General features: G+C 38.1%; 1 protein-coding gene and 3 long non-coding RNA genes across 8 annotated transcripts; 2 read left to right on the top strand and 2 right to left on the bottom strand.

Moving 5' to 3' along the window:
• Window positions 1-52753: 52753 nt before the first annotated feature.
• LOC103466646 (uncharacterized) lies at window positions 52754-58585 on the bottom strand. The gene is made up of 2 exons (XR_014087912.1): window positions 56510-58585; window positions 52754-54008 (listed from the first exon to the last, which is right to left on the bottom strand). It is a non-coding gene; the product is annotated as an uncharacterized LOC103466646 (long non-coding RNA).
• On the top strand, window positions 55694-65889 carry nr2f2 (nuclear receptor subfamily 2, group F, member 2). 3 transcript variants are annotated; one of them, XM_008412367.3, is made up of 3 exons: window positions 55694-56211; window positions 60786-61313; window positions 63132-65889. In XM_008412367.3, exons 1-3 carry the CDS (start codon window positions 56172-56174, stop codon window positions 63404-63406), a joined length of 843 nt encoding a protein of 280 aa, XP_008410589.1. In that variant the 5' UTR covers window positions 55694-56171; the 3' UTR covers window positions 63407-65889. The 3 variants fall into 3 exon arrangements, with proteins under 3 accessions (XP_008410589.1, XP_008410587.1, XP_008410588.1); XM_008412365.3 differs by lacking the exon at window positions 55694-56211 and adding an exon at window positions 58638-59871 and having other exon boundaries at window positions 60768-61313; XM_008412366.3 differs by lacking the exon at window positions 55694-56211 and adding an exon at window positions 58639-59871.
• Window positions 65890-66025: 136 nt separating this feature from the next.
• Window positions 66026-77258, top strand: LOC108166340 (uncharacterized). The gene is made up of 2 exons (XR_001776667.2): window positions 66026-75406; window positions 75504-77258. It is a non-coding gene; the product is annotated as an uncharacterized LOC108166340 (long non-coding RNA).
• Window positions 77259-87435: 10177 nt separating this feature from the next.
• LOC103466647 (uncharacterized) lies at window positions 87436-201897 on the bottom strand. 3 transcript variants are annotated; one of them, XR_533971.3, is made up of 5 exons: window positions 201681-201897; window positions 201311-201391; window positions 179915-179990; window positions 95092-95184; window positions 87436-94992 (listed from the first exon to the last, which is right to left on the bottom strand). It is a non-coding gene; the product is annotated as an uncharacterized LOC103466647 (long non-coding RNA). The 3 variants fall into 3 exon arrangements; XR_533968.2 differs by having other exon boundaries at window positions 87436-91291; XR_014087911.1 differs by having other exon boundaries at window positions 87436-95184.
• Window positions 201898-238591: the final 36694 nt, after the last annotated feature.

Below are 238591 nucleotides of genomic sequence, written 5' to 3'. Positions count from 1 at the left end.
AAACACACACCAGAAGTCTGTTTTTGTTTAATTCACTTTCAGCGATTCCATAAAATTATTAAATTCTGGTTCAGAACTGATGAAATTGATTACAGCTAAAAGAAACAAAGGTTAGAAAAGAAACTAATTCTTTTCTAACCTTTAAGGTTTTGTGGAAGCTTTATACAAGACTTTCCACTTAGATTTTTTTTTCACTAACAATAACACCATCAGGGTTGTTCTAATGACTGATGACGTGTGAACTTTCAGCCACCGTTTGGATTTTTTTTTCTTTTTTTTTTTTTTTAATCGAACATGGGTGGGCGCGCCACTGAAACTGTGATGAAGGAGAAATCCATGCACACTTGTGCAAGTGCAATTTATTTTAACTTTAAATACTTAAAATAGTGTTTTACCTGAAACTATGCTGTTTGTAAACACTGCAGAGGAAGGAGGCAGGCCATGTGCCACTGCTAATGATGTTGTCAAGAGGGGAGGGAAGACTACAGGAGGCCCCATGCTGCTGCTTAACTCTCTCTTAGCTGGCAGGTCATGTGTGATTAAGAGGTTTGTGTTACCTGCAGGCCTGCTGAGGAAGTTTTCCCTGGAGGAGAGTTTGTCCCTTCCACCTAATCTGAAGTGGCCCCGAATGGATGTAGCATCGCTTACCAGCAGTTTTATCATGTTTCTTTGCTCCTCCAGGGAACTCAATGAGGCGTCATATTCAATTTAGAAACCAGGCTGGTCATATCAATTAATGCTGGTTGTGTGTTTGAACTGACTGGATTTGTCTTTAACAATAATTATCTAAGCGATGAACATGTCAAATACTAAGTGTTCAAAGCAAAGCATAAATAAATTTGAATTATGTTACATGCAAAGTCTTCATTTATTCTAAGTATTAATTTAAAATACAAAGATTATTCATGTGATAACTGTCTCAGGACTATATCAACGTTATGTACCTGCCAATGGATTTCAAATGAACACCCGGAAAATGTCCACCCTGTATGTTTTCCCCATTGACCAAGGATAATAAATAGTTTTCAAATTGTCCCTGAAATTGTGTCCAATAGTGATTACAACTGGAATCATGCTGTGTTTGTGAGCAGTCGCGCGGGGTTGGCGATGTCAAAAGGAGGGACACAGATGAGGCAGAAGTCAGATACAAGCTGGTGTGTGGGACAAAGAAAAAGGGTCAATATGAGACATTTTTAACCATGAAAGGGTCATGTTTGAATGTTAATAAATGAGCTTTGGTGGGAGGATTACGGTGTTTAGATGTCGGTGGTAAGAAAACAGGCTTAGATCCGAATGCAGAGCAACAGCAGCGCCGGTTCTTAAATCTGACTCAGAACCAATACGAACGTATGTGTGACTGAATTTAAATTATTTTTATTTATTTTATTATTTTTTGTAAAGTGGATATTTGTTGTGAACTGGCACTATACAAATAAACTGAACTGAATTGAATTGAATTCTGGCTATCAGTTCAGTAAGTTCAGGTTCAGCCTCTGAGCCGTTCATGTAAATGCTTCCGTAAAATGATTCACTCAGTTCAAAATAAATGTCCTTCCATTTATGTAAAATACAGAATACATGTATAATAGTAAAAAAAATAATAAATCAGTGATTAATTCTTAAATCTTTATTACCATCAAAGATAAACACAAAACTAGAAGGAGAGGTAATAACACAAATTACCCAGAAAAATCTGTTAAAATAGTGCTTTGAAAAATCAGATATAGAATTTACTTGAAAATGCTAAGTACTACATTTTTGTTTCGTACTAAACATGATTAAAAATACACCAAATTACACACTTCTAAGAGTAAATATCCATAGATATCATCTGAAAAAATGTGTAGTGAAATTGTAGACCGGCTATTAGCAATAGCTCCCCATTTGTTTGTATCTTTTCTTCTTCAGAACTGAAGTTCCTGAGGGACTGGTATAAGCCAACTACTTTTTTAAAACTCTCTAAGTAACCACACTTCAAAAATTTCAAGCAATGAATTTTCTTTCAATATGCTTTCTCATGCGTGACGATTCCATATATTCTAAGATCATAATTGACTGGAGGAATTTAAATCCCTTTTTGTCAAGTTTAAACCCATCTAAAAAATTTCTACAGTTTCATGTTCAGCTATGAACTGCTTCAGTGAGAGAATTTCAGAAGGCATAAAACTCAGCAGCTACTTTCACCCTTCAGCTAAGCCTTCCATACAAACAGCAGAGTACTTGTTGTTCTTCAACTCAAGAGCACCAGGGAGACAGCTAATACTGTCAGCATGTTGAGCTGTTGTGGTGCTTTGAGTGGGAGAGGCAGAACCGGGGGAGCCCCAAACAGGACAGGACTGCAAGTTCCGCCAGCTGCACCCTGTCTTTGAGGAGGGGATGAAGAGCTGCTCATTGAGGTTGGCAAACGCCGCCTCGTAAACTTTCCCCTGTCTCTCCCTTTGATTTTCCTTGGACATCTGCCTGGCCCTCCCATCAGGAATGTGCAGCAGCTGTTTGGTGCAAGTGTCTTCGCCGTGTGAACCCGGGCCTGTGCACGGGTCTTGGCTTAATGAATTGAGCCAATTCAAACTGAGTCGCCTGGGACACCGGGCTCTGGTGCATAACTCTGCTCCCAGGATGACAAGCAAGCTCAGTGAAGGAGGCTGGGAAATGTATATTATGGAGGTTAACCATTTGCCCTCGTACTGTAATTGGCTTAGATTGTCTAGCGACTGGATTTGCAGGGGGCAGAACCTGCACCATGCTGTAGTGCAAAAGTTCATCTGAAACCGACACGATAGTGTGGTCCTGTGTGTGTGCGGGTGCGGGTGTGTGTGTGTGTGTGTGTGTGTGTGTGTGTGGGTGCGGGTGTGTGTGTGTGTGTGTGTGTGTGTGTGTGTTGGCCTGACAGAGAGAGAATGTGTAAACAAAGTGAAGCATGTGGACACACAGCAGATACACAGTAAAAACACAGGAAAGTGCATGAGGCTAATTTATCTTGTTTAAAAGTGTCTGTTAAACTGCAGCGTCTTGTCACTGTGGGTATACAGGTTGTACAACACTGCCAGTAAGAGTTGTGAAAGTCTCAAACGCTATATAATGTGTTTACTATAAATGAAACTAAAAATCAATGTTTAATCAATTGAAGCACCATAAGTGGTTTTGTTATGAGACAGTTATTCTTAATGGACTTTATTAGAAAATTTCTCAGGCCATAATTGAGTCAGTTGCACACATCTTTTTGCTCTAAGCCAATAAACCCTTTTACAGTCATGTGACGACGAATGCACCACAATGCTATGAAAAAAAAAAAACAAATGAATAAACTCACCCTTACAGAAAAGTATAAGAAATTCACATTTTTGATTACAGCAAAAAGCACAAGTACAACTTATTATAGCAAAATGTGTGACATGTGAATAAAATGTATTAAAGTGAGTGGAGAAATTCCATGTGAAACACATGTAGATAAACATTTCCAGTATGAATTTTTTTCAAGTGTTTAAACAGTGTTACCCATAGAATATTCACATGTGGAACATGTGCTTAGATGTTACTACACATGGAAAACACATTAGCAAAAACATTTCTACGGTAAAAACTAACATTGACATTTTTTATCTGTTCTTTGTTGTAAAATCCCATAAATGTAGACAAAGTAATAGTTTTTAGTAATGTCCAAATCAAATTATTTTATTAATTTAGAAAGTACACCTATATCAGTTCTTCCATTACTGTTTTGTGCATTCTGCTCTGTCTTCTCAAACTCCCAGTCTGTTCTATTCACTCTGAGCAAGGTTGTGCTGGAGGTTTCTTCTTGCTAACAGGAAGTTTTTTTCTCCCCACTGTCGCTTCTTGCATGCTTCCATTGTGTATTCTGAAGTCTTCATGCCTAATCCAGCCATGTGTATTATTTAGGACTACATAATAAATATGACCGGGGGCTCATAAAAAAAGTTCTTATCAGACTGTCATAAAGGAATTTTATTTAGGTCACATATTTGGAAAAATGTCATATTTGGTCATTTTTGTCTTCAGTGCATTGATAGTCACAGAGAGGACTGTCCTCATAATCCCAGTGGTTTTATGAGTAATGTCGGTGGCTTAGCAGAGGAGTAGTTATCTAATAAACTTCAGGTTGTAAGATTCATTCTTGATCAGTAGATAAATGTGTGAGCATGTGTGAATGCCACAGCATGAAGTAGATTTGTTTATCTAAAGTGCTTTGAGTGGCTTCATTAGAAATTCACGACATGAGTAATTTCTTTTGCATTTAATTGTATTGGTTTCACTTGTGCGTCATGTGCAATTTTGGGTTTTTCCATGCAATCCCAGTGGTATTAATTAGAATTTCTCAACATCTACCAAAATGACATTTCCCATTTGAAAAAAAAAAAAAAAAAAACACGTATGTTTTATAAAGTCTGAAACATAATTTAAACATGGGAAATTCTACATGTGCTTCCTCACATGTTATGACATGGTATCACATGTTATGACATTTCATTTTGCATGGGAAATTCATGTGCTTTGCTTTTCTAAGTGTATGTCAAAATAGAGGTTCAGACGCAAGTAATGCTCACCCAGACTTCACTCCAGATAATGTGTCTGTGGGGGTGCTCGTGTGTTCGAAGTATGAGATTAGGAAGATTCATTGAGATAAACAGCGCTAAGAAATCGCCATGATTTTAGGAATTTTCCTCCTGCTTTTCTGAAACTGAAAAGCTTCTCTTCCTGACAACTTTTAAAAGATTCATTTAATTGCCTAGTTTAAAGTGTTTTTTTGTTTTTTTTTTTCTCGAGGAAATGTGTCTAAATACTGTTGAGTCGTCTGTGTTCATTTGTTTTTACTGTTTTTTTCCCCTTCCTGTGTATTCCTGTGTGACCGTCCACGCATCGCAGTGAGGGGAACTCCATGAGCCATGATGAGTTGTTTAAAGTCTAATCAAAAACTAACAAGTCCCTGGTTATTTGTTTCTGCCTCAATACTTGAGAGTTCCCAGATGTTGTTGAAGGCAGGGAGTAGATTGTTTATACAGCGGTGAATCTCTTCCAAACACACACATTTTATCAGCCTTCGTGGCTATCTATCAAGGGAGGCACAAGTTACAGTTTTTCTGCAGCCAGGCAAGCACAAAAGCCCTTCAGCAGCAAATTACAACTCCCACCCCACCTGCTGAAGCCAGCGTGCTGGCGGCGCAATGTTCAGACGGTAACCTGCCTCCGATCGATCGGTTGTTGTTGCAGCTGTGCTCTGGTTGATGGTTTATTTAAGCAGCTCCACATGCTTGTTGAGGGGAAGGCAGCTGAATACATAAAACAGCTCTCAGAACCACTTTGTGGTCCGGCTAAGAGTAAATGGAATAATAAAAACCAAATGGTTTCATTCCATGTTGTGGGATCATAAATCCAGGAAGTTGCTTTTACCTTTATGATCCAAAGTGTGCAACATTTTAAGTTTTGTGGGATGGGGATTAATGGTATCCAGGTAGAGCTAGATAATTGTCATAGTTTCATCTGTTTTAACATCAGTAGTTATATTGAAAGGAATTCCTCGAAACAAATGATGTGAATCAATTTAGGTACCCTAATAACAGTTAATTAGGGACAAGTATTTCAAGAGTTTTTCCAAAGAAAATGAAATAGAACTAAGGGAGAACTTTAGCAGAATCCACGTTGAACTCTAATGTGATTTCAGTCCTCTGTTTAGTCAGCTAGACTTCAAGGTCAAGCCTTGACTCTCTTCAGAGAGGTCAGTGACATCCCATGTCCATTCACACTGTTTCCTTCCCTGCAGCCAGAGGGGAGGATGTATCCCTAACTTCCTGCTGCCATACACACAGACAGGAAATTAGTAATTTGCTGTGCTGCCCCTGACATTTTAACTGTTCAAAGCTATATTCTAAAGGACTGTAATTCTTCAGCTTGTTGATAATCTATGTGTAAAATGTTGGGTGTTTTTTGTGGTATGAATCATTAGCTTAAATAGCATCATTATTGTTGTTGTAATTATTTTTTTTATTTTAGTTGACAAGAGTTGACAAGAGTATATATAAAAAAAAAAAAAATTCCCTTCTCACCCTCCGCGGGTGGTCTGTTTCATCCTCTGAGCTCGGGTCCTCTACCAGAGGCCTGGGAGCTTGAGGGTTCTGCGCAGTATCTTGGCTGTGCCTAGAACTGCACATTTCTGGACTGAGATGTCTGATGTTGTTCCTGGGATCTGTTTGAGCCACTGCTCCAGTTTGGGGGTGACTGCCCCGAGGGCCCCGATGACCACAGGCACCACTGTGGTCTTCACCTTCCAGGTCTTTTCCAGTTCCTCCCTGAGGCCCTGGTATTTCTCCAATTTCTCATGCTCCTTTTTCCTGATGTTGTAATCACTTGGTATTGCTACATCCACCACAACGGCTTTCCTCTGTTCTTTATCCACCACCACAATGTCCGGTTGGTTCGCCATTACCATCTTGTCTGTCTGGATCTGGAAGTCCCACAGGATCTTAGCTCGGTCATTCTCCACCACTTTTGGGGGTGTTCCCCACTTTGATCTCGGGGCTTCCAGTCCATATTCTGCACAGATGTTCCTGTACACTATGCCCGCCACTTGGTTATGTCGTTCCATGTACGCTTTCCCTGCCAGCATCTTGCACCCTGCTATTATGTGCTGGACTGTCTCAGGGGCCTCCTTGCACAACCTACACCTTGGGTCTTGTCTGGTGTGGTAGATCTGAGCCTCTATTGCTCTGGTGTTTAGGGCCTGTTCCTGGGCGGCCAGGATGAGAGCCTCTGTGCTGTCCTTGAGTCCAGCTTTCTCCAGCCATTGGTAGGTTTTCCTGACATCAGCCACTTCAGTTATTTGTCGGTGGTACATCCCATGTAGGGGCTTGTCCTCCCATGATGGTACTTCCAGCACCTTGTCTTCTGTTCCCCATTGCCTGAGACATTCGCTGAGCACATCATCTGTTGAGGCTTTGTCCTTGATGTATTTATGGATCTTGGATGTTTCATCCTGGACAGTGGCTCTCACACTCACTAGTCCTCTGCCTCCTTCCTTACGGCTCGTGTACAGTCTCAGGGTGCTGGATTTGGGGTGGAACCCTCCATGCATGGTTAGTAGCTTCCTAGTCTTAACATCTGTGGCCTTCATCTCTTCTATTGGCCAGCTAATTATTCCGGCAGGGTATCTGATTACTGGTAAGGCATAGCTGTTTATTTCACGGATCTTGTTCTTGCCATTGAGCTGGCTTCTCAGGACTTGCCTTATTTGTTGGAGGTATTTGGCTGTGGCTCCTTTCCTTGTGACCTCATCGAGGTTGCCATTTGCTTGTGGTATTCCCAGGTACTTGTAGCTGTGCTCTATGTCTGCTATTGTTCCTACTGGGAGTGAGACCCCTTCTGTGTGGGCGACCTTCCCTCTCTTTGTAACCATCCGACCACACTTCTCTATATATATATATATATATATATATATATATATATATATATATATATATATATATATATATATATATATATATATATCCTTGTCTAATATCATCTGCATGTGTCTAGATTAACCGTGCAATAAATACAGATGCTCTGTGAAAGCCTCGGAGGTTCCCACGCAGCTCAGGAAACAAATAACCATGGATGAACTGCAGACATCCACAGCTCAGGTGGAAGAATCTACAGAATCAACATGAAAACTATTAGTTAAGCATCCCACAAATCTGGCCTGTATGGAATAGCGGCCATTGTTAAAAGAATGTAAATTTGCTGTCTGGTGAAGGTATGATGAGTGAAACAATGACTGATGGAATGAGACTAAAACTCAACCTTTTGTCTTACATGTGAATGCTTTGTGCGGCAGACTACTGACACTACACGGCACCCTCCACCCACTATTGCCATGATGAAACAGGATGATGGTGGCATCCTTTTGTGGGGAAGATAGCCTTTGGATGGTGCTACATACAGAGAAATGCTGGTAGAAAGTCTGTTAGAGATTGCAAAAGACTTGAGAAAGATAATAGTTTATCTTCTGACAGGACAACGAGTAGAGCTAGAACTAGACGGTAGTATTTTATTCATTTAATTTTTTAGACAGAAATTAATAAAAGAAATCATCAGGCCTGGCTCAGTATTATTGCTGTTTTCCAGAAAGTTTTTGTTCTGCAGGACATAAAAAACACACAGATGTCCAACATCACATCACATTAATAGACACACAAACAAGCCAAGTTACAAAATAGAGGAATTAGCTGCATTTTTACACAGCTGACACCTAATGATGATTGCAAAAAAAGGTGTCCAACAAATGACAATCACAAGTCTTCTTTAAAAGTGCCAATGTTAAGATTGTAGAATGTCATTCCATGCTTTAGTTTTTACATAGAAAAATAATCTCTGGCCAGAACAGTTTTTATAGGCTAGAAGTGGCAAGTGTCCACTAATAACACACCTGGTTGAGCGACACTGTGTCTATTCCTTACCACTTCACAACGATGAACTAAATTTGTGGTTGTGTCTTGACAAAATATGAAAAGATTTGCAGGGTGTCAATATTTTTGATGGACATTGTAGGGATGAAGACAGTAAACACAGGAAGCTCTTCAAAAATTCAGCAGATGCTGATATCACAAATTAGTCCATAACTGAAAACTTGTTTTTCACTGAACGAAGAGCAAAGAACAACATTAGTGGCTTGTCCTGGCTGAGAAAATGTATTTTCTCCAATATCAAATTGCTTTGGTAACAGTTTGTTTTTATCAGTTGGCTAGACTCAGAGTGCCTTAATTTCCTAAGAGTTCATCTAATCAAGTGTTCAAATTTGGGCCAAGTGTTTTTGGCAAGTTCTTTTCTAAACACACTTGCTAGCAGAATTGCATTTTTTTTAACACTTTGGCATTTGGTCAGGATGATTACTGTTTGTTTATTTTTTACAACCTTAAATCACATTAATTAAACATGGCCTCCTCTTCCATATTAATAGAAAATTGATCTAAATAATCTACTAGATTTGCATTATCCCATGGCCCATTAGGACAACCAATGATTTGCCAGGGATGGAAAATGATTGGTCCCAGCCCAACAGAATTGTAACACAAATCACAGATCTATTTTTTTTTCCTTTTAAAGGAGATAAATTAAAATAATTTAAATTGCTTAGCATTTAAATGTAAGATTTATTTCCCAAGTTTCATTGGTAAAGTGCAAAGATTACTTACAATAGTTTGACTGCTGTGTCATCAGCAATTATCTGATGCTATGTGTGTGAGTTTAGTTTTTCATAAATACATCTCAGCAAATGATAGCCAATGATCAAAGAGCTCAACCAACTAAACTTGTTTCCTTAAAATCCTGCACAGAAACTAGTGGTGATGTTTTTAACAGAAAAAGGGGCCCCTATACACCATATTCTGCATAAGGCCTCAAACCACTTTGGGCCAGCCCTGCATGATGCACTGTGCATATCTCTGCTGGATGCCAGAGTCAAACGGGGAGATTTAATTTGTCGTACTATCCCAGCACCACATAAATGATACCCTCATAGTCCAGGCTTCACGGGACAATTTGTTTTATCTCCACTTTTCATCATCAGCTGGCTGGCCCTGCAGGACCTGTTCATGTGTTTACAGGTCTATGTCGCAGCTCATAGAGCAGATCTGCCTGACTTGAGTAGAGAAGAGTTGGAGAAGGCATTTTAGATGGCGTAGCTTAAGGCATCTTGGTGGCACAAAATAATTAGTGTTCTGAATGACTATGAGGCGAGCGCGACAGCTTCTAAACAACGGACCCACTAACCCATCGGCCGACTGGGGATATCCCCGGTAGTCCTCTATGCCAGTCTGCCTCTGTTTGTAACTAGTTTGTTTTAACAAGCTAATTAAGAAAGGGATGTCCTGATCTGTGGTATATTGTCCTAGATATCACTCCAACTAATTTGAGAAAAGGCATTTGTTGTTAACAACTTACGGCTCTACTTCAGTAAAATTGTTGTCATTTGTATGTCGAAAGCTAATATATAAACCCTACATTTTATCAACATTACATGGTCTACATTGCTATTGTGATTGTTTCCCTTGACGGTGACAAATATTTTGTGTGACACATTTTTAAATTTCAGAAAAAATTTGACATGTTCAACTACAGTTTTCAATAATTTTCAATTACATTTTTTTATTTCAATTTTCCATGTCTTTATTTGAAGCAGTTTGTTGAAGCGCTAAAAGAAATGAGAAAAAAAATAGAAATACCCAAAGTGGTGAAATTCCAGTAGCACAGCAAGAAAGTGACAGACAGTCAAAGCATGCAGATTCCCAATGCTGGGCTAAAATCCTTTAACAACTGTATGTTTAAAATGCTGCTCCTCACATAAAATCACACAGCATAAAAAGGACATTTCTGGTGTTGAGATCACTAAGGAACTCAGAAAGCAATCATTTAAAAAACTCTGCTATAAATTAGTTAGTAAGCAAATAAAATCAGAGTAAAAATTTGAAAAACAATTAATTACATGGCTGTTCTTTTCTCTAAATGACAGAATTATGGATTTTAATCCAAAAATTGGATGCATGTCCTTCTTTTTTTGTGAGGAACAAAATGTGACTGAAATGCTAATTGAGGCTGAATGCAATCTATCAATTTTATGGATTTTAGTACTTTATGGTCAAGATTACTTACTCTATTCATCATAACTGTTACTTTTTTTTATAATCCAAAGAAATTATTTTAATTGTTGAAACCAAAGAGCTTCAAATGAGTAAAATGTGTACAATAGTTATTTCTACATATGTAGTTTTGGAACAATTTGTACTAAATCCTAATTATATTACCATGTTTCTTTTATTAAAACATTGTTTTTAGATTTCTTCCTTTATCTCAGTTTATCAACTCTCTTTTAGAATCGTCAGAAAACAATGTGATATTTTTTTCTACATTATAAATTCATGCACATTTGCTCATTGTGGTTTATTTAACTCAACTATTTTTTTCTTAAGTTGCATCTTCTTGGTTTTGTCATATAAAAATTCCTACTAGTTATTTATAAAATACTAGTTGCGGCTTGTCCTAGTTTTTACAGTGTATTGCACTGTTGTTAATCCTGCACCCCTATGCATCTCAACAATTTAAACTCTTATGATTACAGTAGCTGCATCGTGTCAATACATTTTATTTTGAGTTGGTTTCAGTTTTTCAGGCATGTCAGATATGGAGGTTAAATGCAGTTTAAAATGTTTATTATTTTTCTTACAGACAATATGAAGTTTATTTTCTCCCTGAAGTGGTCTTGAGAAGAACAATTAAGTCTTTTGTAAAATCCAGGAAATATATAAAATTTTGTTGGCTGTAATATAGTTCCTGTTGACAACTGAGGCCATTGGAAGAAGCAAATCTGACAATAAGTAAAAAGCAGCCACTCTGATATGGAGGGTATTTCTGTAAACTCCCAGGGGTTCAAGACTGGCCTAGAAATAGCTGAAGGCTGAAAAGTGTTGCTGGAGAGTTGGTTTTATATGCAAAAACAAGCTCATTGTAAGGAAATGGGAAATGTTCACAAGAACAGCTGTAATCAAAGATATTTTGCCTCATATTATCCTGAAATTGGAATGAAATCAGTAACCTCCATTCTAATATCCAATTAAAGCAGAATAATAATAGCTACCGTTATTTTTAGATGATGAATCAAACAGCATTGCGACACATAGTCAGCATTGAAAAACTCATTGAGGTGAATGGAATACTTACTGTAACTACTTTTGAGCTTTTTCATATTTTTCCAACTACAATTTTAGTTATATTTCTGAGAAACCAACACAAGAAGCACCTAATTCCTAAGTGGAAGGAGAATGCACATAGCTCCACAGCAGCATCAGAGTCAGCGATTTAAAAAAACGTAACAATCTGAACAAGATGTCTGGTTCTGTACTGTGGAGTGCACCGAAACGTCTGGAGATGTCTGTTCAAACAATTCTTCATAAAATGAAATGAAAAACATCATGCATGGTAGTGACTCCATTATAATGTAGAATTTCTCATTGCAAGAGACAATGAAGCTGATCAGAGCTGACAGAAAGATGGATGAAGTTAAACTATGAATACTTGGGCAAAGGCTTGCCTTTGAGCAGGACATCAACCCTAAGTTAAAGCAAAACCAATAGTAGGATGGGGAAGATTAAATCCATAACAGAATATTCTAGTCAAGTCCAGACCTGAATAAACTTTAAAGCCTTTGGCAAGACTTGACAATTAATGCACACAAGCACTCTCTATCCAATTTGACTGAGCTTGATCAACTTTGAAAAGAATAATGGGTCAAACTGTCAGTGTATAGAAATGCAAAACTTGTGAAGAAATACATAAGAAAAAAAAATGGAGGATGTGATTGCAGCAAAAGATATTAATTTAGTATAAATGAATACAAATGGACTTTATATATATTATATATATATATATATATATATATATATATATATATATATATATATATATATATATATATATATATATATATATATATATATATATAAAGTATGTAATATTGTTGCCCAATTCACAGTAGGCAGTAGGACACTGCTCACATGGTGATGTATGTGGTTGCAATATAACTCAGTTGAAAGAAAATTAAATAAGGGTGTGAATGCATCTTATATTGCATATCAGAGCAATCCAGCTAAAGAATGCCAAGTTGATAATTAATGATAAGTACCAATTACTGTATTAATGTTATTCAGTTTAGTTTTTTTGGCAGCTGTACATTTTTATCAAAGACAAAGTAGAAAAAGAAACTTGACAGAAAGTTTTGATGTGAAAAATATTCTCAGTATTAGTCGTATCAAATCTTAACTCTCAGTTTTATATAAGAAAGGCAACAATACAACTGCTGTTCCATTTTGCCTGCTAATATGTCCTTGCGTGTCTAGAAGTTGCCTGACCTTTCGCTTGCATCTTGTACAGTTGGCACATGTAGCCTGCCCTACCAGTGATTCATTTTCATGCCATGCTTGGAGACAGATATCCCAGGCATCTGACCGGATCCAAATATGATCCGCTCAATTATCTTGACATGTTTAGCACCATATATAAACAGGCCACAAATATCAGAAGAGGTCACACTGACAGCACTGTAAGTATACATTTACTCAAATGGAAATTCACAAGGATTCTCAGGAAGTCGGTGGAAGGCATGACTGCCTCTCAGACACTAATATTAACATCCCTGCCAGCTCTCTTTAATCTTTTAGCATTAACTGCTCTTAAAAAAAATTCTCTCGGCATTTTAAAATTATTTCACAACAACAATGGCAACAGTCTTCCTATGGAAAAACTCGAGAAAATCACATTTGGTCTTTTCCCTTCTCCCAGAGTGGCTATTAGCCATAATTTCACTGTCCTCTCTGGGTGTTGTTGTCAGTATTCTTACTTGATTAAATCCCTGTGGCATAAGTGACCAGCATCATTGATTTGCTATCCACATTGCTGCATTGACTTGCCAGGCCACTAGAGGCTTTTTGAAGGCTGCTGATCCTCAATATATATTTGTAACACATTTGTTTTAATTAAGTGTTCACACAGCATGGAAATTGGATACTTGACTAAATGACTGGAACCAATAGTAATGGGACTAATTGCGGTTAGTGTTGCACCCTTTGTGCCCCGCAGATCAATATTTAGAGTAGCTGGGTATTGAGTTCTGAAAAGTAGAAGTAACGAGGTAATTTTAAAGCAGTGTTTTCACAAATGGTCAGTGGGAACTTTTAATCATGATTTCTTTTTTCCCTTTAACAATTGTAAGCTATGAAAATGCTGTCAGAACAAAACAAATCTCTTTTTATGTAACTATTATAATAAAACTGCATTTTTAGATGTTTTGTAGTCCAACAAAAGCTTGCGAACAGTTCAAAGCAGCAGTTTTTCAAACTACAAAACTAAATGAAATAAAACACTCTAAGGATTAGAACAATTTAGAAAGCAGACCCCCTTCTCTTCCATTGTGCCTCCACCATGCTGGGGCTATTTCTCTATGCCCAGCATGGGCTCCACTTTGTGGCTTTTAATAACCTACCCCTTCAAGCTTCCACCCCCTGAGACGCATTTTTTTTTTCCCCCTTGCTTTATTTGTGCCGCTCTGTTTCTACCTACAAGCAGCTGCAACCAGGAGCAAGCAGTGCAGGCAGGAGCGGCAGCAGCAAATTTCTTCCAGTTGCTCAACACGCTAATACTCCCCTTTTCTTTGCAGCTCAAGCATTATATTGCAGTTTCATTGACTGGGAGGTGTTGTGTTGCAGTGGAATCAATAGCTGAGGGGATCCCAGCCCAACGATTAGCTTGTCAGTCAGGCCTCTGCGGTTGAAAGGAGGCGAGGCGGCGTAAATCCCAGAATACCAGGGGCCACCAGCATGGAAAAGCTGGAATGCTGGGAGCCGCCGATCGTGCTGCACCACCTGTTGTAGGAGGCAACATGTGCTGAGTGTATTAACCTTTCTGCTACTGTGGTTTAACCGCTTTCCGCCGTCACTTGTCCTTCTGTACAGTGCTGAGGACATTCACCACACCAGTAAGATTCTAACTAATTAAATTAGCAGTTCGTAGTTATTGGTTTTTTTGTTTTGTTTTGTTTTTTTATCACAAACCTTTGTTTTTATTCAAAGAAACAGGTTTTTACCTAATCACTAGCCCACAGTCAGCTGTAGAAGCATCTGGAAACAAGTCGGTAGGTTAATTTTTATGGAAAGAGAATAAGCATTCTATTGTGAGTTAAGCAAGTGAGAATTTTTTAAATTCTTCAGGACACTTAAATTCAGAAGTGAAAAGTATCTCCTGAAGAAAAAATACAAACTAACATCCCAGACATGTTAGGGGACTTTTCATCGCACTCCTTATAATTTCATCCCTCAAAATGTCGTAAATCTGAAAATGACTGACTCGTACAAAAAATATATATCCACTAGCAATCATTTAAGTTTTTTTTTAATATTCCGTCTTTTAAAGTAAAGATTCAGTCTGTCTTTTTCATATAGTTTTACACTCTGTCATACCTTTGTTGCTTTATTCCCACAACTGTCACTCACTTTAAGAGAAAAAGGCAAATTTACAAATCATAACTCTTTGACTTTGTTTTGAATCTTGCCTCTCTTAACATAGGGTTAGAAGCAAGACAGAACTATACAACTTTTGTCAGATGTCGAACAATGGGGGGAATCCAAAAATGAATCTTACTGACGCCTGCTTATTCGATCATAAGCACGTGGAAAGAGTATGTCACAAGTGTAAACCTAAGATCCATGGTACCATAGATGTAGCTCCTGGAATCCATTTAATGTAACAGTAACTTTGTGCCAAATATTAAATTATCTTGTAAATGCTGTCTGACAAGATTACTAAGTAGGCAATCACAATCTACAGCTTCAAATACACTGTTTACTCTTAACTCGTGAAGTAAAGTCTAGTGTATTACATGCATTATCCTATTTATCTGACACAGAGTGCACAAGGACGATTCATCCTGTAAGCTGCAGAGGAGAACTAATGAGCCTCCCGCTGGAGGGCGTGCTCTGGTATCAAGGCTGGTGATCAGTTGATCGTCTTCCTTCAGATCAGGGTTTGCAAAAGGCAGCTTAAGTTTTCAGCTTGGACAGAAACTGTCAACCAAGGGTCACTCCGTGAGAAAGCTGGGGCATCAGGCTACAGCACCAGAGGAGGAGTCAAGGGCAGTTGTGGACAGTTTGTTTTGAAAGAGGATGGAAAAGGGTAGGGGTCACTGGAAAAGGATTGAGACCCCATTAGCAGTGTTACACTTACTTCCACTAGCTTAGCCTCTGGCTTAAAGAGCAATTTTGTGGTTGAAAATCACTCTGACCTTAGCCTTCTGAGTTGCAGCAAATTAAAATTATTGATTTGTTGGAGAAATATTGTTTATTTATTTCTTGTTCTGTTATATGTAAAGAGTGAGAAGAAGAAGTTCACGCTGTAATCTATAAATAACTTAATTTCTTTTAAAGGTAGCTGAGTGTGGAGGAGGAATTATTCTTTCCCCAAACTCTCTGGCAGTTTCACTGCCCGGCATCTCAGTGGTGAGCCGTTCTTCTTGCACATTGTCTGTGGGATCTTAAACAGACGCATCAGAAAGTAATGAGCACCACTGTTTGTGCCATTGTAGTTACCCCATGTATATGGAAACATAAGCAACAACAGGCTAAAGTGTTTAAATAAAAAATAAAAAAAACCTTTGGTTTTATTTAGAAATATAATCAAAGTTGTGAGTCTGTCACACCTACCAGGTAAGCATATTTAAGCAAAACAGTATTTTTAATCTCTTATTGTAATTAAATTGAAGGTCAGATTTCAGGATGTGGACCCTCAAACTAAAACATGTTTTGGTTCTCTACTTGTACACGTTTCTTATATTTAAATTACAGTGGACTAGAGAGACATTTATCATTTTCATGTTTTTTTTTTTTGTCCTTGTCTGCTTAAAAACACGTTTTTCAGAAACACATTGAAAGAAATGTTTTCACCCCTACAATAAATATCAGTCGTAGACAGAGGCTTAGATCATGCTATTGTTAGATCGGAGAGGCATGGAATAAAGTGCCCTGATTTGACCTCTCAACAGTAGACGTCTACTGTTTTTTTGTTTTTGTTTTTTTTTTTAATCAATGGGCTGATAATACCAAAAAATATGTTGTAAAACTGACTTAGTTTAGGTCCTTACCAAACATATTCTAAATGGAGACATTAAAAGTCAGGCCTGATTGGTCCATCTGAATAACACTATTCTCTTTTCAACCACATCAAGACATTAGTAGATGTTATTATGTTGACAGGTTTCATTTTTCAAACATTGTTTAGACAGAAGCCAACCATGTCTCCCATGTGTTTCCAACAAATCTAAATGAAACCTAGTATATACATTCCTGCCAACATTTGCCTTGATTTCTGACTTCTTATTGGATTTGGTATACATTTCAGCACAGCACATTACCCTGACACACTCAGTTGTGTTAACTGGTAAATGATACGGTTGTTACTTGGATGATTATGTAACAACAAAAAGTTATTGCTGTGACCAAACAGTTTCCTTCTGTAACTATTTTGTCACAAAAAATGCTACCAGTATTTGCAGCGTTTTAGTACAGCAGGATCTTGTTTCCTGCAGATATGCTGAGTTCAAACTGAAAAACGTGTAATCACTGCTACTGCCAAACCACTATAAAGAGAAGTTTGGTTTTATTCAGCCAAAACATTTTTTTTTTCCAGACATTATAAGCATTACAGTTAGCGTTAAGACAGTAACCACTAGCTAGCACACTGCAATATGACATTATGATTATTCATAATTGTGTGTGGCACACATGGACAGTGTTAATGTATGTTTGTGATAGAGCGAGAGACAGAAGCCAATAAAGAGAGGGAAATCCTTTGTAAAGAATTTGGCAAGTCCCTCAAGGGCCCTCACCAAAGGATCTGGGAAAATGTTCTGGGTTCCAAGGAGAAAGACCTCTCAAGAGTGAAAACACACTAGTGCTAAGTTATTAGCTCCACTTTGAGCTGTGTATGTGAAACAAGCTCTCACAAGAGCTGGTGAGAATCCCTTTACTCACATTACTCCTCCCCTTGGCTTTGTCTCTTTTTCAGATTCAGACTGGGAGGGTTATTCTCTCCATGTGGATAGGTCCTCGGACCCAATTATCTGGCTACAATGCTCAATTAGCCGTAATCCCTCTTTTGAGGTGATAATAGGGGGGTTTGAGTTTTTAACTTCTGGAAAAAGATGAACCTTTTGGTGAGATTGATGCAAAATGTGTTTCTGCTCATCTTCAAAAACTCAGCAAATCTTGTTAAAATTCAAAATGCTAAAAGGCGTAAGAGCAACTAAGTCAATTAAACTAGATGTGCCTTATTCAGTAGATGAAACAGAAACTTCTACTTTATTTAATTTATATCTTTCGCTGACCTGCATTTAGGTAGAATTGTTCAGGTAATTGTCTCAAGGCAGGTCATATTCTGTCACTAGGTGCTAGTTTAAAAAGAGCATTAACCTTGTTTACATAATACAAGAGCAATACGGATTGGTGTAGTAAATTTATTGTAATTAAACAGTAGGAGGCCACTTTCTCTTGGCTGCTTGCCTGTGAGCCATATCAACTGGGCTAGTTAACACACAAACACGCATGCACACACACACATACCCATTTATGCCAGCACTAGCACTAGCGCTACATCTGGGGCACCCCTCTTCTTCAGCCAACTAATGACAAATGGTTCTGCTTTACTTTGGCTTAGTTCTTGACTAACGAGTTCAAGTATTTGTGAAAAGTAGACTTTAGGAGCTTGAGGTGCCAAAAGCCTAGGAAAATGTCTGCCTCAGTTTTATGATGTGGTAACTAAAAGGCATTAAATGAAGGTGACTGCAAAATAAGCTCAGACATAAAAGAATGAAAGTTTGGTTCTGTGTGTGTCGTTGCACAGCTACTTAAAGCGAGACTAATGCTACTCTGTTTATTTGCATGCCAGAAAATACATGTGAAAAAAGTCATTTTCAGGCTTTAATTTTTACAAGTTGCTTTACAAGATATTTAGCAGGAGAAATTACCCTGCACTAGGCTTTCATTTTCCAAAACCTAGAATACGAATTGCACATGTATGCAAAAAAAAAATAGTCCATAACAATCCCCCCTCTGGCCAGAAAAGGTAGATTAAGATTTCCAAACAGTAATTCTCTGACTTTTTTGGTAAAGCCCACAAGATAGTGACGGAATGAGTGCTTCTGATCCCTACCCCTGTCTTTCCGTAACAATGCCTGATCTCATGACAAATTTGATACCAAGTGTTACTCCTCTAAGCTTTGTCACAGGTTCCTCGCGATATAGGTATTACAACTGTCTTTGTTATTCTTGGAGGAGTGGTTCTCAGTTAACCTCAAATCAAGAGCTGTAATTTGTGGTTGATGGTGCACTTTGAGATCTGTCTGATCTCTGTGCCTCGGGCTTCGAGGCACGGGGCTTGATTAGAGACAGCTACATGTGGGAACCGCAGTGCTAACCGCAGCTTTGAGCAAATGTCAGCCACATTCATGTCACACGTCTCTTTGCAGAGATATATGGCTACGTGAGAGCCACAGTGGAAGCGTCTGATGATGTCTTCTTCTGGCTTTCTCTTTGAGAGCTTTCGGAAAACAGCACCGTTACTGTTTTTGACTGATGGGACGTTAAAAATAGACTTTAGCGTCTGTTCATGTCAACATTTATTTACTTAGTTAAAGATTGATATTGCACAAAGCAGTCATTTTTATTTAATTAAAAACCTAAAAAGTGATGCGTGTATTTGTATTTACCCTCTCGCTCTGATACTGCAAAAGAAAACTCAGTAAAAGCAACTGCGTTCAGAAGTCCCCTAATTTCTAAAAAACATCCCACCTAACAGTCATCTATTTTACTCATTAGAAAAATGGCTCTAACTGAAACCAAAGTAGAAGTTTATAGCCTCCATGCAAAACTTTGTGTGTGTAGGAAATCTAACAATGCAAATTAGTCTACACACACCACTCTGACAGTGAAAAAAGGTTGCGGAAGCATCATACTTTGTAAATATTTTTGTTCAGCAGGAACAGTGAAGCTTATCAAAGTTGTAAAAGACTTCAGGCTGTGGCAGAGTTTCACATTCCAGAAGGACAACAACCCTTAAAAGAAAGTCAGAGCTGCAACAAAATGATCTAGGAATATTTTCACATGTTACAATCTTACAAACTTGTGTTTTAGAACAACACAAATCTGGCTAAGCTTTAATCAAAAAGTAAAGGTTAAAGGATAAACACCTCCAGAAGTGCAAAGCTGACAAAAAAGTACCCCTAAAAATTTGAAGCTGTAATTGAAGGAAATGGGGACAATCTAAAAAATCTGATGATTGTTAAAAAAAAGTCATCTCTCATTTTGATTTTACTTGAAAATTATGGACTTATTTGTGTTTGACGATCAAACTGAATCCGAAAATAACATAACGTTCAAGATTGTGGCTGTAGCAGAACAAAAGGAAACAAGGTCAAGTGATGGATACTTTTGTATGTCTCTGTCATGAGCTAAGTTCTTAGATCATCATTTCTTGAATAAAAAATGCCATCCAAAACAGATATTTCTCATCATGTACAGATATACAGACATCTGCAAGGCTTTTATTTTGGGGTCATGGCTACTCAAGCTCGCCCCTCACCAACTCTCAGTCCACACTCCACACTACACAGGAGGAGCCGCTGAGGGGGTGAAAAGAAATACAAGCACAATGGGAATAAAACACGGCCACACCTTTCAGCGCCTGTGCTCTTGAGGAATTTGATGAGCGACATTAGCGGTGAACAACTATTTACGCTGCTGCACAGCCATGCCGTTGCCTATGGATTCATTAGCCTCTTTGTCCCCCCCTCCCTCCCCTCGCCTTCTCTCTCTCTTTCTGTGTCTCTCATTCTTTCTTCCTCTCTAACACCCTCAAACGCCTCACTCTTTGCCTTTCTTTCTTTCTTTGCTGCCTATAAGAGGTTTTTAAGCCTAGCCAGTGTTTGTAATTAGCTCCCAATGCTGGAATGGAACATGTTGAGGTGGGTGTTAATGGGCTGGCCAGGCCCTTAGTCGCACAGCAGGCTAAGAGCAGAAACAGAAACCAGTCTTTGTTCCTTGGATAGGGAGAAGACAAAACGTGGGCATTAAAGTGTTGAGAAAGGGCCTCTGGAAAATATTAAGCGTCATTCATATTTTAAAAGAACACTTGGACTAAAGCACATGGCCTTATAATGACTGCCACCTCTCTATATGAGCTCACCTGGAAACTCTCTGGTGACTTGGTGTGAATAACTTCAGTTTACAGAGTTTAAAGAGCATTTTCTTTCTTTATATCTATAAAAAATATAGACAAAAGGGGAAAAAATGAATTCAAAGGCGTCATTTAAGTGACCAAGCATTTTGGGGACAACAGCCCAGTTTTGTACAGTCACTTCCAAAGCAGAGGAAGTAAAAATTGTAGCTTTTTGTGTTTGGCGTTTCAGGTCAGAGTTCAAACGGACTGGGAAAGTAGTGGGCGTAATTCTGAAACCTTTCAAGATCTTCCCTCTCTCCTTTTTTTTTTTTTCTGGCACATTCACATTAGGCCATGCGGCTGCAGGAGCAATCCATTACTGTGTCAAAGTTCTTGTTCTGCTTTGGTCTGGAAACATAGTGAAACAGCTTGTTTTCATTGCAGTAGGGGAAAGGCAGGGACTGTGTTTCAAGTCCCACTAACCCTCCAGATGTGCCTTGATCAAGGGAAGTTGACTATGTGCTTTGTGTTCTTTAGGACACTAATGTGATTATGTCACATATTTTCAGCTGATTCCCAGTGCTATTAGTCTTGGTGTGGGGTCTGTATTTCAATGGACTCTATCAGGATGGGAGTAGGAGGGATTTTTCTTTCAGCAGTGTCTGACTCCCAGCCAACCGGAGAACACTGAGGATTGTGTGAATAAATCTCTCTGTCTGTGCAGTAAAGTATAACATTTAAGCTTCTCAAATACTGTCTAAATATTTCACGAGGGCTTTCACGTCTCATATTTTCCTTTTTTTTAATAAAAAAAAGAATAAATATCAATGTCAGTCCCTCTTTCTCTGTAAGAATGCAAATGTTTGTTTATTTGTTTGTGATTCACATCTATCCAGAACATAGTGTTTCCATATGTTAAGTTGTCTTCATCCTACACAAAAGCTCCCACATCTTTAACTCTTTGTCACATTAAGTTGATTTAGGACAAATGTAAATATCGGATCTCTCGTCACTTTTCTGATAGAAACAAGCAGAACAAATCAACCATCTGATTTCTACCACACACAACATTTTGGTATAATTCCGAGAGAAGATTTTTCTTTTATACTCTAAAAAGAAAGATTTGTGTGCGAAAGCCAACTAAATCACTAAGTTTTATATTTGTAACTTCTTAAAACAAAGAAGTTTACTAGCTACCTGCTAGCTGGTCACTCAGTTAGCTAAATAGTATGTTTGTAAACCCTAATTTGAAAAAAAAATTGCACGAGCTAGAAAGCAAAATGTAACTTTTGTACACTTTTATTAGACGTAGAGTGTTTGCTAGATAATTAGCTGGATAGATATTTATCTGGCTATCTATTTATTTTTGATAGATTTATTTTGCATTTGCAAACGTTGATTTGAAACAAAATAATAATAATAATAATAATTAGCTAGCTAACTACTTAACTTCCATAAACTTTTGTCAGACAAATCAAATGCGCTTTATAAATAGCGAAGTAGATACATGACTAGATATCTAAATTTTATTTTTGTAAATATTTAATGTAAAAAAGTAACTCCTGTGCAAACAAAAGTTTGTGAAAATTTGAAAATTTATAGAATTTGATAAAAAAAAGAAAAGGTTTGTAGAAAGCTGTGCATCTACTTAGATATATTTGTTTAGCTTTTATTGTGGGAAAATGTGATTACTTATCTGTGATGGACTGTTAACATGTAACCATCCTGTTGCCAACTGATCGCTCAAGATATAACCAACAGCCCATCTGCTAGCCTGACAAAAAAATAAGCCAACATAGTAGATGGAAGGATGGATGGATAACTGAGTGAAGAACTAACCAGCTCATTGAATTTTACTTTTGTTAGGAAAAAAGTGTTTACCACCTGCATAGCTAAATTGACTTTTGCAGACTTTTAGTTTTAAATAAGGCACCAGATAGATAGAAGGACGGACCGGCAGTCAGACAGGCAGATGGATGAGCTATGTTGGTAGTTTGCGACATGTACAGATATTATCAAGTTGGGCTTTGGTCAGAGGCCATATGTGTCTCCCTACCGTAGCTCAGGAGTCCATTAGAGAGCCAACAAGACCAAGAAACCAAACGACAAGCGGCAAGTTCATGCATTTCGTAGGTCTGGTTTCTGTGACTCTGTGGTAGCAAACATTTACCCCAACATTACATATATTAGCCTGTCCACTCACTAAAAATCAGCATGAGAGCGTTTTATGGAGAGTGACAGCATTACTACACAGTGCATCCTCACCCACTCCTAGATTAGAGGCCAGCTGGGAAGACAGCTCCATCATCTGTGAATCCAAATGGTGTACCCCACTTTCCTTTAAGCTGCCAGCCTGGGTAAAAACAGGATTAGGCCTCCTGCTCACAGAATGGGCCTAGATTTGGCCCATGATAAATGCCAATTTTTAAATTATTTATTTTTAAGCAGGCCGCTGTCAGCTGTAACTCCAAAACTTATTGTGTAAATACAATCTTTAATTGTAAATTTTTCATTGACTTGTAATGATTACAATAGATGGCAAGAGCTGGCCTGCCTATTCACTAAACACATTCTGTTTTTTTCAGAGCCACAGACAGGAAAACCAATCAGCTTATTTATGAAGCAAAATCACCAGAAAGGCAGTTTCAGATCTACTGGTAGAGTCTCACAAGAAAGTGTGTGGTTTGGGACAGTTACAGATAATCTTGGCCATTGTTTTATCACAGTAAAGCTCCATGGACGGGATCTTGTTCAAAACTGTGGCAGGGAGAATCAGCTGTCCCAACAAAGTCAGAGCAGGAATTGAACATTCTTGAGCAATTTGCTGATTGAGCCAGCATTTACTGCAGTCTTAATAGCCATTTGTGATATTGTGAGAGTTTGTTCAGTTGCTCTTTCCAGATAATTAACTCTCTTCATCTTGGACCTTTTGGAAATAGTGTTTAATAAGTTTTCAGTGGTTTTTCTCCAAGTACATAGTTACAGGACTGAAGTTATGTTTTGTTTCACATTTCTCAGAAATGGTTGTTTGATTATGTTTAAAAAACTTTTTTTTTTTTAGGTTCAGGCAAAATAATAATAATTATAATAAAAAACCTTTCAGACTTTGGATCTTGAACATGTTTTACAAGAGAGTGATTAAGCATTTTTCTCAATCTTAGTTTTTATATATTGGCAAAAAATATGGCTATTCCCAGTAACACTAAGTATTTTATTGTGCTGATTCATAGAAACAAATTGTGTAAAGCTAAGGTCTAACATAAAAACCTGATCATTAACTGACTAAGTGAGAGGATGAGTGGAAGAGGAGGGCTGACTGTGGTCAGAAAGGAAGAAGCACTGTCGTTAACTTATAAACTTTGTCACTATATTTAGTCACTTTCAAAATATCTCTAGCAACTTTTGGTAAAAAAAAAAAAACAGTTACATAATATCTCCTTTTAATTATTTTCCTTTTTTTTCTATAGTAGACATTTATTTGTGGCCACATCTGGTTTAGAACTGCTACATTTCTAGTATCAAAATTGGATGAGAAAAAGCAGTGGACATAAAATTTTAAGAAATAATTAAATGCCAACATTATTGCAACTGCAAACCACACATTCTTTTTATTATTATTTTTCTTATCAAAGGACAAGATAATTTGCAAAGAAACAGGATACATTGTTCTCTATGCTAGGCAGAAATTCCAGAACCAATTTAATGAAAATAGTCACATTTGAATGACATCTAACCTAGAAAGCAGTTGCCTTGTAATTCTGTAAATACACATAATCCCACATCTGTCATTATCTCACTGAAATGATTGTAGATTGTTCCGTCCAAAGACATCTGTACTTTTATCTGAACCATTTGTGTTCTCCAGTGTCTGTTTTATCAACCAAAACCATTCAAGTTCCCACCATGAAACATGTACAAACTGTGCCCTGTATGACATTTGCATTGCCACAAACTGGATAATCCTGCTGTCAACAGTTTGTTAAATGCAAGGGCCACTTTCTGGTTTCATCACAGTTTGGGGCAGATTAGTAGAGGGTAGTGGATCTCATATGGCCTGGTCAGAGGTCATCATTGAAGGGCTTAAGGGATTAATGTTTTCTTGTGCTTTCACTCTGTCTCTCCAATATTCAGTATAACTACGCTGTGAGAACTCCATAAAGCACAGTTTGTACAAACATGTCTTATCATAGTAGTTTAACAATACCCATCTATTTGCTGAACTCTGTTCAGCACATACTACATATTTCCTCCAGATGGTTTGCTTAAGGATTTTCCTGACTTCTGCTGAGCGCTCAGATACTGCAGCATTGCAACATCGAGCGTCGCAGTGCAGCGTGGAGCTATCTATTGCAACCGGACCGTGATGTAGTGTCCACGGGTTTGAGAAAACGGGTCAAAGGCTAAATCCCTGCTTAAAGACGCCATAGTGAGCCTTTTCTATCAACAGACAGGCCATTTCAGAACGTGTTGGATAAGATGTAATTTCCCATCTGCTTTATGGCTATTTCTGATCCCTGGGCTCTTGTCAGCAAACTCCTCAGGACAGATATCATCAGTAATATAAGGAGGACTCCAGCGATACTTAGGGCCTTAAAAGGCCCTTCACTTCCCTCCATCATGTGGATGGCTTAAGGGGTTTGAGAGCGTAGGTCACAAGTAAACGTTTCACAAACACTATCAAATAGCTCAGATTTAAGTGGCTTAGGACAGCTTCTTCACAGAATGCTGTGGTGTGTGTGAGTAGTTGGCTGGGGATGGCATGTGGCATTTTGAATCAAAGTCTGCAAGCCACACTGAGTTCTTACAATTTGTTTTTCTAATGGATATGTGCATATATACACTCCAATCACTTATCATAGGATTGTCTTTATTTTGACAACAGAAAAATAGGTTTTTAGTTGCCACTCTAATCCCAGAAACAAAGTGTGTGTTCTTTGCTGGTGTTATTGCATATCTATTACTGTATTCTCACAAAGTCTTATGGGAGTGAGCATTGTAGGCCTAACCATTTTTAGTTCCAAATTAGTACCAAATTACTAACTTTCTTAAGATGCTCGCCATGTTCAGCTGAATGAGCAGGGAATTTTGTTTGTTAAACCATAAACGTATATTATTTATGTTGATGGAAACACAATAATTGTAATATTTAAAGGTTGAGGCACGACCATTGTTGATATTTGAAGGTCCCATTTTTCTACATTTTTCAGAGCATGCACACACATATTCTCCTAACAAATACTATGCTGTTGAGACTGTCTGCTCCTTTTGGGACTCAAAGCCTGGACCCCATAAGAATAGCTGTTTTTGGGTTAGGAGTTAGGTTTAAGACTAAGGTATGACTTGAATGATTATATGCTAATGATATAATAATGATAGAATTCAGCCCCAAGAAGTAGCAGAACTGATTCCCTCTGTGATTAACATGTCATTGAATTTGTTACAAATTCACCTACCTTTTAACTGAAAGCATATAAAACAATTGCTCCAGGCAACAGTTAGTTGTGCACACTGCCATTCAGCTGATTTGGTGCATAGAGCATGAAGGAGATAATCATGTAAAGTTTAGACCAGGAGTAGAGACACTTTTCAAACTGCACAGTTAAAGGCAACTAAAGCCGTGTCATAAAGGATCAGGAGCAAAATGCTCATTAGAACGAAAATGTAAGAAAAGCACTCGTTCAAGTAAAGCAGCGCTGTAAAATGGAATCTCTCTCCTTTTTTCCTCCCTCATTACAGGCAAACAGAATGTTGGCATTGGAAATGAGTTATGCACACACTCTTGAGAGGAATACAAAACAGCATGAGCTTTAGTCTGGCCAGGAGTGCTGTAGTTATAATGTAAAACATCAACTTGGCTCCACCACATCATCCCAACACATGTTAGTGTGGCTGCCAAGTGCCAAATTTGAGTTGAGATAATTGTGAAACAAGTTGATAACATATGCTAAAGTCCTGCGTAAATTTGAGGTATATTCTGAGGAGCCGAGAGGGATTTCATTTTCCCCAGACAAATTTATGCTTTTCAAATTACTCCCTCCTAATTTGTCTGGACTTTCAGTGACACTTGTATCAAACAAGAGATCTTACCTCTTAATCACTTGCTGTTGATTGTTACTCAACTCAATGAATCAAATAAGTTATAAAGAACAGCATATATTTTCTTAGCTGTTTAGCAACAATTTCCATTAGATGAGTTGCATTCCTGTTCTATCCTTCAAACATGTCTTAAACTACTGTTTTATCCTCTACTCCCACTGCAGAACTAGAGAGACGCTCCACTTTGACCCCAACGCCAACCTCAATGCGTTCAAATCCAGCTGTTTCCCTTCACCGCTTTAGCTCTATCTTTTTCCTTCATTCACTAGAGTGTATTCTTTTCACTTTAAAAAACCAGTTTGTGGGTGGACGGTATTGGAAACAATGGATTGTTTTCCTTGAGTCACTCAATGCACAGGGCCCATATCCAGCTGTGTTTCCTCAAGCATGATACACTTCACTTGTTAAACACAGTCATTAGTTAGTCAACACTTCTCGGCTGCCTGGCAAGGAATTAGTGATGACAGTCTCTCCTTCATGCTCCCTCCCACACACCCAGAGCCTCCCACCATGAGTGCTCACAGTTCTCGACCTGCTTAGTTTCATGGGAAAGTCCCAGTGCTGCTTAAAGTTATGACCAGAGTGAATGTGTAGGAAGGGCATTATCGTTTTTCACTGTTTTAGATTTGCATAACCCAAAATGTAGGATGAAAACTATCCTAAATAAGATCATAAAGATTGTTCCTATGCCTCAAAGGTTATATATTACTGCTAATGCATTTTAATGGGGCAGTATTATGCATTTTCAAGTCGCATGCTGCCATTTTATACCACAGTCAAGTGGCTATATTACCTTTAGTTGTTATACAATGCTGTATATATCAAACATGACAAGGAATTTTACTTTGCAATTTCACACCTTGAAATCGGGCTTCTGTCTCTTTAAGAAGCACCTGCTCTTTCCAACACTCCATCTTCAGCAACTCATCACTACATTTCTTCATCAAGCTTTTAACAATGTTCTTAGAAATGTGGCACTGAGAAGTAGCTTTTATGATGAGCTCAACAGATGTGCAGTTCCATCAGGTGTTTGCTAATTGCTGCTGCCACTAGTCTGAAGGAGCTGAGTGGCAGAATTGTGGGGGAAGGGTGCTTTGTGAGGCGGAGGCTTGACTGGAGACTGCAGCACCGAGGAGGAGCTTTGTGGAAACGGGTGGCTCTTTGTGAGACTTTTAGGTTATTCGTTTTTTAAAGGTTTTGTTGGCTCTAGTGGCCTTTGTTTGAAAGTAGTCTGACAGGAAAGAGGGTAATGAGAGACGGGGAAGACATGCGGCAAATGTCGCTAGACCGGAAATCGAACCTCCGACTACTGCCATGAGGACTAAGGCTTCCATTCGTGGGTCGTGCTTTGCCGCCGCGCCACTACAGCACCCCATGTTGTTGTTTTTGTTTAGTTTTTTTTTAAATAGATAAGCATACAAACCCTCAGTCATTATCTCTAAGGGTTGTCTGACTAAATGTTACTCTGAGGATTTACTAACTTTTTTCTGCAAGCTTGCTGTAATATGACATATGTTTATCGCAAGTAAGCAAACTATCAATGACAATTACTTTACACAACCTGATTGAAATATTAACCGGTTTAAATTTGTCTTTGTGGGGAAGTGGGGAGCTCTGTGATCCTGAAATGGGAGTGATCTTTGTTGTGGCATTGAGACATTCCAGGACTCCACAGATGAAACATGGCCTGTCTAAATTAAGCCATGTGTAGGTGACTGCCCCCACCTTCTACTCTAACAATCCAAAGCTGAGAAATGACTGGAACTGCTGTTATATCTGGTTTACTCAAGTTCAAATTTTTATTTGGATTAAGACTCATCATCTTTTTGTCACAGTCGGCGGGCTTCAAGCACGTGTGATAGAGACTTTTTTGAATGTTTGATTGAGGAATGTGATACAATCCACTTAAAAAGAAAAAAACACTTTTCTGTCTCCTTCTCACACACATGAACACATGACACATCCAGACACACTGTATGCTTTTTTTTTAAGTCACTGAAGCTCAATACGCTGCTGTGTTTCTCCTTGGAGTTTCATTTCAGGAATGCAAATGCCTTGGGCCCAGACACTCTGTGATTTATCTCCTCATTTATCTTTCCACACATCTGCCTGTGCCCTTGTGTCTGCCTGTTGCTCATTCCTCCTCTCTTTCAGTCTGTGTGTCTCCCGTGGGACCTAGGACTCCCCCATTTGCCCCGCTCTGCCTTGTCACATAGGTGCTCATGCGCACACATACACACAAGAGCATACACTTGCATACAGAAGATGAGAACCTTCACTTGCAGTCATTGTTGCAGCTCCTTGATGCTACCATCACTGTCCTACTGTCTGCTTTGCTTGGGGACCAAGTAATCCAATCTGTTCATGACCAAGAGCAGGGGCTGTGCACCCAGAGCATCAGCAATCTGTACGCTGTCGCTGCTGGATGGAGAAGTCTGTGGCGGTGCACTACTGGAAGCCATGGAAAGTGACCTGATAGCTGCACTTGCTTTCTGTCAACAAAGATTACGCTCAGACGAGAGCACGACGGGAGTCCCGGGAAGACCAACCTGCAGCTTAATGTCTCGCGCAGCCAAAAGATAGGATGTGCAAGACAGAATGGAGCTTTGTTTTTCTTGTCAGAAACAGGTATGAATAACAGCAGGGCCTGCCACAACACCCCCCCCAAGTGAAGCTTCATATCTTCACAGCATTGCCATGAAGTAAACACAAGTACAGCAACAGCACTGCGTTCCTCGTCGAGTCTCGATGCTCACTCAGACATCCCCTGTCCTCTTGTGCAGTGCCCTCCACCCTTCTCCTTCTCCTGAAGTGCCCCACATTCTGCCGTGATTTTCACATTTTCTTGCGCAGGTCTGTCTCGGGCCCTGCAGAGAAACCACCGCCTGGTGTGAGGTCAGGTGTTATTTATCACAGCCGTCTGTGCGGGGAGTTGACATTCGCACAGGCATTCTGCTCTGCCATCGTAATTGACTCTCCTTGTCTTTCCGAGGACACCAACAGATATAACTATGTCAGGACACATCCTAGCTATATATTATCCATCTCGCTGAGGAGGACAACTGGTGAGTTATCATTCTGCATCAGCTAAACACATGACAAGCAACGTGGCTGGTCACTGGGAAGGGGCAGGGTTTCTCAAAACCAATATTTTCCTCAGCCAAATTCCCTTCCTTTTTCTTCCTTTCTTTCTTCCTTTCCTTCTTTCTCTCTCTTTCTTTCTGCTTTGTTTGTATGTGGGTTGATGACAACAGAAGTACAAAAATTGAGCTCATCACAGGCATCAGTGAACGTTATTGCAGATAAGCAACTTTTGATTGACAGATTACAACGTAGATTGTAAAGCATTCCAGCTACATCACAGTTCATTGGGATTACCTGGCATGTTGCACAACATAAAATCATCATAGGTCACAAGATTATGTTGTCAGTGAGCTCCAACAGGGGAACAATATGTTTAAAAAAATTGAATTATCTGCTTTGATTCTCAACTCCTACATCAATGGCTTCAAAGCGATTTGAAAAACCACATTCTTATTCAGAGCTCATGTTGACGTTTGAGACAATAAGTTTGGACAGTAACATGAAATATTTCTTGCATGTTTTGAACTTTTTTGGTGCATTTTTAAAAATATAACTTCCTTCGCAGTGAAATCTTATCTGCACAGACATGTCTGTGGATAAATTCTTGCTCGTAGCTTATTTTGTTATATGTTCCTTCAAAGTGGACCAGCTCTACACCCTCCCATGCACCCAGGAGGGTGCATGGGAGTTCGCCCAACCAGTCTACATGTGTTTTGTGGACTTGGAGAAGGCGTTCAACCGTGTCCCCAGGGGGACCATGTGGGGGGTTCTCCGGGAGTATGGGGTACCGGGCCCTTTGATACGGGCTGTCAGGTCCCTGTATGACCAGTGTCAGAGTCTGGTCTGCATTGCCGGCAGTAAGTCGGGCTCGTTTCCGGTGAGAGTTGGACTCCGCCAAGGCTGCCCTTTGTCACCGATTCTGTTCATTACTTTCATGGACAGAATTTCTAGGCACAGCCGAGGTGTTGTGGGGATCCATTTTGGTGGCCTTAGGATTGCATCTCTGCTTTTTGCGGATGATGTGGTCCTGTTTGCTTCATCGGAACGTGATCTGCAGCTCTCACTGAAGCGGTTCGCAGCCGAGTGTGAAGCGGCCGGGATGAGGCTCAGTGCCTCCAAATCCGAGGCCATGGTCTTGAGCCGGAAAAGGGTAGAGTGCCTTCACCAGGTCAGGGGGGTCGTCCTGCCTCAAGTGGAGGAGTTTAAGTATCTGGGGATCTTGTTCATGAATGAGGGAAGAAGGGAGCGGGAGATCGACAGGCGGATTGGGGCAGCGTCTGCCGTGAAGCGGGCGCTGTACCGGTCCGTCGTGGTGAAGAGAGAGCTGAGTCAAAAAGCGAAGCTCTCAATTTACCGGTCAATCTATGTTCCCACCCTCATCTATGGTCATGAGCTTTGGGTCATGACCGAAAGAACAAGATCACGGATACAAGTGGCCGAAATGGGTTTCCTTCACAGGGTGGCTGGGCTCTCCCTTAGAGATAGGGTGAGAAGCTCGGTCATCTGGGAGGGACTCAGAGTAGAGCCGGTGCTCCTCCACGTCGAGAGGAGCCAGTTGAGGTGGCTCGGGCATCTGGTCAGGATGCCTCCTGGACGCCTCCCTGGTGAGGTGTTCTGGGCACGTCTCACCGGGAGGAGGCCTCGGGGAAGACCCAGGACACGCTGGAGGGACTATGTCTCTCGGCTGGCCTGGGAACGCCTTGGGGTTCCTCCGGAGGAGCTGGAAGAAGTGGCTGGGGAGAGGGAAGTCTGGGCCTTCCATCTGAAGCTGCTGCCCCTGCGACCCGACCCCGGATAAGCGGAAGAAAATGGATGGATGGATGGACGGATGGATGGATGGATGGATGGATGGATGGATGGATGGATGGATGGATGGATGGATGGATGGATGGATGGATGGATGGATGGATGGATGGATGGATGGATGGATGGATGGATGGATGGATGGATGGATTCCTTCGAAGTAGTCAGAGCATTTTTTCCTCTTTCATTTTAACCTGTAAAAAGTCTCAAGAAATAAGCACTTACTGAATTTATCCACTTTTTTTTATCACATACCAAGTTCATTAACTTTTTATTTTGCTGTCAATGGTCAGCAGCCTGGAAATTCTGTCAATCTTTGTTCTTTGATAGCAGTTCTTCCTTTGGCTGTATATTGGAAGGGGGCTCTATTATTGAACAATGTTTTTTTTATTATTATTTTTCTGTAAGAATGTTTTTTACTACAATGTTAGCAGTCTTTATATCCAGGAATTATGTCACAAACAGGTTTTAAACTCAAAAAGATAAAACATGTTGGAATCCTTTCCGTCCATATAAAAGCCTGTCTGTGACCTTCCAATCGTTTGGTTTTTAGAGGCAGCGATGCAGAGTTTTCTTTCTCCATGCAGAGTTTTTTTTCCGGTATTGTATTATTTACTTCTGGCTTTTCTGTCTCTACAGCCTCACTGGCTGGCTTCTATGCAGAGCATAGGTCCTGAATCACTCGGGTTAATGGTTCGAATCTTTGTACTGAATCAAGAATCTGAAGTTCAAGGTCTTCATTAACCCAGATCATGAGACCTCATGCTGGCTACTGCTAAGTACACAAGACGGATTAGCAGACTCGTGGAAATACAGCAGAGGCACAGGGAATACAGCGACGATTTGGTTCACCTACTTCACTCACAGTGACTGTGGATGCCAACAGCGAGAACATGACTGCCAATTACAGGGTGCCGCCATATACACAACATATAAAGAAAAGCACAACTCAGGACTATAAGAGGATGTAATGACAGTTCTAGAAAAGTTGTACATAGTAAATTGTATTACTATTACTGAGGTAAAAGATGCATGATTAAATTATTTTGGATCACAATTAATTTGTACTAAGCCTTTTTTTTTTTTTGTCCAGAGCATGGAAGCCATTTGAGGACTTGTGGCTTATGTGTTGAAGCATCCATGTTTAAACCAGAGTTTAAATCTGCACAATTCGTCACTCCTTAAAAGAGTAGAAGTCACATTCTGGTTGAAGCCAGCTTTACACCTTGTCACCAGAGGCATGTGCATTTAGAAACTTGTTTATGAGAGAATTAATTTTATTTTAGGTTAAATAAATTTTACAACAAAAAAGTAAATAAATCAAAAATCTACTGTGACATGCTAATATAAAGGTTAGCCAACTAAAGCAAATTTGATTGACCTTACAGAAAAGTGTGGCTCTTTGCTTTAAATCTACAAATATAAAAGTCTTGAAACCACACAAAAACAACACAGTTCAACTTCTATGATAGACCTGACATTTGTAGGGCAAAGGCGGCAGGCACATTACAGAGGTCATCAGGAAGTAAACACGTATTAATGGTTACCTGCTTGACAATCAGATAAACAGGTCATGGTAATGATTAAACCAAGGTTGGCCAGGTTAGAGGCCATGTGTGCACAAAAGCAGGTTTGATGAAAGCAGGTTCAGGCTGGTGCTAAAGTAGTGAATGTAATTGTTCGAGGACAGCGATCTTTGACCCAAGATGTGTGAATGCAGGGGAATGAAACAGCAGCAGCTTGCGGACACTTGATGGCAGCTACAGTACACCCCCTCACACCCCAACAAAATCAAACACGCACCATCTCATGCACACACACGCAAACACACACGCACCACTCCAGTGAGATCTGAATAGTTGAAAACGATCCAAATTGCAATGCAGGTTTTGCTGAGAGATTTAGCTGCTGACTGAGTGAAATAAAAGAGAAAAGTGGAGGCAGAGAAAAGAAAAAAAACACTCAACCCAGCTTAAGTTCACAAGGTCATTTCCAGCTCAAGGATTAAGTAAACTAAACAAAACTACACAAGCTGCAACTTATCAGACTTGCTTGCATGCCAGGACTTTTTTTTATCTCTCCTTTGTGTTTGTGAATGTGACACAGAGAGCTCCCAGTCCTTCAAATCACCGAATATCAGAATGACCTTCAAAAAGTTAAGAATTCATATTATTTTTATTTTAAAAAAATGCATTTTTACCTATTTTAAAACAGTTGTTCTTTGCAGCTTTCGGAAAAACAGTACTGAAGTGAATGTGTGATATGTCAGGTGAGAAGCAAAGAACTGTTTTACCTTAATCAGTGATTGATTAGCCAGCTGATTTATCATCTTTAACTGAAAGAGATTGTGCTGAACTCCAGCTAGCTGGTTATTCAGTGTCAGAATGAGTAACAGCAAACACGGTCCTTAATCGCAGTTTTGGTCACGCAGGAAATGGCACTTTAATTCTTTGTCTCAACAAAACGTCAGTGCAGCTTTTATTAGGATCATTTTGTTTATTTAGATGAAATAGAACTATTTACTCCGCTTCCCCGTTTTCCTCTGACAGCCAAGCTGAGCAGAATTGGACAAGCTTGTTTTCTGTAAATGACTTCAACATGTGATCACTCAAACCACCGGGCTGCCTCAGACATAAATTCTCAATATTTTGATGCATATTAAAATAGAGAAAGTCAGTGAATCTTTGACCTTTGAATTTTTTTTTTGACATGTTTATTTATGAAATCCTGTTTTGCTGTCTCTAAATAAGAAATGTTTAAAGATGGGTTTAAAACTTGATCCTTCTGAAACTACTCTGAAAAGTGATTAAAAAAATATGGTGAATACATAAATGGCATATATTTTGTGGCTGAATGGTAGAAACCTTTTTGGAGGTCCGAATAAGTGATGCTTTATCGATTTGGTGGAAAATCTAAGAAAAAGATGGATACCTGGTGAGATGTTTGAAAACATTGCTTTTAACTATTTTTTAAATTTGATTCCTGATCTACTTTGTTCAATATGGAATGATAGCTTTCTTTACACAATGTTTTTGTATTTAATTATGGAAACAAACAATTTTCATTAAAAGTTGTCTTATTGACATCAAAATCCTAAATCCAAGACATGCATTCATATTTACCAGATTTACTTGTGTATGCTAAATAAATCTTAGTGCCTCCATCTGCTCTTAGAACTAATTTAAATAGACCTAGTCATGTTTTAAAAGTAGCCCAAGCAGTGGACATCTCATTGAGTACTGTTCAATTCATCATCTAAAAATTGAAAGAGTATGGATACATCTGCAAATATGGCTGCCCACCCAAATTGAATTGGAAATGATCCATGATAACTCTGGAGGAGCTGCAGAGATTCACAACAAAGTGGTAGAATTTGTTGACCCAATGGCTATCAGCCATGCAGAACACCAACCTGATGGAATAGTATTAAGAAGAAAGTAGAAAGACATAATGATTTCAGATAGAAGTCACTTCCAACCCTGCAGCTCATTTAGAAAACATTGGGATGAAGATGAAAGTTCTGGTCAAATGAGACAGAAATGTAACTTGTTTTGCTTACATACAAAACACTGTGTGTCAGAAGTCTAGCAATGGTTGTCATGGTGTGAGGATGTTGTGATGACATTTTTCTCAATAGGGACATTGACACAATAGGAGAGAAGAGGTGAACATGGACGGAGCAAAATAAAGGACAATGCTGCATAAAATTCCATTAGGACAAACAATTGAGACAAAAGCAGAGGCTACCTTTCCAGCAAGACAATAATGTAAAACATAGAGCTACACTGAAATGGCTAAAAACTGCTTTGCATGGGTTGCGTTTTAAAATCTTCATTTTGACCACATAATCTGCATGAAGATACAAGTGGTCGTATATGTTGAAAAGCTGCCTTTGGTTTCACGCAGCCTGGAAGTTGCTGGCTGCGAGGGTTGGGTGGCTCAGTTGGTAGAGCAGGCGTACCAGGTGCAAAGGCTACAGTCCTCATCGAGGTTGTCCTGGGTTTGATTCCCAGTCTCGAGCCATTTGCTGCATGTCTTCCCCTTCTCTCTCCACCCTCTTTCCTGTCAATTTACTGTTCATTAAATGCCACAAGGGCCAAAAACAATCTCTTTTTTTTTTCTTTAAGTTGTTGGTTGCGGCAAAAGGTGAATGAAACTGCCCGAAACACTGGCTTGAATTACAAATGGAGTGAGAGAACACTTAAAGTGTGTATAACATCAGGAGAAACTTCACCATTCAAAAGGAACAAGAGGGGGGGAAAAAGAGAAGAAAGGTCATCTGGTTTCCATTAGGAAGATAAAATGGTTCATTCTGAGCATTTTACTGGCTGCTTTGTAACTAGGAGGCATCCAGGCCGCTCTCTCCATCATCATCCAGTTGACACAACATTAAAGGCTTCAAACAGCCGTACAGGCTTCCTTAATCAAAAACTAATTGTAATAGATATGGAGGAGTGCTAACACTCTAACTGCTCAGCTGGTATCAGTGGTCCAAGGCTGGAGATTCCATTAAACAAAACAAAGGCATTATGGCTTAGGCAGGCCAATGCAAGAGTGAAATACAACATGTGGCAGAAGAAGCACGGATGCACTGATACTGTAAAGCGTTTGTTCTGTGGCGAGCCTGTCAAACCTAGAGGATCCCAAACAATGGATAAGGAAAACTCCTGAAAGTGGATTCAAAGAGATTTAAAATCACTAAAGAACAGAGAACTAACACCGTGGTTCAGCGCCACAAAAATGAACATGTAGATAAGGGCAGTCAACTGCACTACACATACTTCATGCAATAAATGAATTTTTGTTTAATTAAATTAGTTATCATTAAACATAACTCATGTCAGGTTAAAGGCTTCCCCCCCCTTATATATTAACCTTTCAGACACACTCCCACTTAGCATATTAGAACCAGACTTCAAATTCACAAATGAGGTGAGTGGAGCTTCTTTCTCAGAATGATGCATTGTGTAATTCTCATCCTCGCTGGGTGACTAAGTAAAGGAATTAAAGCTACACCAGACTTGTCTCCGTCACCGTATCCCTCCTTTTCAGGAACGGTCATTCTTTTCCTGCTGGAGAATAAAACTGTACGATGAAGCCGTCCTCGAAATAATCTTAACAGACCTGTGGAGGTCAGCCCCGTTAACAGTGGGCAGGCTTTCAGGAGAACAGACTTTTTATAGGCATCTAATCTGCCATTTGAGTTTGGAAAGTGGTAATGATTCAGCTCAGTATCCCCGGGAATTACATTTACACTGGATGATTTCACACTTAATGATTTACGTTCAGCGCCAATGTTCACGGCCAACACATGAAGTAGTGCTCTTTTTTTTTTTCTTCTTCTTCTTTGCAGAGAGGTGGAAAGTGCAGGGTTGGTGCTCAGAATGGTGCCTGTGCACTAATAAAATTGATATCAAGAAAAAATTGCAGGTGCCAGAAAACTAAGAAAAACAAAAACCAATGTATTCTGAAGTTATACCTAAAAATGAAACGTGAAAACTAAAATACAGTTGATACTTTTAGACCTATATTTATTTTTTATCATGTACTGGCACCACTGTAAAAAAGTGGGATAGAAGGTAAAATATGAGAAATCTGACAGACACATTTTACAGGTTACATTAACCCAAACCATTTGTTATAGAAAGACAAGATCTTAAAGAGCAAGAGGGAACAATCCTTCTAAGAAACGATGAGGAATTAAACTATGGTCACTTTGGAAAGCCAGTCCAGTACACATAGCTTATTATAATATCTATACAATATGTTCTAAATGTGAAACTAAAGGGATCTAAATGCGCTGATGCTTTTTCTGAGCCCAAACGTATTTAGTATGACAAGGGGGCAAAGTGGAAGGGTCATAAAATTATAGTTTATTTGTTTTTTTGTTGTTGTTTTTTTAGTTTCTGTAGTAGCATTTTTCTAAAAATATCAACCATCAATAAAAATATTTTTACATTTGTTCTAACAGAAATTAAGAGTTTTCCAAACCTGCAGTTGCAGCATATTTTTTTTCTGCACTCCAACCAAGTAGTTTGTGTATATAAACCTAACGAGCACATTTAGAACTTTTTCACATGGTTTTTACAGATTTCAAAATACTTTTTTATTGGATTTTCACTGACAGACCAAAACAACATGGTGTGAGGAAAATGATACAAGGTTACCAAAAGTTTATAAAAAGTATTGTTTTTCTTTTTTTTTTTGCTAAGAAGGAAAAAATAAGAAATATCAAGCTCAGCTTGATAGAGAGCATCCATGGACATCAATTAGCTTTTTGTCTGAACGTTTCCAACAAATAAATGTTTTTGTATCTCTGGCTGTAAATTCAGAAGCAGAAGTTACATTCATTGTTTTTAAACATTATGTACTTCCAGAAGTAGTTTTACTGCACCATATACTTTGACTTTTCTAGTATTATTATGATGTAATGCTACTGTTAGTTCATTAAAATGTTTGGATTCTCTACTCTGCTAAATCAGTGAATAACAGACCTTTTAACTAAAAATGCTCCAGACAGAAACACAGGCAGTCTAGGTCTGATGAGACCTCTGAGACGGGTTTTATTATTCTAATGTTATTTTCTGAGCTCAGCCTGTCTTGTCATATATTGGTCAGGGCAGGGGTACAAACAGTGAACAGTACATATTGTCGCTGGATATACTTTGCTCTGTTATAACAAATACATTATTTACCCTGAGTATTTGTTTTTAAGGTTTTATGTTGTAGAAAGCTGAGATTTGGAAATAAATCTTCCTTGTTCCTGAATGTATTCTTTTGCAATAATGAGATTTATTTTGACTCATTTTTAGTTTATTATTTCAAATTCCAGAACTTGCACATAACTGCTTCTCTGTATGGTGACTCAGTTTTCACAAAGTAATAAAAAATAAATAGCTTTACTCGATTCAGTTCTTAAGTAGCTTTTTGAATGAACACTTTTATTTTTACTTGAGTAACTTTTTTGAATCACTGCTTTTTACTTAAACTTAGGAAAAAATATGTTGATGAGGTGATACTGAAACTATTAGCTATTCTACCCACCTCCGTTGAGTTGTCATGGTCCTGTTGAAAGCAACATCTGTGCCACAGTCTCCAGTTCTGTGTAGCTTTTGAAGCAGGTTGTTTTCCAGAATTGCTCTGCCTGCTGCACCAACCATCTTTCCATCAACTGAACAGCTTCCTTGCTGTGCACTACTTTCTGAAGATCTAAAATTGTTTTGTCTTTAATGTAAGAGGAAATCGGAAAAAAGTTAATGAGGTATGAAAACTTTTGTATTGCACTGTATACGTTTGAGATGGTATGGTGGTGATTTCATATATATATATATATATATAATATATATATATATATATTCCAGCTGGGACTTTCATTGTGGACCATACAGCAAAGCTTGCATGTGTTGGTCCAATCATTTTATCCCCTTTATATTGCAGGCTGTGATATTCTGAGTCTATATTGTGCATTACTTTGGCTTAGCACAGTCAGTTTTCTCTGACTATAAATGTATGCCTTTGCACAGTAATTGTGTGGAAAATGCATGCAGTCTCCACCTAGCTTAACCACCCCTGCTGCACTCCCCCGTGGATAACAAATGGGCCTTTTCCCTGGGAATTGAGGCTAAACGATGGCTTCACTTAGGGAGCAAAGTGACTGTCCATCTTCATAACAGTGCTCTCCATCAAAGAGCAATGAATCCCATCCCTTCCCACTGGCTCTGATTAAACACTGGCAATAGATATCCCTTTTATGAAGGCCCGTGTAGCTGGACCTCGTGTTAGCCTTGCACCTGCAACTATCAGCTTCTCCTTTAATAAGAAAAGAAGTCCACACATCTGGTCAGGGGCTGGGCATGCTGTTCTGGCAGGCCTTTTCAGCCAAATCTGTTTGGATGAGCCACGCCTCCTCTTGATTCAAATTATCCAAGGCATTTCTTTAGTGGTCGGGGTCACAGGTCACGAAGTTCGTTGGCCAGGGGTCTTTTTCTCTTGCTTTCACTTTGAACTTAACTCTAAAAAGTGTATTTGGGCTGCAGTTCATCTTATGGACTTACTTACATTAATTTCACTTAATTATTTTGCTTTTGCTATGACTTAACACTTAACACCAAGTTGCTTATCGGTCTGCGCATTAAATAAATGTGTGAATGTGACTCTAGTGTAAAGCGCTTTCAGTGGTCAAAATGACTGGAAAAATGCTATTTAAGTTTATTTACCATTTTTGAAGTAAACTAAATGATTTGAGTAAGACTGACTTAAATCTGTTATTTAAACATACTTAATAAATTTGTTAAAAATAAATTAACAAATTGAGTTGGATGATTATTATATATTGAATTGGTTAAACTTAATGAATTAAGTTGGATAATAATAAATCCAGTTGGATAAACGTGGTTGAATTGCTTGTTACCTACAGAAGCAATTCAATTAAGTTGGTTCAACTATTTTCTTTTTAGAGTGTTGCCTCCTTTTTTTCCCCTCATAATTTACAAATGTTTACATCTTATTAAAACATCACCTCTATTCAGTCACATGAATACTGTTGTATTCTCATGTAGTACATAGCTGAAAGTATGTTGAATGTGATGAATATTTTTTTCCTTTCAAATTGTCAAAATTCCCTTTTGAACAATAAGCAGTTGGAATATTACTGCTAAACAGACATTGTTTCTGAAACTTTGTAGGTTTCTGAAACTTTCAGTGCAAGCAGGTGCCTTCTTAAGTCACCTAATTGGTCAATAGGTCACCTGTATGCAGTTTAATTTCAGCGTAAATCCAGTTGTTCGAAGAAGACTGTAGAGGTTCATGAAAATCGAGGAAGAAAGCAGACAAGTCAGAGATGAAACTGTGGAGAAGTTTAAAGAAGTTGGGTTATAAGATAATATCCAAAGCTTTGAACAATCCATCCATCCATCCATCAGTCTCTCTGTCCATCTGTTGTCTATACCAGCTTATCCATAAATCGAATCTGGGGCAAGAAAATTGACAAAAAGGAAAAACTTCAAAAACCAATTTTTTTTTTCTCACACTTCACAATATGTGACTTTGAGTTGTTATAAAACAAAGTAAAAGTTCTGTTTGGCAAAATTGTAAAACGTTTCAGAGGTTTTAATAATTTTGCAAGGAATTATAGCCTGTGTATAATTTATTTATGGTATTTGTCATTTGTTTTGATGTGAGCCTATTGTAAAGCTATCACTATAAACACCAGTAGACCACTAACTACACATACAAATTTTTGTTGTCTGGTTAAAAGCAGATCAAATGTTAAATGGTAAGACTGTGGTGACCTGCACCTGAAGCTAGAATCACAAAATTCAAAGCAAATGGTTAACTTGAGAACAAAGTGCTAGAGTTTCTCTTTCAGTCTGATGTCAGAATGCACACAGTGGTATTCTGTTGTTCATACATTAGCTAATGCTATTATCTTGTCTCTGAAGGCAAAAGGACTAATCTCATGTCATAGGATTTGCAGCTGCCTGGTCTGATCTCATTGGACGAATGTTTGGCAGTCTGACAAAAGAAAAGGGTGAACATCCAACTTCGGCAAATGGTATCAATAGATCAACAGAAACTTGACCATGTGGCTGATGGGAGTAGCACAGAAGCAGATGTGGCCATTTTAAAATTTCACTCTGAAATATGAGCTTTTTTGTTGTGTTCTTTTTTCAGGAGTCCACAGGTTTGTTAACACAGTTGCGTTTGAGGGATTTGATCAATTCTGTATGTTAAAAAGCAACTGAACACTTTTTATACGTCTAGCTTTGTAATTTGTAACTCAGATGGTCAATCATACGTTTTTACTTCTCACTAAAACCAAACTGAATGTCTTTGAATCATTCTCACTGTTGTTGATTATTTTTGCTTCTTTAGTGACAGACTGTTGCATCTGCAGTGAACAAAGGAGTGTTACTGTAGATCCTTCCTCCCAGCAACTGTCAGGCTCTATAAACATCAATGCTTCCAACACCAGTAAGTGTTTACATCCCTTGTTTAAATAACACATGTTTTTTCTGTACTACATCATCCTGTCTTTTTGATGTTCAATACACATGCAAATTACGTACATTATTTACTTACAATTCATCAATGTGGTAAAGGGACAGTTTACTACCATTTGACATCTTCACAAACTTAGAAAAGATCTATTTCATAATCTATCATATATTGACATATTAAATTTGTACTATTAGTGTTACTACAATCATTTCTTACTTTATTGTAAAGTTTGTCTTTGTAAAGTCGTAATAAAAAAAGATCACATCTTTTGATCTGTTGACAGATGTTAGTTGATATATTTAGTTCATACATTTAGTTATGAAAATTCCAAAAAGTTGGGATATCAGTGCTTTGTTGGGCAAGTCAGACCAAGCTTACAAAAAACAGACTCCAAGAGACCAAAGAAGGGAAATGATGGCACTTTCATTAGCACATAATGTACTTTTCCTGCATTTAAGAATGAATTGAACAAAAAGTTAAAACTGCAGAAAATAAAGAAAAAGACATCAACAACACAATTTAATTTCATTCTTCTCTGGACTTTTCAGTACTGCATAGGTGTTCTGATATTCCCGACAATACTGTTGAGGCATCAATTAAAGCTGGCAAGGTCTCTAGAATGGGCTTTGTGTGAATAAAAAATAGGATACGAAACGGGCGAAATGACCTGAAACCTCATGTTCAAAGTGGGTACACCAAAATATGTTGGCAACCAAACAATGTCTTTATCAGCCAAGATTTTGTCTTTATTAATAGCAACAAAATGCTAAAAGTAAGTATGCTGAACATGCCTTTCTACCACAAGGGTCCATTCTCTATAGTGATGAGAATTATTACAAGGTGTTCAACAAAGGAGACCCTTAACTGAAGAGTAGCTCAAATCCTTTATCACAGAATATAAAAGCTAGATTAGAAATCCTTTTGCTTTTCAAGACTAATTTTTTTGTTGTTAAAAGAAGAGCTGTTCATGTTTGTTTGTGCTATTATTAGATCTACAATGGCTTAATAATGAGAATCTGAATAATACCAGCCACAATGATAACACCCTCAGTCAGCAGCACAATTGCAAAGTATGTGCAACTTTCTTTGTAACATTTTTTTTCTCTCTCTCTTCATCTTTTCAGGATCTGGGAAAGTGAGGTCACAGGAGGTGAGAAAACTTCCTTAAAACAGACTTAAGCTGTGTATTTCTCCCGGGAATTCTTAGAAGGGCTCTGCTTTTATGTTGTTCTTTCCCCTAGAGCGTCTTCTGAATTCATTAGTCTCATAATGCCCATTTGCCACATTTGTTAACATGTTGGGTCACCTGTCTCACAGCTGTACGTGCTGACTAGACCTACCTATTCATCGTTGAGAGCTACCTGCCATAATGACCCCGTAATAAAGTGTCATTATCTATCCATCCAGTCTAGTGTAGCATGCACAAAGCCACTGGAAGAATTCAGTCCCTGTCTAATTCATTTCTGCTGGGTATAAATGTCAGCGTCCTTTTGTAAGGATTACAGACATTCCCACATTAGGGCTGGACTGATTGTTCTATATGGAACGCTGGGAGTTGAATAGAGCATTTGATTTCAGATAATGTAGTATGAGACAAATGTCACAGGACTGAAAGTTTTTTTTTTCACCGTTTTTGTCTAATCTTGGCTTCAGACTTAAATCTGATACTAAGACTGTGTCAGGGAGAGCTTAAAGTCCTGAGAATGACAGTGGTGTGGATTACACAGACCGTTATAACAATTTGTCAGGTTTTACGATGTTGGCGGTGTCTGGAATTTATTCCTGGAATCCTTTATGCTCCACCGCATTGTGGCTTACAAAGCCAACTAAGATCTTAATTTGTTCCTCCATGCATTGTTCAACAAAAGTTATTTTAAAAAAACGGATGCATTAAATCAATATATTATAAACACTACTCTTTAATGACTAATATTATTTAAGTTAAGGTTCACTGTTAACTGACTTCTTTTTCAGCTGGTTGTTTTGAAGCACACATAGCTTATATTTTACAGATATACAAATATTTAAAACATGAAACATATAATGTATTCTTTTTTATGTATCTATACTTATTTTGTCTCGTTTTTGTTATGTCATTACGGTGATTTATATTCGCTACGTGGAAAGGGAAGAAAAAAAATCGGAGAAGTCATGTAAGTTTTGCAAAATGTATGTAATATCAATGAATGTATGAACTCCTGATAAACAAATAAAAGAAAAACGTGAAACATCATCAAATCTCAAAACAATTTTACAAAATAGTGAAACACATTTTTCTGCCTTAAAAAGGAAATTCCAAGTCATGCACCTCAAAACAGAAACACACTTTTATATAAGGTTGCACTGTGTTGAGTGGCACAGTCTTTTATAATTTGTTTTTCCATGAAAATAGAGAAAAAATGTTTTTTTGACTTGACAAAAAGAAACAAAAATGTTTGGTTTAATATTTCTTTATGCTTTTATCTTTTCTCTGATAGTCTATCTGTTGGTAACCACATTTTCCCCAGGATTATGAGCAACTGGGGGGAATCTGGGGCTTATATATGGCAACCAGACGCAACACCACTCATGCTTTGGCTACAGCAGATCACTCAAGGCGGGAGTCAACAGCCAGATCATCAAGTTGATCACAGATGTTTTTTTATGAGCACAAAGTTTCTCAGAAAGGAAAACTTGTTTTGCTGTAATTTGCTTTTTCAGTGTCCTCTGTCAGAACGAAGAACCTGTAATTACTCTCTCCAAACAATCCTTTCAGAAGGTGGTGTTTTGTTGAATCTCTTAGCTTCTATACTAGGACAATATTTCTCCTGACTTCTTCTGTCTGACTGGGTAGATTACACTGTGAATCTTAAATTTGTTAATTCACATACAAGCTGGAAGCTTTCTTCTCACTAATATTATCTTGGGTGCATATCATGTTATGCTTTGATGCCCTAGTTGTTCTGGACATCATCACTCTTTGGTGACTTTTAGCTGCATTCTTGTCTGCCATTTGCTCCCTTACGTAAATGCTCTTTATAAACATATTTTTGCGATTTCAGCCATGGAAATAAATGTCACCATTATGAGCACAACTCAAGAAAAACTTGTAAAAAATCTTGAAATGCGACCTCAAATCACAAGTCCCAGGATTCTTTTCATTTTATATGTATGTTTATCTCATTTTAGTTTGAGGTGTGCTAAAATAAAAATCAGCATTGTGCCAGCCATGTCACAACTTTGTAAATTTGAGAATTGTAGATTATTTACTGTACTGTTGCATAGATCACTGCTTTGCACAACATGCTTAATATCTTGTTCGGTAATTGGTGTATTGATTGCTAACGTCAGTGTGATTTAGTAGAGAAGCAGTCATGTGACAGCTTCAACAATTCAAGGCCCCCTTTGTCCATTCATCAGCACCCCTGATTGGACCCATGTCATGGTTAGCTGCAGGCCCATCAGATAAAGATCAGTGGATGATTGGGCACACACATTCTTAACATGGCTGACCCGTGACATCTCTGGGACATGCAGGGAGCCCGTTATTATGTGCACAATGCGGCGCTTTCTTCCCTCTTATCTTTGCTGATGACATTGAGAGTTTTTGCATTAACTCATTAATGAAAAGTCTCATCATTAAAGGCATCACCGGGCGGGGTGCGGCGGCTGTGACATGGCTCCGCCACCGCGGGCAGGAATGTGTCCGAACGTCGGCGGGCTTCTGTGTGCTTTGTTGAAGACATGAAGCTGTCGCATCAGCAAGTTCCCTTCTCGCATCTTGTGCTTTGTGTTGTATTCATATGTGACATAATGCCGTTTCCAGTGTATTATGAGGAATTGCAACTGAACATTTTATTGGGGTTAATTAATAAACCATAGATTATTTTTTGTAGGATATGGTAATTTGATTATTGTTTGGATTCCTGACACTCAGGTTATAAGAGCATCTCAGAGAACCCTGTAATTGTGCTCTATGTTATGAAAAGCCTATCAGGACATCATATTTATCTTGTTTTCCATCCGTCCGTTCGTCCGTCCAAATAACCAACCAACCATTATCTTCCATTTGTCCCAGGTTGCTGAGGCTGCAGCCCAAGCAGAGAGGCCTGGACTTCCCTCTCCACAGCCACATGGGGCAAATCCTCTGTGGAGGTTCCTTGGTGTTTCCCTCCAGGGTCTTCCTCTGAGTCTCCTGTGAGTGGGACATGCCTGGAACAGCTCACCACTGAGGCATCCTAACCAGATGCCCGAGCCACGTCAACTCGCTCCTCTCGATGTGGAGAAGCAGCAGCTCTCATTTTCCCCCCATGTTTTTCTTTATCAATATGATTTTGATATTTTCATTTTTTAACTAAGAATTTTAAGTAAATTAAGGTTTCTGTTTCATTTTGAAATTCCTTACATCACTGTGAAGGGGAAGACAACATAGCTTTTATAGATTCTTTTTATACAATTCTTTTCAGACTAACAATCTTACTCAGATTTCAGATGGAAGTTATCAATTTCTTGCCACAGAAAGAAATTGATCACTTCAATGTATCAATTGAAGTTGTCAATTGACTGGACCATTCAAATTCATGCTGAAATGATTCTATTTTAACTTTGGCAATGTTGCATATTTAGGACATTCATCAATACCCTGCAACAACTTGAACCATCACTGACGTCTCAGGTCTTTTGCTACAGATTTTCTTCCAGAGTTGCTTTGTATTTATCTCCATCAATCTTCCAATCAACTCTGACCCGCTGAAGAAAAGCACCCACACAGCATGATGCCGCCACCACCATATTTCCTGTGGGAATGAGGTATTACGCATGACGTAAGAATTGTTGGTTTCCAGCCACTCATTGTAGCGTTGTCAAACTCTGTCCATTTTCAAATGATGGATTATAAGGTTCTCTGTGAAATGTTTAAAGCTCGGGATATTGTTTTCTCTTTAAAATTCTCCATGGGTTTCCCTGCCATGTCTATTGTGTTTTTCTTTTGTTTTTCTTTTTTTTTTTTACCTGATGTTGTTCCCTAGCAAATCTCTATGGATTAGCTATATGTATTCATAGCTTAAATTACACACAGGTAAATTCTTGGTAGTGGATTTATTTAAGTAGCATGAGAGTAAATGGTTCACAGCAAATGTACATCAAATCATTTAGAATCACAAAAGTTTCATCTTTTCTAAAATCCAAATAAAATGCATCGGTGCTTGGGACTGTATTGTGATTAAAAATGTAACAAAATGAAAGATCTATGAAAACCTTAGCAAGACACTATCTAAAAACACTTTTCTTATCTTTGATAATTTGCCATTTCTTACATTAGGCTAATTCAAATCATTGAAGTGTATTAAATCATGCTGTGATTATGTAGTGTTCAGAGATATTGATAAGGTTGTAGGTTGTAGATGTGTGTGTTAGTGTGTGTGCGTGCGGGTGTGTGTGTGTGTGTGTGTGTGTGTGTGTGTGTGTGTGTGTGTGTGTGTGTGTGTGTGTGCGTGTGTGTGTGTGTGTGTGTGTGTGTGTGTGTGTGTGCGGGTGTGTGTGTGTGTGTGTGTGTGTGTGCTCGCCTCGTGTGAAGTGGACCGGAGCACTTTTGTGCAGCTCATGTAGTAATGCTGTCATTTCCACAGATCAGTCACAAGCAGCCTTTTCTGTGTTGTTTATGGTTATGTCACCACAATTACAAGTAAGAAGGGGGGCAGATATAAAATGTCTGTGAAAGATTGATAGCTTTGGTCTTTAGTTCAATTGTAAATTAGAACTGCAACTCCCTCTGGGACACAAGGGCCCTATTTATGATTAAGAAAGAGCCTCTGTAATAGAGTGGCGGCAGAAAAGTTTGCTCTCTCTCACAAACAGGCAATTAGCTTGATGAAACGGGTCTTAGTTGTTTTGTTTTTTTTCTTTCTAACTGCTGCCGGTTATTGCAAAGCCATATTATTATGGGTATCCTCATAGTTTATGGTATTATTTTCACCTTGAGCTGCAAACAATATGGTGTTTAAATAAACTGTGACATTTCTCTGGAATGGCACCATTTTATCACTACTGAATTTAGGGTAGAAGTAAAGAGAGGCGTTTATTTCCCAAGGTGGCAAATATCACACCATAGTTTTTAGATTGCCGAGACTCTGTAATGAGAGTGTAAGTTATGCTGGTGGATACGCAAGAATTTTTACTAGTGATTAGTGATTATTTCATTCCATATTTGAGCTTCATTAGCACCTTCTGTTATGACTAACTTACTTGTACACTAAATGTGCTAATTTTTTCACAAATGGTCTTTTTGAACAAATGTACACAATGTTTCCACTTTCCCTCCACGTTTGCCTTTACAATCATCCAATCTCTGCATTGTGGACTTTCTGTTGTGTCCGTTATTCAACTTGACTGAACAGATTTTTTCCACCACTGAATGTTTCTTGGAACAGATCAATCACACCCTGTTTTTTTGGGGGGGGGGGGTTTGGTTTGTTTTAGCAAGCTGAGCTCCAGTATTGTCTCGCCATTCCTACAGTAAAATTTGGATTAAAAATGTTGCAAGGACTCAGTTAACAATCTGAAACAAGTGATGCATGAAGATATATTTGTACATTGTATGCAATTGTATGCAGGGGTGAAAGTAGTTTTAAATTCTTGGGGGTACTATGACAAAAAAAAAAATATATATATATATATATATATATATATATATATATATATATATATATATATATATATATATATATATATATACTGCTCAAAAAAATAAAGGGAACACTTTAACATTTAAGTGAACACTGAAGTGTTCCCTTTATTTTTTTTGAGCATATATATATCTTTTAGGGGTACATAGTACCCCTTACTTTCACCCCTGATTGTATGTAACACTGTATATAATTTTGATATTGATCAACTTGCAAAATAGTGACCAATGTACTGTAAAGAAACACAGCTTTCTAATAACATAGTGGAACAAAAATATAATTATCTAGCATAAATTACCTTCTGTACAGTTTTAGACTCTATTCTGTACAGGGACATCTCACTAAATTCGAATATAATCAAATCATTAAACCTAAAAATTGCCAATGCACACAAGGCAAAATATTTTAATGGTTTATTGTTGTATGTTTTGATTTTCATAGCTTTCTTCCAGTAAAAACTAAAAATAAAGGTTATGAAAAAGTCTATAATACATCTGATCAATATTGAAAGAATATATATACGTGAAAAGATCAAGGCTTTCACAGTCAGAGAAGACTGATCGCTTTACAGTTGTCCAGCAGTCATCACTCACCATGATGAGGGTAAACCACATAAGAGCATTGCTAAACAAACCGACAGTTATTTAGGGTCTTATCTAAGAATATTAACAGAAAGTTCAGTGGAAGGAAAATGTGATTTAAAAAAAAAAAAAGGTACACAAACAAGACTACCACAGTCTTGAGAAGATGTGAAGCAAACTCCATTCAGCGTAGACTTCAGTTCAGTGTCGGATTCCTCGTGTTCAGCCCCTTCTGAATGAGAAACAATGTAACAAGTCTCTGACCTAGGCTACGGCTAAGGAGAGTGGCCCAAACGTCTCTTTTCAGTTAAAAGTACATTTAATATTTGATATGAAAATCAATGTCCAAGCGGATGGAGGAAGAGAGGAGAAGCAAAGAATCCAAATCCCCTCAGGTTTAATGTGACATTACCCCAGTCAGTGATGACTTAGGGGCCCATATGAGTTGTTTCAGTTGGTTGACAGTGTGTTACTGAGTTCAGGGTCAGGACATGGAGCACGTCATGCTTTTCTCAGCAGAAGGGGTTTCTGGAGATGCTCATTTCAGTTTCCGTCACAACTTGGTTTCTGCCCACACTGCTGAAAGTAACAATACATGCTCTTGTGACCATGGCATCGCAGTGCTACACTGGCCAGCTGACGGGTCACTATTAAAGCTATCTGGGTTTCTTTTATACCTCAGTAGAGCCTTGGACTGATTGCCTCCATGCCATGCTACATAGATGTAATACTGTAATCTGTGCAAAAAGAGTATCATCCAAGTACTGTCTACAGTACAGATACTTATTCCTTAGTATACTGAGACTTCTGTAGTGCAATTTTAAAAATGCATGTCTAGGGCTTAACATGTATGCTAGTTAATGAAAACATGCAGTTCTGATAAAAATACCCACTGCATGTTTAAGGTTTTTTTGTTGTGTGTGGCAGTTATCCATGAAGCAAAGTTGATATCTTACAGCTTTTAAGGGCAAACACACATTTCTAACACGCTGTGTGTTGAAGTGTGAAACAACATGACTTGTGTTTCCTGGATGGAGACTGGTGAAATATGGCAGAATGAGGCAAAGCTCACCAAGCATGAACAATGAAAGAAATAAAGACACCAGGTGTTGTTAAGGAAAACAAAAGTTATACGCTGCCATTTACTGAGACAAATCATGCTAATTGTGATATTTACAAAATTAATTAGCATAATTTCATTAGCTTGCATGTTCATCCTGTAAATTTTTTACTCCAGCTTCCTCTCAGAATCCAAACCATGTCATGTTATTTACTGACTCGAACCTGACTTTGTGTGTGACTGTGGCTATAGTTGTATAATAAAATGCACCACATCTCTTCCAGCTGTTCAGCATCAGCCAATTAGTTTACCAGCAGTATAACTCTCCCAAAGCTGGTCTTCATGAAATGCGTGTAAAAATCTGAAGCCTTTTTATTTTAATCGGTAACTCTCTCCTTCTGTTTAGGTTAGTTATTGTGAACAGCATTTTGCATGTTCAAAACGTGCAGTCTTCTTCAAAAATGATTTCTTTTTGCCATGTCTTGGTAACTCATTTATCCCATACTGTATTTTCAGATGATGGGCTGAACCTGAACCTAACCACACTTTAATCTTCTCCACAAGTATTCTTCTGTTTTCCGTAGTTCATTCCTTGATCTTCATGATGCCATTTGTTCACTACTTCACTTTAACTATGCTACAAGTTCTTTTTTTCATATTTTCTCTTACTTTTAATCAACTTTGTAACTAGTTCTGGTAAATGTACTTATTTTTTTATGTACCGCAATGAAAACACGGCAGCATCATTGTGATCCTACCTATTCGTTTGGCTTGTAAAAGGATAATATGGACAAAGTGTAGCGCTCATTTCATGCCATCCAACTGAAAATCATATTAGAGAACATTAGATTATTTTATCCTAAAGGCCATGAAATAAGCAATTTGAAGTGTGGCAGTTACAGCTTGTTTGAACAGGCAGTTTGTGTTTATGTTCTAGTTGGACAAATGTACATACCTCAGAATTTGAGAGGAAAAAAATAAGCAATAAAGAAACCACCTCAACCCGGGTGATGCTTGCAAAATCTTACTTTGAATTCTTAGAAAACCTTTTTTCAATAACCAAATTAGCTTAAGTAACACCCATCATCGGATTTGACTGAAGAAGCTATCGAGTGTCAGCATCAGGTGTTTTATTTGCCGGTAAGCACTGATAGTTACACCACCTCCTCATGTTCGTAAGGTTTTACATACACCTGCCCAGGTCCCCCGCTGATGCTGGAAACTGAATGCCTTGACTCTAATCTGTGATGCAATCAGGCTTTTAAATGTATTACTGCCGCAGATATTGACGTAACAGTTAGTTCCCTATCAGTGTTGCATCATGTTTTAGAACTTTACATTGTTGAAATTGGAAAAAAAAAATCTTCTTGTTTTCTTTTATTAAAGGGACATGTTATAGTGTATACTTTTAAAATCAATATGGAAGAATTTTGCAGTTATCTTTCAAAATATATTTATGTTGTCTTGATATTAAAGTCTATTAACCCAACAAATCCCAAACCCTAAACATATCTTTGCCATGAAGATTGAGCATATCATAATAATTGAATTCTGTCCATGAACTGGAACACACAAATGCCTGTGCCCAGACACAAGCTGCTATTTTTGAGTAAAAATATCATAGTTTAATCATACCACAGCATTTATATAAAACTATAGTTTGAATAGTTTCTTAGTAGGTGGGACTTTTTAGGTGCAATATATCTAAACAGTCTGATTTGTCATATTTGTGAGCAAGAGAAAAGTGTAGTTGCCTTCTTTTAGCCAGCTGATGCATTGTGGATGGCAACAGGTAGGGGAGGGGGAGCAGTACTACGATGAGCTCCTTACAGAAAGAGAAAACTCCAGTGTTTTCTTTAACATCTGAAAGATAGAACTTTAGTCTGTAGGAACCTGTTTTTTCTTTATTTGTTCAATTGAAATATCTGTTTCATTCATTTTGTTTTAAAGATCTGTAAGTTAAATAAATCAATTTAGTATCAACAGAGCAACTTCAATATTTGTTCTTGAAAGTGAAAGTAAAAGAAACATGTTTATTTCTTCATAAAGATCATGTATATGAATTCCGTTTTTTCTTGAGTCAGCTTCACATAAAAACACAACTTTTCTTCCTTCTTACCTTGCCACTGTTCTTGTTGAGGTCTTGGTAAATTCCCTTCTTGTTTCGTTGTGGTTATATTCCCGCCATCAATCAACAATGATCATCAGTCAAATGAAATTAAATCCTAATATTAATAAGAAAACTTGTGCTCTGAGATTTAAAAGTTGATTCCCGTGGAAGTGAAGAATTCCAGAGAAAATATTAAAGGGTAGCTGCCTTTGCTTCCAGCTGTCAGATTTGTTCAGAGCCATCGGCATGGAGTCCAGTTGCCAAAAGACACATCCCGTTTCTTGAAGGACTTTTTTGTACCTTTGCTCAATTCTTTGTATGATTTTAGAATTTTTTTTTTCTTTTCCGATTGTTTCTTCACTTGTTCGTGCTAATGTTAGTTCAGCTGGGAGATAAATTTTGAATATAAAACAGTTTTACTTCATCCACATCGTTCATCTTTACTTTTACCAAAACATTGTCTCTGAGACATTCAGAGGAAAAGAAATATAATCTGTTAAGTCAATTTAGAGGCAGTCAAAACTTAGAAAATCCCCCCTGACCTCCAAAAAGCAGTTTTTAATTTATTTGACCAGTGACAAAATAACATGACATGTGACAAAAAACTCAGAAACATCAGTGACTAAACAGAGATCATTTATTTGAACTGCATATTGTTATTGCCAGATATAACAATACAAGCCACAACGAGTCCTTTTTATATGGCTGCCTTGATTTTATTTCAAGACCTACTAAAGTGGTGATTTTATTAGAAGATATTGGTATCATGGTGTGAATATTGTTCAAAAGGAACATTACTTTGATGTCCTTGATGGCTCTTAATATGTGTTTTCTATCACTGTATCATCACCTCTTTTGATTATACCTGAAAATAAGTGATATAAAAAAAAACATAAAAACTCAAGCTCTGAGGGTAAGCTGAAACTGAAATGCGCCTCTCCATACGTGTGTGTACTTTTTACATACTCACCCTTACAACCACAACACACCTTGAGTTACAGTAACCCAAAACCCCGTCTGTAGCCTGGGGGGGGGGCACATGTGAGCCACGTCTGGCTCTGCGCAGAGTGCTGTCGCGACTTTCTCTCCTCTCAAACTTTTTTTTCACTCCTAGCAAATGAAAAAGAAAAGGAGTGTGAGGTGAGAGGGTGAGAGGACAGCCCACCCTTCCCACCCATTTAACAGAAGAAAAAAAAAAACAGAAAGAGAAGAGAGGGCTCAAAGAGGCACACAACACAAGAGCCTGGTCCAGCTTCAAAAGTTGCACTGATGGTCACTATGCTGCTCCTCTGGGACAGATGGGATTTAAGCTGCTTTTGCCAAAGGGTACTTCAGCAGTAGTTTCTGTGAGGTTAGAGTGCACTCATCACACAATTCCCTCTATCCAGACTTTCCCAGCAAGTCCTTCGAGTTAAATCATTGACCCCCTGGCCATTGTTGCTACAATGCTGCTGCCTGAAGTAATCGTCGTGTACGCTCCATCCATCCAGTCTTTAGCTGCCAAAACATCACATCATTTACTCCACTCATCTTTCCCTCTGCAGTTTGGATCACTTCAGACCCAGCAGCAATAATTCAAACAATAGGTATTTGCAAATACATTAAGAGCATGCTGGCAGTCAGCCCGAGTAGTGATCATTGAGATAAATTGATCCCTATCTGTTTAAATTGCCACTGTAATCGCTCGTTGGTGAATTGAACACAGATATACTGTGTTTGGGATCTGCTGGCCGTTTAGACGGCAGCCGTCAGAGGAAAACAGACACGGTGACTGAAAGTGATCTATGTTGGTGACTACATTTAGTGAAACATCTAAATGTCCGTACTCACCCCCACCCCCCCACCCCCCTCCAAACACTATGCTTCTTTGTAGTCTGCAAGAATAAAGCAGAAAAACACAATTTTCACAATAAAAGCAAATGTCTAGTGATGTGTGCTCAAGATTTTCTCAAGTTTACATGAGATATGATTAATTAACAATAGAGGTGCACAATGTGAGAAACTGAGCATCTTAGAAGAAAAGTCAAACTATTTTAAATCTGCATGCAAAAAATCAATGTTAATCAAAATTGATTATTATCATAATTTGAATTATTATATTGATTTGTAGTTTATTTTATTCAGACACAACCAACAGCTTTCAAATAACTGGTCAGTGCTCAGCATCTATCACCATCAGATATTACTGTAAAGAGACAGGCGATGAAAGCTCTGCAGCAGACTGATGTCACGAAACACTACAGATACATTTGATAAGAAACAACCAATCGTGATGCTTTTTTGAAAGACGTGTGTTACATATTTTGGGGGAAATATCGTTGAGAAACTTATTAGGTTTTTTCCCACATTTAAGTTTAGCTGAAATGTTTTCTTTCTTCTAAATGTTCTGAAGCGGAACAGACGAGTTTCTGTCCCGATTCCGCGGGCATCTAATTCAATAAGACTCTTGAAGTTGATTAGCCTGGTTAACCTTTGAACCAACGCGGCTGTGGAAGGGTTAATCGGGCCGGGATCTTGGAGACCTGCGGGTCAGAATCCATCTATCTGCATGAAAGAGGACTTGGTGAAGCCACGAATAAGTCAGACGCATTTTTTTTTTATTATTGAAATTTTAACTTTCACCATAAATAACAGACCTTGAACCGTCGCTAAATATTTTTTTTCTCACTTTTACTATTGTTGTTTTCCTTTTTATTTTTATTCTGAACATATCTATTTGAATAAAACTGCCTTTCCAGTTAAACGGTATGAATTCCACCAGCTATGTCCACCTCACGCAGCGCGTGGAGCTTTTTCTCTTTGCAAGATCGTAAATCTCAACTATTATCCGTCGCTCTATCGATTAATTTAACTGCAATCATCCCAATCAGCACATCTCCTCTGCTGTCTTCCACATTAAGGACCCGCCGTTTGTTCCACCAACAATAATAAAGTGATTTAGTCCTGTTTTTTTTTTTTTCTTCTTCTTCTTCTCTCCCCTCCCTCAACCCCAGCCTGAGCATGAGAAATCGTTAAAGACCCAGCTATTTGTGTGTGATCAGTAAATATTTAGTGCGGGCGACATCCTCTGTCTCAACTTAATCGATACTGATCCCGTTGGGCAGCGCTATTGTTGTGCGCATGGTGGCTTGCTGAGCATTTAATACTTTTATCCTCTGCTTGAAGGCGACACGCAGAGGAAACCTATGAAGCCGGGGAATAGAAAAAAGAAAAGAGAAAGGGGGGGAAAAAAAGAGTATTTGGGAAATGTTTCTGCATCCCACACATTCCATAAAATAATTGTTGCAATACTTATATTAATAATAATAATCCAGATTTCAATATGTATGGCATATATTGTCGTATTTGAATTAAAAAATATATATATTCAATTTATATTAGTTGCATTTAAATTTTAGTCCAAAATTGCATGGTGGCTTATTTTCAAATTGCAATTGCAATTTTCATTTAATTTGCAAAAATGCACAATTCCGCGTTACTAACTCGCCCCACTTAAAGACAGGTGTCTATTCTGGCTGCACCCCCCCCCCCAACCCCCTCCTCCTTCTCTTCCCTCCTTCTCTCCCTCTCTTCCTCTCCTCTCCCCTCAGCATTGCCCACACAAAGCAGCGGCGATCGAGCGCGCTTCGGCCACATTACTGTAGGAGAGAAAAAGGCGCACAGGATCTTTGCCGCTCGCTGCTGACCTTCCCCGGCTTGCTTGTCGTTTCCAGAAGGCATCACACATGCTGTTCTGCTCGGACGACACTTCAACCTATTAGGCTGCATTTCCTCTTAATTCTTCACGCAGCAGCAGCAGCAGCACATGACGTGAATCAGTTGCTTGTTTCGGCTCCCCGAAAAGTTTTCGCACGCTCATCCTCAGCAGCAACAGCAGACAATTGCACATCGTTTCCAATAAACAGCGAGCCTTTCTTTTTGGTGCATGCAAACTCCCCGACTGGGTTGGAGAGGAATCAGTCTGAGCACTGTGTCGAAAAGGGGAAGACTAAATTTAATCTGAATAAGAGAGAGAGAGAGAGAGGGGAGAGAGGAAGATGCATCCCGCTACGGACGAATCAGCAGCATTTGCATTTGGTAGGTTTGCTATGAGAATACAGCCTCCTGACTCGCTATTAATGTTGAATAAAAAATAAATTATGAATGGCTGTTTGCAAACTTTGCAAGACTTATCGCGGTTATCTTAGAAATTAATGAATGAGGGGGTGGAAAAAGTCCGTGTTCGCTGCACAGGCGCTGGAATACGATTCGCGTATAGATTCCTGATGCAGCTCTTGCAGCTTATTTTAAAGGGAAACGTTTTGAATTGAAGCTGATAAATAAAGCAACGGTGCTTAAAAAAAATGCATCATAATTAAGAATTATAAACACTCACCTTTTTCTATGTGAAACTGGATCCTCGCAGCGTCTTCTGGGATCGTTTCCACTTTCGCTGGATCTGTAAACGAAAAAATAATAATGCAAGCAAAAAAAAATATATATATATATATATTCGGCTAATTTCTCTCAATATTTGATGTAATTCGGTTTGAAACAACCACTGGGATTAGTAAAGGTAGCGGGGAGGGGGAAAAAAATGTGCAAAAGTAAATCCAACTCCTGCAGCTATCAGAGCTTTTTCCCTCCCATCCACGGTTGTGTTGAGCGAAATTAAAACAGTCATCAGTTTAAACTGCAGCTCGTTAGTTTGGTTGGTCGATGCGAGAGACGAGACTGAAGCTGTTTCCGTCTCGGATGGCTCCTCTAAATTGAATCTTATTTGAAGAGAGAGAAAAAAATCATACGCTAGGGGGCACCCATATACTGTAATACATCCTGAGACAATGCTGGTGGATAGGGCTGCTCTCTCTGTCGCCCAACACACTGACCTGGCTGGAAGTTCATCTCCACGGCTGTGAAGTTTCACCTGCAGTTCAAAGCTACACTCAAAGTGAAACAGTTTTGCTGCTTCTTGCTTTTTTTGTTGTTGTTGTTTTTTTTTTTAAGACTGGAAATGCTCATTTATCCCTACAATCACTAACACTTTTGGACATGCAAACCGTCCGCATCAATGAGTTGAATTTTTAAATGGACATTTACTCCTGCAGAATGTCTTTAGTCAGGAAGTATCTCCACAAATGACACCTCGCTTTATTTCCCAGGATGTCGTCTCGCCGCCTGTCCTGCATGGTGGTGGCTTCTGACATGTAGTGATAAATTTATAGTTTTGGATGCAATCTCTGTGCTTTTTTCTTTTTTTTCTTTTTTTTTTTTTGACCACATGTAGACAAAGATTTGACTTTTGGAGGACCAGATTTTGGCCCCTTGTGACCCAGTTGAATTAGAGGGGGAAAGATCTTTGTTGCCTCTGGGATGTGCAGACAGAGGATTTCAGTGCACTGCCATAACATCTTTACGACTGTGATAAACAGCGCCTGGTTAGGAGCACTTACAACCTTTTAAACCTGCATAGAACCACTGCAACTTCAGTGAGCGAGGATAACGGAATTTGATGCGTGTTTTGTGCAAAAAAGTGTGCAGAATTATTTTCAAAAATAGCAACAACCTTACTTGGTAAGAGAGACTTATTGGCTCATAATATGAGCCATCTCTGCGTCTTGTAACATGATAATACACACTGCATACTGTTTTTGTTGCTGTTTTCACAAAAAGTTTTACTTTGAAAGCAATTCAAAGTACGTCACTGTAAAGTTGTCGTGGTAAAACAGATGCATTCTTAACGGTTCTGCACGTTGTAATGTTTACCTTATCTCACATTTAGATTTCCAGTGCAACATCTAAGCTGCTGTATTTTAGAATACTGCATATAACCTAAACTAAACCATCTGCTCATGACTAAACTGAGCATTTTTGGTTAAGCTACAGAAAACAAATTCTGTATTGCACGCCCTGGGTTGTAAAATCGAATTGGAGCACGAATTATAGCAAACATTTACAGCAAAAACAATTGATGTTGAATTCTGCAGGAACTTAAAGCCTTTCCACTGTCGTAAATGGCACAGCAGCATTATTTTTAACATTAAACGGACAGCAAAACGGTGATACTTCAACAACAAACATTTTAGAGTGTAATCCATGTTCAGGAACTGGAACATCCTTGGATTTTCCAGCATGTTTAATATACTGCAACCGGATACAAGAGGAGGAAATTATTATTTTTTTCCTTCACGTAATTCCTAAAGCTTTGTGGACCTATATGTGTGCAGGCTTATATCTCATATAGTCTGGGGGATTTTGGTGGCTCTTTCTTTCGGAAAACGTCTCCTTTTAGGACCAAGCGGCCCTCCTCTCGACCTCCATGCTGGCTCTGGCAAGGTACCAAGTAGCACAAGTGCCGACTAGCCAATAGGGTTCAGGGGGAGGTCCCTGAGCTCTGACCAGTCAAACACACTCTCCTTCCTTATATGGCAGCCGATCTCCATGGTAACGTGTGCTAAGTTGCAGCAGTCGTGTCAAAGTTCACTATATAGAGAGCTCAGTGAGCTGATCAGAGAGAAAGCATTCTGCCAGCCCGGCTCCTACCAATCGCAAATCACTTCCTAACCTCCGCCTTTTTAACATATTTGATCACTTTGATTCTCCGCTGCTTTTTCCTATTATTTTTCAACGCACGGAGGAGGTTTTGTAGGTTGTGATCTTTGTTTTTTTTTTTTTTTTTTTTTTTTTAGGTTTCTTGTTTTTACTGCTTTTGGTTTTTGGAGGGGGAAGAGAGTTGTCTTCATATTCCAAGCTCTCAAAACACAGAGCTTCAGCTGCGCGCTTGCTTGGCGCAACCTCACGAGGAGGAACGGGAAGAAGACGCTGCTTATTCTGATTTTTTCTTTTTCTTTTTTCTTTTTTTGGTCATCATTTGGCTGGTTTTCCTTCAAGACTTGTGCTGGAACTTGACAGTAGAGCTGCTACAGCGTGTGTGTTTTTGTGCGTGCTGCTGTTGGGAGCCTGCTCCATCATACCCAGAACAGTCCCATGCTACCTCGGTTGGTTCTTTTTGACATATTCAGCCTACCTTTCCTCCCATTGATGGGTGTGCTGGATGGCTGACTGTAAGCGCCCCTGGACTTGGCCTTTAAGCGCAAGGCAGCCGCTCAGCTCGCCGTCGCATCAGTTTTGAAAGCGTGCCTCCCCGGGCGTCTCCAACAGCAATAAAGCCGACAGTTTTCGGGAGATCCGGAGTGGATCCAAACGCCAGGCTGTTACAGTCCCCCGAGTTTTTCCTTGAGACATTCTCCACCGCGGGCAGCAAACACGGCAGACAAAAAGTTTCTCTCCGTTGACTGATAGATATGGCAATGGTAGCGTGGAGAGGCTCCCAGGACGATGTGGCTGACACCCAAGGCGCCCTTTCCTCGCAGACCCAAGGAGGACTATCCCTTCCCACCCCTCAGCCGGGCCAGCTGAACCTGACAGCCTCCCAGATCGCCCCACCGACCCCTCAGACTCCGGTGCAGGGACCCCCGAACAACGCGCAATCCACGCCGACGAACCAGACGTCGCAGCAGCAGTCGGAGAAGCAGCCGCAGCACATCGAGTGCGTGGTGTGCGGGGACAAATCTAGCGGCAAGCACTACGGCCAGTTCACCTGCGAGGGCTGTAAGAGCTTCTTCAAGCGGAGCGTACGGCGGAACCTCACTTACACATGCCGCGCCAACAGGAATTGTCCGATCGACCAGCACCACCGCAATCAGTGTCAGTACTGCCGCCTCAAAAAATGCCTTAAAGTCGGCATGAGACGGGAAGGTATTGGGATTTTTTGGTTTTCCTAATCCGTGTGTGTGCTTGTGCGTTTGCAGACCACCCGACACGAACGCTTAGGCTATTATGTCGTCCTCCATAGTCCCATTCTCCTATTCTTCCAACCCCCCCACCACCACCCCCACCCCCCGACTGCTCCATGCAAGGGTGTGCGGCAGGAGCAGGCAATGGAGCCGCTCTCTGTGTTGTGCTGGAGACCAGGCTTTCTTTCTCCGCTTCACGTCCAGCTCCACGCAGAGCTGCGTTTAAAACAATGTAAAAATGGCCGTGGTCTTGTTTTTATTATTATTACTATCATTATTATTAATATTATTGTAATTCAATTCGCGTGCAGACAGCCCCACGAATAGATGTTACACTACATAGCCTCCTGCGCTGATATGGCGAATTATGGGATAGCGTGCTCTGGCTACATCTCTGTCGCTTTATTTTATTTCTCTCTGTGTCTAAAGCTGGACATTACCGTAAAACGTGCAACGCCAAACAAATGTGAGAAAAGCCCTGGGAAATATGTACATATAAGAAATAGCGAAAGTATAGGCCTGCGTGTGTGTGTGTAAAATGGAGATGGATTGCTAAGTAGGTTAAGGGTTAAACATGCAAGGTCTGTCTTTGTGTTTCCTTCACAGCCAGCTAATGCTGCTGTAGCTGATAGAAAAATGTGTGCGAAATGGCACATTTTTATTATTCAGAGCGTAATGTGTTTTATTACAACCTTATGGTTGTGTGCGTTAAACCCAGCGAGTGTATGTCTGTGTGTGTTGATGAACTGTAAACGTGCTGTTTTTAAACATGTATTTTCTCTGCACTTTTAGTCTACATTTCTGTATTTCTAAACGGAAATCTCTGATTTAGTAGAATTCAGGCTTCAATATCTGTAGTTTCTCTTTTTACTGCAGCCGTGCAAAGGGGACGGGTGCCACCCACACAGCCACACCACGGTCAGTTCGCCTTGACAAATGGAGACCCACTCCACTGCCATTCCTACTTATCCGGATATATCTCTCTTCTGCTGAGAGCGGAGCCCTACCCGACGTCCCGCTACGGCAGCCAGTGCATGCAGCCCAATAACATCATGGGCATCGAGAACATTTGCGAGCTGGCGGCCAGGATGCTCTTCAGCGCCGTGGAGTGGGCCAGGAATATTCCCTTCTTCCCGGACCTGCAGATCACAGACCAGGTGGCTCTGCTGAGGTTGACGTGGAGTGAGTTATTCGTACTCAACGCCGCGCAGTGCTCCATGCCCCTGCATGTGGCTCCTCTCCTGGCGGCGGCTGGCCTCCACGCCTCCCCAATGTCGGCGGACAGAGTGGTGGCCTTTATGGACCACATTAGGATCTTCCAGGAGCAAGTGGAGAAGCTCAAAGCTTTGCACGTTGACTCTGCCGAATATAGCTGCTTAAAGGCAATTGTGCTCTTCACCACAGGTAAGAACAATAGACAAGCGCAGTCAAAGTTCACAGAGTGCGTTAATGTCACTAACCTGCACACACTGACGCCAGCCAAAGCAACGCTGACCCAAATATGTATCTGCAACTGGTTTAAGGCTGTTGCACGTGTGACATCAGCTTAAAGCTCCAGTGTTGGACTCACTCAGCTGCTTTTTGGACGTGCTCACCTACTGAAATAAATACACAATTAGAGAACTGATTTATAAGACACACTGGGGTGCGGTGACAAGGAAACAGTCTGCCTTAAACACAACCCTTTAACAGTTGCCATAAGCATCATAAAAATCTATAATACAATATCAAATAACCTGCAGATTTTTTTTTGTTCTCCAGCCATTTATCAATGTGTTTATACCCCACGTCTTGTTTGTAGGAAATGACAGATATAAATGATGTCAGGCTCCAAAAGGAGAAGGGGGAGGGAGCTGGCTAGGAAAGACGAGCCTTAACGTCCCATTTGCACAACGTATATAAGAGCAAAGCGAAGGTTTTCAGCGCTCTCATGTCATCCAGGGACATATGAGACAGAAACGCGCAGGACTCTTAAGTAAACTAATGCAAAAAAAATAAAAATTCCATGCATCTTTCATGCAGCAGAGTGTGATATTGAGTAGTGATTGCTTTCTAATTATTATTATTATTATTATTATTATTATTATTATTATTATTATTATTATTATTATTAAATATTTATTAGTATGCGGTTGTGCGCCTTTTTTTAACGGGGTTTTCTAGGCCCTTCTGGAGTCGCTCCAGGAGCGGGGTCATGACCCAAACTTCCTCCAGCTATTTTCTTACATTAGCCGCAGCTACAGACGAGACAATGCAAGAAAAGCAGCAAACTAGACTCTAAACGAGACCTTGCACTCCACCAGCCTCCGTGTTCCGCGGTTTGCTATTGTCTTGGCATTTAAAAGAAATATCACATTTTCAGCTCGTTGAACTTTAGTATTAGGCTTTTATAGAGCTATCAAGCCACAATTTGTCTTCTCCGCATACCTGAGTCCCAACATGAGCTGTAAGCTTGAGTGACACGCCTTTTTGCTTCCTCGGTGGTTTGCCTGTTGTCATGCATAAACTTTACAAACTTAACCAATGCGCGTACAAGTGTTTTTTTGGCACATTATCAGCTGCCGCCCACATGCAACAGCAGCGCAGATCCACATTATGAGTCTCTGACGGTACAGTATGACGGCTATTCCGTAGGCTATGAGCTCCCTCTCTTTTTTTTTTCCTGCTTTTGCTTAAATCTCAGCTCACTAAAGGTCAGTAGGTCTCCGTGTCTTTCCCTACTCCAGCCCCCCCTCCCTCCCGCCCCACTTCTCTCTTTGCTCCGAGAAAGATGGGGCCATCAGAAAAAGAAAACCAAAAAAAAAAAACAAAAAAAAAAAACACTGCGTTCAGCGATGAATATGCTTAATTATTTAGTTCGCCTTTTAAATGGCTGCAGTCAGAGAAACAGAAAGCGACGAAAGAAGGAGGCAGAGATGGCTTTTTAATCATCTGCCTTTACGATGATGACGTGTTTTGTGTTACTTTATTTTTTGCATTTTCTTTAATAGTATAATATATAGTCAGGCGGAGTTACTTTGTAAAAAAAAAAAATTTTTTTTAAAGATTTGTGTTGTGGATATGTTAAATACATATTTTGCATTTTAAAAATATTTATTTTAAAGCTATTTATTATATCACCTCAGTGGTGACCAAGCTCCTGGTGAGAGGAACACTTTATTAATGATTATTTGCTTTCCACCCCCCCCCCCCCCCCCCACTCCCCGCCTCCCTCCCTCTCAGATGCTTGTGGCCTCTCAGATGTGGCCCATGTGGAAAGTTTGCAGGAGAAGTCCCAGTGCGCCCTGGAGGAATATGTTCGGAGCCAGTATCCCAACCAGCCAACACGGTTTGGGAAGTTGTTACTCCGCTTGCCTTCCCTCCGCACAGTCTCTTCCTCGGTCATAGAACAGTTATTTTTCGTCCGATTGGTAGGTAAAACCCCCATTGAAACTCTCATCAGGGATATGTTGCTGTCGGGGAGCAGTTTTAACTGGCCTTACATGTCAATTCAGTAAAAACCAGGAAAGAGACGAACTTGAACGGGGGGGTGCGGGGGGTTGGGGGGGGACGTAGGGGGGCTCTGAAGGTGTGTGTGTGCGCGGGGGAGAGGGGGGGGGATTCATTGATTATAGCTGCTTTTGTGGAAGGATTTAAAAACGGCTGTTACACGGGGCTGGCTTTCATGAAGAAAGACATAAATGACTGTGAATTCAACCCCCACCCCTCTACTCTGAGAGAAAAAAGAAAAATTAAGACATCCAACTGAACTTTCAAAATACAAGCTCCCACAGTGTTCAGCAAGAACAACATGCTCCTATTCATTTTTTTTAATGAAAGAAGAAAATGAGGAAAAAAAAGAAGGGATTTTTTTTTTTTTTTGTTGATCCTTATGAAAAAAATTTTAAGTATTAAGTGCATTTAAAATGGAAAAAAAAATTGGGTATAAAAAAAAAAAGAAAAAAGTTAAGAAAGGGGAAAAAAATTCATTTTCTGAAATGACTTGTCCTGTGTCCATGTATAGCTGTGTTTTTGTACTTTCTTTGTTCCTCCTTTCTGGTTACAAACCGGCCTATGTGATTTCTGTAGTTCAGGTGATGTTATTTTTTAAGACAATGATTTATTTTAAAAATGGTGAAATAATGTAAAGAAATAAATAAAAAAAAACAAACAAACAAAAGGTTCTAAAGAGAATTAAAACCACAGCAATAGGAGAATAGGCTTAATGCTGCAAGCGCACTTATACACTTAGGAAGACCAATACCATGTGGGGCAAAACTAGGGAGGTGTTGAACTTTATGACCCATATTTTCATTATTTTGTGCTATTATGAAGTTACGGGAGCTGATTTTTTTTATTTTTTATTATCATTTCTTTTCTTACTAAAAAAAATATTGAATCTGCTTGCATGATTCAATCAACCCCCAACCCGCCCCAACTGCCCATCTCATCCAGCTGCAAATATCAGGCATTACTTCTTCAAATTGGACACACCTAAAAGGAAACTTTTAACATTTATTAAATTTGTTATATTTACAAGTCTCCACGGCCTGCTGCTATAGAGGCAAACCAAGAGCAGTGGAGAGCAACAGAAAGCATAACCCCAGCTTGTTGTTGAAAAAGAAGTTGGAGAGGTCAAGGGGTCATAAAAGTTTTGAAGCGGGGCCAGAGCAGCGTTTAATAGCAGTATTATTAAAGCCTCCCTGAAATGTCACCCTTTATTCACTTCAAGCATTAAGTGCCTGACAAGAGCATGATGTGATTTCTTATCAAAACCTTGTTAAAAGTAGGCCTACAGAATAATTTTGTTTTGTTTTTTTATTTTTTATTTAGCTTTTCTTGTTCAGAGGGTGGGAAGGGGGGACGGAAGAAAATTAGATTTCAGTCTAATTTCAGTCGAGTTTCACTTGCAAAACACTGATTTAGAGGCAGTATTCTTGTAAATATAGGTCAGTTCATTTCGACAAGTTTGTTCCTTTATACAAAGTATATGTGATTAAGAAAAAAAATCTGTGGTTGCCATTTTTTTTCTTTCTCGGTAATACAAACGTCTTCAGAATTGAGTGGCAGGTTTTAGCTGGTAGCACTGAAAGTTCTGTTTTTAATGTATATACATATTACTGCGAAAATGTTTTCTTTTTCATGTATATTTAGACTGTGAATGCATGGCCACAGGTCGCTAACCTATTTTACCTTTGATATATAAATGTAAATGTTTTCTCTATCTCTCTCTCTCTTATTCTCTCTTTCTTTTTTGACTGTATAGATATAATCTGTGCATTCAGTACACACTAGCCCTTGTATTTAAAGAGACAGAAAAGAGGGGAGAAAAAAAAAAGGAAAAGGACGTTCATTATTAGGCTACAGACGCAAAACAGGGTGAGCAGATTTGTTTTGTTTTGTTTTACTTTTATTTCTTTTCTTTTTTTTTTCCTTTTGAAAAAAGAAAAAAGGAGCAAATATTTTAACTTTACTGTCATTGCTCCTTTGCTCTTTGACAGGTGCCGTGGTGTGCGTGTGTGCGAGAATGTGTGTGCGTAGCTGTGTGTGCGTGTCTGGAAGCTGCGTTTTGTCCTTGTTTTGAAGCTTTTCTTTAACACACACACACACACATACACACACACAGGAAGAAAAAGGAAAAAAAAAACACCATGTTGTGGTTGAACTGAAAGGGATTGAACACTGATGTTTGGCTGTTCATGGCCACATATGGACCAGAGAATGATACATGATTGTAATTATGAACAGTTTAAACTGACCCACGTTTTTATATAAATATATAAAAATATATGACTGCAGGGTATTGATAACGTATAGATACTTTTTTTATGATTATCATTATTATTATTATTATTATTATTAATTGCAAGTGATATATGTGAGTGTGCGTGAAAGTTTATAGTTGAACACAATTCTTGTTTGTTTGTGTTAGCTTATTGTAAACAAGCATTCTGCTGTAAATTTGTTCTTGGTATTAAATTATAATTTATGAATTTGAAAACAGCGTTTTTCATGTTTTTTTTTCTTTATATATATATATATATATATATATATATATATATATATATGCCTGCGCATGAGTGCGTGCGTGATGCGTGTGTGGTCGCCGACGGGAAGGTGGGGTGGGGGGTGGGGGCGCTGGGGAGGGGGGGGGTGTACTGGAGTCAATTTGCTCTAGCAGGATGTTGCCCTTTTGCCCTGCGAAAGTGATTAATGAATTACAAAATAATTAATCAATCAGGCAAACGGCGGCCAGCTCGGCGCATCCACTTCTTTCCTTCAAGGCGATACAAAAAAATTGTGATCATTGCTTGTGTTTTTGTTGGAATAAGACAAGCATGCTTTGTTTGTGTTAAACTTTGGAAAAGACAACATACCGTAGTAGCACGAGGGACCGCTCAAATACAGAAAATATACCAACTCAGCTTCCCCCCAAACGTTGTGCTTTATTTTATCCACTCGCACCTCTCCGTGTGCAAGTATAAATATTAACAGACTGAATTATACTGCAGCCAAGCGTCAAAATAAGGGAAGTCATATGAAAGAGGAAAAAAAAAAATACGAAAGGATATGAATTCCTATACTGAGCTTACTGCGTGTTGCTGCGTTATTGTGGTTTTATTCGCGTCAATCGGAGCTTCTGGTCCGTTCAGACGCCCTCATTTTCATTTATCTGTGGAATGTTGTGGTGTTCAGTTGCGGTTGCGCTCTAGGCACTCGTGTAACAGTGATGCTCTAACCCTTTGGCCTATCTGTAATTATCAGTGATATTGGCTGAGTTTGGGGAGTTAGGCCTGAAGTTGAATTAAAGAGGTTTAATCAGGATTGGTATTGAAACCAAGCTTCTGCTGCTGGTGGTGTGTACAGGGTGAGTCCACGCGTGCGGGTTTGTTGGTGCTGATAATGAAGAAAATGATAATCACGATGCGCTGCTGATGGGCTCATTTTTGTTTATTTTTGCTGAGAGCGCTCTTCATCCACACCCGCTGTTTTCTCTTTCCATTTCAGCCCAAATGTCGCTGGACAGGGGCGTTGCTAGACGCACAGTCGGACTGGGGCACAAGACCCCTTTACAAGTCCAGACTCACGTATATATCATATATCTTAGCACGTTTTTTTCCACCTGATTCAAATAATCTGGCTTTATTGAAGCAAAAAATAGACCTCACATAAAAATACAAGGCAGCAAAACATTTTTCTTTTCTTTTTTTTTAAATATATGCTTTTATACTGAATTTCTATTCTAGTTCAAGTTCTTCTTCATCTTTTCCCTCGAACTACGCTCTGACATAGGGCAGAAACTTAACGGGTTTGCAAGATTTTTTTTAGGAAAAACTATCTTATTAAACTGTCAGTTTCCTCAAAAACATTATCTATCACAAATGTACTGCGGTAGGTGATGCTCAAGTAAAACACAAAGAATATCTTTTTGATATGTTTAAATTTGCTTCCATCCAATAAAAACGTCAAATTTTATAAAATTGAATTCTCTGATAGTAGTTTTTTTTTTTCTACTTAGCACATACCCCAAGAAAAATATTATTTGGCATCGCCAACGAGCTAATAGGGCAGAACTCATGCAAAGGTGGGCATCACACAGCAACCAGACTCTTAATTGGGGAAAATTGAATTTTCTGATTATTGTTTCTTCAACTTAACTTTGATGGGTTGAACATAACTGGCTTATCTGCACAGAGAGTACAATGGGCAGTTTTTGTTTTCCCATAACGCATTTCTAACTTTTTTTTTCTTCAAATAAAAAAAAGAAAATCCAACAAATTAATAAAGTGCAGATTTTGGCATTTTCATATTTGCTGGTTGCTAATTACTATGTTATTTTTATTCATATTTTTTTTTTCGGGGAGGATTTCTTTTTTTTTATTGCACGTACCCCAAGGAAAAAAAATGATTTGGCAACGCCTCCGAGCTAATAGGGCAGAACTCATGCAAAGGTGGGCATCACACATCAACCAGACCCGTAATTGGGGGCTACAGCAGAAGAGAAAAAGGAAAGAAGCGTCCTGAGGAGATCCGGATTCACTCTCAGATCAGACCAACAACTAAAAAAAAAAAAAGGCTGCATAGTGCGTTTTGCTCTGTCTTGACTGATTTCGGCTGACAGACGCTGATTTTATTATACGGGACTCCATCATTTGTTCTTCTGCTCACTTATTAGCGCAGAACCAAAAAACTAACGAGGTGTTACTCGCTGCAACGTCACTTTTATTTACATTCCCGGCTGACGTGAGAACTTGTGACACGCGAGCTGGTACAACCTAAAAGAGAGGGAAGGAAAAGCTGCTGCTTCTGCGGGCTGCAAGTGGGGATGCTGCAGGGGTTTACACACCCAGGCTCAGAACTTATTTAGAGCTCACGGGCTATTAGCGGGGATATTTGTTTAATAAGATAAGGATATGGTTTGCAAGTCTCTCTCTCCCTCTCTTTCTCTCTTTCTCTCTCTCTCTCTCTCTCTCTCTTTCTGCCTCTCTCTTTCTCTCTTTCTCTCTCTCTCTCTCTCTGCCTCTCTCTTTCTCTCTTTCTCTCTGCTCACGCAGACACCCGAACAGTTAAGCGAGAAAACACACACGCATTATTCTCACCTTGGCACCATCACTATGACAAATTAGCCCATGCAACAAACGCTTTATTGCATATATAGTGTATTGTTTGAGGCAATAAATCCCGTAAGTCAAACGCTTTGCAAGTTGGGACACCTGCTCCTTCTGTTAATGTGCAGAATTTTAAATAATTAGTATTATTAGTATTATTTGCAGTACTACTTGCCGTAGTAATAATATCACTACACCGCAAGTTTGCTCAAAGGGATAATAAATCATTGATTCTCCTTCCCCTTTCTTCATTCTAAGCTTTCCTTTCCGATCCGTCCCCTACCATTAAAATAAAACACCCTTCACTTCAGCTTTGCTCGCAACGCTTCAGAAATGTAAGAAAATTGTGCCATCTACCCGCTGCCCATGGAACTGTAGCTTACATCCCAAGACCTCGGAGACCTCAGCTCACTTCTAACGCAGATGGATGAAAAAAAAAAAAAAAAAAAAGGATGGTAGCGCCTCCTTGCACGCACGTCCACGAAAGCAGCTGCCGGCTGCTATTAGGCTGTAACTTTACAAGTAATGTGTGTTTTAAGCACCTGTCATCCACTCTACATCCCACTGCGTCTGTCTGTGTCTCTCTGTGTGTGGATATGAATGGAGGAGGGAGCAGGAAACAGGCTGCAGAGGGGAACCGGTGTGTGTTCACATGGTCAGAAGGAGCAGGGCTTTAGGAAAATTCGAATACTCTGTTTGGATGAATTTGTAATAAAATAAAATAATTGTAGCCAGGAATAAACCTGCATTGTCGCATATTTAACTTAACCCAATGTTATAATTTCGCTCCCCCCAGCCCCCCTACCCCCCCTTCACAAACAAAAAAATAATAAAATAAAATCGGTAGCATTATGTGATTTTCTTCTATGTCCCTAAGCTGGTTTGGAAGTTGTATATAATTTATTTTTTAAATACGCACACTAACAGTCTTTTTTGTTTGTTTGTTTTTCCAATATTTCCGGATAAATGGTGATGGACGAACTTATCTGTTCAGCTGCTGTGGAATAGCGTCATTTTGTTAAGTTTTTTATGTGAGGTTAAAGAATAAACAGGAAACGACATGACCAAGTTGATTTGAAAATTAAAAGTTTTTTTTTTTTTTTTTGAAAAGTCGCGTTTTAAGATTTATATGATACGATAAATAGAGATTAAATTGACGTAGGGCAGAATCAGGAACTCTTGTGCAGTATTCAAGCCAAACAAACTCACATGACGCAGGGGCGCAACCAAAAAGCTTTACTAGGGGGCGACAAGATGTGGGGGCCACCAGTAGCAAAAAAAACGATTGTAACAGAGTTTTAGATGTTTTATTATGAATTTTACTGTTACAGAAGTTCAACATGTGGGATTTTTTCCCCCCCCATAGCTACCATATTACCAAAAACCGTCTGATTTGACACCTTAACCCACACATAAATTAAGGTAAATGATTTTAAAATACAATTTCTTTCGTAATTAGTACATGTACTGTATATAATTGTTGTTGTCTTGAAAATTAAAGGCTGCATTTACAATGGCTTGACTGTCAAAGCAACATACTGTCACTCTAAAGTTTAAGGTTTTCACAGTGAAACTGCCCTCTTATCAGCAATTCTGCACTGCATAATCTGTTCATATCTTTTTACTGTAGATTTATTGTGTATTTTAAATTCTGAGAAAGTAATTTAAATCACAATATTAATAATTAACAGGTAAAAATATGTTGCCAGTACCTAGTATTTGAAGATGTGGGTTGATGTTCTTAAATATATATTCAATGAAATGCTTTTTACTGCAGCCATTTGTAATATTTTTACATTTCCAAAGCAATTTTTGGTATAAAAGCATCAGACTGTACAGCAGAGCCTACAGTAATCATTTAATGCAGTAAACAGTCAAGTTTTTATTTTATTTTGACAGCAGGTCTGTAAAATGTTTTATTATTGCTTCATACTGTAATACTAATAAGACAGGAGCTAAAGGATAATTGCTGACATTGTGTTACTTTTTCTTGATCACTTAACTGTTTATAATTTTCTTATATAACAACAAAAAAAAATCGTACTTCTTTGGATCTACACAAAACTTAGTGTCCATAGTTCAAACACACGTTTTCAACCCAAGTCTCTCATCATTTAAAAGTGTAGTGCTGGTTGAGGTCGCGACAGAGTTGAAATTGAACACCAGGTATGAATAAATACAAGGATAAATTGGCAAATAAATAAATGTAACCCATCAAAGTTTACATTTTCAAAGTAGATATTCATTAAAAGAAATATACAAAATTGTCTGAACGGGTTGCGGGTGAATGTCCAGGGTGATCACTGCGCCCTCTGCTTTTGGATTTGCATGTCTAAACGCTTGGCTTTCTAAGGACGTTTGTTTGGAGGTTTAAGCTTTTTTTATTTTTTTATTTTTTTTATTTTAGCTTAGAAAAAAAGTTAATAAAATAAATGTATACATGCTAAATGTCCCGTGCACATTTACTCAAAACAAAGACGTCAAGCTTGTTAGGACATTTGATCAACTTCAACCAGCTTTATGCCACATCTAAGCATAAAACGATGTCGCTACTTAGATGTTCTTTCTGCGTCCCCCTTTCAACCACCTCTCCTCGCTGTTTAGGCATTAAAATCATCGTGCATTCCCAGTGATTGTTGCTCAACGTGTGACTGTTATAATCTGGGATAATAATAAAAATATATTTTTAACTGAAAGGCTAAACTTTGAGAGAGAAGCAGACAGAGTGGGTGGGAATCAAACTGCTCTATTTTAAAACAGACACGAGGGCAATTTTTCTTTTCTTTAATCGCTCCATGTGATTTGTCTTAATATCTACGATCACACACGGAGGGGGAGATGGAGATGAGTGGTTGGAGAGACCGCAGACACTGTCCTGGATATTAGACCCCCCCATCCGCCTCCCCTCCTCCTCCTCAAGGCTCCCAAAACCCTGGCGCATTACTTCATGTGTATTTATTTTGTATCGATTCTAATACACTTTATTAAGATGAACCACACAGGCGTATTTAACCACACGACTATTTAAAGGTGCGCCGCTTGAAAGCCGTTTGGCGCAGGGGGGGAGGCTCACCTGTCTGCTTTTAGGGCTCCCTCCGGGTGTGAACGTTAAGCTGAAGTGGCTGCATGTTCATGTAAAATATCTCTCTTCTTTTTAATGCCTCCCATAAATGATGATTATGGATGGAGATGGTTGGTGATGATGTATCATGACGTGGGGAAACGATGGACATCAGCAAGGTCTGAGTTAAAATAACACATAAGGAAATATCTGCTTAATCAATTCTGCATTAATTAGATGGGCAGGCAGGGCAAATCTCCCCCTATGCGTCTTTGTGGTGATGAGGGAAGATGCCCGGTTTCCTCCCTTAAAACGCAGCACAGCGCGCGCGTTTGTGTGTGTGTGTGTGTGTGTTTGTGTGTGTGTGTGTGTGTGTGTGTGTGTGCGTGTGTGTGTGTGTGTGTGTGTGTGTGTGTGTGTGTGTGTGTGTGTGTGTGTGTGTGTGTGTGTGTGTGTGTGTGTGTGTGCGAGCGCGTGCGTGTGTCTGTGTGGGTGCGTTTGCCTCATTTTTGCCGAAAGTTCCAAAAGGCTCACTTGGCAGCGCTCTCTCAAACTGTGAAATTAATTTGGCAAAAATGCTGGTCGATGCTGCTGGTGATGGTGGTAGACTGAAGGTGCGTTAACAATAAAACTCACACCCTGCGCGTTATTTCTCCTCCATTCTTTATCATCTTCCTCATCTTCGTCGCCATTGTCGCTGCCATTATCTTCCTCATCATCATTTCCACCACACAATGATCCGCAGCCTACATATGCTCCCAAGTTTCCACAGGTAAAAAAAAAACAAAACAACAACAACAACAACAACAAACTTGACAAATCATGTTAATTGTGTGTCAGTACATTTTCACTAAGTTTTTGTTTCGGGCATTTTGTAAACACTTTATAATGTGAAAACACCTTCTGCTACAGATGAACACAACTAAGGCCTGCATTTTGTTAAACATCAGTCCTCATTTAACTGGCCTTTTAATCTTCAATATACGGCCCAGTCAGTGGCTCATTTCTTTCCCCTAACAAATGTACAATGACCATCAAAACACAGCTAAGTAATAAATATGGATTCCCACTACGGGACTTCAAGATTGAAAGTTTTTTCAAGCCACATTAAAGAAACGAAAACAGCTTTTGATTTTTGTGCATTTCGGATCAATGCCATTAGAAGAAGCGCAAATGTTTGACAGATCACATGTTTTAAGGGGGAATTTGATTAAAAACGTACTTGCAAAATAAAGTAAAAACCAGCAGCTTACTTAAAATAATGTCAATTATTACTTGGTACTTCTTGTGACGTCACCAGACGCATGTCAACCTGGCTGATGTGTTTTGCGGGACATGAAAGTTTAATTTTGATTAAATAAGGACTTTCAAAGACTAAATAAATAAATTGCTTAACAAATCAACCGTGTTGCAGCAACTGTATGTAAAGTGAGTTTGGTTGGTTTAAAAAGTCCATCGTGTAGCTTTAATGCTGACGTTTTGTAGAGTTTTGTTCAATGTATTTTTAACAGAGGATTGATTTGCCTATATTTCCTGTCATGTTCGGGTCACTTAAACCAGACACCATAAAGACAATGAGTGTTTGAACAACTCCTCTCCTGCCGCATACAGACTGGAGTCTTTCACCTCCAATTCGCAGCTCTCTCAGACCTTTCTCATGTGAAGAACACGCCGAACAGATATGCTTTGCAGAACCCCCGCATCCCCGCTTGAGATTGCCACAGATACCCCACATCTGACATTTTCGGGTGTTTGATGAGTTTTGCCTTCATGCAACAGTGTCTATGTCCAGGAGATGAGCGGAGATCAGTGGGGAGCTTGAAATCCACCCGGGAGCACGCATCTACAAATGCATACATGCTGTAAATGTGCAACTAGAACCCCGAACGCGACCTTCAAGAGAAATTAATTTTTATTTCACCCCCTCCTCAGTGACCCCGCAGCGTCCCGGGACCTCACTTTGGGAACCGGTGAAGCCTATATGTCGGACTGTGATCATGGGGTTGAATTAGATTACAGGGAAATTACCCTCCTCCCTCCCACCCCCACCCCCACAGCCCCACTCCGCTCCCCGTCCTCCCCATCCTCTTCGACTGACCCCTGCAGGTCCCGGGACCCGCGGCTCCGGGGACTCAAGCCAGCCCCCCACACCCCGAACTAATGAACAGCCATAACACGTAAGAACTGGTGGCCGCCAAAAGACAGCGGCGTGCGGGCTGCTGTCAGAGCTGGCTGTGCGCACAGAAATCGCTCAACCCTGTGAGAGGACAAATCTTCACGGAGGGTCTCCGCGAAGAGAGAGAAAGAGAGACAGAGATAGGATGGGTGGGGGCGGGGGGGGAGGTATAGAGATGTGGGGAGCGAAAAGGAAATCGATGTGGGGGAGCTACCGCCTGTTGCAGCGAGATGGCGCTGTTCTGCATGTTTCACCGGAGCGGTGCTTTCACCGTTTCTTCCTTTTCAGTCGTCCCCATCTGGATTTCCGCTGCTTCTTCTCTTTTTTTTTTCTTTTTCAAAGAAAATATTTTCAATTGGAGTTTTTTTTTTTTTTTTAATTAATACATTACCGGGAGATAGTTTGATTTTGGAATGCCAGACACTTTAATATGTTTTTAAAGAAAACAAGACAAAAATAAAATAAAATCAATGACTGGAATTTAAACATCGACCATGAAGTGAAAGGTGCAAATATTTGTTTGGCTCTAAAAGATAAAAGAAGCGCAATTATCTTCAAATATTTGGTTTTGTTTCGTTTTTTTCTTCCTTTCTTTCTTTCCTTTTTTTCTTTCTTTCTTCTTTTCTTTCCTTTTTTCTTTCATCTTCTTTCTTCTCTCTTTCTTTTTATTTCCTTCTTTCTTTCTTTTTTACATTCCTTATCTTTCTTTTTGTCTTTCTTTCAAAATAGTTATTTATCGAGCTTTATTGCGACTTTAGATTAAAAAAAAAATCTTTTTTTCTTCTAATTTATCTTTTGAATTTTGATAATGAAATCCTAAATGATCATTACTGTAGCAAGTCTCCTGCAGAACTTCCGCACTGTACGGGCAAGCATTTAAAGAAACCAACCGAATTGAATATGATCCAATAAGTAGACTTTACCTCTAAATGTGACATTAATTTTCTTGTTAATATGTAAATGTTCTTTTCATCCCTCTATCTTATATTTTTCTTTTATTTTTGTTAAAATTGTTCCTACGCTGGATCTTTTAAAACTCTTTCTGTACTTAACATAAAATAAGCATATTTGGTCTAACAATAAGCTAAAAATAAAAATGACCAATTGCAAGATTAAAACTCCTATCATAAAAATAAACGACAAAGAGGGTAAATTTGATTCAATTCGAAATCAACTCAAATTTGAGATACGTATTGAAAAATGTGCTTCAGTGCCAAAATTGCACATATTTTAAACTAAAAGGCGCAGTAAAATCAAATTACTTCCAAATGACTTCAGTTTTGTTCGTCACGTATGTTTCTTATGGGAGATTTGAAAGAAGAAGCAGTTGAATGGAGACAGTTTATGACGCACAATGTTGTGGATTCAGCGATCAAACTCCCTGCAGCCTTGGTCAGTCCTCTGAACTTTACCACTATGTGTAAACAAGTTGTCAGAAAATAATCTTCTCTTTCGCCCCCCTTTTTTTCCCCTCTTTTTTTTTTTATTGGAATGAAAATTCAATCTTCCAAGATCAGATTAGAGTATACTTTTTGGTTTTTTTTTTTCTACTTCTTCTTCTCCTCTCTCCCGGTTCCTTGTCATCGCTGGGGCTGGACTTTGGTGGACAATAATGCGGCAATTGTCGATGCTTTGTGACCCATAAAATTTGAGGGTGGCTATTCTGGCTTTGGTATGTAATTATGCAAAACACTTTGCATAAAGACTTGCCATCCGATCTAATGATAGAGTCTGCGGTCTCATTTTTTTTTTTTTTTTTTTTTTTGCAGCGAGGGGAGGCACCGTGCAAGCAAAAGCCCCTGCAACTCTGAGCAGATCGGCGGAAAAAAGCAGCTACAATCAAAAAGAAACGTGCCTGTAAGAACAGGTGCCATTACGCAGGTAATTTTGTTATGATGTATGATGGAGTGTATTTAAATCTACCCGCTGTTTGCCCAGATCATGCATTGAGACATATTTGCAGAATAATTTTAGATGTTGTCCCTTCAATAAACAATATTTTGTGTAAGGCTTCAGAGTTTGTTTGTTTTTTTTAATGTAAGAAGAATTTTGATTTGCCAAATTTATTTATTTATGTATTTTTTAAGGTAAAAGAGGCTGTTTCAGCAAATTCGAAAGAAAATAAATGAATTGACCTCTTTCGGATTTTCGTGTAATCAGACAATTTGTAAAAGTATGAACACGTATTTCACTAAAACGTTGTTTTATTTCGTAAACATGCAAAAAAAATTAAATAAATAAATAATGAATAAATCTGCATATGTGTCCTATTTGCTGTTGTTTTTCGTGATGATTAATAAAATGCAATACATGTCTTGCTTTTGAGGTGTACAATACATTGGATTTTTATTTTTCTTTACCTTTCTGTGTGCGCGCGCGCGCGTGTGTGTGTGTGTGTGTGTGTGTGTGTGTGTGTGTGTGTGTATGTGTATGCGTGTATGCACATAATAAACACTTGTGCTGCCTGACAGAGGTGCGAATCTGAGAGCTTTTCCACCAAATGAAGTGCCAGCAGAAAGAGAAATAAAGAGATCTGCAGCTGTCAGGGGTCAGGCAGGGAGAGATTGCTTCTAGAGATCTTTTGAAAAAAATCACACGTTTGAAGGCTTAGAGCTTTGCTGTCTCCGCATTTCAAGCTCAGATCAGTGGAATCAGGGGAGAGAGAGAAAAAAAAAAAGGAAGAACATGGGTTGGAGAATTCTGATGCTGGGATGGACACGGGAAGAGTCTGTTTGGAGGTCTGTTTTATGTACCTGATCCTTTAGTGAGGGGAAGAAAGACAAGCCGAGTATTTTGTTCTCCGTGTTGGAACAACCGTGTCTCTAATGTCCGGGTGTGTAAAAAAGAATAGTGTGTGCAGAAATCTGCTTTGCTGCCGCCTCAAATTTGAAGCGAGTCTCGACAGAAGATCGAAGAGGAGCAACTTTGGACCCTTAAGTGTTTCGCAATTTCTATTTTTGCGTTATGGAATAACAATTAAAGAAACGATAGTTTTTGTTCTTTTGCCATTCTGAATTTTATCTCTGTTAAGTAATGGAAATGCAAATAAATAACTTCAGAATTAGTTTAAATGGGGAACTCTGAATCCAACTTTATTTTGTTGAGATGAGGAGCGACTTCTGTTCCTTTTGTGGTTCATGATCGAAACAGAACCGCAGTTTGGTCGATAATATAGAGGGGACACACTTGGTGACGTTTTGACAAATCGATCGAACATTTAATTATGTATTTCAACATTCAAGACAATTTAATTAGCCGGTATGATCATAAATCTTAAGGAAATATTGGTAAGTATCGGGAGTCATTAAAAACATGTGTTGTTGATATTTCCTGCTTTGAAGAAACTTCATGAAAGGTATGCATGGTTGTAGGTATAGGTTTTAAACGGAAGACTGTCTCGATGTAAAGTCTGAAAATGACGATGTTTGGGAGTTTCATTAGAAACGAGAAAGAAATAAAATCTTAAATGTATAAAATGTATTTTTCATTCTGCTGGCGTGCAAAATAAAACTTCATCTTAGACAGTTGGTGTCTTGTCTTACTTTTTTAAAAATGCAGTCATATATATATATATATATATATATATATATATATATATATATATATATATATATATATATATATATATATACTCGTCAAAAAAATAAAGGGAACACTTCAGTGTTCACTTAAATGCTAAAGTGTTCCCTTTATTTTTTTGAGCAGTATATATATATATATATATATATATATATATATATATATATATAATATGAATTATGACAAATATTGTCATCTGATTTTTTCAACCTCTGTATCCCTTTTTAAGAATGAACATCAGCTTGATTAACTTAACATTTTGATTCTCTCTTCTTAACTTTCTGCCAAGTTTTTATGATGTTCAGCTTGCATGGTAAATATATTACATGTGTTAATTTTTACTTAAATGACAACTTTGAATGCATAACGTTACACCTTCATGACAAGAAATACATTACTACTCTTTAGTTGGGAGCTAACTTTGTAAGACAGTTCTTTTTTTTTACTCAGCTTTACTTTTAACATATTTTTAATTGTAAAAGGTGTTTAAAAAAGACAAATTAGAAAGATAAACTGGAAAAAAGTAAGAGACGGGAGGACTGTAGTTCACATATGCACTTTATGTTTGACTATTTGATTAATAATCTTCTTGAGATTAAGAACAGAGAAAAGGAAAAGCTTTTACTTTGAAAGTCCACAAATCTTTCATCACAAGTGACTTGTGGAGAAACATGCCTATCTTAATTTGAAGCCTAACTTCTTACTGTGTGTCTTCTTCATATGCTATGTGATTTTTTATATATTTTTTTTGCTCCTTGTGGAGAAAGGAAAATATGCAAATCCCATCAGATTTATAACACTCAGCTCCTTTGAGCTGTTCATGTGCTTTTGCTGTGGTGTATTATTATTTTCAAGGGTTCTCAGCAGGACATAAAGAGATCCTAAGTTATTCTTGCACCTGACAAAAAATATATAAATATATTTTCTTTTTTCAGGAAAAGTGATAATGACATGATTTGCTATCACCAAAATGGATGGTGGTGAATCTTATTTCTTCACATATGGAATTTAATATAAATTGACAGGCAATGAAGTAAATAGTCTTTTATGTGACAGCATTATGGGCTCATTAAATCCTCCGCAGAACAGGTGATACAAACATTTCCATTCAAATGCTCACAAAGAGGAACCGGTAGACTTTATTCAGCCGAGGATGGAAATCAGAAACGCGTCTTCTGTGAACTCTGAAGTTTGTTGTTTTTGGAGCTAAATAAAAGTTTGTCTCATTGCTTAATTTCTCATTTGGCTCATTCCAAACTCTACCAATGGTTTCACCGTCTCCTCTCAAAAAACTGTTTAGTTTATCTATTCGTGTGTATGTGTTTGTGTGTGTTTGTCTTATTTTCTTGAATTTTGCCCTGCATTTTGGATCCAGTGGTTTCACCGGAGAAGGAGAGAGGGAACGACACAGAGAGGGAGAGAGAGAAAGAGAGAGAGAGAGAGACCCCTGATTGGCCTGGTGTTAAAGAGCTCTGATCTAGGCCATGACAGCTTAGTCCAATCAGCCTGCTCAACATGCTGGTTTGACTGTCACTTTCAATTTTCACATGACCCCGTGCTCCTAGAATGGGGGAGAAGTGGCAGAAAGTAGGACTGAAGGCTCATATTATCGGCCTGACAGCTTCACTCATCTGAAAGTAATGCAAAACGCAGTTCATATTTATTCTCTGACCTTATGTCCGAACAGGGAATCTACTGTAGCTACATTGTTAGGTTGCACAGACAGAAAAAAGGCCAACTGGGTGGAATCCTTCTGCATAATTTGAGAAAAAAAAAAAAAAAGAAGAAATAAAATAAATGTACGGAAGTGGAATAACATGAGTTCTACAAGAAGAAAAGTTTCAGGAAGACAAAAAAAACAATGAAGCAAAATTATGTTTTAATGTCATTTCACCTAAATAAGCATTTGTCTTTAGAAGGGATGATCATATTCTCTTCTACTGAGCTCCAGTTCTGCTCATGTAGGTCATAAAAGAAGAAGAGTGCTATCAGTGCTGGTAGATGTGGTCATTATCAGACATGGTGCTAGACAGGAGGGAGGGGTTCATTGTTCGCTGTGTGCCGGTTGCCCACTGACTGAATAAGGTGTGTTCATTGTTCCTTCTCCGTGTGTTATAGCCACAGGCTCCAGCGTTGTTACGCCGCTTCGCTGCAAATAGTCTGCTGGCTAGAAATGCAGCGTGATTTATTTAAACGGAAGCAAATGAGAGAAGCTGGAAATCACCCCCTACCATGCGCAACATTCATAATATTGTGTCACTTACCAAAGGGCTGTGGTGGTGTTTTGCTCTCTCATCAAACTGAAGCCACCAAACATCTGCAACATCTCCTGTGAAAGTGCACACGTTGGCTTATTTCAGCATTTTGCATGTCGTCGTCGTCCGGTTTGCTCCGCGGGAAACACACGAGAGTCGAGTAGTGGAGCCATAAAGGTTGTTGTAGTTTCTGTATAATCCTCACTTCTTGTCCCCTGCCTGCCCTCCTAATCCCTTGGCATGTGTTGGTGACATCACATGGCTACTGGCTCCAAATTCCCCCTGCAACTGTCATTAACTCTGTGAACAAATGAATAATGACTGGGAGACTCGCTGGCTCCCACCACTGACCTTGGGTATTATTAGTGTGACCTCTCTTTGGCTTGACCAAAAAACCTTTTTGATATCATTGCTGGAAGTACACTAGGAATGATGGCCTGTCTGCCTGCAAGAGGGGCGGGGTGGGGGAGGGGGGGTTGGTGCAGTCAGCATCCACCACTGTCATGTAAACCTACACTTTCCACCCACTGCTGTTTCATGAATACTTAATTAGAGAACACAGCCTGAAATACCTGCCTTGCAAGTCGGCTGACCTCTCTTTTACCAACAATGCACAATATTTGGGTTTAGCCGGGTGACATGGTCAGATGACATGTTTCTTTGCGCTGCAAAGGGAGGGCCTTTTGGGAGTCCTGCGGCAGTTAGCTGTGTGATATCATCTGTGCAGACAGAGGAGTCAGTCAGGTGTGGCTGTGGGAGGAAGCATCTCCATATGTCAAAGAGCTGCTTCTCACAGGAACAGGCTGGAAATCACACGCTGATAGTGAGCACAACCTGCACAAAGATCAGTGAGATTTATTATCAGATGCAAACTAACTCAGTGAACTTCATATATATATATATATATATATATATATATATATATATATATATATATATATATATATATATATTACAATGACATAATTATTCAATTACATATTTAACGCCATTTCAGTTTAGACCTATACAATTGTCTTAGCATTTCTGTTTTCAGAAACAATATGATTTAAGGAATTTGTAAATTCCATGTACAAGGGATCATATTTTGTGTAGTGTTAATTTCTCAACAAAATATTTATATCATGAAATATGCTTACGTTTTGTTAACTATTATTATTATTATTATTATTATTATTATTATTTTTTTTTTTTTTTTTTTTTTTTTTTTTTTTTAGTATTCAAAATGTTCTGTACATTTGTTTTTGGTGGAGAACAATAACACTGCTTTGAGTTAAACACACTCCACATGTCATTGTTCAGGACCAAACACTCCTGAATTTAGGGAACAAAAGCAAACGTGTGATAAAATGTGGTGCGTTTTAACGCCAAACCCGCCTGAGATCAGACACTGAATGAATGAATAACTAGTTGAAATGAAACTGTCAGATTACTAATCTCAGCGCCAGTAATGGAGAGCCTGCTCCCATATGGACAGTGACAAATACGCAGAGAGGCCGCAGCTATTTAAGGCTCGCCCAGAACGAATAAATACCTGATATGAAAGGTAGACACAGAGACTGGGCTGATGTAATCAGCGCTGCCACGTCGAGGGCTCTCCATCATTGCAATCTGCAGATTGCAATAAAAGTTCCCAGAATTGCTCTGAGGAACTCAATCTGAACCAATAGACAATCACAGCCTCTGATCTCGCTCCCAATTGAGACACATCCCAGCTGAATGTTCCAGAAATTAGACCTACTTTGGTGTGCTCATGATCTTGAGATGGGCAGATAGAGCAGGTGTTATCCTTCTGTGTCACACACATGCGTCGCGCGCGCGCAAGCGGCTGGCAGTGGCTATGTGCTGCAGCAAATGGACAGTCCATACATGGAACATTTTACGTAAAGCAGCGCGTAACCCAGAAGTGACAAAGTGGGAAGGGGCTGAAGGGCGGCAGTAAACCGCTCGCTGATGTGTGGATTACACTCGAACCGTTCGACACAGCTGCACGACCTCTGTCAGCAGAGAGCAGCAAAGTGGGACACGAAGAGGAGCGGGAGTCCACCTCCTTTACTACGGCAGGGCGGCTCGTGTCGGGAAGCCGAGCGGCCAAGCGAGAGCAGGAGGTCGGCCTCCGGCTGCCTGGTGTGACGGAGAGAGAACAATGCTCCAGAAAGTTCTTAAGTTATTAAAAGTGAGGAACAAAAATGCGCCACGCGGTGTTGAAATATTCTAATTTATTTTAGGACCATGAAAATATAAAGAGTTTTAGCGGTACATTAAATACGCGGAAACTTTTGTCGGTTCTTGATAATCTGGTGTAACGGTTTCAAGCAAAAACAGTGTCATAAATAAAAAAAATATTAATTTTATTATTATTTTTAATAATGCTACTAATAATACATTATTTCAGTAACTAAATTAATGTGTTTATATTAAAATATATGCATAAATGTATTAAATTCTTTCACACATAAATACAGTTTTTAAGCAGAAGCATAATCTTCAAAATATTTTATTAAATAAAACCTTTAACCAAAAACATCGCAAAAATATTTTTTCTTAAAGTAATAATAATAATAATATTAATAATAATAATGATTTGCTGTATGAAGGATTTTTTTGTTGTTGTTAAATTTCGCTGTGGCAGCATATTACAGCCTGAAGATTCGATAGCGTTGGGAGCCGAAATGGTTCCCAGCGCAGAGACGCTTCCTTAGGCGAACATCCATCCTCGATGCGCCAGAATCCGCCTGGAAATGAGTCGTGAAGCGCCGCCCGCTTGGAAGCAGAGAAAAGCAGGTTTAATGTCCTTCCAGCACCTGCCACGATTTGGATGTTGTTGACGAGCAAGAGGGGAAGATAGAGAGAGAGAGAAAAAAGAAATACTACGTTATGGAGAAAAAAAAAAAAAGAAAAAAGAATGGACCATAGATGAGTATGAATTTGACCTGTCATGGAAAGTTAAATGGGGCTGGGCAAAGAGCGCATATGACCAAGGTGGCCGGGATGATAGAAATCATCATCAGAGGGGTAATTACAGTATAGTTTATGGCTGGCTGCCTTTGGCAAAAACTGTAATTTGGAGCACATCTCTTCTTTTAACCAGGGGGAAGGCGTTCAGCTTAAAGGATGGAGGGGAGTGAAAGTAATGATGGATACTTTTGTTCCAAATGTGACCCTCTATTAACATCTCCTGGCAGCATCTAGATCCCGTCACCATGGAAGAGGACAAAAGTCATTTTCTCAGCGCACAAAATCCCCTCTTTTTAAATGCCATCCTCACCAATAAATGGGTGGAGGCCTCGCTTTATCACTCTCCACCCTTACCACCTCTCCATCCTCCCTTTTGTTTCGCAGGTGTCTCCAATTACCTGCTCATTTGCCTTTAATCTTGGCTCTGTTCTTCAGAAACATGTTGATGCTGCCTCCCAACACTAAAGTTTTCTGAGAATCAGTGCAAACACAAAGCGATGAGATCCCTTTTGACTGACGGCTTTATGAATTTAAGGGCCAAAAAAAAAAAAAAAGAAACAGAAGAGGGGAGTGAGAGGTGTCAGTATTTGATACAAGTTGTTGCATGACATTATATTATGATTCTTTGCTGGTGAAAGATGAGTGCCAAGCAGCAGTCAGGAAAGAGTGTTGCTAAGAGACAGGGATGCTGCACAACTTGCATCAGGAGCTTGACTTCGACCTCACATGCAAATGAGCTTGTGCCAAATCTTTTGTGTGAACGAAACCACAGCACCGCTAATACCTGCCCTGAAAGGCTTTAATATCAAGACTCATCTGTGCCTTGGGAAGTGACGAACGGGTCATACTCGTTGGGGTTCTAAAGGAAGCATTCAAAGTAGGGTTGGACGAGATATGAAAAACATGCATTTATTAAACCAATCCTAAGTTTTGTGGTGACATTACTGATTGTAACTAACCCACATTTATTTATTTTCTCGAGCGTCAGTGGATGTTCAGATCTTGAATTGAGGGCATTCAGGGAAGTGAGACTCCATCCACTTGGTCCAGGCACATTGTGGCGTGTGGATGAACTTGAAAAATTAAAAGCAAAAAAAAAAACCTCCTAAATGTGGCCTTTAGGCAGCAATTGTTATAGCAATATTCAAATGTAATCATTTTAGTTAATCAATTGATTTCTGATATGGTGACTGCTTAGGACGGCATTCTGCTTAAGGGCAGCTGAGCACTTAACAAGTTATACAAGAGTGTAAGACAGATTGCATAAAGCAATGCAGAAATGTGAGGAAAATAAACAATTCACAAATTAAAGATTTAAAAACGTACTCAACAAAGGAGCAAATAAATAAATCCAAACCGTGAGGGTGAAAGGCCAGCAGGAGAATTTGGTAAGGAGAAAACAAAAGTTGAATAATGAATAATGAACATGTGTCTATTAAATAAATGAGATGCTGCAGTGGGGAAGCATTGATTGAGGCATTTAGGGCAACAGAGATTCTTCAAAGTACAAATATTTATAAAACTTTCTTTTTTTTTAAAGTAGCATTTTAAATGTCTTTTGGTTTTATGATAAACTCAGACTGAGAGAAAAAGAAAGCAAAAATAAATAAGCAAGACATTACACTGTGCAGATCTGGAATGATTAGCTTCTTAACGCTTTCAGAGAAGACAAAAAAAAAATCTTCACTTTTTCAATAATAATGTTGGTGTTGCAATAAAATGGAGGTGCTGAAAGAGGGCCTTGCCTTAGGTACCTTTCATGCAAAACGTATCAATTTCGTATTGATGACTTTAAACTCCAAATACTGTGCAGATCTTACAAAAGGGTAAACTCGGGACTTTTTAAAAAACATCTCCAAAATTTGCTTTTTTCATTTAACAATCTGAGATATTATTTTCCCAAATTCTCCTGCGCGCGCTACATTCGCCTGGAGCGCCTTCATCACATTAGAGTTCATGCATTTTTTAAGGAAAGCCTCAGGTGGCGTCTCTCACAGAAGCATATTGTATTCACATGTGACACGCTCATCTTCACTGACCTGCTTGTCATTTAAGACAAGAATGATAATGATGTCTCTCTGAAGGGGAGGGGTGCTTTAAATGGCCGGAGAGGGCAGATGGGGTTGTGACCTGTACCAGGTTATCTGAAGTGGACACTGATAATGGCCTTTTAGTCATGCCAGGTTTGATCCTTCACCACTAAGGAGCAATAGTTAATCAATAGTCCGAACAGAGCAGTAATATGAGGTTACTGTATGAGCAACTGGTAAGTAGACAGAAAAAAAACAAAAAAAACCAGCATCTGCACATCAGTTAATTGGCTGGACATTTGACAGGGTCAGCATGAGGAAGAAGTAAAGAGCTACATATCAATAGGATCACATGGTGAAAAACCAAATCAATTGTGCTGAATTGATTGAACATTAGTTTTTTTTTTTTGTTTTGCTACTTATATGAAAAACACATGAAAATGCACGTTATGATCAGAACAAGCCAAGGACAGATTAACTCATGGAACCAGCAAACACAACTTTGAGGCGGAGACATAAAACAGGCATTTTAATCAAAGCTAAGTGAAATATAGATCCCTCTCCTCTCGGGGTTCTTCACATTATGCAGGGAGGAAAAGGGGAAAAAAAAAAAAAAGCGAGGAAACGGGAGAGCGGCAAGAGTGAGCAATACACTACAGTGTTCAAAGCCAACCTTGTCAATAGTACTCACAGTGGGCTAGGGGAGTGTAATAGCACTTCCCTGATTCTACATTGATATCATATAATCCAGTGTGCCCCGTTTCAGTATCATATTTATCTAACCTGCTGGGGGACAGGCTAAGGGGGACGGTGTCCCTGCTGCTAGGAGCAGACACATTACACACCACCTCGTGTATTCTTATTGATTACTCCCACCCCACTGCCCAGGGACCATAATTTAACTCAGCAGGCACTACAGTTAATACTGGAATTCAAACATTCCATCTACACTTCAAGAGCCAAAAACAATTGACACTTTAAAAATGTGCAGGGCCCTTTCTAAATGGGATCTGAAGGGAATGGATCTCTATTTTCTTCTGTGTGCTTTCTCTTTTTTTTTCCTTCTTTTTTTTATCCCCTGCCGCTTCTTTCTTCCTCTCTGAGCTGATGCTCAGACAAACTGTGGAGATTTTAAAGAGTAACAATTTCTCAAGTCATGTTTTAATTAGGAAACTGAGCATTCAGCTTTTGGAGCTTATTTTCTTTTAACTCTAATATCTTGATGCAATAGAAAAAAATCTGACAACACTTTATGGTGAAATGTGAATCTGTATTTAAGCTTTACTTATGCAACAAAGTGGACTGCAAATCAATGAACATAAGACAGGATGACTGAAGGTGTGTGGGGTAACCTGCTTCCTCTCACCTCTCAAGCAAATCTCACATGAGATTAATTCTGCAAAATGTTGAAACTGTTCAGGGAAATCATAAAAGTACATGCCACGGAAGAGGCTGAAGATCAACATTTTCTGTCAGAAAATGGTTGATTTGCAAAATCTGGCAAGTGTAAAGCCATATTTAAAAAGTGGACTCTATCGAGCCTTGTATAAAAAAAGGCCAGGTACAGCATACACAGTAAATTGTTTTTAATTGAAAAAAAAAATAGCAATCACATTTTACACCATAACAGCATTGAAACATGAGGGAGACACATCTGTTATTATTCTGTAGGTTGTTGTCATACATCAAAACAAACTAATGTGAGAGAAACCGTTAGTAATCCTTATTTATTATTATTTCACCCAGTTCAATATATTGTAACTTAATTAATACATCTGCAAATGATTAAGGAACAATAATAATAAAAACAAATTAAGGTCTTATTCTTAAGGAAGCAATCAAACCTTTCTTTTAAAGACCGGACGGACGCACCGCCACACTTTCCTCAAAGCTAAAAAAAAAACCAGTATCAGTGGAGCTTAATATGCATTAATTAAACTGACTCTGTTTCCTTTAATGAGAGCTGGAGGATTTGATGTCAATGCAGTTGAATTCACAAAGGGTTCAAATGCGCTTAATTAAGCAGCATATCTGCAATAAACTGAAATAATCAATACAGGAAAAAAAAAAATCTAGATATATTTCAGCTTTGTTACGGATCCTAAGACGCCGACTCACCTTAGAAATAGGTAAAATTACCTTTATTAGGTTTTAGTTGGAGACCCTTTCCTTTCTGGTGCAACAATTAAAACGCCTGTTTTATCGAGGCTTTTAGTCATATGTGGCAGCGCTCGCTGTTGCATCTGTGTGCTGCGCAGAGATAGAGAGTCTGTGGAGGGCCAGGGAAGCAGACTCCAGAGATCCATCCATCTCAATCTGAGGCTACAGCTGACACCTTACAAAGAGGTACAATTAATAAGGGCATTATCCAGCAGCAGGCAACAATGGAGTTCTAAAGCAGAGACACCAACCTCAGGAGGCCCGGGGAGCAGAGAAAAGGGAGCGTGTCTGTTTATGGGTGGGGGGAAGTGCGAGCCAAAGTGCTTCAAAATGGAATGCATTACAACCAGTGTCTTCAGGATATAAATTACAATCTATTACATCTGACGATTATGATAGATGGTGAGCGCTGGGTGGTACACAAAATAGGTCAAAATAATTTTTTAATAATTTCTACCTTTGACTCGTATGATATTTTTGACTGGATAAAAGTAAAAGGGAAAAAAAAAAAAAGTAGAAGAGACTCTTTACTGCCTGTCTGATGATGATGATAGCTCTTCAGGTTATAGAAACATCATTAGGAGGAAACCTGAGTTATCAAACCTGGTCTAACTGATAATGGAGCCCTCGTGAAATTGTCCTGTTAGTGCAGGTTGAGTGCAGCTCTGTGGTTCACAGGGGATAGGGCGGGGACACCGCTGCACTGACATTTACAGCAATCCAGGAGTTGTTTGTGGTCACTGGACTGGAGACAAACGTTGAACCCAAAAGGTCAGAGGGATTGTGGCTAAATTTCATCCACAGTGGAGGTCCCTCTGTTGGAAAAGACAAACAGAAAGCAGCTGAGGTGTGTTGGGGGCCAGTCCTGTTTTCCCTCGAAATCAATCTGTCATCATGTAAACACAGGGCCAGCCCAAAAGGAGGACGGAGCTGAATGAATGTTACCTAAAAAAAAAAAAAAAAAAAAAGTCGAAAGGATATCAAACAAAAATACAATCAATACGACCTGAAGAGAGGAGTGAAACAATGCTCTGGGAATAAAGTCTTAAGTAATAAAGTCAAAATCACATCTAGTTTTTAAAACAGTCAAGAGTCATCCCCCACCCCCCTCATAGTGATGGTTTTATATATTTTACGGCTCATTCCACGAGGAGAGGATGAGCTTGCTTATGGATTAAGGCTTTGATCAATAACAAGATAGGAGGCCGGCTCTCTAAGCTCAAGAAAATTAATTCGAAATGCAGTCAAACTCTTATCGACCCGCAGCCAGGGCTGCTTTCATTACAGGTTGTTGATAATCCACCAATATTGTGATGAGCAGCTAATCTCTTACTTTAAATATGACTTCCACTGCAAATAATAAAAGTAAAGACTGGCCAGTCATTTGTTATCTAAACAGAATGCGGGGTCATGAGATGTGTTTGGATGAACAGTTCATCTTTACAACTTTTCAGCCATAAAAAAAGTTTTGTTTATAGTAGCTAGGTGGAGAACTTTAGACATAACTGTCCAGTTGAAGAAAAATAAATATTGATTTGTTCATTTTTTATTACTTGACGAGGAACAGCAAACATTAACTGTTAAAATGGAGACAGGCCTGACAGGCTCTGACCAATTTGAAGATGCAATCCCTGGCAGAGCTTTTATTTTGAAAAGAACAACACGGATACACTTTTAGGGTAAAAAGTGCAATACATCAACACATTTTTTTTTGTTACAAATTGACTTCCCACATTTTGCAACAAAAACGATCAAATGCAGAAAACCTATCACTTGCAAAAAGTGCTGCAGCTAGATGTAGGGCATCATTAAAAAAAGACAGGCAGAAGAAGATAGAAGAGAACATAGAATTAGACACGAGTCAACATTTGTTTCCAAACCAATCCAGTCTTAGCAGACCTGTTCTGAAGTTTTGTTTCTGTAGAAACAACGTTTAATCCTCGATTATAAACATACTCCACATTTCTGCTCATTCATCAGTTGGTTTGAGACCAGACTGGAAACCAATAAGACCAATGTGAAATTTTCTCAAAATGTTTAAACATCATCATACATTTACATCTAAGACAGTTTATCATCTAAAATGTTTAAGATAAATTTTTGATATTCAAAAAAATCATTTTAACAAAGTTCTTCAAATTTGTTCCAAATCTCATGCCCAGGTATTCATCCTCTTATTATGAAAATTAGTCCTCATGTGGATTGAGTTCTGTTTTCACAGATTTTTTAACAAAAACCTCAAGTTTCTAATTTTTGCATTACCCTTGCAGATTGACATGTTTGTCATCAGTATCAGGATGCAAATCTGAAAGATTAATAATATAAAGAACAGAGAACCTAATATAGTTCCCTGACAAACTTCCGCTCCAGTTTTTATTGAAAAGAAAGCAATCTACTGTTGTTTTACAAATCACTCACAACGGGATAATGATTTCAGACGTAGTGCATTTTCACAATTTTGACATTAAGGCTAATCAACGTTGGCTTATATCTTCTTCAGGTCTAAAGACGTGGCTCAAATTACAGTATCATTATAAAGTGATTGTTCAATATAAGGTAGACAGCAGATTCTGACAAGTAGTCATTCCTAAATCGTAAAGGATTTAAATAACCTAAAAGTTCCCTTTTTTTTATGTCTGAACTGACCTGTTTGATTGACAACTTATCAAAATGAGCAAGAAGGTGGACTTATATTTTTCTATGAAAATGGTACACATAACTCCTCTAGAAGCTGTCCTAAATTTTTAGAGACTGCTGATTAATCATCTATTGTGATCTTAAATGAATAAATGCCATCTGTATCATGAATTTCAGCAGTTCTGTTCAACACATCAGGAAGCAATTTATAGTTATATATACGTATATATACGTATGTAAACCAATTTTTGATCGTAAAATCCAAATTAAATGTTGCTCAACAAAAACGAAACTTTCCACCAAAATACAGATTTCTTAGCGTCAATGTAAAGATTAAAGCAGATTTTATGACAGTAATAAAATTCACAACACATTGTTTTACAAAATGAATTTTCTTGCTGTAGCCAAAACAAACAAAAATATTTAAAGATTTTTCTTTTTTCTGTTCCTATTTTCACTTGCCACACCAAAAGAAAAAAAAAAAAGAAGATAACTGCAGATATCAGTTATTATGATACAAGATTCTTCTGAGAGTTTAGAATTTCCTTGGACTAAAGAGATGTATTGGTCAAGCTTCCCTTTCCAGTCAACCAATCAAAAGTTGTCCCTCTAAGCCACAGAGGCAGCACTTGTGATGAGCCTCATTCACCCTCTGGCACAAACTTTTAACACCGGGGAACGGTTGTTGTGCAAGTTACAAATCAGAAGCAAAAACAAAGCAGGTTAATTGATGATCAGCACGATTGGGTTTTAATGAGGCCACGATGCCCACGGCCAGGCCCGGATCAGGATACGCAGGACGTTCTCCTCAGTGCTCCGTCTTCTTTGATCTTGTTTGGTTCCTCGACTGCGGCGACAGCCATTGTTGGCTTTAATTACTTCACGAACCAAATGGTACGGATGAAAGATAGGTTTCTGTAATTAATAAAATTTCCATAAATTTGAATCACTAACCAGTCTCATTAGCTGGCGCCTTTTGTCTTGACTGAAGTTCCCATGTCATCCTTTTCCAACTTTAACTATACAGAAAAGATATTTCTCGAGGGCAGGGATTCACTTGATATGCACCATATTTCCCGATAATCAAATTCACTGTAGGTAATTAAATGCAGCACACACTGTAGTCCTGCTCCAGTGATTGAGGTCAACCTGAGGAAAACGGCAATTGCTGCATTAAACCATGCAAACGTTCAAAAAAAAAAAAAAAAAAAAAAGTATTTTCAATTAGGTATTTCAGAGGAACGCTGCAGCTGCGGGCATGTTGATCTTATTCAAGCTTAAAAACATAATCAAATTGTTGAAGAATTTGTCTTTGATCATGTGTAATCAGGTTCAGGGCTGCTTGCTGCATGGCTGAGTTGCAGGGTTGCTTGTTGGCACTTGGTGTTTTGGATGGAAGTCAGCTTGGCAGTGACCGAGCTGCAGGGTATTCACGGGACAATAAAAAGGACAGTTACTCAGAGGGAGAAAACACCTGTTGTTTTGGAGATTTCAAATATGTTTGGATTGGAAAGCATTTGCTGAAATTTAAAGAAAAGCAGTGCCGTGTGAAGCTAAAAACACAACTTGAACTTCTTCACATTTTGTTGTACGAATTTCATTGTATTTAATTGGTTTTGACCAATATGAAGCACATGTACAGAGGACGGAAAATACTTTATTTTTTTTATTTTAATACCCTTGTATTGCATTACAACCACTATCATCAATACACTTGATCCTGATTTCAGGATTAACACAAGTAGTGTAAAATTGACAAGTGGAAGAAAAACGGTTCATGGTTTCATCAAAAGAAAAGCCTCAAAAAGTGTCATGCATTCATATTCAGCCCATTTTACCCTGATACACCTAAATAAAACCCACTGTGGCAGTGAACTGGTGATGTGTCCAGGGTGTACCCTGCCTCACGCTCAACGCCTCATCAGCGAATCAGTGAACCTGTAATGATAAGCAGATTTAGTCAGGGACAAAGATGTTGGGAAGTTTAAAGCAGAATTACGCTATAAAGTAGAATCCAAGCTTTGAATTGAAGGGCAGGTGGTTGTACTTGGTTTTATTTTGGAGGATCAGAGTACAGGGGAGTGGATGTGATTGCACATCACACCGTTCAGTTTTATTTTTGATGCACTTCTCTTTTTTTACAATATAACATAAAAAATAAAAAAAATATTTTCTGGACTTTTATTCAGATGCGTAAATCATAAAAACAATTTACTGCATCATCAGTGTTTGTAATAAAAAAACACCCCCTCCATCAATGCAATTTTTTTTCTCCTTTGGTGTAAAAATGAAGCTTTTTCCAATTATCACAGACCAGGTCAGACAAAAGGGAAGCAAGTCTTTGTTGCTTTGTGAAAATGCTCTATAATCTTGCGGAGAACAGCCTGTCATTACCCGGCTGTGGTGTAATAGACTGACATGGATGCTATGGGGAGCAATTGATTCCAGCACATCAATCAGTAGGGGAAGCACACCTTTAATGATTGCAGAGAAGTGGCTTGTTTGTCCTCAACATCACGATAAACGCTAACACGGAAGTGGTGCACAATGCCAGTGTGGCCGACTCAAGAGGCAGTTGCTCATAATGGGGAATTCTACAGTCCTCTCCCTGGTCTTATTTCTAAGAGTTTGCTTGATATTCCTGCAGCTCTGGTCTTGAAAACATCGTCAAAATACTGAATTTTTCATCTTGGATATTACATGATTCGAGCATCTCATCAAGGATGAAATTAAAGAGAAAATTCGTACCTTTGTTTGTTTCGATTAAAAACTCTCTGTGCCTTTGTCTATAGGTATGTGTGCCAGTTAGAACAAAAGATGCAGGGAATATACAATCTTCTTCTCTAAAAGGGAAGGTCCCACCTGATTAAAAAGGGCAGGGGAAAGACTTTGGCGGGCCAACGGGAGAGGTCAAGGATACACAGAGCAGCTCCACTCACCCCGCCTCCTCTCGCATCATTTTTTTATATGACAGCAGCACCCGGAGGTTGAAGTTCGGCGAGACTCTCCATGAACAGAGCGCTTAGCGTCAAACACAAGATTAAAGCAGGGGTGTCGCATCTTGGCAGGACCAAATGAAAATATCAACTGCTAAGCTCACCCCCACCACCACCACCCTTCTGAAAAAGCCAAGGGACAGGTATCTAATATTAGAGAGTAAAGCCTAGTTAGCAAAGGCAGCCGGCTGCTTTCCACATTCTCAGCGCTGGTCAAAAGGCCAGACTGGCTTTGGAATTGCTTTATTGGGGAAATATATTACAGTAGAGGCCTGCAGAACAGCCTTATTAAGGAGGCAGAGAAGAGATGCCCTTGTGACACGTAGTAGGAACTGGGGACATTTCCATATTACTGAATGAGATGCAATTTTAGATTTTTTTTTTCTGTATTTTTTATTTTTTGCAAAGCACCATAATCAAGGGAGCTGAAATCTTTAAAGCTTAATCCTGCGGTTCAAAACATAAGATAGCAGTCTAAAACCCTGCAGTGTCTCTAAACACGTTGAGCTTGTCAAACTATATGGAAAGTTAATTTAATTTTAAACAGGAAATAAAGTTAAACAGACAAACTATCAAAGTGGTTCAGCCATGTGTTTGGGATTTCACAAGCACATTTTAGAGAGAAGAAATTTTGTTGTACACAAATGACTTGTTTTCTTCCCTCGTTGCAGCGCGGCGACAGAAGCTGGTGCTTCAGCTCTTGAGTGGCTTGGAGGAATAAAAGAGGCTTATCTGGCCCCTCTCATTTCTTCGGCCACATAATCAGATGACCTGAGGAGAGCTTAAAGAAACAAAGCCAGTCCAACACTCCCTACTCTATCTATCTATCTATCTATCTATCTATCTATCTATCTATCTATCTATCTATCTATCTATCTATCTATCTATCTATCTATCTAACAATCCATCCATCAATCTATCACAATGTATTTTACTCACATTTTGTCAATAAATCCAACCAGAGGCAATGTAACAAAGTTAAAGGCAAACTTTATGACCCCAGCTCACCCACAAAACTCTCAAAAAACCTAATTTGCAATAATTTATTTGACACAACATTTCTAATTAATTATTTTCGTGAAAACGTGAACTTTTTAGCGTGACGTTTAATAGTCTAAACACAATTCATGAAGAAATCAATATTTACACGCACAAAAAACACTTGAAAAGTTGACTAAACAAAGCAGCAAGACATCCAAACAAACTCCTTCCACTCTATTTCGTTTGACATTGTAGGTAAATAAATGGCTTAAAGATTTTTTGCCACATGATCCCTGCCAACGCCTATTTTCTTCCCCTGTCATACAGCACTATTAATAATCATAAACTCCAGCAAGACATGAAGCTGATCTCGAAGGCTTTTCTATAATCCCTCCCCTGGAAGTGGTCTTTACTGGAAGGCTAGTTTTGTGATGGGCTCACCCAGTCGCACAATGTTGCACTGGGATACAGCATTCAGCTTAAGCCAACTTATCTACTGCATTCAAAGCACATCCATTGAGCTATGTGGGGGAGACTTTTTGCAGATCTATTAAAAAAAATGCTCTTATCTGTATTTAGCATATGCTGTGTATGTCAGCGCTGGCAGCTTTAGACGGATTTACACAGAAAAGGAAGGGGAAAAAAAAAAAAAAACACCTCAAGGTATTCTTGAGCTGAAACTACTGATAACATTTGGAAACTTCTGCAGACAAGCAGGTTTTACAAAAAGACACATTTATTTGTTACTTTGTGTTACTTTTTGGTGCAAAGTGAATGTTTTTGAATTAAATTAGCCTTTTAAAAAAAAAATAAATAAATAAATGATGCCGTTTTCTGCCTGAATGCACAGAAACACTGTTGCCACTCAACAACAGGAATCAAGAAATACCAACAGCTTTTCCTTCAGTAAACATTTAAAACGTAAAATAACACAATTTATACAACCTCCATTTTTGCACTCTTAATACAGAAGGGAATTGAAAATTAAAAACATTTTTGAGTGTGTTTGATGGAGTGAGAAACAGTTTGTCGAGAAGAAAAAAAGATCTGCTTTTGCTAGCCGATGGGTACTTTTTGGATTCCAGCAGCAAATTATGTGGAAATAATCCACAGTGTGTTTTAGTGGGAAATCCTTCAGAGGAAATGCTGCTGCTGCAGAAAAAAAGGGCTCCCAGCCCCTTTCTTTCACATTGCTTTCATTACAACACACAAGCCTTATTTGCACTGAGACGTAATCACTCTTAGACAGAGGGGGGAAAACTCAACATTTGCTCAACAAAAACTGAAACTAATTTTGCACAAAAATAAAAAATATATATATAAAAAAAATACACAACTGGATTTCCTCCTTGAGCTGTGAGAGAGGAAGAAAAATATTTGGCTTTCAATGGGGCGCGAGGAGAATTTTTATGCAAACCTAACTTTGTTAGTTGGTTGTTTTTCTTACACTGTCAATCTGAACCAAATGTAAAAATATTTATTAGTTGTTTTTCTATTTCTTCTTCCTTTTTCTTTCATTCTGTTGCAAGAAAACCTTTATTTAACTCTGCTCTCTGGGCTGTGGAGCTTTGGCCTTTGAAGCGATTGAGAAAGAGCTCCGTCATTCATGCTGCATTCAGTGCTGAGAACTGAGCCTCCAAAAACAGCAGTATCCTCTCATACCTGTTGAGAACACTTTCATCCTTAATGGGCTCATTAGCCACATTGTTAATTGAGTGCCATTCAGGCCAACATCAAAGCTAATAATAATTGTTTACTTACTTTAGTTGCTTCACCAAAATAGACCCAACCGAGGTGGAAGGTTGCTTAGTTAGAAAGTGTGCGTTCAGACAGGGATGTCCTCTCCAAAATCGACTGAAAGGAAGAAAAAAAATGGATCATTAAAAATGCTGTTTTTAGTTCAGATGTGTCTGAATTTTAATTAACCAATTAAGGAAGGATGGAAGTGAGTAAGTAAATGTTTTAAAAAGTGTCTTAATGTCAAAAATTGTGTTTTATTTGTGTATTTTTTATCTTTATTTATTCTACATTTATTTTGTTATAAAATAAATGTAGAATAAAGAATAAACAAAATACTTATAATAATACTAAAATAAAAATACAATAATAATAATAATAATAATAATAATAATAATAATAATAATAATAATAATAATAATAATAATTTCTGAGTTCTTCTCCTGCAAGTTTTCTCTCTGCCATCCTGCTGCCACATTAGTGGATAATGGGATGGCAAAATGGAGGCTAACTCATTGGAATTAAATTTATCAGCATGTGCTCAGAGGTAATAAGCTGTCAGTTATAAAATGAAGATTTGTATTTAGATATATGATAGGAAGAAGAAATGAATAGGCAAAATAAATGAAGCTGCTTTACAACTAAATTACTTATTTGGAGCCAATAGACCACGGAGGGATCGCGTTGATGACAGTGATTATTGCAGATAATATTTTCTCCCCTGTGGAGGTGAAATAGCAAATATGAAAAAGGTGCACAAAGAGTTAACAGAAGGCTCGCACAAATGTTTTGTTGGACGGTACCATTATCAAACATTAGAATGTAGGAAATCTAATTAGCACTGAGGTGCTGAATGACAGACGCGTTAGAAGTGACAATTATCAGCAACATTTTAAACATTTCGAGACGTATATGCGTGCAGCTTTGTTTGTAATCATGTAGCTGAACTGCTTTCACATTAAATGCTGTCACTTTAAATTCAGCTCCAGCCCGGTGGGGAAGCTGAGTATCCATTTCAAACTAAAATTTTCATGAAAGCATGGATTTCTATTTTTTTTTTTTTCATAAAAAAAAACGAGAGAGAGAAGAGGGCTGAGCTGATGAAAAGCTGGTCAAAGTTACACCTGAGCTCCAGGCTAAGGCAGATCCATTTCAATTGATTAGGTACCTGAGCGTGATGAAAGTTTTTCAAAAAGTGACACCACAGTCAAAACATTTCAAAGACAACAATTCCCGCTGCATGCCAGGATGCAAAAAACATGCCAGAACCCACGTGAGACAAACAGATGAAAACATTTAAAAGCATTGCATTTAAAATTATGTGACAGGAGCTGTCCTTCTGATTCCCTGGCAACTAATTTGTCGTCTGTGTAAGATGTCATTTTAGTCATCTAAATTATTTGATAGCAGCAATCTATTATTATTTACTCAATTTGTGCATTGCGGAAAGACTTTTCTAGCATAAAAAAAAAAAAATTCTAAATGTTAACGCTTTCAATTCCAAACAGGAAATTATTTAAAAAGAAATATTTGGAAATAAAAAACAAACAATTTATCGGGAGCTTTCAACAAAATGGACTGTTTTCAAGGTTTTGTTACTAACACATATGCATTTGTGATAATATATTTTAAAAACACAGCATTTTTATTGAGAATGTGTAAAAAAATATATTTAAAAATTGAATTGAAATTGAATCTGATAAAAAAAATTAATAAAAAATAAAATAAAATCTGTGGTAGGAGACAATGATTAGGGTCATTGTAAGGAGGTCTTCCAAAGATTTAGAGCTAATCCCAAAAACAAAAGATAAATTATAAAACATTATCAGTGAATACACAGAAAAAGTTAATCAGCAATTACAATAAGAGTTGGATTTTTTAAATCCAAATTTAGATTATTGCATTGATTATTGACAAGGTAAATAGTACTGTTAATAAAAAAAGAGAAAGAAATATAGATTTTTTTGAAAAGAATAATAGTCATTTTACATTGTTTTATTTAAAAAAATATATGTTTATCATTTCCATTTCAAAAAAAAGTTTATGCTTGAATGAAAATCTTAACTTGCTCAGAGTATAAATACATACGAGTTTAAATATTTTCGGAGCAGCATTATTAAACACGGAATGTCTCAAGAATATTTGTTTCAAACAAGATATTTTTTAGTTTTACAGAGCTAATTTTCTTTACTTGCAAAAATAAAGCAAAATCTATTTGCGACAAAGTCACATGACTGATTATTATCTTAAAGCTGCAGTACCATTTAATATATATATATCACCTATTGTGAGAAAGATTTGGTAGATATGTTCTTTTCATCTGAGCAGCCTGGTGTAAACAAGCAAAGAAAAGTGTATTAAAAATGCTGTGTCTATAGGGCTCATGTCTGATGTCTGTCAAATCATTAAAAAAAAAAAAGGAGAGACTCTCTTATCAAATGCCTGGGATCAGCAATAGTGGTGGCACATCACTGAGATGAGGTATGCCTTCCATGGGGGCAACTCGAGGGGGCCTTTTGTGAATTTATAGAGTGCGATAAAATCAGCTTCATATTTCTCTGCGAAATCGGCTGATGAAAGGAGCCTGCAAGAGAATTACACGACGGAGAGTTTTGTCGCCAGACCCGTAGGCTTTAGAGGCTGGGAATTGAAAAGATAATGAGAAAAGCTATGCTGCAAGGTTGGCTGTGTTTAATAAGTCATCATGCCTCCTATCTATTGTTAGGAGCCCACCAAAGATTGTGTTTCCGCCATTGCTTAATACTCTGCAGCAAGCAGGCGTTTCAATGGCTATATTATAACCAGCACGGCGTCGAAGGGGGCTGGAAGCTTATAGCAGAGACACCATTAGAGTCGTGTGATAGCAGTGAACAAAGAACTGAAAAAAAAAATGAGTCTGTTCTCTGGTTTTCTTTTCCTCTTAAAGAAAATGTGACTGCAGCTAAGATTTTTCAGCTCCCAACTTATGTATTTTTCTGCAAATTATTTGTCAGTGAAAACAAAAGGAAACAATAAAAACAAATAAGGCTGCAAATGACAGCAATATAAAGAGCAACATAACAGAATGATAGAAGTGATACTAAAAAAAATGTTAATCTCATAACTCATCAAACAAATTTCCCCCCACTCCAGTGCTCTCTTTCTTCTACTTGCAGAGTGTATGAAGGAAAACGAATGTAAATGTGAGCTGATGATGAATGGCTAAACTGAATTTCTGAAAAGATTTAAAGCTTTGTAGTGACACTTGACACATATTGGATGAAGGAAAAAATGAGAAAAAATAGAATAAATAAGGGCGTACTTTTTTTTTTTTTTTTTTTTTACAGCTTGTGTAATTACTGTATGACACATGTAATGGCCCATTTTTTGCATTTTGACGGCACGCTTCAGAGCCATCTTTTGTCTTCATGTCACCGCCTCAGGGCATGCATGAAAACAACACCATTACTACACTCAGAACTAGACTGTTTGTTGTACATTTGTTCGCTTACATCTGCCTCTGCTAGCTTTAAAAAGACAGCCTTGTCGCACACTCTGATCAACAAGAGTCAGTCAGGAAGGATTTTTGAAGCGTGCAGAGTTTTTAACATGGAAATTGGCTTTGAACCCCATCTGCACAGGTCGGCACATCTCTGGGCAAAGCTCCGCTGCTGCTGCTGACGGAGAAAATGAACAATCGGTTCCTCATAATGTGGCCTGATTATTATCCTACTTACCCCCCACAAATTTAAACTCAGAGCAAATTTCTGTACCCTGTGAAATCTGTAAACTTGGAAGTAGGGAGAGGTATTAATGTCTGTTTTCAGAAAAAAAAAAATGAAGCTCTATCTACATTGATGTTCGAAAACAAACAAACAAACAAAAAAATCTCAGCTCAACAAAGCACTTCCTGAGTCCAACACAGGAAAACAACACCATATGGAGACTACATGGAGAAAAACAGAATATTCAAAATTGGTTGGTTTTAACATTGCCATCAACTTTGGCCATCAGGAAATAACTTTTAAAAATCCTACCTGGGTAGAAATGTTGTTTTCAGACTCCAAAATTACAACAAACAAACAACAAAAAAAAAAAACTCTAAGATTTATATGTCAGGCTCAAATGAGGTGCGACTCAGACTGTGCAACATGATACAAACCCGAGCAAAGTTTGAGCTGAGTGAGTTCAGCGACTTTGGGAAGGGATCTGTCAGCGTCCAATCTGAGATGTCTTTATTTGACGTGATTGTGTGTTTTTTTTTTGTTTTTTTTTTTGTTCGTGGCCAGTCCAGCCCGCCAGTGTCCCTGTCACCCCTAAAAGCAGCTGGGTCCCTGACCTCTACAGCAGCGGCCCTCAAAGCCTGGCTCTTTTCAGGCTCGGGAGCACAGGGGGAACCTCCCCGTTCCCTCCCACCGGCAACATCCCTTTCAGCTGCAGAGATAACTTTATTCATCTTGTGCATCATTGTATCCAGTTGAATGCGAAGAACTATGCAGACACTTGAGTGAATTGAGCTAGCGTGCGTGCATGTGTTAAGGACAGGAAAGAAGGGGAGGTGTTATGTCTCAATTTCAGCAGATTGACAGAAAAAAGAATATATATGCATGCGAGAACTTCGAAAAACCTACTTCCAGCATTTTTCATTTCACCAGGAGAGATGGAGTTGATCAAATTTGGGGAAGATAGAGTCATGATTTCATATTAGCTCTTAAAATTTGCAATCACTGAAAAACAAATATTTTGAGAATTACACTAGGGCCTGCAGATGCTTTCTCTCAGTTTCTGGAGCTAATTTGCATAAAAAGTGCTAAATAGCTGTTTTTCTCTCCCTCTCGCTCTCTTTTCTACAGCGGTAACCTCTGCTGATTCGGCGATGGACAGCTGCCAGAGACAGTTAAGCTTATGTTCACCTGCCTAACACCAAAACAGCACGAGGACCACCCTGCTCTTCTCTCATCATTCATATTCAAGCCAGGGCCTCTTGACAAGTCTGCTGATCTCACTCAATGTTTTGTGATTTGGACAATACGTTTTCAGTGTGTGGGCAAAAAAATGCTGAGGCCATCTCCCTTCTACGGGCCGGTCTTGTGAGACACAACTAAGGCAGAAGCTCTCAAACTTTCCCTCCTCTGTGAGAGTTCAGCCTGTCAGTGAATCCGTCTCATTGCCAACGAGTCAGACGAGAGTTTGATTCTTTAAATAAGGCTTGAAAGAAAAAACAATGCAAAAGACTACCAATCGTCTTAAAAGTTTTAAAAAATATATCAAATGTTTTATTCTAAAAGAAGAATCTGTACACCAAACATTTCTGCTACATCACTTTGAAGCCGTTCCTTTTATATGAAGTCACGTGACACTTTTTGACACAATATTTTTTGGAAAGTTTAAAAATAAAATATTTACTTGATCCTTCTCAAGTATATGTCTTATTCAGGGGCGGCCCAATGGATTACTGGGCTAAGCAACTGTTGGGGACCCAGACTAGCCTGGGGGTCCAACAAGAGTTTAACTTACCCAGTTAAAGTTGACTAATACAATTATGCACATACAGGTGCATTTAGAAAAATTCTAATATCTCAATAATTAAATTAAATTCAAAATCCATACTATGACTCAATACACACATCTTGTGATTATTTATGTTAATTGTAATGATTATGACTTACAGCTAATGAACATCCATGTTTCAATTTCAAGGAAAATTAGAAGAAATGTGTTTTTTGTTGGCAAGCTGGCAGTTGTTCACTGCCAGCCATTAAAGTTCATTGCTAAAGAAGCCAGCTCACCACAGAGTGCTGTATCCAATCATAATAATGTAAAGTTGAGTGGAAGAAAGAAATGAGTAACTTAAACTACAGTAGAAGGGCAGCAATTCATGAAAGAAGAGCCACAAACAAGTTCTGAGTGCATATCCTCATGGACATGCTTTTTCAGTAGCATGACATTATTAGGAAGACAGTATTAAAAAAAGGTTTTATGTATTCAATCCTTCTGGTGAATTTGGAACTTCATAAGCAGCAGGTCATACTCATCAATGTTAACAGAAATAAAAACTTAAAATATCACTCTGCAAGAAAATAATCTGTACTATAGACACCTGTACTTCTTGAGTTAGATGTCTGAACCAAATTAACTTTCATCGTTTGAAGATAAAAAAAAAACGTAGCTAATTTTATAATTTCTCTGCTAGTTGTGTCTGAGCACATTACAGATGCAAATAGCTAAGCAGAAATAGAGCTAAAAGACAACTTATCTTCAGACTGAAAATAATCAAAGCAAATGTTATCAAATTTTACCTCTCTGCACCTTTCTCTGATTAAATCATAGAAGTTGAGAAAAACTTTGTAAAACTGACAACTGCCGAGAAAAAAGACAAATCTCATCAAGCCATAAAGTTTCTTAATTTCAAAGTTTACATACAGAAGAAATAGGAAATTCTTACAAAAATTCATACTAAAACAACAGTGGTTTAGCATTTAGCACTATACAGCACATCCACCTAATGTGCTGCATAGTTAGAAAATAAAGTAAGAGGACAGATTGGTCAACTGCAAAACAAGTTATTCAATGGTTATTCAATTAATTTCAATTAAGTTTGAAAATAATTTATTAATCCTAAAGGGAATTAATAAATATAGAAATTATCAAGCACGGACAATATAAAAGGGAGTGGCACAGTGGCGGCTTTTGGGCCTCATAAATTCTTGTTCCGGCACTGTTAAAACTATTTTGAAAAGTTTATTTGGCATTGGAAAATAATTAAAATTACAGCATTAAATCCTTTTTACAAATGTTAAGATATTTTAGCACATCAAGTAGACAAATTAAAAAAAAATAGATAAATGTATGAAAACTTTGGCATATTATTTTAAAAATATTTCTGCAATAATAATGCACAAAATTTTCTAAATAAGAGCATCCCATATTTGTGATGTAGCCATGAACTAAAAACTTCTTTTGGGGATTTTGATATCCTAAAGAGAGAGGTTTATACATTAACGCTGTAGTTGCAAAACACTGTTGATATTCAAATGATTATTGTGCAAAAGCTGGGATAAGCTTCAGTGTGAGAGCTCTTCTAAGTGCCTACAACTATTGCTAATTCCCCTCACCATTGTGGGCTGAACAAAGGCCTTAATCCCATTTCACTTTTGCGGGAGGCTGGGGCTATTTTCCCCTCTCATAAACCAACAACACTCCCCCCTAAGCCAGAGCTGAGAGGTTCTGAGAAAGGGGCCAGTGTGTGTATACTTCAAGGCTCCTTTTTTGTCCAACTTGGCCGGTACTCTGCATAAACTTTTAAGTGGTCCCAGTAGGCCACGAACACCTTTTTTGGCAGAAAAATAAGCTACCAAAAACTGCAAAAAAAAAAAAAAAAAAAAAGGAAACCAAACACTCTCTTAACGTGAACAATACAAAAGAAAATATATGAACTCTTTTATACCTCAAGTCTGGGCTGCAAAGACTTAACACATTTTTTTCCTTTTTTTGCCACATACTAGTAAAAGAACGTTCACTCCTGTGAAAGCAGCTCTCTTTCTCTGCTTTGCAAATCCTTTAATACATTATTTATAACATGGTGGTCCACTATCAAAGCGAGTTGAGTAGGACAGGATTCAGTTCTGCTTCTTTGTAGTATTACGCTTTAGCTTGCAGTGGAAAATAAAACCACTTCTTTGACTTTGACATAATATTTTCTCTTTGTCATAAAACCCACTTCGGCACTAGCTTTCACATTAATGCTTTAATTAAAAGAAGTGACGGTTTTGGGGCTTCAATTCATTCAATTATAAGTTCTCACTGCAAATGTAAACTTCTTTAGACTTGTATATAATCCTGTCATTCGGTGTTACATCAAACAACATTTCATGTCTGATTAATGCTGATTTTTTACTTTTAAATGCAAAAAAAAAAAAGTCTTTGAAACCTCCACTTAATCTATTTTTTAATAACAATAGGCCCACAAAATGTGCAGTAGGAGTTCCTGAGTGGATAGAAGGCTTGGCAGAGCTCCCTTGGAACAGACAGCAAAGCCACTGGTTATTTAGTGAGCAAGTGATGGCTTTATTCAGCTGCTGTGTCATGCAGTGCATGTGAACCAGCATGCAGGCCAGCATGTGGCCCGTGTTGGCTCATGTTAGGTGTGTAGTCCCACTTTAAAAAAAAGGAGGGGCACATAAAAACACAAAAGTGGCAGGAGTTTCCTTCGACAGCCCCACAAACCATCCCCTCCTTTAATCTTAATCAATTAGACGCCCGTGAAGTGCAAACAAATCACAAACCTGTCAGCGTACACAATACAGTGTAAAGAATCTGCAAATTACATGCAGTGTAGACAAGCCGCATCCCTCTTCTACAAAGCTCCATTGAAAGCTTCACATAAACCGGATCATATTTGTGCCCACTGACTTGCAGCATAATAAAGGATATCTGCCTGCTGAGGTGCCCACCGGAGTCCTCAGCTGTTAGGTTAATATCCACTGGGATCCACTAAGGTGAGTGTAGCCTTTCACATGCAATACTCAGCTCTGCAAAGTGATACCTCTCTGATGATGTGAATGGTTTATAACATCCCCTGATAGAAACGTTTATCCATGGAAAACTTGGCCTAATGATATTTCCCTTTCTCAAGTTGACAGAGAGAAAACCCTGAGTTAAAGTATTATTGAATTCATACACCTGCAGACATGGAGTCATGTATCAAATCTAACCGACTCTTATCGGCACAGGATGCAACTTGAGGGTCTTTCTGGGATGTGGGTGTGGGGTGTTTAGGCTTCAGGCAAAGATCTCATCTGTTGTGGTTGGAAGGCAACAATGACATTAAAAAAAAACAAAAAAACTTTCTTCTCGTACTTTTGATTATACAAGTGAAGAAGTTCGTTTTCATTACTTTCCAACTAAAACTGTGCATCACATCTATTGTAGCTGTTCTAGTTTATAATGTAATTGAGAAAGGCAACAATTATAATTAAGCGAAAAAGGACATTATTTTAACAGAGAAAATGCTAAATATATATATTTTTTCAGTTCCATTTCAAAAGGTTCTGAAATGTGTAAAACACAAGAAAGCAATAATTATCAATCTCAGTCTATCCACCTCTTCCTCCATCCGACAATCACTTGTGAGCAAAACACCCGAATACTTAAACTCTGCTTAAGGGAGAGATTGACCCCCAACCCAGATGCACCAGTCCGTCTTTTCTCCATATAAAACCACAGTCCTAACCTTAGAGGATCTGACTCTCACGCTGTTCATTTAACACTCAGGTGTAAACTGCTCCAGTACACACCAAAGCCTCTTTCCTGAAGACACTGACAAAACTACATAATCTGTAAAAGTACAGATGAGTCGCAGACGTTCTAAAACCAGACACTCACCTCTCTACATCGACATCTAGCAATCCTGTCCATGAAAACCATAAACAAGACCTATTGTGCAGGTATGTCAGACCAGGTATCCAGAAATACTGTTGTAACACACACACGCACACACCCACAAAATACTTCATGGGACACTGCTGTAAATCTTCTCTAAATGACCGTGACCCCCACATAAACTCTGGAAGGATGAAATATCTTATGAAAGCATTTTGTTATCCTTGGCTGGACTTTAATGTGATGGTATAACTTAAAAAAAATACAATGGTTGTTGCTGAAGAACATCTTTTCACCTTTTTGGGTGAATATCTTAACCTGCACACTGAAGCTATGTAATCATGGAAAAACATTCAGCTTCTTAAATTACTTTAGAAATTCAAAAGTACAGTTACAACGTTTCATTCAAGTTAGCAAGTTTTTTTTTTTTTTTTAAATTATAATCCATTAAGCGTGCCCTGCAGATATTTTTAACTTCAATTACAACTAAAACAAAATGTGGGGAAAATGTCTGTTTGGAATCTGGGGCGGTAGCTGTTCGCTAACAGTATTTAAAACGCATTGTAAAAAAAGGAGGAGAAATGTGTGGTTGTTTAACTTCGCAAAGACTGTAATCTTGAGTTTAATCATGAACCCCACGTGGAGATTTGGAGAGGCACTGATTTACTTACATTGCTGTTATTTACTCACAGAAATGCATGGAAAGGTGTGAGAAAATAACTACAATTTAGACTGACTAAATCACCAGCTTGTCTATGATGTTTTTCTCAATCAAGTAATGTCATGGCCTCCCATGGCTCCAGTTACTGAAAGCTTCAGAAGACATAGTTTAGATTATGCTTGATATTTTCATTATTCTTACATGTGTTCTTGCCATCATCATGGAAATATTTATATTTTCTGGAGTCCCTGTTGTTTACAGACAAAAGCAATAAGCTTTTTAGCGTCAAATTGGTGCATTACATCCATAAAGGGCAAACATTAGCAATTGGGTAAAATCTAAAACCTCAACACGGTCCACACCTCCAGGAAGCAATCATTTCTCAACAGCTGAAAGCCCAGACCGTCTGTACGAAGCAAAGTCCAGTACAAGGTTTTCACCAGGCAAGATTCAATCAAGATCTGGTTTAACTTGCTCATTGATCTGGATTAAGAACTAATCTATAAAGACAATAAGAAGGTAGATGGTTAATGATCCTCCTCTTTGAATGATGCAATATTTGAAAAGAACGTAGGGAAGGAGGCGAGAAAGTGCCATCCCACTTGAAAAAAGGGCTTTGCGGAAAATAGTTTGATGTCATGTTTGTCTCTGTATAGCTCTGTGATAACCTGCCAACGTGTGAAGAGTGTACCTCCCCTCATGCTCAATGACCGTTGGAGATGGCACCAGTTCCCCCAAAACTCTGTAAGTATAGCAAATAGATGGAGGTGTGCAAGGAACACTTCTTGCTACACATCAACCCTGAGGATATCCGTTAGCATCAGATTTTATGCTGTAGTTTTGTAATAACTTAATAGGACAAGAAATGTATATTTTCCACACCTTTGTCTAGAAGCTACAATGTGTAAACTACACTAAAATAATGCAGTGCTTAAAACTCACAAAGTGAGGAAGCTCAGACTAGAACAAAATTTGAAAGCAAATAAGTGGCTTGACTAGTCTTAAACTCAGGTCACATGATTCACAGTCTAATGTAGAAACTGCAGTTACTGAGAGATTCTCGAGCTAATATTGAGAAAACAGACTGTGGCAGACACTGTAAATTTGTCAAAGAACTTCATTCCAAAGTCAATAAGTCATCTAAGCACCAAAACCTCTTTAAAAAAACCAGAAATCTTTTTCAGATGCTCTGTAGAAAAATGTGTCAATGTCAAATTATTTCAGGCTGTAGAGTTAGACTAGTTTATTGTAAGGATTTGGTGTATATTTTTAAACCACACTGTGGTCTGTTGAGGTTCTTCAAAATGTTCATTAAAAATGAATGTGATTTAAATGGTATCCAGATGCCACCAAGTACACCAACAGCTGGCAGAATACTTTAAAGATTAAAGGTACAGACAGATCACACTGAAGAAAACCGTTCTGTTTAATACATTTATCAAACAGAACGTTTTAATAATAGGTGTAAACTGCTAAAGTACACAATAAAACCTCTTTCTTGAAGACACTGACAAAAATACATAATCTGTAAAAGTACAGATTAGTCACAGAGGTTCTAAAATCAGATACCCACCTCTCTACATCTGCATCTAGCAATCCTGTCCATAAAAACCACAAACAAGACATAATGTCTTCTGTTTTATTAAACATTATTTTATTCTGTTTTATAGTTAGAGATATACCTAACAGGCTTTCCTGGTTGTCACCAATTTGTGTTCTTTTTCGACCTACCAATTCTGCTACAACATTTATGGCAGGTTCTTTGAAAGAGGTAGTAATTTTGATACTAACGGACCTTTAAGCCCAGTGGGCTCAGCCCTTCCTAAAGAGGGGCTGGATTTTCTTCTACTCTGAAGTCGCCTAGAGAGAGCAGTGTTTGGCGGGTGAAGGGATATTTACTTCAAACTGCCAAATACCCCTCCCTTGGTGAGCAACGGGGTTGCCTTTCAGGTGTTATAGCTTACATGAGGAAAGGCTTTCAATTTCACAAAAAATTAACATCAAATTTAAAATAAAAGCATTTTGAGAAAAGTAGAGGTATTCATCTTTTATGCATTTTACTTAAGACTCAAGAGAAACTACTTCATAGATTTACAATATAAAGTTTTCTTTATCTTTTCATGTGACTTCTTAGGACTAAACTTGATAGCTCCAAATAGACACAAACGGTAAGCAAAAGTCGTCAATAAGAGAATTTAAAGTGCAATATTTGTGAAGGTTTATAGTTATTGGTCTAAATTTTAGCAACAAACTATCTGATATCTGTAAATATACCTCTATATAACCATTTAAAATATAAGTTAAATAAAATGTAAAATTAAATATTTGAGCTCAGATAAACCTACTCTGCTGATCGACATAAACTGACTGGTTGATGTCATGCTTGACTGATAATTCAAGCACGACATTTGTCTTACATAAAAATGTGATTATATTTTTAGTTGAGAGAAACATTAGAAATCCAATATCATAAGAACTTGTCTTTCCAGTGGTCATCGGGCATGCCCTGGTTGGTCACTGGTTCAACTATGCATGCACACTCAATTAGAGAGATCACTAAACAGTCATGGTTTTGGAAAGTGAGAGGATGTGAGAAAACCGAGAAGGAACCAAAACATGCATCAGGAGAACATGCAAACTCCATGCAGAATGACTCACTCAGCTCATCAGGATTTGAACCCAGAAACTTCTTGCGTCAAGACAACACTGCTATCAAGAGTGCTACCATGCAGCCCCAATAGACATCAATATTACTATTTTTAGCAGCAAAATAGTCATCTATTTGAGTGCATGTTTAGGGATTAAAAAATTGGCAAAAGTGGACCCTCCCAACGCCTTAAAAAAGGTCTTATTTAGTTAACATTATGCAAAAATTAATTTATTTTAAAAATTTCACAACACAAAAGAACCACTTAGCCCTAGCTGCCTATTAGATTTATCAAGGCCCTAACCTGTGTGATAAGTTGTAACATCCAGATGATCATTAAATAAAGTTCCTTATCAGGTGTTCACTTGTGCAAGAATTAAGCAGTACTTTGGTTCGGAACATTTTAACCCCAGAGTTTAATTAATATTAAAGAAGCGGCAAAACAATAGCCCCACTGCATTTGAAATCTTAACCTCATGTGCCCTCATTTGGAGTACCTTGCATATCTCCATGCAGCACCGGTCTAATCTATGGCATGTCGACGTGACCAGGTGAAAAGTGCAGTTAATTCTATATTGGAGCAGGCCATGTGTTGAGAGCAGCAGAGACAGGTAGAGCATGCCATGGGAGTCAGCAGGTGACCTGAGAGGGATTGCCAGGCAGGGTGTTAATTGGATAGGTGCGCCAGCCCATTTGTGCTGGCTGTCCCATCGCACAAGATATGGTACCTATTTTTTGACTCCCAAGACAAGCTGCTAGTCTACTCTCATACGTGCTCTAAATATAGCTTGTGAAATAATTTGTTTCTTACCATGACATGACTTTTCCCAAGTCAAAAACTCAGGGGGTGGGGAGAATTGGAAAGACAAGATGCAAGTACATCCTGAGGCTGAGACTCTCTCTCAGATAACAGTTTATGAAAACCTGTAAACTTATTAAAGAACACTGTTTAAAAAGATAAGTTTGGCAGCTGACAACAACTTGAGTTTGTCGTTAGTAAATGCAGTAATTGACGTTTGTGAGGAGATAATCTAAAAGGAGTTTGTTAATAAATGTACAGTAATTGCTGTGTCTGTAATAAGAAAATGTTAGTTGTGAAGTTAATCAACTATAGGCTAATAAAAACATATTTTGTCATGTTGTCATGTCTTTTACTTGTCTCACAAGCCTGTTTACACTTGGCGACTGCAATTAGTTCGCAAGCTGTTGGTTTCTGACATCAGAGGAAATTACAAAATAGTTATTTAAAATGAGTATGTTAAAATAAACTTATACAGTTAGCACATTTCAAAAACTGGATGCTAACTCTGTATTTATTTATATGTTAAATATCAAAATAGGTCTGATTTTAGAAAAACATTGACACAATCAAAACTTCATAGTTTGTATGATATTTGGATTTTCAGTTTTACTGTTTTTTTTTTACAACAAAAATGCAGTAAAAACAAAACCATAAATAAGTAATAGGCAAAAACATTAGAGCAACTTGTCAGTTAAAACATTTCTGGGATAGTATCTAATTCTCATGGTTATTTGGTCTTTGTGCTGCGCTGCAGTGGACTGGTGGAAACCTGTGCTGCCCTGCAGTGGACTGGTGGAAACCTGTTCATAGTATATCCCACTTCTTGCCCAATAAATGATGGAGATAGGAACCAACTCTCCAGCAACCATGTAAGAATCAAGCAGGTATAAAAGATGGACGAATGGCATCCGATTCATTTAAAGTAGCGTTTTGACTTTTTAATATATATATATATATACATATTTATATATATTTAATGCATCTTGGTAACGCTTACTTTGGCTAAAAGTTCTTGACTTTCTGCTTTATATATATATATATATATATATATATATTATATATATACACATAATTTTTCTGTCTACATGTCTTCATTTCCTGCTTGTGAAGTTGAACCACATAGCTTGTTAAATGTTGCAGAAATCATTCTTTTTTATAGAACTACCAACCTGCATCTGTAGAACATAACTACGCAGGACTGATTTCTAAATTGTAAGTTTGTCTAATGTTGTCACTAACAATACCATATGATGTAGGGGTGGTTGATATGACATCAGACCGAAACGTCAAACTCGGCTCTCATTGATGTAGTCGAAGGATTGAAAATTGCCTCATCTTTGTCGAAGGGAGGCGTCCTCCTCCGCTTCTCAACGCCAGACACCTTCTCAACTATTTGGCTGTGTTGTGATTGAGCAGAAGTTTTAATCTGTCATTTCTTACCCATGTATTCCCCTTCCTACTTGTGTGTTATGTCTGCTAAAAAACTGTTGCTCCACTAGAGTTTTTTATTTAATGTCATAAATTATAAATCATTCTTTGCAGTCTCAGATACAATTTTTCTTACAATTTTGAAAATTAAGGTAACGAAAGCATAACAAAGCCATCTTGTTTAAAGCAATGCAACATTTGAAAACTCAATTACTGAAAAAGATTTTTACCATCCACTGTCCGGTCTAAACATTCTCTACAGCTGCTAGTGCTTTTATGATTTGAGTTAAATGTTTAGAAAACATGGAGAAAATGAAACAAAAGAATATCTTAGGAAACATGGGTAAAAAACATATCAGACACCAACTCCGGTTTTGCTTTGTGTGTGAAAATTAACTACTTTTCACTGCCATGCAGCATGAACCAGCCCTGCCTGCTTTTATTTGAATGTGAATGCTTCTAATACAGCAAAGGGGTATACATAACCTTTAATTTAACCTTAACCATTGTGCTCAGTGCAGACTAGCCCTTCCATTGTTAAAGATGTGGCATCTTATTTTTTAATAAGCAAAGGGGATTAAATTAAATCTCATCCAATCCAAATGAAATGAGGATTTTTGGATGCATTCATACAAAATGTGTCTGGAAAAGATAATTCCTCTTAATGGAAGGAATTTAAAGAAGTTGGCTCATGCTTTTGCACTTGGATTACAATGTGCTTTTTCTCTAGTATAGTATAATTTTAAAATGGGAAGAAATTCAGCAAAAAAAAAAAAAAAAAAAAACTGACAGAAAAAATGTGACACAGGAAAACGTCAAATTAGGTACATTCTAATATCAACCTGGCAAAAAAATAAAATAAAATAAAAAAATACACTTATTCTTCCTCACTATAGTCAGCAAAAAACATTGTTTTGTGTTATCTTAGTGACTTTTACATCCACTTATTTCCTTTACCTCCTTTCCCTTGCCATTTGTGCTCCTCCAAGGTAGGGGCTTATGTGAGCTGTCAAATTTGTGGGCGATATCTCAATTAAGCCAAAGGGGGAGAAAAAAAAAGGAAAATCTATTGTTTATGGGGGTGTGCGAGGGTATTTTCAAGCTGCAGTCTTTAAAATGGAAACAAGAATGTGTTCGGTCAGCTTGAACAGCGCAGAAGGATTTTGGGGAGGACTCGTCCTTTGTGACACATGCAGCATAGACATAATGAATTATATTATAATTACAAAGCGCAGTCTGTAGAAGTGGACAATATAGATATTTGGCCAGGAGGGGGTTGGAGTGTGCTGCTCCATAGAGACTCAGCCACTCCAGACAGCATTTGCTATTCAGATCAGTTTAACTTAGACAAATCTCAATATAGATGAATGGGGCCTTTGTTTGGAAAGTAAAAACATTTGAACAAGAAATTCTCATCTTCTCAAATGCAGTAGTTTCAAAACACCAAGACTTTCTGATTCAAAGTCAAAAAGTCAAAACAAGATGTTTATTCGTAAACCATCAAAAATGGCAGGAGTAAAAAAAAACAACAAGTAAAACTCTTTCAGTAAACAAATGTAGGTGGGAGCATTTTTTTTTTAAACCAGAAAACACAGGTTTGGCAGGTGGAGCGTGAGGCGTGCTGGAGGAGAGATGCTGGAGGAATTGTATTTTGTGGGCAAAGCAGAAGCGAGCAGAGCAGCAGAGGGGAGGGAAGCTGGCAGTGACTGAGAAGATGAGGATTTGACGGCAAGGTGACAAAGAGTTCAAACAAAATGAGGCTTGTAGATTAGCAGCACTCCCCTCAGTGACAGGTGTCATCTCTTGGGGCAGTCTGTCATTCTGCCTGCTGCCACTCTTTATATAATACAAGAAGTGAAGGAAGGAGGAAGAACGAGGAGAGGCAGCAGCACTTGCTCCTCACGGCTCGGTCCACACACTGCTGTACCTGTCTAAAACCTAAATTAAAGCCTGAGCGGCAAGATGGGAACATAGTGAAACAAAACTGACGCAAGTGTTGATTTACATTGAGAGGTAATGTGCTTTAATAGGTCAAGACAGGTTGCAGGTGGAACATTTCATGGATTTTTAGGCTATGCACTTTAGATAAAAAATTATTGCTAATTTTAGAAGCTATGATTACGTTAAAACCTGAAGGATATATTAGATTTGATGAAATTGACTTACACGTCAGAGACAGAGGATAAAACAAATAAAATTGTTTTCCCTTTTAAAAAAAAAAGTTGGATATTTGAAAATTTTGCAATGATAATGTACAAAAATATTCTTATTTTCCAGGGAATTATTAACCATTATTCATTTAGTGTTGTCAGAAGTATAATATTTTGAGGAACATCAATGTCTTTTAGATTATGGTTTACAAGCTAAATCTATATTGTTCTTTAAATAATCCTTTAAATATTGTATAGAATCCCTCTAATTTTGCATGTCTAAAAATTGTAGATTGAATGTATTCATTTGAAAATCCAAATTTGTTCAACTGATTTATTTACAAAAAATAATTGTGAATTAATTTCTGAGAAACAAGACTTAAACAAAATCTAAATATTTTACTAATGCATAAAACCACCAAAAGCGTATGTTTATCTACTCAGCAGAAAAAAAAAATCAAAATACATAACAAATTAGTAACAGTTTTTCATTACTAGTTAGAATGAATCAAAAACAGGCATTTAGGACGAAACTAAACAGACATTGTATTTTTCCCCAGTCAGTTTAGTTTTGGCCAAATCTTTAACAAGTCTGCAATAGAGGAAGGTATTAACTAAAGCTCGGAGGGAGCAGCCAGCTCCCGTCATCCTGGTGACACGCAGACTGAGACCTGCTGCTCTCTGCCCAGGACTCCAGCCATCTGCTCTACAGATTGCACTCAAACACACACACACACACACACAGCGAGTGCTGCTGCCTCCCCTCTGGGTGAGAGAGTCACCAGAGGGTCAGCCACTTTTCCAGGACTTTCTCCCTTATATTTTTTGACTGCTTTCACTTGCATATGTTGATTATGGTTGCCAAGCAACTCAACCCCCCCCCAGCAAAAAAAAAAAAAAAAAAGAAAGAAAGAAAAAAGTCTGCACAGATTGACAAAATGCAAAATCTGCAGTGAGTCTTAACAGTAAGAGGGAATGGGTAGAGGGAAAAAAAAAAACAGGAGACATATTCTGATGTTTGTTTTTGACAGATGAGGGATGCCCCCTATTGACTTTGTCAGGGAAGATAGAAATGGGGGTAGAGAGTGTAAAACCAGGGAGCAGTACAGACTACAGGATAAGAAGAGAAGTAAACCGAGTGTCAGTGTTCTCACTGAGGGAAAGAGAGGTCCTTCAGAATATATGGACAAAAGAAAGACGCGCACGACTAATATACATTGGGGTTTTAAATATTCATTGCATAGGTTGGAAGGGAACAAGGGTTATAAGAGTATTTGGCCGGTTCCCAAATGGAGAATTCTCTTAGAATAGCAAGCAGGTTGCATAAAATCAGACATCTAATGAAAACCAAGATGAGTTATAGGTGGTTATACCGTGGCAGGGTAATTATCTGCAACCTTGTTGGAAATCAATTACTAATTTATTATACAAATATTTCTAACTTACAATAAAATGTTTACAATTATGCTTTGAAACTCCTTGTTTTCAGTTTTTTTTTCTCTCAAGTCTAGCTTTAATGAATTTCCGGATAAGAACAGGATTTCACACACTTGCAGCATGACGGCATCTGTGGCCCCACGCATTAAAAAAGCAAAAAAAAAAAAAAAAAACAAGTCGGATGCCTTGCAGTGCCTCTCTGGTCTGTGAACCGGCATCCGTCGGGAAAATCAACCACCCTGGGCACAGTTGTGTTGGAGTGAGTAATGAGCCGGGCTTTCCATGATGGCTGATAGAGGCTCCCATTAACAGCCAAGCTTCAGGGTATTCTCCGTCTCTGTGTTGTGGAATGGAAATGAGATCTGATAGAACCATGTATAATTTGTTGTCACATCAAAGTGACACTTATTAGCTTTATTTCTTTATCAATGCTACATCTACAGTACCTCTGGGTAAATATATTTCAGAAGTGCAATCTGCAGCTGGAGTGCTTTTGTTACGAGCTTCTAAACAGAAGTGAAAACTTTCAAGGATTGTGTTGTTGCCTGAAATAGTTTTAATATGCATTTAATACATGTTCCAATTGCTTTAAATAAGATTTTTCAACTGACATTTAAAGAAAGGTCTGGCTTTTCAGAAGGAGAGGAAACATGATAATCCCAACAACTAATAATAATATGAAAATGTTTTGGTTTCTGCACAAGTTCTGTACATTAATTTTTCTTTACTCTTACTCCAATACGGACATAAACACATATTTTCCATTAATCTCGTATCCTGAGGTGGATTATTGTGAATTTTGTCCCACACCCCTCTTCATCTCTTTGTGACTTTGAATTGGGATATTGCTGGATATCAGACTATCAGAGCTAAATAATTTCCACAAGTCCAGCAGAGTGCTGAGAATTGAAGAGTTATATTTTTTACCATTGCATCTACGGTTGTGCAGCATTATAGTTTGTGAGTGGCACCTCATTTCACACAGCCTAATGGCTTGACACTGAGATCACACTGGGGATCCAAGCAAGGAAGCTTCCCTCGTTTTTATATTTTGCTCCAGGTTTCCAAAGACATGTGGCTTAAGGTTGACTACAATATTATTATATACCAAATTGTCTCTTCAGATGATGCAATTCTTTTAATGCTATGCAGTACGTAGAATTTTATTGTGTTGTAGCAAACCTAGCAAGGCTAAATTTACAAAGATTAATACTGGTTGCTTATATCATAAAAGGCTCCTGCAGGTCCGTGATATTTAACAGATCAGGATAGAAAATGACACAGTAAACTACTCAGCTGAACTTATCTCACGCGCATGGATGTGACAGACAGTGTAGCCCCTCCAGCTCAGTTGTCATACACCGGCGACCAGTCAGAGCTCGTCAGGTTGCACGATTGTATAATTGTGTTGTGACACCTTGAACCCGCCAGTGGTGCATAACCACGTTAATTTTCTGATAGCAAGGCATGTGCCGCGAGAATCAGAGTTATGATGGGTGTAATTTGTTCCTCCGATGGCAGACTGAAAGGAAGGGGGTCATCGTCAGGATAAATACAAATTAAAATTGATGCAGGTCTCGTTTCTGCTTGACCAGCTTGTTCCAGAGAGCTGGGGATGGGGCACTTGCCGTTTATGTCGTTTGGTCTTCCATCTCAGTTCAGGGCCTGAAGGTAAAAACTCTGTATGAAATACACAGGTCCAAAGGCAGTGCAGCCTGGTTGATGAAATAAAAAAAGAAAAAAAAAACTTTTAAGGCTGCAAATATGGCAAATGATGATGTTCACTAAAGATACGTGAAAAGCTTAAAATTAGGAATTCCATTCAAAAGCTGTGCAATAGCAGAATTCCTTTACGTTTCAGTGACTTATACTTTTGTTAAGACCATTGTGATTTAAATTTAAGGTATCTAAATGAAATTAGATGATATTTATAAAAACAGCACTATAAATATGATGTGGTTCATTTTAGACTTTGGCATGAGGTCCATTCTTATGCTAAAGTTACTTAGCTTAAATAACTCTGAGAATATGAATGAAGAATATCTCAAGTTGTCATCAAAAATATTAGTGTATACAATAGTGCAATTTCAAATGACACAATAGAGCCAATGTTTGGGAGTACATCTTATTTCAAATGGGCATCACTGAAGCTCTGGCTGTCGGTAATATAACTGGCCAGTCAGATTGACTCTAACTGAACTTAATTCCCAAATTAAGAAAAAAGTTTAACCTGAACTTATTGTTTTTATTAAAAAAATAAAAGCCCAGTTTTGCTTACTGCTATATATATATAAAATATTGATTATTATCCACCTTTTTCTTGGTGAGGCTGCAGGAGGATGGATTATGTTTATTTCCTCTACGACAGTGGAAGCTGCAATAAAGTTGTTTTTTGTTTGTTTTTTTTCTAGGATGTTTATGCTGGATTTCTTAAGTGACTGGTTTGCAGTCCAGTTATTTTATTTTTTTTAATCACACACCCACAGACATGTGAAGATGAAGTTTGGGCATGTCCAAACGCGCCTACCTCTTGTTGTGTACACCTTTAATCAGATGAAAATTGACTTGTGGCTTTGGTAGATTAGTGTAAAATGCAATCAAAGTGAAACAGAATTATTTTTGCGATTATTGAAATAAGTTTTATCAGCTACCAATGGATAAGAAATCAAGATGAATATAACTGAAGGACATAACCAGATAAGAAGTGTTGACTTCTGCAAAACTGACATTTCTGCATGTCATTAAAAGGGATTTAAACCACTGAAATTTTCTCAAGTTTTTAAAACTTTAAAACTATGCCTTGATACGGCATAGCCTGAGCTTTGATTTGAACAACTATTTGTTGCTGTTTCAGAGTGTGAACATGTGTGTAAAAAGGTGTGTGTGTGTGGTATGTCCAGCAGAGGAAAAGAGGCCTCCTCCTGAACCCCTGTCACAGCTTCTTTGACAGTGAGTTCAAGAGCTCTTCATTACAGCCTCTGCGCATCTGAGGGAAAGCAGAAACAATGCTTAGAGCCGGCTCCACATAACCTTTCGATTCAATCAACAGTTCAAACTGTCTCCCGCTACTGCAAATCATTCTGTTTCGAGCCAGTCAAGTGCACCACTGAGTCAAAAAGCCTCCCATCAAAAATGGATAAAAATACCTTTCCTCAAGCTGACCAGCAGGCAGAAACCTACATCACAATTACCAGGATATAACCTCCTGCTGTAGGTTTGTCACAAAGACGAGCAGAATCCAGATTACAAAACAATAATCACAGTGTTTTAACAGATACCTATACATTACCTGGAACTGTGTGAAATATGTACGTCAGTGAGAATATGTCGCAACAGCCTGACATCAAACAAAAACTGACAACGCAATATCGACATCAAACAAAGGCTCGTCAGTAATGTTTCACACAAATCCACTGATATAATAATTATACTATCCCCCGTCCTTAGTGGAGGTTGATTGTTCTTGCTGTGAGCTAACACACTTAATTGTAGTATGCAAATGAGAGCAATTACAAAGCTTTTAGGTGAAGAGATGACAGCTGAGGTTGGTTTTTATTGGGGCGAGAAAGAAGGGGGGGTGCTACCTCGCCCCAAACAGTCGTCATAGAAACCACATACAATAACGCAACTGTCAAACAGATATAATCTCATGATATGTTGAGAAAGGGCCTCCTCTGTACCTCGTGTTTATAGAGCAGCCGCACGTGAAAAAAAAAAAGAAAAAGAGAGATTCTTTGATTGCTGAACAAACAGTCAATTTGTTGTTGCAGCGGAAAAGAGGGCTCATTTTAGGGAAAGAGAAATGTTGGAACAGATTCAATTTCCAAACCAACACTTCATAAAAATGTAAAACACGCTTAAACAGTGCAGAATGATTTTTGTAGTGGCTGTAATTAGTCACATCTATCAAAACGGAGTTTCTGACAATTATCTTTATAGCAGTCATTAAGCGCACCGTGGAGTCTGTGGCTTCGGGAAACAGGCCTTCACTTAACATCTGCTCAGAGCATGCAATAATCTGTACACTGTGATTTATTTTAAATCAAACTGACTTTTTTTTACTGGTTATGCCTAATAAAAACCGATTGTATTATCACCTAATAATAGGATTGATGAGGTATCGCTTTCATAAATTTTTTTATATTGTCCGTTTTTAAAACAAACATAATAGGATTTGGGTAAAGTTGCCCAAATTGTGGAATATGTCATATTTTGGAAATGATTTTTTTCCTGCACTGAGAATTTGCTCTTCTTTTTCATCAGAAAGGACACCATCAATGCCATTATCATGCAAAGTAGAAAGTTGTGCTCAAAAATGTACTCAATTCTTTTTTTTTTTTTCAAAAACAAACTGTATAACAATTACTCATGCGGAGGCCTTCATGAATTAAATATGAGTTGTGTTTCCAAATGAGATGTTATGGAGGTAAATGACAAGAGGCAGCCTGTAATTGAGGCGGTGGCAACACGGGCCTCCTGAACTAATCCCCGACTCGGCCACGTGACCGGTGGTCCTCCAATGGCGGAGGGGTCCTTTTCGCCACAAAGCCGAGGCAGCTGGGAAAATTGATTTCTCATCTGAGCTGTATTTGATAGCTTTGGAAATCAGAAATTGAAATTAACTAACCTGCGCCCTGTCATTACAAAAGAGCAAATTAAAGTGCACCATCGCGGCTCTGCCGAGGACGGGGAAAACAAACTCAGGCTCGTCTCGGCCCTTGACTTTGTCGTCTGCCTTCTGCCAAACAAAGCCTCGACAAAGATGAAACAAAAACAGGAAAAAAAAACGTCTTTTTTTTTTTTACTTTGGTTGGTAATTCAACATCATAGAAGAAATTATAATTTTGCACAAAAAATGTCACAATGTATATGTGTGTGTGTGTGTGCTTAAATTTATTATGTATTCTATTTATTTATCAATAGTTGTACCCAACATTATTTGTACCTCTGGTAAAATGTGATAACATCTATGTGAAGTTAAACTTGATTGACTAAAACTGTTTTCATTCAACCAGAAACTATATTTCAGATAGGTTATGAAACAGAAATCCCTAAAAAGATAATAAAACAAAACAATTATTGTTTGTTTAATTTATATGTCATTAGAAATAGCATGTTGAAATTATTTATAACCTACACATTAATTAGCTCTATCCACAGATTCTGAGTCACATTCAAGTGGGAATTTTGACTGAGCTACTCCTAAGTGTAAAATATTGTTTCCACTCAGAAGAACCATGTTTGTAAAATTAAAATAATAACTTTGAACCAAATCTGCCAGAGGCATGAACAATTTATAGCTGTATAGATTAATACAACACAATATAAAATTAATGTAAATCAAAAATAAATTATATGTCATGCAGTTATTTTCTTTTTATTCATATCTATATTCCTGTCTATGTTGTAGTAAAAGGAATTGTACAATTTATAGTCTCAGTAGAGCTAACACATTTTCCAAATATACTAAGTCTTGGTTAATTGCAAACTAATTTAGAATTAAATATAGACACTGATTATTTGCCAAGACATAATGAGCGACTAATTTGCTGTTCATTATTAGAGGAATGTAAACAGCTACTTAACAAGCATTTAGGAGTAAAAACTGTTTTACGCCAACGAGTGAGTGAAAGTGGACAGGATGTGAAGCAGAAAAACAAAGTAGCTGGCCGTGTTCGCAGACAACACGCTGAAACAGATGTTCCCGCAGGTGGACGTGCAGATCAATAGGCGGCGGAGAGCAGCGAGAGACAGTTACCTGAGCTGCAGAAACTAGCAGCAGATGTTAAACAGACTGATGCCCTGGAAGGCTGATCAATGGACAGGAGGCAGATGGAGTAGAACACGGAGAAGTGGTGGGGAGGTGGTTTGTGGAGACAAACACAAACAATAATAGGAGACGCATTTGATATGCAGATGGGCGCCTGTCCAAGACATTAACCTAGCAATACACAAAAATAAAATAATAATAATAAGCAACTTGCAGGAAACTCCAAGCTACGCTCCCCTCCAGTGACATCTGTGTCATGCTAATTACGAGTGAATTTAACTGCTCTGTTGTTCTTCCAAACTCATAATTCTAACCAGGTAACTTAGGTTCAGGAAAATGACCGGATATCAGGAGAGAGAAATGAGATTCAGCAGTTTCACAGGGCAAAAAACTTGCCTAATTAGGAGTGGTAAGAGGTAATGTCAAACTGCAATCCAAAAGACTATCACCTTTACCTCCTATTAGTGAAAGAAATGCACAGTGAAAATCCTACTGCATCAGATCTTGTCTTCAGTCAGATTTCTTTTATAATAATGCTTATTTAGAACATTTAGGTATTTTCTAATCCAATAAACAATGAATTAAATTAAAATATTTCCTACTCAAAAAAAAGTTAATTCAGCAGGCTTGCATTTTTCCTACCAATCTTTCCACACATGCTACACACCTTTTACTAAACTGCTCTCACAGTTCACACACACACGCGCACACACACACGCACACACACACACACACACACACACACACACACACACACACACACACACACACACACACACACACACACACACACACACACACACACACACACACACACACACAAGAGATCTCTTGACATCCAGCGTCCCAATGGCCCCTGCTGTCCGAGAAGCAACTTGAACTAGGCGATAACCTGATAGACTTTATCTTGTCTTTGCTGGCTCTCAGTGAAGTCTGAAGAAGACACTTCAACTGCACAGCATCCCCCCAGAGTCCTAACCTTCCCCTCCATCTCTCCTCGCCACCATCGGTGCCTGAGAGCTGTCAGCGGCCTGTTGCTTATTGATGTTTCTGCATGTTTTATGTCTTTCTAGAGATATGACGGCCCTGACACAGTGCTGATTTCAATCAGCCCACCGCATACCACAGAGACTGACAGCTGGGGGAAAAGCAAGAGGGACAAAAAAGGGATAAAAAAAAAAAAAAAGAATTGGTGGGGATGTCATTGGCTCAGATCAGCTTCGGCCTTGTCTCTGTCTGAGGATTCTCCTCCCTTCTAATGAAAATGTTTCATTCACATCTCACATCTCTTGCCTCCCTTGCTGATGAATTCAACAGAAGAAGGAGAAACGAATAGCGGGGAAAGAAATTCAGCTTTTGTCAGATTGGGGAGGCAAGAAGAGAGGGTGACCCCTGAGCCAAAGGTTCTGACACTGCATCAATCCCTTTAGGGGTGAGGCCTGCTGGACTAGCTTTGGCTGAAGATTACTTCAGCACATCTGAGGGATGACTGCTCTATCTATTTCACACATTCTATGCAGAGGAGAGTCTTGTATGCTTTGGATCCTGAGCTGCCCAGTAAATTAGGTCTGAGATCATTCCATGGAATGAGGGGAGCTATCCAAGCCAATTCAACTCCAAACCATTGACAGAGAGCTTACCGAATCCCTGGAAGAAGAAAAAAAGGGGGACACACACATCTACTCCTTTTTTTCTTTATGATACCAAACAGAATGTACCATGGATAATCCTAATAAGGCTCTTTACTTGCAAATTTAAGTGTATGCACACATGTACCGATAAGACGCTCCCACACGGCTTTCTCACATACATGGTTTTGAGAAACACGTCACCTCTGTTGAACTTTCCGGAGCCTTTGTGCCAAAAGTGAAGTCATATGTTTGACTCTATTGGTGTTGTGATGGTAAAAGATGATGTCTTGTGGGTTTTAATTAGGACTGCTGACTAAGAGGGCAGACATATTTGGAATAAGTCTTTTAACTATTCTTCTGTAATATATTTTGAAAGAAACTTTTAACACTCACTTCTTATTTAAAATGTTATCAATCCTCAGGGGGGAAATTTGCTGCATCACAGCAGTGCAAACACAAGAAGCTATATTACAGATGACATCATTAAAAAAGTAGAGTATAAGTAAGACTGGAAGTAGCTCTATAAATAACTTTAAATAGATAAATTCAAAATTTTGTGCAGGCCTATGAGAGTGAAAGCAGTCAACAAGTATCCTCAGCTCTCTGTATATACAAAGTACTTCAATTGTGAACTAGTATGTAACTTCTGTTTTCCATCATGAAATGTGAGCTCTGCCTTTATTTCAATAAATACAAAGAAAGAAACTTTGGAAATCACAGTCTTTTCTAGACATGGCCCAGTTATGGGAGCAAGATGGAAGTTGTTTAGTGAGAAAAAATGTGTTTAGATGCCAGGCTAACATTAACAAAGCTCTGCCCCACTTGTTACTGGGCACAGCGGTTTAGCTTGCATACTGTTCTCTCGCTTAGACATAAATATCCCCAAAAGACAATAAACAAGACTGAAAACTACTCCTGCTTTCGCTTTATGCCAACAGACAAAACATATGAACAATAACCAGAGTTAAGCTCTTCACTTATAAATTTCAATGTGTGCTCAAATGTGCAGATCAGACCCAGCATCACTTCTAGGATCCTGGTGCTTCTGTGCCAAAAGTGAAGTCATACAACTAATCTGTTGAGTTATGTAGTGCTACAAGTAGACAAGCTAAACATTCTCATTTTGACTAGGGTTGAAAAATATTTGCTGCCAGACTTGTTTACACGGTGCATGAAAACAGTACAATTGTATTATGGCATTTTAAATCATCATGGATCCTTTAGGTTCACATTCATTGAATTGTCCTTACTTATTTTAAGTATTATTTTTGACATTTAACAATAATGAAAAAGACAAACTCCAAAGAGTTCATTGTCCCTTTCAGGCATTGCACTCTGGGTAAAATATTTTAACCGTTTTTAGCCGGCTAACACGCAGCAATTGGTTGGGAGGGCAATGCAGTATTACTTACAGTTGCATAAGGCCACCGAAAACTGTATTTAATTGAGTAATTTCTTTCATATTCCCTTGAAGAGACTTTAAACTATCAGAAAGTTGTGACATATAATTTTTGTGGTTTTAAAACCTTAAGTTTACAAGACCTTAGCATCCTTGGAACACCTAGGCCTCAGCCATTTACCGGTAAGAAGGCATATCAATGCAATGTCAGTATGTAATTAAAATAATATAAAAATAATAATACAAAAAAATGCATCAACAATTTTTAGGCTTCTTTAATAAGACGCCAGAGAAAATTCTGGAGTGAATTTTCAATGACTGCATGGAGCATAGAATAATGAAACACTGACTCCTGAACACTAATGGCTAGAAGGCTGAAAGAAGACTACTAAAGTGTTTTTTCTTGCCTACCAAAAGTCTCATTATGTAATTCCATAATTTAAAATGTTTTCAACCATGAAAAACATGAATCCTTGTGATATGGACAATAAAGAGGTACCGCTGTTAAATATAATTAAGGTAACCCTGTTTAAAAATTGAAGTCTGCAAGTCTGCAGTCTAAATGAGGCTATTTAAGCAGATTACTTCACCAACTAATAGTAGCTTTTAGTGTTACCCTAAAAAACATAATAGAAAAAGCACATACTATTCTGAGCAACTTGGCTGAATCTGATGAATAAAAATGTTCTACTTGTTTTTATTTAAAGATGTTAAATTACTAGCTATAATCTGTGTACTTTTCTTTTGAGTGTGTTTTAATATTCCTCTATCAGTTTTTTTAGAACACAATTACTGCGGCCATAATGAGATTCAAAACAAAGCCTAAATTAGCTGTCATTAAATTATTTCAATTTCCTTAGCCTAATAGAAGATTGTGACAGGTGTCATAGTTGCCATTATGTCTGGCATCGCAACATGTTATAATGGATAATTGATCCATCAAAAAACATCAAGCCGAGGCAATAACTAGCTTGGGACTGGCATACTGAACATGCAGAAAATCGAATTTAACCCCACGCTGGCTGAAACACTCCCTTGCTCTGTCGATCAAGCATGTCTCCCTGACAGCTCTGTTCGCATGTTGTTAAATAATCTAAAGGGAGAAAAGAAACATGAAAGAAAAAAGCAAGTCTCAGAGGAGCTGTCACGGAGAAAGGCAAAATGCCACGGGGGGGTGAGAAATGCCTTCGGTCGCGGCAGCTTTTCACATTTTAATTTCGGTCTGCAGGACTGACTTATGGTAGCGCCTGAGTGAGCGGGTCCTGGGAGTCAGGGCTTGCACTGACCCCTGAGCATAGACCATCCCAGAGAGATGTCAGCCGAGAGCTCCTGAGGGTTCAGCAGGCTGCCAGGCACTTTGAAAGCTGCTGCCAATTCAGCCTAAGTTTCAGCTGAATGGTCGCTTACAGAGAAGGGGAGCGACAGCAATCAAAACAGGTTGCAAAAGGAAGAGAATTTGCTTTCAAAATGTATTTGGCCTCTGACCTTGCATCCAACCCCGTAGCCCACGCCTTTGAAGCCAAGCATATTTTTTTGAGAGATGCTGAAAGAGGGGAGGGTTTTAGAGGTTACTTGGAGCCTGTCAGTATAAATATATTAATAATCTGACAGCTTCATCTGCTTTTGAGGGCCAGCCTTGACAGCTCCACAATAGGCCGCGCTGTAGTCCTCCTCGTACATGTCTAGCTTCCCCTGTCTGAACAACACAGAGAGTTTATTAAGACATCACACTCCTGTGAAGTATTGATTTTACACCAGTCTCTGTCACTTACAGTATTAGCCCAAGCAGGAGCTCTGAAATAAACTATGACAGCTGCATGTAACCTGCTGCATACGTGAGCAGGAACGGTTCAGTTCACGTGAATTTGCTTTTGCTTTTGTCGTATGCCTTTAATCTGGCATCACCTGGATAAGTTCAGTGATCAAACACAAAACATGCAACAAAAAAAAAATTATGTAATATGAATTGATTTCTTTACTATTGTAAATAAAGGAGAAATTAAGTAGAGAAAGGACTGCATCGATTAAGTTATCAGAGTAAAAGGAGTAAATGGTATCTTGAACAAAAGAGGGGGATGTGCATCTGCCTGTGGAAACATGCCCCGCCTCTCAGACAGTGGTGGAGAGACAGAGAGGGAGAGTGGGGGTCAGGGGGAGCACAGGTAATTGAGGTGTCCCCTCCCCTCTTTTTTTTTCCAGGGTTTCTCACCCCACCCTTTCACCCTGCCGCACCCCTTCTCCTCGCCTTCACCCTATCCGCACAGCGGGCACAATTATGCTCCCCATCACCCTACCAGCTGGCCCCGTGATCCCGCACTTCTTACTAAATGCGACTCCATCAGCCCTTTCCATCTTAACCTCTCAGCACCCGCTCTGGGGGAATGGTAACTGGGGGGAAACCTACACACTTCTACTTCTTTTAATGCATTTTAAACTGGAAAAAAAACCCAGTAAATGCAAGTTGTGCATTAGAATCTGTACTAAATCTTTTACGCTGTTAAGAACAGCAAAATCCAACTTTTGTTTGAGGATATTTATTCAGTGTGGGGGAAAATTTTGTGTTAAGAAATAATTGTTTTGAACAAAAACACAGATTGCAGAATTACTGATCATTTGATTACTGGCCTAATTTTACTAATATATGATAGCACCTAATTTTTAGTGCTATAACATTTCACAAGACTGAAGCACACAGATAAATGTCTGTGACGGTTTTATAATCTCTAGACAATCCATTATCCTGCATTCTAGTTATGCATTCTTAGATTTAGGTCTTGGTACTGTGATGGTCATGGCAGAAACTGTCTGTTGAACCATTCCAGTTTCAGACATGTCTTTGATACAAAGTTTTAAAATGTTTTGTAAGTACCACCACAGCAAATGTCCAGTTTTCAACCATTTGGACAGTGGGGAAACAAGGCTTGCTCTTTTTAATTTGTGATGCAATGTCACAAAAACAAGACTCCACTGGTCACATTTTAACTCAGAAGTTGAAAGTTCATTGTTACCTATTTAGACTTGCATTCCAAGTACTTAAAATTTTCTCCACTCCACTCTTCTGATTTAGCAAGTATCACCGTACTTTCCAACTGATCTCTTCTGTTGGTGCTGCACATCATATAACTTGTGTTCTTATTTACCCTGACCATAACATGAAAAAGTATACACGTACCACCAAAGGTAGTATAACTACCATCAGTGATAGCATCATTTGAAAACCTGAACTTTAGATTAGTACCCCACTAAAGTTCCAATAACACATTTTCAGTATGTATATATATATATATATATATAATCCACTGGATTTTTAATTTTTGCCCTGGTATTTAAAATGTTTTGTGATGGTATGCAGTCTTACATAGTTTTCAAGGTGTTTGGCACAGCAAAAAGCCCATAGCTTTACAGATCCTCTACCATACTTGATGGTAGACATGAAAAGGGTACCCACATACTTATCCTTTTTCACACCAAACTAACCTAGAGTTTTTGTTGTTAAAAAGCTCAATCTTGGGTCAAAAACCTTGACTGGCCAACAAAAACTATAAGTCCCAGTAGAGTTTAGCAAATGCCACATATTTATGATCATGATTAAGACCGAAAAAGGTCCAAGAAAGCATATGTAGACTTGTCATTTTTTTCCCCAGAGAAACAAGAAGACCTGAACTACTAATCAGATGTTCCTACAGACTGATCAACCTATAAAAAATATTTTTTAGAAATGCTTCAATTTTTTTAAAGAGATAGTTGGGGGTATTCTTATGTAAACTGGAGATTTTTTGAAAATAATTACTACTTAACATCACCACTCAATACTTGCATTCAAGTAGAGTTAAAATGTTTCTACATTTTTCAGTGTGCAACTATACAGGTATGCTACGTCTTTTCATATTTTTTGCAGAACAAGTTGAAATTATTTTAATGCTTCTTACCTTTACCAAAAACCTATGGTTTTAAACTTGCAAATTTGTCAAATCTTTCTTTTTTTTTTTAGCCAAGCTCTCCATTAAAACTAACTGCAATAAGCAATATCCTATCCAACACGTGGCAATACTATTTAAATTAAATTGTAATAGATAGCAACATGTATGTTAATTGAATGGCTTGAAATAGATTTCCACACCCCAGAGTAGCCCTGATCAAATTTCTCCAACACGTTCCGAGTGTCTCTTGACAGACAGCGTTTTCACTCCATCCCTTCGCATTAATGAGTGGGAAGGCTCTCCTGCGCGTTATTACCTGAAATAATACCATATGGTAAAATGTAAACAACATCTGCATATTCATGTCATAACTTCATCTGTTTAATTAGTTCCAGCAAAGCAGTTTACCCTCTGAGGCCCTCGCTGTCAGAGCAGTGATGGTAGAGCCGTGCCCCGCTGTCGCTCCTGACAGTCCTCCATTGTTTAGTTGACGCTCCTGCCCTGTCTGTTTAATGCCAGGTGCATCTTTACAGGCAGCAGGATCAGGTAAGTCAAATCAGTTTTTTTTTTTTTTTACTCAGATGCAAAACCTGACATTTCCTACTCTTAGGAAAGATGTTTACTATTTAATATGAGGATATCAATTTTTAAATAAAAACTGTTTGGTTAAAATTCTGATTTGGCTTTATATCGTTGCCCACTGTGAACATTTTGTTCCATATACTAATAAAAAAAACAACAACAAAAAAACATGGGACATTCAGTCAAATAAGGCATAATACTGTACATGCAATGTTTTTCTATTTACACTCAGCAAAGGCTAGAGCAATACGCATATGTATGTTTGTAAAAAAACAGTTTTCCTTTTTTTATTTTACAGAAAATGTTAAATATTCAACACAGGTGCACTAAAACAAAACCCACTTAAAGGGAAATGTTATATTTTTCATTTGTACATAGTGCAACTTTGTACCCCAATCAAAAAACTGTGTTACCTTCAGTTGTTTGTATTAAGATTGACTTAAAAAGAAATTTGAATTTGCAATTTGACCCCAATTTGGGCTCTGTCTCTTTAAAAAGATACTACTCTATGCCACACTCCACTTTCATCACGTCATTACAACACTGTTGGCAACGTTGTTTATTACCGCTCTTAGGAGCGTTGGATTGAGAAGTGGGTCCTATGATAAGCTCTGCAAACTCATAGTTCCACCAGATGTTTGGTTATTGAGGTTGCCGCTAGTCTGGTGGAGTTGAGTGGGGAAGGTAGGGAGGGTCGTTCTGTGGGACAGTAGCTTGGCTCGGCACTGGAGCTCCAAGTTCTCCAAGTATGGGTAAATAGGTGGCTCTGAGTAAGTGGTTAGGCACCTTGAATGGCTGCCATGGGAGAACCAAAAATATTTCAAATATGCATGAAAGAATCAAAGCAAGTATGTTTTTGATGAAGGAATAACATTATGACATGATTTAAAGCTAAAAAAAAGTTGATTGGGCTACTAATCAAACCCCTGGTGGAACTGCACGTCTGCTGAGCTCATCAAGGAACTACTAAGAAAGGTTGAAAATGGCATCATCTGCTGAAAAGGGAGTGTTGGGAAGAGCAGGAACTTCTTAAAGAGACAAAGGCCACTTTAAAGGTATCAAACTGTTAAGTTAAATTTCTTCCAAGTTATATTTTATACAGTATTTTTTATAACTAAAGGTAACATAGAGTCTTGATTGTGATATAAAATGGCAGCATAAACCTGGAAAATACACAATAACCCCTCTTTATGACAAAAACTGTTCTATTACTGCTAAAGCATAATAAATTGACTACTATTGACTATTAACACATAGCAATATTATCCATTATATTTACCGACTGTTTTTTACAACCACAAATATTTTTGTACAACAAAATTTGTCATTGACGTAAGCGAGGGGAAAGTGGAGAACCTTCTTTGTGCCACCTGACAGTGTGCAACAACAGGTAGAAAGTGCACCGAGTCATTCTATACTCCACAAAGCCTAAGGAAACTCACACTGCAGTATATTTTCAGGTGCAATTAAGTAAGACCGGTAGTATAATGGATTTGGGAGGTATTTACTCTACTCTTAGTTGCACACTTTGTATTTGTGAAAAAATTAGTCACTTTCTGGATCTCAAATACCAGCATGATTGGACATATTACACCGGTGGTGTCCTATCATTAAATTGCCTCATTAAATGGCACTTGCCTAACTGAATTTTGATATGTCTCAGATTCATACAGATTGATTAGTGTGTATGTTTTCTATTATGTACACACTAGATTTATTATGTTTTCATTTTTCCAGATTTACATTTCTACATCGATTCTGTATTTTTAAGTTCTGTTTTTTAATTCCTGACAACTGAATACAAAGTATTACAATGAACTTGGTGAGTTCGTAGTAATACTATGAACTCCAGGTTCCACAAATAATGATGAAAAACTGTGGAAGAAGGGACTCTGCTTTTCTGTTGTGTAAAAAAAAAGCAGCTCAATTTACAGATCTGAAACTCTCAGATGTGTAAACTAAATATGTGTGATGTGTGTACTAAATATATATTCTTTACAGCACAGTTTTATTTCTAAAGGTTCCAGGAAATGGCATTGTTTGTACAGCAGTTGGCATTTTGGGTGAAGTTTAAGGAGAACAGATCAAGCTCAACAAAAATCCATCTGTTTGTAGGTCAAATGGATTAGTGTGCAGTCAGTCAGAAACTAAAATCAAAAATACTGCTGAGAGAAATTTTAAAATTGTGATGTGGCAAATCAGACAAATCATATCAATTTAAAAACCCTGCATTTTTATGTAATATTAGAGGTTCATTGAGCAAATCTTTCTATTCCACATTCTCGTTTTTTAATTACTTTTCTAGATGTGAAAAATGTTAAAAGCACATTCAATACTCTTAAAGATAATTCAAACTATGAAAAATACCTTTTAGCACCTCCACATACCAAGACATTTTGGGAAATTTCATGCTCCCAACTTTATGGGAAGAGTTTGGTGATGGCCTTTCATATCCCAACATAACTGCACACCAGTGCACCAAACAACTTACATAAAGATATGATGACTAAATTTAGTGTGGTAGTATTTGACTGGCCTCGAGCCAATGGACTATATTTGGGCTGAATTAGAATTGACCCCGTGAGGCAGACCTTCCCATCCAACATCAGTGTCTGACCTCATAAATGTGTTATGGAAACACTGTCAAAAACCTCTATAAATACACTCCTAAACTAAGTGGAAAGTCATTCAAGAAGAAAAGTTTAAGGTATTTTAGTTGCTATACGTAGGTGTTCATTTTATCATGTTGAAAACTATAAGGTAAAGGCAAGTGACCAAATATTTTTGGTCATGTAATATATACAAAGCTAGGTGTACTTTCACATTTAAGGTTTACACATTTATTCCAGCTTATGCAAGTCAGTGCTTAGCTGGATATGTCTCCATGATCCTATGTTGAATAATCAAACCCATATAAAAGGGATCCATTTATAATAAAGCCGTTCTACAAATAAAAATAATAAAAGCCTACTGAGCAAAGAGGTACGGAAAGCTTGAGTGAGTTTTCTCTAATTAAATTCTCCTTCATCAGGCACTCGTTGGTGCACAAGCATTAATACTTTTGACCTCGTGCAGTTAGAACACTAACATGCCTCAGGATGGAAAAAAAGAAAAGGGAAATGCGAGAGAAAAACATGAGGGAATATCTTATTAGGGAAGTCAGGCATGTTTTGCCCCTCGTTTCTTGATGGCTGCTCTTGGTGTCGCGACCTGCTGGCGTCTAGCTAATACGACAGTGTACGCCATGCCATTGTTCTCAATCAATAACTAATTATCAAAGAACTGGCTCTGACTGGTATTGTCCCCATTGCTCGGAGCCCCCTTATTGTGGGCTGAAAGACAGAAAGGGGGGAAATAAAGGGGAAAGGAGGGTGGCTTTTGGCTGCACAGTAATGCTGCCGCCACAACATCCTTGCAAGCCTTTCAAGATATGCTGTGCCGTCAGCTTGAATTACCATTACCTACTAATTGATATGAATTAAAACAGAAGAATTATTGTCGCTGCTGAATGTCATAACGATATCCTCAAAGTAATCATGGGGTACAAAAAGAGAACGGCGCACAAACAGACCAAATAAGAAAAGACAAATTAAGCAGACTCCTGCTAGGAACTTTTGAAACGAGGCTTTTGACAAAAGAGGAGCAAAATAAGACTGCAACCAATCTGTATCTTTCATTATTTCAATCTTGTCTGCAAGTATGAACCGCAATTTTAACCAAACCGGACTAATTTATCTCATTTAAAAAAAAAAAAAGAAAGAAAAACATTTTAAAGCTGTATTCTAGCAACCATCATGTTCAAAAGGAGCGCTCTCATCACTAACACAATGTCGCTTTATCACCTTCCCATTGTTAGATGTTTTTTATAAATGAGCTGACAGAAATAGAGGAACCCAGCAATTCATGGTTGGCAGCACAGGCTGGATTGTGTGCTGGTGCCTGTCTGTCTCTGGGTTTCCCAGCAGAGTGGCAAGTCCTGTCATCCCACGTGGCGGCACAGTTCACTACTCCCGCAATCCCATTCGTGCGACCGGCACCAGGACTGGGGGGTTGGAGCCCCGAGGAACCCGTAGGGGTGGCTGGTGCCTCAGTGGCAGGCAGGGGTCAGGCTGGTAAAAAAGTGCTGCCCTCAGGACAGCGAGTCTAATCCCACAGCAAGAGTGAGGCAGCTGGAGCAGCCCATCCGCTCAGGCTGGGTAATGATATCACTTGCAGTGGATCTGATGTCTGACCTCATTATGGAGTTTAATTGTGTCGCTTGCAGAGTTTCTGTTCTTCAGTTCTACAGCCTGTTTTCTTAGAATGACTATGCAAAAGAATTTTTGGCCTGCCATCAAAATGAATTTATGTTCATATTTTTTTCTGTAATCTATATGCAAACAGGTTTTTTATTTTTATTTTTGGTAAGTTCAAATGTTAATTTAATGAGGGTCATACAAGATTTTGTGATCTTATTGATATGCACAAAAAAATCCACTAAAATTAAACTTTTTAATATTATTGAATTATTAGTTGCAGCACAACTGTTTAAGACCTTACCAAAGCAGGCATCTTTTGGGACGACAGGTGGTTGTTGATTGAAGAGAAAACATTAATGCAGAAGTTCATTAACACCTTTTAAATATTCCTGGTCCTAATCACATTGTTGTTTGTCAAAGACAACTCACAAATGATAAAACTGTCGTTCACACTCTTAATTAGACTTGGACTTGACTTAAAAAGTTTACGTTATTCAGTCATACATTAAAATAAAAATACTAGGAATGTACTACAAACATATTTCTTAGATTATATTATTGATGGGATGTTTTTTGAGTAAAAGTAACATTTTTATTTTATTGTATAAAGTACTGACAACATGCCATCCAAACATTAATAAAAATAGTAATTTTTAACATTTAGTGTCAGAAAAGGACAACTGGTTAAAAAATTGCAGGGTTTTAAGACCGAAAATAAAGCAAAGAAGAAAAAAAACCTTTAATTCTTTTACTTTTCCTATTATAAAGTTCTATGTTGAAATTGAGTTTTGTTTCAGGTAAATTATTACTTTTATAGGATTTCTGCCACTAGAATAATTTAGACAAGATTGATAACATTTAGACTTGTTAAATCAAGAAATAATTATTCACCCTTACACCCAGTGTCTTTAAGCACAGTATACGAAGCTTATCATCATCTTTGTTATTTAAAATAAAATAAAATAAAATAAAGTACTTTCTATGCTATATTTGGCATTATTACCAGTCCGAGGTTAACAGATTAACAGTTTAATACCCCAATAATACCCAATTATGTTGAGGCCAAAAGATTTGAAATATCCTTTTTAAAATTTTTGACTTTGTATACTTTCTTCTAATTACTATAAGTTGAATTACTATAAGTTAATTCAAAAATAAAAACACAGATGGGTGAAATATTTAACTCTGTACAAATCAAATATCAAGCATTATTTAAATATGAGTTTTAAAAGAACTCAACCTTTTTTGAACTTCAGAATGGTATCTTCTCTGTACTGACAGTTAAGCCCATATTGTTCATACCCATGGCAGATATAGATTTAAAATTCTTTCTATTCAACTAATAAGTTAGTTCCTAATAGCAAAAAGATTGCCTTTAAAATATTTATACTACAAAAAAAAAAAAAGAACTGCATGCCAAAAAACATCTATTCTGCTTACACTACAATGTAAAAATCATGAGCATTGTAGCAGTCAAACCTTTCTGATAATGGTGGCTAGTTTTTTGCTTTTGTTATGACTGGCAATTTGATTTTATATGTCTGGTGGTGAGTCTATGAGTTTGTCAGCATAATCTTACTTTCACAAAAGAGAAGACATTAAAGCAGAAGTTCATTAACACCTTTCATGGATTCATGGAGGGAGTATGCCTGAGTCACTCCAGGATAGAAATTTGACTTCCAGTTGCAAAGAAACATATTAGTAAATATGTAGCTGACACAAGCATGAACATTTTTGGGCTCATCTCTATCCAGACATGTAATATGATAAAAAGAAACTCCAGACTTGTAAAGACCGCACAGAAGCCCTGTCTTAGAAACAGTTAAAAAATTAAAATGTGGCACAAAGACCATAATTTTCAGTTACAACTTTTATGCTTCTTTGGCAATATCTAATCAATATCTCACACGGTGGAGTGATTCACGGTTGTGGTGGAATTCTGATTTGAGAAATATGCTGCTCTATTCTGACTGATTTTTCTGAAGTGATATGTAAATCTACATGCTCTAGAAAACGTTAAGCACCAAAACATTAGGTCTCCCATGAATATATTTCATCTTTGTTAGCACAAGCTGTTTTGATGCATGCATCAAGAAAGGCTGCCCTTGCCCCGACTTGTTATGAGCGGTGCAGCCTCGAAGCCAGCAGCAACCTGCCCTCCACCGTGAAGGAAGCAAGCCTCTTTCTTTGCCTCGATAACACATGAAAACATGAATAATGAAAACAGACAGAGATGTGGTGTAAATAGGAAACTGCAGATAGCTGCCTCGCTATCGCCAACCTTCTCCCTCCCACACAGCTCAAGAGGTAGTGTCACCTTAGCTTCCTTCTCTGTGGCTAAGCTATAGGAAGAGAGAAGGTACCGCTGGATTCGTGGGTAACGGGCCACCACTGTTAATGGGGTTGCTCTTTGAAAACATCACTACACAAGTAAACAGAGCACTCCGCTGTGAATTAAGTGCAGCGAAAGTTTGAGTAGAAGTAACACGGTGGGTAAAGGTTACAGGCAGAAGGTCTTTTTTGTGTAAACAGCAGCCGGTGCACAGGTTCACTGAAAAAGATGCTGTGTTGTATTGAAAACGCCTCATTACTCCCCTTCACATTCTCTTTGCCTTATATAGTGTAGCTATGCGCCCTTGAAAAAGAGACGCCAATTAATTCTTTGCGTTGCGCGTGCAAATAGATTTTTCAATATTCTCATCATAAAAGAGCAATTATAAATCCATGATTCATATGCACAGTCTATTTGAAACAGCTAGCTGTGTCCATTGTCAGTCGTCTGCAAAGAGGATAAACCATGAAAAGGCCTAATCCTGCTACGAGCAGCAGGCTTTAATGAGCAGCCTGTCTCTCGTAGACCCATGCGATACCCTGGCTGGGGCCAGACCCATGCAACGTAGAGGTCAGTTCCTAATGGAGGGCTCTGTGGCTTCCCCTCTGGAGAAGAGTGGAACCCACTTGCGCTGACCTGTTAAGTCAAGTTGCTCTCCTCTGACCCTCCAAAAAGATGCCTAGATGTGGGAGACTGTCAGGGGAAAAAAAAAAAAAAAAAACTACGGCACAAACGGCCATGCCGCCTGCAGGCAATGAGGCTCACAAGAAAATGAAAGGAGGTAAAAGAAAATGCCAGCTCAGAACAGGAGACTGGAGCCTGTGAAAGATGTAAATTCAAAGCAAAAGGAGCAGAACTTTAACCTATTGGCTATTATGCACCAAGTGAAACAGAGCTGCCGCTTGGAATTAAGGGACAATGTGGAGTTCAGGCTAGGGGCATTTAACCAATGGACATGTAGTGTATCAGATCCCAATCTTAATGACATCAGTGACCGAAGCTTTGCAGAAACTCTGATCTCTGCTGGCATAAAGAAAGGGTCACGGCCAGAGGGGATTAGTGATATATATGGAATAAGTGGAAAAAAAGAAAAACATAGAAAAGAAAGCATAATGAAAAGTGGTTATGAGAAACCAGGGGGAATATTATTGCTGGACTACCGCAAGATGCAGAAGGGGAGGAAAGAGCCGTGCAAATAGTCATGGGATTGCAAAGTCAATAATACGTGCAATCTTCACAGACAGAAAGCTATAATCAACAAGAATCTATATTGAGGGTGAATGCCAGAGTTTTTCAAAATGTCACCAGAGTGTGTTTGCAGAAGGGCAGAAATGACATATGAAAAGCAGGAAGGTGAGACGCAGGGACAGAAGGAGCGAGAGACAGACGGCAGGACACAGAAACCAACGCAAAATGTGTCACTGCTCTGAGATCACGCCCTGCCTAGGCCTCTCCCTCTTGATGAACCGAAAAGGGTCTGCATTTCTACCACTAAAAATTCATCTGTTAACAAGACAGCAGCTACCCTGAACGTCGGAACTGAAGAAAAAAAAAAAAGAATTGTGAAGATACTTTCAACTGGCTGTTTCAGCAATGATAAAATTGCAATATTCTTGGTGCAGTGCTACAAAGTACAATACCAGGGAGAAAGCAGCATCTGAAAACTGGGTGATTGGAGAGGAAGTGAGGTTGTTGTGAATATAAGCACTTAAGGTTGAGTCATTTGAGGGATATAGATATTTTCCATTTTCAACTCTGACAAAAATGCAATGAAATAGGGGGGCTATTTTCCCCTTTCGATTTCAGTCTCATAAATCCTTTTCAAGCGCAATTCCCATTCTTCTTTTGAGGTCTTTTAAGTCATTATAAATGTTTTCTCTTTCCCTCTCTTTTCTGTCTGTCGCTCTCCTTCCCTGTCCCCAGCTTTAGTCTTTCTTGAATAAAATAAGTGGAGATTTGCTGGAAATCAGCGGCTTTTGTGTGTGGCTGCAGGAGCATGGTGAAATGTTTGGACACTAATACCCATTCATTTCGGTAGTGCCATAAATAAAAGCTGCCAGCTATGCGGCTACCGTGAAGTGGTATTCTTTGGTGCCCAGCGGGATGTCCTGTTCACATTAGCACAGCAGGGAAAACTGGCCGGAACAGCCAGACAACTAAATCAAGACATTGTCAACTTCTGACAAAATTGCTAAGGGGGAAAGCTGGTTTTAAGAGTGGTTGTGCATGAATGCTTGTATGCATGTTGGAGTGTGTGTGTGTGTGTGTGTGTGTGTGTGTGTAGGTGTGTGTGTGTATTTATGTAACACACAAACATAGATGACTGGTAGCGCAAAAGAATGATAAAAACAGAAGGCGCAAGAGGGGGTACGGATAGATTTTTTCCAAACTTTTGGAATATTATGCCACATAATTTCTACCCAAGTAACATCACAGGGCAGATATAAATGAGGAAGTGTTGGTGGACTGAAGACAAGATAATTTAGCTTAAGAAATTAAGTCAAAACAACCACAAAGACTCATCTCCTGGTGTGATTTTCTCCCTTGAATCCATTTGAGAGTGCTTATCAAAATCAATTTTCCAATATGTGCCTTGCAGAGGAATTCAAACTTGTTTCTGCGTACATCAAATTATAACAACAAACTTTATGTATTTTTTTGGTATTTATGTGGCTGATCAACACAATGTAGTGCAGATTAGTGAAATGCAAGGCAAATTCCACACAGTTTTAAAATCTTTTGCAAATAAAAAGTGTGCCCTGCATTTATAATAAGACCCCTTTACTATGAGGCTCCTAAGTAAAGTCCAATGCCACCAGCGGCTTTCAGAAGTTACTTAATTTGTCAATATATTGTACCTGTGTTTAAGTCATTCTCAATATTAATACATCTCTTCTGTGAATGCTTCAAAGGTTTGTTAGAAACCATTAGTGAATAAGCATGAAGACCAAGGGACGGAGCAAGCATGTCAGGGATGACACTGTGAGAGGAGTTCAAAACAGTTTTAGGTTATAAAACAATGTTCTAACATTTAAATATCCCTAAGACCATGGTTCGATCCATCATCTGTAAACAAACATAGAAGACAGGCTATGCTTTGGGCCTACATACAAACCACTGTGTCACAGAAAATCTAGAGGTGGAAGCATTATGATGGGGGAATGCTTTCTTTACTTGAAGGGCGACCTTAAAGCAGGATAACAATCCCAAACAATCCTAAAATAATCAGGTTTAGATCAAACATATTTGTGCATTGGAAAAAACAAAAAACAAGTCCAAATACAAGTCAAGTCATACTGTGTAGCAAGTCTTTAAAATTGATGTTCAGTAAGGTTCCCCATATGTTTAAGCTGAACCTGTGCCAGTTTGGAAAAAAGAGAGGGCAAAAATCAATCATATAATATTCCAATAAAATACATTGAAGTATGCATATTTTTGTGAAGCACTGCATATAGAGATATTGTACAAGTTCTTAAAGTGAAATTATGGCAAAAAAAAGTCCAGAGGCTAAAGTATACTTTAAATATTAAATTTCTGTCTTAATACGCTTGAAATCATTAACCTTTATAAAATCAGGATACTGACTTTCTGATGAAGGCGGTTGCTTGTTAATACCACCAATAAAACACATTGCAAGACTAATCTATTTACAAATAATTGCTATTCCTAAAAACAAAGAAAAAGAAAGCATTCATGTGGTAGAAAAAGTCATAATGTGTGCTCAGTTAAACCCACTCCCTGCCTAGAGTTACATTTGCAGGTGGTCAATTTCAATTGCCTAGTCTCCACAGAGGTTAACTCTTGGTGAGTGCTAAAAGCTGAAGGTTTGAAATGGAGTCCTATTATCAGTCGAGGCCTTAATGCCAACAAGGCTCAGACAATGACAACCTTGACCTCAGCTAAGTACACAGCACAGCAAGAACTCTCGGATATGCTGCCCAGAACAATGTAAGGGGAGAGGAGTAGTGCTGAGCCAGGGCCACAGCTGGGCCATGCCATGCCTGTGGGCCTGCCATTTTGATTAGGGGTAAGTACGCCTTTTATCATAGTTAGACTGAAAAGGAGGGGAACACAGAAAGGGTGGAGTTTCTATTCATATCTCTGTTCTTAATAAACCCTGCTTGACAACAAAGTGGTTCAGCACCTCCCTGCAATTGGGAAATGAACCGTTACAGTGCATGTCAGGGGTCTGACATCCACTCCAGACTCTATATGAAGTTTGGCAATGCCACCCTGAGGTTGCAGAACACTACCCCTTCTTCTGGTGTTCTGTGGATTGAAGATGAGAACAGTGCTGCTGCTGCAGCCTCTAAGTTAGAGCCTTTGCTGTAGGGTTCAGTGGACCATGCGAAAACACCAGTGAATCTGTCGCCATCGTCATCTCCTGGGAAAAAGCTGGCCGGCCACTTCTGAAGCTCCAGTGACTCGGGGCTTGAACCCTGCTGCTCTCCATTCCCTACCCTACGCTGCCACTGGGAATCCGTGACCTCAGGTTCATCAGGAATCACACAGTTTCCAAAAGCAAAAGCTGGCTCTCTCATGTTTTTAAGCTGTGCTGTGCTCTCCACTGGCTCTGTGCAAACTACTCTTTCGTTATCTATTGTTGAAGACGCAGGCATTTTATATGGAATTATTTTTAAAAAACCATTTATATCACTTTTAAACACATCTATGCAACCCTGTCAAAAATGTAGTAAATTTTTTAAAAAGATTTGATGATATTGTAATAGCTTTCTTACTGCAACCAAGCCCAGATGGCTCTTAATTGGTTGGCAAAGGAAGCAAAAGGTCTTTTTTTTTTAAGGCATGAGTGAGTGTGTGATTGTTGCTGCAGATCTGCTGCTGTGAAAGGCTGACTGCATGTTATGGAGATGGAACAGTGAGAGCACAGGTTACCACCAGCCCCGCACGCAGGGAAACGTCGGGGGTGTGCAATATATGTTTGTTGGGAGGATGTGCTAAATGAAAGACCATTTCAAATGGGGTAAAGAGGATACAGTGAGTCAGTTAACTGTAAATGAATAAAACATAATAATGGCCACCTGCTTTGCTAAATAAGTGCCATGGCATACTAATGTAATTGATTTCTCTAGACATGAGGTTTTGGAAAGAAAAAAAAAACTTTTACAAAGGAATGTGGTTAAACTGAAAATTATGTATGTACATTGAATAAATGTTTATTGGTAATTTTCTATCATCGTGTGAAGCTTTACATAACATCTGATGTTTTCAAATTTTGCTATATGACATATGAAATGTATTTATTGAGTTTTCTAATATACACAAATTTATATGTAATTGTGATGGTAGGGCAAAATTTAGCCAGAAACAAAAATCAAAAAAGTTTAAATATGCATTTAAAAATTCAGTCTAACCAATTGCCTTCTAAAGTTGACTAACTTGTAAATTAATTCCACATGTGTATCTCAGTTTAGGTAGAACTGTTCTATGAAATCCTTGGATGCTTGTTTAGCACAATAAAAAAGGGGGAAAAGATCAGACAGTTCAGGGTTAATGTTGAACAGGAGTTTAAAGCATATAATACAACAATGTTCCAAGCACTTAGCATCCCACAGATGACTGTTCCAATTCATCATTTGAAAATAGGAAGAGCATGAGCCAACTACAAAACCTAGCGAGACATGGGAGCCCACCTAAACTAGGTCTAGCAAGGAAAGGTTTTAGAAGCAATAAAAAACCTATTTTAAATCTGGAAAAGCTCAAGAAATCAACATCTCGGGTGAGAAAATATTTTGACATGATACATTAAACACTGAAATTGTAAACTGGCATAATATTAAAACCATCAAGTATAATAGCATATTTTATTATCATGAGCTATATGGAAAACATGCAACAATACTGGTGGATGTGTTGTTCACCAGTACCAGTCCTGTCATCATCCTGCGATGACAGGACTTGCATATTGCGTACAGCGTTAGTATTACAACTATAAATGTGCAATATATTGTGCAGTCTTTGGGTACCATAGCAAAATTCCTAAACAGTACAGCAAGTTAAATATTTTACCCTTCCTAAAAACATAGCATGCTTTAACTCAACAATACTTATTTTGATAATAATGATACAGCATAAGTCTGTTTGCTAAAAGAAAAAAAAAAACACATATATTTAGATTGCAATCTATACATAGGGGGTAGGAACCACTGCAAAGATGAAGACCTAACACTTGTGCAACACCTTCTGACTAGATGTCTTTATGAGCAGGAGACAAAATTAAGTTGTGTCAAAATGTCAGGCCAAGGGAGAGGTTGAGGTAGACATCAAATCAACAGCAGTCCGATACAGGATCCCATTATCAGTGACACTACACGGGTGCCCCCAGCCAAAAGTCCCCTGCACCCGAGAAGTTAAGGTGTTGCTTGATTCATTAGTGCCTGTGTCTGAGCCGAGGTGACGGCTCCCTCATCGTCCAAAGAGGGGTGAGAACTGGAATGTCTTTTCTTTCTGTCAACACTGTGTCACTTTAATTTCTTTCTCTGACGCCCGGCCCTGACACATGGAAAGGTTTGACCGAGCACCATAGCAAAGGATCATAGGAGAGTCCTATTTAAAGGGAGTGGTTGACACTGTTGACATTTCATTCTTGCTCTACCTTCTAGCATCACCTTTTCTTGTAAAAAGAACAACATTGCATTAAAGGAAACATTTGTTCTTTGAAATATCTGATAATGGCAATAATTATTATTTTAGAAAAAACTGACTAGATAGTACCTTGTGATTTTCTGAATGCGATCACAGATGGCTGGGGGAGATATTCTAAAATATTTGCAATAATTCAAATTAAAGATGTAATCTCAGGGATAAAAGAAAAAGATTTATCCAGGAAATATATACACATATATATATATCAAACTTGCAACTGAATACAATTGTACAAAAGAGCATATTGTAATACCTGTTATTGTCTAGCATTTGTGTTGAAGTATTTACAGTATGAAATCACCCATAACACATAATAGCTGTCAATGGATGCACAGTGCTAATAATGTAATGTGCCCCTCCCTAAGGGAGCTGATCTCCTCCTCTGGGTCACAGTGAGTATTAAAAGGGTTAAGGGTGCACAGTAAATTTATTGTGGGTCTTCCAGCACCAATGTGCTGGAGCACTAATGGATGACCTTGGGGTTTGGCTGTTCCAGACTTGAGGAGATCATGTCTCACCACCTCCCTACCAATAGGATGACCCTGGCTCCTCTCTGCCCCCAGCCTCAACCTTTAACTCGATGATCTTTGACCAAATTATTAAGCAGACACCTGCTTTCCGGTCTATGCTGAGTGAGAGGAGAAGTCGCTCTAAGTTACTCTAATTTAATGTAGACGTGCAAATCAACAGTATAAATTTTACCCCGTAAGCCAGACTTTCAATGGTGTAAACTAAAGAGGATATTGTTGAAACTTTGCTTTTGTAATCTATTTAGAATCTATTTTGAATACAACATTCCCATTTGTTGTCATAAAATACTGTTGATTTATTACAACATTAGGACTGCACAAAGCTGCATATAATTTATATGGACAGGTCCCCAAATGAGGGGACAAGTATTTGCAGAAGATAAAGTCGAGCCCTGTGGCTAATGACTTCAGTTAAATTGCTTCCTGTTACTGAAATGCATGTACCTTTCGGGTAAAGTTCCACAAAGCAAACATATATACAGAGATGTGACCTACTGTTCATTTCTTTTTATAACAAATGAACTCAATTCAGCAGCCTTTGAGGTTAGTCTATAATATCAATGTAAGGGTTCCATAACACTGCCCAAATTCTATATTTTGTTAGGTTAAAATTTCCAGGGTTCTCCATCATCTATTGTCTCATTTTGCTAAGATAATTCAGAATGCCTAAATTTAATGTGCATTATCCAAAAACTACAAACTGTAAAAAATGACAGAGAGAGGAAGAAATAAAAGACATGTAAAAGTAAGAACAGAAGAAACTAAAAAAGAAGAAATAGATAGACAGATGGGTGAAAGGGTGGGTAATGACAATTATGGATGGATGTGTCTGTGTGCGCACGCGTGGAGGTGCGCGTGTGTGTGTGCGTGCGTGTGTGTGTGGATGGATGGATACAAGTTTTAAGGAATGAGTAAAAAAGTATGGAAACAAACAATTTTTTCTGTTCTCTATTTTTTAACATAATTATTCCAAAATAAATCCACATGGATTCCCAGATAGTTTGATCCCTGTTAATGATTAGCACAAAATAAAAGAGTATTGTTGTTTTGTTTTGTTCTTCTCTTTTGCCTCCTTGGATGGAAAATGAAACAAATGACCTATCCATTCTATGCACATATTAACCCCTCAAAAATAATAAGAAGACCATTTTACTATTGTACCAAGTCTAACTAATGGACTTCATCTTGTCAAGGGCACTGAGGCACGGAGAGCTGCCCCAAAGACTTCTTTGGACCTCAGGGATTAGTATGTGTCAAATTTGAGGAGGAAAATGGGAAAGAGAGGAAAAAAAAATGCTGCCATTAAGGTATAGCTTGGAAATGACTCTGACCCAGTGCTGCCATCTTGCATTGTCACACCATCTGCACAAATGTGAACTTTGCCTTTAAATCCTGGCTTCTCAATTAACATGTCCAGCTGGGTGGAGAATTCCGTCAGCTCCCTAATATCATTACTGCCACGGCAGACTGTGATATAAATATTAAAAAAGTGCCCAGAGCTCTTTCCTTGCCATAGGACAGCTTCAGATTCTTAAGTTAGAATAAAGTCGAGCCACACAGCAGGGCTTATTAGGGCTCCTGTGGACTGTAGGACAGAAAAGATAATGTTTTCCATGCCATCTTCCTTTGTTTTTGTTGTTTTTACTGATGGGAGCATCTTAGATACCTATATGGTAAAACAACACATCCTGCAAAGCTCAACAATGGCAAAGGCTCAAGCTTCTTTGAGATATTCTTGTGGTCACAGACAAAGAGCGTTTACAAAGCATCAGGTTTTCTTCCAAAACGCAAGCTGTGTGGTCTTTGTGATAGCCCCATTACAGCTTGAAGGACTCTTACTTTAGGCTGTATGTCTGCATGTCTCTCTGTGTGTTTGCTTGTATGGATAACTGTACTCTCCAGAAAGGGAGATCTTAAGAGGAAGTCTTTGAATGTAGGACATTGGCGCAGTAGTGGTTAATCTTCCCCCACGGCTTTACAGACGGCTGTGGATTTAGGAAGCTGGCATCATAACTGACCGGTGCTGTTTGATTAGATAACAGAGGATCTACTGCAGGCATCAGTGGTCCGCCGTGCTGAAATGAAACCGTGTGCTCTCTGCCGGCTCTGCTTAGAACACGATGGGGGTAATTCTTTGACAGTCAGAAGGCACGAGCTGCCAAGCAACATCCACCACAGATATGCTACAATCTCTGCAATGCTACGGACAGCACCAGCTTGCACCAGATGTTGAGAATTGGCTGTCACTTTGGCCGTCACAGCTTGAGTCCTGCAGATCTACTTGAGACATGCATGCAGGATAGTAACTGGACAAAAAAGAAAGGGGAATTATAGTAAATACTGCATTATAACAAATAATTTTGCCAATATGAGATTCTAGAGGTATAATAGCCTAGAGCAAAAATACTGTCATTATTCAGTATCACCGCAGCAATGCCAAAATTGAAAAAAAAAAATCTAACAGAGAAAAGCAAAAACTGCTTAAGTGATTTAACATATTTATTATTACTAAAGGTGTTGCTATAAATCAAACTCATTAGATAAGATGAGAAATTTTAGCAATAAAATAGCAAAAACTAAATATTGCCAATATCTCGAAGGGGTACTGCTGTGTTACTTGATACTGCATATATCCAAAAGTCTGTGATATCTCAGTAAAGAAGATGCATAGTGAAATGATTTTGCAATTTTGAAACAGGATTTTTAAAAGTTTATGATACGATGATAATAACATCCCAAAACTTAATACTGAATACCTAAAAGACCAAATAAATAACATTATGTGACAGAAATTTGTAACGTCTGCAGACCCAAATATAACATCATCATGCAAAGGAATCACTGGTGTTCCATTTTCATTTTTTATCACATACAAATCCAGAAGATAAAAAAGATCGAAAAAATTATATGTTTGCCAACCTTCCCTGTAAACCATTGCCAAGGGTGGAAGATGGATTTGATTTAAGGGATTAACAGATGGTTCTGAAAAGGTTTTTCTGTGGTCCTCTCCACTTTGAGTGGATTTATTGTTAAAGTTTATAAAAAAGTGAATTACCTCAGTCATTTTATTACTGATCAAATCCACTCATCCTTTAACTATCTCTACTTGTCCTTGTAGGGATCTGGTATCTGTCTCCAGCAGTCACTGGGCGAGCGGTGGGGTACAGCACTCTGTGCCGTTAGTCGTGATTTCAATTCAACTACCTTCTTGTTGTAGAGCCCCTTTAATCAGGAGTTATGATTGCTATTGGAGGAATGTTAAAACTTCTCTCCATGAATCGCACGACAGCCCTCAAAATCAACCATACATATTGCCATCATGTCTTTTTCATGTTGCAATTTTTCTGCGTCATGCCCTACACTTTTCTGTCATCACATCTTCGCCTTCGTAGCACATCAATAATTTTTGGTAGAGAAGTTGATGCTGCTCCGCAATGCAGCACGGCTCAATGGACGCTGAAACTTAAGAAGCTTGTCAAGTGTTTATATTTCGAAACAAGACTGCAAAAGTGAATTTTGCATCTAACGTTAAACTCCTTTTTGACTGTTTCTCTTTCCTATTTTGGGATACTTCTGTCATCTTTATTTCTGTGTCTGGCTCCAAAGGCTGAAATATGACCAACAGTGCCCTCTTCTGGATGGCAGCCACACTACAACAGCAAAAGGAAGTCTTAGCATGGGTCTCAAACTCGTTTTCATTTTGCACTATATAAAGCTCACGAATGTCCTCAAAGGGTCAGTTGTTTCAGAATGTATTGATAAAATCCATTAACAAACATATGAATAAATAGCTGTCTCTGCATTTGCTGAATACTTAAAAAATTAAACAATATTGAACATCTTTTCACATTCACAAATGTGAGTGACCAGATGGATGAGCTTGCAAGTGGATCAGTAACGGCACAGAACTCCACTTCAAGTCAGACGCCATCTAGGTACTGGTATGGGCTGGTATTTTGAAAGATGAGCTGGATGGAACTTTTCAGGTTGAATATGGGCTCAAAATGAACTCCCAAACCTACTGCTAGTTTTTAGAAGATATTTTCTTCAAGCAATGGTACAGGAAGAAGTCTGAATGTTCAAAAATACAATACATTTTATGCAAATTAATGCTCGGCTACGCAGAAGAATACTTGAATGTATGCAACATTCAAGTATTCTTCTGCGTAGCCAGTAAAGGTGTTAAAAATAAAAACTTATGACATGGCCCCCTTCCTCACCTGATCTGAACCCAATAGAGAACTTGCAGACAGTTCTTAAATGCGAGATTTACAGAGAAGGGAAACCGTTCACCTATCTGAAGTGTATCTTAGAAGCTATGGTTGGTCCTGTCAACAGAACAAGAAACTGACAGACTCAATAAGTAGAAGGCTTATCACTGTTATTGAAAAGAAGGGTGGCTGCATTGGTCACAGATGTTTTTGCGGTTGTTGGAATGTCCGAAAGTTTTGAGTTGCTTCTTATTCTCACTCTTTGAAGTTTATTAACATTTTGGTTTAACCAAGAGCATTGTAGTTGGTGATTAATGAAACCATTCCTTAAAAATAAGAATTGCCTAATAATTTTGTGCACAGTATATTGCCAGTGTAGCCATGGACTCAAGTCTGTTAATGACACTTAATTGTTTGATTGAATGACCTGAATACAGGCAGTCAATTCCTGGCCTGTTTCTTAAATGCAGATCAAATAACACAATGTCTTGAGGAATTAGTATGTATTATGGAGATTTGTTAGCCTCAAAAATATTTTTTTACTTAATAGCTCAAACAATATTTAGCTCTAGTTCTTTAAAGGCTTGGAAGGCCCACAGAAAAACTGAGTGATAAAGCTCAACCCTTGGCTGTACTGTGGTGGAGGGCCTTTGTCCCCTTGAACAAAATACACTCTGAGTACATGTGGGTGGATGTCACTTCAGATACAGATGCATTTGGGGTCTGCATGGGGGGATAATGTGCAACAATGATATCTTTGATCATTGTTAGAACTCCCCAACACAGGAACTGTGTCGAGTATGGTTATCATCAACCCATTTCTATTCCCCAAGCACAAATCATTTCATGGCTCCTTCATCCCATGTGCCAGAACTGGGTTTCAAAAGCAATTTCAGCTGAAAAATAAGGTGCTTTTCTTCAATTTTAAAGCCATTTGTATCAGGGTTGGTGTTGTTTACCTTGCTAGTACATTGGTATTTACATACCTCTTTAAAGGAAAAAAATGGCTTTGTATGATTTATGGACTGCGGCAAGAGCACAATTTTCTGTGTCGTACACCTAATCTGAGAGGGTGTGAGGAAAGGTCACATTGGCCGTACAAATACTAAGGCCCTTCCATAGAGAGGGGGTGGATATTTATTTTCTTTAAAAAAAAAAAAAAAAGTCAGTTAGGTCTGATTTATGATATGCAGAGCAGACCAGTCTCAACTGAAGCTTTAGTTTCAACCTTATATCTGGACAGGTGAAACAGACAAATTAATAATAATAATAATAATAATAATAATGCTCAAACTACTGTCTTCGATAACACAATAAACTAAGGTCAGAATGATGCATGCTGTGAGTTTGTATTTTTATATAACTTTCTGCAGACAATAATTACAGACAATAAGAACAAACAAGAAACACTGTGATATGCTGTCAGGTGTTAGGATCAATGCCATGTTTTAGAGTAGTAACCTTTAGCCTCCCCCTTGACTCCTGTGCGATATGATACCATAGGACTGACAAAGCTGGAAAATACATTTTCATGTACTTAGAGAACATGACACCAGTATGAAGACTTCTTTTTTTCCACGTCATAATTTTTCACAGATATATTTCCTCTAAAGCATCTGGCATGAATTTGATCTGCACAACAAAGAAGAACAAGCCTTGTTGTATCAGTGTTTAGAAGTAATTCCCTACAAAGATAAAGACCTGCCTTAGGTGGTGTTTACAGCCTATCCAGTCAATTATCAGGGTGCGGTAGTGTCCATTAAAAACGGACACTGTCAGGTGGATCTTTATTAATATTTATATGAGCTTCACATGCCATAGTGTAGCTGTGAGGCAAGGACGGTTGTTTTGTCTGCAGAGAACAAAAGGAAGGCTCCCAAAAAGGTCAGCCAATTTACTGAACTGCTAAAATGCAAGCCACAATAACAAGGAGCATTCCAATCAAGATATTGCTCAAATGACATCACTGAAAATAACACTGCAGTTTGATTTATCGTTTATTTATGTCACTCGAACCTGGGTTTAACTGCTGTGTTTTAAAAAGGTTAGAAAAGATCACCCACCATTGTCTTAAAGAGAACATTGGTGCTCAACACGTCTTTGGCTCTGCAGATTTACACTGCCACAATTAAAAAACATTCTGTCGTGGATGAATCGATCTATGATATACAGACAGGAAAAGTATCGGTTTTGCAGATTCCGTTTCATGTTAGCAATATACGTCCATTATTTACAGTGTGCTCATTCCTTGCATGGATGGACCAATTTATGAGGAAGCGGAGGATCAAGTTCAGTCCTAATGACAACCCTCTACTGACCTCTCCTGAGAAAACAAATGGAGCCCCAAGGTGATGTTTCAATATCACTAACTACTTGGGTGTCCCAGGGAAGGGAACAGATGTAGGCCCGAGGATGAAGAAGGGGTGAGGTGCGGGTCAAGGTCACCATACGCCAAGGTTAGGGTCAGATAAGCACTGCTGGCTTGGGGCCTTCACATGCCCACAGGCCATATAAAGGAGGCGTTGTCAGAGCCTCAAGAGCTACAGATCGGGTGTTATTCCACTGAGGGCCAGAGGGGTTCTTGATGGCAGGGGCACTGAGGTTCAGAGCCATCATATGCCCAAGTCCTTAGTTACTCCCGATCCTATTGCCAGCTTTGGGCTGTTACTGTAGAAAATTACAAATGTGTAATGGACTTTTGGCTAAAAAATTGTGCTCAAGTAATAAAACAACATGTTCTTGTATCATAGATTTCAAAGTCCTACTTTTATAAATATTTCTGTAATTTTTGGTAGCATTTTCTTTTTTTTAAATAAACTGCAAAAACTTTCACAACTTCAAGTGTTTAGATAAAACTGTCATCACAAGATTTTTATGTGAAAGCTTGACTCATAATTAAGCCAATGCTAGGACTATAGGAGTATTTCTGTATTTCATACAATACAAACTCTTGTGTATTTCAGTTACAGGCACCAAGGAAGCATCTCTAATTGGAAAAAAAAAAAAATCTAAACGAATTACTTCAGGTTATTTGTTAAGAATATAAAATGTCAGACTCTGCCATTAGTTGCTGTGGGAGATCCCCTGGTATTTGGAAGGAATAAATTAGCTCCAGCACATTTATTTTTGACTTAATTAATAAGATAACCTAAGTGATTTATTTGATTCCCCAGACTGTATGGCACAATAATAACCTACAGTGCGAGGTAAATTCGCTAAATGTGTTCAGCCAGAGAAGGACAACAGAAACAGAGTGAGACTGCAATTACTGTCATATTCATGGGGAGGAGTTCCTAATAGGGAGATTTTCTGCTCCATATCAGATCAAATGAAACTGTATCCTGGTGGGTTGTTGATTCTCTAATTAGAAGGTGCAAGTAGTTTGATAAAACTCTTAAAGACTGTGGTTCCTCCGGTTGTCAGCTAATTGTGTGTCTGTTCATTCTGCTGTGGCATCAAATGTTTTTATAATAGAAGACTGTAAATTAAGCTGGACTGGATAAAGTACACTGCAGTGACCACAATCTAACTATAAAATCATTCAGCTCAAAAATAACTCCAATAAGTATTCTGGGATAATGAAGAGGACAATCCTTATTCCATTTATTATTAATTTTTCAGGTGAAAAACAAGAACTGACCTTTCATATAATGAGGAGATTAAACAGTCTACAAAACAGGAGGAAAATAAATATAATTGCATTCTTCAAATGCTTTTAGAAATGATGTAAGCTGCTTTAGATGTACCTAGGTGATATTTTCTTTATTTTTTTTCTCTGTGAATGAAAAACAGTATGCTTAAGAGCAACTAAATGTCTTGCTATTTACTAATATTTGTAATTTAAATGTACATAATAAAATGTAGAGAGGTTAATATGCTATGCTGCAAAATAGATACAAGAAGAAAGTTTGTTTTGTTTTTTTTAAAGAAACTTACAAACTGCATAAAGGAATTTAATTAGAAGATTTTAAGATCGGAAGTGGCACACTGAGATTGCAGCAACATTTTTGAGTGTTTGCAGTCTGAATGGTCATGCGTATGTCAATGGACATGATGAGACGCTTAATAATTATGCACCAGGAGAAAATACTCCACAAATGGCCACTGCTATTAGTTGCGTTTTCTATTTTATTTATTTACTTCATCTTGTTATGATCTTGTGACAGTACTGTCAGCTTAATAAATTTTACAAAAAAAATCGGTGGCATCCATTGTTACTCTAATAAACTGTGCGCTACTGCATTACTACATTCTTTGTAATGCAGAATGTGCCACTTTGGGTTCGTAAACTATTGACAGAGAAGTTTGATTGCAGTCCCATTTACTTAGTAGTAATATATTTAATTGTATCTTAGCAAAAAATCTGAACTGAGCATTAAAATCTGCTGTGGTCTTAGTTGACAGTGGGCTCACAATGCTGCTAAAAAACCCTGAGAAGGGTGTTAAGCAATCAAAACAGCACATTTTGATCCAGGGAGAATATAGTTCTGATCACAGGCAATTCCATCAATTTGTAGGCCCATAAACTCATCATGGTGAGTGGTAAAATGCACTTCATCCATCCATATGTAATTTCTCAACAGAAAATTGTGCCTCTTCTCTGTGTTAAATGAAAATATTTTTCACTTGGGGCCCGATACTCTTCTGACTGATATGACTGGTCAGATTTTCAGCTCAAATCCAGTGAATCCAGGCACCATTGGACTTAACCAACTAGGAGAAAGGGGGAGGCAACGGAGGACAATGAAGTATAAGAAGGGAAGGAAAAGCAAAGCAAAATCAAATCAAATCAATCAAAGCTATGCGCTCACATAGTTAAAAAACACGGCTGCGATCAAAGCCATATGCCCCTATTTATACATGGGCTATTGTGATTGCTTATTACGCTCCTCTGTGTTTTAGGAAGGAATGTGATACCATAGTCAACTTTCTAAAGTAATTTGAACCAAAGTAGCAGTTGGGCAGAATGATGGAAAAATTTTATTGGTTTTAAAACCACAACAACCTTTAAAACCTTTGTATATCATGGAACCAGTAACCGGTTCACATCATTAATACAGAATGACACAGACGCACACTCACAAACATACACACACACACACGCACGCGCTCCCCCCCCCACACACACACACACAACAAAAAACAAAACACAAATTAGAACAAACATTCCAGGGCTTTTCTTTTGAGGAGATTCAGGTGAGATGCTGAGGAAGCCAACTTTAAATTTACTTCTCATTCCTTGAAAGGTTGCGCTTTTCAACATTTCAACATTTCAACATTTGCCACTAATGAGATGTCTTTGTTGAGGATCTTTATTATGAGTTTTATTTAGAGATGGGATTTTTTTTAAAGAGCCTGATTTACATCACTCATGTCAACTCTTGTCATAAAGAGTGATAAGCAAAGGATGGCTGTGCTAGTCAACATACTGCACTGGCGGAATAACAGTCAAAGGAGACAAGAAGCAGATAAGGCCACAAGCAGAGAGGCAGAAAGAGAAGAGATGAAGACCAAGCAGGGGATGGAGGAGAGAAATAGAGAGCGCAATGACTCCACAAAGGTCACTCCTTTTTTGTAGTCAACAATTGACATTTAAACACACGTCTCAAACGTCACTGATAAAATTACGCGAGATAATGGAGAGCGAGCCGCTTACACAGGCATGCAATTATAAACCGTAATGAGATGCAAAAATGCTAATGTCTTTGTGCACGCTCCAGCCTCCTTTTGTGGGGTGCCGCCTGTGGCGGATGATAGATGCCACGCTGGTGGTGGCAGACAGAATGGTGACAAGTGGGAGTGGGAGCAAGTGGAGAACAGAAGTGGAGCAAATATGCCACACACCCTCACAAGAGTAAATCCCATCACTGCCCTTGCTAATGCTACCCTGAATGTTCTCCAAATCTATACAGTTAATTAATTGTAGCAGACAATTTCCCGTCAATGGGGGAAGTTGGTTGTTTATGGATGTTTGAAGAATGAAATAGCTCACTGATTGTAGTGAATCCGTGAGAAAAGATTATCCAAACATACAATTCAGAAAGACACACATAATGCTAATTTTTTTCAGCTAAGTTCTGATCCAGTAATTGAAATGGAAAAGGAATAATTTTATTGTGCGGTATGGAGCCATTTGTTACTTAAAATTATTAATATTAAATTAGCTTGTACTTAGCATTGTAATTTTTTTTACATTTATGCAGCACCTAAAGCGAATGAAAAGTAAGCAACTGGTGAATGAATACTCCTGTGGGCTGCTTCCCTCATTTGCAGGTTGGACCTTTGCAGACCTGTCACCCACCCCTGTACCTCTGGTGGCTAATAAGAAAGGAACACAAGACATGCTAGCAGTCATGCTGTTTGTTAGAAGCAATTAATTTCTCCAAGGCCTTCATTCCATTCAGGGTAAGCTTTTGTGCTCTAAATCCCACTATTCTGTGCTCCTCTTTTGCCATGTAGGAGGGTATGAGAGAGTGGAGGATCGGAAAAGAGAGGGAGACCCCAGGACAGAAGCTTTGGATGACAGATTATCTTGGTCCAGTTAAGCATGTAATTGCTCAAATGAGTTAAAATCTCCTTCAAATATCTGTCTCTGCACCTCATCACACCCAATTCATACACTCAAATATTTGAGTATTCACAAAGATGAAGCTTAAAGGTGTCTCCAATAAAAAACAGCCAAGACTGGTCTTTCATTTTAATTCTAAGCCAAAGAAATAAGTTGAGAAACCAAAGAATCCGTTGCCAGTGTGAATTTCTCTTTGACAATGTTCTTAAATGTTCTGCCCCTGAAGACTATTATGGACTCTCAAATATCTTGCATTGATGGCATGATCAACACATGTTCATTCATTTATTTTTTTTTATCTGATCAACATTCATTAAACAGAATCTAAGATGAATTGTGGTTTTTAAAGTTAATTATTTTAAAGTAGAAAAGAAATATATTTTACTAAAGATAACCTATAACAAATTTTCTTTTCTTTAACACTTCCTTGACAGTGCAAGGTGTCATCAAATAGTAAGTTATTTTTATATATATTTTAATTGCAACTTCTACCATAGATTCAAGTTTATACAATAGCAATTTTCATGCAGCTACCTACTTAAAGCGAGAGTATTATATATTTTACAAAGTCCCATTTTATAGTACAATCAAGTTACTATGTTATCTTCAGTTGCTGTACATATCAAACGTGACTAAAAAGAAATTTGACTTTGAAACACATTACCTTGAAATTGGGTCTCTGTCTCTTTAAGAAGCACCTGCTCTTTCTGACATTCCACGTCAAGCATGTAATCACAACAGAATTATGAAGACATGAATTGGGCCTCCAGATCGAGTCAGACATAGACCAATCATTCATGGATTACAAATTAAAAGTTTAAAGACACTTTAGTCAACTTAAAAAGTGAAATAGAAATGCTTTGGTTTGGTTTATTTCAAAGTAAATTTTAGGTAGGTTACAAAATTAACTTCTGAAGTGTATTTTTATTTTATAAACATATACAGGCTAAAGTGTGGCGTTGTGTAAGATTATGCTATTAAAATAAAAAAATAATAATTTATAAGACTTTAGACACATCTATACCAGAAGTGCTAGTAAATGTGGAGGGATATGTAAGAGTCAGAAACACAGAAAACAAAGTTTTTTTTGTGTTGGAACACCAGATGATGGACTGGGGAATGAAGGGTGCTTTTTTGCCAGGTGTATTAGGCCCTTGCCAAATGCCACCCTCAGAGCGAAGAGAGTGTCCTGCATTGCTTCCCTGAATGAATGCTAATGAGGGCGTGTGTCCATGTCTGAATGTTATTCACACCACATCAAACTGGGCCTGCAAAGAGGTGCAAAACTGGGGCTGGCAGCCTCCCAAACCAAAACAACCTGGAAGAATGTCAGACGATGCATGTTCCTGTGACAGAGTACATGCATGGATTACTGTAGAGAAGGAAACTGTTAGGACAATGTTAACAGTGGTCCAGCTGCCAACTGGAAAAACTTCGCTCAATAATGCAAAGATAATTTCTACCTCTTTAGGCAAGATTCTGTCTTATTCAAAAACTACCTGTATCGTGGAAATATGCTGCTATATATAATTTTCTTGTACTAAAAAAAAATTAGATCCATCCAAAGCAAAACATCTAATATTTATTCTTTAAATCTAATTTCAAAAAATAATTGTGAGAAAAAAAGTCTTTATTTTTAAAGATTAAACTGCTTATTTGATGGTTTTCACTAAATTGACTAAAAAACATTGGCTGTTTTTTTTTTCTGATTTGGTATTATAGTACATACATAAGCATTAATGTATTAATAAGTAAAGATACATTTTGCATGCATTACAAAAATACAGTTTTTAAAGAGGTAAAGCTCAAATGCTTGTATCAAAATATGTGTGGCATTTAGGGGTAAGCTTCAATTGTGGATGTGCTTTTCTGTATTTCACAGAAAAAAATAGCAAAAATGTCAATAGAAACATGGTTAAATCACATAACTAATAAGAAATATGGGTATTTTATAGATTTTGTAAAACTTTTCTTCCTTTAAAACTTTACAAAAAGCTAAACTAAAATTGTAAAATTACAGGAACGTTCAATAAGCATCTAATACAAAGAGTTTACTCAAAACTTGCACTTCCATTTACCATGCAAAGCTTAGTACCACGCAAGATAGAATCAAGATAAAAACCAATTACAGCCATTTAGGATGGTCTCGTTGGCTAAGGTGAGACACTCTCTGGATTGGCTTCACATTTGCTGAGAGCTGATGGGCAGACAAGGTCAGTGAATGTACAAGCTCTCATTTAAAATATAGACATGAGAGCAGAACTGGGGTTAGCTGGGTCTATCAGAGCTGTCAATCAATTAATGACAATTATTGAGCAAGGACGCCCGTGGGAGGCGAGAGAGGGAATGAGATTGACCATGGGGGAGAGACACTGAGATCGGGACGAATTATGGAGATTGGAAAATAATGACCAAAACTGAATGATATTACCAGCCCACACAAGCAGATCGCTTACTTCCCAACATGTAAAAAGTGAGTCAATTTGATCACCATGACAGGGTATTGGACCTTGCCTCACTAATCACACTACTAAAGAGGAAAATATTAGATAACTCATTAGAATTTGTATGAAATTGGCAATGAATTTTTAGATCGTAACTACATTATGTGATCTTTTAAATGAGCCTACTTCCTCATCGCATATAGAAAGTCAGCAAAAATCTCGCTGTCCCATCTTCTGATTGTGCTGCTGCTATGTTTGTACAAATGAGTACAGGACAGGGTCTCTCCAAACAAGGAGGGAGAGGAATGAGGAAGGGAAAGTGTTTTGAGTTTCTCCAGCTGGCAGGCTTTAATTTTCCACCATTCTAATTAAAATGCAAATTAAATTTATAATTAGCAACCACAGTATCCGAGAAACCACCTTGTGCGCAGCCCAAACATATGGGGTAACCAGCGGTGGGTAGCACAGTCTCTAGGAGACAGCAGAGGTGGGTGGCAGGACTGGGGAGTGTTTGTTGAAGATGAAGCCACTGATCATTGGCCCCGGCTGGTGACACAGGAGCAGCGCTGTGCTCCTGCTCCTCTGAGTTGGGAGCCCCCATGCTCCCAAGCGCAGTGAGGCTTGGGAGCATGGCCCAGTTTACTCTACTGTCACTGCCCATGTCACAGGTCACTGCGTGCCTCACCTTACCCACGCACGAGTGCAGCGACAAGCACTGCTGGGGTCAGCTCCTCCAGATCAAAAGGTTTCTGACCAAAATTAACCTTTGCTGACACTCAGATAATTAATTTTTCATTGATGGCTGTTCTATGTAAACATTTCTTAACCCAGCGCCGAAGGCATACTAACCTTATGATACCGCTGTTATTTCAGGTTTTCACTTTGGGGGAATTTTTGACTCAATTTAATAAAACGGTGTAAAGAAAAAACGTGAGCAGATATCCACAAATCAACATTTTGTGAAGCTTTTACCTGCTAAAGGTAATTTTAATAAATTATTTTTTTTCTTTCAGAACTATACTTTGAGAATAAATACTAAAGCCCTGAAAATGTTTTCATAGCATTCTTGCTATTAATGTCCAATAATCAATTATAGTAGAAGCAGCGGAACTGTTAAAATGTGTGAGAGAGAGAGCAGTCACTGTGATGTAGATTTACTCATATTTTTAAAAACAAAATGATCACATATTTTACATTTTAATTTGTCTGTAGCATCTAATATCATGAGTTAGTATTGTTTGTGCAGCTAACATAACAAATAGAACCCTTTTTAAATGTATATTTACAAAATATAGATATTTGCTTTAACTGTAAGATCTTCCAAAGCGTTGCATGCTTCAAGAAATAGATCAGAACATAAAACAGCTCAGTTACAGCTTCCAGTTATCTACTTAAAGTAGGGCTCTCTCACAACTGTGTAGATCGTAGACATGTCTCACCATGTCATGGAAAGCACAAGTTAAAACTTTCTTAAATGTCTTTGCTTCCTCTCACTTTGGTTTTAAACAAGGCTTAAAGCAAAGGTGAGTACAAGGTGAGTAAATAGTGTACTGTCAATACACTGACAGTGAAAATTTTCACTGACAGTGAAAATAATGTGCATGTAATATTCTTGTGTTGTTTTCAGTGTAACAAAGTAGTGCTTAGTATGGCTCAATCACACCAGTGTTACTGATCCACTTGATGAAAATCAATTTGAATATTTTGTATTTCTCGTCATCAGTCAATTTCTCAATGCCTCTCTGATAATGCAGCTTTTCAATGTCTAAACAGTTTGGTTTGATAATGCTGATTGAACAAAAATACTTGCTCAAAACTCAACTACAACAAAGATAATCGCTTAGATAAACTCTGAACGAGCACCTTTCCCACCCTAAGATTGATCAATCCGAGAGATCAGTGTGAGTCCACAGAATGCTCTTTCAGGGGTCCCTTTCTCCTAACACTGCTGAAACAGCACCATCAGTCATCCATCAGTTGTCACAGCCTAGAGCTAAGGTCAGAACAAATCCTTGTCAAAAGAAAAGGCCACATCTTACCATGCGCTTTTCCTCAGCTGGACAGTCTTGCCGGTGACACTGTGTCAAGAGACTGCTATCCAGCTCTATAGTCATTCCCTGTGACTGACTTAGTCAATGAGCAGGTCTCATGTGACCTCCTCAATATTGCTGTCCCCTTGACACCTGAGTTGGGCCACCAACTTCCATTAAGCAGTTAAATGTCTTGACTACAAGACAGACTTATCTGGGAAACTGTCAGCTGAGTTAACCTGTAAAGCTTTGGCGAGACAAACGAATGTGGCCCTGTGTCACCAATGACACTGCTGCTGCTCTGTAAATGACACTCTTTACAGTGCTGAGTCAAACACTAACACACTGTCATTTGTAACCCTGTGTTGTAAGGGTCATTAATAGATATGCATGGGCAACATTGCAATATCCTTATTCCTTGTTTGAAATTCAGCTGTATTTTCCTCCAGCTTCCATGTTCTCAGTCTCCCTCGGCCATGACAGAACCTTTGGTGAGTCAATCAAGCACTGCATGATCTTTTTACTTAATACCATTGTAGGGTGGTGACATCTCTCTGTACAATCTGGTTAGCTACATACAAAGAAACCTTTCCTTGAAATATTCAAACTGCAGTGCTAGACAAAAAAGTCAAAATGATCTATGGCTTTACCAAACAGAATGTCAGGGTTGGACAAAAACATGGTTTCTAAGAATAATCAACCATTGTTTCCCCTTCCATAAGAAATCTTTCTGCTAGCTGTTTGGTTTTCTGCCACCTGTTGCCTTGTTAATCATGCTGAGAAGATACTCATAAATCATAACATTCTTCAATTAATCAAGCTGTCAGTTTTAAGGTGAGGGGTCGTGCATGCAGGAGACAGAGGTCATCGGTGTGGTGCGAAAGGGTCGGGGTGGTGTGGCATCTCTTATTCTTAGGAAGTGTCAATGAAAGAGCCAATGCCACAAAGGAGAAATCAAAGTCCAAGAGACACAAAAAAGGGGGTAGCAGAGAGAGGTGACAAGAGAAGCTTCAACACAGCCAGAGAAAGGAGCCAGGGTGCAAAGCATAAAGCCAGTCAAATTGACCTGTCATTACATCAAGAGAGCAGTGCCAGGGCGCTACATTATCACACTCAACATACCCTTTTAAGATGACAGAGTTCCCGCAACTTACTAGGTTGCTGCAGTACTCCATTTGCATAATTAACAAGTCATTCATGTGTCATTCATGCTACTGCTATTCATTTGCAGGAGACTTCAGATTAAATTGCAAGCACCACATTGCATAATTGTGTCAAAACATGCAGCATAGTGTAACATCATCATTACTCTAAAATCCTTAATTAGGATTGATTGATCAACTAATTTTTTGAGAAAAAGAATATATAAAAAGCTGCAAGAATTTGTCCATGACACGATATGGTATGTGTATTTGTACACATAGGATGTGAACTGTGAGATTGAGACATACATACTTTCTGGCTCTCTCAGTAAACCATGGTTGCTGGACTAAGGCAGATGATATGTTTTCATTTTTTTAACAGCAAATAGCAAATAAATATTGTGTTTTAAGGTACTTATTTGGGATATTCATCTAACTGTAAATGTCATGCTTACCTGAGGTCCAAGGCCATGAAAAGAGAGCATTAATCAAAAAGTCTCAATTGCAACACTGCAGAAGCTCCAGACATTCAAAACCTTGGAATAATCTTTTGAACAGCCACCTATTGGTCATAAACACTACAAATGTGGCTCTTAGAACTATGGCAAAAAGGATGTGATGCAATGAAGAAAGCCATAAGAAGTTCCGTTTGCAGTTTGCTACATCCATGTGTAAAGAAAATCTAACACTGCATATCACTATGAACACATAATCACCATATTGGAACATGTTCCACAGCATGATGCTGTGTAGATACTTCCTTTCAGTAGGGACAAAAGTATTCAGAGTTGATGGGGAAATTATTGAAGCATTAAAAAAAGGCAACAATGGAAAGAGTTATAAGCCTTTGCTAAATGTAATATTTGCTCCGTTTGTTAAATTTTAGTCATACCAAATGCTGTTACATTTTTAGTAGGTAAAAAGTTGGTATGTATGAACTTTTTTTCTTATTGCAATGTTTAATAAAAAGGGTGGGGTTTCAAAACTGTTAAAACTTTGTCAGGTCATGACCATCTTTTACCATCTTTTTAATGAGATATGAGAGAAAGGGCTGGGTAGATTTTTTTTCAGGCAGTATCAGCCAATTTGGCTGTTGTGAAATATCTCTGGTCATGGTAAGCAGGCAAGTTAAAAATAAAGAAGCACCAAATATCCCTCTTTATAAAGGGTTAGTTCTAACTTTTGGAAGTGATATTTTGGAAAATATCCCTTCTTGTAGTGGAAAGACGTCATATCGCTGTGAGCTTGTCGAAAAGTAGATAAAGCCACTGAATGGTAAAAGCTACCAAGCTAGTCAGATGGACAATGGCAGTTTTTGCTGGGTTTTTCATATTAGCAAGGCAAAATGATATTCATAGACAACGGGGTTTCTCCCAAAAAAAGTTTTCTTTTTTTATTACATACTCACGTGTATTTCACTCTGCGGAGGTCTGCGCGGACTCAAAAGCAGATGTACATCAGACATGTCTGCAAAATACTCAGTTTTGCTCAGCATCACATAATAAACTGCTCGGTGGACAACAGTGATCACACGGAACTATTTTCTATGCGACACAGTTGAGACTGAGAGTTAGTGCAATCTTGTGGATAAAATGTAGTAAATTTTTGAAGAGCATTTCATGTCGGAGACTTGAAAATACAGATCTTGTATTACAAATCAATGAAGGAATATAAGGAGTTTCAAATGAAAAATGTAAGAAGAAATAGCTTAGACGCTGGATAAGGATCAGGCACTGTGTTGAGCTAAGTGGAAATACCTCAGGGACAGATTGGTTAAGGTAAAATTTTATGCTCACTATGAAATCTCAACCGTCCGCAGACAGTGTGCTCACTGAATATGTGCAATTTGCCAAAGTATGTGGGAGCCTAAAGTTGACAGGAATTTTGAAAATATGACTACGCAATTATATGGTTTTGGAAGACAATGACAACACTTAACCATATATAGTCTTTACAATTAAAACAAATATATTTTTGCACTTCAGTAACAGTAGTAGTAATGTATTGGGCTTGGTGAAGTATTTTGATTTGCTGATTGAGATTGGGTGTTAGTTATCCAAGGACGCGATACTTGCGAAGAATGGACCGATTGGATGAAAACGTTCTGTCTGACTGGCTGGTGTTGTGGGTCATTTACATAATGAAGCTCAAACAGAGCTACATTCATGCCAGAATACGTATGGAGGGAGACTGTATGAAATGTAAACACAAACACCACATAATATTCTTTGTTCACAAAAATCTATGCACTCACATCAGCCTCACTAATACACATACATCAAGCAAGAATTTGGCTCTTACAACTGCCCGTGTCATGCCTACAAATAAAGTTTACTAACAGAAAGCACAATTAAGACCACAAACAATACACTTCGATATTTGCGTGATGTCGATACCAAAAGCATCAGAAAGAAGTACCGTACGTGAGATGTAATGATCAGATTATGGTTATCAATTCATACTGGAAAAAGTGACGTCACTTCTATTGCAGAAGGTATTTAAGCCCAACATCCTTCTTACCAGCCACCGACAAATTGTGTCCGTCATACAAGTAGAATGAGTTTATGACAGCAGGTGCAAAACCAGAACTGCAAAACATTTGTCCTAGTACAAGTCCCTCTCCTATATCACAAGCTGCATTTAGGAAATCTGACAACACCAAATATGCATATTGTAACGCCAATCTTTTACTTTTTTGCTGTGTAGTTTCTGTAGTGTTTTGTTAGCAATGTCAAGCAATAAAAATGTTTTATATGTGAATAAAATGTTTCCAAAAATACAACTAATTAGCAGAATAAAATGCACCTACTTACAACACATCAGCTAAAAAAACGGTTAGTAAACAACTCAAACTTACTCCATGTGGAAAATTATTCCAAATGTTAACTGTGTCACATTTTTCCCTATTTCATTTTAATAAAAGCATGCCATTTGCAAATGCTTGGCAATCTTTTCTCGTGCTTCCCACCTTAAAAGCCAAGCATGAGTACTTTAACCCTACACCATTTAGCACATGAGGTCACTCATTGCTGATAATTACAACATCTGTAATTTCCTGTCTTCTTGTGCTATACATCAAGGCTGAACTTTACGGAGCTTAAAGTGTCAATCTGCTCTATGTATTTCCCTTTGCATTAGTGAGTTTGAGTGACATTTAAGTCTCACAACTGTTGTTACCAGGCTGCCACTGCCTACTCATCTACAACCTCAGAATTTGCAAGTGATTTTAACCATTGATTACTAAGTGGAAGTCTAATGCAAGTGTATTCAGGCATATTTAAGAGATGTTTAATGAGTTCTCTTAAGTCAATCACTGCTCTTTTGTTAAAATAAGGAGAAATGGCACCAAAATCCAAGAGCTTAAAAATAATTATATATATATATATATATATATATATATATATATATATATATATATATATATATATATACATATATATATTTTTCATATTAAAACTAGATTGAAATTTTGCGAGAGACGAAACACAAAAAACATAGCTGTGTTTTTTACATTTAGCCATGTAGAGGATAGCTATGCTCTGTTGCCAATAGTCCTCTTTTTTACAGTTTGATTAAAGGCTTTAATCAATCACAATCCCAACCTGTGTATTAATCACTTCATCAAGCAGTTGATGCATTAGGTTTTTAATGGACTCCATTAATTTTGATTTCTCCTCTCTTCATCTTATCGAAAGGCCTCTCCCAATCTGGACAGATAAAGAGCGAGAAGCAGGAATGTCTGGCCTGCAGTGGCGAGAGCACAGGGAAGAGCACTCCCTTAACTTCATTACAATCACTGCTCAGACTTAACCAATTTATTAGTGGCAATATGGTATCCTGAGCAATGGCTAGGTAAACCACAGAGCAAGGCTCAGATAAACAGGGGCCCATTCATTTGTCTCCTCACCTGACACAATGGTGATGTATGATCCTAATAAGATTAATACCCCCAGAGTTTATTTGCTCTTAGTGCCTGCATGCATCCTTTAATGCTACTATTCAGAGTTCTAAAACAAAATAAAAGAAAAAAACCTCCATATTGTTAAAATCAAAACTAAAAAGATGCAATCAAGCATTCTGAATAAATGCTTGATTTCAGACAGTGGCTGATTTAAAATACAAATCTTAGTGTTATGAACTATATGCACGTTGGGGAAAAGATATAATTCCACTGCACTTCATTACCCATTATTGTCTTGATTTTAACGGCTAATTTTAACGTGCACAAATTATACTTCAAAGCATATCTCTGCTGCAATGATACAATGCCCTGCACCTGTATTGATTCCCCTTTAACATTTTCACATTTGTCTCACTGCAAACACAAACCTCAATGTATTTTATTGAAACTTTCTGAAATAGACCAACACAGAATTGTGCTAAATTGTGAGGTAAATGGAAACAGATATGTGTTCTTTTATTAATAGATATCTTAAAGGTTTTGCATGCATATGTCACCCTATGTTAACACTTTGCATTACACATTTTAGTACACATTCAGACATTTTGGAATATGTCTCTACTAGCTTTGAAGATCAAGAGACTGAACATGTTCAAGCAGAGTTAGAAATCAGAAGTTTAGCACAGTCAATTGGATCTAATCTTTGACGATTGTCTCTCTTGTTGTGGTTTAGGGTTCTTATCTTGTTGGTGAAACTTCACCCCAGTCTCACGTTTTGCTACTTTTTACAGTTCTTTTCCAAGACTGTCCTGTATTTAATTTTACCCCTTTAAATTGTCATATCAACGATAAACAGTTTCTCTATCCCTGATTAAAAAAAGCATCCCCACAATATGAAGGTGCCATTGGTATGTTTCATGGTAGACATGGTGTTTTCAAGGTAATGTGCAATGTTAGTTAATCTAACTAAAACACATTCTTCTCATGTTTACTGCATCCTCAACATAATTTGTGCAATTTGCAAATATGACTTCTTGTGGATTTCTTTCAACGATTGATTTTTTATTGTCACTCTTCAATGAAGGCCAAATTTGTTGAATGCATGAATAATACAATTGTCCTCAACATATTACACCACATGTGTTGTTGATCTCTGTAGCTCAAACAAAATCAACAGGAACTCTATAGTATAGTTGTCTTGTACTATATTATTATTTCCCATTTTATCAAGGAGCCTTCTAACAGTTTCACAAAACAGCTGCATTTAAATTGGGTTAAACACAAAACCAGATTTTTGCAGTTATGATCTGCTTTGGGACAGTCAATGACATAAAATTCTTAAGAAATAATACATTTTTGTCATATGTGGCAAAATACTGAAAAACTTTAATGGGAATTAATACTTTTGTAAGGCACTATATTTGAAGTTTCTGCTATATTCAATAACACATCAAAGTAGTCAATGAACTATCATGTTCTGGTCAGAAATGACCACAATTAGTAAACAATCCATCTCCTTTTAAGCTCCTTTACCAACCAACCCTGCCATAACCCGAAACACTGCAGTGTCTGGTTTGGATTCATGCACAGACTTTCCGTCCAATCCATATCACCTCCCCCCCCCCCCATCTGCCCTTCAGCTTCTCCTCTTCTCTCCATTGTGCGCTAAAAAGCTATTGTCTGCATCATCTGAAACTCTGCTCGCTGTTACGAGACAGCGGTGAAAAACATGAGAGTGCACAGGTTTGGAACGCTGAATAGAAAATTGTACTTAAGTGGTCTTCTCTTGCCCATCACCTCTAACCTCTACCCTCCTCCACATGAGAAGGGCTGCCGGGGTGGGCTGCGAGGGGAAGCCAGCAGGGCAATAGCAAACTTGAAAGCAGCCAACATTTGCAGCACTCTTGAAAAACAAGCATTTCACACCTGAAGCCTTTCATGCAGGGCCTCGAGGCATCCCCTTCAAGGCATTTAATTGGCTATTGCTTCAGAGCTCGTTCAGCATGCCCATTATGGTGAGGCAACAAGCAGCCAAGTATGCTAAATGAAAAGGGTCCTTCTCCCAGATGGGCCCAGTGGTATTAAAAACTGCCCGATCACTTCTTGTTGACTAGCGGTGGTTATTCAGATGTATGCACATCTACAAATATCTGCAACGCTGAGAGTGAAATAAATAAGTCTGTACATAAATTCAGAAGAATAAAGGCTTCATGACTTTTTTTTTTGTGAGTACAGCAGATGATTCCAATATACAGTGCATCAACAGACTAACCTAATTTTTAAGACTTCACAATTCCCATTTATTAATAATGGCATTTGGACAAGCTGTAAAACTTTTACTTGGTTATGGTGAGCTAGTGAAAACATTAAAATGCCCTGCGGCATGCCTCCACACATCAGACCCTTTGATCATGTGCACTTCCAGTTGAAATGAAGACAGTTGTGGCTCTGCTAAACACATATTTTATGCTTTAATCTCCGCCGTAGGAAGCAAGGCCCAGGGATATGATGTTCCACTTTTGTTTGGCAGTTCTACCTAAAAGATATAGTCTGCTTCCTTCCCCATGCCATCTGCCATCTGAAGTTTCACCCATATCAGCCTGAGGCATTGGAGCCCTTGCTGAAATGTTTTTAAGGGCACCCTCACTCCCCATGGACGGACAGCCTTGAGGGAACCAGATAAAGTAGGTGTTTAGTCTCTGGACCACTGATGAGGAAGGGATTGGCTTTGAGCTGGGACTCATGGGAAATCTGGCGTGCAAACTAATTACGCTGTGCTGCCAAACTGTCTGTGATTACAAAATGGAGAGGCAACGAAGGTGGAGTTTATGCTTTATCAATTGCCCTAGTATTTCTTTATAAGGAGAAGCTAAAGCTAATGAATTTATATAAGATGTCCTTTTTGTTGTGAGAATTGCTGTCTTATATTTTACATTATGACTGTAGCTCGCTGCTACAAAAGTATCAAATAAATAAATGACATTAAAAAAAATCGTTATATATAAGTGTCATAGAAAAACTTGAAAGATAAAACAAACAAAAAATAATAATTCTCAGGGCATTTCTGCCACAGCAAATATCTAATTACTTTTTGCTTGTTTCCCCACCTGGCAGTCACACTTTTGTAGAAAGCCACTTAAAACCAGGTTAGTTCACAAATTATCTGCTATATTTGTATTAACGCCTCAGCTGGTGGTGCAGACAGCCCCTGAAGACAAGCACCAGGCAAAATCATTAAGGGTACAATGGACTGCTGGCTTTTAGTGTGAACCAAACCCCAAACAAACAAGTACCACAACTTTTCTATATGACAAATGCATTTGTAAAAATAATCCATGCGCAAAATAATTTATGTTTGTCAAAAGCTATCTTCAGTCCACATCACAAATCTAACATAAAAATTCCTGGTTATTTGTAAGAACGTTTTTTTTGTCAAAATTTAAGTAATGAATTCAAAGGTAGTGAAATTTATAAATTACAATCAAACTCCAAGAACAAACAACTTCATACACAAAGAAAAATTACATAAAAAAAAAAAAAAAAAAACACAGGACAAAACATATTTTGGCCAACCTAAAAACTACAGCAGAAGTTTATATATATAACACTTTTCAGGGTTATGCTCATCTGGAGATCAGAGTTTATATATCATATATAGTTCAGGGAATAGCTGGAGGGCTGCAATAAAGCAGAGGAAGGATACTTACAATACAATAAATCTTCAGTGTTACCTCCCTTATTTTATTACATTATGTTTTCATCACATATGAATCTGCTTAGCAGATGTCTCACAGCACTGTGACTTACATAATTTATATTCTTGCCAGTAATCTGGTTATAAACTGGGGCTTGTCACCAACTCAGATGAAGAACATTTGTCAAGGGTGGAATGTCGCCACAAATCTGAGACATGATGTCCTTAAAATAACTTCTTCCTCCCTTACACGTCCACATGATTGTTATTCCCCCCATTCCCACTCTGATAACTGGTTTGGCATGCTGAGGGTTAAAAGAAAGGAACCGATTTTATAAGGGGAACAGTAGGCACAGTCATGGATCTAATCATCACGCGGGATACAGGTAACATCAGTCAGTGACATGCTGCAACATGATATCAGCTGCAGAATAGATCACTGTCTGTGTGGTATACATTGCAGCACTTGTGCTGAGACCTCATCCTTCGAAGGGGCAAACTGGTTGTGGTTAGGGAACTGAACTTGGGACAGGAGGGCTACAGGTTCAATAACTGCAGTCAGACTCTGAGCAAGATACTTAACCTGAGCTGCCTCAATGAACATCCCAACTAATAAATAGATGGCATATAAAATGTCAGCACAGCGCCGGCAGATAGTGGCGCTCCGATAATATGCATCTTATATCACAATATAGACTTTTAGATGTATAGGCAAGAGAATGCATTTTCTTAGGTATGCCTGTAACATAATGCTCTACAGTAGGCGCTTGAATCCTTACTTGTTTTTTATTACTTCTTACTAATTTTTGAATTTTCTACAGCACAATTCCTGATTTTAAAAGTTTTTCCCAACATATTTTATTATTTTGTTAAAAAAGCTACACTAAGCAATCAAATACTGATCACAAAAAAAATATTCATATAGATGGGTATTATTATGACTGCATGTCTGATGGCTAAACCTTTGAGCAAGGTACGGTCTGTTTTCTACCTTGGCTCTTAAGTTTCTGTCCAATGTTCAGTGAGCATAGGAGGAAAATCAATAAACCAACAGGACAGCCAGTCTCAAAGGATTTCGCTTTGGATTAAGAACAGAGGGGGCAAAGAGAACATAATGTAATGCTGAAATTGCATTATGACATTATCAAAATCCGCATTGATTACTGATGTGTAAAAATAAAAAGGTAATTCTACAAGTAGTAATTGAAATGAAATCCAGAAGCCCATCGTTGGACTGAGAGAGATAGCCAATGACATGACATTAAGCAACGTGAGACAAGGGGCAGTGGTTTAAGTGATCTGGCAGGCGGTACGATGCCCTACTGTCAGGATCGATCAGTCCTGCTGAAATTTAGAGCAACACTCTAAATTGGCCTTAATGGTGTGTTTCATCCTCCGGTCTCCTCCACACACTGACTGAGAGCCAGTGTCCTTCATCACGCCAGGTTCCTGCCCTCTCTTTCAATCTGGGCATACCACTGATCTCTGCTCTCTGAGGAGAAGGGGAGCAAAAAACAGGCCCTGCGAGCACCCCACACCGCACTGCGTGGCTTACATCCCACCTCCAATAATCACAGAGTTTCCCACTTTCAAGGCACTAAAATAGGCTCCAAAACAAACCCCGAGCCCCCACTGTGAGTCAAGCAATTTTCTGATCTGCTCAGAATCCAGTTCTTGAGTGTGTGAATTATCAAATGGTGGAGGAAAGCATGAATAAAGTAAGCGCCATGAACTAGCTGTGCAGTGCGATGGTGGCTTCTGTCTCGACCGGTAATGGGGCAAAGCCATTAAGGGACACAAAAAAAAAGAACAGAAAACCTTACTCCCCTTTTTTCCACCCTGTTGGAAAGTAATCTGCTTACATCATTAGGCTAAGCTCGCTAAAAACAAATTACCAGATGTTGTGTTGCTTTTTCTCTCGTTTTGTTTTTGTCAGCGTTTTAACATACTCTCCTCTCGTTTTCCTCGCTAGCGCCACCTCCTCTCTCCGGCGCGTCTCTACACAATGAGGCCCTTTGCAAATAACAACAATTGGAAAAAGAAAAATCCCCTCCCGCTATTCACGAGCCCTATCTGGTTCTGTTCACACCCTTCCATTTTGCATCCGATCCAGTCATGTAGTAGCTAATAACCCGAGAGCGGCACAGGAGAAGAATAAAACCGCCTGCAGTCGCACTTGATGGGGATTTTTTTTAAAGGGTCTAGTTTAGCTTATCACATTAAAACCCATTTAGAGATAAAGACATGTCCCGGCTCTTATTATGGCTGTGCAGCATGCTGAGAATGCAAACACATATTTAAATCCACCTCCCTTTATGATATTTCTCCGAGTACTTGTTTTATTAAGTCCAAAGTCAACCATGAAGAATTAGAAGTTCTGTTCTCTATGAAGAGCATCTAACTTTAATTTTGAATACAAGATACTGACATATATGTATGTATTATGTTTTTATCTATTACATAAATAAAGACTACCTTTTACTTAAAGTAACTGAACGAAAAGAAGCCATAATTACACCCAATACGATATGAATTGATTGTATATATTTTTTTAAAAATTATTATTATAGCAATTGATATAATTATTGAATAGATATTTTTTTTAATATAAGTGTTATAAATTGTAATACTATTAATAAAATTACTTATCATTTTAGTACACATTTTAATTATTTTGATATGTATAGAAATGTTGGATAATAATAATCATTGATATGCTATAAGATTTGATTAAAGCAAAATTGCTTTTTACTATAAAATTATTTATTAGTAGTATATTAGCAGTAGTAGTAATAGTAATAGTAATTGATAATAATAGTCATAACATTGATATTTCTATTCTAGTAACATAAATTGTTCCATTGTATGAATAATTTTTTTGTATTATTCATACAAAAAATTTAAATCATTTTTTTTTATTATTAAATTCAAGTTTCCGCTTTAAAACTAAATAGCTTTTTTTTTTTTTTGTGGTGCTTCTGATAGTAAACTTCAGAATTCTTTGCATGCAATCTTTCCACAACCTGGTATGGGACTTTAAAAAAAAAAACATATTCAACAAAGCAGGAAAATAGTCCATCCAGCCCCGACATCATTTCCCTGGCACATAAAAGAATACATAAACAGTTTACATACTTTAAAATAAAACTGCATGTGCATTTGCTGCTTATCAACCCCCAAGCAGAATTGTGATTCATAGAAGTCATTTAAGTGATAATGCACTCATTCACTACACTAACAAACACATAGCTCCTGGTTATCTGCATGTCTGGCGTTGTTGTAGCACTATTCGACAAACAGGAGGCAAAAAAGAAAAAAAAAAAAAACACTGGAGATGGCGTTGATTGATAAATTGACAGGTTAATTTTCAGACAGATAATGAGACTAAGACCCTGAAACTGGTTGAGAGGAGTCTCGGGCCCTTTGCTCTACCTTGCATGCAGTGCCATCTATCTATTGCTGGCAGAACCGCAACTGGGAGCAGGTTCACTCTGGTCCATGCCAAATGTCTTCTGGGTTAAAACAGTTTACAAGCTCAATACATTTGATTTTCTTATTATATCCCATCAGAAAACAACAGCCGTTCTTTCACAATAAATTATTCTTGCTCCCAGTATTTGATTGTTGAACAACTTAAATATAAAGTTAAGGAGAACATTTAAAAACACAAAATGACCCTAAAAATCACATAATTGGCTATTTTATTCATTACCTTTGTCCAGTTTCGGATGTTCAAAAACTTTAAAGCTTACACTGAAAAATGTTTCTCTTCCTCATAATCATAATTCCTTGGATTTCTAATATGTGAGACAATATTATACACTACAATTTCAGAGAATACTGTCATTTTCTACAAAGACGCAATTAGCAGAACTGCATGTGTGCAGTTTTAAAGAAACAACTAGACAATTCAACTTTGGAGCTTAATTAGAGGGCAAACTATTAGAGGAGAAGAGCGGGTTTAACTAGAGGTCAGAAAGGTTTCTATAGCTTACACACGTTTCCACTGCTTGTCACTGCGGTGTCAAAGTCTGCAAGCACTCTAATTAAGTCTCCACCAAAGTTAGACAGAAGCTACTCTGCATGAATCAGCACACACACACTAACAATACTAATCAAACAGCACTTATATGAGACGTAAAACTCTTCATTTCTTTTTTTTCTGCTAAATCTAGTGAAGGATTTTGTGTGCAACTTAGTTTAATACGCCAAATGTGTTTTGAAATGAGAGGACTTTGTGAATGCAAGGTTCCCAAGATTGAAGGATAAATTAAGAATACTACAACATACTTCCATAATTTAAAAATATTTCTAATCCAGCTTTAAATATTTCAATATATTTAGAATTTAAAAAATAGAATTATAAAATATGTTCAAAGGTTGAAATACATGTATGTACATTTCTTTTGTATTTTAAAATATATGTTGCAAAAAAATGAAATAAATGGCCATGTCACATTTGTCACTTGTTTGCAGAAATTACAAAAACAAATGTAACTGAATAAACATTGATTTATCGGTAGTACTATTCTAGAGTATAAAAGAACTAAACAGCGGTTTAAGGTATTATTTTTTTTATTTTGTTCCTTTGTTTTGTGGGAGTCACAATATCTTGGAATTTTGGCACATTTTGTTTTCCTGGATGGTTTTTAAATTAAAAAAATGTTTTGTTTTCATTACTTGATCATGTTTTAGATTGTTTTAATACTTGATTATTTTCTTTTGAAGGAATGTGATTTTTTAAATATTATTTTTCAAAAGCGTTTTTAATATTCTGTCCTTGAAATGAACACAAGAGGAAGAAAAAAATGTGCATAGCACAAAATGTGCAGGTGTTTGAATAAAGCTGGGGCAGCCTTGCTTTGTACAACCGCTTAAAAAAATGACCAAAGCCCTGAACGAGGAGCACACTCCATGTTGCCATGGAGGCAAATTAAAAAAAAAAGAAAAACATAACTTCCCCACTTTAGAGGTTCTATGCTATATTTGGAAGATGTAAACATAACTAATTATATTAACAAGAAGTGCAAAAATAGATTTACATGCCAAACTCCTGGTGCAAACTTCTTTCTTTGTGTTCAAACACCAAAACAGGTTAATCCAACAACTTGTGCTCGCAATCAAATTTATAATACAGGGTTGCGACGCAAATCAAACCAAAACTAAACACCAACAAAGATCTGAAAACATACAAAATACTCTCTTAAGGTAAGTCTTCCCTGGGTAATATTGAAACAGAGCGGGCTTTGTGGTTGTGAGAAGAATTATGTCTCAGGGAGTCATTGTGTTGCTGTAAATGCGGCTGATTATCAATAAGCACACGGTCACGACTAGGGGTGCCTCACTCCACCCATTCATTTGACCAGCCTCCTAAGCTCTGACAGACAGCACATGAACGAAAGGAAGGGTGCAGAGGACACATCTTGGGGGATTCACCCCATCTGAGGCTCTGGAGCACCCAACAGCTTGATCCCGTGTCACTCTGAGGGCAAGGCTTGGCTCTCCCTTGATTCGCTTTTGAAATCTAAACGTTTAATTGTGGTCAATGAAAGGAGGTTCAAGCAAATGAATGGTTGAAGAATATGAACAGAGGGGAGGGGCTGTTTCAGAGTGGCAGGCTGTAAAATGAGTACACATAAGAAGCAGGAGAGATAAAAAAAAAAAAAAAATCAAGAGGGAATAATGAAATTAGGGATGGGGGCGAGCGAGGAAGAGAAAGCAAGGGCAGTGGAACTTGAAGCGCTGACCCCTATCGTCTGCGGTGAAAAGCAAGAGATTAGAAAGTGTTTCATGCTAATTTCCATGGAGATTTCTGTAATTTCTCAAAAATTACTTCTTCCTCCTTTGATTTTTCCGTACTGCCAGGCCCCCCGCTAGTGTTGTCGGGGTGGTCTACTCTATCACGCCTCTACTCTTGCGGGCCCCTCGATGGCCCCTCGCTGCGGCCAGCCGTCAAGAGATTACTGAAGCGGTGCTGACGTCTCTATCAGCTCGCGCCACTGTCATGCCCTCTCCCAACCCACTAAGCTCACCCGATCCCCCCCAGCCTCCATTTCTAGCATCTTCTCTGCGCCCACCAATGCATACCCTCGCAGATCTGTCAGATGATGGCTTCATTGGTTCTCATGACTCTCTGCATACTCGGTCTTTCCATCTTCTCATCCGTCTTAGAAAGCTACACCTGAAGAAAGATTTCTTCCTCCCCCCTCAGCTTCCATTGTAAACTGGTTCACCTATTGCTATCCCTCAGCCTTCACTCTCTCTACCTCATCCTGGTTTGTGCTTCTGCCTGCCACATCAAAGGAGAACCAGGGGTCACAGAGCCACAGGCATAGAATATAAATGCAGCCAACTCCATGGCAGTATAGGAAATCAATCCTCTAAAGATAGCTCCATAAACTTTCTGAACCCATCATCAGTGTCTGATACACATAGCAACATATAGAAATATTTTGTGGTTCTTTGCAGATTGTATATGAAGTGTTACACAAGTCTCCAAAGACATTCTTCCTGCTGCTAAAATATTGTCTGAAAGTATATTTCCTTAGTTTCCACAAGAAATCAAATGTAACATTTAAAATCTGTGACAAACTTTGATTCTGTATTACAAGTTCCTTTCAATAAAGCAGAATATAATCAAAGTTAATTCTTTCTAGTAACTCATTTTAAAAACTCATTTTAAGACCCTTTTATGCTAATTTTGATGAGTATGCGTCAAGGATGAACAATTTAATTGGTTTCTCAAAAAATTAACACTTAAGAAAAAGGCTAAGTAAAAAATAAATGTTTGATTCTTGATCCGACAATCGACAACTCTACGCATGCATGGCAAGTCACGAAAGTCACAAAAGGTCATTGCTAAAGTAGATGGTTGTTCACAAAATGCTTTATCTAAGCATAATAACAGAAAATTAAGTAGAAGGAAAATGTCTGGTAGAAAAAGGTACGCAAGCATAAAGACTAATCTGAGCTGAATTTTAACTGATTTGGAATCTCGATAGCAGCATATGGATTAGTCCTCATTGTCTTACAGTTGCTTGAGATGACTTTATTTTAAATTTGGTGGCAATATGATTAAAATCACCAACAGTGACCTTTTTATAGAACTCAGAACTCTTTCAGTGATTCTACAGCAATTGTTTCTTTTTTATGTGTTACATATTTCATAGAAAGTGAAAAATAAGAATAAGTCAGTTCAAACAAAGAAAACCTGAAATTATTATTGGGCCGAAGAAAGTCTAATCTCTAACATACTATGACCTAAAATATAAGGATAATCCAAATGTTATTTTTGAAATGTACTTACATTGGCAGCACATATTCAGCTTTTTAAAAGATACTTCTGGTAAAAAAAAAATAGACTCACAGGCAAATGAAGCCCTTGAGAATAGCAAGGCTCCAGAAACATGTAAACAACTTTTGTTGGTATCCCTGAGAAAAATACTCAAGCCAGCATTCACAAGTGATGCATCACACAATATGTCAGTAATTGACTCAAGTTTGTCTTCATCACCTGCAATGCCGTAGGACTGTCTTGCAGACGATGAAACGATAACTGACTGAATGATAAGGGAATAAAAAAGAGGAAAAAAAATTGACACAGGGAGGCAGAAACAACATTGTTATGAATCCAAAGAGTCTCTGAATGAATGAGGAAACTAGCGTGACAGGCAGACACCGTGGACTGCGGCGGGGTTGGACGGCTCAGTGTGTGGGGGCGACTGGCTCCGGTTGCTTAGCATTAGTATTAGATAAACACTCTGTCGGAAGATGTCAGCGTCTCCATTAATGCCAGAGCTGCCACGCGGGCTGTACTTGAGTGACACGGTGTTTTGTGGAGTGTGACAGGGGTTGTAAATGCTAACTCTCTCTGGCTAGATCTCCGAGCCTGGCGGAGGCAAACCCACGACGACACCTGTGACTGCAGTGGAGCTGCGCGTTTGACACTGTTAGGGGATGATAATATTGTCCTGTCATCCTTATCCGAAAAACAGGACTGAACTCTTGCAGTATAACTGCCAATAATTTCAGAATGGAAGAGCCTGTTTTAATTTAATTTTGAATGTACAATTGCAGCAATATTTTTTTTCCCCCAAATCAGTCCTTATTTTAATGCTAAGCTGAATTTGAAGCTTATTCAGACACACGGGCAAAAGCTTAAAAAAAAAAAAAACCTTTGCTTGCTTATCATTCTGCTAACCACAAGCAGATTAGCCTCATCTGGAAGTGTGGCTGGCCCAGAAGGCTTTGCTATAGTCTTTACAAACCACAATATGAAAGCTGTGTGTTCAGCACAAGCCTAATGCACTTAAAGCCAGCCACAAGCCCACATATTCAGCCGCAGAATGAGCAGGATATGGGTTTTTCCATGCTTTCACCGCCCGGGCCATGGCTTTTTCCAGCCAGTAATTACACTGCCAACACTGTTCCAGTCAAAAATATCAAATGTTTTTTTTTGTTGCTGTTGTTTAAAAAATATTTCAATATTTAAAAAATAATGTATGCTTTACAATTCTAACCAACAGACAAAAAAAAAGAGTTACTAAAATGGATAATAAATAGCTGCCATGTAATGCTTGTGTACATACAATGTAATGTGTATGTTAAATAATCAAAACTACAGTATTTTTTCTAAAATACTGATAGTGATAAGAAGAAACAAACAAAAAAAACTGCATTCAAAGCTCACGGTGCAAGAGATTTTCACAAAATAGCAGACAGAATAAAACAGGTCTTGGCTCGATAATTCTGGCCATCTCAGAGCTGCTGAGTTGTTCTGCAGGCTGGAGGGCTGGACACTGTAGTGTGCTCTCTCCCCCCACTACCCGCCCCCTAATGCCCTGTCCATTGATCTTTCCCGTAACTACAGCTCCACACAGAAACCCACACAATCTGTGCAGAGTAGTGCTGCTAGGCACCCCCCACTTCAAAAGGTGCATATTTACTCTTAGAAATTTAGAGAAAGTGCAGCTGTGGATGCATCCTCCAACCCCAGTCAATGATAGGGCCGGTACTCCTGACCCCCCACTTCCAGCTCACCCTGCTGGCTAATAAAGTGCTTCTTAGGCTTGGTGGTTTCCCTAGAAGCCTTATGGGGTTGTTTCAAACTAGCACTTAGGTTTGTTTCCATCAAGTCTTCTTGAAAATTGATTTTTGGAGAAATACTTGTTCTGTGGCTCAACAAAGTTCCAGAATGCCTCACTTTTGACTCTTTATTATTTTATTTTTTTTCTTGGCTTTCTTGTTGGTCTGAAAATATTTCTGTATAGTCTTTCTTCACGATGGCTGAATACAACTCTGAATAATCAACATTTTGTCTGCATAAGCAAAAACTAAAACCCAGCTGTGAGTATTTTAACCTGTATTCACAAAATCTGATTAGAATGCACATCTAAACAAAGATTGAGCTCATTCAAGCTAAATACTCATTTAAAAAATCTTGATTTCCTACTTAGCACAAAAACATTAAGAAAAAAAAAAAAAATATATATATATATAGGATATAATTAGCATTTTTTCCCCTCAAAATCTGCATGTCTTACTTAACATTTACATTTCCTATTATTTTTGTCTTTGACAAAAGTATTTAATGCCGGGACACACATTATCATAATTGTCATTCCCAATTTTCAAAAACAAATGTGTATTAAGGATAGCTAAAATAGGCCTTCTGGTGAAAATCAGACAATCAAAATCTTTTGTAATTAGCATGGTGATATTCTCATTACCAGCGATTCAAGCTATTCTGTGCTGCCTCTTGTCCTTTGCAACAATTAGAAAAATATATGTCAGCTGTGATTTTTTTTTTCTTTTTGTCTCCTTTATTTAACTTTAAATGGCTGTCAGTAAAGTGGCACAGTGGGGGATTTATTCAAAAACAATGACATTTACAACTCAAATTTGGAAGAACTGCTTTCACTTTGTGCTCAGCGGGAAAACCCAAGTTTGAAGCGAGTGTGCTAAAGGTTGAAAACAATTAGCATAACACCACAGACAGTCTCGACGATGCATCATTTATTCTGCATAAATTATACAAGCTGTAGTGAAAGAACATAAAAGTTTTGCTCAAGAAATGATCCACGTTCAGTAGCCTGAAAACAAGTGACCTCCTGACTGCATTCCCTGACATTCATCATTTGATTGTCACTTTGTAGGTAAGTGTCTGCCTAACCAGGCAGCTTCGTATGGCGATGATTGCATTCTTCAAGTCTGCCACAACAGCGTTTGCTCTCAAAACAGAGAAAAAAATAGGGGGAAAAAAGCTGTTTCAATGTCATTAATCCCAACTTGTTTGGACTCTTCACACCAACTCTCCCACACATCTCTGTTTCTACCCTTTTTTTCTCCTCTCAGCGCATACTACCGCTCTCACTCTCTCTGCCTCGCTAACATGTTGACAGCAGTTTGTTAGTAGGTATCAGTTTTCAGCGAGCAGCCTGGGAGGGAGAAAGGGATGTGGTAATCATCTCTATCTCCGGCTGCTTGGCAGCGTTCCCCTCGGCATGCTGGCAGACACTTGCCATTGAGCGGCTGTCAGGCAGAAAGGGTGTGGGATGTGGGCTCAGGCTACACAGGTCACGGTCACTTCTTTCCAAAAGCCACTGAAGCTAAAACCTTAAGTGGCATTTGAGCTACCTGCACTGTCAGTTCTGACACTCTGCAACACTAACAAGGAGACCACCGGTAGAGAGTCAAACTCGATTATGCCTCCCTGGTGGATTTTCTTAATATAGCTAAGCTACTGCCAGACTTGTTTTCCTAACAGAAAGCACAGGCTTTTAACATCACCCGCATTGTCGTGCAGATGTGTATGAAGGCATTTTGTGCATTATTTAAAAAGCACTTCGGCATCGGATTTATCCTATCGTGTAACGCTGATTGCCAATTATTGTTAATCATTATCAAATCCGTGCAAACTAGTTAGCAGCGTTGGCTGATAAATTGTGAACGACCGCCCCGCATGTCAAATTTGTTTCTCTGAAAATAAGAATGAATTCTCCCAGAATGTTCCCCATATGAATTATAGTTTGTATGATTGAATTTAAAAGAGAAGAGGAAAAGGTCTCACAAATCACCCACAGCGGTGCAAACCACTCATACGGGTCAAAAGTTAGCAAATTATTTTCAAACATGGACAGTACATTTGTCTGTAACATAACAAATCAACTGTTGTTAAACGCCAAGCTATGAATTCCTGTTAAAATGTCTGGTTTTTTATAATGTAAAGGAATTATACTAAAGCAAACTATTGTTTACCACCTTTTTTCCCTCTAACACAAATTGAGGGAACAATATTAGCAAGAAATGGACAAAAAAAACTGCAATTGTCTGCAAATTTATATTTTTTGACACATTTGAACTGAAATAAAATGCATATAGCCTTTTTTATTTCAATTCCACCATTCAGTCTGCCTTCAGTTAAAATCCTGAAGTAAATCTTACATTAGATTTCATTCCATTCTTATATAAGACACAATATACTGAATTTATTTATTTATTATTTATTTATTTTGTTTATTTAGCATTGAAGAATGTTCAGCATCAATTAAAGCAACACAGCAAATATAACCACTAAAAACTCAGAAAACTTTCAACAACTGCCTAAGAAAAAAAAACAGTGGCCCACATCGGGCCAGCTCTTACACAACTTTCTGGAGCCGCTCCTGACTTTTTTTTTTTTTCATTTAGACACACAGTTTGCTTGGTAAAAATCTGAATCATGGCCAGAGGGACGTAAAAATAATTTTTATTAGAATACCTATGTTTATCACTGAAAACGCCGTTTTTGTGTACAGCACATATACTTTTTTCCTCACCACAACAACTCTGAATTCATTTAAATCTGACATCAGGTCATAAACCTGCAGCTATTATTTATTTAGAGTAATAACTAATTAGCATTCAGGATAAAAACATAACAAAAAGTTCCGGTGAGAGATTAAAACTTTAGACAAAGCTGTGAGGAAAAGTGGTTGACTTTCAGGGCTGCAAAATGAATTGCGCTTGACAAGCTGCAGTCTCTCAGAAGCCGGACCTGTGATCTTTAGAGTGATACCCTCAAGTTCACAGCAACAAATACCCACCATCACTCAGGGAGATCCTAAGTCTCTCTGTTGGCCAATTACTGCTTTTCAAAAGCCTCGGGCACCCAGGAAACTTTGACTCCTGGAAATAAAGACCAATCTCAGAGAGGAACGTTGCAGCTATTAAAATCTTTATAATTCTGTAAATCACAAGTGATTTGTTTTGCCCCATGGCTTGTTCCGATACATCCTTGCTACTATTGCAAAGGGCATGAGGTGACTGCAATTGAGGAGAGCAAGCTTATTTTTACAACTAAGCTTGGTGGAAAAAAATATAGAGAAATGCCTTTTTTCTTCTACTTTTGGAGTGCAGAAGGCAAAGATCTCCTCTGTGTCATAATTGCCTGAAGTTAGAGAGTAAAGGCTCTGGACTCCTGATGTTAGTGCAGGCCTTTCATCAGGGGGGTTGGAGTCAGAGGTGCTTTCAAAGATCAGGCACTCAAGAGGATCCAGCCTTGTTTTTATTGAAGTAATGAAGGCATTTTAAAAAGAGAATGAGGAAGAAAAAAAATCATCATCACTCATTTGCTGCTGCTGTCAATATTGTTTTTTTTGTGCTGATGATTGCAGTTCCCCCTTATTGGGAGCAAACTTACATTTTTTAAATTATTTCAGTTTTAAACCTATGATATTGAGCATGCCTTACTGATTAATTTTGAAGATGGATTTTGAAATTAGCCCGCTTATTAAAACCAAAGTGGGAGGCAAAAGTGGCAGAGAGGATCATGCAATTATGAGTAAAATCACTCCAATTAAACAGTGCCATGTTAAGTTTTAGAGAACACACACTCTACATAATGTAATTACAAACTGAAATGTGTGTGTGGGATGAGGGCTGGGGAGGGATAGGGAAAAAAAAGAAAAAAGAAAACAGCAACAATCTGGAACGAAGCGTTCGCAGTTGATGGATTCTCGAAAAAGCTCTCCTCTCCTCTGGTGTTCGGGGTTAAGGATGGCTCTCCTCTGCTGCTGCAGTGCTCTCCCTCCCGACAGCCACACTCCCCCCATTCAGCAATGCAAGGCCCTGTGGTACTAGACAAGGGCCCTGACTGAGGACGCTTTGATGCTTCAGCCTTTAATCACCAGAGCATCCTTACAGAGCTGAGCAGATAGGCGAGCGGGTCGCAGGAAGGATGTCCCGACCATAAATCAGACTACAGGGGTGACAGGACGCAAAATAGGTGAATTGTCCTTGGCTCCACGATGCTGGCGGCATCCCTTGTGTCCCCCCTGAGTCACACCACCCTTTTTATTATTTGGGAGCAAGTCAAACAAATGCCCTACCAGCTATTCTTCCCCTCTCCCCACCCTTGTGTTTTTTTTTTTTTCCTTTTTCCCCCCGTAGTCTTCGAGGCTGGACCCTGCTATGAACTGTTTCCAGAGTCAGTTACTGGTGTAATTGAAAGTGCTTTGTCATCGCTTTCAGCCAAACACTGATGGATGTGAAGTTGAATGAGGTTTGGGTTTTAGTTATACGAGGGAGCCCGTGTAAGATTTATCACCAGAGGCTTAAGAGGCTACAAGGGACCATTAAAGCACCACCACCATCTACATCACAGTGAATTGTTCATTATTATTCATTAAAGCAAAATGCCTTTAATATCTCTAGTTCCCCTATGTGAAACCTAACAAAATGACAAAAAGACTGTTGCAGAAAAATATAAATCTAGGTATCCAGTTTTCAGAGTACCCCACGCTTGGTAAGCTAAAATAGAAAGAAATAAGGCCAAAGACTAAAATATAAATATATATTTTATCCCTTCATTAGTATTACAATAATTAAATTTTAAAAGAACACCAGAATAAATAAAAAAAAACCCTATTCTCTTAAATCTGAATTTCAAAATTTAACCTTCGCACGCTCTGTATGTCCGCTAAACCTTCCTCGAAGGTTTCACATTGTTTCATAATTAGCATGCTCTATGGAGAACCTTATAAAACCATTTAATTTAAATTTGGATCCAACATCCACATGCAAAGCGTGGGAGGTGTGCTAGCTCTCATTGTCTCCCACTTATTATAGGCTGCCCCCAGCTGCATAGGTTTGCGAGGGTAGGATCCTGGCTCGTATCCAGGACGGCTCTGATCTGGGCCTCTTTGTGATTTGAGCAGCCGAGCTGTGCCGGGCTGCTGTCCTAGAGCCATGTTGGAATACCAGAGCAGCGGTGGAGGTGCAGAGGCAAGTGACCTCACTGTGTGATGTGAGTAAGAATACGGAGCAAGAGTTACGCATTAAGGTTGCTTGGATTATAAATAAAGTAGTGTGTGGTTTCTGAGCTGAGGAAAGGTGAATACCAGTGCTCACAGCACAATTGTAAATGGCGCCCTATCTGAGCACTGGCTCAAGGCTGCCAAGACAGCACGGCCAAAGGAATTAAATTACATATATGAGATGCTTTTATTTTACAAAGGCGCTTGCTTTTATTTTGTGCATTTATGTGCACTAAAAAATATTTTTTGTTTTGTTCTCAATGAGATTTTTTTTTTCTACAAATAAAGTACTTGCTTTTTTTCTTATGCTGAAAAAAGCAACATAAGAAAGTCACAAGTCGTGGAAGTCTCCAGCTCAACTGACCTCTTGATAAGTCGATGCCTTGTTTCGTACCAGTATATTTCCAGATGACCCCTTCCAACTTCCACTTTGTGAAATATTTCATACGTCTATTTAAAACGTGGAACATGAGCTTATAGTTTATTGCAGTAATAAAAGGCTCAAATCTTACATGTTAAAACAGGTAAAAAATTTAATTCACTGAAGTTTTGTGACGAGATTCAGCCAATTTTAAACCTGACTGGCTCTGGGTGGTATTTGGCAAATCAGACACCAAAAATTATTCATTTTTTATTTTAAATGAGTGGATGTGCCGCACCACAGATAATGCTAATACCACCCATAATTGGTGAGAAAGTGATTCCTGAGGTGGGAGCAGTTAGTTAACCATTTTGTTTGATGTTGTTTAAAAATAAAGTAAGTCAAAAAGTTCCTTGTAGTGTCTGTGAAGTTGTATTATCTGAAGGTAAATCAAAACACAGTGTAAATATTGGATAATATCGACTTTAATAGTTTAAGAGTTCAGAAAACGGCCATAAAATGTCATACTGGTCAATCTCTAAATAATTCTTAGATTACTTTTTCTCAGCTTTCCTGTTGTAAACAATATGAAAAAGAAAGTTTTGTGAAAAAGCTGACCACCACATGATAGGAAATGCCTGTCACTGACCTTCCTGAGACCTGTGATGTTTTGGGTCATCTTGTGGAGCCGCAAGAGTAGCAGGGAGGAACAAAAGACCAAGACCCTGCCAAAGGCACAAATACAGAGAACAAACAAAAAGAACTTCACTTTGACAGGAAAACAGTTTCCAGAATAGGCAGCGGTTACTTAAATCGACTACAAGTAAAACTGTGTGTGACTTCACCGACAGCGAATTGGAGAGAAAGCGTGGATGGAAATTTTAAATGAGTTCTGTCCTGCAGGAAAATATACATTTACCAAACTTAAATATTTTTGTCTCAAGTATTTCATAACCCACAATGTGCACAGATCTCTTTATATGTAATAAATAGATATGATCCTGCCTGTGGGAAAATTAGCATGGTAAGTGAACATTAACTTGCAGATGGTTGGATATAGGGAATGTTGTGGCTCCCTAACAAACAATTGATCAACTTGTAAACTCCCATTGCCCAGCTGTTATTCAAGCTGTTTAGCATAAATGAAAGAAGGGGAGTAGAGAAAGGATCCAGATGCTTTGAGTGCAGCAAAAAGGCAATCTGTCATTGTTCTCAACTAACACTGATGGATGCTGCTTTGAATGGGGATTGGTTTTACTTAAACATGACAAAGTGAGGGATGACATGCCATTGGTCACAAAGGTCTGGAGGTCCCGAAACGCCTCAGCGGTCCCTTTTTTCAGCCAAGACAACCTCTTGTTCATGTATCAGCTGCCAATAAAAGGGGAAACGTTGTCGGGGCACGCTTTTAGTTTGTTTGTTTTCCCATGTGTTGATGCCAAAATTGAAAAATGAGAAAATGAACAAAACTTCCACACGGACCACACTGAGGAGGAAGCCAGTGTCATTACTGCATGATCTACTCCCCTCTCAGTCTCTTGTGGAGACTCCAAAGAACCATCACACTACTGTAAAGAGGCCAAGAGTTGGATGTGCTACAACTGAAAAAGAAAACTGCAAAAAAACATTATTGCAGAGAAAATTGTTTGCCACAATTCAGACTTCAATGGGTTTTTTTTTTCAAATAATTAAAAAATTTTATTAGTACTTTTAGATAACCCAAGACAATATAGAATGATGATTTCTTCAAAAACGGGTTGTGTAAGTTAACAAGGGTTTTTTCTGTCAAAAAGAAAGAACAATAAATAATCACAATATTTGGTAAATCATAACTTAAATGTGATTAGAAACATTTCTGGAATGCTAACTTAAATTTCGCTATCCAGACCCACCCCTACCACCAGAATGAAGAAATGGCTTAAACAAAACCTGTCGGCAACATGAAGTAGGCTAAAAGGTTGCTATGTAGCGTTACTGTGGTTCCACAGATTGTAAAAAAAGTACAAACATGAGACACAGCAGCAGGAATCAGTGGTCTACGAGGGAGAAGTTTCTCTGTGCGACTGTATTAGTAGTCAGAAGAACAGCATCTAGAGGCTTTAGTCAGCTAATATTAATCTACTAGTGCACAAATATTTCAAATCCAAAGATAAAGACAAAATGCTCTCATTTTAAGTTTTACAAAAGCTGAACTACCCTAATTTTTAGGCATCAGCCTGAGGAAAAAAAAACAAAAAAACAATATTGGTGAACTTCTACTTTGAAGAAGTAGTTGATGAAGAAAGTATAACTAGATCCACTGTTTCCAAGTGTATGACAAAATTAATGTGAACAGCAATATGCCAACTCAGCCATTACAAAACCATTACATGTGCAGAACTACTTAACTACATAGAAGTAATCATTGTGTTTATGCAGCGATGCATATACACTGGGAGAAACCCCACCACAATAATTTGAGGTTGGTAAAAGCTCTGAATGCAGAAATATGACTTACGTCATCCAGAATCATATTCAATGTGAAAGCTACAGACATTCCCGTCAGTAGACAGAATTTCTGGGGAAAAAAGCATCCATCTTAGCTGGACTTTGTGATGTCAGATGGTTAATGAACCCGTAAACTCTGCTTCTCACTAGCATATAAAACTGATATGGACTGCTCTTCCAGCTGCAGAGTGAAGTGACGTTACATAACTGGAAGTAATAAGAAAAAGTTTCTTTGGATCATAGACTTGGACATCAACCATCAGACGTCATCCAGTTTCTCAAATTTAGGGAGGCTCTTCAAAGCATCCCACTAGACAGATTAGGAAGAGACAACTGCATTATTATTGTTTGTTAATATGGTTGGAATACCAATCAACATAAATTACAATGTTGCCTTTAATTTTCCTTCACTAAGCTTTAACACCATTAGAGTTAAAATATCACATGTTTCATTTACTACAAGCAGCCAAGCAAAACATAGCTGAAACCCAATGTAACTGTGATATATAATACAGGAAGTAAAGCACTATTCAGTATAGCACAATAAAAATCATGTAGCCAATACACATGTCAAAACCTATTTATAAAAGTGTAAAAAGAAAGGCTTGTTATCCATACACTAACACTGACTTCCACCTGCAGACTGCAAAAAAAGTATCAAACATCTGTTCGCATAGCTGCTGCATCTCAATACAAAGTGGGTCATGTAGCAAAAGCTGCAAGCACACCAGTCATTTTTATCTACAAACAGATACAGCCAAACTCTGACCTTAATACAGTAGAAATGCAGACAAAGATTGCTTTTTGTTAGAAACTGACCACCATATTTTAGATTTTTTTTATAAATAAACAAATGTTTATTGGACTGGATTCTGCACATAATTTTAAAACTTAAACTTATAAAATTTGAATATTTAATACAGTAAATAAATGAATGAAATTGTTTTGCTTCAGTTAACTGGTATTTTCTTTTTTTTTTGCTTGAGGAGATCTGATCTACAACATGGCTCCAAAAGCCAAAACACAAAAATATTTTTTCTTTCTTGCGAAAGATTCTTCTTTCACAAAGACGCAATATAGAGGAGGCTTATCTCTTCAAGCTTTTCACATTTCCTCCTTTTACAGCCTCACACTTCAATGCTTTTCGTCAGGACTTTAGTTGATATGCCAACACAAAGTACTGCATGACTGAAAGAGAAAAGAAGCGATAGAGGGTTAAGTAAACAGATATACGAGTCTCAGTGCAAATTACAACACTGCACTGTTGTATTAAAGCCTTCAGCGGGATGGTATATTTAGTAAATTTCAGCACATTGGATGAAATAATATTGTATTAGATACATTTTTATGCTGTTCCCACTCCAGAAGTGCCTAATTAGTTATCTTAACTAGGGATGTCCTGATCCGATCACAAGGTTTCAGACTCTATCAAAATCGAGGGTTACATTTCAATCTGGGATCAGATACTTAGTAGCTACCTTTATGAGGTGGTACAGTCAGCATCTCAAAACAACGCACACGCAGCACTTTGCAGAGCGAGCATAACCAAGAGACCGACTCAGCTTGTGAGAGCTGTTGCCTTGCAACATTGTTGCTGTATTTAGTAACTTTTCAGACCCCCAAGCAATTTTTTTTTTCGAATGTACAATGTGTTCTGGTTTATTGGAGATTTCGGCAACAACAAAAAACGCAAAGATTGTACTGCAGTTAAAACAACCAGTGTAGCTGCCATGAGCCCCTCTCACCTCCGAAGCGCTTGTAGCCGTTGAGTCTGACTAACAGCAGGCTTGTTGTGCAGCAGCCTGCAATATAGCAGAGGAGACCACTCTATTCTGTGCACAAAGCAGATCTCAGATTTTTTTTTTATCTGTTCTTGAATTTCTTCTTTAGAATAGAGCATGATGTGTTGTTAATGTTACAGATCTTTTCAAGTTGTCAGAAATGTTCTCTTTATTTTTATTATTGATTCTACACATTTGACTTTGATCAGATCTGGGTGTTCCTACTGAAATTCAATTTAGCTTTCTAAAACATTATGTGATGTGGACACGAACAATTAACTCAGGTATATTACTTTTTCATATAGGACAGGGAATTTGTTTGTAGGCAAAACAGTTTCTTTTGGGTTTTTACAACTTATGTGCTTCCTGTGATGTTTGACACTGAGATATCTAATCTCAAGTGTTCAGTAACAACTCTACACTGAAGCATCTTATGAAAAAAGTAACTTATTAAAGCAAAGGCAGATATTTCTAGGTTAAGGATTAGTAACCAGTCTCAGGGAAAATCCAAAACCTCTGATCAAAGGCCAGTTTTCTCATCTTTGGTTAATTTTTCACTAGAAATTTGCATCACCTCTAAATGTTTCATTTAACCCTTTCGGTTAAGTTTTTTTTATTATTAATATCAGCACTACCTCTTTATTGACCTAAATGTCACATTTAAAAATGCATTAAAAAAATGTCAAGAAGATGGAAGAATAAGAACACTTCCTGGGTATCCTCTAACTGTGCATAACAAGCACAGTTCCAGAGAGAGAATGTCAAATCAGCATTTATTTTTGTGATATTGCTTATACGTATCTAATGTGAATCCATGTGGATAGACTGCTCGCAGACTTGGCCACTGGTTGAAGCCAATTGTCTGAGTTCAGAATCACAACACAAGACACTTGGAAGACAGAGGAGAAAACAGTGAAGGAGTTTCAACAGCCATCCCTCAGACAGGAAGACTCTAGAGGAAACACCAGAAAGCCATTAACTAACCACAGAATTATGATGATCTATTTGCTGGGATGGGCTTACAGACAGCTAATGAACAAGTCTCAACTCAACCCCCCCTCACAATCACTCCACCCACACCCCATCTCAAACGCTGCATATCCACACACACCGAGAAGCAATTCTGAAAGAGCTCTTGCTCGTTCAGAACAGCATGGCAGATCAATGCCTGATTTTTAAATCAAGGGAAAAGGTTATTTTGTGTCTCACTGGGATTCCACTTACTATCTTCTTATATCTAAGACACTCCCATACCAATTTCAACCAAACCAGTCCAACCCCCTTCCAAAACAACACATGCACACATCTCCTAATTAAGAGCGAGGCGGTGGGGCTTTTTTGTGTCTGTGGTTATGCTTGCAATGTTAGTGTCTGGAGTGTGAAAACAGATCTGATGGAGCAGTGCCCTCAGCTCTCCCTGATCAGGCTCCAGCAGGTATCCCCCCCATGATTGACAGCTCACAGGTCAGCCGCCCATCTCCGAGACTGTTAGTGGGTGGGCGGTAAAAAGATTTGGAATGCCTGGGACCCTGATTGCTTTATTGCTCGCCTGTCAGAACCATTGTACGGCTCTGTATTATTAGGGCTCGCCATCTCTCACCGTCTGGAAGGTGTCGCGTCTCAGCTCTGCATAAAGAATCGCCACTCTATTCAAAACCCTCTTTCTCTTTTTTGGCTGAAAGGAAGAAAGCACAGATTTTTCCACACAATCTCCTGTACTGGTTTGACAGATAATGCAACATGAGTGTCTCTGGGGGAATGGTGTTCGTCGTTCTGCTTTACACACGAGTGATGAAGATTTGAGATCCCATTTGGCAGTAATTTCTCACTATATTACAAATGATAGTTGATGAAAGGGTACAGAAATTATTCCAATGGTCTTGATTTATTTTTCTTGTCATCTAGACAGTGTGGGGTCCTTTTACAATGTTTCAATGTGTCTTCCTTCTCCTGATGATGGCCTTCCTTAATAAGACAATACGTAATTTTGACTTTTTTGCACTAAAAATATTGCGTAATATGGCCAGTTACATCTATATATGAAGTAATCTATAAATGATATTGATAATAATATTGTGAAGCCAGAGTCTTCAGAGAAAACCCATGTATGAACCACAAGAGCACAAGAGCAAACTCCATTCAGAAAGACGCCAGCCTGGGATTTTAATCCATTACCTTCTTGCCCATTAGCTTTTGCTGTTTCTATGCATAAAATATAAAAAAACATGTTTTTTTACAACAGAAATAAAGCAATTAGTCAAATTTGCTCTAAAATAATGTGGCACACTGATCAACACTTAAACATTAGAAATATATTTTTGCTTTGAGTTCAATGTATAGAAAAATATAGACTGTTTCCAGGTAAATTTATTCATAGAATATTACAACTTTTTTCCTCCCTGACACTTCACTGACTAACACAAATAAAATAAGTTTATATAACCTGGTGTATAAGTTAATTATTTCTGACTGGAGGTCGACATTAAGTTAACATTTTGGCGTTCTACATTAAAGATGATAGAGAATCTGTAGAGATAGCTGGGAGGCTTTTCGGCCTCAAAGACTTAAAGCAGAGATAATCCTTTAGAATACCAGTGGCAAAATGAAACCAACATGTTAGTAAAATAGAAATATAAACTAACGCTCCTACATTTTTAATGATTGTTGTATTATTTCTTATCAGAAACAAACTTCTCAGTTGAATGGAAATAATATTATTTCTAAATATGAAAGAGGCATGAATTATTTGCACTGCTCATCTAGAGTGGAAACATTTCCAAACAGCCAAATTGGTCTCTTTTAAGTGATGGAAAAGTCTGGATGTCTTCTTTCAGTCAGCTGTGAGGCAGGGTGCAGCAACATGTAGAGGAGGGGCTGTGCTGTATTACTCTACACATTAGTCAATTTCTTTACACTACATGTGACATAATTTGAATTGTATGTTTGTGGATGTAAAAACATATATTTTAATTTTCATATCATGCTTTGCATATGCATATTAAGGGATACTAGTAGCATATCTCATTTCATACAACAATAATTATATCAACTTGTACAATGACTTGTTTTAGGTGATGATTGCTTGAGAAACAGCAATGACAAGCTATATTCAATAAAGGCAAAATAAATAAATTACATTAAACATGGAAAGGTAGACACAAAAATTTGTATTCTATCAGTGACTACAGCTTCAGTTGGAAGGAATAAAATAAATGAATCAACCAACTTCATATTGACAGCAGGTCAATTTTCACATCTTTGGCAGATTTGCGTCTATCGTAATGAACAAACATTACAGTGCAGTTTAACCTAAAAGCAAAAATAGTAGACGGAAGCAGCATCCATCTGTTTTCTTTCAGTTTCCTAGCCACAGATGTAGCTCTAATATCCGTTAGCCTTAAAATAGCTTTATGAGGGAGCATTGGCTGGTGAAAATTATTACAGAATAGAGATAAAACACACAGAAGTTATTTCTGTCAATTATGCTACCCTCTGCCATGGCGTTTTTCTCAGCTGTAACAACATTAGCATCCGCCTCTGCACTTTTTTTTCTGCTGTACTGCTCGTGTCTGCCTCCGCCATCATTTAAGTGTTTACTCCAGAGACAAAAGGGGACAGCATCATTTCCTGCCATTCATGTAAGCTATGCGAGGTGGGGCACTAGCTGGCTTCCTGCTCTTATTGTGGAAGACAGTGACAGTGCATTATACAATAAAAAAATAAAATAGTAGTACATTTCAGTAAATTGTTAGTCTTGAATATGAGCTGTAAGCGTTCTAAATATTGAAGCACATTTTGCTTAAATTGAAATATTTAGAAAAACTATAAAAAATATTTAATCTAGTTCTAATAGGCCTAAAATTCTATTGCTACTATATTGGGATAAACAAATGAAAATGGAAAAAGAGCATTTGAGCATCAGGTCAGGTCATGCTGTCAAACTATGTCTTTTACTTCCCAAAAGAACAAAGAGACTCCTCCAATACTACAATGGTCGACTGAACAGTGTCTCGACACAAATCCCTAGCTGTTTTCCTTTTTTTCTTCATGTTATTCCCCAGACCGCGATGACAGACTGGCAGGTTGTTTAAGGTCATCGGAGCTGTGCCTCCTGCTCCCCTGAATCCCAGGTGATGGCCAGGCCGCATCCCCGAGTGATCCTGCTGCTCCAGGCCACAGCAGAGACAAGCCCACTGGGGTGCCTTGACTCTGTCTCCATGGAGATGAGGCGACAGGCTGGCCGCGCCTCAGCCTCACACCTTCATGGTCAGCGACTTGGCGTCTCCGAGGAGATGTCCCTGCTTAACAGCAGTTGCACAAGTCGCGATTGCCCCCACTCACAGCCCCAAGACCATTCAGTCTGTTTTTTTGTTGTTTTTTTTTTTCTTTTCTTTTTTGTCGGCGCAGGCACAACAGCGGCTGGACCAGCCCTCCTTGCCCTGGCAGTGCTGCCCTTGTGAGGCCTGTTGGGAACAGTAGTGGGATGTTAGATTAGTCCTACAAGTCTGGGCAGGGCCTAAGAGGGGATGCAACGCGCAGGGACTGCCCACTCCATCTATGGCTCATGCTCCGTTATGCTTTTTATCTGCGGGTGTGAAAATATCATTCCCAAATGCTGTCTCCTTTAAGCTCCACGCACAATTGGCTGCTGATGAAACCTGGCTTGACTAGCTCAGTTCAGCATCCCTGATGGTCCATGTTATCACATCTCGGTACGCCGATCCAATCTAACAGAGCTGAGCAGCAGACACATACTTCTGAATATATACATCACTGACAAGCAGCTCTCATTCTGGTCTTCTTATTGATTTTTAAATGTGAGACTGGTCTTCTTTGTGCATGTGTGTTCTAATCTGAGAAATGAATGATAACCTCTTCATCACTCTACCCCCTGAGTGTTCTTACTGGAAGCCATATTGATTTTGTTAGTCTGAGAGTCCTTGCATTGCATGGCCTTTACCTCAGGGACAAATCTAATTGTTTATCTCTGGACAGACTTCTGCCTTTACTCCCTTCTGTCTCATTATGTGCCAAGATTTGTCAAGTCAAGTCTCTCCACACTCTCGAATCACGCTTTACAACATGTCGTTCGGCGGAACACTACAGATGGCTTACTTATCAACAGACCCTCCCACATGGAATGCTACAAACATGACAGCACAACACACTTGCAAAAATATACACAAACCGACATACAATGTAATCACACTCTGGAGACGCAATTACACGTACTGACACACAAACATGAGTCGCAGGATTCTTCAGATCATTTATAAGCTTTCTCGAGGAACATGATAAACAGTTTTTCAGATCTTAAATGAAGTGCACACACGATAAATTCTGTATTTCTTTCCGAAAGTGTGATATTTGCTCATCCTGTATTTTGATCCATTTCATCACAGAGGATTTATGACTGAATAAAAACACAGACGGAGCTGTTGGTACCCCCTGCTGATATTCTAATCAGCAGGGGTCAAGTCAATAAAGAAATATGGCTTTTACAAAAAACATCCTGCTAGTGTGATATCAATAATTTTGTAGTCTATAAATTGAGCTGGCAGCATTGACAGAGAATAATGTGCTGCATTACAGTGAATTACTTAAAAGTTTCTCGATTGCGGTGACAAATTAACAAATGATTTGTGTGGCTTCTTACAGCATCTCAAACACAATTCTGCATAATATATTCACAGTAAAGCTCCTGTCAACAAAATATCTGTGTGAAATAGAAACTGAAAATGACAAACTTGGGTTGCAAAACAGAAAATAAAAGAAAAACGTTTTAAAAAGCTGTGTACCAAAATGCCAGCATTTAATTTTTGTTGAGCTACTCAGTGAACATTTGCTTTACATTCAACTTATATGATGTAATATCAGTGTTTCTTCCTTGGAAGAAAATGTGAAACCAATTAATTTGTGCTATTGTGTTAATTTTGTTAAACCTACCAACATAGTGTATTGTGTATTAATGATGTCACAGCTTATCCTTTCGAAATGAGGTTAAATTAAACAGCAGTCTAAATATAAAGGAAGAAAAACTGTGGATAACAGAAAAAAGTTGCTTTTGCCAATTTCTTTTAAGTGCTGATACTGCAAAAAGGAAGCCCTTTATATATTGCTAAACATGATGTAGTGAGAGTAAGACAAACAGCTAATATGAATTTTGCAATTGGGCAAGCATGCACATAGAGTCAAGTACTTAATGATCATGTCACAAATAAACACAAACAGAAATTCAATGAATAAAATACATTTGTAATCTGGGTACAGCAGTTTGCATGAGTTAAAGAAAATATCCCAAAGAGCATATTGCAATTTGTAAGGGTAAGACCAGTGTTTTTAGTTCTTTCCTACTCTATATTGAAATATAAAGTTGCTGTATTATCAAATCAAAAATATACTGAACTGAGATTGCCTAAATTTAAATCAGTAGTCTATAGAGATACTTTAATAAAAGTAAAAAGCAAAATCTGACCATTCAGTGAAATACTGTATATCTTAGATCAAATATTGTTATAAAAAAAACTAGTTTTAATATAAATGTTTATGGGTTTCTGTTTTCTAATCATCCTTCTCTCACCAACTCTCCAAACTCTTTCAGGCCACTGGAAGCCTTTGGTCAGATTTTATCAGTGAGTTAACTCCAGCGAAGTAGGCCAGATCAATACACACACTCTCAGAGAGGAGCCAAAGCAGAGAGTTAGAGGCGTGGGGGAGAAAAGGCGCAAGAGGTAGGGAGCAATCAGAGAGCTGTGGATGTATGCCTTCAGGAGTGGATCGATGCGCTGACAGGGGCCCTGCTTTGTTCTCACACAGCACTCAGATGTTGGGCGTGCTTAACATGATTGCTTAAAGGTTTTTGTTTGCCTACTTGTGTTTTTGTTTGTCATTTTGCTCTACTTATAGCATTTCCTGCTGTCCCTTTTGTTTTGTTTTTTGATACGTAGTAAGGTTTGCTTTTTTCCGATTTATTGTTTTCTTGCAGTGTACTTCTTGCCAGCAGGGGTTTCAGCTTGTATTTTAGTTTTCGTATTTGTACAAATTCCTGCACATAGGTAATGGAAAATCTATAAGTGCAAGAAAAGAAAGAAAAAAGTAACCATAAGCACAAGAAAATCAAATGTGGAAGCTTTTACTAAAACAAACTGGAACACCAAATTCTTTTTTTTTTTTATTCTTTCAAGCTGTTTTCATTTTGGTCACCCAAAGCAAGTTAAACACTTTCCAAACTAAATGCTCCAACAAGAATGATGTCCGGTAAGAACTTGGGTGTGCCTGGCTTCTCAGAGAAAGGTGTTGACCACAAAGGACAAGTAGGTGTCAACAAATCTGTTCTCAGCGCCTATGGACCGTTGAAACGCATGAGCTCCTTTCCAAGGCTTAATAAGATAGCACAGATGTGCCCTTGTCTCACAACAGCCCTGCGTCTCATTGTACTTTGGCCTCCCAACCCTGCCAATGCAAGACCTCTATTGCCTCGGCTGCATGAGAGGGTCTCATTAGGACAGACAAACGAAAACCGAGGTCAAGGTATATAAAGGTAGCCAAGGCTAAGGAGCCTGCCTCTAAGATTAGATGGAAGCTTCGCCCCGTCCTCGGGCCACCCAGCGGACCTCTGGCCCTCCCCATCACGACCTCCAATATCCACCATTATTTGATGAGCCAGAGCTTGATAATTATTTTGCGTGGATGAAGAAGAGGGCACAGTGTGAAAGGAGTGTCTCATTCTAAGGGAAAGGGTGGTAGAGGATAACAGAAAAAAAAAAACTAACAAAAAAAAAGATCAAAAGCAGGCCTTTTGCTTTTCATGCCTCAGAGGCTCCAAAGAGGATAAAGAACAATTGGGCCCTGGGTATCCTGTCCTCTCTTGCAATTAGGCTCAGCTGATGAAGTGAAAGGGATGAATGGCAGGGTTCAAGGCCTTCTCTAGGATTCACACAACAGGACGTGGTTTTACCTTCTCCTTCTTTATCTTCATCTCCATTTAGAGAAGAAAAATGCAGCTAAAATATTTCCAGATAAAGTCACTATAATTCAAGGTGCGAAATCTTCATCAAAGGGACAAAAGCGACTGAGGGTGTGTGAGTGGACCAGAAGGGAAGAAACACACTTGCCTGCATTGAGGTGTACTTTTCATTAGCCTACACTGTATATGGATCCATTTTAAATTAAACCTATAAAAGCATGCTACGTCTACCTGCTTTCAGAGGTTTCATCAAAGGGTATCTATTGTTAGAGACTTTGTGGTTTAGTATAATGTGACAAATCAAAGATTCTAATTCAGTGTTTTGGCCACATATTCAACATTCCCACTGTCTACCATAAGTAGAATAAGCTTATTATTACAACAATATGACTTCTGGCCTCAAATAATGAAATAAAAAAAAACATACACACAACCTTGATATGTCTAATGAATTTCCTTAAAGTGTTGGATATTCTGTGTGTAAAATCTGCCTTTCTGACATTTCACAACACTGCCCCAGGCGATTGTCACTTAAAAACTACTTGATCATTTAAAGCGATCTTACTTTGCAGTCTCACACTGCAAATCTGCTTGGAAACCTATTTGAAACTCTGCAAGAGAACTCAACAGTTTGCCTAATAAACATTTGACATTTCTATTAATGGCAGCAGTCATATTGTATGAGTTTTGATTAAAAAGAAATAGTTTTTAACACTGTAATATTTGCAGGGAAACATCCAAACTCGTTATGTCAATGTATTAAGCAGAGCTGGATATCCAGCTCTTTTGTAGCTCTCAACAAGGATGATTTAAATTGTACTTGAAACTCTATTCTTAATTACAGCTTCTAATTTGAAAATCACTCTTTGCTTTAAATGCAAAGTGTTTTTTTGTTTCCTACAAAAGCAAGCTTTTGTAGGAAATATCAGTGCAATGAAGTGTAATGAAGACTGGGTGGTTGAATATCAGCCAATATTTCACAACTATACAGGTCCTTAAGGAGCCGATTGGGAAAGCAGGCTCTACAGCAATTAACAAAAAGAAGTGCAAAATACCATAAAAATGTTATGTCGTGCTAAGAAAAAGATACGGAATGTAAAGTTTTTATTAAACCGAAATTATTTTTAGTTTTTATTCGCATAATTTTGAGTCGTTAAATTCAAAGACCAATAGTGAAATATACTTAATTAATTAAAACAATAAAAAAAAAATATGCAAATACAAAATTTTAAAAGCATGGTAAGTTTTTGTTCTATTGTTCAACTGTATTGTCTACTGTTGAGAAGATAATAAATTTATTTGAAGCTTATTAAATATAATATTTGAAAAAAATGAATTCATACAATTTTCCACTACTTCACACCTGTCCCATTCATACAAGTTTTATTTTTGAGTGCCTTTGAAAACTGATCGAGTTTCAATCAAGTTATGTGTACAGCAAGAGCAATTTGATTACAAAGTAAAATTGTGCAATATTGTCAGATACATGTATTATTTAATGCATTTTAAAAAGGCTACAAAGAACCAGTTGGTGATAAGTGAGGCTACTGAGAAGTAGCACAAACTACTTCTAAGTGAATCACTGCTAAGACTGTTGTTTAATGGAGAAACATTGTTGTGATCAAATGCTGAAAATCAGAAAGAGCAAAAGCTTCTTAAAGAGACAGTGGCATAATTTTAAGGCAATAAATTGCAAAGTCATTTTTTTAAGTCGTGCTTGATATATAAAGCATTTTTATAACAACTGAAGAAGGTAACATATTCTTGATTGTACTATAAAATCCCAACTGAAGGTAACAGAACTGATAGTTCTATAAAATCCCAATGTGTACATTATTATGTCCGTATGCCTACACTTTCTAGTAGTTGTACCCTCTTAGGTAGTACTTCACATGTATTTCTCATCACTAATCATCATTACACAATAGCATATGTCAGGGAATATATTATTCACAAATGCATAAACTTACAATCCATCTGCTGGCATTAAAACATAGTTTATTTTTCACAAATTCTTTACAGTGCTCAAACGAGTAAATGGGGCCCAAAGCTTTGACTATATTGCCACACTGCACTAAAACCTTAAGATGATTAGTGATATTCTTAAAACCAAGCCCACAGATAATGTGTTTAAAGAAGCAATACGGCTTTTCTGAGCTTTGAGTTCAAAGTCTTAGAAGCATGGGGTCAGAATGCCAATGGGCTAAACAAAGAGTAGCCAAAATGGGCTTTGGAGGATTTGAAACCCAGACCCCTGGACCGCTTTGATCAAGCTACAGAGCTACAGGCATAGAAATACTAAGTATCAAGTGCCCAAGACTGTGCTGCTCCCAAAGAATTAATAGGTTACCATGGGAAAATAAACAGTAAGTTTGATAACACATCAATAAGCGTAAAGACTTGTGGGCCTTTTTTAATATTATTATTGTTTTGTCAACCCCCCAAACACATTATGCCCAGGAATCCTGGTGTTGATTTAACAGTTTTTTTTTTTGTTTTTTGTTGTTTTTTTTTTTAGCAAAAAACAAACTGTAAATTAAACTTTTTTATGATTACATGTCCAGTCCACCCTAACCTAAACATACAGTAGATGCAGAAAATGTGGCTTGGTTGGACTGGTTCAACTTTTCTGTCACATTTACAATAACAAGTGGTCATATTTACAGAGATTATTTTTTAAGATTCTTTTGATAGAAGCAGACATTTTCTCAGGGAGTTAAAGGAATGTGGGGGGTGATAAAGAATACACTGAACACAGAGAAAAACCCTGCCATTACCTAAGTGTTTGTGTTTCATATAAACTGTAGTTGTGTACACATGTGCACACACACATGGGTAAATATATGTTTGTGTTAGGTTTTGTTAAACAAAAACAAGTTCATTGGAAGATAACTGAAATCACTCTATTGACCATAGTAACAGGACCTTAACCCTTGTGCGTGCGAGGGCTGAGACAAACGTAGAGGTCTATGGAAAATGATAGTTTTTACGTGTGTGAGGTTGGTTGGACCCCATTTCGACATACAAGGGTTAACTAGAATCAATTAAATAAATCAATATATAAAATGTATGAGTTTAAGTGTCATACTGCTGCGCTTCACTTTGAAAACAACTGATTGGAGATGACTGATGATTACACAGAGAATTTATTCACCCTAAAGGACCTCTGAAGACATCTCTATTGTTGTTGTGGTTAGATCTTGATTATACTGCATTTTCAATACACTTTAAAAGTATTCAAAAGCTGTAAGGTGTGGACCAATGTGTCATGCCCACTGAAGCTCAGACAATTATCCTACCACACTTTACAGTAAATGGCTTTTCAAAATGTAGAACAGTTTTAACAAGCAATTCTATCATTTTGTATAAATAAATTAATCCTAGCTATCCTTTCTTTGTATAGGTTAAGAGTGATGTAAAACAAATTAGCAGTTTGCGGCTTGTTGCAGCGTCCCACAGCGCCATTACAGAACCAATCTTTGCAACTGCGGTTTTCATAAATTTCAGCACTTAGTGTTAATGTCTTTTCTAAGCTAAACTCATGTTTACTTTGATGGCCTTCCAAACAGTGCAGCTACAGTTGTAGATTAACACAAACGTTTTGATCTAAATGACACGAATTTGGGACACATACTGATGCCAATGGCCAAGTCGGCCAAAGATACTGGAATGCAAATCTGAATATAGTTAACAACTAACTGTATAAACTTACATTCTAGAAAATATTGAGTTTTGCATGATAAAAAAGATCATCCTAAGCTATAATTCAAACAATAAAAATTGAGACATTACACTAGGAGAGGGTGGGATACAGGATCAACCTATATTGATAAATGTTCTCATTCTGTTCCTCTTTTCTTAAAGTTTTTCTAATGAGATGCCAGAGAAGGTGGCGGAGTGATCTGAAGCCCTGTTTCCTCTGACCTGGTTTTCAATGAACACATAACATTTTTCTTGCGATCCAGTCGCACATTTATACGACACCCGTGATTGGAGTCTCTGACACCAGCATTTTTTGAAACCTTGTCTCAGAGTGGAACTTTTTGGGAATTCCTAACGCAAAAGGTGTAAAGTACTTGCAGGTGTGAAAGTGCACACAGCTGCAGGATGAGGTGGAGGTTAAGGGTCAAAGACACGTGCGCATCAATGACATGCTAAAATCAGACCATAGAAGAGTGCATTAAAGAGGCAGTACTATGAATTTTCCAGGCACAATCAGGTAACCACGTTAATTCCAGTTGTTATAAATGTCATATCAAACATGACTTGAAAGCAATTTGACTTTGTAACTTAACGCCTTGAAATAAGGAATTTGTCTCTTTAAAAGCTCCTGCTCTTTTTTGAAACTCCGCCTTCAGGAAGTCACTACTCCATGAAGATAAATTAGTTGGTACAGAGGCTAATAAGGGTGTATGAAACCCTATTAAAATGTTTTTTAAATGGTTTTTGTCATGTAAAAATGGATGTCATAATTTAAAAACTTGTCAATGTGATACTTATCCTATGCAATTAAAGAAAAATCAATCAGCAAGAGAATATAGATAAAACCCAAAAAAGGGGTTCAATAAGGAGGTTGCAGAAGTCAACAAACGTCTAAACTGATGCTTTGCTTAAGAATGTTTTGATTTCATTTAAACATTAAGTTTTTCTGGTAGGACTCTACTAGAATGCGTTATATTGATTTGGCAAATGTTCTACGAGTTCATCAGACTGATGATACATACAAAGCCCTCTACGGGTACACCTCCAGTCATTTAGTCATACCGCTGGGTAAAGTTAGCGTTGGACTAGGCCATTGCAAAACTGGAAATTTTGCTCAAATTACCGTATTTTCCGCACTATAAGGCGCACCTAAAAACCTTCAATTTCCTCAAAAGCCAACAGTGCGCCTTATAATCTGGTGCGCCTTATATATGGACCAATATTGAGCCACAACAGGTCTAGCAACTACGGTAAGCAGCCGCCGACTTCATTTTTGCCCGTAGAAGAAGCAGCGCATGGTGCATGCTGGGATAGTTGTCAGAACGCTGGTTTGTAATCTATTAATAAAATTTGACTGACCTATCTACCTACCGACTGTCTAGAATCAGGTCGTCTGCAGGTCATTTAGCACCACGTTCTCCACGAACATACTGTGTACAAACTGAGAAGGGTGACCATCGTCCAGCCACGCCCCAGCCCAGTCGCAGTAGGCTCTCCTCACTGACCGGAGTCTGACGGTTTTGTTGACATTCACTTTAGTGCAGCTCCATCTAGTGGATGCATAACGTAACTCCAGCCTCTAGCGTCTATTCTAGCGTCTATTCTATGCGCCTTATAATACTTACATATGAAAAAAGTTTTAAAATAGGTCATTCATTGAAGGTGCGCCTTATAATGCGGAAAATACGGTAAGTTATTTTTGTTGCTGTTGAATGGGTTGGAAAAGCTATTGCACTAAAAATGAAACCCATTTGCATTTGTAGCTTTTCAGCAAACATCTAAAAGTTTGGAGGCAAACTGTTTTTTGAGCTGCTAGCTATTCTATCCATCTTGACTAAAAACAGCAAAAACTGGTCATTCAAAGAAAATTAACCCCAGAGCATGATCCAGTGTTGACGTTTGTCTTTTGGATACCTGTCTGATCAGTTTCTGTTTTGCATCTTATATAATTTTAAAGAAATTTACAGTTGTTAAAAATCCACATCGTTCTCCAATTTTTGATCACTTTTCACTGTACAATAGAATATAAAGAATGTCGATGCTTTTCTACATTGAGATCTTTCTGATCCTTTACAACCACTGTGCAAAATGGAAAATTAAGGTGAATCCAACAAGGATAGCTGAATTTTATTCCAAGTTATTCATAATTAATCGCAGATGTGACGTCATCTGCTTTTTAAGAATCTACTAGAATGCTTTATATTGATTTGGAATATGTTCTACAAGTTCATCAAGCTGATGGCACATACAAAGCCCTCAACAGGTACACCTACCTGTAGAGGACATTTATTCTTAGAAAGAATAAATGCTGAAAAGGTGCAGACGGTGTTTAAACAATGTTCAGCTTTAAGGTATTTTATTCACCTTTTTCAATTTCTATAAATCCAGTGAAAGTGGAGTACTTTAAATCGAAGCTATCACAGCATAGGAATATCCTAATTGCTTCTGTCTACATTTTGCTGATGTTAAACAAGACACATGTGAGCCAAAAAAAGTAACTTGGCACGTTTATTTTTTTTTGCTGACAAAGATGTGTCAAACTGTCAGCATTAAAGTGATCATTTGAGTGCAGAACATATTTTTTTTGTAATACACATAATGAAAGGAACCCCATTCAATTACTTTGTCTATTACCACTTGCAGATGCATGCCGATGACACAAAGGGTCGGGATGCACAAAATATAATGGGCATCTTGTTTTAATTGTTGAGATTTTTCTCTCCCTTTTTTCTGAAGGTGACAGGGCCATTACTCCAAAGTCACCACTTATCTGCAGTATCACCGAGGATTAATGGTTTCACTTCGGCTGGTAAGAAATGTTCAAGTTGTCCTGATTATCAGTGCAAGAAAAAGAATAATGGTTATTTGTCATTGTGTTAAGCAGTGGGAGACTAATCTAACAAAACACTCAGTTAGGAACACCATTAACCCTTGCTGGCGAAACTGAGCAGGATGTACAGTGAGCTGAACGCAGCACTGATGCCTAAATCTCAGAAGCTCAGCCCCAAGAAGCTGCGTGTTTCTGAAGTAAATACACCTAAATGAAGAAAGTATGGACCAATAAGTATGGAGGACATGCTAACCAAAGTATTATACCATTGTGTGCTGTGTTGTGGTTTTCCACATCATCTCAATTATAAATCTAAGTCATAAACTGAAGATATATAGTATTAAATGTACAATCAAAATAAAACCAAACATAAAAATCACTGAATTTTTCAATACATTTTGTATCACATTAGGTAGGAAATTGATCTAAAGTGGATAAAAATGACATAAAATGTGAAGATGTTAAACATCATGATGGAAAATTAGGCTTAGAATTGTGATTTAGATTGGGATTTATGGTTTGTTTGTAAAGCGAACAATTACCACCACCAGTAGCTGACACACTACCCATTTAGCACATTTGTCTTGTGGAGGATTTTTTTTTCCAGTAGCCTAGTCCCTGAAGCTTTTGTGCTGGTGGCACACGCTTGTTCCTGCTCCAGTAATCGCCTACATTATTTTCCTTGTCTGTCACCTTTATAGTATCTATTAGCCACTCTCTACTATCTGTTCACAGGACATTTTCTCTTCCTTTTTCCCCATGAATGTTTTATATATTGGAGGGAGAATGATTGTTCTTTGCAATGAGGCCGGTGCGTGGCCTCAGTAAGACAAATTGCTCCAGAACGCCTAAATGGCAGTCAATGATAACTCATTGTAAGGAGAGTAAGTGACTTCCAATGGAGTGGATAGGGGGACAGAGAATAATGGCAGAGCACAGGTGAAAAATAGATGTTTGGCTCAGTGTAATTACTCCATTAGGGGGCTCTCTCTGTTAATCTACCCAAGCAACAGCGAGTGTTTTTACAGCAGCGAGAAGGTGAGGGGCAAAAAAATGACTGCTACTGGACAGAGAGGAGCGCCTCTACCTCCACAGTCACAACACAGACTATGAAGTGTTTACTAACAGACAAATGCACTTCTGGTTCGTGCTACTCCAGCTACAAATAACTACAAGCATGGATGATGAAGTTTATCATTGAGCTGACATTAATTTACAGCCGGATGATCTTGTGCACTCACTGTGCTTTAACCTTCTGTGTCAATTGTGTGCGGGAGGGCAGGCCTGATTGAAGCCTGCTAAATATGAAAATCTGGGTTAGAATAAAAAACACGGGAAAAAAACAAACAACCCGCTGCAAATCAGCTCCCCCATTCTGCTGCTTTCCAGACAAACATGATGAACAATTTTTATTTCACCATTTGGTGTCTGCTGCTTCCGCCTGTGGCTATACAGACAAAAGAAGCCTTAAAAAATGGTCCAATATGGTCTTAAGAGTTTACTCTGACCACACAATCTGTTTTCTTAAGTGAACTTTTAAAACACTGCTATGAGCAGTGCCCACAGCACTATCGGCAAGGCTCACGGTGACCTCCCGTTCACCTTTATACTATTTCCCATCTGTTTAGGTTCCACCCAAGAATTCATCCCAGTTGGCTGTAGGCCCACTTTGCATTGGGCTTCCTCGATGAAACCAAGAACAAAACCCTCTAGTAGAAAGAAAAACTCTCTTTTTGGCCTATTTTAGACAGTTTCCCCCACACATCTGTGCATTCTCTTCTACGTGAAGATTAGATCTAAATTTTAAATTTTACATTTCAATACCTGACCAATTTCGTCTTTATTTCGGGTTTTTCTTTCTTCATAGAAAAAAATAGTAAAGACATGCCATTGATTTGTGATAGTGGGTTGCAATTTTATGCTATCAATTCCATATTGATAGCATAAAGCTTTTATATTTGTAATCATCATAGCTTATCGTCAAGTTTTTTTTACCAATAAATGTGTGTTGGATTTAACTTAGAGATCAGAAGGTGCTTTTTAAAATCCGCCAGTAATTTGTTAATTGCTTTTAACAATCTGTATTATGAACTTCAATTGATTTGGTAGATGAACACATGCTCAGTCAACATGTATTTCTATTCTTCGTGTTATAACAGGACGTAAGCAGAATGTCATTTACATTGGAGCAGCATGTCCTATATTGTAAAGGTAAAAATATATATTCATAAAGACATATTCAAGACATATTCAAAAAGATTAGCTTTCGGTTGAATTAAGTACCAATATGTATATAAAATGAAAAGGAGAAACATTTAGTTATTTTTGATCAAATAGGTTTTTCAACAGGTTTCGATGTAGGTGGAGAGACATTACTCCAGCTTTTCAGTTTTTAAGTGCACTACGGCAGTTTTCATTTTCTGGAGAACAAGTCACCTGATTTATCTGACTGTGAGACATAAAGATGTAAAGGAGTAAAGACAGACTAAAGAATTATGTACTGTACTGCTAGAGAAGATGAGAGAGCACTGTAAATACGACCGCACAATATTGTGAAAAACAAGCATTACAGGACGTTTGTTAAGGTTGCAATGATGATAGGACTTGCAATGAAAGAATACAAAGCAATGTGAATCTCTTTGAGCTTTGGGGTCATTCCAAACATAGACCCTAAATAGCTCTAAGCTGTCCAGTAATAGAAAAAAAAAACATTGCTTTCATCCATGAAACATGCTTTCATTTAAAAAAAAATCTTGCATCTGGCCACATGTTGTTTTGGCATGAAATAGCTTACTTGTAGTTTCTTAATGACTTTACCAGAAAAAACTCAATACCCTCCTAAAACAGTTTCTGCTGAATTAAACAAGTATAATCAAATTTATCACTGTGATAGAGGAGTCTGAATGCATGGTACTCACAAAATAGGTTAGTATTTATTGCAGTTTATGCAGTTCTTTGCAGTACAGATTTGATAAAATTAGCTATATATTTTGCAGCCATAATTAGCTTTATACATACAGAATATAAGAATTTAGAACATTTAACACAATTTCATATGTCCAAACTTGTAAGGTTAATTGGGAATATCATCCATCCATCTCCTATAGTTATATTTGCAAGATGGTTTTATCAATCTGTTGAAACCTGTTATCTATATTATAAAATCAGAGTGAGAACAATCAGAGTGGTATGTTTTTTTGTCGTTTTTTTTTCCTCGTGTTCACGTGTCCTAAGTTTTCTTAATTATACACATTGTGCCCTAATATCCAGCATACTCACATGATCTAATTTAGGTCAACTCAGTTCATTCTGGGATATCTCTGCTAATATCAGTTCTTGTAGGAGGAAACTGATTTGCACCTGCGCAAGAAAATAAAAAGCACACATGAAGTCTCTAAAAATATAATAACATTGGTAAAAGTAACAATACCAGGAGTTCAGGTTGACAAACGCTCCCTGCTTCAAAAGCTACAGGTTGAGGTAAAGGGGACTTTCATAGTAAAGACGGTAAGTAAGAGGCCGCCATTATAGCTCGGTGATGAAAACGAGCACAGTGACCCGATTAAGGAGGAAATTTCTGGGTCACGGTCTTGTTTTTCAGTGCTTAATTCGTCCATCGATAGTGACACGGTGCGTGGCTCACACCTACCTGTAATATTATCTTTCTGAAAGTCTTGGTTCAGACAGGGGCCTTGTCACTGTAACCCAACACGGAGTAAGGGAGAGCCGGAGTCACCCGGAGAGGGAGAAGACTGAACCTGCAGGCAGCGAGGAGAGACTGCCTGGCTGGCTAACTCTCCGGAGGAAGTGATGGGCTACAGCGCCACTCAGTGGACACTTTGGCATGTTCTTTTTGTCAAACGATGGAACCCCTCTCTAGACTTCAATTACTTTTTCAAACACTTTTACAAGTTTAGATAGATAGATAGATAGATAGATAGATAGATAGATAGATAGATAGATAGATAGATAGATAGATAGATAGATAGATAGATAGATAGATAGATAGATAGATAGATAGATAGATAGATAGATAGATAGATAGATAGATAGATAGATAGATAGATAGATAGATAGATAGATAGATAGATAGATAGATAGATAGATAGATAGATAGATAGATAGATAGATAGATAGATAGATAGATAGATAGATAGATAGATAGATAGATAGATAGATAGAAAAATATAAATTATTTCAGTCAATTCAAGCTTGTCCCTGCATCAGGAAAGCCTGAAACCAGTTAGCCCGATTTAGTGGCCTTTGGAGTCCACCAACAAACAAGTTCACAGTGTCTGTGGTCTCAGCTTTTCAGGGCTTCATTCACATCACACAAACTCCCCTTCATCTCATGCTAATGTAGGACCAAAAAAAAAAAGAAGATACCTAGCTTTAAAGACATGGCAGTCGGTTTAAGGAAAAGAAAAAAAAAGAAAGAAAGAAAAAGGTTGTGGTTTGTGTTTGAAGTCATAAATGTGACAGAGGACTTCAAGAGAAAAGACCCAAGACTGGCAGTCGAAAGATGAGTGAGAGGCGGATGGGGAACATGTTTTCTTTTTTTTCCCCCTCCATCCGGAGGGATAGTCTGTGGCCAAGCTTGATTATTAGAGATGAAGGACAGGCTGAGAGGATGTGGGATTGTTAAAGTCTTGAATCCTCTCACCAAAGCCCTCTTGCCTTGCAATCTTCTGCACTTCATTTATATGGCTTTACGCCTTGCACTCTTAATTTTATTTTTCAAGCTGGATAAAATTTGTTTTGTTATTTTGAAATAATATGGGAGCATGCAATACAATTGTAATGCTCCAGTATCAAAACCAAGTATTTATTGTGCACTTTAACCATATTTTCAAGAGTTTGCAAATATTTATAGATTCATCCCCTCAGTAATAATCACTACAGCATACGTGTAGATAACACTTCAATTTACCGTGCGGTTGTGGATGCAAAACCTCTGTTCCCCTTTCTGTGAGAGTCTGTGCTTCATTTGATGCCCTGTCCATTATTGCCAGCATATTTGAAAAGTGCTAAGCCTTGAAACGAGTCCCATATTATTTCAGGCCGGACTGAATATTTCACGGCAGGAGGCAGAAAATGAGACCTTCCCTCAAGAGACTGCCTGCAGTGCATTCTACTTGGTGAAGCAAACGGAAGATCTCATACTGTGCACAACACACTTGAACAATTATATATTTATCCGGCACATTTGTGAGATTTCTTTATTTTTTATTTTTTTGTTTGTTTGTTTGTGGGTGTTCAAAAAATAAAGGGGAAAATACAAAATTGAGAGAAACAGCAAATATAAAAGTTTCTTGAAATCTGTGTTTGGAACTGTTTGCAGTTCAAAAATATCCACGAGAAAGTGTGGCTCCCTTTGAGCTATGGAGATACAATCGTAGTACAAATTGCAGCAGGCTGAGAACAGCAACCTAACCACATTGATTCTTGAATCATTTTTCATGAAATGAGATCCCGGTCTTGTGAGATTAGTTTGTGCTCTGGTAGATGATTTTATAAATGTGTAACATAGTATCCTCAGGACAGTTGTCTAGTAGCAAAGCTCTCTTTAGACTGATACGGGAGACTTTCTCAAGCAGCACCATAGCTATGCCGGGCTTGTAAAAACATGCTTTAATACAGTTTACTAATATTTTATGTGCTGGACTACTACAAAGTAGTTGTGTTGGTGCAGCGTATAAAACTATGAAGTGAATTAAGCATATTACATAATATATTTTCAAAAATGTGAAAGACATAAAAATCTGAAAAGTGTGAGATTCATCTATGACCCCATTTTTTTCTAACCTCAAATAAAATCCAATGAAACTAATTACCTTCAGATACCCAGTGTAAATTCTTTCTCAATAGAAAATGTGTTGTTCGGTGATGACTCAAAAGTTTTTTTTTAAGAAAAGAATAATGCACAAAAAGTATTGTTCAAAGTGTATGGCACAAACCTACCAAGATATGGACATCCACCTAAACACACAAGCAAGGCAAGGAGAGCATTAATCAGACAAGCCAATGGGCTAAAGTTAGCTTTGGACTTGTTGCAGACATCCTAAGCTCAGGTGAGAGAATCTGTCTGCATGGCAACTGACTTGTCATGAACTCTGAAGTCAGGCTTAGTGAAAGTGTGATGAGAAGAAGCACATTTTCAAAAGTAACCCATGAGAAGTTCCTTTGCAGTTTGCCTTAACTCACACTTGAATGAGGGGTGCTCTGGGCAGATGAGATCAGGATGTAACTGTTTGGCCAACATCAGAGAAACTGTAATCCCCACCCCAATTACTTTAGCATGAATACTGAAGCATGTCTGAACTGATGGAAATATATGGCTAAATTCCTTGAAGAAAACTTGTTGGAGGCTATATGAACAGTTGCCCAAGGCAGCATAGGAAGAGGTAGGTTTAAATCATAAGTATTCAATAAATTAGTATCTGTCCAATATGCCCTGAGCAAGTTTGCAACTGTTTTTATGCAATAGAAAACCTGCTTGCTGCTGAGAATAGACAGGGTAGCCTGGGGGCTTTGCATGGGACTGGGCCCACAGCACAATGACCCTAAACATCCAGCATGAGCTACAATGGAATGGTTTAGATCAAAACATATTCATGTCAAGCCTAGGCTGAGTGCATATGCCAGTAACACTTGTCAGACTTTCATTTCTAAAAGGTTTGGAGGCCTTACATCATGTGTTTCATGTTTATGCACTAACGATTTATTTTATTTGATTGACAGATTTATATTGATTTACTTCGGTCACCATTCATTCATTCGCCCCTCACTAATACTACAAAAATGATTTCAACTCTGATGTACAACTGACTATTTTACAATCTAACTTTTTTCTATTGAAAATAATTGAGAATTGATTTTACTTCCTTTTAGTTAAAAATAGCTAAGAGCCACAAATAGCCACCTTTTGAAGCTTAAAGCTGTAATATAAAGAAGCAATTAGTCCTATTTGTACAATTTTGAGCTAACTAGTTTATTTATTCCTGAAAGTGCAACAAAGTGAGAGGACAAACCTTTGCTTAATCATTAAAACTTCAGCTGGCAACGACCTTTGAGATGGATCCATATCTCTGTTCCTAGAAGAATTCATGTGGATGGCAAGTGGTTGTGTCCTTTGTGTTTTGTGAAGATATTGAGTGTTTGAAGTGTTAACCCTGACACTGCGCCTTTGGGGTGAGTAGGCAAAGGAAGCATGTCACACAATAGGATGGGACTTGGATCTTTGCCTCTCCTTCTCTGACCTCTGACCATTATTGGTTTTAAGGGCTGCTGCAACCTCGGCTCCTTAGGCATTGTGTCTGCCTTGATCATGTCATCACTATTTGTAGAAGTAGCAGCACCACAACTCCAATAAAAATGGACTCTTGAATAACGTATTCTGATGAGCAAGCTATTCTCTCTTTTTTTTTCATATACGTTTTTTTTATATATTTTTTTTTTGGAGTGATAAAGGAAAAACCAAAAAAAGTTTAATAAATTTGGTTCAAGTGCAGTTTCTGTCTTTCTGTCATGGCCTTTTTGTTTAGTGTGCTTTTATATCTTCAAAAAGCTTGGCCAGCCATTAGCTTTCTGATACCATGGAAATGACCTTTGTTAATGAATCTTTGAATTTCAGTTGACAATGTTTCCGTGTGATCTCTGTGTGTTATATGCCTCCAGTAGCTCCACTGACACAGTCCACTGAGGCCACACATAAAACAGCATGCCATCTGCACCTGGAGCATGGCTATCAGCTCTGTTCTCTCTTTCCCCACCGAACCCCCCACACTGCTTTCGCTTGAGCTTTTCCATGCCTCTGTCTAGCCTGACCCTGCTCTTCCCATTCCAGGCTACAGAAGCCAAACCAAAGGCAGCTTTCAAGGGGGACTGTCTGCTCAAATCAAGTCACAGGCCTTTTTAGAAGCGGTTCAGAGATCATAGCAAGTAGAAGTCAGGGAAGAGAATGACCCCTCTCCTCCAGGCTTGATCGGATCTTGGCCCAGTCAGACCCAGCAGGGCTGAGTCTCTGGACAGTTCCGTCTCTGCAGGCTTTGACTCTGTGATAGTGCGAATGAAAGAGGGCACAGAGAGAGAGCAGCAGTTCTGATGTGTCAGGCTCAATGTCCTGGCATACTTGCAGAGCAAAGTGGGCAAAGCAAAGGACAGAGCCAGCAGGCACAGGTCCAGAATAAGACCCCTATATTGTGTGACATGTCATCTAATGACTGTCCTTTTGTTTTAAATCTTTCCATCAGGGATAAGTTGGGGCCAATTTTAAAGGTCACAAGACAAATAAACAAAGCCAGCTCTTTAAAGGCTAAAAATTAACATAATGTTGAAGAAATAAAAAAATAATAATAATTAAAATACCCAATATCTGTCTGTTGCTTGGGCCTCAGCATCTGTTAATGTATGGCTGATCTCCTATATTAGCTTTTCTTTGTTACATTACATTGCTCTTTGAAATAAAAAAAATAAATTCAAACTGAGGTTTAAGGAAAAAACATTATTTTTTTGTGTGTGATTGCACCTGCTACTAAATGGAATGTACAGTATAACAGCACAGTCCTCTATGTAGCATTTTATCTATTTGTTAGCATAAATTTAAACAAACTCGGTGGGCACACTCTTTTTTTACTCCTCACTGCCTTTAAGCCAGACAACTACAACATTCCTACATGTCACTGATTTCCCAATCCAAGCAATGGTAATGTTCCTTATGTGGTAAAACATCAAACTGGTCAAGCAGGTCTCAGATTTCACCCAGTTTCTTTTGAGCTACTGGCTTGCATTTCTCCATAAATCCTACAAAGCATAACTATTAAGCAAAAGCACTACTGGCAAATGATGCAGCAGCAGACAGAAATGGAAGATTACAATAACCAAAATAAATTGTGTTACAGGGGTCGACTCAACTGGAAAAGGGATATAGCTATTCACCACTGCGGATCAGAAATTCTGCCTGCTAGCCACTCTGCCTGCCAGCCACCTGGTCTGCCTGATAGCCATCCAGCACTGCCTGCTAGCCCTGCCTGCTAGCTATTTGCTCTACCCGCTAGCTACCTAATCTGCCTGCCAGCCATCTTCTCTGTCTGCTAGCTACCTGCTCTGCCAGCTAGCCACTAGCTCTGCCTGTTAGCCACCTTCTCTGCCTGTTCAATCACCACCACTTCTGAGAGTAGGCAGATGAGGACAATGAGACTCTTTCTTATGTTGTTTCTAGGTGTTTGCACTTTTGAAACTATGACCCAGTTTTCTGAGGATTTGTGTAACAGCCTGGTTTACCCTTTCGAGAATTACTCCAGGTCTATGCCCCTTGATCAGACAATTTGGACCCCATCAGATTTTATTACTCGCTGGGACTATTCTAATGGAATGCCAACACAAAACAAGTTACTTCGTTTAATGTGCATGGAATTGTTTTGTGTTAAATTAATCTTCTCTTATACACCTTGCTTAGGCAAAGGATGCTGGCTTGGTATCAAATGTAAATTATAAACGGAAAAGACTCATTCTACTTCTACTTGCAATAACAAAGTAAAAAATTTCCAGGAATTGTTTTAGGATCACAACAACACATTTGAGTAGTTGATTTTGCCTCAGGATTCCCTAGATTTTATTCAGATCAAGCATTTATGAAATGTGCTATCCAAATAAGTCTTATCTACAGAGGATTTTCTGTATGCATACCTCCAAGGATCTAGTGGCCACTATGATTCAATGGGTCATAGCTGTTTTGCCAGTAGTAGTTATTCCTTACTGGTGTATATCAGATGTGAGAAAACATTTGAGTTCTTTTAACAGTAAACATATTAGGATGGAAAACCAGTTGTGTCTTGTTGACATAGAGGATTATTCACAGTGTGTTTCTACTCAGCCTGATTTAGTCTTGCCTTGCGCAGACCTCCACAGATCTCAGCACTCATTAAGATTACGCGTTTACTAAAAATCCACCAGCTCTTTGCATAACGGCATGCACAGTGAGTTTCAAGTGCTTGGCAGGGATAAGACTGAATTCTAAACACGATGTGTCTAGCTTCGAAGTTGACCTTCCAAAAGACTAGTGATCTCATTCTTCGCTTCAGTTGAAAGCTGCTGATTCTCTGTGTTACAGTGCTGCTGCCATAAAAAAGAAACCCTGTATGGCCTGCACATCACTGCAGGCTACCTCTATAGACTCCCTCCACTGTCTCTTTCCACTGGATTCCAAGGGCATTGAAAATGGCTTAAATTATGAAGCTTTCATATGGAAATCAGGTTTAATTTTCCAGTTCCAAGAAAAGTAATTTATCAATAGTCAAGTCAAGTTTAGGGAAATAGGGAATATAATGCAGCTGGAATCTATATGTACTGTACATTAGCCCTTTAACAAGTTTAAGGTGATCAAACTTGTAATCACCTTAAACTTGTTTAAAAAAAAAGCAAATGTCAGGTACAGTGGTAATCTGATCATCAGCTTATTATTGTTCACTTTAATGTTTTATCTACAGCGATGTATTTCACGTATATACAGATGTATATCCATAAGAATAGTGTTGACGTTTATTTCTGTAATTTCATTCAATAAGTAAAACCTAAATAGCCTATAAATCAATTCAAGCCAGAGTGATATATTTAAGTTGCTTGTATCTGTTCATTCTAATAAAAATGATGACAATGACAATAGCTTAAAGCCATTGAAAACCCTGTAATTCGTCTTGGCTAATTAGTATCATCAATAAAAGGATTTTTTAAAGTACAGAAATCTCAGCCTACAGATAGTTATAGTTATGTACTTCAGCTGTTCTGCTTTTTATGTCTCTCTCATTTCGTTGTTGACAATATCCATAGATTATCCAACTTGGTTAGGTCAGATCAATTTGTTCAGTCAGAAATACAGTGACTGAAATATGGTGTCAGTCAAAATATGGTGAAATAGGCTGAGGAGCCTCATAGAAGGCTCTGAGGAGGTCTTAGTGCTGGAGGAGGAGCATTGCCAATCATGCTTGTGTACAGTATGTGCTGCTTACACCCTCTCCTTTGCTCTATCTTATCTACAGGTTCTTCCTGACAGTAGAACCTGTCTTGAATGCTTAGGCTAGTTAGCACGGTCACCGATGACGGTGGAAAAAACTGTTTTTCTGTAACGGTAAATAGTTTTTTTATTAGTACACTGAGCAACGCATACACAAGGTTGATTCACAGCGCTAAGACCTTTCTTCTGGTTCTGATTGGTTGTTTCTGACCAGCAACGGTGCTTTTCTGCAGATTGCGGAGAAGCTCAGGGAAGCGATGGAGGACCTTGATTTTTTTTCACAAATTATCTGTCTCATAATATACTATCACACCAGTTTTAATAACTATATATAAATTTTTAATCAATTTTTATGTTATGTTTAACAAAACATCCATAAATGGTGCTTTACAATTAAAAAAGAGTGTAACAGTCACCATAATTAGCCTTGTGCTTTGACTTCACTGGTGACTTGTCAGCAGACCTATCTTTAAGAGCACAAAGAACATGCAGCCCAGAACACAAAGATTGGTTACTCTTTCTGAACATAATACATTTGCTTTGTGAGTTCCAGACTTTGCTGTGAAAGACTCAGCATAAACGACTTTATAAAGACCTGCTAAAGTACCCATCATCATACCGATACCATTTCATCCATGGGTTTATGTGACTGAAAGCATTTATTACACTGACACCCAACAGTTACTTTGATACTGTGCCTGTCAGTCTTAAGCTGTCCTATGCGACTCAGGGTTATGAAGGTTAATATCAGCTTGTGCTCAAAATTCAAATGACGACAGGACGGGTTCATTGATGAATGACTGATAGTTGACCCCATATTTCACTTGTCATTGTGGTCACCAAAGCTTTCTCGGACAAGGTTTGTCAGAAGAGGTTTGCAGCTCAGCTCTCAGTTGTCTCACTGTCTCCCTAGTTGTGACGTACTTCTTCATTCTGACTCACTGTAAAATCAGATCAAAACTGAAAGCGCTTCACACATTTAAAAAATAAGGGTCCACACTTAGGACACGGCATGTCCTGTTTTTCTTTAATGTGCAACATAAAATGGTAAAATCTGAATGAAAGATCTTTTCAACTTTTCTGTAGAAGGTAATTTAAAAAAATGCAATTTTGAGAGAGGAATAATTAAGACATCCAAATGTTTATTCCTAATTAACATGGCTAAAAATACACACAGGATTTTCAAATCAGTTGCATGCGATTAGAACGTCCTACTTACCCCAGGCTCTTGCAGCTGTTGATATGAAGCTATAGATATGATAGGGAGGTGCACTCAGAAATAGACACATAGAAAGAGACTTTCCATATCCATCATTCAAGATGGGTGCAAGGAGGAAACCTTTGATCTAAGAGAAATATGGAGGTCAAATTAAACACTGACAGAAAACAAACTTGACCAGGGATCAGAAGTTCTCGTTAGTGTGATATTTCTATTTCAATTCAGTTCATTTATATAGCACCAATTTATGACAAATAAAAGTTCAAGGTTCATTGTAAGACAATAAGATTACATTGACTTTCTATTCTTTCTATGAAATCTGATTTATGAAATGTAAACTCACATACTATATATGTGAGTTTACACACACATACACGCACACATGCACATGCACACACACGCACACACACACACACACACACACACATATATATATATATATATATATATATATATATATATATATATATATATATATATATATATATATATATATATAGTATGTGAGTTTAGATTTTATAAATCAGATTTTATAGAAGGAATAGAAAGTCAAAAGTCATTTCAGAAAAGTTCATGGGTATAATGTCTTGTCCCTTTGTAATGACCTATACAGAGAGACACTTTTATACTACAATGAGTGTATTACCTTCAAGCTGTCACAAATTGTTTCAAGACAATGACCTTACTATGGCCTATGGTCTTGATACCCATATGTTGCTGTTGGATGCTGCTCTTTTAGGATTTCATCCTCAAGGCCATGTTTTTGAAATCTCTTTAGTGATGATGGTAACATATCATTTGGAAGCTTGGCATAAGTTGCAGATACTGTAGTTCAGAAGTCTGGGGGTTAAAGGGGAAATGGCAAACATATTTGCTTTAAAATGTAAGAGGTCAGTTTATTCAACCATGATCTAATACCAGAAAATATGCAGTGGCTCTGAAAGCATACACTCCCCTACTGGAATGCTTGGTTTTTGTGATGAAAACCCTTACTTACTTACTTACCGGTAAATAATTTCAAAGATGTTTTCCACATATAATGCTATACATATGTGTGGTGCAGTTCAAATCAAAACCAAACTTTATTCAAGAAAAATAAATAATAGCAATATATAAGTGTGCATACATTGTTTTTCTTTTCTAATTTGTTTTTCAGTTGAATTATCCAACAAACCATACTAGACCAGGTCCATGTTTGGTCTATTATTTAGTAAATTAAACCATTTTGCCTTTTTTTAAATTTTATTTTATTATTTTAGTATTTCAAGGTATTTTTTAAATTTAGCCCGACTTATTCAACCTCTTGCTATGCTTTTAGTTCCTGAAAGGAGTAGGGAGTACTAAGCACACTGCTACTTTTAGTGTTTGACACAGGGTACTATTCTAAGATTGTGTTTACCAAACTAGACTGTATGCTAAAATACCTTTAAATGAAAACAATTCATTCTTGGATTTTGCGATTGGTGGATATTTTATACATTTTATTTGCCTAACTTGATCATCAAGAAAGATATTAAAGTATTTTTAGTATTTACTAAATTACTAACTTGTGCACTTTGTTCTAATGTTGTAAAAAAAAACACTAATCCAACTATCAGCTTAGATCTAGTGAAACTGTAGTTTAATAGCTATTGGCTGAAACCACTAATGGGGCTTTTTTAGTATCACATAACCAGATCCATCCACAGTTTGCAGAATTGGCTGGTTGCACCCATTATCATTTCTGGTTCAAGAAAAAAAACAAAAAAACATCCTTGCTTGTTTGAATTTCTTTAAACTAATCACAAACATTTTAGGTTGCAAAAAGCCCTGAAAGCAAATACAGTGCCAATGCAAAGAGTGTTGTGCAAGAACTTGTTCAAATGGAACTTGTGTGAAAACAGGCAGGTTAAACAGTGCATAGCAACCATGAAGTAAACAAACAGGTTTCCATTTTTCCAGATCTAAGTCTTTGTCAAAACATGCCTCATTTAAGATGAAAGGTGCAACATCAGATTGTTTGTCATGGAGAGGAGCATTTTGAAAACATAATCCTTAACATCCAGATAAACACCAGTGCCAGTCCTCATCATTACATTACCATAGGTAAATATTTAGCTCTACTTTTTCATCATTATGTGTTAAGGAATGTGTTAAAAAGAGGAATTATGAGTCAAAAAGCATACAGGTTATATTGATTGCATACATAATACTTATATTTTAGTCCAAAGGATCATAGAGTTAGCAAAAAAGTTTATATTCAATCAGCCAGCATGAACATAATAATAATCTAAGAATTTGGACTATTTATTGTTAGGACAGAATGACTAAAAAACACAATTTCAATTAATTTTTAAAATGAGAAGTGAACAGACAAGTTACAATTTACTGTGATTTAGTAAGCTGGAGACAAACCTTATACTATTTTGATAATATCAAAATCTGTTAGAAGATCCCAATTAAAGAAACCACATAATAGAAAAAAAAATGCAACAGCTCCAAATACGTTGTCAGTGTATTCCAACAATTTACACCACGCTACAACATCTGTATCACATCATTAACTAAGACATCAAAACTGACACATCAAGGCAGTTCAAAAAGTTTGCTTTAAAGTGTTACAGCCCAAACACAAGTATGAAGTGTAAAGAAACATTTATTTATTTATGAACAAATTATGATATGTAGTCATCTGGAGCAGAGGAGGATATGATGCAGCTGTTGGCAGCAGATTCCGTTTAAAAGAGCTGTGCAAGGACTGTAGCAGCCATCTGGCTGTTAACACTGTGTGAGGATCTGAAGTATAAATATCATGTGTTAACCTTTCTTCATGTACTGAAAAAAATTATGCTTTTATTCACATTTTGGGTAGGCATAAACGCCCAAAAAGAGGTCAATAAGTTTATTCAGGCAGTTGTTAGCGATTTTTTTTAAGTTCATAAGCTCAATATATAGAAGAACTTAATCTTGTTTGATTTAAAGAAATTGTCTGATTGACATTAATAAAAGATGACAACAGAACCGTGTGATTTTAAGTTTGAAGGCACTCGACGCCACCCACTGTCATTTTGCACACCAGCTCAATAGCCCAACGATCACTGACAGTCACCACAGCTGCACATTTTACGGTACCTGAAGCCCAATAATTAGAGATTCTTTCTGAGCAATGAAAAAAAAAACAAGAAACAAACAGGATGTGCTCCTCATGACTTGTATAAGCAACTGTGCGTATAAACTCTCTGGCACATTTATTCCGAGGATTTCCCTGCTAACTTTGCAAGCCCAGAATGAGATGAATTTGTCCAAGCTTTTTGTATTAATTTCTGTCAGTGCTGCACTTGTCAGCGTGAAGTTGACAAGAGGAGCCATATTCGTGTTGTGCAGTAGGAATCCAAACATGCTGGTTCTGCCTCATGCTGCTGGTGGATGACACTCAGGGAGAGATCATTCTTGCTCAGTAGGCAGTTTCCTCTCAGTTGAACTAGCCAGCTGTTTGTTTCTCAAAACTTGACTGTTTGACATATGTTGCATCTATGCTGTTGAAAATCACCACAATAACAAATGAGTTGTCTCCAATCTAGATCTGCCCCTGGGATATACTTTTTCTTTTATTCCAAGAGGGAAATAAATTATTTCATTCTCATGTTCAGGAATTGCTGCAATTTGTTTTAGGTTTTAATCTAATTTAGAAAGTGATGCAATGAATGGATTTATATGTCAGAGTGAAAAGCTGCATGCAAAAGGTTTTTTTTTTTTTCTTTTTAAATCAGCACTTCTCGGGCCAAACGTTTATGTCACCAGAGATGAAAAACCTGGCCAACTGCGGTGACTGATTGTTAGCATTAGTAGCAGTGAGTGATTAATATGCTTGTCCCACACATACAGAGTCGTGGAATAAAAAGAGAGATGTAGCTTTCAAGTAAAAAGAAGACAATACATAACCGGAGAATAGGAGGCAGTAGATTGCGCGACTGATTCCTCTCAGAGTCGGTGGTATTTATTCCTTCACCCCAAATCAGAGGGAGAGTGTGCAGGCCTAATGAGATTGTTGTGTGGGATGTTGTGAGTGCTGCTAAGATGCTGTGAGGATACACCGAGTTCCAGCTTGGTGAATTTCAGACTCATATAATTGCTGCATTTTGGTAGTGATTTTTTTTCCAGTCTCGTTTAAAGCAAACTTTTAGCATTTGATTGTCTACTTGAGCCTCTTGTGTGCAGAAATCATTGCACTCTTTTTGAATCCCAAACCATCACTACGTTCAGGGGATTTGGGCTAGCATTTCCAAAGATTCGATTTCCACCCCAACATCTGAGAGTGCAACATAGTTTTTCTGTGTAAGAACAGAAATATGGTTTCACACATCCATCCATCGTGTATTCCTGTTTATCCTTGCAGGGTCATGGGGGGTGGCCTGTTGCCTAACTCCAGCTGTTATTGAGCAAGAGGCGGGGTACACACTGGACACGTGGCCAATAAATACGTCCACCAATTAAATTGTTTGTCATGAGACATTTTAATTGCTCCATACCGCAGGACGGTATGGAGCAGAAGCTGGCTCAAAGCAGGGTACACCCTAATAAAGTTTCCAGGACCTTGCAGGGTGAATAGAGAAAATCCAGAATTAACCCAAACAATAACTTTATGCAGCTTCCTTCTTCCTGCTGTGGAGAGCATCCCCCCAGGATGAATGTGCCTCCACCATGTTTGATTATGGAGATTGTGTTTTTCTGGCTAGTTGGTTTTCCACCATGCGTCTTTTTGCACATGGCTAAAACTCTTTAGATTTGGTCTCAAAAAAGACCAGGTTGCTTTTGTTCCTGTTCACCATATCAGGAATAAGATCAACTTCTGTGTCTCATGTGTCCCCTACAAGACTGAAGACAATCTAAAACCAAGACTTAACTTTTTTTTTTTTAGATTGCACAACCAATATTTCTTTCCATTCACAGATTTTTGTACCTGAGCTGTGGATTTCTGCATCTCCTACAGAGTTACTATGGACCTCTTTCCTACAGCCCTGCTCCCTTTGCCCTGTCAATTTAAGTTGGTACCCATGTCACAGAACAGCTATTTTACAAAAAATGTAGCTTCTGATTGCAATTAATTGCACTGGGATTTCGAGGCACTGCATCTGATTGAAAAGGACTCAATTTAAATGCATGCCACTCTTTTCAGATTTCTAAAATCGTTTTCTTACATTATTATCAACCAAAGCACAAATAGAAAAAGATAGGCATAGAAAGAACAGGCATACTCCACAAAGAACAAAAACCCACACATCTCACACATTCAGAGTTTTTTTTTTTTTTTTGCTGTGATGGTGATAGCAATATTATGCAAAAGCAGAAGTTGCATTCTGAAGGTTTTGACAACCTTTTGACTTCCTTATGACAACAGAACTTGGCAAGTACTTAATATTTATTATTGTGTAAATATTTACATAATTTTCAAACATTCCAATAGCAAATAAATAAATAGATAAATCCAGTTGCTGTCCAGGAAACTGAAGTGGGTCACAACTGCTTGTTGCTTGCAGCGTCTGCTGTCCTTTACATCATTAAAGAAATGTTGTGAAAAATCTCCCGACCAAAAAAAAAGAACATTTACAGAGAGTTACACATCTCATGGACAAATACGTGAAGAACAAAATATATTGTTCAGGAGTTTTGCTGCAAGGCAAATATGGTGCTGTTGCACTGTGTACACATTCCACATGTAAGAGTCATCAGGTGGTATCTTACCTGTGATCTCAACACAAGTCTGTGTTTCAGGAATGTAAAGAAACATCTTTCTTTGTCAGAGTTTTGATTCAAACATGAAGACTGTGGACAGACAAAGTTTAAACTCAGAACGTCTTCCAGTGCTACAAATGCCCTGTTGACATACTGTGTGACAGCTATTGTTAAGCATGTGAGTCAAAGCATTCAGCTTAATTCATGTAACGGAGCAAATAATGGAAACGATGCAAAAGACAAAGAATTCCAGGGAATGTAAGCAAATATTGCGTGTGAGGAAAATCCGAAGAGACTTGACTCCACAAATCAATGCAGTCTGGAAAAATTGTGAAATAACAGCAAGCTGCTTAAAATAAATTAAATTCTAACTTAATTTTTTTTATACATTTAATTCTGTAGGGTACAATGTAAGCTCATTAGCAGAGTTCTACGTTGCTTGATTGCATAGTGAAGCAGCTTCACAACTTAATTCAAGTGTGTAGGATGAGGGATACATATAAAAGTTGCAGGACTTTGGTCCTCAAGCAATGAGGTTTGAGGCCATTGGTTTAGGACCAGGGATTAAATAAAGACTGTTTATATGCTTCATTTGTATTAATATTTGCTTAGGATCTAAATAAATGTAAGATCCTTTTTGAGTTTGAGGATGGAATTGCACTGTCACCAGGTATAAAATCCTATCCGCAGATTGTGCAAAGTTGGATATTATTGGCGGATGCTTTCCAACAAGGTTTAGCCAATGACCTCAACAGATGTCCACATTGCTCAGCTTTTACAGTAAGTGTGTCATTTTTAAAAGACTTAGCAGCTCAGACCAGTATTTCATTCAGTGGCAGACATGATAAAATGCCACCTTCGCTTTTCAAATTTTGTACATGTGTGGAGGCCATAAAGCAGGCTAAGCCATTAACCACGGTGCTCATTCAACATCTGTACGAGGTTCATCTGTGCAGCAGAGATCCATGGCTCTGGCACTCCCTCCGTGCCCCTATGGAAAAAGAGGCCTGCCAGAATGAGGAATGACGACTAAGACCCTGATTATTAGGATTAATTGTCTCTTAGTCATGCAGCAGAGCAGGGGTGCCAGGGTAAAGCAAGGTGGAAATAATGAGGGCCAGCCAGCAGTCGTCATGCTTTTTTGAAAGCCCCTTTCACAAAACATTTCCTATAAGGCTTTTCACACAGTCAACCCTATGTAGAGCAGAGATAAGCATTTTAAGTCATAAAAAATGTAAGATTCTTTTGAGTCTGCGATGCTCAGTTTGAGTTTTAAACACTAGTGCTGCACAACTCGTAAAAACACCCTTGTCACATCAGAGGAGTTCTCCAAAAAGGCCTGCTTGTTTACTTTAATCTCAAAAATTAGTTCATTTAGTTTTGATTTTAAAACCCTAACGTTTCAGTCCACGGGTCTGTTAACAGATTTGACTGAAATTATCTCTAAATACAATGTTATTGAAAAAGAAAATGCATATCCTCATCTTTCCTAGGCGAGAGTCTAGAAAATGACGGCCTTTAACACATGCATCTGTAGTATTTAACCGTAATATTTCCTGGTGTAACAGAATCAAATGAACTGATCACTAAAGTTGGTTTTCATCATCAAAATGAGCAGCAGCAGAGTTACAAATAGATGCCTCTCCCCCACATATTAAAAAACAAATGGGGGAGTAGGGGGTACTTCTAAACAGCTGTCACTTGCTGGCAGATTCATTCATCATTATTTGATAATAAGTGGGGAAAAGCCCCCGAAAACCTCTATTACCTATATGTGCTCTGCAGAAGTGTGTCACAGATAACAGATGAGGCAGTATTTAAAGTTGTGTTTTCTTTTTACCGCTGTATTTGGCTCAATTAAAAGATTTCAGAAGCAGTGTGCATGTGTCCTATTAACCGGTCCTGTGGATTAACCTATCTGCCTGCTAGCAAGCATTGCTAATCTGTGCACAACCAGACCAACCCCCTTCAATAACTTTCAAAAACTTCAGCAGTGATGATGGAATATCTGTCAGCTGGATGTCATTAATTTTGTACATGATTAAGTGCGCATTTGGGACACTTGTCAGGTGGAAGTTTTAAAACTGTCACTTGCTGGAGCCACATGTCTAAGGCAGAAGTTTGAGTGCAACCTTGCGAGGTGTTTGTTTTGCACACTATCTCACGGCAGAGAAATTAATTGCACTTTTAAGTGTTTGGAAGACTATTCCCATCACATGAAATTTTTAATTTTTTCATATTGCAACCACAAACTTCAACATATTGTAGTGGAATGAAAATAGATGGGGTGTGCCAATGAATTGGTACTGATTTCCTCATTGGCTCATACTTACATGTGGAATTGATCTTTTTCACTGATTTTATCTATCTACCTCCACAAAGGTCTGAAAATCAGCCAATGTCCCTTTTTGATCTGCCGTGAGAGAGAACTTACTGACAGACCCGCCCACCAGGTCACATTTGCATGTGTGGTTAACAAGGTTAACAATAATCACCAGCTTAACAACTTTGCTGCTATATGTAGTGAATTTTCTGACAAAGAAAATTGCTACTGGCCATTATCCAAATTTGTTATTGTCAGGTTAGACTTTTTAAAAATCAGTCATTGGCCAGAAAACTGCAACTGGTGCACCCCTACTAACAGAGTAACAGAAAGTAGCACATAAATGAAAAATAAAATTCTGAATTTACGGATTTTTAATTCTCAAACAGTGTGGCACAAATTTGATATATGTTGCCTTGTTGAAAAATGAACCTTTGCACTGCTCTCAATTTCTTACTGTCCTTAAAACAGAAATATGTTGAGTGTGGTCTACAGACCATTAGCAGCCTGCAGATCACACATAAACACATGCATCAGAACTATGAAGCTGCAGTATTTCCTGATTCAAGATCATTTACTGTGACTCTTAAGAGTCATTTTGTGTGACCCACAACTGCAATTCAAAAATGTTACAAATTTGTCAAGCGAACACAGGAGGCTGATGCAGGTGGATACTTTCTTTGTTGAGATATAATGTTTTCCAAGCAAACAAAAAAAAATCCTTATTTTTTTTATATATATAAGAGAGAGTCATCACAATGTGTCCATATGTTATTAAATAGATTATTTCTTTCATTTTTATTTCACAGTTAATAGGACAACAAACATCCAGAGACTTTTACTCAAAAACTGGCTCTGGCAACCCTTGTTGTTAAATTTGTGTTTTTGAACAAAGAAGGACCAAAGCCCCATTCTTGTTTTTGAGAGCAAGCTAAAAACATAATCTGGAACGAGAAGATAGAAAGCAACTGATCCAAAAACTTTGGAAAAAAATAAGTCGTTTTGTGTGAGAACTTTCTGTTTGAAATCTATAGTGATATACAGAATTTTGTTCTGTATGTTTTGTTTTTAGTAATATATCATTTTAATCTTTGTGAACTCTCAACTTAACAACTTTGACCCAGGTGGCAAAAAGTCTTGATATCACTATTTAACTCTTTGCATCACCTTCTCTGTCTCTGCAAAAGAAAAATGTCCCCACAGCATAATTCTGCCACCATCATGTAACATGGTAAGGAAAGGCTATTTTTAAAAGAACTGTGCACTGTACATACATACATTGTACTATGTAACCTACACAGTTTAATGACAATTTCATCATATTAGAGCATCTTTCTCCACAGGCATGCTGTGTTTTCTATGTAATTTTTGACATTTTGCAAACAGGACATTTTAGGGCTTTTTTTAGCAGCATCTTTCTTCTTGTTTCTCTTCTACAAAAGCTAGATTTTTAGACTGCATGGCTAAAAGTTTTCCAATTATATGTTGCTTTCTGATGCTTCTTCACATAAAATAACATTAAAATAAATAAAAGTTTGTGAATGTATCACAAACTATTGTGAAAATCTTTAGGGGGTGTGAGAATATTTGTACATATTCTTTAGACTTTTTTATATTCTTCATCCTAAGAAGGCCAAACATTAACATTCAAAGTAAGCTGTTGCTTTTTTTGGTTCTCTGCAATTTGATTTGTTCAGTGTTTGAAGGCATGCCTGAAAGTTAACCAGCAGACCCCAAGAGTAAAAAGCTTTGCAGAAATACCAGTCATTTTGGAATACCCTTTCAAATCTCGCATAGCCTTAGGTAAAAACATGGAACAACAATGCAGATGTACAGTACAACACAACGGAGGCACTCAACATGAACTAATAAGCGTTTTGGGAATATTATGTCTCTTTGACTTTCAAGGCAGTCAGGGGAGAGGAAGAGAGTTTCCAAGTTGTTTGTCATCTAAATAAATCTTCCCTGCAGCACTTTTTTTCAGACTTCCAATAATAGTGACTGGTTCAAATGCCAAATTATGCTTTGCTCTGACATATTGCCCACACCATGTGGTATATGCGCTTGTGTATGTCTCCGTGTGTGCGCCAGTATGTGTGTGTCGCATTGATTGGAGGCCGTGCGTGTGCCTGCGTGTCCTCCGTTTGTGTGCATTTACTGTGCATGTTAGTGGAGGTGGCTGGTGGCGATGTACCAACCAGTCACGGACCTGGAGGATTAGATTTACCATTTCAAAGATGCCTATGTTTCTAAAGTTTACACACACACACACACACACACTCGCGTACACGCAGACTCACAAACACACTCGTACAATCACCCGCCCACACACTGCTTACCCAGCTTGTCAACGTGCAACGTGGGCTGCGGAGGCTTGTGCGAACAGATGGGAGGAACCAGCATAAAATAAAGTTAAACTAGAACAGAATGACTATGCAAGTGGCGTGGCCGCCCTTTGTTTGCGAGGAAGGTGATCCTCAGCAGCTGGGGATGATGGAACGCATGATTAAAATTACCAGAGGGAATGATTAATATCTCCTTAAAGCACACACTTCCAGCATATCAATCATCTCATTACACTGGAAAAGTTAATTGTGTGAGGGGAGGTTTGGGGGCCCCTGAACCATGGAAAAGTAGCCCTCCCCTCGACATGTTTACTTACACAACAGAATAAACCCAATAACTTCATGTGGTCGGAATTGTGCTTTGAGACTGTCAAGTTATTCCACTGAAGACAGGCTCTTCTCTGACGGGAACACTATGAAATAGCTATTAATGGGCTAATAGATAAGTGGACTTATAATTTTCAAACATAAGTGACTATTTGAGGGGCTATGGAAATTTAAACGGGCAGTACATTCACAGATTATGTAAATAGGACATGTAGTTCTATTCCTGTCATCATAATTGGCAAAGCTATTGCGATGATTAATTGACCTAAGATTAAATAACTTACAGACTTGATTTTCTTTAAGATATGTTAAAGAAAGCGATACAGCAGTAAATAGATGAAGACTGATCCACCAAACCTTCATTCAAAAGCTGAAAGATAAAGAGATCATAGCTAATCGGTGCGATTACAAATCGGTGCGATTAGTTATGATATTGGACCAATAAGAATGACGTCATAATTTCTTGTTATTGGGTCAATGGTTATTGGCCATGTAGAGACGAACAGAGTTAGGGGTGCCTGTGCCTGTGGTGGCCCAGATTGCCCTTGCCTTGCCTTCCTTTCCCTTACCTGCCAGTATGTCCTACTCTTTTGCCCTCTCTGCTCCGCTGCTCTCACTCCACCCCACCAACCACTCAGTCCACCCATCCCCACCTTCTCCCACCTCTCCCTGCGTGCCTACGCTGCCTGAGCCAGCTGCTCCCACTTCATCTTCAGCAGCGTCACCAGGCGGGGTATTAATCATGTTTTTCGAGGGGGACACTCTGCTATTTATCTCTCTGACACTTCCAGCATTCAGAGGCCCGTTGCCGGGCACAGCCCATTGAGTAGTAAGATTACACATTACATCGCTCCATTGCTTCTCCCTGCCCTCTCCATTGACTAGCTGTTCAACGGTGGCATCGAGCTTGCACAATCGGACATAATTTATGCTCTACCTGCATGAAAACGCTTCCACACACTCTCTTTTTTTTTTGCTTTCTATACTTTGGGGTTGCTAATGTGTCTAGTGTGTATTTTTACTGTTAAAGCAATCATCTGTCAGTTTTTATATGCATCTCATGTATGATGTACACTTGTAGAGTATTATCACTAGTACCTGGCACTATATCTATCACATTTTGCCATCTTACAATCCAAAACTTCAATGTGTGACTCAAGCCAACAAAAGTTGGGCAATAAAAAAACGTTTTTTAGTTGTGAGGAAGAGATGTATGTCCGAAAGACTTTCAGCTGTGATTATAATAAACAGCAGATTCACTCAGGAGTTGAATGGGAATGCATAGAAAACCTTTCAGATTTAATTTTGTCATAAATTTATTTACAAAAGCCGACTTTTTAATTGACTTTATTAGGGATGCGTAATAACCTTTTTTTTTCAACCAATGATTATAACCGATAGTTTTCTCATTTCAAAAGATCGACAACCTACCTGGAAATAATAAAGGCTAGTGAGAAAAATGTAAGGCTGTGATATCAATAAATAAGACCAAAACCAGTTGACTCTTTAAAATATATCACATTTTAAAATGAAAACCAAATATTAAACCAACATTTCCAAAAAATAAATACATCTCAAATGAACATCTAAATAAGGTTAATTGCTTACTAAAAAAAACAAGGCTTCTAGAATTGATTAGGAAGTCAAAATAAATACAAAACGAAAAAGAATGCATTCAATGAGTTCAAATGGAAAATGCTCTGACTCAAGTTAGATTCACTGAACATTCATTTATATTACTAACGCATGAAAATGGGTATTTGTAACCCTTACATCCATGGTGAAACCTATGTGAGTAAGACCAGTGGGTGGCAGCATTATGCTAAATCAACCTACAGCCTTCCAGAAATTATTAGTAGAAGAAGAAGCTTATGCCATTAACGTTGCTGTCAATCAAAGCATAAACGCATTTGGCGAATCATACTTATTTGGAAGATTTACATCAGAAAAGTAGCGACAGCTTGGTATGATAAACCGCGGCCCCCCATTGGCTAATGAGCTGAAAAACAACCCCTGACTTCAATGAGAGTGGAGAGCTGGTCATGAAGTGCCATCATTCTCATTATGAGATATTTAATCGCTTCAGCCCTTGTATTCCCTCTGGCAAATTTTCATGTTTCGTCAAAAGCTTCGCCAGTGGATTTGAGTCCAAATGGCTTCTTGAAGCCTGGGTTGTTGCTACCATCGTTATCATTATGGACGTCCTCAAACGCTTTGAATGCTACGTCAAAGCAGAGGCTGTGTTGATAAATATCCACACTACGAAACATGTTATAGGTGCGATTAGTTACGATATACCAATAAGAATGACGACATCATTTCTTGTTATTGGGTCAATGATTATTGGGCTATTTTTTTTGTAATATTAATGATGTGAAGAAAACCTAAAACTTGCCTAAATATTTAATATCTCTTACTCGGTTCTACGTTTTAAGTATATGTACCTATAAGTATTTAATATAGGGTTATGAAAAAAACATGAAAATATTTAATATTGCTGTTCATGTTTATTTAATATTTTTATATTCAAAACCAAATTTTTACAATCAAGTTCTTCAACTGTAGTTCTAGATTCACTTTTACAATCATTATGCTTTTTGAAGCACTTTTTTTTGTGGCATGAGCTTCCAGTAAAGCTCCACTCTGAACGCATGAATGAATGCACCATTACTCTCACCATATTTGGTTCAGTTTCCGTTTGTTAAATGTACGAGAATCCTCCCAGTAAAGTAATCTACCACCTCTTTCCACTGGAAGTTTCAAAAACAACTGAATTAAAGTGAGGATGAAAAAGGTGTCTTGGAGAAACAGGAAGCAGTTACACTGGCTGATGGTGAGTCTAATGGGCTGATGGGAATGCTGAATGAATGAGCGATTCTCTGGGGATTCTCTCTGCATTCGACTGGACTTCTGAATCGAGAGAGTGTCAACTAACTCCTCCTCTGCTGAAAATGGAGGGCCAAAGAGCATTGAAATTCTGCCAAACTGTAAATCAAATATGTGTTCGAAAGGGAAGTGAACATTTTTAGAACAAAAGAGTTAAGTACACCCTCAACCTACACTCTGTCCTTTCGCACTCCATTTCTTTCTGTGCATATTTTACGAGTACCATTATAGGGCATTGTGAAGTAAAAAGGCTCATGTTTAATCATTGTTGTTGCTGCAAATGATGCAGAGTGTCTGAAGATGAGAAGATGCAGCTTTGAGCTTTGTTAGTCCTTTATCTTTGATGCTTTCCTGCACATAGGTTAAGAGATGAGTAGAAGGGGTTTCAAACGGCTTTCTCACTGCTTTTTAACCTTGCTGCCATTATTCTGAAGTATGATGAAAATTAAGATATAAACCTGGTACTACCCTAATCAGTTTAAACAGAGTAGACACCAAGCCTGATTTTAAGTCTTTTTTTTTCTGCCTTTTTCTTTAACACAAATGGATCAAAGTGGCTTTTACTACTTGGCCTCTTAGAAAGGCTGCAAAAATTGCAGAAACCAAAGGAGAGGTCACCTATTAGCAGAGCTTCATTCTCCAGTTTATTTCTATGTAGTCAAATGGCTCTACAGCTGTTATCAAATCCAGTAATCTGGTTAAAAAAAAGTAGAACTCGATTTGCAGAAATAGTTGTGGTTCCGTAGCATGAAATGCTATGCTTGGACGCAACCTGTTCCTGTATGAAATTTATCAGTCTCCCTCCCTTAAAGTCTGAAATTTCCTCTGATACAAAGCAGTAAATGGAAACAGCAAGGCTTAATGGCTAACTTATACCCATTGCGATTGTAAAATGTTCGCCAAAGAGCTTGAATGGAGGAGGACTTACCTTTAGGGAGCAGAAACACATGATAAAATGTTTATATTTCAATACATTTAGCAGGGATGGACACGGGTGGCCAGATTCACGTTGGTCTTTGTGTGTATGGGAGAGGGGAGGGTGCGCATCTTTGTGTCTTTGTCATGTTTGAGTGCCTGTGTGTGGCTTTTGCTCACCTGGTATTTCACTGTTACCTGTCATGTATTAATATAAAGTGAGGGTTTTGAAATGTTAACTATCAGTCAGTATGTCACTGCTTCTAAGACTGTTGGCTCCAACGCAGACGATGGCTCTCAGATGAAAGCCTTGGACTCTCCTCAAAAACCTTGGAAATGGAGCACGGCATATAGCTCCCAGTGATAACAAGAATTTGGCTTCAAACAGAAAGAACATCAAATACCTGAGGGTGTGTGCGCGCGCGTGTGTGTGTTTTGTGCAGGTGGGATTGTGTTGACCTGCTTAAATCTGTCTGTGTATTTTCCTGTATCTGAGTCAGTGTGCGTTTGAGCGCCTGCGTGTTTTTTGTACTGAAACCCCTCCATTTGAGCTCTAATGACAAAGTATGTTACGGCTGAGGCCACAGGATTCGGACATATATGTTCACCTATCTTTTGATGAGCAGAAATTGAGACCAGAAGAAAGGGTACAACATTTGGACCAGGAAGCCACCAAAGGGAGCAAGATGAAAAGGGAGAGACTAGATGGCTGGTGAATCCCTGTCATGACCGGCAGAGTGGCCCATTCATCTGCTCTAATTCGGGGCATTAGTGCCTCGCAGGATCAACATTGTCAAGGCTGCAAATAAGAATTGTTACAGACTGCACTGGTGTGGGGATTCTTTCATGTATCTGACATTCTTTTTTGCAGCAAATTCTGTAACAGTGTTTGATAGTGGGTGTCGTTGTGGTCTCATCCAAGAAAACGGGAACACTTTAAACGAACGCGACACAAAAGTAGTTCTCTATTTTTTGGGGGGGCAACTTTTGTTTTGAGATCTGTTGACAAATCGCCATGTGCACCTACTGCGACCTTAAGAGAGACATGAGTAATAATAAAGTGTTAGCATGATTAATCACCCCATCTCCTGCTGATTCCTGGAGGATTGCTGATATTCTGTCTCCAAATTTTATATTGATTCTGATCAGGACTGTGTGAAGTTGTGGCATGACCTTTCTTTACAATTCCCCTGTTTGGTCCTCTTCCCGCATCTGCGTCTGTCAGCGCTGGAAAGGCTCATTAATGCTTTTGCTGGTGCCTTTATTGCAGTGTTTCATCTTTGGAACTATATGATTGATTGTGGGTATAGACTGAAATTGGAAATGTGATTGTTTTGTTAAACATCTGTACGGTGTTATTATAAAGGTCAAATCGCCTTGAATTTCCCATCTACAACTGATCAGAATCTAGCTCATAGATAACTCCATTTTGAGGGAGGTTTATATGCTGCTGCAGCTATCGTTAGCATTCATCTGCAAACTGGTTTTAAGATTGTAATATAAACAGAAGCTCTCAAAATTGTACACGCCACAATTATGTTTGGTTTTGTGACATGAAAATTGAGACAGATAGATCCTTTTAAAACATTTTCCACATATTATGACATACACCCTGTGTAGTTCAGGTGAACATTTACAAAAACAGAGAATAAAAAACTGCAATGATCCTACTGAATAAAGCAATACTTTATTAATGCTTGTTTAATTTCAGCTTCAGTGTTCAATCTTTGTAAATTTACAACGGCCAGTTACAGTGAACCTGGAATTCAACTGTCCAACATTTCCCCTGGAAAATCAAGTACTGGTACAATATCCTAAAAATAAATGTATGGGAAAAGCCAAAAATGTGAGGTATGTACTGGAAAAGGTAGCAATGGACATTGGTCCCAGCAATACAGAGTATACGTGTATAAATGAGAGGATCGTGAGTGGAAGGGTGACATTACAGGGAGAAGAAGTAAAGAAGATAGAAAATGTTAAATACTTACTGTTAACAGTTCAAAGCAATAGAAAGTGGGGAATAGAGACGAGGAAGTGTGTGCAAGCAGGCTGAAATGGACAGAGAAAAGTGTATGGTGTAATGTGTGATAAAAATGTATCAGCAAAAACGATAGAAACGTTGTATAAGGCAAAAGAAGTGAGACCAGCAAAGTTGTATGGTTTAGAAACAGTGCCAATGGTGGAGAGATCGGCAGAAATGGAGTTTGAAGAGTTCGAGATGTTGGGGTTTTCTTTGGGAGTGATGTGGATTGGTAGCATCAGGAATGAGTACATCAGAGGGACAACTCATGTTACGTGTTTTGGGTGTAAAGTCAGGGAAGCCAGAGACGATTTGGACATGTTCATTGGAGAGACAACAGTTGTATCAGTAGAAGAATGCTGAAGTTGGAACCATCAGGTTGGAGGCCAAGAGAAAGACCAAAAAAGAGCTACATGGATCAGATGAAAGAGGACCTGAAGTGACACTATGGGGTTAGAAGTTGCAAAGGACAGGACTAAATAAAGACAGATGATTCACTGTGGTGACGTCTGAAGGGAAAAGCCAACAGAGAAGAAGAAGATAAAAAAATGTTTTGGTTAAAAATGAATCTAGAATGGGTTGAATTAATACAAGCAAGTACAGCTGGAGTATAATGACTATAATTGAAATACAAATTTAATCACTCATCAAGACTAAAAGAAAACAGCTCGTTTCACTGATTTTTAATAGTTTTATTTTTTTTACCTTAATTGTACTGAAATTACATAGGGAAGACAAGCATTTTTATCTTTTTTATGTTTTCGCTAATTCATTTCATTAGTTATGTGTTGATCAAATCAAGCAGAAGATTTCCACAAACAATGTGACATCCCTCTGATCTATCATTTCCTCAAAGTAGATCATTTATTTTCATGATCACAGATTTTCAAGCTTCAAAGTTTCGCAAGTATCTTTTTTTTATTATTTTTACAAATAACAAAGCCATCTTCACATGGCCATTCATTTGAACTTCACAGTTAAAACAGGATTCCCAGGCTGACTATTTCTATGCAAAGGGAAGGAAAATCATTGATCCTATAATGCTATCCCAAAGGGTCCACTGGTAGCGTAAAATAAAGGGAGTCCTTAAACTCTGCAATAATGAGCTATCATTACTCAAATTACACAGAGCACTGATTGGGTTTAAAGTAATGAAGAACACAACATGATCAATCATCATCAAGACCTGATGTTGTCATGTCAGAGCCTGGTTCCTGGGCTGGGAGTGGATGGAGACGGAGTAGAGCTTCATCTGGTGCAGTCAACGCAGCCCATATCCTTGGGGCAGGCGTCTATCGTCCAACATTAACAACTCAAAAGCAGGAGCACCTTCACTTTGATTCTAAAATACAATGGCTGCTAGTTAATGATTAAATATGAGGTTTACACACTAATAGAGAGAACCGATGTTTTTTTTTTTCTTTTATCAAAATATAATTGCAAATGGAAGGCTTGATTATATTGGTATATATTCAAATGCTCATTATCCATTTTCCAGAGTCCAGATGCTGACTTTTGTCCGTCTCTTGGCAGATGTCTCCACTGCGGATGAAATTTGTAAAGAGCTGAATATTACAGTTGCTTTTCATAATAATCTCTGTGAGAGCTGCCTTGTCAAGCACCCACATGCTCTATTATCATTTTAATACCCAGTATGGACGTATTTTTGACTCCATTGCTGACAGAAATGTTTCTGACAGTAATTTGTTTTATGGAAACAAGAGTTACATCACAGAGTGCCAGATTAAGATAAGAGAAAAACCATGTATTGCAAACAGAAAAGCAAAATGCCAGGAAGGACAAAGTATCTTTGTAAAATTGTGCAACATGCAACTGTTAGAAGAGATAGACTACTGGATGTAGGTCTACTACAGAGTGTGCATGATATTCTCATTCTCTGTGTGCAGTCCATCAACTCATCTTATCCCACTTATAACCCATTCAACAGTTCAACTGGCTGACCTGCCCTCAATCTGACGCAGGAGGTGCAGCAGGCACAAAGCAAAAGTTTTATTGCTGATCCAATCCCTGTTTAGATTCAGTGTGCATGAAAGCTCCTAAAGTTACCCACCATCAATAATGAGGTCTCATTTACACAAATTACTCCGAACGCTGATTAGGTATTATCTAACAGCGAGGGCCACCTCGATCAATCATCATCAGCCAGCGGAGCGTCAATGGACATCGAAAGGTTAACCCAGATCTTGGAGGCCCTGCCAGTGTCAGCAGAATCAGAGTGGGAGGCCTGCGTCCTGTCGATAGAGCAGCCAGACAATTAGGTAATGATTAAAATAACGGCACCTGGGACTCAATAAGAAAATGAGCCATCCCGGCATAATTTGAGAATGATTTGTTTACCAATCCATACACCTGTAGACAAAAGTCACTGAAGTGCAGTGTAGTAAATGTACAGAGTCCTTGCTCTGCCACTTCAAACTTTCTCATGTGGAGGCTTTAACATTCTTTGTAAATGCAACAAATCTTTAAATGTGGACTCATTTCATCCTATACATTTGCAAGTCTTTTATAATGGGAGATAACCACAAAATCACTGAAAAAAGAGATAGATTTAAAAAAGAAACGAGAATGTTTTAGTCTAAAAGCAGGCCGTTCTGATCTGTAGATGTCATCTATTTACTCAGTGTTTTCTGGAATGGACGATCACAAACTGTCTCCAGAACAGGCATATTTCTTTTTTATAATATAATATAATATAATATAATATAATATAATATAATATAATATAATATAATATAATATAATATAATATAATATAATATAATATAATATAATATAATATAATATAATATAATATAAAAAATACTTTTGAACAACTTAGTATAATAGTTTTAAGGAATGTATTATATACCAGGATGATGAGTTTTCCCTTGATAGAATTACTCTGAGAGTTGTAAAATAGTAGTTTGAGTTTATAGACATAAGCCACTTTCAGTAGCTGCAAGCCACCAAATATCACCGACATGCAAAATGTTCTAAATATATACAGCCCTAGAAATATTTTTAGTGGTGAATCAATCAATCAGCCAGTTGTTAATCTTTCTCCTTCTGACTGACAGGTGGGAATCTGAATCCCCCCCGTTCATTTCATCAAACCTTAAAACCCATACCTGCAAACACATTAACAAACTGAATGTCATTTCAGGGTTTTACAAAAAACTAAAAAAAACATACACTTTGATTCATAAATTGGAAAAATATAGTCAAATATTGTTAAATTCTAAACTAGCAAGTCTATTAGTCAGAAATTATCCAATTCTCAAAAAAAAAAACAACAACTATAATTTCTGCTTAGATGAGGTTTGAATCTGTATTTTATATTTTTCCCTGACTCTTCCATTTTCCTTGTAATAAATATAATAAGGCAGTTGATACCATGTCTTCTCTTGTAGATGATTTATATATTATATATGGACTCCACATGTGCATACCAATTATCCTTTGTCATAATTTGTTCTTGAGTCAGAAAAGGGATGGATAGCTCTGTCAACTACATTGCTTTCTATCTTAATATTGAAATAACATCTCACATTTCACCCCGTGTTCCACATTGTTTCCTCCCCTCTCAGTCTGAGCCAGAAAACTATGAGAATGATCTCAACATTGGTCTGCTAATTTTAGTATTATTTGGACTGCATTTTAAAATAACAGATTGTAAATGAAAGTAAATTAGCATCGGAGAAGTAGATTAGCAACAACATGTATTATCAAAATATAACAAATATGATATCATATATGACAATATATGTAATCTATACATTTAATATGTTTTGTCACATGTAACAATTTTAAAACTGAGAAGTAGTTGTTCACGTATATATTTTAAGCAGCAAATAATTTTGTGGATTTCTGAGTATGTTATTGTGTTTGACTTCCAGACACATAGAATTTGCCTCGAATAAAACCCAGGAATCCTAAAACATGCAACCAATTCTGTGCTTCTTATTCTGTACCCCTGAGAAGCTACCTTTGGCCAAATATTTGCTCTGCAGAAAAACCTTGTTACCCAAGCCAGCAGGTGGTCCTCAGTATACATCGAACCCAGAAGGAGAGAGTGCCAGGGCGTGCTGTGTGCATCCGCTAATACAAATGAACTTCTCCGGATAGATCTGACACTTACAGCAGAGAACAAACAGTGTGGCCTCTTTATGTAACGCGTGGCAGCAGGGCACAGCAAAGAAATGATGAGACATCAAGGGCCATTGCCTCGGGATAGAGGTGAGTGCTATCGGGCTTCAAGGATTAACACACGCCCCCCCACAGCCAAAGTCACATGCGTTTGCCGTTCTCTACAAAACAAGTAGGGCTGCGAGTATTATTACTGTCACCTTTTAGAGGAGGTTTGGGCTGCGGAGATCATTAAATTAACCGCAGGGCACTGCATTTGTGACCAGAAGTACATAAGCCAGTCGCGGGTGGTGGCCTGCACTCTGTGCTTTTTGTGATGCATGTGCAGCTCTGCCCCAATAGCAGCAGCGTGACACTGAGGTGAGTCTGGCTCTGTAACAATGTTACACTTTGGATCATTATGGGCTTAACACAGTAGATCTTCATTATCGAAGCTACTTTTTGCTGAATTCACCGAGTTGACTATTATTTTCCCGTGACCCAGTTCAATACCCAGCACTTCACATCGACTTCACTGGGAGGCCTTGCCTCTGAGAGGATGGTGAAAGGTAATGAACAAGTGCTTCAAAGAGGTTTTTTTTTTTTACCCATCACTCTGCAGCCACTCAATGAGACTGAGAAAATCTGATCATCATGATTCTCCTGCCTCCAATAACTTTGAGAGCTCTAAGAAGTCTTTGCTGCAGTTTGTCACTTGTGAAACATCGTTCTTGCCAAATAAAGATCAAGATTGAACTTTGTGGACTACAGCAAATTGTCATGTCAGAAAAAAAACAACAACTAACATTGCACATCCTTCCAAACACATCATTCCAACCCTGTGGTGAAATATGGTGTTGGCAGCATCATACTGTGTGTATGCATTTCTTCAGCAGAGAGAGGGACAATGGCTCAAGGAGATGGGGGCAATCCTGAAAGAAAACCTGTGTGATACTGCACAAGACTTGCAACTTGGTTGGAAGTTAGCCAGCCTTCCAGCAGAACAGTGACCCTGGTCGTGGCTCTTTGTGATGCATGTGCAGGAGCGTGACACTGAGGTGAGTCTGGTTATCTATCAGTGTTACCCTTTTGATCATTATGGACTTAACACAGCAGACCCCCAGTTTTGCAGCTGCGTTTTGCTGAATTCACTTAGCGGACTATTATTTTCCTGTGACCCAGTTCGATACCTGGCACTTCACATCGACTTGTCTGGGAGCTCTTGCTCTTAGAGGATGGTGAAAGGTAATGAACGAGTGCCTCAAAGAATTTTTCACCCATCACTCTGCAGCCGCTCAATGCCACAGTGATTGACAACATCCTATCAGTGTAAGTGTGTGGTGTATTATCATAGTTGTCCGTCCTGTCTAACAGAGGAGGATGTCCCTGTCTTCAGACAATGCTTTTTATGAAGCGGTTCTGCCTGATCATCGTCAATAAATAAATCTGATAATTGTCAGTGCCGACAGCTGTTTGTGACAGCTTTGTTGTCTTGACTCACTGCATCCTGTCATTCTCACAGAGGAAAAAAATGAGTTTTATATACTCTGACTGCCATCCGGGGAGCGGAGACATTTGCACATGAATCAATTGTCAGCATCACTGTACTCTGACAACTCAGTGACAGCTCAGATACACCAAGAATGTTGTTGTGCAGTTTTTGTTGTGTTTTTTTTTCCTCGAATGGCATCCAAACTTTGTTCAGATTTCTTTCTTAGTCATATGATTCAAGGATTTGGAATATCAAGGTTATATCTATCATTATAAAAACAGAAATGCAGAAATCTTCAGAATCACAGACTGGAGCAGAACTGGGAAAGTAGATGAAACATTTTTTTATTAAAAAAAAAAATCCTTCCTTTCAACAGCTACTTGAAAGTGAGCTTCTCCTATTATGATTGTGGCTCTTTCTGCTCAAGATAACTGCTTGACATTTGCTAAATCAGTCAGTGTCAGTCTTGCATACTCAATTTCCCTCCACTTGAAAGCTCTCTCCAACTTTGGCATTTTGCAATGTTCTGTCACTCAAGAAGAATTTGCAATGTGTACTGATAAACAAAAGTCTGATGGCACACCAACCAAAACAGCAGTTTTTTGTATTATTAAGAAAACTGAAATTGCCGTCATTTACAAAATATAGGTTTTTATAATGATTAGTGCCAGAAAAGGGGAGTTACATAAAGCACTACTGCTTTATGTAATTCCTTAATCCATTTTTCTTTTTCTTTTCTTTTTTTTACTTTTTGTTCACATCTTTGCAATGAGTAAGTCGATAGGCTTTGGCATCTTAATAAAAGATACAAAATGTCAGAAAAGTTATGAGAAAAGTGACATTTCATGTGTTGAACATATACTGAAATGGTGCAACAGGATTGATTAGTTTAACATTTAAAGCTTTCTAGGAAGCAGAAAATAAAAGTAAAGAGCTTGGAGACCAAAGAGAGCATGTACAGACCATGCTACATTGATCCATGCCAGTGAAAGAAAAGCAACAATATGTTCATGTCTAATGGATCATTACTGTAACCCAGTTCAAAAGAACTGTGTCCTGAGAAAGGCAAAGGAGGGACAGCTTGCTTGTACAATTTATTTATTTACTTTCTTTTTTAACTGTTCTGATTATCGCTTTTACTGAGAAATGAAAAAAAAAATTCAACAACTGCTAAGGTGACAGATGATATAGTGTTATAACTATATAACACTATATCATAAAAGATCATAGAAATTCAAGTAGTTTCTCGAGTTAGTATTCTTTACAGTCTCCATCAGCAGATCACCAAAACTGAACAAAGAAATCCATTCATCATGTGTTGTACATCATGTGGTCTTTAATCTAAAAGGTATCTGTTCTCTACTGATTAAACTTTTTTTTTTAAAAGCTAAGCTCAATTTACACAAGCCAAACCGAGACCTGATTATTACTTTATATGCAGCTATAAAAACTAATTTAAATAGAACCTCGACAAAGTACAAAAAGATCTCAAAAAGAATGTTAAAAAAAGGTCATATTTTCATAAGGTGTAAGAAAAAATAATAATTACTTGAATTAACAGAAATAAAAAATAAAAGTGTATATAGAGGGTCCTGATAGTGCTACTTTGGAAAAAAAACCCAGAAAAACAAACAGTGGTTGCAAGAGGTTTTAACTTCTAGAGGGAAGAAGCTGTAGAATAATTTTTCTTCCAGTTAGTATGTAGGAAAGGATAAAGCCAGAATATGCTACATTCTAGCATAATGGATTTTAAAGATGTTAAGATGACTCTGTGAATCTTAAGCAGCTAACGTGGGACTTCAAAATGTTTTGTCAGTGCTTTTGGTGATGCGATAATCACTTCGACCTGAGTTCTTTAGGGCCTAACCAGCCACAATAATCTTCTCACATCAATGACTGTGTTTGCTTGTGCCTAATGGCTCTTGAGGTCCACAGCCCTGCAGCTGCACTGCACCTTCTGTCTCACAGCCTGCAAGCTGCAGCACCGATCAATTAAACTGACCTGAACTTTTATAGATCCATCAATAAATAACCCTGTGTGACACTACAGTACCTGTTCAAGTCTAAGGGTTTTAGCTCCTGGGCTAAAATTACTCAGCTACAGTTAATATGTCATATTACAATTGACCAGATAAAGTTTATGCATTAAAATGGCCATATGGCAATGGCTGAGGGTTATAGCTTGAAGACAATAGCAGAACCATATACTATCCAAAAAATAAATAAATAATAATAATCTTCCCAAACCAGACAAACCATCCAGTCTAAGTTTATGATTTCAGATCCCAACCCAATATGGATAAAAGCTCAACTTTGTGTGAATGCAGACAAGGCTCTTGTTTTGGTTACACAAGGACTGAATATCTCTTTGAAGCATTCTCAGAAAAACCAAAGAAGCCCCCACTAATAAGCCTCAGGACATGATCTTCGCCAGATCCATAGAACACATGTAGACTGGTAAACCATACAACAGAGGAAGCCCACTTCAATCAATTGTATCTACAGTCTCATTCTTTTGGTCACTTTCATTTTCACGGTCACAGAGGAAAGTCAGAAGGTAGATGGAGCCGTAAATCTAGAGTGCCACACTTTATCCCTTCTCTTATCTAAAACAGGGGAAAAAATAACAAATACATCAATCCAGTTTTAACTCCTTAGTAAATTTTCTCTAAAAATTCTAAAAATGGATTTTCTCTAATATTGAATTTTTAAACAGCTGATGATTTAATGGCAAGATAAGTACAGTGCCTGTGCTGGTACACTGTGAGAAAGCTAATCTATTCTAAAATGGAATAAGCCACTTAGACTTTAGTAAACTTATTAGCATGTTTTTGTATCATTGAGGCTGAAGGCCAAAACACAACTAAAAGAACAAGGCTTTGACTATTTGGTAAATTGAATCGAAATATAAGTTGAAGGGACAATTAAAGAAAAAAATAAATAATAGTGTTAAGTTTGAAGTGCTTTAGGATTGCAGTGCTCCGTCTAATACTCAGTTATCACAGATGAGACTGAAGTTGATGCTATAAATGGGCCGGGTAACTCTCTTGAGGGACGTCTGATGACATGTGTTACTAAATCTTACAGAGATGCCATCTGCCGCTGCAGTAACTGTTGGGAACGCTGACCTCTGTGGAGACCGAAGTCATCCAAAACTGATCACATCCGCAAATGCAGGCAGGCTCTTAAGCAGATGTAAGCAGTTTGACAGATATTTATATATTTTTAATTATTTACTTAAGATTATTATTTTTTTGAACACGAGTGCATAATAATCCAGGTGAAAAGACATACTTTTACGTTCATGTCGAGTTTGCAGATGCAGAAGCTGTTTGCAAGAAAACCTTTATAAAACTGTAAACTTCCTTCCTCTCATTGCATTTCTGGCTCCTAACTAGCACCGTTAGACTCCTGTGATTAGGTCCAGACTGTGTAACCGACACCGCTGAGTTGGTTGTGGGAGGAATCACAAGCCTGGAGCGAGGGGTCTCAACACAGACGTACGAGGTTCTCTCCCCTCCGCAGTGAGTGACAGGAAGAGGCAGTTTGCTGATGCCTTTCACGTGGGAATCACAGCTTGCAGCAATATTGAAACAAAAACGTCTGTGAGAGTTTTGTGGGAAAATTGAATTGTGAGTTTTTCAGTCCCTTAATGTTTGCCTTTATGTAAACTGCAGTCCAAAGTTTATTAGTTCAGATAACATTTTTTTTCCCTCTAAAGTATGAAGCAGCTGTGTTTTCTGTCCTCCCCACAAGGTCACTTAATAGACAGGGGCTAAAAATAACCGCCTCTAAAATGTCTCGCTGCAACAATTACAGTTTAAAATGGAGTAAAGTGTGCAGCTATTCTTATCTAATATGAAAAATATCATTCTTTATTTTTTACATTGTGGGATGTTTACTAATTAAGGAGCTCTAATGAGTGAATTCTCAATGCACTCTGACAACCTGATAGGACGGGACCAGCATATCTACGGTGACATTTGCCTAAACGGAAAACTTCAAAGTGCATTTGTTGCCATCTTTGACGGTGAATGAATCATCTGTGTCAAGGTATCTGCTTTGCTGTCTTGAACCATGCAGCTCTAATCAGTTTGAGAGCATTTGGAACTTCTCCTGTCTACTGAGCCATACAATCTGCACACCTCAAAGACACCTTTCCTTATGGAACAGCGGGGGGGCTGCTCGCATTTCAGCTTGCAAGTTCTTCACTGATTCTTGTGTGGAAGTTTGCAGGCTTATTACTCAAGAGGGGGTCTTCACTGTTTTCCTTGCGTGTCCCATGGGTGTCTTTTTCAGCTGTAATGAGGCCTCCTGGACCAGAAAGCTCTCTTTAAAACAGGGAGTAATGAGTCCTTGTTGGCAGCGAGGATGGGGATTTGCACTACTCAGTGGAAAGGGAAGGTCACCAAGAGGAGTTTTATTTTGGGAAACTGTCTCGTTTCTGAAGCAAACAGAGCTTAAAGGGAAACACTACAAAGTCCTAGTCCAGGAATTGACTATCGTGGTCCAAAGGCAATTCACTATCTTCAAAGTTTATATGTTGAATTGACAGCTTATGTCCTATATTCTCGCCCAGATGGGGAGAATTATGACTTGAGCTGGCAATGGGATCTTGTTGTATCACTTACAGCGTAATACATTTTTGAAATGCCTTCATTACTCTGGATTTGTCTGGATTTTGAAAAGTCACTTTCTGTTGGTCGTCTTTTTGTTATATTGCTGAAGAAGTTTTCAATATCACATTACAGAAGCTTTTATTAACAATTATTCATGTCAGTTTATAGCTATTTTTAAAGTCTCATGGGAATCCACATGCAATCACTGCAGATTATTTATATGCTTTAACAAATAATGTTTCTAATTTTCCCATTTTTCTATAAAAGGGATTAACTTTGATATACATCTTCCTTTCTTAAGATGATAAGATTCCAGCAGCTTCTAGTAATTCATAACTTTGATATATGGAGAACATACTGTATATGGTGTGACACAGAGAATACATTATTTTAGCCATATGCCCCTTGAATGCATCATATAATGTAATATAAGGTCACTTAGGGAAAAAAAGGAAGAGGTATTTATGCTTGTTGCTTACCCTTATTTTTTCAAAAGCTGACTAAGCATATCAACAATAAAAGTTGAAATATTGGAAATAAAGTTTAACAAGTATACTTAATGAGATCATAACGTCATACCTACAGAATTTGAGAAATTATTTATTTTTTAGAATATAAACATCCTTTCTTAGTGTTTGCGGTTTTTGGTGAGACTTTTTTTCTCAATATATTGACTTCATTCTTTAAATAAAATTTTGACTTAATTAGACTTTATTTTGTAATCGTAACATGAAAAAAGCCATCAATTAATTTTGGCTTTGGTATATCCACCCATTGGCACTTGGAACATTGAGCATCAAGGCAAGGGAGTCAGAAAAAAACTTAGGCTTAAGGTTTGAAAGATTGGTAGCTTTGGATCACCAGGTCTCCACAGTGCATATATATATATATATATATATATATATATATATATATATATATATATATATATATATATTTTTTTTTTTATGTCTTCTGCACTCTTTCCAAACAAATAGTTGTTTGGAAATAAACTCTTTCTTTTCAACAATTGCTAATTGTAGGGTTTGAGAGACTCTACTTGGTTGTTAACTGGAACATTCAGATGGTTGATAAAAGCACATCATTCCCCTTGTTATGTATAGTGGAGGATATGTGAGACTGTGGACCTATTTCCAAAGGCTACAGCTAAAGTGCATGGTATCATGAACTATTTGAAGAACAAGGAGGGAAAAAACTTTCTCTGAAAGAAAGTCAAAAACATTTAGTTTTTTAGTAGCATAATGATTGTAAATATATGGCCAACTAAACACAGAAATAGTTCACCACACACAAAATTAACCTTTTCCATGGCCATCTAAGTTTCCAGTCCTAATCCAGTAAGAAAAACTGTTGGGTGGACTGAAGAAAATAGATCATAAGAGAGAACCCGGGAAAATAGTGAGAAGCAGTAAGAAGTGAATTGCCATTTTATTTTCAATACGGGGTGGTACAAAATAGAAACAGCAGGTGTCCCAAGATTTTATCAGCAGCAATTTTCTTCTCTTAGAAAGGGAGTAACCCCTATTGAATAAATGCAATTAATATAATTAAAGCTTCCTCTAAACT

The sequence above is a fragment of the Poecilia reticulata genome, chromosome 6 (genome assembly GCF_904066995.2).
Source record: "Poecilia reticulata chromosome 6, P_reticulata-male-v2, whole genome shotgun sequence".
Taxonomy (NCBI): Eukaryota; Metazoa; Chordata; class Actinopteri; order Cyprinodontiformes; family Poeciliidae; genus Poecilia; species Poecilia reticulata.
This window is presented reverse-complemented; position numbering and strand designations above follow the sequence as displayed.

Bases quoted from the DNA above. Each gene is read 5' to 3' on its own strand.
- nr2f2 (XM_008412365.3), top strand. From the start codon at position 59,418: ATGGCAATGGTAGCGTGGAGAGGCTCCCAGGACGATGTGGCTGACACC. The intron at 59,872-60,767 runs GTATTGGGATTT...CAATATCTGTAG, and splicing joins AGTCGGCATGAGACGGGAAG to TTTCTCTTTTTACTGCAGCC. The intron at 61,314-63,131 runs GTAAGAACAATA...CCTCCCTCTCAG, and splicing joins AATTGTGCTCTTCACCACAG to ATGCTTGTGGCCTCTCAGAT.